This window comes from Pipra filicauda, unplaced genomic scaffold (assembly GCF_003945595.2).
Source record: "Pipra filicauda isolate LSUMZ 115617 unplaced genomic scaffold, ASM394559v2 scaffold17_size4572894_pilon, whole genome shotgun sequence".
NCBI classification, from domain to species: Eukaryota; Metazoa; Chordata; class Aves; order Passeriformes; family Pipridae; genus Pipra; species Pipra filicauda.
The window spans coordinates 3,483,531-3,729,812 of record NW_024104287.1 but is presented as its reverse complement, the minus strand read 5'-3'; the positions used below and the strand labels follow the sequence as shown (position 1 = coordinate 3,729,812).

Here is a 246,282-nt window from a genome sequence, read left to right as displayed (position 1 = left end):
TGCAGTGCTAGGAACAGCTTTTTTGGGTTTTTTGTTTAGGGTCAGTCACAGTTCTCCCTCTTTTCCCCTTCCTCTGTCTGGCTTGATCTGGGATCACTACTTTCTCTGTGTGCCAAGGTGTGCTGGATGCTGGGAGAGGTGTTGCAGACATGGGGTCAGCTCTTTTCTAATACCAGGACCAAATGAAAGTTAGACCCTTCTTCACCTCAAGCTAATTGTCCCTGTTGTCACTGCACTAGCAGGAAATATGCCCCTTTGCAGAAAGGGAATAACTGGTGTAAATGCCAGCCAGGGCTAGTTTCAGCACTTGACGTGACCTTGACCACAAAGATCAGGCCGTGGTAATGCCCTGGAGGTGATGTATTTCAAACAATCAATCTCTGAGTTGCCTGGGTTTTGCCACTTACAGATAAGATAAGAAGGAAAGCTGTGGGGGAAGGGGGAGGAAAGCAGTCTTGGTGTGTGCTGGTTTGAGGAGCTCTGTAGGTAGTGCTTCCAATCTTACTACAAAGCCTTGCAGAGAGTGAGCTTGGCCTTTGCTCTATACAGAGATAAAACTGAGCACCTTCTGACTGCAGGTATTTCCAAGTCTCCTGCTTTCATAAGATGAGCTCTTATTCCAGTGTTTTGCTTTCTGTAGCAGCTGGGTAAGGTAAAGCTTTTAGTTTCTTGGTGCCTCCCCTAATGTTTGCATCACAAAACCAAGCATGCTGACGCTGTGGGGTGAAGCTCTTCCACCACATTGCAAAGCTGCTCCCCTTGACAGAGAAATATGGGATATTCATGCACCTGGGAAAAGGGTACTGCATGGTGTTTCTTGCTGGTCTGTGATCATTTACTCCCCCGTGGTTCAGGGGAGCCTGCCTTGGCTGTCACCACCACTGTTTGTACTCACAGGCTCTACTGGTGTTATCTTGGTGGTGGAATTCTTCCAATGGTGGCAGATGTGTCCAAAGGCAGGTGAGAGCTGCTCTGCAGTGTTAGCATTTGGGTCCTGGGAAAGGGAACAGCACAGGCTGAGGGTGTGCTGAGCAGGGTGAAAGCTGTGTGTGCAATTTTTTGTATGCAGGTGAGTAAGAGAGAAACCCTGCCTGATGGCAGCATGAGGCAAAAGGCTTCACTTTCTTGATAACCATTTTCATTCCCTTTTCTCCACAAATTCTTTGCTACCTCCACATCTAAGTAACTACTGTTAAGCACCATTAAAAATGCTTTGGGTTTTTTTTTACCTCTGTTCTTTTAATCAAACATACAGTACTGATCTCTTTTAAAAGGGCATCTTATTGTTTTTCTCATCGCAGGGAAAAAATAAATATTTTTAAAAGCTGTTTGTGCTTCTGCCTCAGCACATCCAGGTGATTGGGGTGTCTTGGCCAGGACTGTTTTCACATCTGAATACTGGCCCAAGCTAATGAGCGAGACAACTGCAGTCAAGCATTTCCTGTAATGGTTTTGTGGCTGAAACCCCCATGTAGGACAGTTACTGTATGGGAGGTAAGAGAAGTCCAAGACACCTAGGGCAGCTGAGGAGATGGTGCAAGCGTTAGAAGTGCCAAGAGAGCTCAGCTCTGGGATTTCTCTTAATACTCAGGTGTTGTATGCTAAAGAATATAGACATTGCAATTACTGCATTTGTAAAGGCCTTGGTGGCAGGTGTGACCGTGCACTTGCTGGTTAATATACAAAGATCTCTTAGAATGCTCCTTGCATTCCACCCCTGTCCCCCACTTTTCTTTGAAGTTCCCAAGCCTCTGTACCCTGAGGGTTTTCAGTGCCACCTCTTGGCAGCTGTCACGTTAATCTTGGTTGTGCTTGGGGGTTCAAATTTCCTAATTCCGTATTCCAGAATGCATTCCATGGACAGTTTGTAAAGGGGAGGAGGGCAGATGTTCCCTTGCTCCACATCCAACTCCCTTTGGCAAGCACAATATCCCACTGGCCTGGGTATGCTGTCCTTCAGGGGAGCAGTTGTGCTGAACCACTGCCTTCACAGCAGCCTCCCCTAGAGCACACTGCATTGCAAGTCCTGGATACAGTGACAAAGACAGGATGTAGGCTCTCTGCACCTGCATCCTGGCAGAACAGGTCAAAACTGTTTAAGAAGTTTGTTAAAAGCAACAGGGAGACCACAGGCCAGAATTTGCTCCTCCCTTCCCTTTCTCAGGCTTGCTAAGGGGGTTCACTCTGAGGTTGCTCATGTAGTGAAGAAGGTCCTTGAGTTCCGGTTTCAACACATGCTTAGCTCGTGGCCCTGCTTAATCAGAAAGTGAGGCTCTGTTGCTATGTGAGCATCAGAGGACTGTGGGAGCCATAGCCTGAATGTGGGGAGGCGATGAGCAAAAATGTAGGAAATCCAAGAGAGGCTGACTGCTTTCAAACCCAACGAGGATGGTGCAGCCTGCCATCAGTCTGTGTCTCTGTACAGATGCTGTATGGACATCCCACATTCTTGCTTTTGATGTTTGCTGGGGGCAGATCCAGGGTGAGGGGGGGATGCTCTTGGGAAAAACTGCCCATAACGGGGTAATATGCAGAGGGTAAGAAACATGACTCTGCCAAAACATGGGAATGTAAATGCATTCAGATAAATTTGGTTCAGCAGCAAAGTACTTTCTTCAGTGTTAAATGTAGCTCTTACAGGCATTCGAAGTGGAGAGTGACCCATGGAAAATGTGTTTGCCTTGCTAGCAGAGGGCAGCATGAGCATTAAGAGGGCAGGAAAATAGAATGTGTCATTTCCCAACAGCAATCAGCAGTTCTTCTTCAGTTTCCTCTCCACAAACCATCAGCAAATGAGCCTCTCTAAGAAACTGGGTCTTTGGAGGGATGTCTCATGACCAAAAGGCAAGGGATAAATGGTGCTTCCTTTTCAATATGTACCACAGAGTTCCCTGCTGCTCTGTAGTGTCTCCCTCATACAGGGCACTGCCCTTTCTCTCTTACACACCATGATGCTGTTTCCAGCACTTCCAATGTAACCATCACCAAAATCAATCGTGAGCTTGATTTCACAATGTCTTTCACAAGCTCATGTGTGGTCTGGGGGGCAGGAAGGGCACTTGTGTGTAGTGGGAGGAGGCTGTTCTGAGGACACAGCTCTCAGCAGCACTGAGAGCACCCTGTACCCCTGGGAACAGCGCAGAGCTTTGCCATAAAGCCAAGCAGCATGGGGATGGGTTACAATACTCCCAAACTCCCCTGGAGTTTCCACAGAATTGCTCCTACTGGGCAGTTCAGCTGGCTCTAAACTATTGCAATAAACCATATTTATGTCAATGTGTTTTTTTTGATGGAACTAAACTGCTTTGGCCCAGCAAGGTTCTGCCACACTGCAGCCAGGGAAGCTGCCTAGCCTGTCTTTATCCTCCCCCTTGGAAGGGTACTGTGCCAAACAGTTAGCTGTCTTTAAACACTGGTTATTGACATTTACACAAGGCTTAAAGAAAGAAAAAGGGTGTCTTTGTTAAAAAATAATTGCAGCTGGCCTGTTCCTTTGGTACAGATAAGTCATAGCAGTCACCAAGTTAAGTACTTTGGCTCCTGGAAAAGGGATATGGGCAAGCCCTTCCAGCTGACACATTAGTCACAGATCTCCTCTCTGCTCTGATACTGCTATGCAGTCTTGGGGTGGAGGGAAGGCTCAAACTTTATAACCCAGGAGAAGTATGTTTAAAAGGCATAGGAAGAGGGTGAAACATTCATAAATCTTCCAGCTATTTCTGGTGTGGGAGTCTTGGTGATGTCTTGTATTTATTGAATTCTAGAGAGGTTCAAGTGGGAGGAGGTCTCTAAGATGTCTATTCCAAGCAGAACCACTCTCACAACTAACTGAGGTCACTCAAGGCCTCATCTGTGTGGATGATGATGAACTCAATGATGGAGATGGCACCACATCTCTGTGCCCTGTCCAAGGGCTGCACTGCTCTCCTGGGGGAAAAAGACATGATTCTCAGGAATGAAAGGAGCTCTGTGCAATGTTGTAGTCTTGCCAAAGCACCTGGTTTCTTCCAGCTCCTGACCAGATCCAGGATATGTGGATGTGAGGGGACAAGCTAAGCAGCCACAGGACAAAAATATTTTGAGCAGGCAAGTCCTGAAGTATGTGTAGTTTGGGGCAAGGGAGCAGCTGCTGTTTGCATACAGCAAGGTACTTGCCATCCCCAAAGGCATCCTGCAGTAAAGGGTAGAGCCATGTTCCCAATACAATAGCTGGAAAACTCTGCTGTCAAGAGCTGAAGGCCCTAATTTGCATACAGTTCTCCTTCCAATGATACCCATCAAGGTCAATCTGAGCAAAACAGACCTCAGCTTCCTTTCCAGCACTCAATATTCAGCAGTAGGAAATTCGTGATCTCTCTCACCTGCTTTCCATCATTATAGTCCCTGCCAGAACTAAACTGGAGCATTATCAGCAGGAGTGTAATTCCTCAGTGTGTGGTGACACTCCAGCACTATGGAGACGGACACTTTTATAGGAAGAAATATAATAGCCCTCTCCAGTCCACTGAGGGTTTTACAACCATTCCCTTTTCACACGGTGTTCCCCTGGACACCTGGCAGGTGTTGCTTCTCTTGCATTTCCCTACTTGCTGTGATTTATTGGCATCTGAGTGGCCCATCAGAAATGCAATGTTTCTTCATCCATAAGCTCAGCTGAATGTGTCCTTGATGGTGTTGCAAGCCAGGGTTCAGGGGAGCTACAGGTGATGAGGCACCTTCCACCCCTCACTCAACAGCACACTTGGTCACTGGGGTATGAGATGATGAAACAGATCTCCCTCTTGGGCTGAGGACTGTCACAATCCAGCTTTACTTTCTCCAAGAAGCTGTCTCTGAGAGATCAACTGACAATAGGAGGCAAACTAAACCCAAATAAATCTACCGAACCCTCCACTCCTCTGAGGCTTCTGCAGGAGAGGAACTTTGCTTCAGAGACGAGAACAATTACACTTGAATGCTTTATAGCCTTGCAAACAATCATAGCAGACACGCACTAACTTTTTAAGTTGGTGGTCAACAAGATTTCTTAGACAACCAGTGAATCTACGTACAAATCTTTCAGTGCTTCTAAATGCCCTGTAATAACAGCCCAGTGCTGGTAAACAGCGAGTCATAAAACCAGCAGGGATGCACTCACTGGGGGTTAATAGCAGGATGACTGAGCATTTTAGTAATTTTTCCTTTTTTAGTTTTGGTGTTACTGCAAGGGAACATGACATTTGTTCAGGCAAACTGTCCTGTGAGTGTTATTTTTGCTAATATATGTCCTGGTTTAGTCTGAAATTGAGTATTTATTAACAGTTTGGTACAAAAAACTTTTGTCATACTTATCTGCATCAATCTGGACTTAATGTTTAATCACTTCAACAAACACAGGCACTGCACACAGGGCTTGGTAGCTCACTCTGAGACCTGGGTGACTCACAACAGTCTCAGGCTGCTTGGGACCCTCAGTCGGAACCCAAGGCTTTCATAGGGGCTTGGCACCATGTGAGATGGCTCCAGCTGGCAGCCCAGGATCACTTTGGAGAAGCTGGTTATCTCTCTCTGAAATCAGAGCAATATGTGCTAGCAAGGAAAGATCTCTGAGGGCCTTGTCTTGGCCACATAATGCCGGTAGAATGTGTGAGGGGACCAGGAGCTTGCATTGCCCTGCTCCTCTGGCACACTGACAATATGGAACAGCTTGGCTGTGCTGGGACAAGTCCACCCTTTGCCCTAAGGTGACTGGTCGAGGAACCAGGACACAGGCTGTTTTGCCAGTTCTGGCTGCTGCTGGACCAGGGGAATCTGAGAATTACAGATTGTGCTGAAAGGACCCCACTCAATTCATTGTGCTTTCTGAGACACATACTACAAGACAGCAATGCAGCAGCAAGACAAATTGCAAAAAGCACTCAGAAATAATGCCTGGTCTAGTAGACATCTGCAGGTGAATGATCCAGGCTGCAGGTCTCTCCTGGAGTGGAGAATATGGTCTTACACTATAGAGCCTAGGACAAGCCCCTCATGCTGGGTTATACAAACAGGCACCAGAAACATCATTCCTCTTGCCTTCCGCACGCTGGAAGGGCTAAGTCCATCAAAGCTGCAGCTGGAGTATTTTAGCTTGGGAAAATGCTGCCTCACAGATGAATGTCTGGGATAAAGAGTGCCAGCATGTTTGCACACCATGCTGAGCTGAGATGGCACAGGCTCTCAAGTTTCCTTTGTGTTAATACAACTGCATTAAAGCATTGCTTTGATCCCCAGACTTTGCGGTTGCACAGCCACACCGCAGAAGGTGCAGCTCCTTTGGACACCTCTAAGCCACCTGTCAACTTCAGCCGTGCTTTTTCATGGGGCTGGGAATGGGCTGCAGGTCAGTCCTGACCAATCCTCTTGGGCTTCTGCGTCTCAGTGGTCCCTTTGCTGAGTAGAGATGCGACGGCCCTCTAGCCCATCACATTCAGTTATTAGTTTTGTTCTTGCCATCAGCCAGCTTCTTACAGCAAAGCCCCCCCCGCGATGACAAGCATCTTGCCCCATCATGGGTAAGAAGAGCAAGGGAGAGAAGGCCAAAGCTCAGCTGTCTAATTAACAAAATGAAAGATCTGACAGAGTCTGGAAAAAGCACCCATCTGGCAGGATCCTCCAGCTCCACCCTCAGGGAATCTGCATTTCTGACACTCAATTTGCCTCCTTGAGAGAATACCCTCCCAGGATCAGCTGCAAGCAGAGAGACTTGTGAGCCAGTTCTGTACAACTTAGCCTAAGTAAGGGTCTTTTCTTCTAAAATATACAGGAGGTCATGAGCTAACGTGGAGCTGTATTTTCAGCTCTGACATGGCTTTTCAGCTCTGCTGCTTGTGTTTGTGCTTGGCTGCTTCCTCCTTTCCAAATTCCAGGGGTGGATTGCCTTTGTTTCCTTAACAATGTGAATAAGGAAGATGTTTGGATATGGTCTTACAGGAAAAGCTAAGATGCAATTTATAGCATCTTGTGCCAAGGGGGCACTGAGAACAACTAGGATCCTCAAACCCATCTGAACTTGAATCAGAAGCCAGATTTTTCCGAAGTGCAGATAACCTAGGAAGAGGAATGTGTGGGCAGTGACCAAGAGGGATTTCCAGCTGCATTATAGACCCTGAGAAAAGACTGGCAAATTTGAATCCTGGAGACATCTCCAGAACTCAAAGTTTTCAATTGATTGGAGAGAATAATCCCTTCTTCCTTTGGTATAGAGCAGCTCTGCAGCCCAACAGACCAAGCTGTAAATACAGCCCCAGAGAACCAGACCACTCCAAACTAGTGCAGTTTTTGAATTGTGGGGATGAATCATCCAAATAGCTTTCTTCAGGGAATGCAGAGAAAAAGTGCCACCAACCATGTGAAAATTGAGACCATATGCTTTTAGGATGCTTTTTGAAACAACTATGCTTGACAAAGCTGGAGTGAGTTCAAGGCTGGTTCCCAGGTCAGACCCCAGCACAGAAGTCTCTTCTCATCTGGTCCCAGGGACTCTCTCAGTTCTGGTCACTATTTTCACTGTAGTCAGTGCCTACTTTTCTGCAGTACCTAGTGAAAGGCTGTAGGTCCTCCAAGGCCAAGACAGCTTGTGCTTTGTTTGTTTGAAAAAAAACACGAATGCCAATAAAAACCAACAACTTTTGCCAGAGAACTGTCTCTGGACTCTCCCATCTGTGCATGAAGGCAACTCCTCCATGATGGCAGCAGCCCCTCCTTCCACTTGGCAGGTGTTGTCTGGACCAGAGCCATAGGTGCAGAATGAATGTTCTGTTGAGCACACAAAGGAGAGGCAGTGCCTGGCATAGCTCATGGCAGAAAACACTTTACTGTGCACTTTAACAGCTGATCTCATAACACAGAGGTGTCGGCCTCTCTTCTCTGTGCTTCATTCCCTGAAGAAGCAGGGTGATCGTTGCTTTTTCGTTCCATGAGGAAGTTGTTGGACATAAGCTGGCACCTGAAAGGGGTTTTTCTACTACGCAATTAGTTTCAGGGATTCTCTCACATCCTGAAAGATGGCATTTTTCACCTCTTGGGAGGCCTGTCCCTCATCATCTGGCTCTCTGTGTGCCATTAATGGAGCCACATGTGCATGTGCCAGAGGCTCCCCAATGCTTTGACCTGGTTAACCCATTCTGAACAGCCTCAGCTACAGCCCCCACATCTCCAAAGGGCACGCACCAAAGGCTGGGAAACTGGAAGAAGTCGAAGTGACCCCTAATCAAGCAAGTCTGCTAGTTATTACTAAGCTGCTATTTCTACTGCAAGAAGCCCTGGAGCAGCAAAACTGCTCATTTCATGTATGTTCATTAGCAGCACAGATAAGAGCAGCATTGATTGCAGACTATAATTAGATCTCTGGGACCTTTCTGGACTGGCTTTCTCTAGCATTGTACTGCTTTGAAAGGACTTCCAGTTTCTTTTCTGAATGGTTGGGATGGCATTTCCCTATTCAGCAGATTTGGGAGTTTCTGTTTTCTCCATTATGGCTCACAGAGCTCTCCCAACTTGGTGCCACAAGCCCCACATCACGGAGTTAGCAAAAGCTCCTTTGTTTGACCACTCCTGGTCCCTTGAGCTGTAGAGTTAGCCAGACTGTAGCTCTCTTCTTAGCGCTACATGGCTAACCTGCCACACAGCCTTCCCTGCTTTGCTTAGCTTGCCAAAATGTAGTTTTGTATCTTTCCCTGATGATTACTCTGATTCTCCTGAAATCACTTTCTTAGCGTGCTTTGTGCAGCCAGCCTAGAGCACTCCCAGAAGAAATGGATGCAGTAAGCCAGCACTACTTGCAACATAGTAGCTTACATGGAAATTATTACTCCTCTCCTGGAGTGCTGGAAAACAGCCTCAACATCCACTCGATGAAAACAGGGGAGTCAAGGGAAAGATGCATAGCACAAAGGCCTGGAGTCGACATATCAACACTCCACATGGCAAATGGGACCCAAGGGTGTCCCTGCTTCTGGATTCCTCTCCAAAATGCTGATGTGCTGAAGACAACCACTAAGCACAGCCCTGCAGTGGGCATCTTTCTTTGCCTCATTCACAGACCATTCTTCTTTTGCACTGCCCACTCAGCAGCTGGGGGGCTAAGGGCAGAGGTGCTGGCAGCCCACCTGGGATTACAAAGCCAGAGGCAAACACGCACACCGAGCTTGGTTAACCTGTGTGCTGAAGGAGGGTATCTGAGGAAGTAGGTTTGTAAATCTGGTTTTGAACCCCGTGCTGAGGAATACATCTGGTCCAGGTAGCTAGGTTCGAAAGCTGCAGATTGAGATGCAGATTGAGCTCTGGGTGAGAACCCAAGACATGAGGAAGTGAACTGCCAACCAGGAAGATGGTGAGGCGAGCCGGGTGAATGGACAGTGAGAGACACAGCAGGAGATGGGAATTGCTGATCTTTTGGATAACAAAGGAGATAAAGAGGGGCAATGTCAGTGAGGTGGATGGACATGGAGAGGGGGGGCAGGAGCGGGGACTCAGGAGGAAGAGCAAGACTTGTGCCTGGGAGACTGTGAGGGTATAAAGCCCAGGGCTTCCTTGCTGGGGGTCCTCTTTTAAGGCTGAGACTTAACCAGCTGGGACTGTTGCTGTGTTACTGTGCAGTGAATAAATGGCTTTATGGAATGAGACATATGAGACTCTGCTATGGCAAACCTGGGGTCGGACTGGTAAGGAAACCTGGTCTGACTGTGAGTGATGGGGGTTGGGGAGCCAAGTGGGGCACCCATCGGCTCCCTGGATCTGCCTGCTGTGAAGGGCCTTCGGTCCCAGCAGTCTGGCCTTGGGAGTGTGACTGCCAGAGAGTCTCCTGAATGGTCAGATGGGATAGTTTCCCTAACACCCAGGGCCAAACCAACAGCGATTAAAGCATATTTTTTAGTGGCACTCTTTTTGAGGACAGAATTCACCCAGGACAAAACGTTTTGGAGATGAGCCGCTTTTAGTCTTCCTGCATTTTCATCGGAGACTTGCTGACCTTATGCTGATGTGTAACCTGAACCAGATATACTGAGTGCCTACCTCTTCCTCATACCTGCAGGCAGCAATATAAACTCTGACGCACCCAATGCAAGTTAACTGTGCTATTTTCTGCAATGTCAACATGAATTTTATCTACTGTTTATCCTTCAAAGCTATGCGAATCATTGGAAAAAAGTTTCTCTTTATTTCATAGCCTCCCCTTCCCTTCTCTTTCTGTTCTCTGATTTTAAATTTCTTTTCTACCAGTTTAAAGCTAAAGCAGTTTAAAGCTAAAGCTCTGCTCTAACAAATGACTTTGTGAAACTATTTGCTTACGTTTTAAATTTGTTCCCTGTGTGAGATCTAAGCCAGATCTGCTGAGGTTAGTGGCTCTCATAGGGGTTTATTGCTTGTTACTCCTCTGAGCCCAGGAAGAACCAGTCCAGCAAAGGTAGCAGGTGTTTTCTTCTGGGTGATTTTTTTAATTACCTGTATCAGCTCTGCACGTGCAAACCACAGTGTCTAGCCACAAGGCCATCATTGGTAGAACACGTTTTGCCTGGAGCTGAGAAACTTGATTACAAACAAGGGGTGAAAAAGAAATTACAAGCTCGAGTTTCAGAGCCCAGCACAGGTTCTGACCCAGCTCATGCTGATTAGCAGTGAAAAAATGTAACCAGGAGAGGCTAAGGACAGAGTCTGTCTCTGCCAAGACAACCATGGGTTTTTGTCAAATTGGTCTGGCAGGAAGAAGAGACGACCATAACTATTTCTGTTCCAAGGCATTTGACACAGCAATGCTTAGTTTGCACAGGAATCAAAGTCCATTAGTTTAGCAACAAAAAGCACACTACTTTCTAATGTAACCTGATACCACTATTTAATGTCTACAGAGTGAATTATTAACAGAGTTCCACCCAACGCCTTATCACTGGAAGGCTGGAAAAATCTACTTCCAAGGTCAGATTCAATATTCTTTGTGTGACCTAGATTTCATAATTCCCCCCATACCTTAGCCTTATTTATACTTTTAAATTGACATGTGTGATGTGGCTTACTGCCTTTCTCTGAAAAGATGAATGGGGGGAAGAAGGTCACTGCTACCTGTCTGCTGGGAGGGAACAAGCTGAAGGGAAGGCAGAAAGAGAGGGTGGTTCTGTTTTCTGTTGGTATAGTTTGCACTGAAAACCCACACAGTTAAAAAGAAATTGAATGTTTAAAGGACAGTGCGGTGGGGACAGGTTTGCGGGATAAAGACAAATCCTCTTCTGACCAGACAGTAACTCAGGTCATCTCTGCCTCTCCCAGGTCACTCTTTCATGCTACTATCCCCCTCTTTCCCTGTATTCCCCTGGCAATCTCCATGATAGAAATCCCCATTTCAACTGTCCTATTCCTTTTGTGGTCTCCTCTCCCTGCCTCAGTTTCTCTCTGAAACCCACTGCTGCTAAAGGAGCATATCATACCATCCTCACTTCTGTCAAGGGCAAGCCATGCCCTAGGTGTCTCCTGAGATGTCCACAGCTAAGTGGTACCAAGCATCTGGGTACTTCTTCTGCCATGCAGGCTGAGCAGCAAACCATGTTGTGACGTGAGAAACGTGACAGCCATGCTGTTCAAGGGCCTGGCTTCTCACCCAATAATTGGCTTGAAGAAGGAGAAAAAATTGTTTGCAAGAGTATCGTGGAGAGACATCAAGACGAGGTTATTAATAACAGGCAAGACCTAACCTGCAGGCCACATGTCACGGGACCGCGAGGTGAGGCCATCGTGTGGTATGTGCAACTCAAAGTGCCTTCATGGAGAGGCAAACGTAACCCTCACTCCGTGGACCTGCACCTACTCAACCTTTACACTGAATATCCTGCTCCTTTGTGATTGCTGTAGGGAAACATCTCAAGATCCACAGGAGTGTTTCTCCCTTCCATGAACGACCTTTGCTTGGTCCTGTGCCTACCACTGCAGAGGATGCCACAATGGGCAGGCATCATCCCTCCTAATCCTCACTTAGTTGAGCAGCCATACCTAGACACAGACTAAAAGAGCCCTTGGCTTACTGTGGACAATTGCTCCCCTCATCCCTCTGCTGGCAGCTTATCCTGTAAGGTCCTATGGGAGCACACAGAGGAAGCAAATCCAGCATACAGCAAGCCAAGTTTCTCTCTGTGGTGTGTGAATCTTGGCCCTGGTGGACATAATGTGCAGCCATCCTGCCTGCCTGTCCCCTGTTACTGCTAACTGTCGTGGAAGTCCCTCCAGAATATACTGCATTTATTTGGGGCTTTTTCTCCAGAATATACTGTATTTATTTGTGGCACCTCAAGATTTTTCCCTGCCCTGTTTTTTGACCACTTTCCTAATTTTTGCAGGGCAACTTGGGTTGTTATTTCATGCCACAAAATCCTAAAAAGTTATTCCAAGTGAGTGTGCTCATTTGCCATTGAGATGTGCCGTCTTGAACCCCCCTTTATCCAACCCTCACTTTAGCACACAGGCCACAGCCTTCTTTCCATGGAATCCAGTCTGCTATCCAACACCTCACAGATCTCTGGTGATATTATACCACTCCTTATAAACCATTCCTCCAAAGTGTTCGAGCATTTCTCTTTGCTGACAGCACATTGCTGGCTCCTGCCTCACAGCAGCAAAAGCAGATCTCTTAATTTCACTGTGTGACTAGAAACTAAAGTTATTTCACAGTATTTGCAAACTGTCCTTCTTCCCAGTTTTCAGCATGACCAGGAAAGGGAGGAAGATGCTGCTCTAGTTTTCATTTACTTGAAGAAGTGTTCAGCATACAGCTAAAGAGCAGAACACGGCACAGTTAAATAGGAATGGGGCATATCTGCCTGTGGCCAGATTGCCTTCACAACCAAACACATCTGCTTAGAGAGACAGCCTCTTACTTTCCACAGGGTAGCCCCCTGGGGAAAGCCCAACTGCCTGCATGGGAACCATCTTCCAGGCCAGCTTCCAGTGTTACCTGCTCCCCATGACTGTCAGGTCTCTCTGGCCGAGGGGCAGAGGTCAGCCAGGCCCCCAGCCTCATGTGTGAACCAAGCCCTGGTGTTTGAGCAAGAGAAGGGATGGCCTCAGGGGAGACTGTCCACATGTCCACCCTGCTGAGACAAGGTGCCCTGGGCAGAGCAGGCACCTTTGGGCACAGCTAAACACCTTTGTGGAGAGGAGATGGAAAGAGGCCAATGGTTTGGGAGGGACTGGCAGCCATGCTGAGGGACAGGAAGGGCAGCCTAGGAAAGGCTGATAGGGAAAGGTGGAGAAACTCCGCCTGGATTCTCCCCTGTGGCTTTGCTCTTTCCTCCTGCCACTTCCAGTACACAACCACCAGGAGTGCAGCAGCAGGTTGGTGAGAAGGTGTGCTATAGGCTGGTAGAGGAGGGAGGCACCTGGAGAAAGAGCCCCAAGGCCAGGAAGGCAGGCAGAGATGCCCAAGTACCACTGAATGGGAATAGGAGATCAAGACTGAAGGAAATGACAGTGAGGCCCTTTCTGTTACCACTATGTGCCCTCATAGGTCTGCAGAAGGACAGCAGAGTTCCCCAGGCTCACCAAGGCCATCCTACACCACCATAGTGCTCCACAGTAGAAGAGAGTGAGGAACTAGTGAGAGGTCACTCCTCTGCCCAAGATACAGCAGCAACCACAGACGAGGACACCTCAAGGTGAGGCAAGATGCACATTTCCCATCCAACCAGCAAGTAGCTCTTCCCATCAGATTCCCCTAGGGGGAGGAGGAGAAAAATATGTGTCACACCCTGACCAGAAGCCAGCCACATCTCGCAGTCACACCAGCTGTTATAGAACTGCAAAGTAACCCTGTGGCTTAGCTGAGCCAAACCCTCTTGATTTAGTAAAGCCAAAATTCATTTAGTAAAGCATATGCAACTGTATGTCAGAAGGCCCATGGGAAACATCCCTACTGAGAGACAAAGTTTTCCCAAAGTTGCTCGTAGGGTAGGTTAAGAAGCCCTTCCTTAGGTGGCTGTGCTAAGCATAGGGGAGCAGAAGCAGCTGTGGTTTTGCTGGAGTTAGTTTTTGCCTTTTTGGAGGCAAACAATTCTCCCCACGAGCTAGTGTGAAGTTGCTTAGGACCAAGGTTTTCATGAGAAAAGGCTGGGCCAAGGAATGGCTCAGTTAAGAGGAAAACTAAGATTTTTGAAGGGCCAAATAACCAGCGTTTTAAAACTGCACGATGAAATATATGGAGAAATCCAACCCAAAGTATCCCCTGAGCCTCAATTCACATTCTCTTTGACCCTCCATACTGGTTTGGGGTGAGGAAAGACTGAAAGCCCTGTAGTTTTTGTGGCACAGGCAAACCTCTCCCTACAAGGGTGTTTGAATTCACCATGAGAGAGGCCTGAAGGCTTGCATAGGCAGTGCCTGCCTATGGCACAGCTCTGGCTTTCTCCCTGCTGAAACAAACTCAGGCACTCAACTTATGCCTTGCATTCACTCTTCAGGGAGGTTTTTAACCAAACAGAAGAATTAGCATGGAAAAAATGTCTTTGTGGGTACTGCACTGGAGTCCAGGGCTTCCTTGACTCATAGCATTGGCAGAACAACCCAAGCTGGACTTCAAAGTTGGACCTATGCCTTGGAGATTTTAAAATCCCATTGGGACTCTAGCCCTGGTGTCTGGAAAGGCTCTAAGCCTGCTCCTCCTCACCCAGGGTGGGGTTATTACTGCCTGTTGGCTCCAAACCTTTCACCTTCTGAGAGCAGTCATATTTTCTCTGGTTGCTGCAAGTTTCCTTTCCTCAGCTGTTAACCCTCACACCAGAGACACCTGTGAACTCATAGGATACCTGTCCTCCCCCTCGATGTGAATCCTGAATTTCTTTGGTTTCTCCCAGAGGGAGATGGGGAGAAGACTTCCTTCTCACTGCCTCCATGGCATGGGCTAACAAGAACATATGTCAGCTATTCTCTGACTCGGACATAAAATGAACAGGGCCCTTTGCAGACACAGGGTGCATGAGGCAGCCATCCCACCATTTTCCTGCCTCCAGCAATGTCAGATAAGTGACACTGTTAAAGCACTGAAACCACTGTCTTGCATGGAGGTAATTTGAACAGATTCACAGACCTTCCACTATGAGGACTGATCCAAGTAAGTCAGGCAGCGATCAGTGCTGAGACCCAGAGATGGGAGAAGCCTGAAAAGACAAGGAAGGTGAGGTTTTCCAAGAGGCAAGGAAGAAGTGGCATCTCTCTTCAGTGAGTTCGTGAGGTTGAGATGGCAGCCTGTGAAGATGTGCAAGGACATGCAGTGCTGGGCCTTGGTACAGAGGAGCCAACTCTCCCACAAACAGCAAAAGCCTCACAAAAAGTGGTGTCCAGCTGGCTGCCCTTTGAGCCACCCAGTAGATCAGGTTGCTCAGAGACCCATTCAGCCTGGCCTTAAACGCTTCCAGGGATGGGGCATCCACAACTTCTCCGGGTAACCTGTTTCAGTGCCTTACCACCCTCACAGTAAAGAATTTATTCCTAATATCCCATCTAAACGTACTCTCTGTCAGTCTGAAGCCATTCCCCCTTGTCCTGTCACTACATGCCCTTGTAAATAGTTGTTATCTTTCTTGTAGGCTCCCTTCAGGTACTGGAAAGTCACAATTAGGTCACTGAAGCCTTCTCTTTTCCAGCCCAAATCTCTCAGCCTTTCCTCATATGAGGAGGTGCTCCATCTAATCATTGGTGGCCCTCCTCTGGAGTTGCTCCAACAGGTCAAAGTCCTTCCTGTGCTGGGGATACCAGAGCTGGATGCAGTACTCAGGTGAGATCTTATGAGAGCGCAGTAAAGGGGCAAAATGCCCTCCCTCGATCTCCTGGCCATGCTGCTTTTGATGCCAGCCCAGGATACAATTGGATTTCTGGGCCGTGAATGCACATTGCACATTCAACCTCTCATCCACCAGCATCCCAAGCCTTTCTCAGCAGGGCTGCTCTCAATCTGTTCATCCTCCAGCCTGTATTAATACTGGGGTTTGCCCTGACCCAGGTGCAGCACCTTGCACTTTGTCTTGTTAAAGCTCATGAGGTTCCCATGGGCCCACTTCTCAAGCTTGTCCAGGTCCCTCTGGACAGCATCCCGTCCAGGTGTGTCAGCTGCACCACTCAGCTTCGTGTCATCTGCAAACTTGCTGAGGGTGCACTCGATCCCTTCATCCATGTCATTAAAGAACATTGGTCCCAATTTGAAACACTGAGGGACACCACTTGTCACTGATGTCCATCCGGTCTCTGAGCCACTGACCACTACCCTCTGGATGTGACCATCCAACCAATCCTTTATCCACCAAACAGTCCACCCATTAAATCCATCTCTCTCCAATTTAGAGAGAAAAATGTTGTGGAGGACCATGTCAAAGGCTTTACAGAAGTGCAGATAAATGACATGTGTAACCTCTCCCTTGTCCATTGATGCAGTCACTCCATCATAGAATGCCAGTAGGTTGGTCAGGCAGGACTTGCCCTTGGTGAAGCCATGCTGGATGTCCCAGATCACCTCCCCATCCTCCATGTGCCTTAGCACAGCTTCTAGGAGGATCTGTTCCAGGATCTTTCCAGGCACAGAGGGGAGGCTGAGTAGATCCAGAGTTCTCCTTTCTACCCTTTTTAAAGATGGGTAGAATGCTTCCCTTTTTCCAGTCACCTTGGACTTCACTTGACTGCCATGACTTGTCAAATATAAGAAGTGGTAGGCAGATTGAAGGGTCAGGGAGAAAGCACCAGTAGGGCTCCAGGCAGCCTTTTGCACAAATGGTTGAATACAGACAGAACAAAAGTCAGACAGGAGACAGAGAAGAGGGAAGCCTGAACAACTGCCCAAGACCACTGAGGAGGAGTCTGAATGGGAAAGGTCAGTCCTGCAAGCTTTAAGGACCAGCACCACTTCTCTGGGTTTGCTCTTGCAGCAAGAGATGTGTGATGGGCTCCCAGCCCAGCCCCATGCTGATGGACCTGAATGTGACCGCAGAGGAATGCTGCGAAGCAAAGGCATGCACGAGATGAATGCCATGGTGGACATTTTGGTGATGATCCCCAGGTTTTAAGTCTGTTGGCAAGGTTACCAGATGTGGCATTTTCCCCATGAAGTCACCCGATGGCCCTATGCTGGAGTCAGAGTATCACCATCTTCCCACACCCTGCCTCTCCCCTACAGTTATGGCTCAGAAGAAAGGCATGTCTCTGTCCATCACACATACAATATTTATAACAGAAACCACCCTGTCCAAGAACTCTTCCTACCTTACCAGCACAGAGTCTGGTTTTCTGCCAACTTATTAATTTTTGGGCCTGTCTACATTATAATCGCTGCCTGACTCCCTCCAGTTTGTTGACTTCTTTCTTCTGGAGGTCCTCAAACATGGACACTGGGCTTCTGAAACAAAGCCACAAACACCAAACACATGGAAAACAACCATCTCCTTTACTTCTGTCATGTGGGTGTGAACTCGGCAGGAGAAATCACCCCTGAGAACAAAGAACATGTAGCTCCAGAACATCGAGGATACTCTGTCTCACTGAAAAACTGGAGTGAAGCTGGATGAGCACCACTGAGAATTGTCCTCAGAGGTGTGATTATTCTGAAAGAGAGACTGCTACATCTCAAAGCTGACAGCCTCTGCAGAAGACAGAGCAGAAGCAGGGAGAAAGGGTGTACTTGTGGACACCAAATCCATAGGAACATGGACTACAGAAAAGGCTTAGTCACTGGCAAAGATGCATCTGGGTTTTATGTTTATGCTAGAATAACATTTGAATACTATTTATTCAGAAGTCCTTTTCTTTTCTATCTTGTGCAATCTTGTTTTCTGAGTCCCTTAGCACTCACTGAAGACTTTTTGTATTGAGCCTGCCAGTATAGGGGTTAAGATGAACTGGAACAAAACCTACAGCTTTGTGTACAGAGGGTGTCCTGCAGTCATCAGAAAAGGCAAAGAGAGTGGAAATGCTACCTGCAGAAATCTTGAGATGATTCAGAGTCCAAGAAGTGGGTACCAACTGAGTTCTCAGTGGACCATGAACAAACACCCCTACCAATGGCAAGATGGCAATGGGGAAGAAAAAGTGCCACCAGGCTGAGCTCTGGGAAGGTGTTTTGGAGGCTGACCTGCAGCCAGCATCCCCCACCTCCAGCTCTGTTTTCAGTCTCCTCTAAAACAACATTGGCTGCTTTACAAGTTTGGTATTGCCAAACTGGCGAAAGAATTTGTGCCTGATTTTCCAGGTAAAAAGGGAACCAGTTTGTAGTGATGCTGTCACACAAGGTCCAAGTTACCTGTGAAATGGTGCAAGCCCCAGGCCAAACACAGATACAAATCCACAATAGCATTGTGCCAAACTTGGAAAGCCTTTGACTGCAGCACTATTATCTAAATTTAAGAGCAGCAGGACTAGTTGAATTATTCATTGCAAGAAAACTCTGGCAAACCTTAGCCATGCTACCTATTAACAGAGTGTGGGCAAACTGCCTTTCTGTTTACTGATGTCTGTTATGCAGAACAGTACGAACTGTTCATGCAAAACACATTTCAGCCTAGGAGCTGTCTGCCAGTCCTTTACTTTTGTAACTCCCTGCCCATGAGTTGTGCCAAGGGTGGTATCCCTGTTCCCTGCAGTACCTGTAAGTCCCACCCATAGGCTGAAGAGAGATATAGCCCATAGGGAGGAAGAGGATTCTGCCTGTGAAGCATGTGGGTAGGTTTCACCATTCCTTTTGCAGATGCTTACGCATGTATTTGGTTGTATCCATTTTGCATTTTTGTTTTCCTCTAGGAGATTATCATCTTTCTCCAGTGGGTTTTTTTTGCCTGTCAGAGAGACCAGACTGGAGACAGTGCTGAGAGTCCGTCGTTAGATGTGCTTCTCTTACTGCTGTCTCTCTGTTTCCAGCCAGTGTTCTATCCCTTTATGCCTTCCACAGTTTCACAGCCATTTCCAATTCTCCTGGCTAAATAACCAAATCAAAGCACTCCCATGCTTGTGGAAGAGGCTAATGCTGTGCTATCAGTGTTGCATGCACACCCCTTTGAAGCCTTGCACTACCTTGTCCAGAGGTAGAGCTCTGTGCTAGAGAGTGTTCCTGATCACAGAAAAACAACTTTTTGGGAAGAAGGAAGGATAGGGCCAAAGGCTGCCCAGAAAGACTGGCTGCTCCAAATTTACAATGGGAAAATAAAGCACAAGAATACTCCTTCTTTTCTCATATCTTTTTTTTTTTAAATTTTTTGCATTCTTTTTGCAGAGGAGGGCCAGTTCCCTTGACAACCCCTTTCACCTATACTCAGCTGTGCCTCAGTGTCTTGCAAGACTGGGTTCACTGCTTAGTGCTCCAGTTTGCTCCACTTGTTCTCATGCAGTTTCACAGAAATTAGCTCTGTCCTGCTCATGCAGGAAGTGTCTTTTCATGTTCCACCAGCAGAAAGGAGACAACAGTCTTTGTGGTTTGTGCAGACAACCACAGAGGTACTTTGGCAGGCAAAAGTTACCTTGAAAGGGAGTGACACCTGACCCCATATGTACTAAGACCAGGCATCCTGAGTGCACACTTTGCTCTAAGAATCTGAAAAGCTGAAATTCCTTCATCCCAGCTTAAATACATGTACCAACTCACTACCAAAAAATAAGCACCATGCTTTCCTCACTTCAGCAAGCGCTTCAGACTTCACAACTTTAAATCAGTCCAAGACTTTTTAAAGGCCAAAGGCTAAGCACCTTTATATGCAATTGAGGACTTTGGTAAGTAATTGACTTCCAGATCAGCTCGTCCACCACTCCTGTGCAAAGTGCAAAGTACAGCAGAAGATGATCCCAACCTTAGCAATCATACACCAGTTGTCACTATTCATTTTTACTGAAGTGCAGAAACAAAATAACTAAATGCAGATCTAGCTGTCTTCCTCCATGCTTTTTGGGAAGGCTAGTGAGTGAGCCAAGGGGAAATGCATCTCCATTTCCAAAGCCTTTGATGTTTGGGAAATGATATCTTGGCCTCGCAATTGCATTTCCTCTCCTGGCTGCCTGAAAACCCTGTCTCTCTAGCAAAGGGTCCATGGAGGCTCATATGCTGCACACTTTCCAGCTAACATATAAAGTGGCAGCAAAGACCAACAGGACAATTCATCCTCTGGTGGTACCTGTCTCTTCCTATCAAGCTTACAGTCACAGACTTGCTCCAGGAGCACCATTCCAGTGCCCACACACAGGGATGAGCAATAGAGCTACTGGAGATACCTCAGGTCTCCAGGCTGGCCTCGAGCTGCTGCTTCAGAAGACAGAAGGTCTTGCAGCTCTCACATGATCTCTGCAAGCTTTGTGCAGACAGCTAAGATACCAGAGGGCACTAGACACCTATGTTTAGGTAACTAAATCTTTCCCCCAGCAGGCCCTACAGGTCTAATTCTTAAAGAGCTTAAGACAGAGCGAACAAACACTTTGCATTCCAGCACTGCCTGTGTACTGATGGATTGCTCTTCTTGCAGCCACACTGCAGCAACAACTGTAGTAAAGCTCAAGACAAGACTACAGAAACAGAGTGACTTTATTTAAAAAAAACCCCAAACTGATCACACTTATACATACTCACATACATATAATCACATATGCTATAAGATGATTTCACGTGCTCAGTCCAGAACGCAAGGGTCTGGGCTGCTTCTAGGATCACTTGCAATGAGGTGAAAGAAAAACAGATGCCAGCTATCTTCTCCTACCCTCCTGAACGCTCAGGTTGGGGAGCATATGCATGTTTTCAATAGTCTCTCTGTACCTGTAGGAGTTTGAACTGCGATTAGGATTATTTTGGGTTTTATGCTCTGTGAATCAGGATATACTCGCTGTCTTTTGTCTCCTTATCTAAATGACTAATTGCTCCAATCCCATTCCTTTATTATCCAACCAGCACATTTTTATGCCTGGATATTTCAGATTTGTCTTGTCTTGCTTTAGGCTGTCCCTTGTTCATTCCATTTAGGTGTTCCTGGAACTGTTCAAGGCCAGGTCGGATGGGTCTAGTGTAAAGTGTCCTTGCCTATGGCAGGGGGGCTGAAACTAGATGACCTTTAAGGTCCCTTCCAACCCAAACCATTTGATGATTCTATGAACTGTAGGTGTGCTGTAACTTTGACAATCTGCTAAAACATGTGGCGATCAGCACCTGTCATTCTCATACACCTCTAATGCCTTCTTTCTGGTGCTTCTAGACATTCCCATTCCTCTTCCATTCATATCAGTGTGTTCATCACAAGTCTTGAGAACTCCTGGTAGCATAAAAGGGCTGGAGAGCAATTGCTGATGTTCCTTTGCAATCATCAAAACACAGTTTACAGGGTTTTATGCTGTCAGCCCAAGCGACTGCATGCACTCAGAGCTCTTGGAAGACTCAGTGGCTAGAGCCAGGGCAAGCAGATTGCAATGTCCCATTGCTCAGGAAAGCATTTGCAGAAGATATATCCTGCCTGTTCAGAGAGGAGATGGCAGAGGCAGCTTGAGAGCACGAGCTTGAGTAGAATTCCCTCAGGCAAGGGCCTGTCTTCAAGAGCAGCTCAGCCAAAGTCACAACAGCAGTGGCACAGCCTCTTCCTCTGCTGGCAACCTACATTAAGACATTGTCTACTGAAAAGAAATAGTGGAAGGTTTTGGGAAGACAGCAGCTGGGGAGACAAGGCAGCTAGTTTCCATTTCCAGCACTGTCCTTAGTCACTACATAAACTTGAATAGCAGTCTCATTCTATGTCCTAGATTTCATCCTCTTTAGAACAGGGCCAGTAATTTTGCTGTAAACCACAGTCAAAGTAAAAAAGTTACCACACTTGTCACTCTCTTGAAAGCAACGATAGGACTCAGCCCAACTGCATATACTCTGGGAGGTTATCTGCATGACATTGAGGAGCTGCTGAATATAATAAGATGCCATGGTCAGGACCATAGCACAGAGAAGAGGGAGAAAGAGGAAAAACAAAAGGCAAGCTGTAGTCCAGACATGCACAGCACAGCTGGTGCAGGATAGAGTGAAAAGCTGGAACAGGAAAGAAAAAGGGGGACAAAAAGCAGTCAGTCGTATTTCAAGGTATGTTATAGACGTTCATCCTGCCACAAAAACCACAAGTGAACAGAGCAGTGGTTGTCTGCCAGGTTGAAAGGTAGGTGGTGTGGATAGAGGAACAAAGGTCAGCTAGAGTACACAAAGACAATTCAGTCCATTCTACACATGCTCCAAAACACAAAGATTAGGGGTGGGGGGAGCCCTTTCAAGACATTTACATTCTAAAAGATATAGGGTTGTATGTACAAAGGGTTCTAGTGCATGAGGAACTGTCTGAGCTGTAGGATGTGCCCAATGAGATTTGATGCAATTTTAAAAATATTATGCAGAAGTCAGAAAAGGAGGAACAGATGGAAAGCTTCCCATAGCAATGGCCGGGTGGCTGCAGCCACCAGTTCAGTTGTTAAGCTGTGAAGCCATTTCATATAAGGTATGAACACAGTTGCACAAACTGGCCATATACCCAGCAGCACCCAGCCAAGCCCTGTGCTCTTCCCCTCTCAGACACAAAAGCTCATGTTTCCACTACAGAGTATTTTGCTCACTACCACAGCTACCAGGAGGGGCCTCAATTAGGTCTATGGTCTCTTGGCTCAGGAAAGAAGCTCTACAGTCTTGAGCATGGCTACCTCAGTTCAAAACAGAAGTTTCATCCAGTCTGACACATCTACTACAACATCTACGGCAATGTTTCACACACAGATAAAATCAGTTCATTCACTCCCTGCCAAATCATGTCACCAAACAACAAAAAGCTCCAGTGTCTATGTCACTTGGTATCCACCAAGGTGGGCAGGTCTCTTGGCTGGAGGCCACGATGGCAGCATTTCTTTCTTCTGCCTGAAGGGGATTAGTTACAGTGACACTGTTTTCAGTGATTCAGTGAAAGAGCATTGTCTGAAGATCATTCATTTTGGAAGCCTTGATTCAACACTTGCAGGGACATTGCCATCTCCCAGACTAAAGAGTGGAAGAAAACTTCCCACCACTATGTTGAGACCATATGTAGACCTCTTCATCTTCCCAATTCTTCAAATACAAACTTACTAAAGGATTTTTGTAAGTTTAAAACCATTATTTTCCTCTTTCGAGGCCAACACAAGTTTTCCACACTTGAAGGCTAATGACAGTCTATTAGAAAAATCAAAAGCATTTGAACAGGTTTACTTGCTCAATCTTTTCAAGTGTCACTCTACCTCCTTCACATGATGCTACACTTACCAATGCAGCTCTAGTGCAGAAACAAATATCAATCAGACAAACACCCATTACACATCTAACTTAATTGGCATTCAGTTGCAAAATAACCCTGTCCTTCCCATGATTTAGAATCTCTACCGGCAGCAGCACCTCCAGAGATGTGCATGTGATAGCATGCATGAATGAAAGCGCCATTAAACCATGAGAATTTGCCACAAGCTGTTTGCCATGACTTGTGAAGGAAGGCAAAAGATTCTCCATTTACTTATACTGTCCTTCCTACTGTTAGTGTCTGTTAAATGGCTACAGCATTCAGGAACCGCACCACCACACTATACAAGGCAGCAGTCCCTGATCTGATTAGGTTTCTGTAAAGACCTGCTCATAACAGTTAGGCCAGCAGTGCAGACAGGATTCTAGCACAGATTACAGCTGTGTCCAGACAAGGCTTGTTAGAAAATCAGTAATGGCAGGGTTAGGGAAGGACTATTTCATGTGAGCAAAACAAGCAAGAACATGGAGCGAGCCAGTAAATTTCAGAGAAGCGAGCCCCGAATACAGCAAATGTGAAGTCCTGAAGAAACAGCATGCCCATGTGACTCTGCAGATTAACAGGAGGAAAAACAAAACACCAGCATAGCTGAAGGAAACTGCTCCCAAAGATCTGCAGCACCAACAGACAGGCTTTGCAGGCACTGCCACAACTCCCTCCAGTGCTGGATTCCTGATTTCTTTTTCAGCCATGCCCCTCCCAGGCTTCTCAGCTCACATAAATGCCCCTTATCTTCAGGTCTGCCTGTTTACTGAAGACTGACAGGTGTGGTGACCTGCTTTATTACTTCTGCAGGACATAGCTTAACTTACCAAAGTAATACATTGCAGGAGACTGTGTGGTTACGAAAGAGCAGCTCTCTATCAGTAACAAAAAAGAGAGTCCTCTGAGGAGTAAAGTTGGCCTGAAGGCCCTGTCTGTGGCTAAAAACACATGGAAAATTCCTAGTTAACTAAGCGATCCCAGCAGCAGATCAAGACTACTGGATAATCTACAGCTTGTTTTTCTCCTTGACTGGTTTTCACAGAATCAGAGCTGTGTTGTTTGGAAAGGAAGTGGGGAGGTCCCCTGTCCAAACTCCCATTTGGAGCACAGCTATCACTAGCATGAGTAGCTGGCTCCAACTTCCCTCTCTTTGTGGACTACAGCAATATATGACCGTGCTCTCCCAGACTGTACTTAAATACAGCCAGAACATACAGGACAGAAGCAGTCAGTTACCCTCATTGTACACGGTGTTTGGTATCCCAAAGAGCCTGTTCTCAAAGTTCAGCTGTGTTAAACAGTCTGTATGGAAAAGTACAAGCACGTATGGGGCCTAACCTGCCTAGATCAGCTAATTACATGCCACTTCTCCCTTCTTTTTAGGTCTCTATCATCTTAGTTCATATATGGATGAATGGAAGTGTTTTCAAGTGAGAAAGGGAGGCACGTTGAGCCTCATACAGCCGCCTGCTACACCTATCTCTAAATTACATATAAAATACTTTCATGCGGCTCAGATCGTAAGTATTCAACTCCTTATCAATTCAACCTAGGAATTATGAAATAAAGAAAGGAACAGAGCAAGGAGACCTTCAAATCATACTGACTGCAGTCATAAAGCATTTTGCTGAGTATGTAGCTCTCTGGAAAGGTGTGTCACACTTCAAAGCTGGCCTGCAGCCGGGGACCTGCACACCACCCCAAACATAAACACAACCATAGTGAAGCAATTCCCACTTATTGGGACACCTGTGGCTCACAGGGTCCATTTGGCTACATGTGCTCTTTAAAAATCAACATAATTGAAACAGGGAACATAAACAGAGGAGGTCAGAATCACCTGCAAGTACTTTACACCAATGCAAGACCATTGCTACCATTCACTTCAAATAGCAAAAAAACACGATTAGCACGAATTCAGCCAGGAAAGTAGGCAGAACCTCCCCCATGATACATCTGGAAGCAGCATCACAAGATTTACAATTAAGGTGTGCAGTCATGACCACACCAAGTTAAGACTGCAGGAGCAGGGCATGGGGCTACCCACAGGCACCCATGAACTGAGTGGCCACAGAGGAGACAATTCCTGAGCCTTGCAATCACCTCCCTAATCAGAACACACCCAGAGGTCACCTCTGCCATAAAGAGGTGTCCAAGGCTCTTGTCATTCGTTTGAAGAAGACTTTTTTTCATGAGGCCACATCGTGCAAAGAAGTCACAATCCTTCTGTTTAAGGAGCACACTCCTTAAGCTACTTCAGGCTTTTGTCCCACAACACCAAGTCCTCCAATTTAAAGAGGGCAAAAGCCAGTCAAGTTTTGGAGGCTGTGAACGTGAAAGGATCGACCTAGAAGGAACCTAAGAGAGAAGAAACTTCTCAACCTGCAAAGCCTTAGCTTAGCAAGTATGGATGCAGCTAAGGCCACAGCTTAGTACAAGGCAGAGCAGAAGCGTGTACTGACGATCACCTGCCTACTTCATGTATCTCCATCTGGTGAATCCTCCTGCCAAGCTGCCACTGCTACCCATGGGGGTGCCAAACATGAAGTACTTGAGAGAGGGCTAGAATGGACTTGGTTGCAACAGAATTCTACACATTTAGCCAGTTTCAAAAGCCTGCAGTCAGCAACTGGGTCTCCTGACACCTATCCTCCACAGGTAAAACTTCCAATTTCTTTATAAAGGGCCTGTTGGTTGTAATTTTTTTTCCTAGATTAGACAGAGCTTACAAAGTTCTTACCTAGCACAAACTTCTTTCCAGAGGAGACAAAAGTTCATTAGTGGAAGAAAAAGGGAAAAGGAGGACTTAAAAACAGCCATGGGAAGATAGGGTGAGAGAAAGAGTGAAAACAACATTGTTTTTGCAAGGCCACCAAAGAGTGGTGAAGGCCTTCAGTGAAGTGCTGAGAGCCTTCCAAGAGCACGAGACCTCAGCTCAAGGTGAACCGAGGTTTTTATTTACTTTCACTGCTGACAACAGCCCCCCTCCTCACTGCAATGGTAATTTCCAACCAAATATGGAAACAGCCACCTTGTTAAACTAAATTATTAAGTTACCTTATCATAAGATAAACACAGGAGCAGTTTCTGTGGACAGCTGACCTGCTGTGAGTTGTCCCTGTAGCCGTATCTCACTAGGAGGTTGATAGGACAGTACAAACTGTTGTGACCTCTTCTTCCCATTTGCTCGGGTATTTGCTCATTGAGACAGTGAGGCTATTGCTCTTTAACCTGTCTGAGAAACCTTTTTGCCTAACATAACCCCAAGGTTCTGTGAAACCCTCTCACGTTCATATAAATACATATTAAGAAACCTACTTGAAAGCACTCATGTTGAAATTAGTCTGCAATTCCTTTGTTTAAAGTTTGCTACTGTTCTACAAAGGCTGTCTGCAGTAGCGGTAGAATTGCTCAAGTACAGCTCCTGAAATGTGAAATAAAAAACAACAACAAAACAAGGACTCTATCAACAGGGCAACGTCTGCATGCTTTTCTTCTGCATAAAAACGAGATTGTTTTGTACATAGTTGTCAATTAGTTTTTCCAGCATGGGATGACTCCTCTAATAAATTAAAATATTCATGAGAGCAGATGCACTCAGCAAGCTTTTCTGGAGGAACAAATGAGATCAACCTGAAAAAACATTGTTTGGCTGAACACAAGCATCAATAGCAAAATCACCATACTGCATTTTTTTTCTCTCAAATGCCTCCTTCCCCTGTGGTAGAAAGCATCCAGGAAAATTTATCCTGTTATCAAGTGTTGTGAACTAGTCACATGCAAGGGATTTAAGCCACCCAGCCATGGCAATGTTGCTAGTCCACCAGAGAGGACTAACCATGAGCTGTGCTGACACCAAGACCCCCAAGACTGCTGAAATCATCTCATGCTTTATAGACCAAATTCAGTACTGATAGGTTTCAAAATGCGAAATTATTTTAATAAGTTTGTTTACATTTCAAGCAAAACAGCAAACTTTGTTAAAATTCACTTTATCTCAAAATCACAGACTCAAATATTCTGCGAAAATAGTTACAACTAACATTAATCCAACTTGGACAAAATAGCATCTGGAATGATTTTACTGATTTCTGCAACTCATTGACAAAAAAACCCACCAACCTACCCAAGTAGTAAACAGAAAACAATTATTATTTAACCTTTATCTCAAAATATCTTTTTGAAGTTATTTAACAAAAATAAACAACTCTGTACTTAAAATAAACGATGTAAAATTACAAAGCTCTTACGCAACCCGTAGTATAATCTGTAACAAATAGAAGTTTTTCCTTCAACTGTGAGCCTGGTTACAGACCTGTAAATAAAAGACTAGTGATAAAGTCTCTGGCAGCCAGCATGCCAAGGGGAGATCTGCTGAGCTAGACTCAATTTCATCATAGAAACCTGCACACAGTAACTCAGAGTCAAAAAAAAAAGTAAATTACCATGGTTATTCAGAAAAGAGGATACTATGGCTGCTACAGTGAAAAGCACATATATAAGAATTTGTACAAAATATGGGCTGACAGATAAATGGTATTTTAGGAGTAAGATCATCAGAGATTTGGATTTTTCCCTTCTGAAAATCCATCAAGTGCGGCTACAGAAGGAAAAGGAACTGTTAAGTTCAACAAAACTCTACAAGTAGAACAAGTATTTGCTTTTGGAAAAAAAAAAAGAACATCATTCTAAGCAGTCAAAGCAGTTGTGACTATCCAAATCTGTGACTCTGGAAAGAAAACATATGAAGCAAATAAGAATTGGCCAATACCTCTCCTTCTTACACGAATTTAAAATAAAAGCTTTCACATTTCCATTGATGCGATTTAACAGTCAGAAGAGCAAAGAGGGGCTGGGACAAGTTTGATTAGTCAACAGTGAATGTTCTTAACAAAGCTTTATTAACTGGTTATTTTGCTTCCTGAATGTAAAGTGGTAGAAAGAATGAATTGTAATACAGGGATAGCAAACTAACTTTTTTTTTTTTGACTAAGAGCAACCAAAATGCATCATTCTGCTTTTTAGAGCAAGCCATTCTAATGCAAAGCTGATCACATTAATGTTGTAACTTTGTAACAGCCCATGGAGACAAAACAAATTAACACTTTGGCCTCTTTTGAATATCATCCTATCTGAGGCCTGGGAAGTAAGAAGAAGTTGTTAGTAATTAGCTGTGGCCTTTACTAATAAAATTATATTAATCTTCCAACATTAGATCTTGAGATAGAGGTGGCAGAAGCACAAGAAGATACCAAAAATAGCTGAGGATGTTTTTAGCTATGAACCAGAAGCTTCCTGTTTTATGTAATAATCACAGAGCATGAAATTTTGATGATCTGGCATGTTTTGAACTTACTTTTACTTCACTCATGTTTAAGCCCAAATGGCTGACAGTGTCTAAAAGTGACATTAAATGAAGGGCAGCTACGAGTATAGCAGGAACAGATGTGATCCTCAAAGTGAAAATCTGAAGAACCTTCTCTTTTGAAATACAGGTTAAAAAAAAGTACTATCATATTGCATTAACAAAATTTTTATTCAATACACAGCTCTTCTATTTGATGGGGAAGGAGACAAACTTAGAGAAAAGCCCTGAACACCAGAGTACTTCTCTACTGCTTTAGAGTTGATGAGCATGCTCCCATTTCTCCTAGACTTTGTAAAAAAAACAAAAAAAATTGGCAAGAACTCCTGGAAGAGTGCCTTATCAGGAAAGGCCAGCCCGACCACTTGCTATTTCAGTTCTTCCAGCAATGGCTTATTTGTGTGCAATGAATAAGCAGATGCTAGATATGATTAGAGTACAGCACGGTGAATAAATACGACCCACAGGCTGGGGTGGAACGGCAGCAATCCATCTTTGCAGGTGTTTAAATTACATGCTCTCAAAAGCTTAGGGATTCCGCATATCAACCTTGGTTCTAGCAAAGTTTGAAAAAACAAAAATCATCAGTATAAAAAAAATTGCTGTAACAGGCTTCAAAGAGCTCCACGGTCCTCTTTATTTCAACGGAGATGATTAGTTAAGGTGCTTTAGAATTCTGCATGGCAGACAAGCTGGCAAAGGTGGCTGTTTAATAAACTCTACGCAGTCTTTAGAGGGCATCTGAGGGCAGTTCCTGAGGCAGAACTGCTGAACTGCTAATTTCTGTAGCGGGGCATCTGTGGAGCAGGGGCTCCCTCTAAGGGGGCTGAGGAGGAGACTGTCATAAGCTGTCCACCATGAATTCTCTCATTCACCCGCAGGTCACAGCCATCCTGCAGCATCCTTATAGCTATCCTCGCAATGTTTTTAGAGTCATCAAGTCCACTGTGAGGTCTCCCATCGTAATTCATGCCCAGCTTTTCAAGCATGATTGTCAGCTTGGTCTGGTTCCTAGGAACCTGATGGAGAAAGTGAGTAACATTCAAGGATTAATTTCTGTACCAAGTCTTTTTAATCTAACACAGTGCAGTAGAAACACATGCAGATTTTAAGTCTACTTAAGTCACATATACTTTCATGTTGCCTTCTGTCAGATCACTAACCATTTAACTTCAAAGTACCTTGGTGAGACAGACACTCTCATTTTTACAGAGGAGACATAGTCAACAGGAGCTTGTCTAGACTCAGAATGATGTCAAGAGCCTCTCACCAGCACCAGCTCAAGATGCGCCTGCGCTGGCAAGGGCGGAAGCCAAGGCCTAGATAGGTTTAACAATCTTAATAAAAACAAATTACCACCCAATGTGGCATTGCAGAAGGAATCAGATTTCGGTTTTCCTTTTAAATGCTAAGTGATTAAGGAAGCACAGGCTCCTGGTTCTCACTGACATCAAGCTCCTGAATGTTTCCAACCACCACAGCAACGGATCAGCAACACCTATAGCAGCCCATGTTTACAGGGATGACTAACAGAACGAACATACAAGGAAACTTTACTGACTTACCCATACAAAGTGCAACACCAGTTAAAGCCCCAAGTCTTCTCTTGATTAACTACTAAATACACACTTGTTCTTTGGAAACATCAAAGAAAAACAGAAGGATAACTTTAAATGAAAACTTTAGCTGGTTCTTTTGGTGATGGTGGTGGTTGGGGTGGGGGAACATGGGCCATGACAAGTTCCAGGATATTGCACCATACTACTGGATTTAATAGGTAGGTAGAATGGCAACAGCACAGTCACCAAAACCTGACAATATGCAACTCCAATAATAACACAAAAAACTGGGCAGGGGATGCATATTGCAAGTTGTGGGATATTCCACAGAAAAGCTACAGTACATTCCTTGTCATCAATTTTATCTATTACTTAACAACAGATTCAACAGCAGCATGGAATAGCTAAACAGAAGCACTGAACAACTATAAATGCTACAACTGTTTACATATATTTAAAAAAAAAAAAAAAACACAAAAAAACCACAAAAAAGAAACCAATTCCTTCCAAGCTACAATCTTCATTGCCTCTGATGATGCCTTAATAGAACAGGAAAAAGAAGGTTTGTCTAGGTTAAAGCTGATAGGATTAACAAAACTGTTGTGTCCTAGCATGTTTCCAACAGAAACCATCATGTGGAGAAGGCACAATAATAGAGGGAGAAATGGAGTAACCCTGCAATATTTGCCCAACACAAAGTAAAGCTCTTTTCTTATTAAATGTCAATCTCTTTTTCATCTAGACGTTACATTTAGTATGAAAGAGCTCTTCAAAAGAAGATCAACAGCAAGGCTGAAATCACATTTAAAAAAGTGATTTAGTGTAGGCTGACCAGGAATTTGCTAGAATCTCAAGTAACTCATTTTATGGTAATCTGACAGAAAGCAGCAATAAGGTCCAGCACTGAACTCGGTATTACTTTTCTCCTGACAATTTGATTCCTCTGTAGATTTATCCTAATCTTTCTCTGTCCCTTTTACACTGTCAAAAGTCAAGATTATCTGAGGGTAGTGGTGCAAATTAGTTCTGTAGTGTATTACATGAAAACAGGAAAAAATAATTGAAAAATCAATATAGAGTCTTTTCAGCTGAACTACTTCAAGACACACTTTATCTAAGAGGGTCAGTACGATATTTTTATACAATCCTTCACGGAGCACATCCTGAATCTTAAAAATAAGATTAAAATCAAAATGCAGTAGATTATATGATCTTCAATTAGTGAAGTGAGATCTGGACATGAAACACATTTGAAAATGAGGCCCCAGGCAACTAGTTTAAGTACTATAATTTTATACTACACAAGCAGGGATGAGAAGCACAACAGGACATTCCAGACTTTTAAATAAAATTTTCCCATAAGAGAAACAACAATTTGTACAAACCTTATAGAAGTTCCCGTATGATTTGCGAATATTGATCCACTTTTTGGCAAAAGAAGGGTATTTGATACGGCTAACACGGCACTGGATGTTCAAAAATTTACTCATATCCCAAGATCTTAAAAAGTTAAAAAAGAAAAACATTAGTAATATACAATTCCATATTCTATATATTGCATAGCCATAGCACTAAAAGCTGTCTTGTCTCTGGTGATCAGTAGAAGGAAAACAGCTTAGGAAAAGCTCTTTTGCTATAGTCATGGTAAGGAATTTTTTAACATGAATTTGTTCGTAGGGGAAAAAAAAATGACATGAGCAAGACTTTCATTAGGATGTTAAAACAAAAAATAGCACGCCCACTACTCCACCTACCACATCTACTCCAAAAACTGCCTATAAATTAGATGCTTACACAGCCCTTGGGGAAGCAAGTGACACCTTAAATTTTCCTGATTACTTGGGTATGCACACATCTCTCTACTTCACATAGGTTAGTGAAACAAGACTGCACTTAGTTTTATGAGAAACCAGATCTTTATGAAAAGATGAAACTGTAATCCTACGCACTTGTAGCCTGCTTTCCTGAAGAGAACCACTCCAACAAGTTTGTAAGCTTCAAGCTAAAATAAAGCTTCTTTTCTTATCTCTTTTAGCTGTTTACACAATCTCACCTATATGACAGAGATTTCACTGCAGGTATTTTCCTTAAGGAATTTCACTGAGAGGATTCCTCTGGAGGGGATGTCCAAAGACATTTAGGCCCAGTAATATAACCAGTCTTGCACAAGTTTTGCTTTAGCATCTTCTTTTTTTTATTCAGTGTTGTTTCCAAAGATAGCAATGTAATTACAGGTTAAAAATTAGTCAAATAGAATTTACTACAGTTCCTTAAATTAATTAAAGTTGAAATGGCATTACGTTAACTTCTTATTTTTAAGGTGTACGTGGATCTATACTGTACACCTCAAGTCTTGTGTGACAGCTTTAAAAATGGCTGCACTGTTTACACTGGACACAACAACATTTCAGTGATACCGGTTCTTAGCCTGAAAAGGCCTGTGACTCACAGTAATTGCCTAAATCTTCAGGAATTTTGAGAAAAGGTCTCATGACCAAAAATAACTTCTCACTTGTTAATTTAGTTGGGTTAGTTATAAAACTTTAGTTAGGTACCCATTCATCTACTACGATACATTATTTTTTCAAACTACTCACACTATAGAATATTTATCTGTGTTTCACTTGATAGAAGTATTAGAAAGTTTTACTAAGATTTCCCAAGCTCTTTTTTCATAAACTCTGATTTTGAGTTTACGCACTCCTACTGCAGGCAAACATAAAAATGCATCATTCACCTTAACACAGCTCATGTTAAAAACTCCCTGTCCTACTTAAATCATTCCAAGAGAAGGATAAAAGCAGGTATGCTAACAGAATAGTAATGTTTCACAGCTAAAAGGCAAGCATCACCTGCAAAAAAAATCCCTGGCCAGTGCTATACAAGACAAGGCTCAAACACTGTATTTCACCATATAACAAAGCTAAGATCACAAGAACAATATTGCATCACAGTTGTGTCTAGATCTCATGATCTGTTCACTTTGCAGTCATTAGGGGACTTGATTTTCCACACAGACCTTGTGAGAGAGTAAGTTCAGGTGGCAGTTTCAGGGACTAGTCAATTCCTCACACACAAAGTTTGTCAGAGCTGGGACCCACCAGAGCCACAGCCCTCTAAGCCAAAGCAGAGAAGTTTCCATACTAGCCATTTCTCTTTGTTCCATAAACATCACAGTCCATTACTGTTTTCTGGCAAAATATGCAAGATGTATTAACATTAACACTAACACTCACAGAGGACACTACAGCATGACCACCACACATCTCTGAAGCCTCAGGGCATGGAAGTCACTTAGAACTGAAATTGCGCGGTGATACTTTCAGGTATTATGTGCTATGTGAAAGCTAGACATAAACGAAGAATTACAGCAACAGCAAAGCATAAGAAGCCTGTTCAATAGCACTGCGTTGTGTACAGACCGCTAGGAAAGAAACAGCGCCATCTGACGGATTTAAGCTTCATTTCAAATAGTTTAGTTGAGCTTTGCTCATTTTCCCAAAAGCTTCAATCGAAATAAAACAGCAAAATGGCAGTGTCCTGATCCACCTTTAACAATACTCGCACAAATATTAAACACGGTTTCACAGTTTTAGATTGTGCTGAAGGTTGCATAGGGACATACCCATCTGTCAACATGGAATAGCTATACTTTGTTCCCAGTTCTCGCTGTCTCATCCACTCCACGACATTCTGCAGAACTTGAGGAAAAGTATCAGCTTTATCAACAATGTCCTAGGAGAAACAAAGAACCCCAAAGTGAGAAACGTTTTTTCAGGAAAAAAAACCCAAACCAGCGTGAACTGTAAAAAGTATATTGGTATATGGGTACTTACAAAGTTGGCTTCACCAAAATCTTTAGAAAACCAGATTACACATTAACAGACAACTGTACAGATTTGTCTAAACTTGAAAAATAGCACTACAAAAGCATCATTAGAAGAACCAACCTCCTAACAGCTTCTGCAAAGGTAACAAGGTTAGTCAGCAGCTGAACTTTGATTAAAACCTTTTGAGCTTGTTTCCCAGGCTCCTGCTCAAGTTACCTTGATGGCAATTGCCATCCTAAGACTCTAAACTCTTTTGAATTAAAATCTTAGAAGAGGAATTGATGCAATTCAAAAGGTGCTTTGCTCTGCTAAAGATTAAGTTTCTACATAAGAATTACAAAGCGAGTGCTTTTCCCTACAAAATAACCAATGCAGCGAAATCAATTAGGTGATACTGGGAGAGGGAAAAAAACAAGGATTAAGAGAAGAGGCCTTACAGAAAAATAACCATGAACGATTACCATTTAAGATTACCAGTCTGAAAACATCAACACCACATCACACTTTTTTTCATATTTTATCCTGAAGAAATGAAAGTGCAAATTACCTGGGTTATTCCAGTCAGATTGATGCAGAAGTTTGAAAGCTTGGGATTGATCTCTGGCTTCACGTATTGCTGAAAGCTATCCTCCTGTAATGAGAGAATCAAATGCTCAGTTGTAGCACACTGTGTAGCCCGCAACGCAACTTTTCTTTGGCTTGCCTACAGCCCAAAGGCAATAACAGCTACTTGTCCTGCTGGATGCAAAAAGGAGTGTGTACCTCCTGAGCCAGTATGAGCCTCCTGACTGGCCATCATCAGATTCCTAATGGGATGGATGGCTTTCCAACCAAAACACGTCCTTCCTCTCAGCTAGTAGGCATCATAGAGCAGGAATGTGGATTTAAGAGGGGAGAAGGGCAGACTGCAAAAAAGGGGAGGATTTGGGAAAAGGAGAGTGTGAGTAAGGAAAAAAGAAAAGAGAGGCATGAGCAGAGCCTTATGTCTTTTAGGTGGTATCTAAAGGTTCACCTGCCATTCAAGGAAAGCAACTGGCCGCACATCTCAGAGGCTGCATGCAAGTCCTACACCCCTGGATGCCAGCCAGGCAAAGATAAACATGATCTCACTCTGGGAAACTGAGCAATACAGGAGTGAAGACTGTGGGCAAGTTTCATGGAAAAAAGCAAGTCCCACATCCCTGCTACTACAACAGCACAAAACTTTTTGGACAGAAGAAAAGACGCAGTGTTTCCTACCACTCTAAAGGTAATAAAAACAATCTTGGTAATCTGCATAATCCTCTTTCTGCAATTAGTCATACATGCAGCTACATTCTAATGTAGCATCACAGTGATTACTGGAAATCCTCTTCCTCTTAGTTCTTGATAAATGAACCATTAGTCAGAGGTGTGTGCACATCCTCTGTTTCACTGAGTCACTCAGTTTCAGTTAGACAGCAAGAAGTTTTTCCTAGAAGAAAGCTGTACCGGAACAGAGCACTTGAAGCTGCCAAATGCCTACAAAGTATGTTTAAAATCTGCCAGGTACGTTGTAGAAACAGTGTAGCCTGACATAAGCGGAGTTCACTCAACCTCACTTTCCAGACATCTGCATTAGCGTCTTCTAGACTGCCTCACACAGGACCACAGAATTTGCTAATTTCTGATTATGATGAATTCCTTGATTCCTAGAAATAGATTTGTGGATCTTAAAGCTGGTAAAGGCAGGCCAGGGGAGAACAGTCACGGATGACTGAGAATCTCATATCAACAGAGGGAGTCAACAACAGAATGACCCATTCCAGATGCTTTCAGAACAGACAGAAAGTTTTGTTTGTACTTAAGAGGCACAGAGAATAGGTCTTCATGGAAAAAAGTATGCTGTTTTTAATGAAGTTCAACATCTACCTAAAAACTAATCTAGACTTTCAGATGCAAAGAAGTTACACCAAAGAACAGCAAACCAACACAGCAATTAGATCACTTACTATTTCCAGGGTATGTGTGTTTACTAAGACAACAGGAAACTCAATTATTTCATGTACAAATTCAGGTGGGTTTCCTTCTTCACATGTTGCTTCAAAGTCAACGACACAGATGTAGTCATAACAGCTCTGTCCACTAATCTGTTCCTTCTGCATCAGCTTCTGTTTCTTATAATAGTTTTTCAGTCTCTTTTTCAGTACATCTTTCACTCCTCTGAAGAGATAAATGACAAAGATCGCACTCTCGTTTAATTAATAATTTCCCCACTGTAGAACAGAAGCTGTATTTAACATTTGAAAGTTCATGTATTAACCTCATTTTGAACACCAACACTTGTGAAGTCTGAATTCGACTTTATCATACAGTTAATGATCCATTATCTGGAATAACACAGAGGCTGTGACACCCCCCAACAACTAACACATCAAGATAATACCAGGGACAGACTGGGAAGCACAGCACAGAGACACTGCAGTCACCTCTAGTTCAGCAAGACTAAGTAGCCAAAGCCTTTGCAAAGCCCAAGTCTTTGTAGATTGCTGCCAGATGACCTCTGGCCCTGGAAGCAGTACTGTTTCACTTGTATTTCCCTACACACTCTGCCTGAAGTAACTCACGCCTGAGGTCTTTCTGCCTCAGTGGCACAGACAACGCAGAACCCAGCTAAAACCCCCACATTTTAAATTCCTCTCAATTTAAATTCAAAATAGAGTTTGAATAACCCAATTAAAATGAAGTGCTCAAGATTTCAGTTGTCAGAAAAACTTCCTGGTCAAGATCTTGCTTTTCAGGTTTGTGGCTATACATAAATTTGCAGCAGCAAGCAATTGAAGTTACTTACTTCATGTTTTTAATACAAACATAATACGCAAGTGCAGGTGCCAGAACTGCCACTGTACCAAACCAGAGCAGAATAAACAAGGATAATCTACTTTTTGAAGGAAGTTATTTTCAAAATTACGTGTTGCAAATGAAATCACCGAAGTTGTAAGAAATACTTGTAGCAAGTGGTATTATCAGAAAAGCAGCCCACTGATCCACAAGATAAAACTGGAGTCAGACTACTAAACCTGCATTTGAGAACATCAGCTGCTTCTGCAGAGAGAACTTCTTCGCTCTGGTTTATGAACCTAGTTTAATTCAACGAGTAGTTCATTCAAAGCTGAGACAGTATGGGGAGTTGATGGAGGGGAAAATTACCTTTTTCTTCATCAAACTTATAAAAAGAGTTGAAAAGAGGAGACAATCTCCTATCACAATGCCCTCAAGGGAAAGGATGGTGTGTGGTAATCTGCTCAACTCTCTAATTAGAGCTGATGTTTACAGGTAAGACATAGTCTGACTAACTTAATTGGATATATTGAAAAAAGAAACCACACTTAGGTAAAAGAGAAGTTTAAAGCTTTTTGCATTTACAGCTGAATAAAATAACCTAGGAGGAAACCACAAACACATCATTATTTGAGTTCTGCTTTTTACTTTTAGATCAGAGTAACTACCGAATAGCTGTACAAATCTAACCTGTTTTACTGAAAATTTTCTCAAGTAATGATAATTTTTTTTTCCTCCTGAGGTGCTAAATTAATTTAACCAAAGGAAGAATTGAAAAAACTATGCAGTCAGAACATTTGCAGACAGATATGATGGAGGTAGCAGGCTGCACTTCTCTCCTCCACACCACTTTTTTCTTTGATTCTGTTCAAATCAATCTCTGCTAAATCCTTTTTTTTCCCCTCTGAACAGCCTCTCCCCTACAGTCTCTGTCTTCTCTAGAAAGCTAGGCTTTTCCTTTCAGACTCCATCTCACCTTTTATATTCCCTCTTCCTGTAGAGCAGAAGCTTCTCGCTTTGCTAACTCCCCACCACTACTTCCTCATTACTGCTGTTCAGAAACAATACCCTTGGTTTTTCCCAGCTGACCTTCTACACAATATCTCAAATTTGTCTGGCCACAGCAGTATCAGAGTCTTGCAGGTCATTTCCAATACAGCAGAAAGTATGCTCTATCGCCTTTCCTCCTTCCCAGTGAGCAAAAATCCAGCTTATAATAAATTTATCTTTTCACATTATTCTAGCATATCTATTCACAGTAGCAAACTCTCCATCTAAAGGTACCTGTCCTCTGCATTTATTAAATCATGAGCCCCATCACCACACAGTTTCTAGCAAGTATCAGAACTATACTGGTACGGGAAATTAAAATATTTATGTTCTGAAGCAAGTTTCTATATGCTGAAGGTCTGAAACATCATCTGAGAATCACTGCAGTTCTTCTTTCCCCCTTGACAAAAAATATGACGAGTTACACATTCTTTCATTTCTTTGGGTTACCAGTTGAGACATCACACATTAGGCAGTATGCATTAATACTACAACAAAAGCTGCATCACAATTGCACATAAAACATTTGGTATTTGGTGCTGTGACTGCTTCTCACTCTGTGCTGAACTTTTAAACTTTAAAATAATCATCCTGTATGGCTCTACTGTTCTTAAAGATAAATCAAAATGTTTACAAATAAGCCTAACCTGGTTTCGAGCTTGAACTCGGCAAGCTTACTTCTGAGCTCTTCTCTGGTCATCCTGTTGATATAACCATTAGTTATAGCAATTTCTTTGTAAACAGGATCACTGAAGTCATTCGAACTGGCCGTTGATGTTTTGCCATTAGTTTCTTGATCATTGATCCTACAGTGCTGCCTACCCTAAAAAAAAGAGAAATCAGAAAGTCATTTAAGAAGGTCAAAACAAAAACTCAGAGCATTTTACAGATCGTTTTGGCACCAAAATGCAGTAAAGCATCACACTCTTACACTTGTGATCAAACTGAGCGAACTAGCTTATAGCTGGGTAAGAAAACCAACACTGAAGCCTGCTCTGAAACACGGTGTTCCTAAAAAGCAACAAGCAATAAAAGAATACTAATGCACGTGTCTTTTGCCATGCCAAACAGCAGCTCTCTGAGACAAAACTTGAATGAGCATCCCAATTTCAACAGAAAAAAAGCGAGTTCTTTGGTGCGAGCTGGCAAAGCCTTCACCAGCATCAAGAGGCCTCTCTCGACACCTTAACTAACCAGAATCCACGCTGACTCGGACACAATAAACCATGAAGAAAAACCCGGGGCACTTCGGCTCCCGACCACCACTCTCGGCCTTCGCGGGGCGCGCACACGGCGCGGGCGGCGCCCCTGGGAAGGGCGAGCGCCGGGAACCCCGGGCGGCGGGGCAGGGCCGGGCGGGCCGAGGCGCGGGCCGGGCGGGAGGCTGGGCCGCCATGGGCGGGCAGAGGTGCGCGGGCCGCCGGCGGACCGGGCCGGGCCGGGCCAGCACCGCCCCCGCCGCCCCACGCACTCACCGGCGAGCAGGCTGCGGGGGCGGGCGGCGCCGGCGCCTCGTCCGGGGCGGCCTCCGGGCGGTTCTCCTTCCGCTCTTCCATGGCGGCAGCGGCGGGAACCGCGGCGGGGACGGCGGCCCGGCGAGGGCGGTGCCCGCCCCTGGGCGGTGCTGTTACACCGCCGCGGCCGCCGCCACCGCCGCGAGACGCGCACAGCTGCGCCGACCCGCCTCCCAGCTCCCCCCGCCCCCGGCCGCCTCTTCCCGGCTGTCCTGTCAGCCCCCGGCCCTACTCCTCTGCAGCACCGCCTCCGCCTCATGCTCCTGCCTCTCTCCTCCTGAGCTTTTGCCCGGCAGTCCCGCCTGGGCTTGGGGTCACGGCAGCTCTCTGCAAGCTCTGCCCGTGTTACGGGAAACACGCTGGACAGACACCTCATCTGTGCGTCCGCGTTCCTTCTCGTGAGACTGACTTTGCGCAGAGCACCCTAAACACGGCTCTGGGATACCCGTGGAACGTGGGGCAGCCAGGTCACGGCCTCCAGGACGATTCAGCTGGCCCCCAGCCCCTTCCTGCCAGGGAAGTTGCCTTGCCTGCTCTTCCCGGCATCCCTTAATTCAGTCAGCAAGCAGGGTGGGGTGGGTGGCATAAGACATGTGTGAGCCCTCTGGGTCTTCTTGGCCAGGAGGTGAAAGCAAGCAGAGGCCTCTCTGTTCATCACGGGACAGTTAATTTTCTGCTGGTGCTTCCCACAACCCTGAAATGTAGTCCAGTGTCCCTCAGTGATGCAGGCTGACGCATATGTCACCCATCTGATGCAACCGTGCTGATACCTCCACATCTGCCAGCCACTAAGCATCTTAGAATCTTCTCATCTGCCCTGCTGTGGCTGGGACCCCACCACCCACCCGCAGCCATGCCTCCTGTCCCATTCTGGCATGACAGCATCTTGTTACAGATGCAGATATCGCGTGGAAGTGGGGTCACACACAGTTGCTCTGTAGGTTTCCTGGTTTCATCTAGGATAGTTAATTTTCTTCTTAGAGCTGGTGCAGTGCTGTGTTTTTTTGGATTTAGTACAAGAATGTGGATGACACACTGATGATTTAGTTGTTTCTCAGTAGTGCTTACTCTCTAAGTCAAGGACTTTTCAGTTTCCCATGAGAAGGGTGGACAAGCTGGGGAGGGAGCATGGCCAGGACCGCTGACTTGAACTGGCCAAAGGCATATTCCATACTACAGAGCATCATGCCAGTTTATAAACTGAGGGGGGTGGGAGTTGGCTGGGAGCTGCTGATTGCTGCTGGAGGACGGGCTGGGCATCAGTCAGTGGGTGGTGAGACACTTTACTGTGCATCACTTGTCTTTCTTGGGTTTTATTCCTCTCTCATTACAATTATTATCATTAGTATTATCATATTTTACTTTGTTTCCATTATTAAACTGCTCTTATCGCAATCCACGGCTTTTACTTTTTTCCCTATTCACTTCCCCACCGGGGGGTGGTGGTGAGCAAGCAGCTGTGTGGTGCTTAGTTGCCAGCGGGGGTTAAACCACGGCAGTGGGAGGGGACTCGCTCCCTCTTTTAATTCACCCTCCTAGTGCTGCCGCTAACGCCCCTGTTGCCAAGCAGAGGCCCACCTGCCTTATTGCTCTGCCTCCGAACCCTGCTATGAACTTGAGCAGGGTTTGCAGGGAACCAAGCTCTACAAGAATGCAAACATGGTACCAATGTGAGGCACTGAGCTGGCATCACAAACCCACAAAACACCCTAAATGCAGTGGGGGAAAAAGCTGTTTGCCAGAAATCACCTGCCTTGCTGGACTGGGCAATGGTTCATCAATACTAATCCAAACACGGGGCTCTCTGCTCAGATTCACTCGATGTGAAATCTCTTGATGATTCTGCTAACAGCACAGATCTACAAGGTCTAGGTGCAGACCACTCCAGAGGCAGAGCCCAAAGAGGCACTGTAAGAGGAAAAAGAAATCACACAGCAGGACTCTCCTGGAGATTGAGATCACTTTTATTTTCAGTCATTTTGGCGAGGATGTGTGGGCAAGTGTGGGTGTATTGCGTGTATGTCTGGGCATGCATGTGTGTGTGTGTGCGCAGAGTCCTGCCCAGTGATGTAGATTATATGAATACTTGCAATTACAGTCCATGAACTGAGCCATGAAGCGTGTGATGAGTGCTACACTGAGGCCCACTTACTTGCCTCTTCTTGTGCTTACTGCAGTGCAGCATCTCCACCTCCCCACACTGCTGTTCCAAGGATGCCGGCCCAAGATCCCATCCAAAAGGTGCAAGAAGAACCAAGCTCCGGGATCTGGCTCTACAGGAGTGAGCCAGTGGGTTTTCGCCTCACTTAGTGAGCTCCTAAATAACATTTGCAGTTCCCTTTGACAAAACCATATCTGTCTCCTCACAATGAGAAGCCTCTACTGCTTTGACAAATTTTAACTGCCTCAGAGGTACAAAGGGGAAGGGGACCCACGTAAGCTCCAGTGCTACAGCACAGCCAAGCACATCTTGAGTTCCTGGGAAAGCAGTACCCAAATACACTATTGAGTTTTCACAGCCACCATGAAACTGTGGCATGGGGGATGCTGCAAGGGATATGACCCATGCTTCTGCAGCCCCCAGTCTCTTCCATCTGATCTGAGAGACCATAAGGCATGTTAAACCCCAATCTAGTCTCTATTTCTGTTTAACTTTTTAAAGCTGAATCCCCCAAGCTCAGAGCAGAGACAGAATGCAGAAAAAACAGCACTGCTATGGAAGGAGACTAGTCAAAGGCATCCTGGCCTTGTGGCAGGCTGGAAACAACCTTGTTTCTCTGACCTTTTTGCCTTTAGCACAGTTAAGGCAGAAGTGTCCCACCACCCAGGACCCTCTACAGCTTCCAGAAGCCTCCAAGTACCCCTGCAAGCCCTAAGATGACCTAGATGGGCAGCATCATCCTTAGGGTTCCCTCTCACCCACCTCTACAGATCTGTATGCTGCTTAGGGACACGCAATTTTTCATGTGTTACAGACACAGTAGGCAAAGCTGTTATCCTGGGAATATCACTTGGACGGATGCAGATTTGAATCCCAGGTTTTGCCTCAGAGCATAACACAAGGTACTCCAGGACATCTTCAAGCTGCTGTAAGTCCTGCAGTGCAAAGCAGCTCATCACCTCTGCTTCCAAACCTGCCTGCACCAGTTTCAGTAGGAAAACAACTGGTCAACAAGCAAGGGGTCTGCAAACCAATAAGCAAAACCAGCACAGTCCTCTCAAGTGAAGTAGGCATCTAGTACCAGATGCTCCTTGTATTCCAAAGAGGTTAGATTCATTGTCAGCTCCACAGGGAGACAACTGAGTCCCCAGTCCTTTCTGACCTCTTTATAATACACTTTGAGTAAAGGCTGCAGGGTGCTTCACAGAGGCCTTAGTCATTTTTAACAGTTCGGTAACTCTCCGAGCAGGGTCAAGAGCAGGAACATAACATTCTTTGAACTCAGGTATCTGCTCTTGGGGCACTGCACTCAAGCCCTCTTTCCTTGTGGCTTAACTCATGAAAAATGACAGATCCTTCAAAAATACAGGGCTTGCATCCCTGGGGCTCAGGAATATTAAGTGGGATCTGAGGCAGGAGCTCAGCAAAGGGACACTATGATTCGAGGATGCATCCTTAAAAGACAGTGACAGCAAAATCAAAAGTACTATCAGCCACTTGGCTTGGTTCTCCTGCACTGATCTCCCACCTGGCAGTTGCAAAGGGGAGATGTTTTTGAACTGCATAGAAAATTAAATGGCTTTTGCATATTAAAAAAATTCAGATGAAAACACAGTTACACCAGCTACTAAACAGTGGGCGGATGAGCAATCACTGTTTCATATTAAATAGACCCAACTAGATCAACCTCTATACTGCCACACTCCCAGCATTACAGCTTCAGTGCACAGCAGCAGACTGAGTGCCTGCAAAGGCCAGCTAGTGCCGTGCTCCGGCGGAGGTGGCCCGGCCCGGCTGGAAGGCTGCAGTCCCAAGGAGCAGGCTGTAAGACGTCTGCTCTGTCCTCTCACTCCTTCAATGCTCACGCATCCCAGACCAGATGGGCACACTGGGAAACAGGCCTCCGGCTGGAAAAGGATTCCAGTTTGTGGTTTCTTTACAATGTGGTTTCCACGCAACGTCACAGCAACAAATCGCTAGTTTCTTCCTATGGAGAATGGAAAGAGAGGTGAGTAGCAGCAAAACAGGAGGAGAAGGCCACCCAGTATGGCAGGCGACACTAGGAATGCTCTAACACAAGTTCTGCCTATACCAGGGCCTTTCATGTCTCATGGGCAGCAAGACTTACGACAAGGGAGTTTCCCAGCATTATTCCGGACACCATTCCAAGATCTCACCTCCCTTCCACTTCCTCCAGCCACCATAGGCAATTCTGAGTCCCCAGTTTACCCACAGCAACACAGAAGCACAATCAAATTCTCACTGGCATAAGAAGGTTCAGTGCCAGAGGTGGCAGGTCAACATATGAAATCTGAGCCCAAGCTCCCTCCCAAGCTGGAATGATACCCTGAAGAGACATGAAGCTGACTGAGCTGCCAGCTTTCATTTGGCAGCCTTCCCCCCCTGAAGTGAGGTACATGGCTTGATTTCTTCTACCTGGCCTCTGCAATCTCCCGCTAGAGTGGATTCTGCCCTGCACTTCCCAGTGTTAAGTTCTTGCCAATGCGGGTATTTGCAGCCTTGCACACAAGGCTGGTATCTGAAGGATCAGAAGCCAGGGGAACATCATCTGTGCAACAGCAGCAGGTCCCAGCAGGATGCACGTCACTGTCTTGCCTTGACTGCAGGCCTGGCCAGCTCACATCCTGGTGGGCACTGCCTGCTGACTAATACCACCCATGCCGGGTCTGCCACCATACCCCAAATTGCTAGGAGTTGTAGGTTGACACAAGTATTTTAAGTCCCTCATCTCTCAGACCTCCATCCACATCTGAGGAAGGCATCCTGGTTCTGGAAATGCCTGCCTCCTGTTGATTTATACCAAATCAAATATTTGCATGGAGCAGGACACATACAGCACAGTTAGCAGGGCTCAGCTGTAGGGTACAAACTGACAACAACATCTTAGAAGTCCTCAAAACCACCTAGTCAGGGGAGACACCAGCACTGTGGTGTCAGTGCTCAGCCTGCCCTTTCCCACATCTGGAGAGGGAGAATGGCTGCTCATGAAGCACAGCTGCCCAGGGGGATCAGGGCCAGTTTGTACAACTCAGCCACACATTGCTTCACCAGATCTCTGCACAAAGACGCCTGGGTGGCTTTGCTAGGAGGAGGACCAAGATCTCGATTTTTACTGCTCTAGTGGACACAATGCATGGAGAGTACCACAATGGCAGTGCCAGAGCATCCAGACACAGCAGACCAGGAGCTGTTGGGGGCTAGAGAAAAGAACAAATGGCAGGTGCCAGAGGCACACTGACTGCCCTGCTTTCATCCCTGTGTGATTATAGCACATCCTTACCACCTTCATGGCGCAGCACGTGTGAATGCATAAGGCAGGAAACATTTCCCAGCCTGCTTCTCCTCCTGCTCTGCCAGCCACTGCCCAAGTCTGCTGCATGGGACACAGCCAACTGTTTTGTGGTGGAGCAATTGTAAAGGTTTCACAGCACCAACCCACTTCCCAACAAAGCCTTGGCCAACTGCCACAAAACTCACTTGTCCAGGAACAAATCCAGGGAATCCAGCTACAGCTCATTTCAAGATACTTTCCTCCAAGCAGGTCTGAATTAAATGGTACCAAGAACATTTTTACATTCATCATGAGATCCAAATGGTTTTTCAACACGCAATCAATGGGTCCACAGAAACCTATCCCCAGTGCTTTCCCTCTGGCCAGCAGCCCTGCCATCTGCAGCAATCACTTTGCTTCATGCCTCATTGTGATTCCCAGCCTCCAGATGACTGCATCCACTCCAACCACGAGGCCCCAACCTGGGAGCTGTCCCTGCCCCACAGCATTTCAGAGTCCAAAGTCCCATTGATCCCCGTCAGCATACAACTCCACAACTGGAGAGATGGGAGCACTGCAGAGCATCAGCCATGTTCTGCCCGGTGGAAAACCTTTGGCACCAGCACTGACGGTTTATCTGGAAAAGGAAAGGATAAAGAAAAAGTAATGTAGCAAAAGCAGCAGAGTCCATAATGCTTGTGGTGAATAATCTAAGACACACAATTTTCTCTAGACTTCTAAATAGGGAGGATGAGGTCTTTAAAAGTAACACAGGCCTTTTTGAGAACACAAGTTTCCTGCCAGCAAAGTGACTGTGAAACTGGGACATAGTTAACAGACGTTGTGGAAGGCAGGCTGGAGGACAGGAGGACAAGTGCACAGGCATAGCCTGCCAGCACAGTACAACAAAAACTGCAGCCTTAGGTTAGACACATGCTGTGCCAAGTACAGAAGGACCAAACCAACAGGCAGTAGTAACCTGTGGCTCACTATCAGAGCAGCAGCCGTGTTTCCTGCCCCAGGTGGGCACTTCAACATCACCTTCGCATACAGCCCAACACCCACCCATCACCAAAGCTATTCTCCATCAAGATAAGTGGTATTTTGGAATGGGATGGCACTGAACAGAGAGAAGAGCATCCAAAGGTGCTGTCAGACACTGAAGTGAAATAGGCATTCACATACAGTACAGCAGCAGCCACCAGCAAGACACAGCTTGCTCCTCTAAGCTCCCTACCAAATTCCCTTGCACCACTCCAATTAGAACAGACCACAGTTGAATTTCTGTTCTGAAAGCAAACCTATGTATCAAAAAGCCAAGGCACTGGCTGCTTTTGTGAGTGTTGTTCCACACGTTTGTTCCCACCACAGTACATCTCTGTTTTCCAAGCACATTCCCACTCTATGGAATGAAGGACACAGAGGCTATAGGTACACAAGAGGGCAGTGCTTCTGTCCAGGGGGACCTCACCAAGTTGGAGGACTGGGCCAACGACAGTGCTGTGAAATTCAACAAGGACAAGTGCATAGCTCTACACCTAGAACAGGACAACCCCATGCACCACCATAGCCTGGGATCCAGCTGGCCTGGGATCTGGGGGAGAACATTTTGAAGACAAGCCAGCAGTGCATCTTCGTTGCAATGAAAGCCAATCTGTAATAAGGGAGACTCAGATGGGACAGAAAGAAAAAAAGTTCTGCCCCAGGAGAATAGTGTAACTCTAGAGTCCAGAGAGGTGGTAGCACCTCCATCTTTGTCATCCAACCCTCACCTATACAGGTTCCGAGCAATACGACCTGCCTGTGAAGGTGGTCCTGCGTGGAGCAGTGGGTGGACAGAAATCTCCCAAGGTCCCATCCTACCAAAACCCATTCATGATTGCATTATCTCCTGATCTGTCCTGCCCACTATGTGTCTTACATCTGCCGCAACACAGCTCAGAGAACACCTCAGCCCATTTCACTGTACTTCTTATCCTTTGCATGGGCTGTCTATATCCATAAGTAATCAGAACAGTCCCCAGGCTGTGGGGCTGCTACCTTCCAGAAAAAATTGCTTAGCAAGGGCATGTTTTACATAGTCTTTCTGGAGTCTACTGACAGGGGAATAGGTCTGCTTTCTGGTCTCACTTGGAACAAGGGCTGATCACAGTAGGAGTGGGGGGGTAAACCAAGGCAACATTAACTCGCTCGCTGCCGTTCTTGGGACAGATGATCTCCGTCAGTCCCTCTGGTCTTGGCTGACTCAGCAGTTCTCCTGTGAATAAAGGAAAACAATAAAAATATTTAACCATCAGCAAGGCAGATTTTGCAATTTTTGCTTTTAGCATGCCCTTCCCCTCCCCTCACCAAGTAGGTATCCATGACTGATGCAAGTGAGCACAGTAAGAGGGCTTACTGGTCCTGCAACCCAAGCAATCCCATCCATGTAACCATGGTGAATGTCCTGGTGCTTACAGCTTGGAGACATGCTGGTCGCCACAAATGTAACATCTGCCATCTTTCCTATCTCTGTTTTGAATCACTGCACTCTGACTCGATAGCTCCTTAGGGATTCATAGCATCTAGATGGAAGATTCCCTAATGCCCCTCTCCCGGGGTACACTTGCCACAACTGCCATGGGACTGCTGCTGCATCCCGTCAGGGCCCTTTGCTACACTACAGTCTGCTGAGCATGTGGATCCAGCTCCCAGCTGTCAGCTCTTCCATAATGGAGGCGATACGAGCTCTGTATGGAGTCAGTAGCAGTGAGGAGGCTCTCACAACACATGGTATCCCTCTGTGAAATGAGCTGCGTCAGCTCTGCTGCCCAAGTGCCAAGTTGGCAGCTCCCCACTGCTGGCACCCTTGCAGCATGTAGTTCAGGGCACACACAGGTCAGCACAGTGAGAGGGGAAAGCCAGGTGCCGAGATATGCCCAGCTCTGAGGAACACTTCCCCAACAGCTCGCTCAGAGCAAATCAAGTTTCCTCCTGGCTCCACTCTACACATGACTGGCCTCAGGAGGGCAGATCCCCTGGCCATCAATATGCCACGTCCTCAGTATAGTCCAGCCACACCTTAGACTTCAATAGCAGCAGAAACACCTCTTGATACCTGTCTGGCAGGTAGGATCTGCTCTCAAAGGCAATTGGGATGACAGCATCCATGCCCAGCAAGGGCTCAATTCTTCTGAGTGTGCCTACATTGCTGCTAAACAGACCTACCCAAAGCAGAGTCACCAGGCCACAACTGGCTCAATTAGTGACTGTCTTTACAGAGGCAGGCCAGCTGTAAGCGGGCTGCTGCCACAGGTCCACACAAAACTCTCTGGACCCATCAATCAAGCAGCCACCATGAGCTGTCCCCACTTCCACCAAAACACTCAAGACAGATGGTCCTTGGACTCCTCTATTTTTGAACGCACTTGCAATAAATTCCTCTCCTGTTAAAGAACATCAGAAAATGTCTCCTTGTGTCTAAGCTGAGACTGTCAGGCACCCCAGGAAAAACTGTAAAGAAATCACACTTTGCAGAAGTACTGCCCAGCCTGTGCAGCAATGGCACAACAGTCAGCCCCAGCATACCCGAAGCCCTACAAATGCTCCTTCTGTCTCCTTGTCACACAGTTTCTCTTCTCACTTTCATGAAATAGTAGGTCTGAAATCCCTTGGTTTTTCCAAAGCACGTCATTTCATATAGTGAAAACAGAGGAGAGGGCTTGGCAAGGAACATACACAGTTCCCCTTGAGAGATACCCCACTTGTAGGGCCAGTAATTCCAGTTTGCCCCTATAGTCTGCAATCTGAATTCACATTTGGTTTGAGTATCTCCCTGTCTCACACCTACACTCAAACCTGAACTGGCACAGCAGCTTTTAAGGAAGGAAGACACTTCTCCCAAACAAAAAGAATCGTGATGGTGATTTGCAATTCAAAGTTAAGTCTGCAAGGCAGCGTCCTCAATTACATGAGCTGTCACCCTTTGAAAACAGCACTGCATTCCATCAAGCACGTACACCACAGGGCTCCATGTCCCAGCAGTTCCCAGTTTCCAACTCCAGGTTGACTTCCAAACTGCAGTATTGCTAACTGAAAACATCATCTCTGAAAGATGTGTCATAAAATCAGTGCACCATTATGCGCTTTAAAGACAGGGTAAATATCCATTAGATCTTAAACAAGAGGTGTGCAATAAGACTGGTCTGTCTGCTTGAGCCTTCATTCCCATTTCCATCTTCCCATTTCAGAAATACTTGGATGGTGATTTCTCAAGCATAGGAGATTGCTGTAGGGTAATACAGATGCCTGATTTGCAGGCAAACCCCTTCCCTTTGCTCTTTAGTCACCCTCCTCCTTTTCTTCATGGTTTTACCTTCCCCTCTAGGTTGCCTCTGGGATAAAGCTCACCTCACTCTGTTCCCAGTCCCATCCACATCTCCTCCAGCCCCACTCCCATTTCCTGCTGTCATACACACCGTTCCTCAGGAGAAAGGCTTTTCTCACAATTGCTCCATGAGATATATCGTGCACCAAGTGGACAGAAGGTTACCTGTGCCTCCTTCCTATTTCTCCCCCTCTCAGCTACAGGATGTCCCACTGCTTTTCCATCATAGTGTTCTCATCCCCTTCTCTTTGCAAACTGGTCATCTTTGCTGCACAAACTCATTGCAATACTAAACCAGATATAAGTGTCTAAATCACATTTCACATCACTGCTGAATAAAAGCCAGTGTAAATTCGATTGCAATATGCAATCTTAGAGCTGTAACAAGCATTGAGACACACTGCTTGGATACAACTCTCCAGGCCCAGAATCTTTTGGAGGTTTCAGAAACCTCACATTTCTATTCAGAAATTATTCAAACTGTAGGAATTAGAAATAGAAGTCTTCAGGGCTACAGTAGGGTAGGGAAGAGGAGATCTAATGAAGTATTGTACTGATTGATACAAAAGGAAAAGCTAAGTGCCTGGCATGTGGTGGTGTTTGCTTGGTTTAACTGCAAAGTTTAAATGCAGCTGGAGCAGCTCGTGTCTGCAGCACTTGTTCTGTCCCTGTGTACAGGCTACCCAGTCTGTATTTTGGTTGCACATTCCTCCATGAGCATGTCACAAATTTTACTGGAAACTTCAGTTCCGCCTGTCCTCTCTGAAAGGTTGCCTACAATGGCACACACAGAACCACAAAGCTTATCCTAGTCTCGACATGGACTTTGTTTTAATGTTAACTTCCACAGAAGCCACTAAGGTTTTAACCAAAACTCCAACTACTTCATCTTAAGGCTAAAGACTAAGATAGTTGAGTGTTTAAAGAACAACATCACTTTTCAGCAGACAAATCTGCATCACCTAAGATGATTCATCTGATTTGAGAGCATGAGCCCTATTTGCAAAGGCCCTTTAAAGCTGGGTATTTGCTGACCAAGGCCTGATGTTTAGATGCATCTAAGTCCCAGTTCAGTTGATAGCAGAGAGGCACCTGCCAAGCCTGGTTAAAAGCACCTGCAAACAGAAAGCACATGCTTTGGAAGATGCTCCTTTGCTGCCTCTCCATTTGCAACGGCACAAATAGTGCAGAAAAGTTGTATCTGTCCCATGGCCACCTTCCTGATGCTTTGGCACAGAAACTGGTCTCCACAACTGGGTAAAATGTGCTGTACAGCAGGCTAAGGTTGAGACACAAACCAAGACCCTGATATGAAACTACCATGGTCAGTTTGGCCACAGCATAAGCTGGCTTCTAAACTCCGCCCAGGCAGATGGGCTGAGTGAGTCACGCTGCCCACACCATTTAAAAGAAACCTGCTACATGTGGGCAGTCACAGGGAAAGGCAGGGAAAAACCTTCAGCCATGCTCAAAGCTCTACCAGAAAGGCCTGTTTCCTCACAGCATTAGCCAGCTCACCTGAAGCAGATATTTCTATGTCAGCAAGATGTTCTTCACTACCACTGTTTTATCACAGAACAGACACAGCCAACTTCGTGCCTCTTGTGCTGGGTTCCCAGGCCAGGCCAATGCCTGCAGCCAGCAAGGATAACTGCATGTGCCAGACGGAACTTAGCTGGGTATCACCACTCAGTGCACAAGGAAGACACTTCTACTGCCATATATGCCCAGAAACATGGAAAAGTATCAGACTACAATTTTTGGTGAAATAAACAGTCAGCCACATTATACCTTCTGTCCTTGATTTACTATGATTTGGGGAGGGATGCCTCCCTCAGAGCTCCTGCCAGCCATCAGACCCACACTTGCTGAAAAGTGCACTTCCCTGACCTTTAGGAAATACCCATGAAATGCCAGATACCCATGACAAATCAGGCAGTTAAGAGGGAGGCTGACAGCAAGAAAAGTGAGTACTTGCAGAAGTGTTTGGTTACTCCATGCTGGCAGCCAGACAAGGCCAGCTGTAAGCCTACTTGGCTGCTTAACAGAGAGTAAGGTTTTGAATACAAGGAAGAAAATCCCACCATTTGCCTTCACACAGCTCCCACTGCCATGGCTGTGCTAAGTGGCACAAGGTTCCCTGTTCACATATCAAGAATTTGCAGCAAGGGCCTAAGGATGAGACACTCTGTTCAGCCTGCCATGCCATCTCCTCTCTCTCAGAGCTCCCAGGAGAAGACATTTGCACAGTATCAGCCTGATGATATTTGTCATTTTCATGCTGTCATTCCTGCTGTCTGGGCCCCATCGGGACACACTGCAGCAAGAAGTGGATGAGCAGGACATGGCCCTGGCTCTGTGGTGCTGCTTCTCTCTCTTCAGTCTGCCAGAGATCTTGAAGAGACAGCACCCATGCTTCACGACAGGGGCATGAGACAGCCAAAACCAAGCTGCTCCTACAGCTGCCCTGCTTGAGCACTGACCTACTCACTCCACCACATGTCCCAGAGCTGCTCCAATCACGGTTTTTGCAACCCCAATGCTCATATGCTCTTCTACCCTAAATCCCTTCTCACTCTTCCTCCTTGCTGAAGGGCTTCAGACAGCAACTACTGCAAGTGGAGTTGACAGGAGATATCTCAGCCTCAACTGCTTCTCTGTCAAGCCTCCCTTGACTAATCTTTGCTTGTGACATCTCTCAGCATAGCACTCAGCAGTCATGCCTTCAGGAAAGTAGAGAAGAGAACACTTAAACACTGCCTGCATACCAAAAGTACACGTTCCATGCTTGGTTTCCAACAGCAGTCGAAAAACAGGGCTTACGTGACACCCCTTTGCTTTGCATGCAGTCCTACCCCCTTTCATCCAAACAACTGCAAAGAGACCGCAGTTGGAGAAGCTACAGCTCTGCCTGGCTGTTAGTTGTTTTGAGGTTCAATAGCCAGAGCACTTACACATTAGATCAAAGCTGTCACAGAGGCAGGATGAGTCGAATAGCCACGTGCACAGATTTCCCCCTTTGCTGTAAGCACAGGCAATGCCCTCATACACTGGGATCTTGCAGCCAGCTCTACAGTAGAGAAGAAATCTGCCAGGAGTCTTGGCAGAAGGAGGGGGAAGGAGATGGTGTCTCACAACCAGCCTGCTTCTATTCCATGCCCTTTAAATCTTGTCTTTGCTACTCTCTGCTTAGATGAAATTAATTACTTGCTTCATACAAATGTTGCTGTGCATGATGCACAAGCTTATTCTCAAGCACTGCGCACAGAAAATACTGCTCTGTACTGGTATGAATTTTTAATGTGCTCCTCACAGCACTGCCTGCATGTCACGCACAAAATATTCCCCAGAAAGATAGAACTCTGCGGCTGATTTATTTCTGGAGTCCTGAGCGACCTTATCTACTTGGCCTGCTTGAGGCAGAGGACTGGATAGAGACCTCCAAGTTAGGATTTAATTTTCTTCTCACTAGAGGCTGTTCTCCTGGCTACAAACATAGCAAAAATAAAGAAGCTGAAAGCAGAGAAATCACAAAAGGGAGCAGAGCATGGAGAAATGCACATTATGAACAAAAGTTTCATAAGCCTCACGTTGCAGTCCCAGTTAAAGGAGCTTAATACTAGCAAACAAAAACAACAACAAGAATTCCACCCTGTGAAAGTGCCCTAGTGGGAGAGACTGCTGTGAAAAAAAAGCAACAGAGAAGACAATTCTGTTGGTAACCACTGATCACAAGGGCACACCGTTGAGCAGAACCACCCATCGGGGCAGCACATGAGCACATACTCAGGAACAAATGAGCCTGGGATTTAATACAGTTTAAAAAGAGAAACAAAAAGAAAGCTTGCTCTGGAAATGTGGAGTGGGAAAGACAGCCAGTTGCAAGGCAAAGGGCTAGCCTGCAGAGGTAATTCCCCAAAAACAGAAGGCAATAGCACAGAGAAAAGGATATGGAGAGCAAGGGAGAGAGTTAGAGCTTTCCAAAATATGCAAAAGAAACCGATGGCAATTTGCCATTTCTCCTTTGAAGGGTTCAAGACCAAAAACGTCAACAATGACACCTTCCTTGAATACAGAGCAGTCTCCTGGGCGTGCTCAGCTCCATGCTAGAGCATCACAACTGCCAGAGGGGCAGGCTCAGCCATGGAGCTGCTGCTTGATCCAAGCACTGGAGAGCTTTCCAGCTCCTGCATTCACAGGACCAGGTGTCTGTCGAGCCATCACCTCATCTCCAGGCCTCACAGCTCTAGCTGTTGATATATATATGGCTCACCTTGAATATTCTCCCAGCTGGCTACACAGGAAATTGTTTTCTCAAGGCTCTTAATTCATGTGAGATGACAGAAACACAAAATAACCTCTGGAAACAGACAGAAGTGCTTTTCAGCTCGGAGCTGACAAGTCAAGCTTCAGGACCCAGAGCCGCAGTTTTCCAGGCCAGGAACCCCAGACCTGCAGCAGAAGCTGCACTCAGCTCAAGCCCAGGCAGCTCTTCCCCACAGCAGCTGAGATCACCCTGAGCTGTATCTCCTACCCATGGAGCTACCAGACTAATTACCCTGGCAGGAAGCCTGGGGCTGTGTCAAAGGCTAAGGTGCTCTGCAGGGCCTGTCCAGGAGACACACGGGAACAGATGCTCTACCTGGCAATCACTAACTCTAATTTTAGCCACTCAGGGAAGGGGAGAGTCACACAAACACCAGCTATGGTCTGAAAGGCTTAAGGGGGTTAAACACCCTCCTCCTTCCCCAAGTCATTATAAGGTCGGCTAGATCTTAACCCATCACTATCACAGGAGAGGAAGACATTGGCACACCTCAATGGTTGCAAAAGCTCTAGTGAAGCCTTTGGAACTGAACTGAGAATACCTCTGGGCGGAGGAGTTGTGAGGAAAGCATTCTGGATGCTTGACTCAGTAGCTACAGGAGGATAATTATTCAAAGTACCAATTTACAACTTATACACTAATATCCCCTCAGGAGTTATTTGAGATCATCCTTTCCCAGTGTGACAGTACAAGGTTTCCAAGTATAAAACTTGGAAAAATCTACGTTTGTCCCAAAACATTAGTTAATTATCTTCTTCTCAGGCACAGAGAAGTTAATTATAGTTAGAACTGGAATTCAGTTAAAAGTAAAACAAAAAAAACCCCATTCATTTCCCAAATCACACGATTTGGTACTTACTATCTGCACACTCACAAACGAGAATGTGGAGAGCAGTAGAATGATCAAAATAGCTCCTTCAAAATAACTCCAGGAGCAGTCATGAAAGTTTGAGCCCTTCTGTCACCTTCTGACAGTATCACATAAGCAGCTCAGAGAAAGGATGGTTGGCATCTAACCTACTCCTAAGCCAGTGCAGGTAACTGATCTACCAACCATGTGGCTACGCAATGAATGCAACTTCTCTCTCCTCTTTCAGCAACCATGAAATACTGAGCACAGACAGCATTTATGCAAGGTAACACTGACATCTCAGCAAATTGCCACGAGGAGAGAAGGCCGGGACTTTTGACACCACTGCCCCTTCCAAAAAGATAAGAGAGGAGGATGAACATGATGTCATTTCTCCACTCTGTTCCATCAAACTCAGTGTACTTCAAATAGTATTTCAGCATGAGTAGCTTCCCTTGTCCAGCTTCAACTCTACCTTTTCTGTTGGGCACTCCATCCTTCTCCCTGTGCAGTGGGGAAGGTGGGAGCAAGCCACGTCCTCCCATTACTGACCAGAGCAGACACTGGAGAAAGGATGTGACCAAAAGGGACAAGCAAATAGCACAGCATAAAGGCTTAGAAAAATGAGAGGAGGCACTGGGGAGAAACTGAGAAAACAAAGCATCCTCCAAATTGCTGAATATTTTGCTGTCTTTCTAATATCTAAAAAGCTTCTTGAATTAGCAGGCTGCAACACAGCACTTTCTGACAACTGCAATACAAAACCATGAAAAATTGATTTGCCTCATTAACATTTTAGGACCTTATTAGCTGGAACGAAATTGACTGTCAAGGCATTTTAAGGGAGAGTCATGGTGTAATGAGCTCAGTGCGAATTATCCTCATCCCAGAATAGAAATAGGCCTGTCACTGAGTAACCAAGCCCAGAATCTACCTTTTGGTTATTTTTAATTCCACCCCTTCAGCCGTATCTGCCATGAGCACTTTCTCAATCTGCCAAAGCAAGGCACCAGCTGGAGAGAAAGCTGCAGCCAGCCCCAACCTGTCTGTTCTCACCCAGTAACAGCAAGGCATGACTGCAAACAGAGCATCCACCTGAACTCCAGACAACACCGGCTGCAGACAGTTCAAACAGCAACAATTCCCACCAGCCTGAGCCCACCTTTCAGTACTTCCAAAGTACTTCCACCAAACAGTAATTCCAAAGCTATTACACCTCCATAACAGTGAAGGTGCTGAGCCTTCTTTCATCCAGATGATCAGCACAATGCAGGTTCCACTAAAGGAAAAAAAAAGAGCTCTCAATGACATTAATGTAATAAACAAAGTTAACAAGCAGGGTTCACTGAAATTTGGAGGGAGTTACCAGGACTGGTCAGCATGCTGCTACCTCTCTGGCTCTTATGTTTGGATCACAACACATTAATAGCTGGCCATGTGAAAAGCCAGTCCCTGGAGCAGGGCTTACAAGACTCAGTCCCGCTGACTTCCAGCCTTATGCAACTTATGAAGCAGGGCCAGACCTCTGCCTGCCCTTCTGCTAAATTTAGAGAATTAGGCAAGTCTGCAAGATCTTTTCCTCACAATAGTCTAGCTACAATACTGCACCCTGAACTGACTGATTATTTTCTGCCTGCTCCAACTCAAACACTAGAAAGCCTCGACACAGGTACAGTGTGGTGCACTTGAAGAAAAGCAATGGGAAGCACAAGCTGCAGAACTCCCTGCTGCAATACAAGGGTTCACAAAGAGACCAGGCCATTTACTGGTAAAGTGTCTTTAAGCATTACTGAAGACACAAATCTCTGTGCTGAAGACAGACAAAGGCTGGAAGAGCACTTGGGTCAAGTTTTTTTCCTTGTTGACTTGCTCCTTCCCCACAAGATGTCCATGCACGCCATGCCTGAAGGTAGGATCCTGGTCATGAAGCCCCTCTTCTAGAAATTCACCAAAGTCCAGCTGGGGAGTGAAAGACGTGAGGGTTTCCTTTGCAGTAACCTTTTTGCTTTTATATTTTTATTATTTACTTGCCTTTTGCCAGACAAGAAAAAGGAGAACAAACCAAAACACACATGCAAGACATGCATGTACAAGTCCTGCCCAACGGTTTTCCCTGAAATTAAATAAACTCCTTTCTAGGTGAAAGTAACTTGGCTCCATGAGTTGCTGTTGCCTTAGGGCCATTCCAAAGCTTCAGTGTGTTCTGCAAACTGAATTGGAAGGTGCTATATTTTCAAACCTGTTGTGGTAACTATTCTCTCCCAGATCATTTAAGGTGAGATGCCTGCGCAATACTCCTCTGGAAAGCTATTTTGGTCACTCTAAAACATTTGCTGTTCAGCAGGACAAACACAGAGCCCACTTAAGCACAGGAACATTTTTTTTTTTTTTACCCTTCATCATTGACTAGTCTAAGGAGCAAAGTCTAAACACCATAGGTCCCACTCATCCTCAAATTTTAAATCAATCGTTTTACCTGGTTATTGAACTGGCTTAAACTAATCTCTGTTTTAATCTATTAACATGACTTTGTATTGAAGTCACTTTACTGCAGAATTTGGTCTATGCATGTACGTCACAGAATTTATTCTAAGCTCATGCTTAATTGAAACAAAATGCCTCCTTGGCTTTTTTCCTACAAAGCTACCTACTTTATACTAGCTAATAACAATCCCCACACTACATGCTGACCACAGGTATGGTGTTAGCTGACTAGGAACCTAAAGTTTCCTTAATTACAAGGACATCAGATATAATTTGCTTCTCTGCATATATTTTTTCACTTTACACTGAAGTTTCATAAGTACATCCTTAGTCAAGTGTTTCTTCCTTGTCAGACATAGTGTGGTGTAGATTTGCATCAAGCTATATAGCTAAAATCAGAGGGAGCAGAGCACCGAGACCACTGGCCAACTTTCCTCTTGGTCTCATGCATAAGGCCACTAGAAAAGCATTGTTGGTGCACATGGCAGCGCCCAAGCAGCACTCCACAAAGCTCAGAGCCTGAGTTTCCCTGTGCCAACAGATGTAGAGAACTGATTTGTGTTTCATATCTTCTCTGTTTGGTTTTAAATATATTTGTTATTACCAAAATTGCTGTATTGGAAGCCTGAGCAAGCTGCTGGCTTTGTATTGCTCAATGATCAAGAACAAAGCTTTGTCTATCCTTTTACCATTAATAGCTTTTACTTGTTCCCTTTCCAGAGGGGATGAAAACTAATAATTTAATTTTTTTTTTTTTAATTTTTGTGGTGATTCTTTAGCACTTCCAATAATTTAACCATTCTTCTCTGAACCCTCTAGTTCCCTAATATCCAAACAAGTGACAAGTAATAACTGTAAATGAACAAAATAGCTAGCTTTTGCTTAAAAATACCTTTTGCCCAAGGAAAAGTGTTTACTTATAGATTTAATATTAGAGATTGTTTTACTATCTCTGCCAAAACCAATTCTTACTACTTTTTATTCTGCCACTGAAATGCCTTCCAATGGTAAGTCACACCAATTCAGAAACAATACCTTTGCTACTTAACTCCTGCAGAGCTCATTGCCTGCTAAGTGCCATCTGTTCTGGGTTCTCAGTGCCCAAAGGTAAATTGCAGCATCCATTTTTGCTGCTTAAAAATCACTTCTATGGTAGTCATGCTTACTACTGAAACAGGAAAGAGCCCCGGGGCCTGTAAAAAACTCATCAGCATCTCAGAGAGGCAGCAGTATTGATAGGAGAACACTTAATTCCTCCACTGTCTCCTCTACTCCCCAGCACCTTCCCAGGAGATCATGGGACTGTCTCAGAGCTGAGCTCCTTCCTGGTACCCTAACTATTTGTGCTGTAAACCTGTATTACTTCCAGGTTTTCTCCAGGCAGATTTCCACCAGGTGATAACTCTGATATACTTACCAGTGTCACGCAACACAGCCCTGGCCCCTCTCCTTCAGATGTTTCACCAACTTACCTGAACTGCAAGCTTGCTGCTCTCCTCTGAATATGCCTAGCACCAATCCCCTCAGAGGGGATCTGTCTTAGGAACAGCCAGCCTTAAAACTTCCTTAAAACTTCAAACTGATCAAAGAGGAGAGACTCAGGGACATCTTAAGCATATGGTTGAGATATCCCAAGAGCGAGGACTACTGGGACTGAAAAACACATGAAGCAGCAGGATGCTTGCTCTCAAATGTCGTTCAGCACTGGAGTTCAGGCCCCTAGCCAGGCTTGCTCTGAGGGGAGGTGAAGCAGGTGTGGCAGCTCAAAAGCTGGCTGCTGCCAGAAAAGTGGGCAAAATGCCAGCATACAGGAGGAGAGGAGGACATGTTTCTGGGCAACTCAGAGTTCACGTGTTATTTTCGACAGTTCACTTTACACAATACAATGGCAGAGCAACAACCAAAGAAACAAGATCAGTCACACACCAATGGCCATCAGAAGAGAAGCAAAGAGCACCCCTTCCCCTGCTGCACTTTGTCCAGGACCACAGTTTGTTTTGAGATGCAGGAGGCCCCAGAAGACTACCAGTGTTTTGGACGCAGAGGGTTGAAAGGGGAAACATAAGCCAGACTGGACTAGAGCGAGCCTTTCCTTCTGTCCCCCGCCACCACAAGTTTGCTCTGTGAGGGAAAAATTCAGAGAAAGCACACACCTACTAGATGCTTCTATGTGCACACATAAGGATTTTGCCTGCTTGGTGCTAGTGGAAACATGTCCCACAGCTCTGGACTTCACCACCAGCTGCCTCGGAGCCAGAGAGAAGCACCCGGCTCCCTTCTCCCTAATCTGGTTCCCTCCCACCTTCCTCAGCCTCCTGCATTCTTCTTAAACACACAAGCCAAGAGAACAGTCCTCCAAGCAAGGCAAAGTTTTATTAAAAATGACTTCTGATTAAAAAAGAGTTTTAAACCCTTTTGTAATGATGACTGGATTATCTGCATCATGCTGCATTATGCAATGAGGATAAAGCAGCATAAAGCAAGTGGCAAAAATGCCGTCTCCAGCAGAATCACAACTTTGTGGGCAGCTCCCAGTTCCAGCAATCACCTGCAAGATTCAGATGGGGCTGGATACACTTGGTATATGCCACAGAAGCAAAATCATGCACAAAACTTGTACAACGCAGCAGCTGCAGAGCAGAGGCTGTTTTGCAACATGGCTATCAACCAGAGGTGCTGTTTCAAGGAAATACTGACACTAAATACTTCAGAGAGCACAGGTAACAGTGATAAATCTCTGACCTGGAGCCTGGCCATAGGTCTGCCATAAAACATGACAACTTGTCATGCCATTCTGGCAATGAACTAGAGGCTGGGCAACTACCAGGGTCATGCTGCCAGCATTCACTCTGCTACCCAGAGTCAGGAGCAGCCATGCAGTAAGAGAACAGCCATGCTGCTCAGCTTCCCCTTGCCAGACACCCCGCCACACTTGCAGCTGCCAGCTTTTAATGGGAAGCACACTTTTAGCACCTGCAAAATGCTAGGCCAGAAATCCAAGTCACAGATTCAGAGTCAGCCTACTGCACTTCCCAAACCAGCTCATAAAGCATCTCCTCTCATCACACTCTCTCCAATCCAATGGTTTGTTGGGGGGACATTTGTTTATTTTCAACCTTTTTTTTTTATCAGATCCCCGTGTGAATAACTTTAGCATGGTTGTGCCTTGTTCAGCAACATTTTCTTAACACTGTGTTGAACTTCACTGCAGGCACTCAAAAATGTGCATGTGTGTATGTACGTAACATGGTAGGCACTCTTTTGTCAGAGAAGATGTGATTTCTTTCAATAAAGGACAAAGGACAAATTAAAAGTAACAGGCAGCTTCAAAAACTTTATGATAGCTTTCTGTTACAAAAGATGACAGAGAAAGACACTTTTTTTTTTGATCCCAGGGGAAGGTTCCCAAACTTTTCTTTCATCCAAAGAAGTCTTTACTTTGGCTGAGCCTTGGAGGCACAAATATGTTGTTTAGGAAAAGAGACACACAAGACTCAACTCTTGACCATTTATTTCAGCATCTCATCCTAGCGAGCTGACCACAGCAGCTACTTGCTGAGCTGAATTATTTGCCTATGCAAGCATCAGTTAAGATCTTGTCAAAATCCAGTAATGATCACCTCAGTGCCTGTAGGGCTCCCTCAGGGCACACGCATGCTCCTTTGAGAAACTACAAACTTCTCCCTTACTCAAGCTGTCATGAAAACATCATCAATGCTAGATCACAGCATGATCCTTCATGTGACAGCATGAGCAAGACTCCTTGCCCAAAACCCCTGACAGCACAGGTTCAGGTACAGAGATCTGACTGACCTTTTAGTGAGGACAAAGAACACTGCAGTTTCATTCCCTATGTATCCCTCTGGCGCCATCATGAACCTGAGCAAAAGTATCTGGAGATGACTAAAGTTTCAGAGTGAGGAACCTTTCTACACAACTGTCTGTCGGAAGCTTACAGTTATAAAAAAGTGAGACATAAATTCTTGCTTCACAGATTTCTGGGATATTGCAGCCAGCAAGCAATGGTGTCTCTTCCCAACACCCCAGTTGCTTGCCTTCAGTCCATCTCAATGAAAGCAGGTGTGGGATGTTTGGAAACAAGTCAGAAGGCTGCTGAAGCACAGCAGTCAGCTGTAATAAAACATGAGCTCAAAGCTCCACAGAGCCAATTTTAACAAAGGAGATGGCTTAAAAAACCAACCAACCAAAAAACCAACCAACTAAAATGAGTAAAAAAGTTTGAAAGTTTGAATTATATATTTCTGACAACAAGAGCTCAAGGTGCTCCAGCAGAGCACGATTACACCAGTGCATTTTCCAGATGGGGATGGCTCAGTCCTGGGCCTAACAGTGTACAGTGAAAGGAAGTCCATGTATTAAAGAGACCTGTGAAACCAGAGGCATGGCTAGTTCCTACAAATTCCCATTGTGCGTGAAGTTGTCTCCCCACTTTGGTGCCAGTAAAACAACATCTTTCTTATGTTGTCCTCCTAGAATCTGGAGGATGAGTAAGGTAGTGGGGTCTGCATGTGTGTGTTAAAATCCATCACCACTCCCGCTCATTATAAGATACTGAAAAAGTTAACTGCCATCAAAGCTCTGAGCCCCACAGACCCTCTCCGAGTGGGCAGGACTCAAGAGAGCTGAGTAGGACTGTCAGGGGGCCCCAACACAGTGCTGGCACATGCTCAGCCTGAGCAGGCTGCCCTCAGAGCCCTGAAGCTGCAGCACGGCTGCCTGACTTCACAGAAACAAATTTCTTCTTTCACGCTGTAGCCATCACTTAGTGCCCAACCAAAATAGATTTAAGCTGTTCCATAGTAAAAATAACAGTGACCAAGAAATGTTATGTCAGATCACAGGAAGGGGAAGCTCTTTTTTGTTAGATTTTCTAAGTTTAGCCACTTTGATATACCAGAGTCATATGGATATGGGAATTTTCCATATCTAGTGTGTGCATCCTTGTCTGAAATAAGAGCATGAAAATCTCTCTCGGGCAAAGAAAGAGGCTGTTCAAAAGGAAGATTTAGAGAAACGCACGGGGAGCTGAAAACTCATCTGATTACACAACGTGTAAGTAGGCCTGGTGCTTGCTGCTGACTCCCTGGTTTGGAAACCTGCCACCAAGCACCCTCTGCTGCAGCACATTCAACCCCATCCAGCAGTTCTGCCTATAAAATTGTGGTGGGTGGATGGATGCCAGACACCCACCAAAGCTGCTCTATCACCCCCTCCTCAATGGGACAGGGGAGAAAAAATACAGTGAAAGGCTCAAGAGCTGAGATAAGGGCAGGGAGAGATCACTCACCAATTGCCATCATGGGCAAAACAGACTTGACTTGGGAAAATTAGTTTAATTTTTTACCAATCAAATCAGAGAAGGGTAGTGAGAAATAAAGGCAAACCTTAAAATACCTCTGCCCTACCCAGCCTTTCTTCCTGGGCTCAACTTCACTCTTGACTTTTTCCTTCCTGACTTTATCTCATCCCTCTCCAGTGGCACAGGGGGTGGGGGGGAAGGGGTGTTGCAGTCAGTTCATCACAGATTGTCTTTGCTGCTCCTTCCTCCTCAGGGGAAGGACTCCTCACATTTTTCCCTGCTCCAGTGTGGGGTCCCTCCCACAGGCTGCAGTTCTTCATGAACTGCTCCAGCGTAGGACCCCACAGGGTCACAAGTCCTGCCAGCAAACCTGCCCCAGCATGGGCTCCCATGGGTCCACAGGTCCTGCCCAGAGTCTGCTCCAGCACAGGCTTCTCATGGGATCACAGCCTCCTTTGAGCACCCACCTACTCCAACTGCAATTGCTGCTGCACAGGGTTTTGATGGGCTCAGCCTTGGCCAGTGGTGGGTCCATCATGGAGCCATCTGGCATTGGCTCTATCAGACAGAGGGGAAGTTTCTAGCAGCATCTCAAGGGCAACCCCTGCAGGGCTCCCTGTCCCCCACTCCCGATATCAAAACCTTGCCATGCAAAACCAATGCAAAAATACAACCACACACAGCAAGGAGGTAAGACACCCTATGCAGACCAGGAGAGGAAACACACACAAAATCATCTATCTCTTCCTCTCATTGCAGTAGCACAGACATATTAAAAGGATAAGTTTGTCCATCTCTTTCCACCTGAATTGTTCTGGCAGCATGGACTTGTCCACCTGCTTACTCCTCTCTGGATACAGCACGCTGGCTTCCAGAAGATACAGTCCAGATGAGGCTTCCCCAAGAAAGCCAACTCATCCAAAGGACTACCTGGGGACTACTTTGAGCCAGAACTGATTATCCCAGCTCTCACTGCTTGTTCCTGGTCTGGCTGCTCAGCAATATGGTGGTGCAAGATGGAGTCACTCAAAAAGTTTAACAGTGGGACAGAGGCTGGCTGGTTCAGAGCACACAATAAGGCAGTGGAAGCCAAGCCAGCAGCTGTTCTCTCAACCTACAGTGCTCTTTAAAACCAACTTAGGCCCAGGAACAGCTCCCCATGACTGAGAGTTTGGGACCACACAGCTGCTGCTCAGTCAGAGACCAGTTTTTCTGGATTTATGATTTCCCATGCCCTTGGGCTACTCCTGGGCGAGTCTGCAATTTGCAAGACGCCTCCCACACTGCAGATCTCTCAACGGAGGTGTGCTGAGCAGCTCAGCTGCAACCCTACTATTTCTTCTGCTCCAGCTCCTATAGGTCCCATCATGACTAAATCCCCCTGCTAAGGAAGGTCATTGTTCCTGTGAGCCACTCCCCACTTCACAGATAAGGAAGATGAAGAATTACAAAAGCGATGGGACAACTAAGTTATGTACCTGCCTCAAATCCCTTTGCTCCCATATAGACAATGCCCTGGCTGCTCTGCTCTTTTTTGGAGAAGAACCAAATGAAAAAGACATAAATAACTTAAAACATTCCCTGTCACACACCACAGTAAGTACAGCTGCATATTATTATCTGTTGAGGAAGTAATCCTGAAAAGTGCAAAGATTAGCAATTTTACAGACAATTATGCTATTTTCCCTATAATGCGATACAGGGAGAACATGTGTACAGACTGGTGAGTTATCCACAATATAAATACAGACGGAGAGTGGAAAGATACAAATGCAAATGTCAGGAAGGTCAATACGAGATGACTGCTTATCAGAATGGATTGCTATCACAAGCCATTACCCCATTTTTTAGTACTTCATTCTTGATCATCTCAATTTATCTGAGAATTTTAATGAGATGAAAACGCAACTGTTCAGACACAGGCAATGGGAATACTCAGAGTAAAGGAATGACATCAGGCAGCCAGTCTCACATAGAGGTCCCTGCCTCTCCATCCTCCACACTGTACAGCCTGTGCATATTAGCTCTGCATATTGCTAAGGCCTTGCTTTCTAACACTATCTCTTCAGAGAAAAACTGCTTGCTGCCCATATCTGACCACTGCATTTGACATTTGAGAAAGAGGCCACAGGGAGTGGAGAAAGCTATTCAGTGGTCAGCATGAGAGCTCCACAACAACATCTAGAGATGCAGCAGAGTGCTGCTGCACCATGTAGACTCATGGTCTGTACTGCAGGACAACTCAGCTGTTCTGCTGTGTCCACCATAAAGTCTCAGAGACCACATGACAGACATGCCTGTTTCTTCTGCTGCAGGAAGCTCACCCTCTGCATGTTGCCCACGTAGCAAGGGGCCTTCCTAAATGTGAGGACACTTGTTTTTGGGTAGCTTTGGGACAAATCAGCCTCTCTAGCAGTCCTCTGCTGCCAGCCTTGCAGTGACAAAAAGGCACCAAAAGCACTGCATAGGTCTCTCAAAGTCAAGCAAGACCCAATAACTGTGTCCACCTTCAACATTTTCCCACTCTGTGGCTTCATAGGGCCGAAACAGCTAGACACATTGCAAGCAAATTAGGTCAAGCACCTCTGTCTCAAGCCAAACAGATTCTGATGCTGTGAAACTACCACCAGTTCATTTTTTAGGATGTTCACCAACAACCCTACCCTGCTGCAGGGCAGGATCTGTCCTTTATCAGATGGAGATATAGTGTATTATATATGTATAGCCATTGCTCAGTGTGTATTGCTGGAAAGGAAAACACCTGCCAGAAATGCAAAGAACATGCTCCAACAGAAATTCAGCACATACAAACTGGAGAGTTACTAGTACAGATCATTCAAGAGATGATGTCTTGAGTGAAGTGTGTAATAATCTTGTATTCTGTTAGGACAAAAGCCTGCAATATTAATTTTGTCACTAGTCATTTATGGGCATGAGGCCCACAAATCCCTGTCCTACCACTGTTTTACTTTTGTTTTATTCCTGTTACACCGTAACAGAAACAACCTGAAACCTCTACAGAAAGTGAAGGAGGAGGGAGCTTTCCCAGAATGGTCTGGGAGGTCTGGGTTCCTTCATGTAACACAAATAAAAATACTTATCTAAACTGGACTCTTGGCAAGCATCACCCTAAAAGTGGGTAAAGGGGAAGATATCTTGGTATTGCTTTCATACAGAGTCTTATAGAAATGCACTTAAACAAGCTTGTGAACCCCCCCTAATAAAAGCCCAGCAGAAGTCTCCCATCATCTCATTAGCACAATTCAATGTAACCTAGATCAACAACAATACTCCTCCTGGAGTATTCAAGCACCACATCTGAGTCAGCGTGTGGCAAAACAGGACAGGTCTGAACAGGATTTGAGATGCAGCTTTATTTGGTGCTGAAGGTTACTTGCCCTTATATCTCAGTTTAGTCTGATCCTCACTAAGTGCTCAGTTTAACGGACTACCCCACAGAAGCATCTTCCTCACCTCAATGCTGGTTTGCTCCATGCAGAGCTTGCCATGCTGAACTGTCAATTCAAAATTAATGTTACTTTGTAAAGTCTCTAGGTACTAGGCCACCTTCACACCCATCCCCTAGGAGTCCCACATAGCCACAGCTAAAACTAGTAAGTAGCTACTCTCTGTAAACCTTTGGGAGAAGCTCAGAGCTCTTGAAAATGACCACTGGGAATAAAAGATAAAACTGAAATTAAGGTTTCGCTTTAAACCACAACCACCTCCAGCAGGCAAGCACTCCAGCAGTCACAGCTCAGTCTGAACACAGCCTTCATCCACTGGCCACAGGCAACTCACCCCTGACCACGGAACCTGCAGCAGTCCGAAACCACACTACCACTGACCATGTTGGCAACCCAATCAGTGCATTCAGCACCACGTTTTGGCTAGGAAAATACCACAAGTACAAAATGACTTCAGCCTCCAGCAGCCTGCTGAGGCAGAACCATAAGCCCTCAAAGATGGTCCATCTGAACACCCCGAATTACACTGCTCCCAAAGCCAACCAGCCAGTTTTTTCACAGGTCTTGAACCCCTCCAGTCCCAGTTCTTACATCTGGTTCCCAAGAAAGAAGTTGCTAGAGGACAAAGCTCTCCCAGTTCCTCAGCTGGAACAAAGGCCACATTCAGGTGATCTTTCCACTGAAGACTGTTAACTGCATCTGCTCAACAGCTTCTAAAAACACCAAGGCCTCCTCACCCTCTGTATAGAACACAGTATCTTCACACTGTGGTCACCAGAATCCCATCAGCTCTCCTGATATAGGCAAGATCACTGTATAGCTTAAACCACAACAAGCAGACCAAGATTCCTACAATCTATCTGCATTGCTTTCTCAGACCCATGTGTTCATAGCTAGTCAAAAGCACTGACATATTTTGTTTGCAGCAGCAGGAGTTTGTTATAACTGACAAAGTACTTTAGGCACTCCCTTCCTGCTCCTTGTCCCTAAGAGGTGCTCCCTTAAAAAGCACATCCACAAGCTCACCTGAGAAGAGGTGGTCTTATTTGGCACCAGCCAGCCCTCTCACAGGGCTTACTCTCACAGTTGTCCACATCTGCATGACAAGTGCAACTACCACAAACAAGGACAGGGAGAGAAAAGGACATAACTGATCATCTTGTGTTCAACTCCCAGATCACAGTTTTCTTTACACATCTACAGAAGTTATTCTTCCTCTGCTCAGGACATGGTGGGGCAGAAGGGGGAAGATAGTAAAAAAATTTGTACATCAACAACTTCCAAGAATTCAAACCCCACACAAAACTTTTCGCTAAATACATTTTACCCTTTCTTCCCTGGCAAATTGCTTTCAAGAGCCAAACGAATAATCTGCACTATTACTAGCAAATTACTAACTGGAGAGCACGCTAGGCTACCACAGTTGCCTGCTTAATACTGCAAAAGCAAGAGGAAACTACAGCAAACAGAAGAATTACGTACCAGATGTACTCTTATTTTGTTTTTAAACTGACACTTGTTTTTTTCACAGCTCTATCCCGATGTCAAGTAACATGTTCACATCACCAAAAGGCCACAATGATTCAGCACCATTGGTGATTTTCCACCATCCTCTCCCGAGATGCAAAAGGACCCTGTAATACATCTGCATGTGGATCAAGCACATGCAAAATCTCAACCAAACTTACAAGGGAAAACTTGTCACACTGAAGCATTTCTAGAAGGAGGCACCACACCACCAGATATGCCTGCACACGAGATGATGCAAAGCACAGTTCATGGCACCTGTGTCCGCAGCATGATGAAGCAGCACACGAATCAGTCCTCACATAATCAACTGACTCTGAAGAGAGGAAAACCTACATCAACATTTCATCTCATCCCCAGAGTCAGTAGCCTTTAAACACATCTTACGCAATGAAACAAAGAATCATTTGGTACTGAGCATCTCTTTTTATAGGTCATTTCCTACAAAGACAAATTTCAGCGACTGTAATAAAAAATGCAAACTAAAAACACAAACAAAAAAAAAAAGTAATGCACTGAAGGCCGAGAACTCTGATTTGCTTCACTAATCAAACCAAAAAGATCCACTCAACCAAATCTAGTGTTTCCCTGGTTCAGTGATGGCAGCTCAAAGTCCAGAGGCTCAAAGCCCAGCAATGACTCCCATGGGGAACAGGTCAGGGCAAGACAAGTTGTTAAGGAACAAATCAGAAGAGCTTTCTTGTACCAGAGCTGACATACCAGGAAACCTTTCTTTTATCAGAAACGCGTAGGAACTTTTTGCATAAGGAAGAGGATTTCTTCAAGCAGTGTTAAATGTGCATGTTGCCATTCTAATTGCAAGTAATTTTAGCAAGTTCTATATTAAGAGTTTTAAAAAAAAAAAAAGCCCCCAAACACACACGAAGCAATGCACACAATACAAAGTAACCAGACACTGCAGGACAGCTTTAAGAAGGCAATTCAAAACCTCAGCCTCTCTTCTGGCATCCACATTCCCTCCCATTCCAAGCTAGATGGTCAAGCACAGCCCAGCTCTGCACTGGCTGTTTCAGTTCTCTCCAAAGACTGGCTCCCACATCTACGCCCCACCAGGCACAGTCCCATGGCAGCCATCCATGGTGCATACCACACTCTTCCTCTGGCAATTTCTCTGCCTCCAAGACCACAAAATATTTGTTGTCTCTTTCAATGTGTTTTGTAAATTAGAGGATGCCACAGCCAGGAAGCAAGGGGACTTCAAATGCTCACCTTGCAACACACAGCTCAATGTGAAGGAAATCTCTAAAAAACCCTAGTGGCAAAGAGGCTGCTACCGTGTTTCTACACTAGTACCTAGAGAAGTCACACCACTCTAGGTTGTCAGTTCAGCAGCACAGAAATCAGCTCTAGTTGGTAAACTAAATTATCCATGCTAATAGAGCTACAGAATCACACACTTCAAAATGTGAAAGCATTTTGCCCATCTTCTGCAAGGGACACAGATCCTAACTTTCTTATGTCTCCATTCATTCAGTCAATTATCCATGCTAATACAGCTACAATTATCCATGCTAATACAGAATCACACTAGCTTCCCCAAGCCCAACAATCAATTTATGCTGCTCTTCTCCTGAATCACAGGGCCCTGTTCAGCTTCATCCTGCCACCCAGATCTTCCGTGTCCAGAGCTCACATGGTGCTGAAGTCTTGCCACGCTGTCTCTGATTATGCCACAGTACTCTGTTGAAGACACAGCCTGCAGGATAGCGTGACAACAGCCTCAAAGAAGCCATGGCATCTACTCTGAAAGTCAAGCAAAAAGACTCCACCCTCAAATGGGGAAAATAGAAGGCTGCCAAATGCTAGCATCAGGCTCTATAACAAGCAGGTGTTACTCTACTGCAATTGCCTGTGAAAAGAACCCCAGCTGCTTAAAATGTAACTACAAAGCACAATTAGATACCTGACATCAGCCTTTCATTGAGCAGCAGCTCAGATTTTGGAGCAACTTCTGAGCTCTTCTGACAAAACCAGTCTCACCTGCTCTTGCCTCACCTTGCATGGGTAACTTGACAGCGTGACACATCATGGGATCTTCCACCTCTCCATGTCCTGAGTCCATCTCAGCCACCAAGGGAGTTCTTGATTGCTTTTGACTCCAATGTGGGGATGGTGAGCATGGTTCACTTTGAATCACATGCATAAGGTGGCCTAGTTAACCCTGCTCTAGCCATGACAGAGAGACTCATGGGGGGAACTACACTGTATCTCCATCTGAACCCCTGAAGGTGACTGGCATATAATCCCTGCTTCTGTTCACCTTTGATGTGGGAGACAGGCAGAGTAGAGGCTTGTGATCTCCCTGCTCTGATACCTCAAGAAGAGGAAAGCAAGACAGGTGGGGAGATGTGCACTTCTTCTTCACAGGAGACCTCTTGCTAGTCCTCCAGCATCTCTCAAAGCTCCCCAATTGCTCTGGCACATCCTTTGGGAGAGGGACTGCTAGGCTCTCACGGTGTCTTTGTCCGTGGCTTTCCATCTTTATCGTATTTTTATTCTGTGAAAACCCAGATCACCTTGTCTTGTGAAAGCATTTTGCCCATCTTCTGCAATGGACACAAGCCCTGGCTTTCTTATGTCTATATTCATTCAGCCAACTTTACAGGCAGGAATAAAAGAAAACCACCAGTCAAAGACAATCCCCCTCCCCCCCCCCCCAAACACCAAAAGAATCACACACAGGACATCAGGACACCTTGTACAAACCACAGTCTGGAAGAGCCTGGGGTGGCCCAGACCCAGCCTGGCACAGGGCAAGAGGAGACAGTAGCAGGGCAGTTAGCAGGTGCACATGAATGCAGGCTTGGAAAATCCAGTCACATTTGTCCAAACAAAGCACACGTGTCTACTATCAGACAGATGGCAAATCACCTCCACCCCCCAATCCCAAGTCACTTAATAGCTTATGGGACATGAATAACCTAAAAGCCCTTCAGTCCAGGGGCTAAAAGAACATCACATACAAATCTGAGCATTTCACAATGCCTGTGACAACCTAACTGAGTTCTCATCGTCTTGGGACTGGTGAATCATTCTTGTTGGTCACTTCAAGCAGGGATATGCCTTTCTTAGCCTGGCAGGAAAACTTTTATTTATATGTAGTGCAAATGTAAAGCACAAAAAAATTCAACACACCAAGTTGTTTTCAGCCGAGTGGATGACTGCAGCCTCAAAGCACACTAAGATTCCAGCTCAGATGCCAATTCCGTTACTATTTCACCCAGCTAAAAAATTGTTTCAAATGCAAAAACTTCCTTAAAAGGACCCTAACAAGGCATTTTTATATCACTTTCATTCACTGTTTGTTTGCAATAAACCCTCAGAAGACTGAATCCAAAATCTCAATTCTTATTAACCATTTCTATACACAGTAGCTTGTTCCTAGGGTATTTCTTTATTATCCATGGAAGTCACAGCGTGCCTGCGTGGGACAGGGCGGAAAGGGAAGAAGAGGAAAAGCAATGATTAATCCTCAACACATGAACAACCAAGACCCCTCTTTGAAGGGGATTCCAATAAAAATTTTGGATGACCAAAGAATGCACCATCCGCTTCATGAATGACGACACAGATTGCACAACCACACACACAGCCAGACTGCACTTCCATTTTTGAGCACAAATTTGGCAGTGTCTCCACAGAAATATTTCCCTTATTAAGGTCAACAGGCTGCAAAGCAGTTCTTCGGTGCAGTCCTAAAAAGCCCACAGACCTATTTAAGAATTGCCAGGGATTTTCACTGAAAGAGCTTGGAAAGAAAATGACATCTCCCTCACTACATATTTTTGTAACATTAGACCCATCTCTTTCCTACACCTTGTCAAAAATGACACCAACCATGATTCACTTGCATGACAGCAAGCTTGACAGCATGACTTTAAACATGTACACCTCCTGATCAACAAAATCAGGAGAAGAAAAAAAAATCTTGAGCTTCACCATTGCCATTCAGGGGCTCTTAAACAGTCCTTTATTCATAGAGCAGATACACAGCAAAGAATATTTTAGATTAAATGCAGACATACAGGCCTCTCCAAGCCAAATCACAGTTCACATTTTTCCTATTTTCTAGATCACAGCTGGGCTAGATTTAATCATCATCCAAGACGACAAGCAGGTTTCTCAATAAACTGCAGCCTTTATTCACTCTTCAGCACTTCCACAGATCAGCTTTGCCTTTGAAACATGCGTGTCTGCTGTTCTCCCAGCTAGACTCGTGTAGCATCCATGTTAAGACAGTCATCCCCTGCCCCAAGGTAGGATCGCTTGGGATGCTGTCCCGTGCCCCTGGCAGCAAGGCCTGACTTCCCCCCTTGGAGTGCTTCAGAAATTCTGCAACCCCCTTTCCACAGGCAGCATCACCCAGGTGGCATTCGGAGACCTGGCACATGAGCCCCAGCTCCTCTCACGGTCAACACACTTGTGCATTCCCTTCCCAGCACACCTGACCTGGTTCCCAGGTGAGAACAACCCTTTCCTACCTCTAAGGAAACATATATGGCACAGCTAAACCCATTAAAGAAAAGGCCCTTTAACTTCAATGCCCCTCTCATGCTTCTGGACCTGCTCTGACTGTCACAGGTCAGCAATGACACCAATTGCCTGCAGACAGTCTGGCTCTTCTTCAAATTTCACTTTTAATGCATCATCTACTCACAGGCAAAAAAGAAACAGCCAAAAAACATTCACCAAATAAAAAAAAAAACAAACCAGATACATGACTGCAGACTCAAATTCACAAACCAAGCCTTCAATAGCTTCCTGTTACACCAGCACATTGCACATATAGTTGGCTATCTTGACTAATTTTGGTGGGGTTTTTTGAGGGGTTGTTGTTTGTTTTGGGGAGTTTTTTCAGTTTTTTTTTTTTTTGGAAAGCAGATCACATTTCCTCAAGCACCACGTCAGCAGCAAGATACCACTCAGTGTCTCACAGCATGGGTTCAACCCCCAGCCCAATGGCTCTTACATAAGTGAGCACCGTTAGAGGGAGATACAATCAAAGCAACTAGGATGCAGGCCGAGGAGCAAACACCATCTCCTTATTCTCAAGGTCCAGAGAAAAAAAAAAAAAAAGAAAAAAGAAACCAAACCCCCAAAAAACATGCCTTATTAGTCACATTTGCTTACGAACCAATTCAGCACCATTGGTTGCTTTAACTCAAATCATACTGCAGTTCCCCCCACAATTTCAGGCTACCTGTAAATAATGTCCAACACACCTCCAACATGGATGTATATGTGTGTAAAAATACGCATTTCTGGGGTGCTGTTTACAGTGCAGAGTGTGTTTTGATCTCGTGCAGATTTACACATCAAAGAACCTTTCCCATGGCCCCCACAAGCCGCAGAGCAAACCCAAGCGGAGCAAGGAGGACGCTGGTTAGGAGGCAGTACCTGCACACCTACAAAGTAAAACAGATGCTGTTGGAAAACAGCACCAATAAAAATCACAAGTTTAGAAGTGAGAGCTTTAAAAAGCACCACGATTAGTCACATTCCAGAGGAAGGAGATTATGCTTTTTTTGTTAGATTAAGGGGGAGAGTGAAAGAAAAATAATTGCTCTCAATAATAGCTCCAAAAGGCGCAGTCTGGGAATCATTTCTAGGTGAGACACTTAAACAAAGAAGATGGAGCATCCCTCTCTCTTCGGGGAGGAATGCTTCCTGCTGGAGACAGGGTTCAGATACCAGAAAGCGCTTTTTACACGGGGCTATGGAGACCAACACACCCATTGTCTACTAGGAGGGGCTTTCCTGCATTCAGAGATGCTGCAGCACAGGCCAGGTTTTGGGGGTGGAGGGTTGAAGGAGGGCGTAAGGGACACCTGCAATCTTTTAGGCATCTCCATCCATGTTTACAAATTGTCCCAAGTGGAAGCTGCGGGGTAAAAGGAATTAGGAAAAAAAACCCCAAAACACAAAACCCACCACAGTTCCATTCAAAGGAATCAAAACAAGGAGAAGGACAGATCAGTGCCTTTTCAACAATGGCACCACCAACTCCCAGGGCCAAAACCCAAAAAAGCAGAGAGAAAAGGCACAGACAAAAGGGGTTGTAACACTCGCCTCATCTCAGAATAGGGTTATTTTAAGCCTGTCTCCCTGGAGCTACCCTAATATTTTCTCTCATGACTCAAATCACAGAGGAAAGGAGTTAGAGCAGAGGAGAAAAGAAAAAAGAAACCAAAAAAGAAGAAATTGAGCTAAGGCTGACACGGTAACACACCCTTCTAGAAGGGGTAAAGCCCCAGAAGAGATGAAAGGCAAGCTGAGCTGTGCCTTACCTGGAAAAGTGTGTGGGTTGGGTGACCCTCTTTTAAGGCACTTTGAACAGAGGACGTGCACAGTGTAGTACAGGCCCGGCCATTCCTGGAGCAGGACATTCAGTTCTTCCACTAAAGGCGTAATAGCTTGCCAAGCTGTCCAGATATTTGGTAAGGACGCATGACTAGCGATAGACAGAGTGTCTGGCTGCAGAGCTCCCCTGGCCGGCCGGTAACTCACCACCACAGGCACCTTTCCCCGGTAGGCATAAATCTGGTATTTGCCATCTGACCGCTGAACCACGTGGCTGTTGATCTGGACACTGTAGCGTGCAAACAAGCCGGGTGGGAAAATGAATGGAAAGCTATATTCAATCTGCAGCTGCTCGACCAAGAAGGACTGTCCGCTCAGATTGGTGCCGTTGATCCACGCCTCTGCATGGGGCACCTCGTTTTTCACGTAGCAGGGAAACTTGTACCAAGCAGCTGCCCCATTTAAGGGCTTGCATTTGGGTTTGTTGACACAGTAGCATAGCCCCATCTTCTCCAGCAGCTCCAGGATGAGCTGCAGATCCTCCCGGCTCTGGACGTGGGGCTTAAGGAGGAGACGGATAACATGGGCAGGGAGGAGGCCATGCAGCAAGAAGCCCTCCACGTAATGATGGAGCTGAGTGGTCCTCAGTTCGTCAATCTGAGTGTCACTGAGCAGTTTCTGGAGCAGCACAGTGGCATCCCGCTGGCAGAAGACATTGAGGATGTCAATGAGCCGTGGCAGGTTGTGGAACACGTACTCCCGCAAGGTGAGGTGCTCCTCAAAGTAGAGCAGCTTCCCACTCTCGTGCAGGTAGGACAGGGCACTCTGGAGCCGATCCTCTGTCAGACCCGCCTGCAAGCCCAACCGGGCCGAGTCCCACCAGCTAAGCCACAGCTGCTGAGCTTGTGGCTGGAAGTGCAGCTCCTCCAGCACTTGCCAGGATTTGGGCAACACCCGGTGCAGGTTTGGGAAGATATCCCGGTGCTCAGCAACGGAGAGGAGCTTGTCCCGCAGACGACGCACCTGGCAACGGTCCTGGCAGCTGAAAGGCAGCACTGGAGAGAGGATCTGTGGGCGGTGGTTGAGAAGGTACTGAAACTGGGCCTTCTTTCGCCGTAAGTTCTTGTCTGAGACCCCGTAAAAGGCAGCATGCGGGCTGGAGCAGCGCAGGTCAAAGTCCTGCCCCAGAGCCTCATCCACCTGCTGGACTAAGCTCTGGAGTCCCTCAGCATCCCTCTTTTCTTGCTGAGCAATCTGGTGATGGATGTCCAGGCACTTCTCTTCCAACTCCCGCTCCGCACAGAGGTCAGCATGGGTTCCCACCATGCACACCACAGCATGGGGCACCTTGGAACTGAGCCAGTGCAAGAAATAGCCCACAGAGGGGTAGAAGTGCTGAGGGACGTAGGCACTCAAATTCACCACCAGCACATACAAAGCTCCAGGAGAGAGGAAGAAAGACTGGATCACATCATAACTTGGGTCCCCCGCCAGCTCATACACAATGAATGTCAAGCCCCTCTCTGCATCCGCTGTCCAGTCCATCACCTCGATGCCCTTGCTGCCTCCTGACAGTCCTAGTCCTGAGGGTATTTCGGGGGCATTTGGTGGCAGTGATGGTGCAGGGCATGGTGTCTGCCCTTTCACTCGCTGAGAGGGGACGTGAGAAGGGATGTCCTGCTGCTCAGCGGGGAGACGTTCCTGCTGCTCAGCGGGGAGACGTTCCAGCTGCTGCATGACAGGTACCCGTGCTGAGGAAGTGTCCTGAAGCTCAGGGAAGGGGCAACACCCAACTGGCACTTTCCCAACGTCCTGATGCTTGCCAGGAAACCCTCTAGGCTGGGTGTTCCCTGCCTCCAGGCTTCCCATATCCCCTCTCTGCCTATCTTCCTCCATGAGGCATCGTCTCAGCAGGGTCTTTCCTGCATCCTTTAGGCCCATGAGGACCAGCTTGAGGCGGGGTTTGAGGGCAGGCTGGGAATGGGCCAGCTCTTGTTGGTAGGCTGCGATGTAGGGGATGCCTTTCATGCACACCTCATAGGGGGGCTGGATGAGGGGGTTGTCTTTGATCTTCCACAAGGTGACACGGGAAAGCTGCCCGAAGCCCTCAGGCAGGATGGCAATCTGGTTGCCTTGCAGGACCAGCTCCTCCAGGCTGTGGAGGTGCACAATGGAGTCAGGCAGGTAGCGGATGCGGTTGTTGTCCAGCCAGAGGGTGCGGAGCTGGTGGAGCTGACAAAGGCGAGGGGGCAGCAAGGTTAGCTGGTTGCGGCTCAGGTAGAGCTCCTCCAGACTGTGCAGCGCCAAGATGGCAGAAGGGAACTCCCCCAGCAGATTGGAGGACAGGTTCAGCATCTTGAGCCGCTGCAGCCTGCCGAAGCCAGCAGGCAGGGCCTGCAGCCGGTTGCCGTCCAGCATGAGGCTCTCGAGGGCGCTCAGCTGGCAGAGGCCCTCGGGCAGGGCCACCAGCCCGGTGCCGCTCAGCCAGAGGATCTTGAGGCGGCGGAGGGCAGCGATGCCCTCGGGCAGGGCCCCGAGGTGGCGGTTGCCAGAACAGTCGAGCTCCTCCAGGGCGGCCAGCTCCAGCAGCGGGGCAGGGAAGGAGGGCAGCAGGTTGTGGTCGACGTCGAGGGTGCGGAGGTGCCGCAGGCGGCCCAGGCCCTCGGGCAGGCGGCGTAGGCGGTTGAAGCTGAGGTCGAGCTCCTCGAGGCAGCCGAGCTCGGCGAGTCGCGGGGGCAGCCCCGGGCCCTCAGCGCCCAGCTCGTTGTGGCTGAGGCTGAGCTTGCGCAGGCCCCGCAGCCCCGCCAGCGCCCCGCCGTCCCCCAGGCCCCGCAGCCGGTTGTGGCTGAGGTCGAGCTCGGCCAGGCGGCCCAGGTGGCGCAGGGCGGCGGCGGGCAGGCGGCTCAGCCGGTTGCGCCGTAGGCTGAGCACCCGCAGCCCGCTCAGGGCGGCGCCCACCTCCTCGGGCAGCTCCTCCAGCCCCCGCCCGCTCAGGTTCAGCGCCTCCAGCTCCCCCAGCGCCGCCGCCGGCGGGGGTGTGCGGCGAGTCGCGGCGACGGCGAGGGGGGGCGGCGGCGGCGGCCCCCCCGGCGGCCCCGCGTCCGGCTCGGGCTCAGGCTCGGGCTCGCCGGGGCCGCCCCGCAGCTTCCGTGCGCGCAGGGCGGCGTCGCGCCACAGCCGCACCGCCTTCGGGGGCTCCGTCTGAGCCATGGCCGGGGGAGCGGGCCCCCGCCCCGCCCGACCCTACCTGCCGCCGCTGCTGCTCGCCATGGGCGCGGCCGCGCTGCGCGCCGCTGCCGCCGCGGCGGGCTCGGGGCTCCCTGCGGCTCCGCGCCGGCACTGCCGCCGCGCCGCTCCGCGCACGCACCGCCGCCGCCGCTGCCACCGCCCCGCCAGGGGCGGGACGCGGTCACGGCCCGGCCCCGGCGGCGCCGCACCGCCCCCGCGCCGGGGACACCCCGCCCCTGCCCGCCGGGCACCGGCTGCTCCTCCCGGCAGAAAGGGTCCCCACCGCTGGCCTGAGCCTCTCAGCCCGCGGCTCCTGCCCCCGGCACTGCCCGAGAAGGAAGCGGCCCCTCGGGAGCCCCGGTAGGGTGGGTGAGCCCGCCTGGCGCTGAAGGCGGTGGGGCAGCAGAGGCGGCGGTGCCGGCGCTTCTCCGGGACCCCGGTGTGTGACAGCAGCCGCCGCCCCGGAGTCTAGCCCTACCCCTGGGCTTGCTGAGAGGTTTGCGAGCCGCCCGGCTCGGCACAGCTCACCACCTAGTGAGCTGTTGTGTTGCTCTGCGTCATTTTTGCACCAGGCGAAAGGGATTTTATCATGCAGCCCAGCAGGAAAACGAGACTAACCTTCCTTCCCATTCAATAACTGTTTCCGTGTTGGGAGAGTGTGAAAGCCTATAAGTCCTCTGTTTAATCGGAGCAACTCTGCCACCTTCCTGCCGTGCTTTGTTTCCTGTGCTGCATACATCTGGCCAGACGCTAAACACTGCCTTCTTCAGGTTCCTCAGCGAAGCTTTGCTCCAGGGGGTCGGAGAAATAGACCTGGAAATTTCCACTGCTGCTACAGGGGGGAAGCAGAGTCCCTTCACAGCGAGACAGGCTGACGGAGGCTGTGGACACTCAGCTTTCCTGAGTTGTGTGACTTTACCTTTACGATTGCCAGCGATGCACCGTGGCCAAAGGTCCAGAGATTTTAAAGCATCACTGTCTTTGTACAGCACTGAATACTCCAGCTTGCTTTGGGAGCTTGAGAACATTTCCCCTGACCTTGTCACCTTATAACATTAAAGCGTGCTATAAGCTATTACTTCAGACCCACAAAGAGAAAAAAAAAAGCATTTTAAATGAAAAGTAGTCCACAGGGCAAACAGCTTCACAGCCTTTATTCTCTTCCTTATTGTGGAGAGCTCTCACAAGAATGATACCTTCCCTTTTGGATGGCCCTGTGCATCTAACTGTATTCCCACCTGGGATGAAGGAGAAAGCTGAACTGACCTGGTGCTGAGCCATAGTCACTGCATTAAATTATTAAATTTACAAATTACTAAGACTACAAGATTGCAAAGGCACAAATTCAGTTCCTGTCTTTCCCATCAGTAACAGACAAGCAGGGATAAAATAACCTTTTCAGGCCCTCTGAGTCCTAACAAACATTCACCAGGTTTCTGTTAAATGCCTTCCTGAGCACAACATCACCTGTGCAGTGAAAAACTTGCAGTGCTGACTGGTAAAGCCGGACAAAGGATACAAATGACAGGGAGGAAAGCCCACAGGCCTGAGAGAAAATCTGGCTGCATGAAGGTAAAACTCATCTCCGAGCAGGAATCGGGAGCTGCCCAAATTCAAAGGCAGCGGAGGCAGTCCCGGGATCTTGGCTCATTCTTTGGCTCCAGGGCCACTTGGGCTCAAGGGGAACAGGTATGCAGGGATATTCATGATCCGTGAGGCTCTGCTGAGAGGGCCTAAACCTGGGGATAAAATTCTTCCCATCCTTCCTTTGTGATTGGTGTCAGATCCTGGCCCTGGGAAACAGAGATACTTCATGGCCTCTTGCTAAACTGTGCCCATCTAGAACTAGTTTCCAGGGTTGCACTCAGTTATTTTCAGAGCATCCCTGCAGTGGGTCAGTACATCTTTTATTTGGGCTAACCCAGTTTTTGTGTCTTTGCTTTTCTGAAGATCACATGGAAAGTAACCCTTCTCTGTGTGCCAAAAGGAGCACGCTCCTTCCCTGTTTCAAAAGTAGCACATTCATTCCTCACTGAGAAAAAGTCATTCTCTTCTCCCACCCTCTTGCCCAATTGCTCTTGTGATACCAGGTTGATGGTTTCATTTCCACCTCTCTACATGCAAACCCACCCAACCTGCTGCTATCAAAATCACATTTTTAAATCAAGATGGTGTTTCTAGAAATAAGAGGTCTCTGCAGGGAAAATTGGCCCTGGCTTCAAATTTGCAGCCAATTTCCTTCTTTCTGGTGCCTTGTGCAGGTAAAGACAGAGAAAGCAGCATCATTACTGGGGGCCACCCACCCGCTGGTGCCCAGGGGCACTGCAGATCCTCTCTAAGGCCAAGGCCGTCTCCCAGTTGCTCTGTGATCTGCAGCAAGTGTGACCCAAAAGGCATTATCCTCTTGTTTCCCGTGGGAAAACCGGCCAAGCCCCTCCACCAGGGATGCTTCAAGCAGCTGTTTGGCTCAGCCAGCTCAAAAACACTAGGGAGAGAAGCACTTATCTCCATTTGCCCGCTATTAGAGGTCATGGCCTGTACTAGACATGTCTTTCTGGCAGCACGCAAGGACAGACAGGGAAAATTTTTTCCCTAAGCAGGGGAAGTTTTGACTGTCAACCCTCCTATCACAAAATATGCAAAGCAGCAGGAACTGAATGCCTCCCCAGCATAATGAAGAGGAGGAAAAAAGTCATGCGGCACTAATCAAATTTTGATAAGCTCTTCTAGGTGGTGAATGAAGCTACGCCAGAAAACTATGATGAACAGCATGCTGGCACACAGATGTCCCCAGTGCTGCTTGAAGGTTGTCCAAAGAGGAAAGCTCTGGTACTTTCCTATGAACCTTACATTTTATCCCACTGTACCCACTCGGGTGTGCAAGTCTGTGATGGTGTCAGCTAGAGACGGTGTCCCTTGGCTTCTTCAACACATTCATCACAGTTAGAGCTGCCAGCTGTGAGTGACATAGTTTCTGGGGAAAAGAAAGATTTTATTTCTCAGAAAAGAGAACTGGCTTTTGGTATAGACTTAGATGACCCCTTGTCTTTCCATCTTCTTAGGCAAAGGAGACATATTTTTCCGAACAAGACTTCCTCGTTTTCTCTCAGCTTATTAGACTTCCATTAAACATGAGGACCAGCATGCTGGATGCTGGGTTTGGAGCCATTTCATGTTTTTTGGAGGTTAAAAATATTCAGAAACCACCCCAAGCCCCTGTTCTAGCTGTCATCAGCTAGGGCTGAGAGGCAGGTGGCTGTAAAATTGCCAGGAAAGCTATAAAGCATTTTGTATTTAAAAAAAAAAAAGAAAAAAGAAACAAATCCCATTTCAGTGGATTCCATTAGACACCAGAATTGCATTTGAAGTTATTAATTTTAAATAGTGGTCCTGGAAAGTCCTATTGATGGGATTTAATTATTCAGATGAAATCTGAAGTGCCTCCACTTTACTGAGCCCTGCAGCTGCATCATTAATAAGACTTCTATCTAAAGCAACTTCCTCCTGGGTCAGGTAAAAGACACTGAGTTATCTACAGTATTTTAGAACCTGACCCTGGGCTTTGCATGACAAGAGGTGCAAATGTAATCAGCTGCATGTGACAGGACATGAACCTAAATCAGCTCAACAGAAACATCAAGCTACTGTGGCAGGTGCATGCAGAGAGCATGGGCTCTGGCACCAGTGCTGAGTGAGGCTGGCATCTCCTTGGGAAAATGCTTGCCCTCTATACCACCAGACACACAGGCCAGATGATAAAAACCTCTGGTTCCTGCTTCAGTAGCAGTTGAAGAAGTCATGTTTCCAAGGGCTCGGTGGCTGGCCAGGGAACAAGCAATGGGCTCATGGAATGCTTTTGAAGATCCTCTTCATGTTCCTCTGAACTCTAAGTAGAAACCCGGAGCAAATTTTGCCCAGAACTGCATTCTCTGCACTGTTTTGCCCACCATTTCTTCAGGAATGCTATGAATATACCCCAAAGCATACCAAGCCAATACAAATGGTGATGGCAGCACTTGAAGAGATCCTGTACATGCTTTGGGCAGGAGAAAGAGAAGGGCTGGGGTGAACAGCACTGCTGCTTGCCTCATCTCTCTGGAAGGGGAGCAGCATTGCTGTACATGTGAGGCAGGAAGATGGAGGCTTGAGGAAATTTGGGATTGCAAAGGTGGGAGTCTGAAGAGGAGCCACTTGGCATCACACCCTATAAAATCCAGAGCCAGGCCCCACTTTCTCATAGATAGGTCTCATACTGTGAGTCCTAAATGCTTTGCTTGTACCTTCCTAGGCACGGCTTTCATAGACTCACAGGAAGGTTTGGGTTGGAAGGGGCCTTTAAAGATCATCCAGTCCAACCCGCCTGCCATGGGTAAGGACATCTTCAACTAGATCAGGTTGCTCAGAGACTCTATGGCTTTCTGCTCACAGCTTTCAGGAAAGGCTGACCCAGAGCATAGCATTTCCTAATCAATCCTATAACCAGCAATGAATTTTTAAGGGCAACATGAATCCCAAATCTTAAAAAATATTACTTGTATATATTAAAATTATTATGTACCAATACATTTCATAAAAGTGTTGCTACCTGTAGCCTTGGTTTATGGGAAATACAGAGGGGGTAAAGGAATTTGTTTGCCACTGATGCCACAAAAGCAACTGGATGGTGAAATGTAACTTGTGGAAAGCCAGCGGTGAGCTGAACAAGTGCATACTTATGCTCTGGCTGTTTAAGTATCTTGCAAAGCTTGGTTCTGACAAAAAGGATGTTGCAATTAACTTGCAAAGTCCGCTTGGAGTTTTGAAGTGAAAGGTGACTGTGAAGCAGCAGCTGTCCAGATTCAGGTGTCAGGGAAATCTTGCTGAGCTATCTCAGTGCTTGGTCAAGGCCCGTGCCTTCAAAGTCATGGCACAAACAAGAACTGAGCTGGGCACATTTAAGTGGATCTTCATTTACTGCTCCACGAGTCATGGGGATTGATTTCATGCCTACCTTCTCATCACCAGCAGAAAGGTACTTAGTAGCCCTAGCCCAGATCCTAATTTCTTCTGAATTCCTGTTTTCTGATTTTCTGTGCTCCCAGTGTTAGACTTGGACAGTGCTTCTTCAGCATGTCACTTCCTAAAGCCTTTTTGCTACCAAACAACTAAAGCAGATCTGCTTGCTAGGATGAGGCTGTCTGGCCTGAGCCATATTCAATCCCATTCACAGGAATTCCTCATCACTCTTCCCATTCTCTGACCTGTGGCTGCTGCCCCACTAGGTGCACAGAGAATTTTCCAGAAATTGTTGCTGTTGATATTATTCTTGTCAATGGAATCTCCCTTTTGCTCACAGATTAAAGTTGAGGTAAGCAAACTGGAGATATCTAGGAGACAGTTATTGGGGCTTTCTGACTTAAACCATAACTGATGTTTATATCCTCCCTAGATACCAGTAAGCCAGGAGAACTTTGGTCTCAGCTTCCTGCTGCTTTCCAAATCCAAAACAAAATCCTTATTTAAATGCTGCTGGTTATGCCCATACAGTTCAGATCTGTTCATTCCATGGAGGGCCTTAAGGGGCTGTTTCAGTCTCCAACACCTCTGGATTTCTCTTTCTTACTGTCAGCACTGACAGTCACCTTCTGCCTGGATACCCTTGGCTTCCTGTTCCACCACTCTGCACTTTGTTTTTTCTGAGCAGATGGAGCATTCCCCACTTGGCTCTCTCTACCATTTGCTCTAGGTGGTTTTTCAGTGACTGCCTTGCTTTCCTCCCTGAAATGAGTGAAGAAGTGGCCTTTCAGCTTAGCTAATAAACTTTTAAAGAACTGCCAAACTGCATTTAGGTTTCTCCATCAGCTTGCTCTCCCGTTGGTTTAATTCCATCACTTCCTGGCTTTGGGAAAGGAGCTGTACCGGAACGAAGCAGCATTCAAGGCCAGGTTGGATAAAGCCTTGAGCGACCTGGTCTAATGGGACATGTCCCTGCCCATGGCAGGGGGGGTTGGGACTGGATGATCTTTAAGGTTTATCCCAACCCCTTAACATTCTATGATTCTATGAAGCTGCCGACTGGATCGCCTGCCGGGGGGTGCAGGTGGTGAGCGCTGGGACAAGCGCCGGCTCCCCATGGGAGCGGGGTAGCCCACCCACCTCCGGCACGACCCGTAAAGGAACGTGTTTTGTTTGTCACTGATGCCACAAAAGCAACTGGATGGTGAAACACAAACTGTGGAAAGCCAGCGGTGAGCTGAACGGGTTCGTACCGGTGCCTCTTAAATATCTCGCAAAGCTTGGATCTGACACAAGGGGGCGTTGCTATCAGCTTGCAAAGTCCTTTCGGAGCTGTGAAATTAAAGATAAGGCGGCTGTGAAGCAGCAGCTGCCCACACGCAGGTGTCGCAGCCGGAGGAGAGCTGCCTCACGTCCACAGGGTGTTCTCCGCAGGGACCGCCGACACTCTCCCTGCCCACCCGGGCCGCCCCTGAGGCGCCCCCGCCCCGCCCCGCCCCGCCCCGCCCCGCCCGGCCCGGAGCGCCGCGGCCAGCCGGGACTGCACGGCCGGCAGGGTACGGCAGTGCCCGGCAGGGACCAGCAGTGCTCATCAGGGTACAGCAGTGGCCGGCAGGGGCAGCACGGCCGGCAGGGGCAGCAGTGGCCGTCAGGGTACAGCAGTGGCCGGCAGGGGCCAGCAGTGCCTGGCAGGACCGGCAGCGCCCGGCAGAGCCAGGCGCGGCCCGCGCGGGGCGGTGCCGCCGCCGCCGCGCCCCCGCCCCGCGGGCCCCGCGCAGGCGTCACGTCCGCGCGCAGCGCTCGCGGTTGGCGGCAGGGCGGAAGCGCGGGCGGGGCGGCGCCGTTGCCGCAGTGACGGGGCGGGAGGGGCGGAGCGGCGCGAAGATGGCGGCGGTGCCGCCGCGTCGCTCCCAGCACCACCATCACCACCACCACCCGCCGCCGCCGCCCGGGCCAGCCTCGCCGCCGCCCGCCGCCGCCTCGCCGCCGCGCAGCCCCAGCCTGGCGCCGGCCGCGCAGCGCCACAGCCTGGCCGGCCCCGAGGGCGAGGCGCCCCCCGACGCGGACCGGCCTCCGGCCGCGGAGTGCTCGGAGGGCGCGGGCGCCGCCGTGCCGGGCCCGCCGCCGGGCTCGGGCAGTAGTTCCAGCGGCTCCTCCTCGTCCTCCTCCTCCTCGTCCGCGTCGTCGTCGTCGGCGTCGAGCCCGGCGGCGGAGAGCCCCGAGGCGGCGGGCCCGGGCGCGGCGAGCGGCGCGTTCCGCGAGCTGCTGGAGGCCTGCAGGAATGGGGACGTGACGCGCGTGAAGCGCCTGGTGGACACGGGCAACGTGAACGCCAAGGACATGGCCGGGCGCAAGTCCACGCCGCTCCACTTCGCCGCCGGTGGGTACCGGGGCCTCCCGCGCCCGGCCGGGGCCGTGACAGCGGGCGGGACGGGGAGGGTCAGGCGCGACCTGGTTCCCCAGGACTGTCGGGAGAGCGCAAGCCTGAGCTGGGAGAAGAGTGTGAGCATACACACTCACTCCCCCGGCGGTGTTTCGCTACAGGCTGCGGGGGGATGGCTGTTAAATCCCCTTCCTTTGGGTGCGACTAGTGGGAGAGGAGATCCTGGAGGCGTAAAGAGACCGTATGCTTTAAAAGTGTGGACGATGTTCTCTGTGCTTGACACATGGGCTGCTGCAAACTTGTGCTCGTGGGCTTAGGAAGTGAGAAACAAATCCAGGACAGAGTTGGTTCGAAGTAAGGGTTTCATGTATGTTGTAGCAGCTCAGGGACCCCTGCGATGCACATGGATTTGGTAGGAAGTTTTGATGCCTTGTCCTTTGTAATTTGTTTTCCTTTCATTTGGGCATAGCTGCTGATTGATCTCTGCATCTCTAGTGGCCTGAGTGGGCTGGGGAAAGAGGTGAAGTGGAACAACTGAACTTGATAAAAGTTACAGATGTGTCCAGAAAAGAATATGCCTCTTTGTGCAGAAAAGTCATTGTGATCAGAACTAATGTCATAAAAGCAGTTTAACACTGATGTCCAACAATGTAGGTTACCTGGAAGTAAATATTACCGTTTGTCAAGTAAAGCTGTTACAGGTTAGTGTAGTTCATAAAAAGAACATTTTTTACAAGGTGTGTGATCTTCATTGAAGGGACAAGGCATACAAAGTTCATGATAAAAGTAAACTAAGGGAGGTGTTTTAAATCATCAGCCTGAAGTCAGGACTTGTACAACTGCTAGGTCTGTGGTCGGGCTGAGGGCTTTCTGATGTATGCCACAGGACTGGACCCTATATACTGGAGCACACAGATATTGTTTGAGCTTGAAGTGGTGCACTAGTACACATAAATTAGTGTAATAAGACTGTATTGAGTGGTCAGTACTTAAATGCTGGCATAGGGGTCTAAAACACTGTGTTAAAATCAATAACAAAATGGAACATTTTATGTCATGGTGTTGCCTGGAATCTAAATAGTGCTGTACAATTTATCAGTCAGATAATATTCTCTGCAATTGTATGGGTTTGTTTTTGTTTGTTTTCAAAGTACAAGTGGCATTTGACAATGCCCCTAAGGGAACTTTTGGTCCTGAGCTGTTTCCTTTTCTTTCTTCTCTGGTCCCTGAGCTCTACCAGTGAAGCATGGCCTCATGCAAGTGGAGTTTAAAATATAGTGAACTTCTGGGGCACAGAGATGGACGTAATTTGAGTGAACCCTGGAGCAATAATGCTGGTACCAACTGCATGTGTGCACCTGAAGTTCTTAATGTTTTGGAAGGCTTGACTCTGTTCTGCTTGTTTTGGATTTAGACTTCAAGTTAGACCTTGCTGCTTCCCTTAAGACTCCGAGATCTCAGGTTGTAACTTCAGCGCTAGCACAGACTGTAGTGCTGAAGCTGCACTAGTAACTTCTGCTTTGATTAGGGAAGAAATGGACAAAACTTAAGGGGGTAAGGCCTTGAAAGTTGATAGTCTCAATAAGATGTTACTGTAATAGCAGTGGAAGGTGATTCCTTGTAGCATAAGGAAAACAGCAGGTGAAGTTCCTGTACCTAACAAATTCCTGTATCTGTTTTTCTGGATTTAGAAACTTAGATACCTATTTTATCTCAAATCACAGTATGTCTGGTCCAAGTGGATTTGGCATGTAATAGTATTAGGTAGATTTCTTATTACAGAGATCTTGAGGTCCTGTATTTTGGAAAGGCCTATAAGGAAGCATGTTATTTGAATGCAACTGATTTTAGGCACTGTGTATCTACCAAAAATGCTGTGTGTTTATTTCATCTCCTTTGTGGGCAAAAGGAGAAATAAAACTTGTTTGCTTTTGAGCATAGGAGACTGCTGTGTATGAAGCTGTGTTTTGGCTAATAGCTCATGTTTATGAGCCATACCTAACTGTGAATTGTATGGCCTTCACTAGGGGAATGGGAGGTTGAGAGTGCAATATGTCGTATTTTAAACTGCTTTTTTCAAACCTCTTAAAGGTAAACTCTTAATAGAGTTTTACTTCTGATTTTGAGATTTGTGAAAGAGGAATTCTTCTAATTTCTTCTTCATTTTCCAATTTTAGGGAGAGATGGATTTTATTTTTTTCTTCCCCCCAGGTACTTCTCTCCACCCAGCTCAGTCTGTTTTTTTCAGATGTTGTTTTTGGCAGCAGTGCCAGGCAGTTAAGTTACTTTTGCTATAATAGGGAAGGACAACTTCCCCAGTTCTAGTTTCTTGTAAAAAGTACTAAGTTCAGGCTTCCATTGACCTTTATGAGGTTTCTAATTTCAAAATCACTTTTATGTCCTTTCTCATGGCAGAAGGACTGTAAAAGGGGTGACTTTTGAGAGCGTTCGGAATCCTTGGCATGTACATAAACTGGGTTAAGGTGAGAATTGAAATATCTGTAATCAATTATTTTAAAAGCTGGACTTAAACCTAAAGCTGTTCCTAGAAGCTGGAGTCATCTGTGCATTATTCACTTCCAGATAAAATGTGCGTGGCCACATGATGTTGAAGCAACAGCATTAACCACATTTTCTTTATCTGGGATATCTGAATTGTCAATTGATCTGAGTAAAGGGGAATCAACTTTTCAACTCTATTTTGAAATGTCAGGTAGTGTGCTGACTAAAGCTGACCTGCTTTGCTTAGCTATTAGTAAGGCAGAAATTATTATTGAGGCCATATCAGGGTGTTATAGACTTCTCTTGCAAGCAGAAAGAGGTTGAACAAAGGATTGTTTTCCTTTCATCCTCCAACTGGACTGTTATTCTAGCAGAGCATCTCTTAAAGTTCTGGTTGACTTTCAGGATGTGTGGTGTTCAGCTTTTCCTTTGCAAGTGATTTGAGGGTTTCTTTTATAGAAGTATGTGTGCTTGGAAAGTGGAAAACTAAGTACTGTGTCAACTGCTGTGTGGATTGCAGGATATTTGAGTCTCTGGTACCAGTGCAAGCTTTGACTATTGTCCAGCAGCACCCACGAAGCAGATTCTACAGACTTGAAAGTGATTGAGTGAATTAAAACACACACCAAAAAAGAAAGAAATTAAGTGGAGGTATGAGTGTATGTATATCTTTTGTATGCAGTTTATTTCAATGAAAACTAGCTTGCTTATAACTAAAAAAAATTAAAAAGCAACTGTGCTAGGCATGAACAAAGGTATGTTTGTCTCAGTGTTTTGTCCATGCTGGTGGCCAAAAGCAGATGTCTGGGGAAGAGTTATACACTTGCCCTCTTCATATGATACTTCTCTGAGTACTCTTCCTGCAGTTCGTAGCTCAGTGACCATTTGAGCAAAACCCAGTTTTGACGTTATTAGAAGCTCATCCTGTGGTAAGGAGTTAATTAAATAATTGGAGTTGTATTAAAAGTAGCTTGCTTCCTCTTGTACTTTCCACCCTCTTCACTGGAATATCCTATGTTCTGCTTGACAATTCTCTTCTTCAAACTGGATTGAATGAGGCAAACTATTTCACTCCCTTGCTTTTCCACTGCACTCTCGATCTAAAGATGTTACCTATTTTCCTTGAGAAAGATCTTAACTGTCATTGTTTATTTTACCAGATTATGAAGATGTTTACTCTATTATATACCCCTCACTAGTTGAAAAAAATTTGTCATGGCAATCCTGCATCAGACAATGTTGTTGCCACATAGTTGACAAAATACCTCCTTTGTGTGGATAATCAAATGATTTGGTTGCTCTGTGTGTATGTGAGAGGTAGCTTTTTTTCCCCTCTGAGGAATGCTATTGACTTTCTTTGAATGGTGGGATGATTTCAGTCTATGCGATAATGTGTCACATCTTAGGTGTACTTTGTGTGGGATACTTTGCTCTCAGCCTAGATCCCGATTCTGTGGATCATTATATGGTCTGTGAGTTGGGGTGCCTGTATTGCTCCACTGTGTTTGAAGCAGGTTGGCAGTGATGCTTTCATGGCTCTGTGTGTCATCTCCATGCATAGCACTCTCATACAAAGGCTGACTTTCTGTGACTTTTCTACCTTTAATATGCCTGGATGGGAGTGTTTGTCTGAAATCCCAGCTTTTTCCTGGAGCCAGCTTGGTAACAGACTTGCTTCTTCCCTTCTGAAAATGGGTTTAGCCCTACAAAAGGATATATATGTATTTACTGCTGACACCTTGATTCATATGGTTTTAGGCCTAGTCCTTGCTGGTAAGTCATTAGTAATAGCGCCTCTTTCAGAAATGACTAGGTGGATGGACGTGGTAGAAGTGAGCTGACTCCAAGCCAATTTCTTCATATAGCCACAGTTATAAGCTTGTCCAGTTCCACACTCATTTAATGAGAAGCTTGACTTCTTTTTGATTGTGAAGTTAGCCCCCTCGAGTTCTTGTGCAACACATTATTTTAGCTTTACAGTTACTCTTGTTCTAGTGTTTGACCCAAGGATATAGAGAGTACTAATATAGAGAGTAATTGCCGGACTGTGGCTTAATACCCACTTCTGTACTAAGGAGGAGGCGAAGGTTTCCAGGAGTGGCTTTTGGAAGATACGGAGCTGGGATCACAGACTGGAGTGCTCTTGGTAGTATCAGGCTCAAGCTTGGAGAAACTTGATTTAAGGTGACTTGTTAGAACATCAGTGATGTACAGAAAACCTTGTTTTCTTTTTGCTTGTATCTGTAGTAATGGTAAAAAGCTGTTTGGGGAAAGCAGTCTTCTGTAAGCATGCTTTTGATGTCACTAGTAATAACTGTTGGAAGTAAAAACTTTTTGTGAAGGCTAGCTTATATAATCATTCTTTTGAAAATTTCTAGAGTATACAGCTTTAATCCTGAAGGCATCACTTGGGTTGGGAAACAGTCAGTGGTCAGAGTTTAAGAGAACTGATCAAGTTGATTTGTCAACTAGCAAGCTGTTAATCATAAAAATGCAAGGTGCTTCCACATATGTGAGTGAGATAAGCAACTGAGGAGGCAGAACTGATATAACAAGCTACAGAGTGTTCCTTGAGGGAGAGCCAGGAAATGGCAAGAAGTACTTGTTAACTTATTACACAGTTTCAATCTGTGCAGAGACACCTGAATCGACCACTCCACCTGTGGTGCAATGTACAACAAATTAGCTAAAACTGCTCTGGGAAGCCTTGCTCGAGATATCATTCTTAAACTACTCTGACTCAACTTGTCGCGGTTATCTGATACATCCTCGTCACAGGAGAGCTCTGACCTTACTCACATGGTTAATTGTAAAACTGTCACTGGTTAATTCTGCCTTAAAATTATGCAACTTAGGACAGGATTAATATTTTTCATCTGGATTCATATGGACCGAATGAGGAATGCAAATTGTGTAGTCAATTAGGCAACCTTACAGGCTCAGAGCCTGCAAAATGTACAGTTTTCATGTGAAAAAAGATGAAGTGATGGTCTTGACTTTGGAATTCTTTCTTTTATGTTTTTTGTAGCACTTGTAATTCTTGAACTCTGTTAGTGTCACAAGTGTATTATTTTGTAGGAAGTTCAGCTTGCTTTATCTGTGACTAATAACTTGTTCTCTTCAATTGTCTTCCAATACTTTGTGCAATGCGTCTCCTTCCTATTTAAATATCCTTTGAAGGAATTTACAAGAGGATATAAATGAAAATCTCAGACCTTCAGTAATACTGAACCAGCTGTCCCTTTTCCCCATCTTGAAGGCTTTTTAGTTTACCTAATTAAATCACTCAGTTTAATTATGTTCTGTCTCAAAAGTTTGTATGTCTCTAAGACACTCTCTTCCACTTCAAGGGCTTGTATTCTCATATAAGCTCTGTTTAGTGCTCTAACAAGGGGGGGCACATTTCATAAGAGCATCTTTCCTGCTTTGTTTAGGGTCACATTAATACCTACAAGTGTACACAAGTGTGTTACACTTTTATGAAACTTAACTCCTTTTGGAGTAGTTGTGTTCTTAAGACTAAGCAGGTGAAAGGAAGAAAAATATCTGATGAGAGTTAGAAATCTTCCATGTCATAAGTCAAACTCTGCATATAACAGCAGCTTTGCAGAGGTTGAAATTGGCATTTGGACGAATTCATGCTGTGTGGGGATCAAGTGACATTAGTTGGGCAGCAGATGAAGCAGTACAGCTGTACTTAAACTGATCAAACTGACTACTCATGCTCACTGGGCAAAGCATTATTCCAAGTCTAGAGGGGAGTCCATCTATTTATTTGTTTGGGTTTTTTTACCAAACTTTCTGAAAATGAGTCTTGGAATTGGGAAAGGAATTGTGTCTTTTGAGGCTATTAGAAACTGATTGTAAGGTGTTACCATGTGAAAGCTTGTGACTAACTGAAGGGAGGTTTAAGGTGGAAGCCCTAATAGGAGTGTGTAACAGAGGGTGTCAACTGGTGCTCCGGTTACTTTCCTTGTGTTGCCTCTCCCATCAGTCATTCTGCCTGCTCAGCCTGTTGCCTCTTGTTCCTTTGATTCAATGCCACAAAAAGAGATGGGACGTGACAAGCTTGTGGCCTCAAAGCAGGTTGTGACAGAAGAGCAGGATGTGTTGTCATGGCAGTAGTAGTAAGTAGTGTTCATCTTGTCTGATGGCATTTTATGAGTTTTATTTAGCTTAATTTTCAAGCTGCCGGTTTGCTAACTAAAGCCTTTTTCCAATTTGTACCTGTCGCTTTAGGCTGAAAGCGAGAAAAAAAGAGAAGAATATAGCATTGGCAGAGAACTAGTTAAGTGGTGTTTTCTGTGAATATTTGTGCCCATCTCTTAATTTATATAAAACTATCATAGCTATGTCCAGCTCTTGGCTTTCACTAAGCGTTAGTCATCAGTTGTTTCTGTGAGATGACTGGAGAAATGAAGAGCCTGTCAGTCACTCTGAATTTTTGCCTTTTTCTTTGATTTGGCTGGCAACTGTTTCACACTTAAATTTCAGATGTTCTCTTGTTGCTCCTTTTTTATATCGGGATTACTGGTTCCTTTCTCTCCTGGACAATGTTTTTTGAGGTACTACAACTTGCCTGAAAATTCTGAATTGTGTAAAGAAGCTAAAATGAGGGCAAAGCTTGTGCATTTTACTTGTGTGAAATAGCCAAGCTGATAAGGAACCCTGTCCATGTTGAAGCTGACAGGTGAATCTCATCAAAACAAGCTTGCATGCTGGCCCTTTAAATGGGATTCTTCTCTGTGGTTTCTCTGGTTTTGGATGTTTTCTGTAGGAACCTTCTATCGGGTTGTCTTTTGAGGTCTTTGATTGCACATCCTTTCTTAGGAACTCTTCCTTAGACTTTAGTTTACGAAGTTGCAATGGAAAAATGCAAGAATAGTGTTTTGAAAGTCATCCTAAGTGTCATCACATAAGTTGCTTCAGTTTTAACTGAATCATATGTGCTTCATCTGTCACAAATGGCTTTGCATGTGTTTTGTTTTATTTTTTTAATGAAAGATGAACCTGACACTGCAGGAGTTTTGGTAACTACAACTGCTTTATCAGGTTGGGTAATGTGATAATTTTAAAGACTTTCTGGCACTTTGTCAATTCAACATCTTAGGTTTGCAGATGGTGGTGCAGAAGCTGTTCCTATAATTGTTTCTCTGAAAGGTGAGTGGTATGGTGGGATGAAATCACAGTAGCCTTTACAGCCTCACAGTGCTTTTTGAGGACTGAACAGAAGAGGTAGTTCCCCAAAACTGTAAAGTATTTATTTCTGGCATTTTCAGAGATACCCTTATCAATGACCCCATGTTCAGCAATACCTTGAAGAAGTATGTGTATAGTCCTGAAAATTACAACACTGAACAATTTGAAAAGGGGTCGTGGTTTTCAGGTATACTCAGGTGGTTTTTCCTTGAGAGACAAGAGGCACGTGTAAGCCAAATGCTTATGCGGTTTCAGCAGTGTTTTTAATAGTTCAGTATATAAAAACTAAAGGCTAATAAAATGTGTTGATTCACTGTTTAATTGAAAGCACCCTTTCCTAATTCTTGTCTTGCTCAGTTTTCCTTTGCCAGTCAAACAAACAGTATAACTGTGGGAGCTTCAAGGGCTTAAGTTCTTGTTCTTTATGTCCCAGGCTTGCTAGCTTTACTCTGGGACCAGATATGCTTTGTTTGCTGTTGCACCTATTTAAGCTGTCAGTTGCCATTTAGAAACTTGCAGGTGATGTTCCTTGACTGCTTTATAACAGAAACAAACAAACGGAAGAGTTTTCATGCTGGAAGCTGCAGTGATTTACAGTAGCAGTGGCCTTGCTGGCGGTTCAGTTAAGAAAAACATGTCTTCTGGTAGCAGTTTTGTCATGATAAATAAATATCACTTTTAATAATACTAGTTTTGATTCACATGCTTCCATTTCTGTAGTGTAATTTCTAATGCGCAGTGATCTCTATATAATGTACCAGAAAGCTTTGAATCATCTGCAATGGTGGACTAAAATTCTATTGCTGAGTGGGGTGTCACTCTGATTGTGGGCCCCTCCGTGCAGCTTTTGGGACTCAGCAGCTTGTGGAGCAGCTGCTGAACTGCTGTTTAGCCCCATGTATTAAAGAAAACCCACTTTGGTCCCTGCCCAGTGTGCTAACTTGTAATGGTCCAGCATCACTGCTGAAGCAGCTGAGGGCTCTGTACGGTGGGAATGGGAGAGTGTTTACAGAGATAGAAAAGTAACCAGGCTGGATTTATAGCTGGAGCCCCTGAGCTATGTTACCACACAGGATTAACCGAGGAGTGGACTGCTACAGTCTCTACTAGATGTGTGTGTCTGTGTTTGTATCCATGGTGTCTTCCCCAGCTGCTTCTTCCATCTGCTCGTTTGTGTTTTATAGAAGAAAACTTCTTTAGGCGGAAATAAAGATTTTGTTAAACTGTCATCAGAATTCTCAAGCCGCGGTAAGCCTTAGCAAAAGGGTATTTTTTTTTGTTTTGGCTCTGCATTAGTCAGCTTGTAGAAAACTTCTGTCCTTCAAAGCGTGTTGAAGGACTCTGTGCCTCACTGAAGAGACAGTGTAAATTCCTGCAGAAAGGCTAGCCTGCAGCTTGACTGAATGCTGGATGTCAAGTTGTAACATTAGCCTTAACTGGATAAGCTGATGTGGGTGCAAAGCTGCTAGATCTGGCTTTGAGATCTTACCGTATGGACTGTGGGGGAAAAGCATGTTAATTCCAAGTTACACATCTGCATAGCTGTAACCAGTACACTGCTCTGGCAAAAAGGGGCCTTAATTCGTTGAAATGGAGGTCCTGTTCAGGGACTGCAACTCTGGGGTAAAACATTGCAATTTGAGAGGTCTTTGTGCATAAGTTGTTGCCTGCGATGGAGGGTGCTGACTTTTGAGAACCATTTCTGTCCCTGTTTCAGCAGCATTTTGCTGTGCTGTGTTACAGGGTCATCTGGAGGAGAGCTGACAGCTTCTTTTTTGCACCCCTTGAACTTTGTGTATGTCTTCCGGAAGTGACATAATGCCTTTAGTTATGTTTTTGATAGTGTTTTGTGGACTAATACAATCTATAAGCTGCGGCATTTAATTCAGCTGTTTCATAAACAGAATTCATAGGTGTGGGATTCTTCATCCCTAAGCTGGTTGGTATACATGATTACCAGAAGACACAATAACTCTTAAAGTGACAGTCTTTTAAAATCAACAGTGATACTGCTTTTAGCCCTGAGGTTTACAGGAAATACAGCCCAGCCTTTGAGATACAACCTAGTATGAAAATGAACACTTGTGTTTTAGTTTAAAGTGTTCCTCTTGAGCTTGATTTCCTCCCCCCCACCCTGTCCTCTAAGGCAGTGGTCTCCAAAGTAGAGTGTGCAAAATATTTCATTGGGGTGAAGAAAATATATCTTGTACTGTTAATAAATAGAATGGAAATTTAAAAACAGCTATTATTTCATCTTTATCTCAGCCTTTTAAAGTTTCTATTTTTGTGCATGTTTATAATCTATGCAATAGTGCAGCAGTGCATGTAGGTGACTTATAAATTTTTTTGCTGATAGCATGTGTAATCAGAAATTTAGAGACTGCTGTACTAAGGCATTTGGGGCAATAGGAAGCAGATTTGGGCAGTGGAACCTTTCCAGGTTCATTGTAGACAACAAGCTAAAGGTGTTGGGGCCTGGCATAGTGATGCCAAGTTTTGAAGTGTATTAGTTTGATAATGCTGGCTTTGTGGTGTTGCCTTCCCTGGTCATAACAGAGGCTGCGTTCCTAGGCCGAGACCTTCCTGAGGCATTGTGTCCCAGCTGAGGCCTCAAGTCAACTTATCCATCAGCTGGAAGTTGTCAGACTCTGTAAAAGAGCAAGAACATATTTTGGGTTGAGATAAGGTTGTTCTGCTTGAGCACTGGAACTGTCCTTCGGGGTTTATTAATATGAGAAGTTCTCCTAGATGAACAGCTATATCAAGACATAGTATGTAAGATGGTTGCTTTAGTTACATACAGATCATATATTTTTTAAAAATTCACAATAAGCTTTTCTTGAAAAAAAATGGCAAGCCTATTGTAGAACTTCTTAATGAGATAGAGTGGCAGCTAGGCAGGTAATTATAATACAACACAGTTCAGCTCTGTCATGAGTGTAAGTGAATTGTCCAGCTGTTGTTGGAGCAGGTGAGTATAGTTTCACTTCATGGTGAATGAACTTAGAAATGTAAGAAGGACATGAATAATGTAGTTTGGTATCTGTGCACTGGAACAGTGAACAGGTTTAAATATTAAATCATGTTGTTTTGCCAGACAAATGAACAGAAATATGTTCTCTTACAGGTTTTGGAAGGAAGGATGTTGTAGAGCACTTGCTACAGACAGGAGCCAATGTTCATGCTCGTGACGACGGAGGGCTGATCCCCCTTCACAACGCCTGCTCCTTTGGTCACGCGGAAGTGGTCAGTCTGTTACTGTGCCAAGGGGCCGACCCAAATGCCAGAGACAATTGGAACTACACTCCTTTGCATGAAGCTGCTATCAAGGGGAAGATAGATGTGTGCATTGGTAAGTATCTGCCACTGGTTATGTTGCAGTTTTACCAGGTATGTTTTGTGCAGTTGTAATTGTTTATGTGCTGAACTTGAGATGAAAAATATTGCTTGTTCTTAAAAGCTAGCTTCTTTTAAAGTATAGTGGTATAGTGGGTATAGCGGTAAAGTGGGTATAGTGGTAGTAATTTAAGACTTACTTTTTTGTGGTATATAATACAAGTTTTGCAGAACTTGCATCTGAAAAACAATCCTAGAGAGGTTGGGTGAAGTCTCCTTGCCTGTTAAAGTACAATATTTAAAATCTGAATATATAAGTTTGTCTTTCTTGGTTGCTTTCAAGAAAACTAGTTTTACTAGATAAAGTCTTTACTTTTTGAGCTGTTCTATATGTTGTATTAGTGGTTAGGAAGATGGTTAACCTTTCATTATGTACAGTATGGAAAAACAACCCAGTCCTTTGGACCTTTCCAACACAAGTTACAGGACACCGCTATTCACTGTGGTGATCTATCTTCAGTATGTGTTTTGTAGCCTGGAGCAGGAGCAATTTCAAATAAAATTGAACACTTCAATCATTTTAAATGTGTTGAGAACATATAAAGAGCTTTTCAGTCAGGTTGTCTATAACTTTTGTGGGGTTTTGCAGTGTAATTAGTATTACTCAGTTTTTAAATGGGAACTTCTATTTTTATTTTTATTTTTTTATACTCAGATCAGTTTCTTGAAATTCTGGCTCTTCTCACATCTTCTGACTCGAGTAAAATGATCTGCTTGGCATTGTGTTTTTTATCAAACGTGTAAAGGAAAGCCTGACTTTTAGGAACTTCAGTTAGGATTAAGAACTATATGTTCTAAATGTTATCCAGATAATAAGTCACAGCTCTCAGAATTTCAGAGGTTTTTTTGCTGAAAGTTTTATTACATTCCTGCAGAGAAACCTGCAAAACTTATAGAAAAAAATCTGGCATTAGCTTTGTTGCAATACTTAAGTCATTACTTAAAAATAAACATCAAAAATTGAGGGAAAGAAAATTGGAGGAACCACAAATATAATTTTTCAGTCTGTTTCTTCTTTTTTACAAGGGATATGATGGACCCCATTTTATCTCTGTGTGCAAAGTAAAACATATGACGTTGAGTATAGTTGATTCTTTAGAAGTTGAGTATAGTTGATTATTTAGCAGTACTGTGGAAGGAGATCCATTGATATAGTAGATTCCAGTAACAGTCTACTATGCTAATGTTGAATGGAAAAGTAAGCTTAATTCCAGTCAGTAACTGGAGTTTTGTATGGAACTTAAAGGAAGTAATTACTTTGGTCTGTTCAGTGCTGGAATCTGCCTAGTTTTGGGAAGTGCTGTCTGAAAATACAAATTAAATGGGAGAAAGGTTGACAGTAAGAGGCTGATTAGAAAAGTGACCTTAAAGGAGTACCAGGTTTGTTTGCTTTGGAAAAGATTTGTCTTTTTCAATTTTTAAAACCTTATATTAAAGTAGGAGAGGGTGCAGCAGCACACATATGCGTTTATAGGTGATAGGATGAAAGATGGTTGCAACAGAAGATTTTAGGATTTGGCGGTGGGGGGCGTCATGGATAACTGTTGCTTTGGGTGGTTTGTCTAAAGACTCATACTCTCTGGAGGAGTTTGGGCAGGTCAGATCAAGGGACAGATTATGTGGTCCATCAACTTTGATGTACAATGCTGGCAGTAATTTGAGATTATTTAGATCTAATTTCTATAATCAAAGAACGGATGGTACCTTTAAAGTTCAGTGTGATTCAGTTGTGGGTTTGGTGAAAGGAAGTGCAGGATTAAAGTTATGGCTTGTATTGCACAGAACTTCATTTGGTATTCCGTGCAAGTATTAGATCTGTGACTCTAAATGTCGATGCTAGACTTAGGGGATGATCCATGTATATGTAAAAGTTCAGCATGTGGTACTTGCTGATCAAATCCCAAAGCTCTTCAGCTGTCTGCTGCAGTTATAGAGTTCCTTGGAAGCACTGAGCAGGGCTGCTGTGCTAGATGCTGTTCTCCAATCTGCCTGCAAGTAGCTTTGTAAGGATTTTTGGGCATTTTAAAAAATTTTATTTTAAACAAGCAAGCATGATGCTGTTGTGCTCAGTTTAGTTACAGTTATCCATGTATGTTATATTTCAGTCAGATATTTTATTTGTCAAGGTGAGAATTATTACTGAAGGCAGTGTCACCATGACCAGATTTAATATGTACCGTAGTGTGATGCTACTTTGGGATTTAGTTGATTCCATAAAACTAATAGGATATGAGTATAGACAAAGAAGTCTGTACTTTCATGTTTGCAGTGAGTTTGTTTCCAGTTTATATCTAGTGGGCAAGCATGTTTTGCTGGCTTTGGCAAAGTTCCTTTTTCTTTCTAACAGTTATATATAAAACTTTTATATTAAAGTCTTCAGCTTTAATCTCAAAATCTTTTGAAGGAATACATTATACACAGGGATAATGGAATAATGACTGTCTAGGGCATGAATTCTGACTAGGAATACTTGAATAGCTTTTGGAATACATTGTACAGTAGTGCTATTTACACCTTAAGTGTAGACTGCTGCAGCAGATAGGATAGAAAAAAAATAAAATTAAAAAAAATCAAAGAACATGTCCTTAGAGTGTTCCTTTTTAAACAAGCAAAGCATGCTTTTTAAAAAGCATTGATTGAAGAACAGTGTCTGGAAATCCTGGCACAAGCTAGAATTTATTGCTGAACTTGGATGTCTGTCTGAAAAGTGATAGACTGTGTAGAAATCAGTCATCTAGCCTCATTTTTGGGTACCTATTCTTGGTATCTTCTTCCAAATGATATAATGGGTGAGAATTTTCCACTTAATCTTCTCTCCTTTCCTTCTTTGGTGTCACCCCAGGCTGCACATTTTCTTTATCGTTTCTAGCATAGAACACTTTTTTGGCCACTTTACAGGCTAAAAAGGGAAAAAGTGATAACTGAACAGAGATGGAGCACATTCATGATTAATGATTTCTAAGAGGAAAACTCAAGGCATTGAAGCAGGTTGGGAAGACCAGCAAAATATAGGTAGTGATTATGCTACACGATAGAACACTTGTGTCTAACATTAGCCTTGGAATGGAGAGCGTATATTTGTGCTAAAGGTACTGTGAGTGCTCAGCCGTATAACCGAGGTTAGAGTAGGGGGCACAAACCCTGCCACTGGGAAGCTTATGTAGAAATAAGGACTATACATAAACTGGTGAAAACTCATCAGACAGTGCACAAACTTCCACCCAGGAAACTCTAAGACAGCAAATGGCTGATACGAGTTCTTTCCTCCTGTTTTACTGGTTGCATATCACAGTCATAGGAGAGTGTAGGGAGAGAATGTGAGTGTGCTTAGTTTGGGAGTAACACGGGCTGTGGCTCTTTTGGGTGGCAGTTGCTGTTGTGTTCTGTGTCTGGAAGTGTAGATCTTGATAAGCAACTGGTTTGCTGGCCATCTCTTACAATATATTCAGTCAGTGCAGATTTGTTTAGTTGCTAAGTAATTAAATCCATTTGAAATCATTGTCTGCTTTATATAATCAGTTTTTGGACTAAATTTATTGAAGCATTGAAACCAGTTGTTAGTGTCCTCCAGTATTTATGACTTCTAGGATTGCTTTATCTGTCAGGAAGATGCATTTTCAGTGCCTGTGAACTGCTTCTAGAGCTAATGAAAAGTGGTTTTGTTTCTCAGTGTTGTATTTGCTCCTGGAATAATGAACGAGTAGTGAACTCTGCAAAATGTGTTTGGAGGAATGCTTTGATGTCGGGGTAGTGACTGTTCTGCATGTTGGGCTGGGGAGAAAGAATTACCTATTTCTTTAGTCTGATTGTAGTACAGACTTTCAGATGAAGATCAAGGTAGCTTACTTTTTTCCAAAAATAACATGTAGCCCATGAAGCTCAGATACTATAAATGCCTTGAATGTATCCTTCTTTTCTCATAGCAATCAGCAATTTAGGAACTTGGTAGAGACTGTATCTGGACTGTATTGCATAGCAGTTTGTATACAAAGTTGTTGAAAGCTCCAATTCACTTAAATTGTGCTATACTTTTGGCTTTGAAGGTGCTCCGTGACAAGAGAATTTTACAGTTTAATAGTCTTGCTGAAAGAAAACAACCCTCTTTTTGAAAACATTATTCTTGATTTCTTGATGACTTTTATTGTAAGTGATTCAGGACTTAGGTGAGAATTAGTGAATGGTCATTTCTGTTCAATCTGTACATCTTTCGTGATTTTATGGACCTCTATCTTTTTTTTCCCCTCAAATGTCTCTTTTCCAAGCTGGAAAACATAGTCTTCTGTTATGTAATCCTGTTGAATATTCTGGTGTTTCTGCCCCCTGCCTCCCCTTCCCCTTCATTTTTTTACAGGTGAGTGGTTGGTATGATGGGTACAGACACCAAGACTGGGTGAAGTAGATTTATAGGGTAGCTTAATGTTCTTTCTGGTTTGGTTTTCTGGTCGCTGAGCAGTGCACAGGAGTAGCTTCAAGCTATTTCCTGAGTACTAACAGCTCCTTTAAAACTGTTTGTGCAGCACAGTTTTGGTTTGGTTGTGTGTTTTTTTTTTTTTTTTTTTTTTTTTTTAAGAAAACTAGGCTAAAAATAACCTTACAGAAGCTGTACTTATGTAGTTTGTCTGGGTTTGCTTTGCCCTTCAGTGTGTTTGTTTCTGCAGAGGCTGTAGTTGTTCTTGCAGAGATTTATTCCTTTTCCAGGTGGATCTCCAGTTAAGTGTTGTGATATGTAAAGGACTGCTAGGCTAAATATTATCTCAGGTGTCATACACCTGCTTACTTTCTAAGGGCATCCTTCAAGATATGCAAACCATGAACATCTTCTGTGATGATGCCGTGGTTTATGGATCTGGACATACAGGATTCTGTACTAATTTTAGGGAAATAAAAAGTTCTATCTGCTGAAAATCTCCATCACTGTATGAAAGTGTAAAAGTTTTTTAAAAACCACTTTTAGTTCATGCAGTGCTAAGGATTCATCAGGAATTACTTAATATGACTTTAGACCAGTGTTTTTACTGACTTCCTCTGGGCTACTTCTAAAATCTACTGCAAAGATCCTGTGGCATGATGAATTTATTGTCCCAGTGCTATGAAGGGACCTAATGGTATTGTCAAGGTGCAGTTTGTCTCTTTTTGACCAGAGGAATTCTGTGTAATTTCTTTTTTATCTTTACCCTTTTTGCACTTGAAAGATACAGCAAGCAAGCAAGCCAAAACATTTTTAAGGTAACAGGTTTTCTAGTGTACAGGTCCTGTCCTTAATATAGGGATCACTAGTATTTAAATGCCTCTTTGTAGACATGTCAAGACATTCCCCACTCTGCTGTGCTTCCTCACAACTGGGGAACGAGAAGAATCCAGTAGTTATTACCTTCTGCTATTATGCATCTTTAGGTTGAAAGATATGGAGGGAATATCATGTGACCCCTCCTGCAGGGCAGATAAACCTTCTGTTAGGATTAAAAAAAACCAAACTATAGAAGGTACTTTATGAGTAGAACTAGTGCACAGCAAATCTTAAAACAACTGTAGAAATAGTAATGTGCCCAATCACTGAACTACTTGTCTGTTTGGTCCTCTTGCAGAGAAGGCATGTACAGCAAATAGTGAAATTATTGCAGTTTATGATATTTTTGTTCTTCGCTCACAGTGTTTTGCCTTCTAAGCAGAGGAACTTTATTGCTCTAAAAGTTAAAGCAATGTCTGATTTTACTACCTGGAAAATAATAATAGTAAAAAAAAAATCATAGGAAGTGCTATCAAAGAGCAGAATTGTGTTCTGTTCTTTGAAAGCCTGTTCTTTTTGGATGTGAGAGTGGGGTGATGGGGAGAAGCTTTAGTACCTTAACTGAAAAATAATTACACTGACTATAGATTTAGCTGCTGGATTGACAGAAGCCTGTAAGAAGACTAGTAGCCTCTTAATAAGAATTAGAGGGGATATTGGTAATTGAGGTCCTTTGGGATCTGGTTATACGTGTTTGTTGGAGAGATGTACTGAATTCCTAAAGACTCTCTTGGAGAACTGGTGTTCCAGAAGGAAGCTTAGATTCAAAGAGACATCCCAGGTATCTGATATTCAGAGGCTTGTAAAATCATTGGAAAATACTCTTAAGTAAGTACTTTCGAATACTTTGTGTAAAATGTTTTAACTATTGCTGCTGTTTATATCAGAAGATTTTTAATATTGTTAATATTCCTGCTTTGACTTTTGAACTACAGAGTTGGAGCACTACTGTTCCTGACAGCTCATAATGTGTAATGGGAAGACAGTGACTTGTATTTGAACTTTTTTAAGCTGTAGGACAATCTAAAGAACTTTAGACTGTTTTTGTCTACCAGAAATGTTAGTTTTGCTCCATTAAGAGGACATGAAATAATCCCTGCAGTGTGGAGCTTTTCTGTTGGTTGCAGTTAATATTGACATAAGAGAAAAGGTACCTTGTGATTTGATATGCTTAAGGCCAAGCAGTCCTTGTTAATAGCATCTATTGTCTGTCCAGATATGCAAAATAAAAATCCTGGCTGTATTTATTTTATTACTCAGCTACTCTTTGTTCAAAGCCAAATCTGTTGTTGTGGAAGCAGGCTCATCAGACTGTTCAGATTATGAATTCTTTTGCTCTGTTTCTGCTCTGTGAGTGATGTCATTTGTGTGGAACCCTGCTTTAAGTAGCAAATGGTTTTAAATCCTGTACATGCAGTGGCTCAAACACCTAATATGCTTCTCTTCTCATACTGTTTCTTCATGGGGTCTTTCTCAAAGGAACCTTGCATGATAGGAAATACAGGATGAAAATGTGATGGTTTAGGTTGAGTGAAAGAATACTTTTCCTTTCTAAATTAAGTTCTTGTTTATGGTTTTAAATAGTTTCATGTCCTCTAATCACTTGTTTAAGCTATGTTAGCTTCTAAATGTTAATATTCATCATAGAAGTGAGAGCTTCTAGGGCTGAATCTTACATTTCTTGCTCTGTAGTTTGGACTTCCCCTTTTGAAAAAGACCTGAGAATAAGGCTGCCTTCTCTATGAGCTAGTGGGGGTGGAGGAATCCACGACTGAAATCATACGTTGGTAATTGGAAGGCATTGTAATACTGTTGTCATAGTAACAATGGACTGGAGTGTGAGACAACAGGGCTTTTGTCAAAAGTGACTACAGAAAATGGTTTGGGACGCACTACCATAGCATATACAACTGCAGTGCTCCCTGGTGGACTTTGGCAGAAGGACACGAGGAAAATGGATAAATTTCCATATGGGAAGGATACCTCTTCAGTATGTGACATCTGTGTGCAGACAGGTCTTTTGGTATAGTGCAGTCTACAGGAGTTACTGTGGGCTGATGTTTTGTGTCTGTGCACATGTAGCTATGAGAGATGCCTTTTGAAGAAATCTGTCTGAGCAGTGTCAGTCACCCATGTGTACCCAACAAAGAAAGGTCTTGGAGTGCAAGGAACCTTGAAATGAGTGATCACTGAAGTAAGGTGGAAGTACCCGACCACAATTTTTTTTTTCTAAGAAAACCAATCACTGAGCTGGATTAATCCTCAGGTTAAATCCTGTTCAGAAATAAAATCAATAGTAAACTTTTTAGAACAGCATGATGCTTTGTACAAATGGGGTGAAAAGAAGCCTTATTTCAGCTGAGGAAGTCTTGTTTGCAGGGTTATGCCAATAAAATGTCTTATCTTTGTATCTGGAGCTAATGGTGCTGAAGGCTTGTAAAGCTTGTCGTGTTACTGTATTGCTTATGGTCCTTAAGGCTATGGTTTGTATTATGGTATTTGTATTGCTAAATTTAACTGAAATTCAACCTCATGAAAACATTATATGATTTGAAAGCTGTCTGTCTTTCTGTTAGGTTTGAATTGTATTGCCAGTTAATATGTTACAGCATATCTGTAGGTTTTAGACTTTTTCCCAGTCCTATTTCTTTTTCAAAATTCAAGGTATCAAGAAAACTACTTTTTCCTTGTTTGCTTGCTTCGCACAGGAGAATCTGTGGAGGACAAGAAAAGAGTAATTTATTTTACAATGTTCCTTTACAAGTGTTTGTTAAATCTGATGAGGTACTGTACTGAACTGTACTGTACTGAAAGCTGTACTGATGTTAACTATTAAATTGAGAGGGAGGGGAAGAGGAAGTTGCATATTATTCAGAACAGAGGAACAGAACAGATAGTCCTCTTGCAGACATAGAAACTACTTTCAGATGTCCAATACTAGTTTAGAGCAGCTTTCTAAATATCTTGCAGAAATACTTAATCTTATGGGACTGTACTTCTGATTACTGTAGCAATATCTGCTTTTAGCTTCTCAGCAGAACCATGTGGTCTTAATGCAGTTCATATGTGGTTTATAAACAATCTCTAGATATTTGTGTAGATGTTAAAGCAAAAATGAGTGGGACAAATTCCAGCAGAATTCTTGGATGTGTTCTTAGACTAATGGAAAATATTGATGAAAGTATTACTACAGGATATAAAGGTCTTGTTTGTAAAAATGTGTAGGCAATTAAATCTTTCTCATATAGTGAACAAAGGAAGCTGTCTTCTTTTTAATGATGTGGTCTTTCTGCGATGTAAAGCAAGAGTGCAAAATGAACTATGAGTGCTTGAAGCCTACTGAAAATACTGAGCACTCACCTCTTGTTCCAGGTGGTCTTCACTTCAGCCTCTACAAATGCACCATGTTGCTTTGATGAAGGTATTTCTTTCTAGGAGGGGCTTAAGTGTCTGATGTGAATTGTGCTATTTGTGCTGCTGTGTGTAGTCTTCATGTTTTGCTGATGTCTTGTCCAAGCAAGCAGTACTGAGCAGTTCCTTGGTTAAGCACAATGCTCTTGACCTAGCTACGGTATTGGATACAGAACTTACTTGATGAGGGAACTGGCTGCAACAATTTGTTTTTATTTTCTTGTTTGGGAGGTTAATACAAGAATGGCCCAGAACACAGGTGACCCAGGGAAAGAACCCACTCAGACTGATGTAACATGCACCATTCCCTAGCGTGAGACCTTCAACACTAACGATATCTCACCTGACAGATTGACATTTTTGCAGTGTAGAATATTTGCTTGTCAACGACCTAGTGCTAAATATGTGAAGGCTTGCACTGCTCTGTGTCAGTAGGGCATGGTGGTGAGCAGTTCTAGGACTGGAGAAAAAAAATGGATATAGCTCTGGGCTTTAAAAATCTACAGCCATGTTACTTTTACATAATAATGTGATCTAAGGTAGTTGCTGGGGAAGCTTACAAGAGTGATATATATGGTACTGCTAGCTAGTCAGTTGTTACTAGACTTCTATGTGTGCTTGAACTTAGTGTATTCTTAGCTTCCTCATTTTATATCATAAACAGAGTTTTTGAGAATACTTCTGTCTTCTGGCTAACTCAGCTTTAGCCACAATTTTTTTAACTGATCAGCTTGGTATTCCTAAGATTTCAGGTGTTACTTGTGTTTCTTAAATATTTGGTAGCTATGTTGTGGACTAATAATGAGCTTACAAAATTAGTGCAAGGTTAAAATTTTATGCAAAATATACAAAAGTTATTTGTCATGTTGGGATTTCTTTAATCTAAAGAGTTTGAGCTCTTAATCACGTCAAAATGTCACTCTGTGTGTTCCATACGGTGTGTGACTAAGACACGATATGTGAGTTGTGTGCTGTTGAAAGCTGGTAGGCACTGAAATTCACCTCTGGAAAAGGCTGTACTTGTGGAATGTGATAGTTGTTTTGGGCTTTGGTGGTTGGGTTTTTTCCCTGTCTTGTGCTCACCTCACTGAATGGTGGGTTGAGAGCTGCTGCTAGGGCTTGAATCTCTTCAATCCATATTTCTTAAGATACTAAAAAGAAGAAACAGTTTTTGATTATGCACATACCTTTTGTGTTTTGGAAAAATGGTAGATCCAGGACAGATTCTAAGAAACTTTTAAGATTCCTCTGTTGATGTTGCTTCACAAGGGTTAGATTTTGGTGCACTGGCAAATAATACCTTCTGATAGCCACATAGCTAATTCCACATGCAGTCTATAACTTGACTTCCACTAGGACTTTTTTCCCCCCGAACTTCACCTGGAAGAAATGGTTAGCATATGCCAGAGATGGGAATTCATCTTTGGTTTCTCTTAACTCTCCTCAATTCCTTTTCCTCTTAGGATGCTATATGTTGACCTGATTTGCCTCACAGACTGCTTGTGCTTTTCAAGGACTCTGAAAGTGGGGCTCCTAATCTGTCACATGGGATGTCAGGATTATAGCTGACATTTATTTGAATAAAACTTGAAGTAGAAAGGTGAATTTGTTCAGAGAAAAGTGAAATTGGGACCAAGCAATGAAGACTTGTCCTTAAAGCAGCTTTCATCTTGGCATACAGATGAAAACATAAATTGCTCAGACAGTAGGGCAGCAATAAAGATTTCTAGCTGTTCAATAAATAGTATATTAAACCAAATGCTTAGAAACTTAAGTAGTTGCAGAATTGTTGCTTGCAAGGAAAAGGATTGTGATTTAGTTTTCGCATAGTGAGTCCTCAACCCATTCCATCTACAAATAGGCTAAATGTTTTTTGTTAGGTTTTTTTTGAAGCTTCTTTGATTAAAGGGTCTTCTGTTCGATTTTGCATGCTAACAACAAGTGAGTTCCAGTTGACTTCTTGAACACACTTAGGTGTGATTCTTAAGACCCTATGTGAAAATACCACAAAATGAAACTTGGGAGGGTCCTTCCGAACACCAGGAAACACTTTACCATCACAGCAACTAATCACAGGTTGCACAGAGAGGTTGTAGAGTTTCCTGCCTTGGAGATATTGAAAAGCCATCTGGACAGAGTCCTGGACAACTGGCTATAGGTGGCCCAGCTGCAGCAGAGAAGTTGTTCCAGATGATCTACAGAGGTCGCTTTGACCTTAACCATTCCATGATTCAGTGTGATTCCATGAAAAAGGAGTACATGTTCATGGTTCATGACTGCAAATAAATGGGATTAAATAAATGCTTAGTGTACTGTCTTTCATTTCCTCAAAGAAAGTTTTCTGTTTGGTTGTTGGTTTTTTTGGTGACTGAAGCTTCTAGAGTTCTTACATTTTGCAGATTCATTGTGGAACTCCTGAAGTTTCCTTTATATTACACAGCTTTTTGTGCAGATAGTGTTCTTGGGGAAAGTGTTCTGGAATGAACACTTGCTGTCTCTGGCATGATGCAAAAAAAGCCCAACAAACAAAACAACTGCAGTTACACTTCTAGAAGCTCCCCAGAAGACTTCATTCTGCATAACCTGCATATACTTTTGTCCTCATTGTTAGCTGAAATGAAAAATTTTAACTTGAAAAGTATTACATCCAAAAAAGGAAACGGGAATATTTACTTCATTAAGTTCAGGCAAGATCAAGGCTTTGAATTGCTGTTCATGTAGGCTGAGCAATCTACCAACTCTGGCTCTTTCTCTGAGGGCAGAAGGATATTATCAGCCTGCTGTGCTGCCTACAGGCTCTGGAACTTTCTTCATGTTCTTTCTTTCTATGCATATTTAATTAGAGGGAGGCAGAACTGGTGTACCAGGGAGCAATTCTGTAGTGCTTCCTACGCATAGAAAACTAGTCGTAGTTAAAATCACAGAATGGGTAAGGTTGGAAGGGACCGCTGGAGGTGATCCAGTCTGACCTCCCTGCTCAAACAGGGTTTCCTAGAGCATGTTGCTCAGGATTGTGTAACTCAGGATGCACCTACTTATGGGGACACAGTTGAAGGCAATCACTGGGGAGGAAGGAGCCTTTTAAAAGGTATCTTCTTCCGCTGCTGAAAGAGCTCTTACCGTTGCAATCATACTTGTGGTTTTGGTTGTTTGGTTCAGATGCTTTCCCTCTACTTTACTTCAATTAGATAAATCTGATCTCTGGAACATCTACTGCCAATTGAATTCTAGAATGCATTGAAGTCTTTTGTAGTATGTTGAGAGGTAAGGTTGCAGTATGTGTATTTAGACCGGGAGTCAGGCTGTCTTGCTAAGAGGTTGAAAATTCATTCAGCAAAGTCTGAAAGTAAACAATGAAAAGACTGAGACAAAAGAGTCTTTTTGAAAAATCAGAGTTTGCATGAAAATAGAATCAAGTCCTTTTAAAGTGATGCTTTGTAATATTCTTTTTGTCTAGATCCTTCTCCCTTCAAAACAAACAAGTAAAAAGTTGGTACTGGGAGACCTTGTTCGTGATGCTTCTTTGCTTTCCTATTGCTGCCTTGAAGCCTGTTTCTGTGAATTGCTCACTTCAGCTGAAGGAACCTGACCTCTAAGCATTGTCTCCATTTCATCTTTTACTGGGCCTCTGCTCAATTTGGTATTGCATCCTATTACTGTAGGAACTGGTGCCATTTCTGCAGCACATGGATGCATGAGAACCTGCCTTTCAGAGATCAGATCTGTGTCTGTAAAGGGAGATGTTTGATATGGCTATCCTTGACCCTGATGGACCAAATGGTCATTTCAGGTACAAAGCAAGAAATGCCTCTGCTAGGAGAACCATATTCCAAGCTGTCTGTGTGTATATTGATGCCCCCAGCAGCTGCTGTTATTGTTTATCTAACGACAAGGTAACGGAAGCGTGCAAGCAGTTCCTATGTTTTTATCTAGATTATGCCACATTTGACCAAAGTACCCCTTTTTTACTAGAGGTAGCTTTCTTCTACTTGGAAATAACCATTTAAACCATGTATTTGTATAAATTTTAAAACTCTGTATCTCCAAGAACTGGCCTGCAGGATTACAATCGTAGCACGGTTTGAGTTGGAAGGGACCTTTAAAGATCATGTAGTTCACCTCCCCTGCCACAGGTAGGGATAATGTTACCTAGATCAGGTTGCTCAAAGCCCTGGGTAACCTGACCTTGAACACTTCTAGTGATGGATATCTACAACTTCTCTGGACAACCTGTTCCAGCCTATCAGAAGTTCAGGCAGATGCTGATGAAAGCTCTTTTGTAGCTTTTTCTTTGTCAACTGATGCAGTCACTCCATCAAAGAAGGCTACCAAATTAGTCAGGCATGATTTGCTCTTTCTTTCTCTAAGCAACTCCCTATAATTCCATGTGTCTTCTGGGAGGATCTGTTCCATGATTTAACTGGGCGTGGAGGTGAGGCTGCTTGGTTGGTAGTTCCCAAGGTCCTCCTTTTTACCTTTTTTAAAAATGGATGTGACATTTTCCTTTTTCCAGTCACTGGGGTTTTGCCTGACTGCCATGACTTATCAGTTTTATTGAGCATGGCTCAACATCAGCCAATTCCCTCAGGACCCTGGGATACATCTCACTGGGTCCCATGGACTGATTCATGTTCAGGTATCTCAGAAGGTTTAATGGTCTTGAACCTTCAACCTTTAGTTTCCCTTATAATGGACATAATTTCATTCTACAGTCCCTGCCTTGAGGTTCAGGGAATTGAGAGATGTGGGAAGAGGGATTACTGTTGAAAACCGAGGTAAAAAAACTGTTGAGTACCTACCAGCCTTTCCATATCGGTTGTTACTAGTTCTCATGTCTTACTTATCAAGGGAGGTATGTTTACTTTAATCTTCCTTTTTCTAGCCAGTGTTCCTGTAGAAGCCCTTATTATTTTCATCCTGTGCCAAATTCAGCTCTAACTGTGCCTTAGTTTTCCTGATCCCATTTGTACACACCTGGGCAGCATCCCTCTAATCTCAGCCTATATGTCCCTGGTTCCTGTGCCTATGCATTTCCTTCTCATACTGTAGTTTGACCAGGAGGTCCTTAGCATCTCCTGCTTTTCTTACTTGAGTTCTTACCTGTGGAATTGAGACCTCCTGATCTCTAAGAAAAATGTCCTTAAATGTCCTACCAGCTTTGTTCAGCTCCTTTGTCTCTCAGGGCACTTCCCCAGGGGGTCCCATCCATCAGTTCATTAAACAACTGAGAGTGCCCTCTTGAAATTCTGAGTCCTTACTCTATTCTTCACCTGGTCCATACCCCTCATGCCACCAGGGCCTGACCACTGCAGCTCAGTCCACCACCAATCTTGACATCCCTAAATAGTTCATCTGTATTGGTAGGCAACAGGTCTAATAATGCCTCCCCTCTAATTGCACTGTCTGTCACCTGGATTAAGAAATTATCCTGAGCACACTACAAGAGTCTCCTAGACTGCTTATAGCTTACTGTGCCACTTTTCCAGCAGATGTCAGGGTGATTGAAGTCCCCCAGCAGGATCAGAACCTGCAAGCATGACACCTCCTGTAGCTGAAGTAAGAACTTTTATCAATAAGCTCCCCTTGATCAGGTAGCCGGTAGTACATACCAGCCATGAGGTTTCCTTTGTTGGCTTGGCCCCTAATTTTTGCCCATAAGCTCTCAACTTGTTCATTCCTGTTTTTCCAAGGCGGCTCTCTAGAGCCAATCTACTTTTTTATATTTTATTTTATTTTTACATGGAGAGTAACCACTTGCTTTTCCTTCCTTGCCTGTGCCTCCTGAACAGTTTTTAGCTGTTGATTGCAGTGCTCCAGTTGTGTCATCCTTCCCACGATATATCAGTGATAGCAATTAGATCATAGCTTTTTCCAGGTGCAAAGTGGCTTCCAGCTCCTCACGTTTGATACCCGTGCTGTGTTCATTGGTAGAGACACTTCAGCTGTGTCAGTGACCTTGTCACCTTCTTGGAGGACCATGCACTAATTCCTTTGAGGCATTTCACAGGTGTTTCCCCCTTGGTTCCTAATATATCAGCAGTCCCTGACTTTTTACTGTTGCTCAAAACTCTGTCAGTTTTTCCCCTCTACTTGTCTGCTGCTTTCTCCTGCTGTCAGAACTCTTATTTCTGTCTAGGCTATTGGACAACACCATTCTAATTCTCTTAAAAATGTTTTGTTTCAGCATAGTGGAGCCTAGCCTTGCTTTTGTAAGCTTTTGCTTCGTACTACTACAGTCGACGTATTTGTCTCTTGCTTTGTCTGGCCCCAACAAAGAACAAAATCAACATGCTGGTCCATTGGGAACAAACCCTTGTCTGGGAAACTGGGATGCCCTGAACAAGGGAAGTAGAGAAGGCAAAATGATGGGAAGTGCTTGCAGCTGACACTAACCCACCAGGGCTTTGGCTGGTAATGCTAGATATACTCTTAATTAGAAACACAAAATGATCTTTTTCAACTCCTGTCACCAGCACGTGTCCCTGTACCATAGTTTCTTGTGCCACCCAGAGTATGCCATGTCATTGCATGAGGAAGTGGATTGGGCGAGTGATCACTTTTCTTATTTACCTTGTTGCCTGGCCAAACATTTGCAGCTGCCCAAAGCACAGGGGTGGGCATGGTGATTCTGCCGGTGTGGTCTGAGTAAAACAGATTGCCCAGAGAGGTTGTGGAGTCTCCTTCTCTGAAGATGCTCAAAGCCATCTGGACACAATCCTAAGTAAAGTGCTCTAGGGGACCCTGCTGGAGTAGGGAGATTGGACCTGATGACCCACTGTGGTCCCCTTGAACCTGACCCATTCTGTGATTCTGTGAAACTATAGCCTGTGAAAGTGCTGTTTTGCGGGGGAGCAGCTTTACAGTTCTTTGCAGTCCTTTTTTTTTTTTTCCTTTGCTATTGTAAAGGTGGGATAAAGGCTGCATGTTCTGCTTTTTGCTTGAAGAGTTGTCTGTTCTCATCGTACTAGAGATGCTCCTTATTCCCCTGAAGCTAGGTGGTTGGAGTCTCCTTACTTCCCTTCTAGCTAAGCACTGTTTTGCATGTCCCCTTTGTCCCAGCGGCATTCTCTGCTTAGTGAGGTCCTTAGCCTTTGCCTCAGAAAAAGCAGCTCTCAACCTGGAAAAGTCCACTCCAGTTTGTCACCTGAGCAATAAAACCCTATACAGCAACTCAGTAATGCAGGTCTTTGAAGTCTTCATCAGTTAACTGTCTGCAGACACTTTTGTGTCTGGAGATTCAGTTTTCTGCAACTTTTCCTTACCTGATCAGCCTGCACCCATGAGCATTTCTACTGTATTTCTCCCCAAACTCCCTTTGGGATTTAATTGCACCCTGCCCTTATTTTTCATTTTTGCTTCATGTTTGTCATTCTCCTAGCCAATGCATTCCTATCCTGTCCCTGATCTGCCACGTGGCTGTCATGTCTTCTTACCAATGAACTATCTGCAGTGCTCCTGGATAAGTCTGGTTATTGGCTCTACCCTATTCTGATTCTGAAACTACATCCTTAGGTGTGCTTAGCCTCTCTTCTCCACAATCCTCTCTTCATTCAGCTTTGAAGGCTTTCACTATAGAGGGACAGTCAAGAGCATAGGACCTGCTTCTCTCTTTTTTTTTTTCCCAACTCCTCTTGACTGAGCTGGCAGTGGTGTTTGAGGCCATGCATGTCATCAGGTCTAGTAGTGATACTTAAACCTTTAGAGCTCTTTGCAGCCTCTGTAGTGATACTGCCTCTCATATTTTCACCTTGTAATTCCGATGGCTGATGAATATAGCCTTTTTCTTAATCACAAGGCCAAGTCTGGGTTTGCTAACAGAGGCAGAAGTTAGTCAGTGATACAGTTGTGGTTAATGTTATTAACTGTATCTCATCTATTCAATTTTATAAAGCTAAGAGTTGGGTGCTACAACTTTTGTTATATAGGGCCATTTAGCAAAAAGGCTTATGTATCTGGTTAACTTGCCAAAATGGAATTATGGACTCTCAATTAAGGAAGTATAGTATCTAGGCAGAAAACTTGCTCTTGTAACAGGAGAAAAGCTTCAAAGCCTCAGGGTTTGATTTACATTTACAGGTAGCTAGGGGAGAAGATGAATTTAGCATTGGCTGAAAAAAATTAATGCTTTGGATTCCAGTGTGGTTTGTCTAGATGTTTTTGGAATGTGGAGGTGAATGAGCACATCATATTTCTCGTCAAGTATAAGCTGGAAACATGTCCTACAAGGGACTTGTGCTGAGAGGTGCGTGTGTTCCTGGGACCTAAGGTTAGTGAGAGACTGACCTGCCCCAAAGGTGTCCTTTAGGGAGATGGAAGATAGTGCCTATGTTGTAGGTCAAAAGCAGGCCTTATTCTTAGGCTGCTTTCTCTGTACCTTGATTCTTTGGGAGTAAGTAGATAAAGCTACAGTAAAATGGTTTGAAAAGGATCTTTGAAGCTCTTCTCCAGAAGTTGGAGTTTAAAAGGAGGAAGAAAGAATATATACTAAAGCTGGGATAGCTAGAAGGGACCACAAGCACAAGGCAATGGGACACAGTGATAAAAGAACAAGGGAGAGAAGAGGCAGTGGTAGAGCTGTGAGGAACACTGGAAATGTAATTAAAAGCAGTAGGCAGCTTTAAGTACAGATGCTTCTGGAAGGTTTGCCTGTTGTTCCTGCATTTTTCACTCAGCAGTCAAAAGTTTGGATGTGCCCTTTTTTTCGTATTTGCATGCTTCTGATTCAAAACCAAATGTGAACTTTTCCATCAGCATTCCTGTAAGGATAGTCAGGAAACTGTGGATGTTGGGTCTAGAGAAGTCATAACCGAACTATTCTGATCTTTGTGCCTAATATTGAAACAAATTTATTTTTTTCCCATTCTATTTATGTTTTTCAATCAAAAGTGTTTTCCTCTGGTGCACTTTTAACTGAGGCAGTACGAAGGAGGAGGGACTAAGTACTTCAGTGATGTTTTCTGTGTACAAAAACTTTTTTCTGTTGTTTTAGATTTTAAAAACTTACTTGTCACTTGTTGATGTATAACTGCCAGAGAAGTCTTTGCTATACCTTGCTGCTGAAAATGTGAAGGTTGAAACTGCTAAAAGTAGAAATGTTTGTTCTTGGTGGGTTTATAATTTGACAGCCAAGTGAGGTTGTGTTGGTTAACTTCACAGTTCAAAATGCCTATGCCAGGAGGCTGTGAGCCAATTTTAGTTTTCATCCTGCTGTAGTGAGTTGGCAGTAATCTGAAATGATTAGTGGTTGCATTATATACTCTGTGCAATACAGTAACTTTTTCTTTTTGTTAATGTGGGAAGAATATGACCTTTCTTGTCTCTAGCACTGATCTGGTATAATAGCAGTGTAATTAAATAAGGCATTTCAGATGGTATGTGAAGATCAGAAACTGAAGTATTTTAGCAGTTGCAGTGAGGATAAAACTACAGCTCTGAACCAGTCCATGTTTGTACTATAGTTAAACTTACAGGACTTTGATGTCCATATGCAGTATGAAGATACAGTAAAAAGAAGAGCTTCTTTATACTCTTTGTACAAAGTGGTCTGTAGAATAGGCAGGAATAGCCAGGTAATGGTATTGCTAGATCATTAAGGATGCTGCCTGCAGTACAGAAAAATACACCCCAATGTCCCCATTGTCAGGAGGAAATAAAACAGCATATCCAAATATGGTAATTAACAAAGTTCCAGGAGTTAATTTTTGTGCACAGCATCCTTACACTTGCCTGTTAACAGCAGTTTCTTAACATAAGCTATTTGCACATTCCCTTTTCAGGCCACTCAGAAACCGTCCTCTAAAACCAGTGTGCAGTGTTTGAAATCCAAAATAGCTACAATTAGTTAGAATGGCTTGTTCTGCTGTGTTTCTTTATAGAAGGAATGTTTTTTTCCACACAGGAGATCTATCTTGACATTTTTACACGTCCCTAGTGTACTGAAAAGGAAATTTAGAGAGACACACTGTGTCTAGATCTCAAATACCCTGTGGTTAGAGGAGACTTTGTGTTGGGCTAAAGTGTTAAAGGTTTTGAACATGCAGGAGAACATTCAATTAGAAGCTACCTGTGGTTTGCCAGGTATAGAAGTACAGCTGTGTTACACCGATAGGTTAAACATCAAATGCCGGATTTCTCTCATTAATTCTTGTTGATGACAACATTGCTCACTGGGATACTCTTGTGTGAGATTATGTACTTAAAAAGTATGGAAAGGTTAGAATCAAAGTCAGTAGAGGAAATGCAAGAGTAAGATTGCTTTTGTGACCCGAGTTTTCTTCCTTTATTCATATGCATTCTAATACGGTCTTTATTTATATGATTGGTTTCTTCTCTCAAGACGCCATTGCCTTCATTTCACAGGGTTTCTAGGGCTGAATCTGTAGGACCATACCCTTGGCTGTTGGAGAGGCTGGAAGCTTTATGTCAAGTGGGATGAGTGATTGCAGAGACAAGAAGGATAAGTCTCATAGTTACAGCAATTGACTTCTGATAGGTTCTTTTCCTGAACTTAGTTTGACCACTTTAAGTGTATGTTCCACAGGCTGTCAGTAATTCAAGGTGTTTGCAGGCAACCAGCTTAAGTCTTTTTAGTAAATTTTTAATGTATTCGTCTAGGGTTTTAAAAGCTAAAAACTGGACACAGAAATTGTATGTTGTAAGCCATGCCCAAACCCTTCATGGTTCATTAGCATGTATGAGCAGGTTACATAGACTGCATAATCCTTTGTCATTTTAGCCAGGAGAGGAGCTGAAAGCAGTACTGTGGTGTTGTAGCAGGGAAGTGCTCTTGGTTTGTTTGCTCAGGACTGAAGAATGAAGAGACTTGAAAACATGTACTTCAGTTTTAACACTGGGCTCAGGCAATTGCAGATCCCTTTGAGATTTATACGCCTGTTACCTCTTGTTTTTCAAAGTCACCTTTCTTGCCCTAACCTACCTCAACTTGGCTTCACATGCTAGCCCAAACCTCCAAACCGTGGTCAGATCCCAGTCATTCCTCTCTTCTGGTCTTTCTTCATGGACTCTTTATCTGAGCTATTATCTTTTCCTCTGCCACATCTTCCTTTTCAGTTTTCTCCCCCAGCTCTTTGTCTCAGGCCTTTTGGCGTGTGAATCCTTCTTTGCTTTCTCATCCAGCGCTGTGCTATTTCATCATTTTGTACTAGCTGCTTTCTCTTGATAGACACTTAGTTGCTGGTACCCTCTTTTAGGGTCCTACTCTTACCCTGATGCCTCTTGGGACAAATGGCTTCCCTCTCCCCAGGTATATAAATTCACTAGTAGGGTCCAAGAGAATAGAGACAGAATATACTGAGTCTGTCTCTCCATACTTAGTTCCTGTACTTTCTACTGTCCTGTTTGCCTCTTCCTGCTGGAGTGTGCCTGACTGGCTTGAGAGGCTGGCTCAGTCTCAAACCTGTCTGTGAGTAAGATCTCGAAGGGGGTGGTAGCATGTATGGCACAGATGGTATCTTCAGAAACGTAGGTGCCAGAGCCTAACAAGATTCTGTAAGCACGTGCTAGCTGTTTTTTTCCCCATTTTGATGTTTTTGTCTTGACGTGGGGGGAAAAAACCCACCACCAAACAAAAAACCAGCAAAGCCCAATCTTCCTACTTGAGTCTTCTTTCAAAAACATCAGACAAAGCATAAAATAAGTCAATTTACTTCACTGAAACACCAAACTTCTCCAAAAATTCAACTTAGGAGCAAGCATGTAGCATTGCATCCTGTAAGCTAAAATATATGAAATTTGGCAATCTTAAAAGAATTTACAGTCAGAAATGTATAAGAAAAGAGGTTTGAATAAAAACAATACTACCAGTTAAATTTTTAATTTAGAAAAAAGTATATTTCTGACAAGCGTTTTGCTGATTAAAGTGAAATACATATACATATATATATAATATAATATCAGTAATTACTTTATTCTGAATTGGTTATGTTTTTTTCCTGCAGAATCCTGTCTATGAAGTGTTTTTGCACCCTTAGTTACAAAAAGTGTTTGCAAGTATTTCTTTGTCTTGACTTCTTCAGTCCCTCTATATCTCAACAGATGTATTTATAAGAGTAACCATAAATATCTGCTGGTTTTTATTACTTGTCTCCTTCACCTTGAGTCTCTGTGTATTGTCCTGTTTTTCACACTGGTGCAAAATTAGTGCGTAGCTGTTGCTCTGAATTTGTAATATGTTGTGCTTATTTTGCATGACATTCGCGCCCTTTTTGTCAGCCCTCTAATGTTGCCATGGGCTTTGTTTTCCAGTTCTGTAGGAAATGCATTGATATTGAGATGGTGATCTGAATTTCTTTATATTGTTTCTGATCAAAAGAGTTTACAGGTGAAATACTGTTTTTTTTAAATGAGATTTTCTAGTTGATGATAATTTACTGTATCAGTGCCTTCCTATCCATATGACTGCATATTGCATTCTAAGTATTTTTATGTACTTGAACTTTTATGTGTTTGTAGGCTTAGTAGGGACAAGAAACACCAGTGAGAATAATAGCCCCTGAACATCCAGTCTGCAGGGTACCAGGTTACACATCTTACCTTATTTATTACAGTTTTTGAAGGTGAGCCAGTGTGCCATGGTTAAGATTTTCTGCGCAAGTGATGAGCCACTGGAAGACTGGGGTATTACCGATTTACAGAGGCGGGGTGACTTGAGTTATTCAGCAGGAAAAGGAGCAGGAGTGGTAACAAGCAGCAGTAGTGGTAGTAAAGGCAGAAGCAGGTTCCTCAGCAGACTTCCCAGTGTGAGTCAGTGACTGCACAGCATACCAGCTATAGCTGTCAGGAGGAACCCAAACCCGAGTATTGCAAGAGATTCAGGGTTTATGTTTACCATGCGAAGTCATATGGTCTTACTATATCTTAACTTGCCAACTTAGCCTTAGTCCAGAGAAGATCCTTTGCTGCAGTGCTTAAAAAAAAAAAAAAAAAAAAGAGGAAAAAAAAAGAGAAAAAAAAAAAACAAACAGAAGGAAAAATAAAGAAAACTGTGCAATGTGTGTTTATGCCTACATCATGCCGAGGAGACACTTAACAGTAAATAACCTGTGTATACCTGAGGTAAGATACTGTTTCTGCTTTCCCTGCACAGTGCTGCTGAAGCACGGAGCTGATCCAAACATTCGGAACACCGATGGGAAATCTGCGCTGGATCTGGCAGACCCTTCAGCAAAAGCTGTACTCACGGGTAAGATGCATACATCTCTCAGCAGCGTTACCTGTAGTTCATTTTGTGTGTATAAGTTCAGCTTCCTAAGAGCCTTCTGCCTTTTCAGGTTTTCTGTTGTGTAAGAGCATTTTAAAACTGTCTTTTACCAGGTTTCGTGTTGATGTAACTGTCATTAATCTGCTGTGCTGCTATAGGTTTGCTTATTCTACTTATGCTAATGCTGTAATTTTCTATTATAACAGCATTCATTATTTACTGTGTTTCTCTGTTTTTTTTTTTTCTTTTTAATTGATACCCAATAAACAGATTGAATAGGAGCCCTAACCCTTTAAAAAACCCCAAAATCAGGTCAATTGTTTTAAGACCTTCACTGTTGAACAAGCAAGGACGTTTGTGTAACTATAAAAGTACCTGTGATCTGAAAGACAACCTGCTACTGATTGCAGAGATCAATAGTTACATTATATTTTGCTGCAGATTCACATGCTACCCTTTCCTTCCTCTTCTTCATTAGTCATTTTGGGTAGAACCCTTTCTCATCCATCAATTTTTTTCCTTTTTAAAGACTATTAGCTGCAAAACAATGTTTCATGAAAATATCCTAGAGATATAACTGTTTTTACAGAGCTTTGATTTTTTTATAAATTAACTGTTGTAGCATACCAGTAAGCATGAAAAGTATAATATAGTAGCCTGTCAGATTTATTTCAAGAAATACATGGTCCTCTGTGCTGATTTTGACATCTAGGAAATAATGTTTAGAACAAAGTGATATTGGATTTTAAAATATATACAATTAGATTTATAGAGAGGGATTCAGCAACTGAGGTTCATTTGAAGAAATAGTTGTTTTTCTTTTGCCTTTATTTTCCCTAGTCTCTCTCTCTCTTTTTATTGACAGCTTAATTTATAGGTTATATGCTATGCAACACCCATATTCTTTCTTCAGATTGTGTTCAGAGCACACCAGCTCCCTTCACTTTGTCAGGAACATTTCCTCATCTTCTTTTTTCAGTGCGCTGACTGCTATACATAATTATCTACAGCGCTGCAGTGATTTGAGTGCCTTTGGAACAGTGTACTTTAAATACATGTGATTTACTTTAATTACTCAGTGTCAAGTTTAAACACGTTCCTACAGTGTTAACACTAGTATTAGCTGTGCTAAGCAGGTTAATCTGACTTTTGGCTGTTAATGGGTACAGTGGTACAGATGCTGAAGATAGAGAGGGCACCAGGGAGTCAAGGTACCTCAAAGGTATCAATGGATATATGACATTTAGTTGTGGGCAACTTGACATACCTACAGTTTGGGGGTTCCAGGCTTCAAGCTGCTCTTCAGGCTATGCAACTTCAGAGAGTAGTAGAAGACTAGGAAGGTCTGTGGTGGTGATTTCGTGTCTGCTCCACTGAGTTCTCTGGGCACTAGACCAGCTTGTGCTTTAGGCAGTGGAGGGAGCAATGTGTCATAGCAAACAAGTGGAGGTAGATTAGAAGCAGCCTCTGAGAACATCCTGCCAAGTGCAGCAAGAGCCCTGTGTCCCTGTCCCCGCCCCTAATGCCTCGCACAAGAGTATCCAGGGACCGCAGGCTTCTGCAACCAGTGTGTATTACCAGGTTGTGCATGTAGACACACATGCACAGAGCCACTTCTGTTGCTATATAAGTGTTTAGTTGTTCATAAAAAGATGTCATTTTTGTACATGTTTGTTCTTCCCAGCAAGAAAATCAGCATTTGGTTTTATCAGCTTTGTCCTCAAGGTGGCTCTTGGCTACACTGGGCTCTCTGTGCTGTGCACCTGAATTCCAAGCTGTGCAAACAGGGTTTGGCTCCGGCTGTAGCTGCTGTATGATGCATGGTAACTGAAAGCTGACACTGGATGCCATTTAAATAGAAACTAGCCATTAAGAGCTGTATTTTTCTGGGTGCTGCCCTCCTTTCTAGTATCTCTGTTAGGCTGCGATTTCTCATGCATTTTCCATATGTTATAACCTTCCGATCTTGCTTCATCCCTCTGGAAAAAAGAGGTTTTAAGGGATTTCTTAGGATCTATTTGGCTGGGGATAATCTTTAGCTACAGCAGTACTTTGCAATTAGGTGCATCAGAACTTAAAGGTATTACTGGATTAAGGATGAGTAGGATATATTAACTTAATTTTCAGTATTTAATATTGAATAGTGGGATTTTAGAAATGCTCATATTTAGAGCTTTTAGAAGTGGAGTGATCCTGAAAGCAGTCTGTAATTTGTTACTGTATTTGCATCTTTAAGCAGCATAAGTGTCAAGGTTGTTTTCATTATGTTATTTTTGGGTTCCTTTTTCTATCTGTGTCTATCGCAGAATGTCCTGGGTTGGAAGGGATGTTAAAGATCATCTAGTTCTAACCCCCCTGCTATGGACAGGGACACCTCTCACTAAACCAGGTTGCTCAGAGCTCCATCCAGCCTGACCTCGAACACTTCCAGGAACAGGGCATCCACAACCTCTCTGAGCAACCTATTCCAATGCCTCACCATCCTCACAGTAAAGAATTTCTTCCTAATGTCTAATCTAAACCTACTCTAAGTTTGAATCCATTCTCCCTTGTCCTATCACTACATGCTCTTGTAAAAAGTCTCTCTCCGTCTTTCTTGTAGGCTCCCTTCAGATACAGGAAGGCCACAATTAGGTCACTCCAAAGCCACTTCTTCTCCAGACTAAACAGTTCCAATTCTCTTAGCCTTTCCTCTTAGGAAGTATAATAGACCATATAACCATAATAGACTTTTCCACATTGCTGCTGTATTGATTGTTGAAGAACAAGGTTTTGACCAAATATTTGCATAAGTTCATGCATCTGTGTTAATTGCTTTGCGAATAAACTGTGATTATAGTCTCCCTTTGACCTTTAACACAGCAAAAGTGAACAGAAAACTTGTAGGTAATTGATTAAATCTTTTAAATTTTACGAAGAATTGTGTATATGTTTTAAAAGGGACATTCTTGCTGCATAAAAATAATTTCTGCTGTTCCGGCAGCAGATGCTGAATCCACAATGACTTGTTCTTTTCTGTCTTCCAGTCTAGAATAATGTATACTATCCTTTTCACCTGAATTACAGAAAGGATATATAATGCAGTAGTTTCTGGGATGACTTCCAACCATTTTCCTGCAACATCCTCTTAAAAATATGTAGTTTGTAAAGAATACATAATGCAAAGGAAGGGCTAATATTTTGATGGAAATGGACTTTGAAAATTTCTTTGTAGATTAAAGTGCATTTTATAGAAATTAAATACCCAGTACCAGCTTCTTAAAGAACAAAAGTTACATAATTGAGGAATCTGCTTCTTAGAAAGCAGTCTGTTTTTCCCCTTCTGCAGGATAAGCAGCATTTGTGTGAGCTAACCACTTCATGATTGAGAGGGTGAATATTTTGTTTCTTTTTCCTTAGCATCCCTTACTGTTCCTGAATCAGGTTGCCAGAAAAAGGATTGTAATCCTCTTTTCCTCTAGGCTGAAGTGGTGGTACAGAGTCCAAAAACATATAAGAACAGATAAGAACCAGAGCTGTTAAACACATCAGATGAATATCCTAGTTAATTTTATTTTAGCTTAATTGCCTTTGGAGTGTGTGGTTTCTGAGGTGGGGACTCGTCTGTGTTGCTGTACATAGCACTGTGGGACTCCCATCCAGAACAGGGCCTTTGGGAGCTTTTACAAGTCATATTAGTCTTCATTATTCTCTCACACTGATTGTTGCCTCTTTAAACATTAACATCCTTTTATATCTTTCTTGTATAGTGCATGAAGAGCCAACAATATTGTGAATGATTTATGTGAATTATTTTTTCTGTTTTTTTTTTTTTTTTCCACACAGTGATGCTTTTTTGCTATGTCTTCCCCATATTATCTGCTATTCAGAAATGCTTTCTCTATGTGAATGGCCAGTCTTTGTACTTGAGCAGTTTCCAAAGCTGTTAGCAGGACCTGAAGGCATTTTTGTCGGATAATATGTTTTTGACTGCTCCATGCCACTGTTTTGTGAGATTGGTTTTTGTTGGTCTCAAGGATTACTCCCTTGAAACAGATCAAAATCAAAGAAGTCTGGAAACTGCTGCATCTCCAGATAAAAGGAAGATTTCTTGTGTAAGAAATAATGTCTTATTTGTTAATAGAATCAATTTTCAAAGTTAAATAAGACTCCGATCTTCCTACTTACTATGGAAATGATATCTTTTACAAACAAAGTGTGTCAGGTCCTATTGAGCATTTCTCTATTGTGTTTTTAGGATGTGAAGGACAGCTTGATGAGTGGAAGTACAGCTGGGCTAAGGTTACCAGAGATGTTACTGAGGATTCATGTTTTCATCTATTTGTCATGTCAACTTTTTAATTTAAGTAGGGTGCATAGTTCATTTATTGACATATATTTGCACAATTTTTTTTAAGTGAACTGCCATTTATGGATAATTTGCCTGCAAGGAAGGGGAAAATCTGATATTTCACCACAACAAGTTTACTGAACTTTAAAGGACGGAAAATGGATTCTAGGTACAACTCATGCGTTTTAAAATTAGGACTAAGAGAAGAAATTATTTTAGTTTGAGTTTATTTTGACTTTTTTTGGCACTTCTGCAGCTTGACTGTCTCAAATCCTGAACTGTTTCCTTCTGGGTTGTGGTTATTTCCTTTCAGGTTCTCGTAGGATATTGAAGGCCTTCTCGATAGACAATAGCACTTCATTTCGGGAGGTGCCAACCTCTTCCTCCTTTCTTTTAATTGATCTAATTCTTACATAGTGTATGCTGAAATCAGATAATTTGCACAGGGTTTAGCTTCCACCTTTAAGAAACAGTGTAATGAACACCTGTGAAAAAGGAGAAGTGTTTTCATGGTAAAGGAGGGCAGGTGCTGCTAGAATGGTTTGGGCTACCCATATGTGTGGGTCATTGTTCTTTCTGACAGCGGCACTGGGGTCTGCTGCCTTAGAGAAAAGAGCAAGAAATCCAGAGCAGTTGGGGTATCCGTGCCCTGCAGAAAACTTTTGCCTTATTTTGTATAAGCTCTTGACATACATCCTGAAGCAAGAGGTCTGAAGGGCCTCTTCCAGCACTTGCTTGAGCTTTGAATGTATGTTTTTGTGATTGTTACTTGTTTAGCATTCAGGTAGGTTTACTCTTCCTTTTTACCAAGACCTAACAGAAGGAAACAAACAGTGAACTCTAATTCACTGGTATGAGTGTCACACTGTGCTTTTACATTTGGAGTCCATCGTGGTGCTTTGCATCTACCTTCTGGAGAATTATGAGGAGTATCAGCTTTCTTTTAGGAATGCTCTTCCAGTCTTTGGAAAGATGTGGGCAAAAGGTAGCTGTGGCACAGACCTAGAACAAAGTCTACCACTTCAGTGGCCCTCATCTAGAAGCTCTAACTCTATGGATTTATAAATCTTGTCTTCTGTTTTTAGAGAATATTATAATGATTACTATCTTGGTATATTTATAAATATATATTTTCAAAAAATCTTATTTCTTGTTTGGCCTAGTTCCCACTTGCTTCTTTGAAAGAAGTGCACAGGTTGCTTAGTAAGCCAGGAGTGAAATGCCTTCCTTTTCCAGTTCTGAAATAGTCATGTTTCAGTTCTTCACATTTCCTTTTTTTCAGTTTGAGAGGAAAGAGGAAGAAACAGTCCTGTCTTTGTTCTAGATGCTGTGCCATACTTAGTGTGCACTTCTGCTATGTTTCCCTTCAAGAAGAGCAGTCCTTTTCCGTTAAACTGTCGACATACAAAGTTTCACCTTGCTGAAAATGAAGCTGCACTTTGGTGGTGCTGCTGGAATTGCTGATTCTCTTTCTACTTTCCAGCACTGCATTACTATTTCAAGATAACATGTCTTGATTTGAGCACTGTGTTCTGGTATAACATCCAATTGACTTCTGTAGTGATGATTTAATAGCTTTCATGGTGTTTTGTTACTCCAGGTTTTATTTGGGCTAAGTTTGTTTTTTATGACCTCTCTGATTGCTGAAGAGCTAAATGTTTTATGGGAGCCTCTTAAGCAATTCTGAATTCTTTAGTTTGTTGCTTATATTCCAGTATGATTCCAGATGATTTGTATTATCCATGCAGTGTTTGTTGTTTTGATTTGTCACTACTCCTTTAGTCTACCCATTTTATTGCCCATTCCATCAGTTTCCTTTAGGTCCTTCTAGCTTCTTCTGTTTTCTCTGGTAATTAAATAATATAAATATTTCCTTCAATGTGGTAGGTTGTTTAACACAAGTTGCAGTGTATTTTATCATAAAGGAAACAAGTTACTCCTACTTTTAAGTGGCTGAAGTATTTTGGTTCTGATTCCATGACTGCACAATTTCTTTAATCTCTTACTGAGGGACTTGTGCAAGGATTTATGTGAGCTGGTGTGTATATTGTGCTGCCTCAAGTGCATTTCTGTATCTTTATGTGCTTGGATTTCTTCCTAATGTAACTTTAGCTCTGGATACTCATTTCATAGGGCTTAGTGTTAGGATAATGAGAGCTTCTCTCATTTCTCCTGTTCCATATTTTAGAGTTCAGTGCTATCATCCTTTTCTTTTGTCTATACTTAGTTGTGTGTCTTGAAGTAGCTTCTTTGGAATGTGGCTTTCAGCCTGGATCAGGCAACATTTCATTCCTCTTTGTAACCTTGATTTAGGCAAGGAGTTAAAAGTTTCTAGTCTGTTATGTAGCTAGTCAAGTAAGGATTGTGGGATTTAGGATTGGTGCTTTTATGAAAAGTATGGTTTTGATTTATACCATCCCCTTTGCCAGGTTTTTCACTATTTCACCTTTTTTTTTTAATGCTATAACCGTTTACTAATATTAAGACCTCTTCAAATGGAATCAAACTCTTAAGTTGTCAAAGAAACAAATTAACTTTTTCAAAGTTTTCACAAAACGCCTTAATGAAGTCTTTTGTTTTCTGATTTTCAGCTCTGCCGTTATACAGAGTTGTGGGTGCTTTGAAAGTTTTTGTACCTGATGCACACAAATTTATTTAGCCTGTACTACACATTGAAATTTAACAACATCAAACTGAAAAGAAGCTTTTCTTCCTAAGGTTTGTTGTTATTCAAATGGACAGAATAACAAATAAGATCTCCATAGCTTGTAAGTAAAGAATCCAAAATATATTTTTCACGCTACCCTAGGAAAAATAGTTGCGGAAACATGTAAGAAGCGCTTCTGTTTCCATAGTGCATCAAATCACTCATCTTCTTTCTGTTCCTTTGCCTTGAGCACTGACCAGTCTTATACTTTACTGAATATTTTTCTTCTCTAAATGTTGATTAGGTAATTAAGTTTGTTTTTAAGTTTAGGATTTGTTTGTTGGATTTATTTTTCTTTTTTTGCATATTCTATGCTGTACATTTCTGGTTATTAATGGCAATTTCTACCAGTCCTGAGACCAAATACTATTTTGATCTCTACTACATTCTTCCATTGTCCATGGATAACTTCTCGGATTGTTGTACCAAAATGGTCTTTTCACACTGTATACTCTGTGTGACAATAAGCCAGGTGTAGTGGTCAGAGGTGAGTGGTTGGAGAATATTATATTCTGTAACTTCTCATGTATTTGGTTCTGTTTGTAAGTAGGATAGCCAAGCTGCAGTTTTAACTATTTTAATGTAGTTTTTGTCTATTATCTTTGATTCTAATATGTAATTTAGTCTGTAAGCAAGCATGCAACTGTTACAAAAAAATTTTAGGTAGCTGGGTAATTCCCACATACAAAAGTTCCCATTGCTTTTATCTCTTGTACTGTAGCTTCTAGAGCAGTCTTTCATACTTGTTTTCTTCTAAAAATGAAGCCATATTTAAATATTGAAAGCGATGAGCCAGTCACAGCTGAAATCTGTGCAGTCTGTGAGTACATGGACAAAACATTTAGGAAGATTTTTGTCAAGCTGAGCAGATGAATCGGAAAGAATGTTAATGTTCCGTAAGCAAAATATACTGACTAGAAAGTGAGAGAGGCAGACAAGCTTAATTTTACATTTTTATGCAGGTGTTAGGACACAAACTCTGCTTATGAGACTGCTTACTGTTTCCCACTGCCTCATTGGACAGGATGGATGACTATGCTCTGGGGAGGAATCAAGACTGCACAGTGTGGCTGTGCTGGACACTCTTTCTGTACAGAACTGCTGTACCAGTTTTGCTGTGGTGAGAGGGGGCTTGTTCTTGCCACCGGAGAAGTGCTCCTGCCTTGATGAGTAATGGGAACAGGATGCAATTCAAGTTCTCTGTGCCATAGGGCACCTGATTGGGTCAGAAACCTTGTTTCCCCTTGAATTGTACTACACATGTGCTTGATGTCATTTAAGTTCAATGGTAAGACTTTGCCAAGGAGTTAATACTCTTGAAATTTAAAGGAACTTGGGTACCTGAGTTAAATTTTGTTAGCATCAGTGATCAGGTGTTTTTATGGCAATGTTTAGAAAGGAGAAATAAAATTGCTTTTTGCTTCTTTGTTTCCTTATGAGATGTTAAAAGTCTAAAAGAATTTTTGCACAAATTTTATTTAGAAATGTCTTCACGTACTGTTGTGATAGTTCTCAAGTCCCTGTGCCTTCATTAACCTAAGATTTAAGGTTGTGATTTCTCTTGTGTAGTAGGAAATCGATTTTTAACAATATGTTTAAAAATCCTCTCTTGGATCAGACAGTTTACACTCCAGGTTGTGACAGTCCTCTGTGGGTTTATTTGCAGCTCTTTGCAACTTCCATGCCCCAGATTTTGTCTTGCTCTTTTGCTGGGCTCGAAGCACAGCATGTGTGTTTGTCTCAGATATCCCATTTCACCCTAAGAGGCTCCATCATAAACTGCTTGGTGATGTGCACTGGACTCCACTGCTGCCTTTACTCCTTCCAGTAGTTTCCATATGCTTTCCCATTTTTAAATAAAGCAGGTGTCCTGCAGATAAGATTTAGTTTGTTGTGCTGTCCTTATTCATATACTGAATGCAGAGAGGGAGTCAGAGTTCCTCTGAAAGCAGTGTGGTCATAGCAAATGAACATACATGCAAGTTGAGTTTAGTGTGCATGGGAAGTCAACCAGATAGTGGAGAGGAATGTGTTTTAATATAAATAGACCCCTGTAGCATCATCTTTTTTAGACTTTCCCCAGAATTCTCCTTTACTCCTGTCCCTTATTTGCTTAGGTGTCTACTCACTTTTCCCTGAATCTGTCTAATCCAAGTTGCAGTCCTCAACAACCTACAGTTTAGACAGATGGATTTGGATTTATCAGATTGGCCATACTACGCATTTCTTCTAGGTTTGAAATGTGACAGAACTCTCGGGTCATTCAAGTCTCTCCTCTGAAATGCCTGGGTATTAATGTTTCTTCTCAAAGAGAGTGGAGGAGTCCTATATTTTGTTCAAATACATACCACACAAACACTCATTGTCTTACAGATGTGGTGCAGTTCTTTTAGTATAATTTCAAAAAACTAGACTGAGATAAGCAAGAAGAATTTCAGCCTGAAGGATTCGAAGTTGGCAGAATTACAATTGGAAACTGGTGTTTAAGTCATAGTTGTTAAGTAACCTTTAGTTTCCTAGCAGCTATCAGAATTGCTACCAGCTCTGTCTACAACTGGTGTATTGGAAAGGGTGCAGTATTTCTTGAGTGCAGCTTGTTTTGCTTTCATGTGGTGCTGAGCTTAGACCACCTACCTTGAGGTCTTTCAAGATTAATTTCATGGCATAGGGAACTTTTATAACTGTAGAAATAGGTAATGGAAATGCAATTGACCTGACTTATGTGGTGAGATGATCTGATTCAGCAGATCAGATGCAGTTTACATTTCATGTGGCCATGGGTTGGTTCTTTGTTGTGCTGTACAAAATTTTTCAGAGATGAATAAGGAGATAAAAGAAACTTATGTTTAGTATCATGTAACCTACTCCATCACACAGGCCAAGCACCGCAGATCTGATGTGCATCTTTTGTGCCATGACATGAGCCCAGTGTCCAGACACTTGAGGCTATCCACCCAACTTGTTCTGTTGAAGGGGCAAATCAATTGAAGAGAGAAAGGAAGGGGGAGGGAGGTAACATAAGGCAAATACCTGTAACCTCTTCTTTGTTGGACACATTGCAAAGTATAGTTTGAGCCTGTCAGAGACTCCATTTTCTTTCTAGAAATGTTCCAGATGCCCCTCTACAGTTGACTATGGCACTGTATGGAGTCTGAACATGGTGCCTTGGTGCATATATCTCTATTTAGAGTATACTGCACATAAAATTGAAATAGAGTTGCATTGCTTTTGTGGTATTTTACATATACTTTTTAACTCTGGAAAAAGTTTATGCTGTTTTGTACTGGGACTGTTGTGTGTGGGAGTGTTGTAATTCTCGTGTGTACGCACATATGCACATGTATGTTTATATTAGCAACAAAAATGAGGCAGTTCTCAGGGTAGGTAATGGCAGTATTGTTTTTATGTAGTTAAAGCCAAAGTGGTGTTTTTTATTGGTGCATGAAGAGACTTCGAGAATGGACACTTCTCTCTGGGTATTTTAGTGTTACAAGTTTATGAATAAACTAGTAGGTTTCTGCTAAACAAAGTAGGCATTTCAGTGGTCACTAATTCATTGAAGCTATTACGAATAATCAAAGTATTGACTACTAAGTTTCAAAAGTCGCAGGCTTTAGTCTCCTGAGGTTCTGTTTTGCAGGGGAGAAAGAAAAAGCAGTCTCATAGACTATTATTAAAAAAATATTAAATTGTTTAATTAATGGTTAAAATTATTTAATTATCAAACGAAAATCATCCTGGGCTTGTCTTTACTTAAAACAGAATGTAGCTTTAAAACCAAACCAACCAAACTGTATTTATATCCTCCTAGGAGGCTGGAGTAAGAAAGGAAAAAACCTACTTCCATAGTGTTTGTCTTATTCCTTAATTTATCCCTGAAGGGCAGACAGATGCTGCGGTGAATAGTGCTGATGAACAAACTTGAATTTTGTAGAATATAATGTATTTTATACTGTATAGGTAGCACTAAAAAGAATTATTAAAAATAATTATTTAAGTAGCCGGGTGTTTCAGTTTGTGTGGTGCCAGTATGTGGATCTGTGACTGAAGAACATGGAAAGTTTAGTTTAAGATGAAAAAAATCAGACAGAACTGTTTTTCAAAACTTCGAGTACTTTTGCTTGTTGAAAGTGTCAGGCTCAACAGAAGATTTATTAGCTTCATTTCATGCTTTCTAACTATTCGCTGTGATCATTAAATAACAATCAAGGCTCTTTCGGTGTGATGAGGGATCGCTTGTTATACTTCAATTTTCACTGGGAAGAATAAGTATTAGCATTTAAATGGAAATTGCTAATTTCTTCTTGCATGTGTCCTTAGGGCTCAATCCTACCAGATGCTGAGTCACCCTAGTTATGATCCAAGAAAGATCTGTGGTTAAGCTGGGTTTTATTCAGGTATTTGACTGTTGCATGCTGAAGCGGGGCCATAATGCTGACCATGTCTGGAGGGAAGATGGAGACTATTCCAGCAAAGGTCTCAGTGAGTGCTGTTCTGCTCTGGAGTGTATGATGGGTGACATGAGGGCAGTGGTTGTAGTCTGCATCTTGTGAGTAGAGAAAACCTTGTTCCAGATTTTATAAAATGAAGCAAGTTACTTGTTTAAAGTCCTTTTTTCTGTAAGCAGTTTTTTTAGGAGAAATACAATTTGTGGTTGTAAAAGAATAAGTCAGGTCCAAGCAGCATTTCCCATCCCAGTAACGAGCAGGCAGATCCATTGTTTTTCTATTTTTATTGTCTTTATGTACAAAGAAACACAGGTGGCTTTTTTCTCTTTAAAAATTAAAGTTAAATTTCTGAGCTGCAGAGAGAGGTGTCTTTAACGTGGTGTTTGAGCTTTCATAACTTTGAGCATTATCCTTGATGGCTATTCATGAATGTGTTGTGCTCAGGTATGAAAAGGCAGGACTTGCCCTTCAAACCGCATGTGTTGATGTGAGTCAGCTTCTTTTCTGTGTCTGTCCAAACATACTTCTTGGCTGCAAGATGTTTGTCTTGGTGCTCTGTAGGAAAGGGGCCTGACATGTGAAATGCTTTTAGTCCTGGGATTAACATGGGATCTCTTTCCTCTTTAGCTTTCTCCCACAGCCTCCTGCAGTCGTTGCAATGCAGTCTTCTACTTTGGGCATGTGGTTCTTCACAGTGGCATTGGCAGGAACATCTGATAATTCAGGTGCACACCACAAGCCTTGGAAGTCTGCCTATGCTGATTTCTCCTTACTGCAAGCAACACAGTGTGGACACAGAACAGTAGCCTTTTTACTAACTGTATCTTTGGTCCCCTTTTGTACCTTTTGTAGAAATGAACATTGTTGCTTTTTCTTCTTAAAGTTCAATTGTTCTTTTTGTTTGTTTGTTTTTGGTTGTTTTTTTTTTTTTGGTCTTCTGATTTTATGACTAGAATTGTTTTTTCTAGGTGGTGGACTCTTTCTTCTCATACTTACCTTCTCATCCAAAGCCTACCTGATGAGGCTAATTGCTGCTTTTTTGTTTGTCTTTTTTTTAATTTTGTACTGTTTTTCCAAGGGTAGGGAAGGAATAAGATTTTTACTGCGTATGAGGGCTATTGTAAGTCTCTTGTGGATATACAATGAAGATTCTTTCTGGGCTATAGGAAAATAGAAATGTCTGAAATTAGATTGAATTTGTCATTTGTACATAGCTGTTTATCTGACTGTCATGAAGGTTCAAAGTTTAATTTATAATACAGCAAAAATTAACTTTGTGTCAAGCTTTATACTAAACTACGTAATAATTTTGGAGGCGATTTTAAAGAGCATGACCTCATTGGGAGGTAAGAAGTCATCTCTGAAAATGCATCAGCTCTGGTCTTCCTTTATCTTTACGTCTTTCATACATGAAATGCAAACTTAGGCAGAAAAGACTCAGGTTTCCATGTCTCACAAGCCTGTTTATTTCTGGTATGCTTTAGAGATTTTTCAAAATTATGGAGTTGTTTTTGTGATTTTTACCTAATTTAGTTACATTTAATCATATGTTTTATAACTTTCCCCTGTAGTGCAATGCAACTGTTCTTATGCTTAAAAGAACTGTATGATTAAGTGCTTTACTTGATTGGTAGCATTAGTTTCTAAAATTAGTTTCTAATTTTAACATAATAGTTAAGCTATTGTCAGTCTTGCACAAAGGCACAAAATTTTGAATTGGTACCATATTTTCAATGGAAAATTTTCACGCATCTGGCAAGCTGTAATGTAAGTTAAGCAAAACTCTTTTGTTTTGGAAATACATTGAAAAATTATACTCTGTTATGTTGCAACTCTTACTAGAATTAAAACAGTAGACCATAAAATATGAATGTCTATGTGCTATGCTACTGTCTCTCATAGTTATTATGTATCAGAAATCTTTGTTTTCCACAATACTTTTTCTATTCCTGTCCCACAAAGACAGCTACACTTTTGTTCAGTGTAGAATAATAGTTTTTAATGCTAATTTAGAGACAGAGTAGCTGAGACTTGTTACAGGTATGTTATAGATACAATAGATAGACATTGGTGGCATTTTACTTTTCCTTGCAATAACTTACAGGCCCAAAACTTGGACAAAGGAGTTTTTATCCTGTGTTGCAATTCTTGTAGTCTAATAATTTCCTTTTTACAACCAAAGCAGGCTTTGTCCTGATACTTTATTAGTCTGAAATGTTTTAAAATTAGGCTTCCATCCTTATGGATAATAAGCTTATTTCTCTGTTGCTTTGTTCCTGACTCCACAGATCCTGCTGCTTTGGATGATAAGTGTTTCCATAATTTTAAGCACTTATTAGACCATACGTGACTCATGTATTAGTCCTCCTAAGCAACTTGGGAAATGAATTGTGGTAGCAGAAATTCTGTCATTAGGTCAGCTAAGTTTGATCTTTTGAGGGCTGATCACATGAAGCAAGTTACAGAGTTACAGCCTAGGTTAGAAGTGAGAAACACAAGCTAATTCAGTGAACAAGAACTGCTTTATAAAATAAACGCAAATCTGCCCCCTCGCATTTATCCAGTAAATAAAAGAAGCACTTTTCCATTCTTTTTGAGGACATGGAAGAGAACCTGTGAGTTAATTCTTTCGTCTTCAGTTTTCCCATACTTCTATGCATGTATATCGCTGACTGAAGAGGAGTGTGTCAGTGAGGAAGCTGTTTTTAACTGTCTCCTCTTAGTACTTCATGAGGAAATTATTTTCGTATCCCCAAGCTTATTTCTTTGGAAATAGCAATTTATGTAGCTGTGTCTGTGAGAGTTAGGACACCTTGGGTCCTGGGAGGGGTACTCTAGGCTCTACAGAACAGAGGACAGTGATGCCTGTGTTAAATCTGGATGAAGTCTTTAGAAGTAGAAATAAAGTAGCATTGGTATTTAATTGACCCACAAATGTAATGGTCCGTCTCTGCAAACCAACTTACTTCCTTTATTAAAACCTCAGGTCAATTATCGTTTATACATGTATTTGAAGCAAGTTTCTACAAAGCTTTGCTTGTCAGTAGTTACTAAAAAGTTACACCCTTAGTAATTAAACTTGCAAGCATTGATCATCATAGCAAAGTCCAGACACTGGAAGACATGGGTGGTTGGCTCTGTGCAAGGAGCAAACTGACAGCAAAGTTCATGTCACCGGGTTTCTCCCCCTGCACCTTCCTTAGTTCCCTGCAGTATCTTTATTGTGGCTATTCCCTGTATCCCTTCTCCTTATTCTCTTTTCACATTTCTATTTGTACACCTTGTTTCTGGCTGATGTGCCTCCTCTAAAAATTCTTGCCTTCCACAGACCATTTTACTTGCTGACACATGGAAAAGGCAGGCAGACCTGACAAGCTGGAAGACAACAATACAGGGCTTGTCTAAGATTTATAAAGTACATGTTGTGATGAGCATATTATTTACAGCAAAGTAGCAGTGGGCTAAATTAGAATAATTAGACAGTGCTGTTATCTTGAAATGTCATAAAAATACCATTTTAAACAAAGCCAATAACTTTCTTCTTTGTTTCTGTTAGAAAGAAGCTCTGTTCTCTATGCTCCTGAAAACAGAGAAAAGGAGGCAGTGAGCATAGGAAGCTGGTGATCTTCTGACCAATGCAAAAAAATCTGTATTGCCTTGGATAGTGATATTCATCAGTACAGGATTAATATTTTCTGTGATGTTTGTCAGGATGGTGAACCAAGAGTCTTTTTGGGAATAAACAGATGCAAATACAGGCACCTGAGGAAAACCTACACAGTGCTAACAGATGTGTAGATTTTTTTTTTTTTTGGTAGTGCCAGTTGTTTGTAGAACAAGTCTCATATTTCTTTAGTCATGTAGTTGTAGTAGATAATGAATTCTGGAGATGTTTATTAATCCTAAAGTTAAAAGGAGGCTAAAAGAACTGGACATTCTCCATTAGGAAAAAGTTCTTCACCCGGAGGGTAGTGGAGCACCAGAACAGGCTCCCAAGGGAAGTGTTCACAGCACCAAGCCTGACAGAGTTCAGGAAGCAATTGGACAATGCTCTTGGACACATGGTGTGATTCTTGGGGTGTCCTATGCAGGGCCAGAAGTTGGACTTTGATGATCCTTGTGGATCCCTTTCGATTTAGGATATTCTGTAATATAGATTCTGTAATTACCTTCTTTGATGTGGAGCCTTCCAATGGCCTGCAGTTCTTCAAGAACTGATCCAGCATGGTTCCCCCCGAGGCACAGTGCCAGAAGACCTCCTTTTGTGGAGTTCTCCACAGCTTCCTTCAGGGCACATCCACGTGCTGCAGTGTGGGGTTCTCCATGGACTGCAGTGTGGATATCTACTCTGGGGCTGCAGGGGGCACCTCACCACTGGCACCTGGAGCACCTTCTCCCCCTCTTCCTTCTCTGACCTGGGTGTGTTCAAGGGTAGTTTCACACTCACTCCCCTCTCACAGCTGCTATGAAGTGTTTTTTACCCTTTCTTAAATATATCACTGCAGAGGCACCACCAACACAATGCTGACAGGTTCAGCTTTGGTCAGCACTGGGTCTGTCAGAGCCAGCTCTAAGTGGCTGTGTCCAGCACAGGACAAGCCCTGGTCCTTTCTCAGAGAGGCTACCTCAGCACCACCTCCTGCTGCCCAAACCTTGACTCCTGCACACAGTCCAGCTTGAAAACTGGACTGTGAAGTCTCCTATTGGTCACATTGAGACTCAAGTTTGTGAAAGGCAGGGTTAACTTCAGCTCCCAAAATGAGCCTCTGCTGTAGTGATTGACATCTGCTGTACTATATATACAGTGCTGTCAGACTAATTTGAAATACGGCCATCTGGATCTTAGCCTCACTTACTTAACAGTGCCCATTCCAGAAAGCCCCTTGGGTTCATGGTGTGAATATATCAGTCATTCTGCTTCTATCCAGCATTTAATTGTTCTGCAATATATTTGTAATTTTTTTCCAAAATCATATTTATGTAAAGAGAAATACTCATCTCTTCTTTCTCGCTGTAGAACAGCCTAAATTTGCAAATGGCTATCTTCATGTTAAAACTTATCAGAATTGGGGATAGTGTAAAAGTAGATGTACCTCCTCTGGCTCAAAATTGTGCAACTTACCTTTTCACATTTTACATGTAGTTTTTTGGAAATATTTTTAAAACATGAATTTTGGATTTTCCATTTTACATTATCTGTCCTGGAAAAACCTCTGCCGAAGTTAGACATGAAATATCATCTGAATTTCTGTGATTTGAGCTCTCAAAAGAATGACTCCTCAGTGTGAATAATGATACTGTTTACTCAAGCCATATGTTTCCTTGGAAGAAACATATTACTCTAAAAAATTTGAATAGTTCAGTTCTGCAATAATTCATGAGTTTTTCTTGAGAGTTTTAGCTGTAATTAAAGACATAGTGTATGCCATTATGAAGTAGTCAGCTCCTCAAAGATGACATAAGTGTAGAATGCAATAATAATTTGTCAGTGTGCATGAAGAGCAGCTATCGTTTTTGGTATACACATTTAGCATTTAGCACTTACACATTTTGTCTACTGTGAACTTCAGTCATTTTTATTGCATTATGCTTTACAGTCTGGTGATAACTTTTAAAATGTACCTAGATTTTATTTGGCATTGCAGCGGTGATGGTTGTTAATACTTGACTAAGCAAAAAACCTCTATAATGTTAAAAGCAAAATTTTATGCTAAGTGGGGTAACACTGTCTACTCTAAAGAAAGCATTTAGTCCTCTGTATAGAGAGAATGTAAATAAAGCTGAGGATATCAAGTATTGCATTTAATGGGTAAGGAAAATGTCATGCTGTGTGACTGCTTACCAGAAATTTTATTTCCTGGCATTCTTCTTACCCCAATAAGTCTCTAACATTTTCCAGAGGCTTCAAAGCTAGTACTTTAGCTAATAATATTTTGATTTTTGTATCACAGCCAGAATAGTAATTTAAAAGTTCACCAGTATGCTTCTAAAGTGTCCTTCCACTCCCTTTCTGTAAGGGATATTGCTAGGAAGCACATAGTTTCCTGTCTATTATTGTGACATTTCCACGTCTGTTCTGTTTTTTAGGATTAGTTGGCTCTATAGAGCCATTCATGATGGGTATATACTGTGATGCAGAAAGCACAGAGGAATCCCAGGAAGAGAACAGAGACCAGTCTATTTGCAGAGGAGGTGGGATCTATTAATACAGTTACCAGTGTGCCAAAATCAGTCCTAATCTGAGAAGAAAATTGTTCTCTGAATACCTCAGGTACCATCAAGAGTACTGAAAGTGAGGGGTTTTTTTCAGGTCCAGCAAATTTGCTGATGACACCAAATTGGGAGGGAGTGTCAGCCTGCTGGAAGGCAGGAGGGCTCTGCAGAGGGATCTGGATAGACTTGAGAGATGGGCTGATTCCAATGGGATGAAGTTCAATAAAGCCAAGTGCCGGGTCCTGCACTTTGGCCACAACAACCCCCTGCAGCGCTACAGGCTGGGCACAGAGTGGCTGGAAAGCAGCCAGGCAGAAAGGGACCTGGGGGTACTAATTGACAGGAAGCTCAACATGAGCCAACAGTGTGCCCAGGTGGCCAAGAAGGCCAATGGGATCTTGTCCTGTATCAAAAATAGCGTGGCCAGCAGGAGCAGGGAAGTGATCCTTCCCCTGTACTCTGCGTTGGTGAGGCCACACCTTGAGTATTGTGTTCAGTTCTGGGCCCCTCAGTTCAGGAAGGATATTGAGGTGCTGGAGCGGGTCCAGAGAAGAGCAACAAGGCTGGTGAAGGGACTGGAGCATAAGTCCTATGGGGAGAGGCTGAGGGAGCTGGGGTTGTTTAGCCTGGAGAAGAGGAGGCTCAGAGGTGACCTCATCACCGTCTATAACTACCTGAAGGGAAGTTCTAGCCAGGTGGGGGTTGGTCTCTTCTCTCAGGCACTCAGCAATAGGACAAGGGGGCACGGGCTTAAGCTCCGCCAGGGGAAATTTAAGTTGGATATCAGGAGAAAATTCTTTACAGAGAGAGTAATCAGGCATTGGAATGGGCTGCCCAGAGAGGTGGTGGATTCACCATCCCTGGAGATTTTTAAACGCAGATTGGACGTGGCACTGAGTGCCATGATCTAGTAAATGGACTGGATTTGGACCAAGGGTTGGACTCGATGATCTCGGAGGTCTTTTCCAACCCAATCGATTCTATGATTCTATGATTCTAGGTCCATTTCAGGGCTCAAGGTCGTGCTACCACTTATGTTTTTCCTTTGTGCCACTGTATCTTGTGCTTCTTTCTGTGGAGTGGCATACTTAGCCAGGAGGTCACTCCTTTTCCCTGTGTTAATAGCGTTCTATATACCATGTGTTAAGTCTGTGAAACTTGCTTCAAAGATACTAAAAAGTGTTAAGTCTGTGAAGATTTGTACGGGATAGGCTTTTTGTTTCCCTTTTGTGTAGATATTTTAGTCTTGCTGCAGGCCAAGTGCACAAAACAGTAAATTCGAATGCTTACTACAAGACAATTGTAGTCATTTTTTAATCAGACTTAGGTGACCTAACTCTTGTCCAGCATGGTCCTTCTGAGAACGTCATGGGCATGTCAAAGACATTATTTGGCATGAGGTTGCTGCATCATATTCATATCAGCATGCTGTGTGATCTACAGAGATATATTTTTTTTTAAAGGCTTCTGAAAAATGTCTTCTCGTTTTGAGTCTCTGTCTTGTTGCTGTAATGTTCTTGTTGTGTTTTCTGATTGTTGACCCCATAAATGCTTATCCTGATTTCCCATACTTGGTAGCTAAAGCAAGGAAGTGTTGTCAGCTTGTGCTGTTTAAATCAAAATTTACTATGGGTCTATTCACAAAAATTTACTTAAATAGAAGCACTGAAATGATTTAGTTCAACAATTCTGCTCGATTTTATTTCTTCCTTCTTAGTTGTCACTTGCCCTTGGGTTTAACAGTGAAACGAAACTGCCTGAGAGCCAGAAATGTCTGAGATTTATTTATTGCTATTTCATTTAAGCCTACCATCAAAGTTAATGGATTTGTCTTTTTCATACTTCATAGTTTGAAGACCTGAAATCTAAAATCTGGTTTGGTGTCACAGAGTTGCAGAAACTTTCAGATTGGAAGGGACCTCTGGAGACAGTCTACTCCAACCCACCTGCTCCAAGCAGGGTTGACTAGCGCAGATTGCCCAGGGTCATGTCCAGTCAGGTTTTGAAAAGCTCCAAGGATGGAGAATCCACAACCTCTCTTGGCAGCCTGATGTAGCGTTTGATTATTCTTGCAGTTAAAAAAAAAGTAGGAAAGATTTAGTAGCAACAAAGTCAGAAGAATTAGCTTTCTTAATGTCTGAAACCAAGTATTTCTGTTGAATTGTTTCAATATATTTATGGTTGGTGCAGGAACTTCAAATTTGGCAGATGTTTGCACTGGATTCAGTGATTTGCCTTTAGCTCCCCCTATGGAAGTCCACCTCATTTTCGATGAGCTGTAAGTTTCTGAAAATTTTCATTTCCAAAACTTCCAAAGACCTTACTATCAGGTTACAACTGAAAGTTGGACACTTCTTTGCTGCAGGAAGTATTTTTTTCATTTGACTTCCTGAGGGTACCAATTATGCATCAGAATATGCTACCATATATTAAAATGGTGGAAATTGAGAAAGTTATGCAAATGCACACCAACAAGTTTTCAGTCTAAGTAGTATTTACAAAAGTTTGGAAAGCAAATGATACTGGAATGTTTCAGCTTGGTCATGAGTTATTAAAGACCTATTCTAAATCCACAGTCATTCAATGTAAATAGGGTGTATAGAGTTAAGTTGTTGTTAGTGAAATGCTTTGAACAATAAAGCAGTTAGCAAGGGTGATTTTTAAAAAAATTCCTCTTGTCAGAGGCATATTCATTTGAAAATAAGGAAGCACTTAACATGAAATTACTGTTTCACACTCTGTGTAGACTCAGGCATTTCATTGCTAAATGCAGATTTCAGCATTTAGTAGAAGCATCACATTCTTCTCAATCCTTGCTCCATGAAGCTTGTTGAACTATATGAGGATAGGCAGGGGAAGGCAGCTAAATACTGTCAGACTTCTCACCCTGATGTGCTGAGTGGAACTATGCAGTGGGACAGCTTGTGATAAAGGTTATGTTTATTAGTACTAGGAGATAGCTTTGAAACAGTCTCTTGGCATACTTTGCTGTTGGCCTCCTTGGGCATGTCAGAAGAGCTGGCTTTGAATAGGCAATAGCATCCCTCTCCTCTCTATACTGGTGAAATTTAGTTTCAGCCTCCTCTCTTAGTAAAGTGCTTATTTCTGTATTTTCATTCTCTATTACAGGGTGAGATTATATAAATACTGAAAAGTTCTGTGTTTGTTCCTGCTTTGCTTGAAAATTTAAAATGACAGCTCTTTAATTGTGTAGAGATGTCAATTTTTCTCACATTAATGCATCTGGAATCAGTTTTTCTGTACTTTTCCCCTAATTCATGTTTCTTTACCCTTTATCTTCTTTCCATTTCTTCCTCTGCCATATTTGCTTTTTCTTCAAGTTAGGGTTTTAGTTTAATGAATTTGGATGTTGTCAGACTTATCAACAGTCAGGTTCAGTTCCCTACTTTGGAAGTGCAAAATCTTAGAAGTCTTCGCTGACTCTCCTGTCAACAACTCTAAATATAAACTTGTTTTGTTTTTTGTTTGTTTGGGTTTTCTTTTAATGCAGGGTCCTGTGGACTCAGCACACACACACAGTTACTAAGTAAGGGTCTGGAGTGCATAGTTTTGAAAATTTCCTGAAAGACATCTGTATGATGCACCTCAGGACTGCTACAGCAGTATATGCACAAAAGTACACTAAATCAGGATTATGATTACTTTGAAAACCCTCTCCAGATCTAGAATAGTAGTAGTAGTAGTAGTAGTATGGCCAGTCTTCACGAACGAAGATTTGGGAAAGGTCATTACCCTTCGAGCCTGCGCAGTGGATTTTTTAGGTGAGACACAGTGTGTGCTGAACTGAGCCCACCCTTTAATCCTGAGGTTCATCTGCCGGGGCCGAGCGAAGCTTGGACGGTGGCAGCGAGGTCCTCAGGACGTAGGTTTGTTTAGAGTGACCTTCTCTTAGATGGATGGCCTTACAGGGCTGACGAGCTCCATCTGCCTGGAGGGGTTCCCTGACCGGGAATCGAACCCAGGCCGCGGCGGCGGTCTAGAATAAACGCTTATGTAAATACACTAGAGTTCAGAAGTATCAGAGGCACCTTTGTCAACCCCTCTTGTTACAGCCCTCTGGCTAAACTCTTCTAGGTCACTGAGCTAACCAAGACTTTTACAGTAGTTTTATGGATTAGCATTGCCTGTGGCAGAAATAAGGGGAGGTGTTTCAATGTGTGACCAAAGATACATTCTTCTTAGAGGATTAGGTTTTTTCAGTCACTTTGCTTTTCATTCTGTTAATGCCTGATTTATTGTTCCTAATTCATTTGATCCTGCCACGCTATGTTTAATGCTATTCTATGTTACTGAAGCAGCCAAATCTTTTTTAATAAGTTGAGGAATGACATCAGTATGAATTTGCTGGTATTTGTATATTGCTTAAGCATAGCTCTATGCTGCAGGTTGCAATACTGCTCTTGCTCTTATTCCTTCAGTCTTTGCAGGTGTTTGCTAAGCACATATGGAGGTTCAATGAGTCTTCCTATTGTTTAGAGGGGTGAAGACTTTGAGGAATGTCACCAGGTTCTGAATATATTTGCCTTGTTATTGCCATATGAATATATGCTTGTGTGTATCATAGCTGTTAGATGAATAGGGTTTACAAGCCCTGTTTCTCAGGTACAGTCTTGTGAGGGAAAGACTGCCTTGAGCATGGCCTTACTAGTGGTGAAGGTAGTTTGAAGAACTTTATCTGTAGCAATGCAGTATATCAGTGGCCAGTGTTTTATGACTGCAGTCCAGGGTGTCTTAAGTGTTTGGAATGGATTTGGATGCAAAGTCCCTATTTTTAATGTTTTATTCTGTTTGTGTATATGCTGATGGTATTCAGTGAGGTTTGCTACACACCAAACTTAAACACTTTAATTCCCCTGAAGGATTCTTGATGTTTTTCTTCATATTAGAATAATCCCCATCTGTAACTCTTCTGTCTCTTGTCCTGTACCAGCTCTGCCTCTGTCCTATTTTGTTTCTTTTCTCTGCCTGTCATATTCTCTAGAACAGCTTCCTTCCATGTTTCTAAGTACCTATATACTTTGAGAAAGTCATGTCTGAAACAAATCCTTATTTTTTCCCCCTATTTTCCTCCACCTCTGGTCGTCTCCAAAGGGTTGAAGTGTACCTCTGCTTGGCAAACAAGGAGAGGTTATAAAGATTTGAAGTGAAATTGCCTGAAAGAATCAAGTCTGTATCAGGTGGAAGTTGAAAGAAGTGCTTGTCCTAGCTGGTCTGAAGTGAAGAGGATTTTGTACTCAATGCAAGTGCACAAAGAGTCCAGATTTTCACAATTCTGTACTCACAATTGCTTATTATTCCTACAGAATGCCGAGTGCTTTAGATAGACTGATAACTCTATTATTGTTATTACTGTGGTCCCTCACTATTATACAGTGCATGTGTAAACCATTTGAGGAAGGAAGGTTGACTGTGATAATGGTACCAAGTAGAGCAATTGATTATGTGGCTGCAGAGGTGTCCCTTACTTGGGAATTGTGCTACCCAGTCTACCTTGCTGAAAAGGCAAAATGACAGGAGTTGAAGAACAGATTAATGAAGTAGAGTTGATTCTCGCATTCTGAAAAAGGCTAATGAGTAATGCAAGAAAGGGTCTAGAGATATTATAGGCAGGTAGTATTGTCTTCCTTGAGAGCAATGATGATATGACATTTATTGAAATAAGTATGTGTTTGCAGTGGAGCATGGCAGCACAGTGCAGGATTGAGCTGAAGAACAAGGCACTTTTTTTGTGGTTAAGAAATGTGATAGCCCTTCTTTGTAGCCGCAGTTCAACAAAATGCATTAGACATGAGAATATCAAGGTCAGTGGGGCTGCTCACATGCATGCTTAAAGTTAAGCATACTTTAGAGTGATCTAACCATACTATTTTTGGGACTTGGAATAGGCATTTTATCACCTAAGCTTCTCAGGAGTGAAAAAATATAAGTAAAATTTGAAAAGTTCAGATGAAAAGGAAAAGAGCTAAATTAAGCTTGAAAGACTGAAATTAAGGGGTGTAAGTAAATGCAGAGGGAATTGATTTTTCATCCATTTAAAATCATTTTGTTACTACTTTGGTGGCCTAAGGGATCATCAAATGTGACCTTGAGGATTCTTTTACACTGCCAGACGAGAGTAAAAAATCTTTTTTTCCAGAAAGGAAAAAGGAGATGGCTCTTCAGTATAAATATGCAAAAGATGTGGGGTCTGGTAAAGAATTATGATACATGAAAGGCTTCCTGGCCTGCTGCACATTTGAAGAAAAATTAACATTATACTTATATATCCCTGAAGCAGAATTCCATAACCTTGTCTGCCCTGGTTCAGTTCTTCCTATGGGGGCAGACGATGTGGATGTTAGTGGTTCTGGATTACTTGTCTCTCCTTTGTCACATCACAACTTTATGGATTTGATTGGATTCATGATTTTTTTTTTTTTACCTTGCTGTTGTAATTCAGTCTAATGGCAGCCTTGACATTGCTGTGGCTAATGTCGTGGTCAACCCTGCCAGACAAGTGCATGAATGAAGGTATTTGCACTAAATTGAAGTTACTAGGAATAAATAATTCAAACCACAGAGTAGTCTGCCCCCATACTCTGAGCTCAGTGGTTTGCTTTTCAAGGATAATGTGATTTGTCTTCCATTCAGGTTCTTTATTGTTCCTACAATACCTGTACTAATCCTTATCTGAACTAATAATTCTCCATGTATCTGCATGGATAAGGTAGTCTGTGTTTTCCTTTTAGCCATCAGTAATTGCATTGAAGATTTGTTTGGGGTAATTTACCTTTCTGCAGCTGTCACATATTGTATCTGTCATCTTTCCTTGAGAATTGTTTTTGACCTGTACTTGCTGTTGAGGTCAAGGAAGTGGATCTGAAGTTGCTTGAATCGATCTCCCCTTAAAAGGAGGCACTGAACTAGCAATGTCACCCGTCGTGGTAAATTTATGGCGATTTCCTACCATGTCTTCAATAAAAATGATGTACTGTTTACTTCAGTGCTCTTGGATGGTGCACAGTTCAGCTCTGTTTTCCTTTTGCGATGTTGTACAGTTTCCATTTCTACATACTACTATTTTTCTTTTATCTCCACATTTCTGTATTGCCATCCTGATTAAAAACTGAGCAAGGCTGGTGTGAAGAAAACTGGTGCTGCCAAGTGGAGAAGAATGTTCCGTCTTCAGCTAGCGTTCAAGGCAAGAATGAGTAAAACATTAAAAACACATTATTTCTTCACAAAGGAGTACGTCTTTTCTATCCATAAATTGCAGCTAGTTGACTGCAGCAGTGAAATGTGTGTAGAGCTTCTCAGATTAAGCATCTCTGAAGAGCAAACTTAAGATGGCGAGGTACCAGTCTAGAGTCAGTGAATGAGCCGAGGGAAGCTGAAAAACTGACTGGTGGTTGATGGCTTCCATGTTGGCAGAAGAGCAAAGTGTTATATTCCAGGGAGAGCAGCATAATTTTTCAGGTATAGAGGAAAGACAAGCCTGGAATTTTACTCTGCAATGAGTACAAGCAGTGATTTGAGGTTTTTTGGAGGACGCAGGGAAGAGGACTGGCTTATATAAATGTCTCAATACGTAAGAACCATTTCAAATAATTTACAAACCAAAAAAAGTTCTCAAAGATATCTCCAGGAGACTGTTATTCATTGATACTGTTCTTTTTTGTTAGGTATCTATTCTTTGAATAGAGGCTTTATACAGTGCAGTAATGCACTGCACACTGCATTGAGATAAGAGGACTGACACTATAGTATTTTCAAGCATATATTTTGAAATGTTGTCATCAGAACATATTTTTAAATAGTTGCCTGTTCTGTAAGATACAGATTTTGAATGGCATGTTTCCCTTCTATAGTCCTTTATTTTCCTTTGGTCACCCAAAAAGTAAGCACTTTACTCTTTTGAAAGCATTCCTTTGTGTTTTGAAATGAAACCTTCTGTATTTTCTGCTGTTTCAGTAGCGTTTTCAGCTCATAACTTAATTTGATTATTTATTGACCATAGAACATCGTGATCCATCTCCGGTGCTCTGCAAATTTGGTTCTCCTTGCCTTTTAAGAATACAGTATTGTTCTTGTCTGTTTGATCTTTATTATGTAAAATGGCAAGAACATTTTGGCATAAATTCAGAATTCAGTTTATTTGTTCAATTTGGGCAGCTCTGTCCTTACACAAGTAGTGGACTCATGGCAACTTTCAGCTGATTGCCATCTTCAACAAAATCATTACCTCTTGCTATGCTTATGTGTCTGACATAAACCAAGCCAGATGACAGAAGTGACTGGCAAGGCCTCCACCTGTTCTGGGGAATAAACCTTTCATGGGACATGTCTTCTTGTTGTGAATACAGCATTAAAAATCCTGTGATACATATCAGTACCTTTGAATACCTTTCGGATCCCCACTGTCAGCCCTAAAGTGGCTGCTTCTCATGACAAATGACTGATTCTGTGCAGAATCCCCCAATTTTCTAGACACAGTCTACTTTTACTTTCAGGAAGGTAACATGGGAGAGGGCATAAGGGCCAAAACCCAAGCATGGAATGTCACCAAATCCAGGGGAAATTGGGCTATTCATTTCTGAAACGCTTTTGAATAGATCTGTGCAGGGAGCTGGACTCAATAAAATAGCACCTTGCTTTAGGAGCTCTGTTCCTGATAGCAGTGGAAAAGGAAGGCAGAGCCTTGAGACCCTTCCCAGCTGAGAACTGACTATATTTGAATCTTATTTTTTTAATTAATGAATTCCAGCCTTTACTAATATTTTTACTAGTAATTTTTGATGATCATATTACTCTTGCTACTTCATTATAGTAATAATTATTACTCTAGTAGACTCTGCTTAGGGGATTAAGCACCAGGACTTCTGTAGCTAAATATTTGCTTTTGCAGTCACTGACTTTCCCAAAGTCATAAGCAAGTAGGTGTGTGTTCTGTTCCTGCCTGAACTCCTGCTGTCAGCTCCACTGGAATGGTAGGCTCTCTAGTCATCTGCCTAGGAGTGAGGCAGGGTTTAGGCTGCACTGGCATCTTGGCTTACATCCGCTGTTAAACAGCACAGTCAAGAGCTCGTTTCAGTGTGTAGTCAGTCTGAATTAACCTCCTTCGGGGAAGACTTCCTTCTGTGGCCCGGCTATTGCAGGAATGAGTGCAGGGAGTTTACGTTTCAGCAATCCTTTGCCTGCAGAGTAAATCTCACATGTTTAAGGCAATTTTGTGCTGAAATTGAACAGATAATCTGATGCTGAGAGACTGCTGCCAGTTAGCTGAACCATCCAAAAATCTGGGTGTTCATTTTGTAGTTGTAGAGTTGTTCTTGTTAAGCAAGTTTCTTGTTAAAAATGTAGGCAAAGCAGACCTGTGTAAAGAGACATTATTTTCTCAGGAATATATTATTTCGTGTATGACTCTGTTGGTTAGTTTCTTGTCATCCATTGCCCTGGAAGTGAAGGATTTATTTTACCTGAAAGAACACAGAAAAATAACTTTTCCTTTGAAAGGAGGGATGCAGATTCTATTTGCTTTTTAGCAGTCATAGCCAAAAAAATCTTTTGTGAGCAACTTTTCCAGTAGAAAAAGACAATTTTTTTTTATATGGACAAAAAAAAAAAGAATACTTGATTATAAAATCAGAGGGATTGAAAGACCGAAATAAGATATTAAACCCAAACCAGCAACATATTTATATACTGTTTGATACTTTTCTAAAAATGGAGAATTGCTGATCTTCCCCACAAATCTAAAAGGTAAGTGTTTTAAGTGATGTCTTTTCAAATGATGCAGTATCCTCAGGGAGCTAGATGAGAACTCTCATCAGTGTTCTAGAAATTGTTGGTCTAATTACCCAGTAAATCTTCCTTTCATGGATCTCTTTCTCTTTTGAAATCGTGTTGAGCTATGCAAGAAAATCTCTTCCTGCTCACTGGCAGGGAAAATGTAGCTCCATCTCAAGAATCCTCCTCCTTTTGTCTGCCTGCCCTACTGCAAGATGGTAGATGAGTGTTTTTCTCCTGGAGAGCAAGCAGATCAGAGGGAAAATAATTTATGACTTGTGTGCATTGTGGCTTCTTACCATATGTGGCTGTATTTTCCCATATAGGATTTTCTGTCTTTGCTAAGGCTAAGAGCACCTTGGAAAAGGTGAGAAAAAGGGGAGGGAAAAGAGGAGTGTGACTGTTTGCTGAGACCCTTCTTAGCTGCTGACCAGGAATCCCTCCCTAAAAACTGAAAGTACCGAACTTCCACATAAGATTCAAGTTGTCGGAGGACACCACTGAGGGAAGTTTTCTTGAGAAACACCATCTGTATGCTCAAGAAGAGGGTGGACTTCCATATCTAAGCATAACATTCCATTTGGACCAAAATGATAAATATAAAAACTGTCCTGACAAAAACCAGAGGCAGACTGACATCTTGCCCTGTTCGATGACTCTTATAAGAGCCCACTGCCAAGGGTCAGGACTGCTGGTGTGACTGTTGAACGGAAAAAGGGAAGCCAGAAACTTTTAATACTCCCTCCCTTTAAATATTTCCTTGCCTGTTCCTTTTCAGTCTTGTGTCCTTCATCTAAATCCAAACCCATTTTGATTGCAGTAAAGGTCGTTACCGCTATAACTGTTTTAATGGCACAGTGTGATCCAGTGAGAGCTGTCCTTTCTCTGGGCGTTTGTTCTTCCTCCCTGCAGTTTTCATTGTACTGCTCTCTGAAGACAGACCCAATTCTCTTATAGCCTGTCTTTGCTCTGCTCTGCTGAGGTATGCTTGAAGGATGGCAAAAGGAGAGTCAGCATCAGGGAGCAAGCTCTTTCAGTAATAATCTCAGCATTTCCTGCATTAATAAGTGAACTTTTATAGAAACAGATAAGTGGGAATCCTAAACTGGTAGAGGGGAAGGTACAGTATGATTTCTCCTTGATGGTATGTGCTCTCTGGAAGGAGTGGTAATACTGGGTTAACTCATGCCAAACTAACACTCCTAGGGCACAGTAGAGAGAGCCTGCATTAACTATTGCATGGTCTTCTTTCATTTTAGGTCAAATGGAGATTAAAAATATCACTTTTTTGAAAGTTAACAATGAACGTTATCTTAGAATAACTTTGAAATAAAAGCATTAGAAAAATAGTCTGGATTAGGAACTGCTGCTAGTTCCATTACCTAAATAGAACATCACCTAAACACATTTTCTTGAGTATATTTAAGGTCATTAATTGTTGTGATGCATGAGGAATGCAGGAATACTTTCTGTCCAATTATATTTTGAATTATTTGAGGTAAGCAGAGTCTTTAAATCCAGTGAGATTTCTGGAAGTAGGTGAAAATGGAAAAAAGTATTTTTTCCTACTTCATGCAGAACAAAAACTAGCTTTTATTGCAGGTTTACGCAGAAACCTGCAGAGGTGTTGTGCTGAGGGTACATGCAGTTTATGTATTTCCTTTCTGACCTGCAACAGAGGGAGCATCTGTTTTGGAAAGTGCTTTATTTTTGGATATACCTGTGACAGCAAGTCCTTGTACTTAGTTTTCCAGTGCAATACCAATAACGTGTGTGTGGTGTATCAACAGTGTCCAGCTGGATGTAAGTGGTAACTGCTTTCCATACAGTCACCTTTCATAAGTTAGCTCTTGAACAGGCAGCCCTGTGTTGCATGTCATGAAACTTGCTGTGCATAAATGAAAAATTGAAGAAGGAATGCTCTTCTTATAATGACAGCAGTCTGGTGAACCAAAGCTCTTTAATTGACAACTTAGTATCTCTTTCCTTCAGTAAACTTCTTTTTTCCCTTGGTGCTATTCTGTTTCCAGTCTTTGTAGTGAACCATATTGGCATTTAGGCCAACAAGTTATTTTTTTTAAGAAATCATATGTGTAAACCTGTTACCTCTGAGAAGCAGCTAAGGAATTTGGGTTAAAGGAGGCTGATGGGTGACTTTATTGCTCTCTGCAGCTTCATGAGGAGGGGAAATGGAGAGGGAGGTGCTGAGCTCTTCTCCCTAGGATTCTACGACAGGACGTATAGGAATGGTTCAAAGCTGTGCCAGGGATGGTTCAGACTGGATGTTAGGAAGCATTTCTTCACTCAGAGGAGGGTCAAACATGGGAACAGGCTTCCTTGAGAGATGGTTAATGCCCCAAGCCTATCAGTGGTTAAGAGGCATTTGGACAATGCCCTTAACACCATGCTTTAGCTTTCAGTCAACCCTGAAGTGGTCATACAGTTGGGCTGGATGATCCTTGTAGGTCCCTTCCAACTGAAATAGTCTGTTCTATCAGGAATTTAACTAATAAAGCATTTAAAACAATGAGGTTGACGCAAAAAACTGTAAGTATTTACAAAACTTGAGTTATATGTAGTATTTAATTATTCTTTTATTGTTGGTAAATAATTTAACACTTCTCAGATAGACCTCCTTCATAATGACAGTAGATACTGTTATTGCTGTATTTCTATCTTGTGGTATGTTATTCCAACAGGAGTACCAAAAAATACTTAAATGTAAATAACAAATTAATTCCCTCCCCAGCTAGTGTTTTAGTAGATAGTTTTTAGTGAGGACAACAGTTTGCAGATTTAGTTTCCTAACATTTTCTATAAATTCCAGCTTTCTTCCCTCTTATAACACACTCCTAGTCACATTAGGGCGCAGAGTGGCTCTTTGCCTGAGTGAATATGGAGAGCCCACACCATGGCTCAGATCAGGTGAAGCTTGAGTTACTGTGACTGATCACTGCTCATGCAGATGTGTTCAGAGAAGGTGTTAAAAGATAACTTGTAAAAATGAGACAAAACAAATGGAACCATTGCTTCTAAGTATATATTCTCTATATCATATGATCTGATGAGAAGGATAAGGGAGGGGAAGGATGTTCAAAGTCAAACAGCTGCTCTTCTGGAGTACTAGAATGAGTTTTTCATATCAATCCACATATCCCATTTCCAGTCATGCTGCTGTTTTCTCTCTCCCCCAGATTTGTACCGGACTTTCCCGTATTTTCCAAATGTCTTTGACCCTCAACTGGCAAATAAAAACCCATAAGGATAGAAAATTTGCCTGTAGCATCAAGACAGAATTATTTGAGTTACATGGCCTTAATATAAGTGGAAAAGCAGTTGGGTTATTTGCTACCTTCTTTTTGTTCTGGGGAAATGCATATTTTTCAAACTGTTTAAACTGAACTGTTGACAGATTAGTTTCCTGTTTGGCATGACAAATTTGTTCATTATAACAAAATCTATTACCTCTGTTTTGTTATTCTTTTAGTAAGGATTTACTTGCTGTGCTTTGCTTAAGTGTTGTATAAATGCATGTTGACTCTTTTTGATGTTGTTTGTTTGTTTGTTTGTTTTTCCCCTTTAATGATATCTCTGCTCTTAGTAATAAGATAATGTTGTGATAATTGTTTTTGCTAACTTCCAAAATACAGCTAGATAGTTTCACTGCTGTGTGTTGGACAGGTTTGCTCTGTTTCCTCCAGTTACAAAGGAGTTCTCCCTTCTGCTCACTACTCCAGGACTCAGCAGGCAAGGGAAGCGTTTTGTGCTTTTTGTCTAGGAGGCAGTGAAGTGATTTAACTGGAATTGAGTTCCTTCCAGGGTATGTGCTGCAGGGCAAGCATGGCAACACACGTGCATTTTTTATGAGGTGGCAGCCTGTGTTTTCTCATGCTTGCAGAGTAAGTTTAGATACATGGGGCAGCTTCAGATGTACAGAGGAAGGATTGTACTGTTCAGTAAAAAAATATTTTGGCACATATATATATTTTATGTCTCATATTCATTGTCTAGCAAACATTCAAAAAACCCACTTCCTTAAATCTGTGCAGTTTGTTAGTACAAAATCTGTCGTGTTTGCTGTAGCTAAGAGAATATAGATTTTTTGGTTAAAATAAATGCTTTGGTTTTAAATCCAGCTATAGATTTTCAGACACGGTGTCCCCAGCTTGCTAGTATGTTTTATCTGCAGTGAGAAAACTGGAGAAATTGCAAAATTTAGTCTGCCCATATTCACTCTGGAGTTCTTTTTAGAGAAAGATTAGATGATGAAGCATAACTTCGAAGCTTGCCTTTATACAATATAGATTTCCTGAGGTTATATTTTAATTTTTTCTTTCCAGTTTTCTTCCATGCTTTTTGTCAGTTATAAACAGGTATTTCTGTGGTTTCTCTCTAGAGAGTATTCTGGGGGATCAGATAATTTACTCGTTTGTGAATATTATTGGGAAAGAAAGAGGAGGAAGCTGGTTTTTGAAAAGGATGCACTAATATGAAAGCAGCTTGGCTGTCTGTCCACCTCTAGTCAAATCTTGGACAAAGAGAGTTTCTTAGTCCTTTGTCTTTCTCTGTAAAGTTTTCCTAGAAATCCTGGAGAGAAAATGCATATGCAGATGTATTACAGAATTGAGAAAAAAGTAGCAGCTGAAAAATGGAACAGTTATTAATATTGAGTATGGCTGAAGTAAAGGGAATTACAGTGGATGGTAGCTGGAATTAATACAAGGGATGAAGTGGAGAGGCATGGGAATGTTGCCTTTGCAGTAGGCATGAAAGGTAATGGGGAAGGCTCTGGGAAAAAAAACAATCAGGTTTCTTTTTCCATATGTGATTTCGCAAGAGATCTCATGAATATTGAACTTTAATGAAAAGATGAGCCTCAACCTCATCAATTTTTCCCTCACACAAGTTTGTTTGGAATTGCTGAAGGTTTGGATTTTCTTCACAGTTCCTTGATATTCTGCAGTCTTTTTAACTTTTCCAGTTTCAGTCTGAAGACATTACAGATGAGAGTTCTGGTGTGTCTTCAAGGTAACTACAGCATTCTGAAATAGTACAGTTGTGTTGAAAATAAGTAGTTTTTCACACTGTGAATAAAAAATGGATGTGTGCGTGGTGTTTACATGAGCAGCATGCACTAATATGAAAAAGAAAACTACTTGTGCACGTACATTAAAGAGAATGAATTCTAACAGTTTTGTCAGATTTATTATTTCAGAAGAAATTATATTGTAGGGTATGGTAGCATTATTGAGAATAAAATGATTTATATGGATTAGCACATGATGGGTGGTTGTAGGGTTTTTTAGTTGCTTTGTTGGGTTGTTATTGGTTTGGGGTTTGTTCCTATTATTATTATCATCACTGTTGTGATTGTCTTGAAGTGCATGTGTTGTGTCCTTTCCCTGTCCATTTAGGAAAATTCCTCCGGCTGTTGTGATTAACGTAACTTCATCTTTGTATCTTATGATTTAAGAGTTAAGAAACTTGAAATAGTGTAACAAAGGGACTTTTTCATCTTTCTGCTACAATATGCTGAAGGAAATCTGGTAGCATCATTTTAATAAACAGGTCAGCATCACTGAAAAGAACCCTTCTGAGAAACAGAATTATGTTATGTGCCAAATGTAAAATTAATGGTGCTATAACTGCATGAACACTGAAGGCCCATTTTGATACTCTACCTAATCCTTCTTAGTGACCAAACCCCATAATGTGCAATGTGTGTAATTTATACTTAGATATGAAGACAGTGTTTAAATGCTATATCTTGTATATGCTTATGTAGTAGATGTGCTTTGAATTGATCACTTAATAGACAAAAATCTCTTCCATCACTTAAGACCCTAGCAGAGGTTTTGCCAATCTGCACTATACAAAGCTGCAGATTTTCTCATATGCTGCTTTCTGACAGGCCTTAGAAGAGATCCAGCTTTTTTCTCTCAAATAGATCAGGAATGGTCTGCATTCAAGCTCTGTCCACTTAACTGAAAGTTGTTCCAGGCAGGATGCTGCTAGCTCAGTGGTCTGGTAGAGTTGCAGTCAAAACCAAATGATGTTTGCTTATTTCTTTAATTTCCACCCCCCTTTTAAAACATATCCCTAAATGTACTTCACCATTAGCTGAGTCATTTGTCGTTTTTAAATTTCAGTTACAAATGGCTAATGTGAATCCACAGTGCCTGACTCATCTTACAGAAGTGGCAAAGACAAAGCACCAAAACTTCCTGAGTAACATTCCTCTTTTTCTCAAACTTGTTCTTGAACGCATTATCTCCTGAGTTGCTTTTCTGTCACTTGCATATACTAGAGTTGCTTTGGTCTTTCTCATCTGTGACAAGAGCTTAAAATTAGGGTCTTGCTGTGTTCCTGGTTTAACCTATTAGACAGCTTATAAAATTAGCCCATTTACTTGTGAGAGACAGCTGAGTGCAGAACTGTAAGAGGCATAAAGAAATTAACCCTAAACAAGTGGGAAGTAAGGAAATATAATTACTAATAAACCCTGAATTTACTGGGGTTTTCTCTTTCTTCTCATGTGCTTCTTGTGGTACTTATAAATGACTTCCCAAATTTTTTTTGTTAGGCAGTTATTCCCACAACCTTGTGCTATTCAGATGGTAAAAATAAAAATACTTTCTTGCTTTGATTTAACTCCATATTTTAGTCCCAGCCGCTGCTTTATGTATAATAAAAAGTTATATGGGGAAGAAGGAATTGATTAGTATTTTAATGGTATGATTGGACTCTTCCAAAAGCAGCCATATTGAAAATAAAATTTGAGTTTGTTAAAAAAGAACAACAACAGGAAAAAAACCAAACCAAAACCTTACCCGCCCCCCCCAATAACCCTAGTAGTCTGTCATAAGCACTGAAAGCCTCATGCTCTGAGTATAACTTGAATATTTGTTTAAATATTTCAATATTACTCCAAAGATCTGAGTGGATTAAAAAGGATGGCATATGTGGAAGTGTGCTCATTGCTCACTCATAAGTCTGTGAAGTCCTAGAGTATCAGGGAAAAGGTATATTTTAATTTATTTCTACGGAGTTTCTTTCTTTGCTAAACTCTGTTTGGATTCTGGTCCATAGATTCTTTCTTTGTAGCAATGGCAGCTCAAATGCAGAGTTTCCATTTCCCTGTCACAGCACCATCTTGTTCAGGCTCTTCATTCTGAGGGCCCCATTTGGGTGGCCACAGGCTGAGCTGGATTAAGTAACAAATCTGATGGAGAAACATGTTCTCAACCCCTGCAGCTGCATCAGGACTCTGTTGCTGTTTTCCCAGCAGCCCCATGCATTCCTGTGCTAGCAGAGTACATTGTTGTAAAGGTACCAGAAACACTTTTCAATGAGGAAAAGGGAGAGATTGTGATACCTGCTGTCTCTACTGCTCTGATGGAGAGTGCATGTCCTCTGTGTTGCTGGATAATTATGAATATTTATTTGGGGAAAAAAAGAATCCGCTGGACTGTTCACAAAGATCTTGTCAGTCTTCATGTGGGATGTATATTTTCAAAAGTGGTAATTCAGGTTTTCAGGGGAGGCAGCCAATAACAAGCTGTGGTCTGCACACAGTTGAGGTCAAATGTAGAGCTGCCATGTTTTCTAATGGAGCAAGATTTCACCCCTGACTTCCAATGCTGCTAGACCTCAGGACCTGCAGCTGCCAAGAAAGAACAAGAGTTCCTCAAACATTCTGTGATTCTGTGATATTCATTAATTTTCCCTCCTCAGCCTCTGGCCATGATTGCACATTCATCAGGCTCATGTCCTTTTGGCACATAGCTCAGAAGCAGGGTACCATCGGCTAGTGTAAAAATTTACAATGTTTATCGGTAGTCTGGGGATTTAAATTTATAATTGTGATTTCATATGATGTGCAACTTCATATGGAAAAGCCTCTTTAGTTTTTCAGTTTGATTGAGAATATGTTAATCCTTTTGGTTTCCATTATTTTCTGCCATTATGTTGGATAATAATGGCTTTGTTTAATTTGTGTGACATTAATTTTTGGGGAAAACTGACATGCGATAGTATGGTAAAGCAAAACCTGCTTTGTCCAGGTTGACATTTTGGCTCTGGCTGATTTCTGTATTAGCTGATGTTTACAGAGAGACAGGAGAGGAATTCATCTTGGTTTTGAGTGTAGATGCATGGAAAAAGCACTGTCCATTTATGCCATGCATTCAGATATGTTTTTCAGTTTGCAGTATTCAAAAGAAATTTCAGGATTTTGGGAGAGAGTGAAACAGGGTTATTTGTCTGTACAGATTGATTCATTATGTTATCTTTTTCCCAGAATTTGGGATTTCTTTTTCTGTCTTTAACACATCTGTATATGATGATAATATTTCACAGACTCATTGAATAAGCTTAGAATTAAAGTTTGCTAGTGAATTAAAGCTAGAAGTGGGTTGACTGATTATTCCTTGTAACTCTCAAATAATGGAATTGATTGATGCTGCCCTTTAGTGTGACCCAGTGTAACACCACATAATTATGTGGCATCAATACTTACAAAAATAAGAAGATGGCATCCTGAAGATGGGAATGAGGAAAAACAGGATAATGGTAGAGGAGGGCTCATGGAGACTGTCTGCAACAGGCTGGTGGTGCTTTTCTGGCTTTTATCATTAAGCTGGAAAGCACAAATTAAAGGATTACATTAGGAGCCTGTAAAGATTTCAGCCTGTCACTGTTAGTGCACGCCTGTCTCTCATTCTCCCAAATACAGTGTTCCTGCACGTCTGCGTTTGCCTCCAGCTCAGCACTCCGCTCTTTTTCGGTGCCTTTCATCTGCTGCAAATGGCTTCAAAGTGGCTGCTGACCAGCAGGTTGTCTCGGTGCAAGGCAAGGTCTCCTGTCTTCCACTGAGATCTCAATTGAGCTTCCAGCTACTGATCTGCTCAACCACCAGGTGCAAGCAGCCACTGATGTCTGATAGTTAATAAGCATTTGCTGCTAATCAGCTACTGCAAAATGCATCTAGGGCCAGGTACAGCAGTGGCTCAGTAGCAGCAGCTGATCAGAGGTCTTGGAAATAACTGGTTTTCTCCTGGGAGGGAACAGAGATAGGGCTAGTTAATTGCCTGGTGGCAGCTGTGATTTGAAACACTGATTATCTGTGGTTACCAGTGGTGATCTTCTAATTCCAGCGTAAATGGAGCAGCACTGGTGATCTGGAGCTGGGACCAAGTAGAGAACTTCATGGTTTAAAGGATACTGAGCAAGCTGTAAGCAATGAACTTGACTGCACGCCATGAACACCAGACACTGAGCAGGTTCTGCTTTGTCTGACGAGATAGGAACAGGGACACTGCTTTGGTATAGTGTTCTCTGCTCTCCATTTTACACCCTGTCTTTTCCTTCAAAAATTCCCAGGCCAACTGTCTCTGGGCTACCCAGCATGCAAAGGTGAGCTAGTCCAGTGCTGTCCTTGTGGGCTGCTAGGCCAATAAGAGGCAACCTTTCTGGGCTGTCACTCTGGTCTCTCTTGTACAGAGAAGGGAGACAAATTCTCACCTACCTAATGTAGCAGGATGCATCTGGTGGTGTGGCTGTGTGTTGACTGGGCTTGCCATAAAATACAGAAAGGACAGGTTGAGCAAGGACAGATTGAGCTAATATATGGTACAGGGGCAGGATAGCAATTAGATGAAAACTGTTTGCAGCCTTGTGTTTCAGTTTTGGTCTTCTGTGGCAAGGTCTAACATTAACTTTCACACCTCTGGCAGACGAGCTTTGTGCTATCTAAAATATTACTGTCAAAAATCCTCTGTGTTGACACTCTAATTGGAAGGATGTTTTTCTCTAAAAACTAGCAACTGCTAAGAGGCTCAGAAGAGTAATTCAGGCTGTTACCTGCACTTTATTCTGCAGATGCCCTTTTACGTACTATAAATCCTAACCTGCCCAAAGGAGCTCTTTAAATTGTGTTATGAGCTTAGTTTAAGTCAGTTTGACATTCTTTAAACAGAAGTATGTGAGGTTGATGGTCTGTATTCCTGTACTTCAGCTCAGAACTTGAAATTCATCTCTGCCCAAGCACACATGGTTTAAAATGCTTTGCAAATGAATATTTTATTAGGTAGCTGTGGCCAATTGCTGCAGGATGGCCTTTGATAAGCTTCGTAGCCAAGCAGCGTTGACTGTGTTGGCAGAGCCCTCTGGTGGGAGCTCAGCCTGTGCCAGCAGCAATTGGACCTGCGGGCAGTGCCACCCGCTTCTCCCAAACACCATCAGCCAGACCTCTCTGGGCTTTGTGGTATCCTACCAGCTGACAGCTCAAGTGGTCAAGGGGCTCCTCTTTATCTCACAGAGCCCGTGGAGTGCACTTGGCTGATGGTGTGCTATAAGTGCTTGTATAATTTTAGGTGTTGATTTGCAAAAAAAAAAAGTACTGCTTAGTAAAAGTAACTGACTTAATTAGACACACAGTGGGACGTTTCTAAGTCAAGAGCCACAGTCTTCCATTTCTGTTGGTCAGTAATGCTTCTGCTAATCAAGGTAGTTGAAGAAAGGGCTTTTGTGTTTTAAAATTCCAACTTACTGAGCGTGAAGGAAAAATGTTATTACACTTGTCTAACCTAATAGTATTCAAACCAGAATGTGCAAACAGGTCTTGTAATCTGGTTAGATCCCTAAAGTGTTGATATAATGCAGGCCAATAACTCCACTGCAGGAAATCCAGATGTTTGAGATTGTTGCACAAGTAATGCAGTAGTAATAAAGGGTCTTTTTTTCCTCCTCACGTGCTAGCCAGAGTTTTTCCATTGATTTGAAACACTCACAACTGTGCACAGTATTTTATCTTCATTAAAATAAAAAAAGAGGAATATGTATCATAGCTTAGAAAAGGCTTTTGCCTGTGGTGGTCAGAACCCCTTTCTGATGAAGTTGGAGAGTGGTGGCAAGTCAAAGGCAGTCATATTTCTGTCATTTTACTTGTTTTTTGATGAAATTTTTTCTTACGACAGACATACGAATTCTTTCAAAAGCTAAATTAACCTTCATGGCCTGTATTTGAAATGCCATTTCACCTTTGCTTTGAACTTACCTACTCCATCACTGGGGTACAGCAACATAGAACTGCTCTGTTAAGAGACCCATCATGTGAGAGGCAGTTGCACGGTGGAACTCCTTGCTTCAGGTTGTTGTGAAGTCCCAAAGTTGAACATGTTTCAGAAAGCAGTTAAACACACTTGTTAAAGGAGGAATCGCCAGTATGATGAGATGCAGATACTACCTTTGAAAATTGCCTAGCTACATCCAAGGGAATGGGGCGGAAGTGCATGGCTATGTGTACTCACTCTCTTCCTCCTTACCCTTGGGTGAAGGCAGGATGCTGAAATAAACGGGGCTGCTTAAGCAGAGGGCTGGTTTTGTGGTTCATGTCACCCTCTGCTGTTAACTGGAGGAGCTGTGATGAGGGGAGTACCAAGCTCTTTTCGATGGATGAGGACTCACCCTCCTTCTGCAGCCTAGAGGTGTTCTTTGTTGAGGGATGTTGTTTTCAGACGAACCTTCCAGCTTACCTGCAGTCTTATCTGGCATTTTCCATGGTCGAGTAGCTTTCCTCACCTGTAATGAGTTTCACTGGAGACTTATTACAATTACACATAGGAGGCAGCAAAAAGGTTTTTATTTCTTGCATGATAGCTTCTTCTTCCTGTTTTTTTAATAGCGTTGTGGTTAGAGGCTTTAATTCTCTGGCAGATGGTAATGCAGTATGTTTTTCAAGCCCTGTACCTTTTGACTCTAGGATATACCCTTTGCTCTGTGACTTTATAAAGCTTCTACAAAGCTAGTTTCAGCATTGAAATTCCCTTCCATTTTTATTGCACAATATCCTCATGATTCAGCTTTGTAGAATACTGTTTTACTTCCATAGGTTTTTTTGTCCCATGCTGTTTTTAATATATTAACATGCAGTTTTAAGCCTGTGATGCAACAACCCCTGTGAGTTGTCTATTTTTACTCAGAATTTCAAATGTAAATGTTGCTTTAACATTACTATTGGTTATCTCTAATCTCGGTCTCAAAACAAAATCTGTTGGAGAGTTCATCCTCTTTTGTCTGTGCTTTTATTTCAAATGTAATTTTTGTATTTTCAAATGTGGAAAGTGGCTGATGATATAATATCTGTGCTGGGTTGTTTTTTTCTTTTAGTAATCCTTGCTCTTCCAAAGAACTTGGTAAAGTCTAATATTACCATTCAAATAGGCAGGTGAGAGCTTTTGGTGATCAGTAATTTGTACCTTTTCAAAAGCCGCACTGCCTTGCTTTGTCTTGGAATTTATTATGCTTCCCAAGTATAATGTGACATACTGAATAGGGCAGGGGGTGGGGACATTGTCTTCAGCTGACATGCTGTTATCAGCGGGACTGTGTTTCTGGACACAAGATTTCGCAGTCATTGGTTGTCCAAAGAAAGCCTTTCCATCTGAGGATTGGACAAGAAGATGCGTCAATTTGCTGCCCGTCTCCAAGGTACTGGTGATGCTGCCTCCACAAGCTGGCTAACGTCACAGCTCCATCACCCAGCGGGGTGTGGGCTTTTTTCTCCTCTTCTCTGTTTTAATTCTGTATTTGCTTCCTACTGCATTTCTTAATCTGTCTTCTGCCAAATGCTAACAGCATGATATTTTGCAATCATTTAGGTGAATACAAGAAGGACGAACTCCTGGAAGCTGCTAGGTGAGTGCTGCTTAGAATATAAAGCATATTTTGGGGGTGGAAACAGGCGAGGAAAAGGGATTTTTAAAATAGTAATGTTTTGTCATTGCCTTTCCATGAAATGATGCAAGCAAGCCACTTCATTAGCATAAATCTCTTCAGACTTTACAGTCTGGTACAAATATAAAAGCCTGTTTATGTAATTGAAATCCCCCACTATGGTGGTTAGAAGGTTAATATTGAGTTTTTGCTTTAAGCTGCTTAAATCCTCTTTATCGTTTTGCGACTGTTCTTTTTAGGGGCAATTTAAATATTGGAATATTTCTTTTCTTTTGGTTTTTACTGCTGCCATAGGATGTATTTTGAAAATAAGCTTTATCAGAACAGAGCATATGGAAGCCTATACAAAAGGTGTAAAGTTCAGTCATATATTACAAACGTGCTTTTCATCTTTCCTTCTGACTGCACAAGACCATTTTATATAGACTGTTAACCCTTCTGAAAAATTTCTGGGTATTGGTATGTAGTTGTTTCAAATGTTATGGGCCATATGCTATGAAAATATGTTAAATCCAGAACATTTATTTCAGCAAATGGCTTTCAGAGGATCTGTAAAATTAGATAAAGGAAATATAAAATGAGGCTAAGGAGAGAAATCGAGGTGTTTGTGCATGATCTTTTGTAATACATTTAATTGCAAATTTAGCATTCTTTTCAGTATTTACCCTTGGTTTTGAAATGTTCGGAAGATTCTTTAGCCATCTGACATTCTCCCTGGCAGAGTACAAATTTCAATATATTATACTTTGCAAAATACCTACTAAAGGATCAGGATATCAAAGAGCTCTGTCCTTTTTTCCCCCCTTTTCCACAATCTTCTCTTCTCCATTTACAGGAGTGGTAATGAAGAAAAACTGATGGCTTTACTGACTCCTTTAAATGTGAACTGCCATGCAAGTGATGGGCGTAAGGTAAGTTAATGCCTGCTTCGTGTTTCAGTTGTTCAGGAAAGACCAGTTTAAGCATATTGGTAAGCATAGGTGTATAAACCAAGAGAGTGTATGAGGGAAAAACCTGCGATGCCTTTTCACCATAAAATTAAATGCTGTTATACTTGACACTGGCAGTTGTGACAGTCAGCAGACATGGATTCTGTGTGTGTCTTTTAAATGTCAAACCCTGGTGTACATGTAAAATGAAACTTTAAGACCTTTTCTAAGAAAATGAAAATATACTGTTTCAGATGAATAAAATAACTAAGGAAGGAAAGTTATTGCTTGTATTTGAACATTGGGTGAGGTGGTTGATATTCGGCTTTGCTCCTAATGCCCTGCCATATAGACTAGCACTGTATTGCTATGCTTAACACCTTCTGCATTTTCTTAAATTTGACGGTATTGTTTTGACTTTCTCTGGCAGGGATGTTTGAATGAGTTAAATTAAGGATTAGGCTGAAACTGGAGGAGGGAAGAACATACGGAGTGAGAAGCAGATCCTATGATTTTTGATGTTTTAGACATCAAGATGATAGTCTGTCTAGACTGTTGGATTTACAAATGTTGGTTATTTTTATTTTTTTTTTTTACTGTGTACCAGAATATTCTTAATAGTCATCTGTTAAACAAGTCTCTCACATGTAACAGTACCTCTCACTTTTGGAGAGAAAAGCATAGGAGTGTTTTCTTTTATAGTTTTCTTTATTTTGGTGAAGCATGTTCAAGCATAGTATAAACCTCTGCCCATTCTGGAGTTGTTGTGGAACAGCTAAGTTCCACTGAAATCAATGAAGATAGGCCAGTTTATGCTTCCTTTTGATTAAAAAGTACATTGTTGCTGAATATAAAAAATACAGCTCCATTGTACAGAAATTCCTGTGTTTTTTCACATATTAAAATGTTTTCTCAGTCGTAATGCCTATGATACATACTACGTGACAGAAAACCCAGCCAGTTTTTTGCTTGTTTACACTTATCACTCATTGAAAGTTTATACATCTTTCAGGTTTTGAAAATAATTAATTTTATGATTTGAGGACGGGCAAATGAACAAGGGCTTTATTTAGTTTAGCAGTATTGGAACTGATAAAACACTTCCTATGTTATAAGATTAAACATATTGCCCATATTTGTTCAATTTCTTTTTTTAAAGACTTTGACATTTAAATAAGTGTATTTAGGTGTTAATAGCGCACTGTGTTGTAATTAAATGTGGTGGAATACAGCAGTGTGTTACTGAGTAATTGAGTCCCTATCACTATTGATCTAAGGCCAAATGCAGAGTTATGACTTCTGTCAATAGTGTGAGGGATAAGCCCTTGCAGATGTTTTCTTGAATATTTCTCATTTTAAATTAAAAATTATAAAAAAATGAACCTTTTAAAATTCATATTAAGCTAGCAGAAAATATTTATTTATTATTGCAGCCTCTGAATTAGTTTAAAAATTTATGCCCAAAGCTTAGAAAGCATACTGCAGTTAAAGCTCGTGAGTATGGACACTCTGAAAATATGGTTTTGTGTTTGGTTGTTGCTAAAAGCACTGGTTATTGAAACTCCTTTTAAGATGGTTTGCCATTGATATTAATTAGCTTTTTAAAAATTATGTCCACCAGATGTATTTTTTCCCCCACCATATGCGTACAAGCTGTGGAAGGTGAAGTAACGCTCTGTAGCAAGTGTGGTATATAACTGTTAAGTATTTAATTTCTAAACCAAAGCTTTCAGGTCCTGTGCTAGTGCAAGATCACTTAGTGTTTAATCATTTTAAGCTGTGCTGCAAATTAAGGGAACCTTTCAGCCTACAGCATAGCATTCTTGTAAATGAAAGTCTCTGCTGGTGTAGCTGCCTCTAGTTGACCTATAGTGATTCACGCTAGCTGAGGATTTTCTGTTTTGGAAGTAGCTTTTTGCATTCCTTGATGCTTTTCGTAATTAGTTTTTGAAGATCCTCTGAGTATTCAAGCCTCAAACTTAGGACACTGTAGGGCCGCAGAATTAATGCAGCTGTCAGGGCCAGGAAGTGCAGACGCTGCGGATTGGCCTGAGATTCTCAGCATCATGCTTACTCTGCAGCACAGCTATACCCACAAACTCCTTCTCCAGTTTGTGCATTCCTTGGTTTTCTGAGATGTCCAGCACTGTTGTGAAACATTTAGCTTTGTAGGTGAAGAAATTAAGTTGAGTTCCAGTACAGTTTTTCTGTATTAGCGGGTGGTGGTAGGGGTTTTTTTTGTACTTTAGGTGCAATTGTATGTAGTTTACCTTTTTCCCCCTCCCTCACCCACCCCCTGGGGATTTTTTCTGTGTCCCATGTATACTAACATCTGGAGCTCTGGATTTATCAAATATCACATGTGCTGTGAGGTTTTGCTTCATAGAACAGGTAAGAGAGGTGGAAAATTCTGACAGTGTCTTGCTGGTTTGAAATCAGCTCAGGATGGAAATAAAAAAGACTTACTGCATTCTAGGTGCTGCTTGTAGCCTTTTTCAAAAGTCTTGACAGCCAGAGTCTGATTCCTATTGGACAGGGTTCCTTGCTGCTAAAAGAGTTACAGCTGGTGCTCATAACCATTGCTCCATGTGTTTATTTAGCATAGAGGTCAAAGATGAATAGGAATGAAAACTGAACTTCCTTCTTCCCCTCCAAGTCACTGTTCAGATAGATTATGGGCACTGTAGAAATGCTCACGTTACTGAACCTCCTGAGCTGTTGTCTGAAGAGGGGATTTATTCTCTGTGTCTACTCTTGCAATTATTTTCTGGAGTGAGAAATGAAGGAGTGTGTGCAAAACAAAGAGCAATTTTATTTGTCAGCTAAAGCATTCCTGCGTACCAAGGATCTAGGTAATTTGTGGCGGTTTGTTTTGAAGACCAAGGAAAATCAACAGTAGTATCTCATGAACAGTGATTTCATTGAGCTGGGTAATGATTGAGTTTTTGAGTAAGAACTGGCTTATATGCCTGTTGAATATATATGAGGCTACAAATAATAGTGCACAAGTGCTGAGCTATATAGTACAGTGTGTGTAAATGAGTATTATACAAAGCTAAAATTTCATGAAAACTATTCTTTTGAAATTGTCCTATTTGCTTTTTAAAAAGCAAGGCTTGAGCTGAAATATTATTATATTTTTTCATGACAGTCTTGCTTTGATTTTCTTTTTTTAAACAAGAGACTGAAAACTCACAGAATTGTTAGGATGTGGTGGTGTATTGCAAAATTGGTGTGTTACATCACTTCTGTTCACGTTGCTTCGCAAAGTATTTGCTCTGTCAAAGCAGAACTTACACAAAATGCGTGGCACCTGTGTATTCCTGATGGGTTGGAAATTTCACTGTGTCCTGCCTGTGAGCTCTGCTAGACTTTTTGGTCTTTACATAGTCTATAGAAGTAGTGACTTTTCAAAGACAGGCTATAGTGTTAAAGTTAGATGATGGTACTGAATTTCATAGTGTTAAAAAGCCAAGGCACCTATTTATGTGTCTATCTATGTAAAGGTATAAGGCTTTACAGCCCCTGTTATTTTCCCTCAAATATTTTTGTCTGGGGATGTCTTTTTCAAGACTCAATTGTGAGTGAATTTTCAAAACCTGTTTTTTGACTATTTTAAATCACCAGGTTTGTTTCTACTGCTGGAAACTAAAGCTGTATTATTTTGTCATAGGAGCTGCATTTCTGACTTTTTATAACAGTCACTGCTTACCTAATTCAGTAGGCAAGAGACAGGTTTAAAATCGAATATGTCATGGTTGCAGGTTGAGTAGAAGCTCTTAGCTCTCTCATTTCCTTTGGAAAGCTGTTGTGAACACTTGAAAGGTGTTTCAGGAAGAAATTGATGTTGCCTCCATTTTAAAAATGCAGAAGCATCTGAGCTAATAAGGAAGCATTGGGTTTAGCAATTCAGATGAGAACCCTTTTCTACAAGACAAGTCTTCCCACATTACTCTTGATAGCTTTCCAAAGTGAACTACCAGCTGACATGGTAGCTATTAGCAATAGGAGGTTGGGTTTTTGTTTTGAAGTTGGATTTTTGCTGGTATATAATATGCTGCGCCTGTACTGCATTACACATGCTCAGATCATGCTGGCACTGAAGTACTCAGGTGTCAGTTGAATAAAATCTTTTCTTCTTGCAAGAGAACCCAACTGCTCCAGTTGTTACTCAAAAAACCAGTTTGTTTGGTCCTCTTCTCAAGGTTCATCTCGTGAAGCAGTGCAAATATCTGATATTTTGAGCTCTTTGGAGCATGAAAAAATTATTATTCTGAAAAATGAAATACACGCTTCATACTTTACTTTGAAGTTTCCACTGATTTGTTGCAGCTGCATTTTGTTGTTTACATTTTGGATCAACCATATGAAAAACAGAAAATACAATAGCATTACCTGTGATAGCTTGGTCTTAGGTATTAGTTCATCTTGAGGCAGGAATTACTACCAGAAGGCAGCACAGAATGCAATTCCTCCACAGCTGCATCATCTTTTTTCTTGCACTTTCCCTCACTACCTCGCTCCTCAGAAACTAGGAATGTAGAAATTTCTGCAACAAGTGAATCAGGGATCCTGCAAACAATGCACCTCAAGCACAGGACCATCCAACACTGTGGATAAGGTAGTGATCCCATGAAAGAAAACTAATAACTTATTAATTAAAAGACCATTTCTAGCATGCATGTGGTCCTGCTTCACTTAATTTCACTGTGGTCTTCTGACTTGTAGTGCCCCTTTCTTTGTTTATTAGCAGTTTTCAGTCATTAACACCTCCCAGTACCAGTCCTTACTTACTTGGTATTATGCCTCTGCAATGCCTTTGTTGTCATGCCTTTCCAAACCAGCTGTAGACAACCCTGGATCCGGAATATCAGGATCAGTCCTTTTCATTAAACTTTGTAAGTCATAGGAGACATACTTGCCTCTTGGGTTTGGGTGAGGCTGTTTCTTCAGACCATTCCTGCTTGCCATAGAGATGTTTATTTTTCTCATGCATGACATGATTCGGGTTCATTGACGCAGGGCACAGAAGTCCAACTGTAAGAAGTCCAACTCTGAGAAGGTCTGCAATGCAGTGCTGAGTACCAGCATCCTTGACCTGAAGTAACCAGTGCAAAAAGTCTTGCATGTGTGTGTTTTGTGAAGAGGACAAAGTGCCCCTCAGCTTTTGCTATGGCACATCTCTGATACCAAGTAACATTTTGTTGAATGGAATTGCACATTCCTTCTCGTACTTCCTCTCCTTCTTTCTCTCTATTGAGAGATCAGCCTGTAAACAAAGGGCTGATAAACAGAAATTGAATTCTAACAAGATCGGGTGAGTTATGTCTCCTCTTACTAGGGAGTCTCCAATTTGCTGCTGCTAAGTGAATTTGCCAGCCCCTGTTCCAGAATTCTGGTTGTTCTCAACCATTTTCATGAAAAATCCTGCAGGTTGAAAGAAAATTGGTATGCCTTCCACTTTCTGAGTCTTTATGGAACAATTGATCCACATTTTTGCAAGCTTTTCCTTTGCAGTTGTTAAACTTACAGACCTGGGCAGAGGTTTAGATTCTCTTGTAATCATCTTGGCTTTAGGAGCTGAGGACTGAAGACAAATGCTATGTACTGCAAGATGTGAACACATTGTGTGCTAGTGAAACTGTAAACCTTTACAGTTGTGTGCATTCTTCTTGTGCTACAGGTAGAAATGAAAACTAATACTACATAAACATATAGGTCTGTTTGTTCTGTAGATCTATGTCATAGAGATTATATTCAGATGAGTATGGAAGAAATATATTTTGGAAGAAATTATTTCACGTACAATAAAAGGTGTTGTTTGAATGTTGTGAAAATATACGTTTCTACAGACGAAAGCTGCATATTTGAGCAAAAGACTTGTGAGCAGATACCTAATGCCTTTTTTGTCATGCCTAAGGGTATGTCTGAATCTCAGTATGGACTCTACATGTGTGTTTGGGTTTTTTTGTCGCATGTAATATTTATTGTCACAATCTACGTTTCATCTTCCTCAGAATTTTGTGAACTTTTTCTGCTGGTATACATTGTTTGTGTGGTGTGTTAATATAGTCTACTCTCAAGGTATATCCACAACAAAAAAATAACTAGTGCAAAGGAGAGGAGCAATGGAATCATACATCATACAGAATAACAGTTGACTGTGGATTCTTGGTTCAGAATGAGTACTTTCTCCTTGATTAATCTAATAAAATAAAAGTATAAAAAATCATTTAACTAAAAAATGTCATTTTATTTCAGAAAAAAGACAGCTCCACAAATCCAAAACAGTTTATTCCATAATAACTTGATGGGCAAGCCCTTGCTAAATCTGCTCACTTGCTGCTTACTAGCATAAATGTCAGCTCGGTTTTGATGAAGTGGTATAAAACTGTTTTTGTGGGTGGGAAATGTGCAGATTTTGGGTTCTTTATTTGTGATCCTGCAAATATTAGCCAGAAGATTCATGATGCGTGATTACAGTGCTGTGGAACTGCAGTTATTGAAATAAGCAATAACCACATACTCTGTTAGCTAATGTTTGCTAGCGTAAAGCTGGCCCTGGCTGATGGCTTATACACACTGTGGTCTTTGCTGGCACTGATCTTGTACGTGTTTCATGAGTGTGTAGATTGATAAATAGAATCATAGAATATCCTGAGTTGGAAGCAACCTTAAAGATCATCTAGTTCCAACACCCCTGCCATGGGCAGACAACATGTTTCACTAGGCCGGGTTAAATATTTTAAATCAAATTCTGCATGCAAAATTAAAGGTATTTTCTGGATTTAGTTAATAGTGCACTATAAAAAAAAAAAGACATTTCTAACATTACAAAGAGATTACAAAACAAGTGCTATAATGTTTGAGTTGTGCCTGGTGCAAAAGTGCCCAATGCAGTACACATATAAAAGAACATTCAAAAATGGCCACAACTGTATTTTGCATTTAAAACATCATTTTGTTTATTAAAAAAAAAAGATAGTTCCCAGGTTTCATGCATCTTAGAAATAGTGACAACTTATGCACTTTCTTATGCTGTGATCCCATCTTATTTCATCAGCCAAGTGTGGTCAGAGTGGGTAACACAATAATCCCTCTGCAGACTTTGTAAAGTATAGATAACTTGGCTGAATTTCTATCCCTGGTGTCACTTAAAACCCTCTGTAGCCAAAGATGATACCTTTTGAATAAAATGTAAAACTGACCCATCTGCTCTGAGTTTCTCTTATGAGATCTTAAAAGTTTTCCCCCAGACATTTCAGTGAGTATCCTTTCACCTGTTATTTGAAGTATAGTCTATCGTGTCCACAAACAGAAATTGTGCGCTGAAGGACTGCAAACAAATTGTTTTCTCTGTAGTCATTCTCTTTGTATTGTTCTGTAAAATTCAGGAAATCTTATGCTTTAGATCTTAATCAATGTGCTCCTCAGGCAGCCTTCAAATGTTTTAAAGGTATGGGGTTTTTTTATTCATGAACTGTTTTCCCCTTGATGATTAGCTTCACACAGGAGATGACTTCTTGCATTATGCTATTATCCATCTACTGTCAAGAGAAAACAAGTCAAACTGCCACACTTGGGCAGAGCTGCCATGTAATATTTTATGTACATTAACTCAAAGCTGTGCTCTAGATTTGGCTCTGACACAGAGCACCCAGAATTTGAGTACTGATGATGTTTCTTCTACTGCAATCTCGAGAGTGGAGCCCTTCCCTTCACAGAGCTTGCTGAGATTGTTTTGAGTTGAAATGTCCATGGACTGTATGCATTTGGCTTCTGTATATGGTTGACTATAGTGAATACTGTAGGTGCTATTTCTATGCTTGGTGTCACTTCTCTCTCAAAATCCCTCTATGTGAACATGAGAAGTACTGAGAAGTAAACTGTTCTACTTTTATGTTGCTTTTCACTTTTGAATGTGATATTAAAGTACTTTGTGACCTTCCTCTGTTGTGGCATCTATCATTTAGTTGTACACTGTTTCCCATCTCTGGAAGATGACCTAATATCATCTTTCATATAAACCATTGGCAAGGATTTCATAGAATCAGTCAAGTTGGAAAGGACCTCTGAGATCTTCAAGTCCATCCCTTGATCCACTACTGCTGTGGTTACTAGACCATGGCACTAGTTTCAGACAAATCCTTTGCCAAGCTTCCCCATGCTCCCCAATATGCACATGCTCGCTCACCAGGATCCTGGTATGAGTTATTGTTTCTTCTAAGATGTATATCATGTAAAGAGTTCCTTTAGTTCTTCACAATGTCTTCTCACCTGTAAGAACTCCATTTCTTGACCTAGCATCACCTTGCCACACTGGACTGGCTTGTGCACTTTGTGCTCCTAGTGGGTTGCAAGAAGTATGGCTGGTCTGAATTCCTTTCACCAGTTACAACTTAAACTGTTTTTGCCTGTCTACTTGTATTTCTACCTCTAAACTGCTGGAATTTGTGATCCTTGTTATTTTCTTCAGCTTGTAAATTCAGCTTTTTGATTAATGTCTTCTTAATTCTAGTAAACTCTTTCAGCTTGCTGTTGGTCATGCTGGCTTCCTTCACTATATCAAGCCCTTCCCAACAGAAGGTATGCATTAGCATGGCATTTCCAGTGTTGCTTTTGTTAGTAGTTTTTATGCTGTTTGCAAGGACATAATTCTCTTACCTACCACGCTTAGCTTATTGTTAAAAAAACTTGCCATTTTTTCACAGCATCACTTTCTGAAGGTTAGTGCATCATGCTGGATTATTTTAGCAGGCATTTCCCCTGTAGATGAGTCTGAGTGTGTTATAGCTACTATTAAAGACAACTCCAACTGCAAGGTTTTGCATCAGGTGTCACTTGGTACCAGCAATGTAGTTGCATTTACCCTTGTGGCCTCCCTAGGCACCTTCTCTGTAGAACAGGCACTGATAGCATCCAAACATTTTTCACCTCCTAAGTCACCCAAAGCCCTTGTGTTTTTTACCCTTGCTGACTCTGATTTCTCTCAGCACATCAGTTATCACTTGCTCGTACAAACCCATCATTGACTTTAGAGGTTGTATGGATAATTTAGAGTCATCAGTTTAGTTCTGAATGAAAAGAACTGCAAATACTTACGTGCAAGAAGAGGTGTATTTATATAACCATTTCTAAAAGTATTGTTTAAGTTGACTGAGAAGGCAGCAGATGAATGATAAAAGGGGAGGAAAATGCCAAAATAGGGCATTGTAATTGATGATGGATGTGTCATTGATGAACAAGAAAATTGAAGTGATTTGATTAGTCTTTTCCAAGTAATATAATATGTCTACTTATAAAAGAAACTTATTTCTTACAGATTAAATTCTTTAGAATATTCATGTTCTAATAACCGTAACTTTTCAATTGGAAGTACAAGATAAATTCTCTGCCTTTTTTCCTGTATTTGCAAGGCTTCTCTTCAAAGGAACAGTGAAGTCTGTTTGACTGGATTATAAAGGCATTAAATTCTAAAATTTGTAAATTATCACTGTAATGCAATAGGAACGTTTTGTGTATTTAATTTTATGAATTATTTTATATTTAATGTTTTAATTTGATTCCAAATTACGAGGTATAAATACTTATTTTATACAGAGCACTGGAGCTGAAATGCAATCAATTTGCAAGTGTTGTTCTTAACAGAGTTCATTCTGACCCCTGTTTCAATAAAATGAGTGAAATGCTGATTTGAATTCATGTTAGTAAAGAGAACGGTCAAATTATTGTATTCTAAGAAGCTTTTCTTTCATAATTATGTGAAAATCTTACAAACTAAAGCCCGTAACGTTTCTAGTTGGAAGGGGAAGGAGGCAAAGCAAAGTAAATATAAAAAGATGGAATGGGAGAAGTGGTAAAAATAATAAAATATGTAAAAAGAAAAGGGAAATAAAAGATTGTTAGTCAACTGTAGTCGGAAAAAGATTGATGTACATACCCACTGAGGAATGAGATGCTGGAAAGCAGTGCCATGGAAAGGGACCTGCAGTCCTGGTCGATGGCAAGTGGAATATGAGCCAGCAGTGCCCTGGCAGCCAGGAGGGCGAACTATGTCCTGGGGGCATCAGGAAAAGTATCGCCAGCCGGTCAAGGGAAGTGATTGTCCTGCTCTGCTCTGCACTGGGGTGACCTCACCTTGAATATTGTGGCAGTTCTGGGCACCACAATATAAGAAAGATATTAAGTTATCAATATCCAAAGGAGGACAGTGAGGATGGTGAAGACCCTTGAGGGGAAGCCTTACAAGGAGCGACTGAGGTCACTTGGTCTGTTCAGCCTGGAGAAGAGGAGACTGAGGGGATAGTTCATTGCAGTCTACAATTTCCTCATGAGGGGAAGAGAAAGGGCAGACACTGATCTCTTCTCTGTGGTGACCCAAGGGAATGGCCTGAAGTTGTGTCAGGGGAGGTTTAGGTTGGATATTAGGAAAAGGTTCTTCACCCAGAGAGTGATTGGGCACTGGAACAGGCTCCCCAGGGAAGTGGTCACAGCACCAAGCCTGACAGAGTTCAGGAAGTGTTTGGATAATGCTCTCAGGCACGTGGTTGTGACTCTTGAGGCTGTCCTGTGCAGGGCTAAGAATTGGACTTGATCATCCTTATGGGTACCTTCCAACTCAGGATATTCTATGACTCTATGAAGATTATGATAGCAAGTAGAAAGAGACTGCAACAGCAAAAAACCCAGCAGTTTTGGTTCCCTGGTGTTCCAGTGTGCATCTTCTTCAGATCGTTTTAACGTTGGTATGCAGGCCTTCCCCAGTTATCTGGCATGACTGTTTGGACAGGAACCTCTTGTTAACACTTGTTTTGTGCTGCCAGAATGAACCAAAAATATTTCCTTAAAAAGCGGGAACAGCAGCCTGAACAAATAATTAAAGCACAGGATTCTAAGACTTCTGACCCTGGCTGACAGCACGGCTAAAAATATATGTATTGGTGCGGGAAGAGGAGAGAAAGTTGTCTCATCTTGCTCTCCTGGACTGATAAGCATTTGCAGCTTGCAGTTTGACAAGATTGATGGGCTGAGACTTGGGCTGCAGACTGTGCTGGCTGGCACTAAGGTGCTTTCAAAAACTGCAGAAACTTCACTCTCTGGACCCCATTGCTCAGACCAGCAGGAGTAGCATCTGTTCATCCCTGTGCACTAAAATTGAATCACAGCTTCCAGTGTGCAATTTAACAAATAAGAAGTTCCAGCTGTTGCCATGAGAAGATCCTGTGTGCCTGTGTTCTCAGTCCACCAGCTCAGATGAGTTTTTTTCCTCTGGCTGGCGGATGTTACTAGCTGCTCTTTGGACTAGTAGAGGTTTGAATACCCTCTGATGACTTAAGTTAACCTTGCTGGGCCAGTTTCTTCTTCTCACCTTGGCCTCAGCAAGAGCCAGTCGTGCTCAGTGCCTCACCTCAGACTTGAATTTCTGACAGATTCTAGGTGATGAAAAGAAGCAACAAAAATGGCCATGCTGGACACAATGATACTCTAAGTAGTTTCGGTGGAGTGTTCTACTATGTCTTTCAAGGCAGTATACATCTCCTTTCAGTGTTAAATAACATCAGCAACATTCCTTTAGGAGAAGAGAGTAGATATTTACTGTAACAACTTCTCTCTGTAGCTCAGTAAGCCACTATTCCCTCAGCTGTCAGCATCTATCACCAAAGAAACAGTGTATACTCCTCTGCTTCTCTGATAATCCATCTCAAAGTTCGTCCCCTTGTGTCATTGAGTGCTGCCAGAGATATATTCTGTGCTTCTGAATCTGGGAAAACTACAAATGCTACTTCATGTTGGAAGCTCCAGAATTTTTTGTATTGCAGTTCCATCCCCAGCTAAACGTTCATCATTTGCATGTAGAAATGGAAGAGATTCTTGTAAGGGTCAGTTTTCTGAGTATACTGTGGTTTTGTGAGGGAAGTTGCTCAGCTTTTTTGACGCATCCTCTGTGGAACTATTTTGCCAAATGGGTGGTAGGTCAAGATACGTGCAAGTACAGAAGAGTTTCAGGAGAGGGAGGAGGTGTTGCATTTTAATTCTTGTTTAGGAAGATGTCAAGGATCACTAGTGCCCCATTTACGGGACCTACTGTTAGTAAAATCCTTCAGAGATCAACAGTGTTCTCTCGTTTAAAGATTTAAGTGTCTCTCCTAGCCCTTTACAATTTCCCTCTTAGTCTGTCCTTCTGGATGCACCTGAAAGTAATGGCAGCACCTTGGTATGGAGCTGTTAGGGAACTAAGCTTCCTCATTAATATTTGGGAAGTTATGATGCTCTTTCGGGTTTGATTTTGCTTCCTTTTCTCTGAAATAATGAATTTGAGTTATTGTCTTTTTTTTTATATAGCTACTGTTAAGAGAATAACTTCCAGAGCTATCTACATGGATTAAGGATCTGCCATCCTGGTGTAAATATAATAATCTCTATAATTTTGCAAGTCAAGTGTCATCGTCTGAAGAAACCTGCTGGTTGAGGGAGACAGGGTTTTTCTTCTGGAATTTAGTAAGGTTTTTTTCGTGGTCGTCTTCAAACATGCACCTTAAGCTTGCCTCTGCAGATGAAACTTTCTTTTGTTGTGTGGTCCTGCAATGCTTGCATGTTTTCTCTCCTGTTAGGAAAGACATCTTTGCCCTTTACCCTCTTTTGCTCGGTGGCACTATATGCTACCAGAAGGAATTCCTGAGTAGAAAAGTAAAACCACTTATTTACTCTTCTGCCTTCTTTTAGCCTTGAGACAGAGACACTCCAGTTATTTCTTTGTCTATCCTTCTGCAAAATTATGCTTGTCATCCTGTTTGTCCTTCCCTACCCCAGGTATGTAGGTGATTAAAAAAGCTCTTCTGTGATGAATCTCCTGCCCCCTTATTTGTCAACACTTAGTCCAACTTGCAGTACAACAGGGTCACTATGTTAATGTGTAGAACTGATGCCAACTCTTGTCACACAGTCTTAGAGATTCAGACGTGGAGTCAGAAAATTGTGTTGTCTCTCAAAGGTCAGATCTACTAAAGAAACATTTAGTAGTCAATAGTGTGGACAGTACAGCCCCCTGTGAAGCAATAGAGTCGAATACTCACTGGATATGAGGAGTAGAAGAGTCTTGGTCTTCACCCAAGTAAACCTTTTCCAAATGAGGGCTTATTCTGTCAGTGTGTTTGCAGTATTTTTAGTCTTCTCTTTCTGTGTTTTTTAACTCTTATAATTTCCTGTGGTTTATGAACATTTTTGCCCAATGATGCTCTGCCCTAGCACTACTGTATCTGTGAAATCAAGCTGGTTTTGTCTTTGCTGGTTTACAGCTCAAAACAGTTGGTTCCTTACCCCCACTACCCCTACACCTGCTAAAGGATCATCTGATATACCAGAGCACTAAATAAAGATACCGTGTGACTTGCAGATTCTGAATTGGTGAGCTGTTCAGTTCATTTTCCCTGGCATTAGCTGTTAGGAAGCACTGTCTGTTAAATTTGTGACATGATGTTTTCCTGAATTTTACTGTACTAAGCCTGTCCTGTTTGTCTGTCTAATTAAGTACTACTGGCTGTGTTCTTAAGATGAAGCAGTGGAGTTATCACTGAAAACTGCGGAGTGAGAAATGTCTTCCTTAAGCATTTAATAATCCTTATCTTTAGGAGTTTTGTTTGTTTGTAGGGGTTTTTGTTTTGTTTACTTGTTTGTTTTAGGATTTTTTAGATAAGTAGTTTAAGCTCTTCATCCCTGTGCTTATTTATCTCTGGAGTTGCAGCTAGCTCATCTACAGTCAGCAGTCCAACATTACTAGTTTTCCTGGAGTAGCATCTATTAAGTTTGTCCCTAAAGCGTAATTGTCAGCCATGAATTTAAATAACTTAGTACTGCTATAAAATGACCAAGGAAGCTGCATGATCTGGCTGGCTGAAGTTGACAAGCTTTGTGGGTGGTGAACAGCACAGGCCCTTTCTTGCTTATTAAGAGCATGAATCTTCAGTCAAGGTTAGGGACCTTTGTTTTGTAGTACTTGGTGTGTAAGAAAGAGCATTGTAGCATGAATATAAAATAATTATTTTGAGTTATTTGAAATATGTGTTTCCAGAAGGAAATATTTTGTATATAAACCCAGGCTTGGCACCATACAAACAAATGTCAATGAGGTATTTCCCAAGAAAACTTAGAACTGCATTTAAAAACAAAGGGGTAAGATGGGTACACTGTTTAAAATTAGAATGCAAGTTGGTATCTGAGAAGCCTGATCACTTCCACAGTGGAAAAGTTCAGGAATGTGTCTGCACGATTGTGATGTTGTTGCAACTTGTTTTCTTACCCCATTAATCAGAATGATAAAGCGGTGACAAGAGGTACTCTGCTTGCATCCGGAATGTCTTCCTGGTGTACCCTCATGATTGATGCAGTTCATTTTAGAGATGTCTGTAAGAGAGCAGCATCAAGCACAGACTATTGTGATTAAAAAGAAAGATTCTGTCATAAATTCTAATGTAGTGAAGAGAGAGTTGTTTGCCTTACGAGGAGTCAGGACATCTTTCAAAACACTTTTGTATAAAACTGAAATGAAGGTCCCTTCTACAATTAGAAACCTCTCTGCTCTTCCCTTCATTCAAAGAAGGTGAAACACTCCTCTGAAGGGAGTTTGTAAGACAAACTAGAAATGCTTTAGGATACTTTTATTGCTACTGTTCTCTACGGGCAGTATGATCTGATTAGAATAAAAGTTTTGTTTGACCTATGTTAAATAGGAGTTTGCCGCATACCTGCAATTTCCAAATCTACCAAACCTGAAGATAATTATAAACATGGTAAAAAAAGTCACATATATTAAAGGCTACATGAAACATTTTAAAATTCCTCCTTCTCCCTCCTTTTTTTTTCTTTTTTAAATGTCCTTTGTCATTTGTGTGTTGTAGAAGAGTTAACAATAAGCATACAAATGTCCTTAGATATTTTTTCCAAGTGTTACTTGTTTGCCTATTTGTGTAAGAGCCATACTTACTGGTGCATATCCCTGTGGGGTCCATCTGAGCGTGAGAGTAGTCATAATATGTCAAGGCCTGAACTTGCTCTCAAAATCAGGGCATTGCCTCTTTATTATGAGAATGTCCTTCTTGTAGAAGGTTAAATTAATTTATTTAATTTTAAATGACTATGTAGTGTTGTAAATAAGATGTATGATGAGACATCATATATGTAATAAGATTGTTGTTTGATGATTTTAATAGCCTTCTGGATGGCAACTTGAGAATGAGAGAAATGCATTGATTTAAGATCATTATCAGATAGCATTATATAAAGATTCGGTAGTTGGAAGCAAGGACAGGGAATATTAGTTCTTACAACAGTTCCTGCAGCTGTTATTAATCATGCAGATAATGCATAATGTAAGATCGTTACATAAGATCCCTTGGTTTAAAGTTGCCCTTAAAATGTGCAATTTGAATCTGAAAATGAAGCATTCAGAGGCAGTGGCAGCGTTACCATCTAAGAGCTGCTGAAGAGTCTTTAGCAAGATAAGGGAGGGAAGTGGATTGTGCTTGGAGGCAGCACTCCCACATTGCCTGTGGGCAATTTGTTGAAACCAATTTCCAGATTTCAGTAGAAGCTGCTCAGCAGCCTACAGTGTTGGAGATTCCTCAGGGCCCTTGCTGTTTGAGGCCCGTGAGCAGGGGACAGCAAGTCCAAGGTGGCTGACCTTAAACAGGGGTTGACAAATCAGCTGTTGGTAATGAAGCTGTGTGAAAATACCTAAGTCTCACTGAAAATACTATCAAACTGCTGTATATTCATTTTTTTAAATCTAAAAAGTGCATATCTTGTATTCCCAGGCAACACATTATCAAAAAGACTGCAAGCAAAAATACCTGCTTTAGTATAAATCGTAGGTATACGGGTTGACAGTGATTGCCATCCTGTGTACAGTGATGTTCCTTGAAATGCACAGTACCTGCTTTGACTCAATTACAGCTGCCATAAAACTTTCAAGTAATGTGAGCATCTTGCATGAGGGTCTACTTTACTTAATAAAAATGGAGTTATGCTCTTTTTAATTAAACTAGCAAGCAAGACAGCGTGATTGGCTTGGTAACTGTGACTGTGAGTCTTGGAAGGTAAGTGCCCTCTAGGGATTTTTGTTAGTAAGTCATGCCAAGTATTGCAAGATATGGAAGGAAGGGTTAATTGATAGCTTAAATAAAACTCTTTTCTTAATACAAAGTAATTTGTTTGATATACCTTGCAGGTGCAGTATATAATACTGCTTTTTGTGATAGATAGTTTCTACTTCTTTGGTGCTATTTAAATAGCATGTTAATTTTAAAAGTCAGTCTTTGCTGCCATCATTCACTTGTTGTTGTTGTTTTTGTTTTGTGTTGTTGGTGGTTTTTTTAGGGCTCATAATCGCATGTAATGAGTAGTTCATGTTGCACAACATTATCTTTTAGGTACCAAGGTTCTGTAATTAGCATACAAGCTTGTAACTCCAGATTAGTATTTTTAACTGTTAACTATAATATTAATGAATTCACTTTCTTATGAGAAAGGAAAAGCAGTTCTTAAAAAAATCATGAAGGCAGGACCTTCCTGCTTTCTCCTTCCTGAAGCACATGTAAGGACAGCATTTATAGGAGCCTTTTAGCCAAACCAATGAGCAACTGGCAATGTTGGCTTGTGGATACAGGAGGAGCAGTCCTCCAGGATCACTGCTTCTGCACACCTACGTGGGTGTGTTCACTTGTCCTTGCCCATCAGTCAAGTGGTTTCTGTGGCCCTCTAACTCCCTTCCTCTCCAGCACTGAGTGTTCCTCTGGGATACATGGTTTGCAGTTGCAGAGTCAAGCATGCAGAGCAGTGGAGATCTCAGCCCCATCTCCAGGGATGGTTACAGGGAGCATCAGTTGACTCTTCTTTAGAGAGGCAGCCCCAGCATGGGATGCAGCTTCACTGAAGTTGCTGTGGATCAGAAGGCCAGATGTCAGGTGCTTGGCTGCAGCTAAATACTGGTGGTGTGTTGGGGAAGACATGGTATGCTGTGTTCATTCGTGGGACTGGGCTGTCTGTGTGACCTTGCCCAAGGAGAAGAAAGTAGCTCACCTTTCTGAAAGGTGGCGATATAAGCTGTCTGAAGATTTGGTATGACACTGTTTTGCTTCACTTATGTTGTCTTGCAACTATAAACTTGAAATGTTTTGAGTTCCTTCTCTTATGAAGTTATTTGGCAAGTGCAGGTCTACTAACCCTAGAAATACAAAGTGCCCAGTCCCAACTTGGGTCATAATAGTTTTTCTTTTAATTTTAAGGAATGAACAAGACTCTGGGGTTGATGTATCTTTATTGAGAATATCTCTGTTAATAATGTTTAATATGAGTAAAACATCATTTTGGAAGTCTGCCATCATTGTTTTAGAAGTGGCATACAGACAAGAATGGATGTAGTTTAATCATAGTGAGGTTAAAGGATCCTGAAGTGGTCCAAATCTTTGGTGCTTGCTCCAGTTCCTTCTGGCGTTTAGACCTTTCAATAGACTTACTTTTCTACAGCCCATTTCAAATTCCTTTCAGGTTTTCTGAGTTACTAATTCAGTTGATAAAGCTTGATTTAGTAACCAAACCAAGGCAACTGTCAGAATAAACAGTACTGAAGTATTCTGCTAATATCAATAGTGTCATCATCTTTATCCACATTTTCATTAGTGTTTATGATATGCATAAGCCAGCTATTTTATAATCGGGGCAGATGTAAAAAGAATGTAATGCCTTCTGGATCAATGTAAGTTGTTAATTCAGTAGTAGAAGCTTCTTAGAGTGATAGATCCTAACAGTTTGAATGGGCAAATACTTAAAAGGTGGGACATGTTTTGTTGCTGTTGGTATTCTGTACTTTGGAAATGCTTTGGGGATCTTTGGGTTAGGGATGTTAGAGATCCTTATTTTGAGTATAGCTAATTCTGAAGATGGGTCTTATGGAAACTTGCATAACTGCTTCCCTTAATTAACTGAGTTATCCAGATGTTTTTCTCAGAGATGCCCTGTGCTGTCATTTCTGATAGTACAAGCTGTGTCCTCACTGTGATACACAGGACACATGGTAGGTGCCAAAGTAGTTACTCTTTCTGGAGCAAAGTAGCAATGTGTTGAGACTTTAATGAAATATAATATATACTACTACAAGTTATGGACATACTAAATGTGTATTCCTGGAAATAATAGTGAAATGTGATGTCTCACTTGTAATACTGTATAACACTGTTTTAATGCTGACAGTAAATCTGTACTTGGCATAATACTGTGAGATATGTAAATTTTCCCATGTTTCAAGCTGGTTTATGTATGGGGTATTACTGTAATAAAATTGTATTGTTTGGTTGCATGCCACAAATTGCAACAAAGATTGCTTTCAAATCGTTTGCTGCTCAGCCTTGGGAAGAAGGAAACAGTGTTACCCATTTGTGTAATAAACCAGTCCTTTCAGACTGAGACAGCACACAAAATTTGTTTTGTAATAAAAATCTTTTTCAAAGAAACTTCAAGGGGAATTACTGTTGTCAACTCAAAAGCTTTCAGTTAAAATTCATACAAGTTATCTATGGAAAAAGGTGTTATTGCTCTGTTATGCAGCAAGGTGCATTACTGCTGCAGATCTGTATTTTGCAAGAAACTGCAAACTGCATGCACTTTGCTCTGTGTCTTAGCACAGTACAATACAGAACACATATAGCTACTTTTTGGTGAGGAGCTGAAGACAAACATTCCTGCTTTGGAATAAATGCATTATTTCTTGTTCTGCAGTCTGCTTCTTGTGCGCTTGTTGCAACAAGTGTACATACAAGCAGTCTTGTAACCAGTGAGTATGCAGCCTAAACTGTATAAATTTACTTGTGAGTTAAAAAAACCCCCAAACTGTAGCATTTTAAAACTAAAATTATGGCACCAAAAGAAAAAAAAAGAACCAAAAGAAACAAACAAAAAATCCCCAACCAAACCAAACGTGGGCCATAATTTAAATTAAGTTTTAACTAGGAGGTTCTTATTCCCTTAAAGAATACCTGTATTCTTCCCCACCTTAAGGAACATTTTTTTGGATTGACAAGAGGAGGGGCCTGCACGTGCTTTGTATTTGTTAATTTGGCTAATCACAGAAGGGAACTGTAACTTATCTTGATGCAATGTGTAAGAGAAACTAACAGTACTTCAATGGCAGAAAGTGCAGGAGTTAAAATTTATGTGGCTCCCATTCTTCATCTTTTCTTTTACAGTCCACTCCTTTACACCTCGCAGCAGGCTACAACAGGGTTCGGATAGTCCAGCTTCTGCTTCAACATGGTGCTGATGTGCATGCAAAGGACAAAGGGTATGTAAAATTAACTGATTTATTATCTGTTTGCAGCAGAGGTTTTGTATTAATCAAGATGAAGATTTATTTCTCTGGTTCATGTTGTAGCATAATCTCAAATAGTTGGCTGAGAATGTGATACTTGCTTCCAAAATCTGAGTGTGGTTCATCGTAAATGAACCTTTGTTAGAGCCCTGATAACAGACAGTTATGATTGCACTTGTTTTAGGTCTTTTTTCACAACTTGAAATTTTTTTCCAATCTTTGTTCTTTACTTCCGTGCACAGACTACCCTATGAAATCATGGACTAACAGTATTATTTTACAAAAGACAGTGGGGGGAAGATACAGGGGCTTAGTGAAAAATGTGCATTGAAAAACCTATCTGTAGTTTCATTATGCTGTTGCGTATGTATGGATGTAATTCCAAGTAACATCAGTAACGCTCATGTGCTCACAACTTGTGGTCCTTGGAGATGTATCTTGATTGATGCTGCCAGCAAAAATCAAGACGTAGTAGAAGCTAAACTATTCTATTTTTGCAGTAAGGATGGTAGTTAGGCAAGATATCACAAAAAGTACACAGCAGTCAGAAATCTGGAATTATACATATTGTGCATTGTTCTCAGCCACACGTTTCTGATCTGTAAGGTGATGATTTTCATGATGATCTGTTAGGAGGGCTTATTCCTCACTTTGTAGAAATTGAGCCCCCAGTTAAAGGCATACATTTTGTATTCAGAAGTAAGATATTCATGTGTGTGTGTTCTGTCTCCATGAGCAAACTTGAGGCACTTCCTATATTTTCATTTTCTGCTGAGTCCAGCCTAGTGTTAAAAGATTTCTAATCAACTTCTTAGCTTTTTTCCTTTCTTTCCAAACCAGTCCTCAGTGTACTTAAACTCTTGAAGTTTGGCTAGTTGTAGCGCTTCAGTCCGTCCGTTCACCCCAATGGCTTTTTAAAATCAGAATTATTGTGAAATTCATAATGACATGTTATGCAAGTAAAAAAAAACAAAACCAAAAACCACAAGAAGAAAATAAGACACAAAAATCCCAGAATAAAGCTCTATTTAGTACCTGTTCAGGTAGATCCAGCACTATTAGGCAAGTTTGAGGTATTTTACACCTTTCAAAAATTTCAGCATCAGTTGGTAGAAAATTCCAGTGTGGATACTGTAATGAGGTTTGAATGATTTGCTTAGAAAGTGTAAAAAGTAACTAAGTTGAACTTGAACTGGGTACTGGAGCAGGAGGGGAAAGAAAGGGAACAAAGAAAGGAAAACCAATATGCTTACTCTGTATTAAACTTTAAATTAACCCAAAGGTATTTAGAAATATCTAACATCCTAGTAAGCTCCCACTTTTTTTCAGTGGCATCACACATTTACAATCAGTGTGTTGTTTTGTTTTACCTTACTGTTTCTTATTTATACATAATTTATAGGTAAGTAATGCTATAAATAAATGTCACTTTTCATTTAAGGAGCTAAATTAGGTTACATTGATTTTATAGACCTCTTAGGTTCTCTTCAATGGGGTCAATTTAAAGAGAGCCCTTAGGAACTGGGCTGCATTTTCAAAATGGTCACCACTTCTGGTTACTCCCAAAGAGAAGCCTTGCCAGGGAGGCAGCTCTTTTTCCACTGGTCCTTTCTTTCCCTTACAGTTGTTATGCACAAAGTTGCAATGTGCTGGAAGAGGAAAGGGGAGGGGATGCTGCAGAAGTGGCCAGGTGCATTGCTGTAGCGATTGTCTTTGCTGACTGGCCTAGAGATGACCATCATTTTGGAAGAGGGCAGGTTTTTTGAGTGCTCGGTGGACTGACTAGTCTCTCTCTGTCCCACACATGCACCCATAAGTTGTAATTAAGAAAAGCGATGATAGAAAAATAACAGTTTGGAAAATTTCCCCAAACAAATTTCCCTCTCCTGTGACAAATGCAGTGCTGCTTCTCAGAGCAACTACTTTAAAATTAAGTTCACTTAATTGCTGTCCTAATGCTCTTTGAGTTGATTTTGCAATTCTGGGAATCACTCCCTGTATTTTCCATAAATGGCGAAGGGTTAATTGTTGTTTTCAGTGTATTGTGCATAGTTGATCCGTAAGTAGCCTGTCTTGCTTGACTTGAATTAAACTCATTTTGTCCTCAGCAATAATTGCCCTTTTTGCATCTCCTTTTCAATGCATGACTTTTTTATTAAGTCTTGTGCTTATGACCAAATCCCTGTTATTTACTTTGCTAGTGTCAGTTTTAACTATGGCCTGCAGTAACATAGCTGTACAAAAAATTACAGGGACTCTCTTAGAAGTATCGTGAACAGTTAAATAGGTTGTACTATAAAAAATGGAGTAAAATCAGGTCATTCCACAGTCTGGAACAGCAATTTGAGTCTGCTTTCTATGGATATTTCTACATCTTCATAATATACCCAGGAGTTATGTTAGTGTTATCTGGGGAATTTTGCTTTTCACATATCATTTTAAACAGGAGTTCATATTTAGGCAAAAGCAGAACACTAGTGAGCAAATGGAATGCAGAATGGGACTTCTCCCCCTCCTTAATAGCTTCAAGAAAGATCATGTCAAAGCCACTTAATGCAAATCTTAATGCTACTTAAATAAATGTCATTTGCCTTCTTCCATACAGTGGTCTTGTGCCTCTTCATAATGCATGTTCATATGGACACTATGAGGTTACAGAGCTGCTGCTTAAGGTAAGCAGAAGGATGGAAAGTAATTACTGTAGATTTAGGTATTCATGAGATATGAACTATTTATACTAGAGTTGAAAAACAAGACCTTTGTTTTTGTAGTAACAGGTTTCAAACATCCTATTGTCGTTTCAGAAGCCTGCAGCTTTAGGTCTTTGTGTGGAACAGTGTACGTGTTTTTTCCCCACCTAATTTCTTTGGACTGATAGTAGAGTTTAATTTATTTGAATTTTTCTGTGCAAAGATTAGCTTACATAGAAATTCCAAATTTTTTTTGAGGATTCAACAGTATTTTTGTGTATACTGATATCTTAATTATTTTTTTTGCGTATGTGTTCATATATGAAAGAGTGGAACCAACTTTATTTAATAAAATGAAAATTTGTAAGCATTTTAGTTGTAGAAGATGATTTCTTACTAATCCGAGGCTTTATTTGCTGTGCTAGCATGGTGCCTGTGTGAATGCTATGGACCTCTGGCAGTTCACCCCCTTGCACGAGGCTGCTTCCAAGAACCGCGTGGAGGTCTGCTCCCTCCTGCTGAGCCACGGCGCAGATCCCACGCTGGTCAACTGCCACGGCAAGAGCGCGGTCGATATGGCTCCGACGCCTGAGCTCAGGGAGAGGCTGACCTGTAAGTGTTCTCAGACTGCAAACAGTTGGTGGTGGGTGTAAAGGGATGCTTTCCTTTCAGGACAGCTTCCTTGGGTGTCACAAGTGGATGCAAAGCAGCAGAGGAGCTGCAGCTGTGCTGCTTACTTTGAAGTATGCAGGTACCTCTAATATACTGTTTGTGATATTGCCCAGTTTTCTTAAGTGTAAAATTATTAAGGCACTGCTGAATCAGTGACTGTGGTTTTTTTAATGCTTGAAGTCCAGCTGAGTCACATAAGAGCCTCTATATTGAGGCTCTTTATTGCACTTAAATGGAAACTTCCAAAACGTAGGTACCTTCGGTGTGCAAACTTGGAGATTGAAATTCCATCACCTTCTTTTGCAGTCTGCAATCCTTATGCTGCTTACAAAACAGTCTTTCAGCTCTAATTTGAATTCCTATGTCTTTGCTAGCTCTCTTTGAGGGATTTGTTTTCTCAATGTAATAAACTGTAAAAGATAATTAATTGAGACAAGTATGGAAACAGAGTATTATGAAGTTACAGAAAACTTCTTGAGAACTAGATTCTCAATTATAAAGTTTTTGGTTTTGTCTGTCACCTTTCCAGTAGAGCAGAAGCCTCCTGATGCTAATCATGTGATCCTGCACTACTCACAATCACAGATAGTCAGTTTTAATCTGTCACTGTTCTTTGCATGTGAAGGTGGTGAGATCATGTACAGCAGAAAACTTTAATCTAGGAGAAAAGCAGAGGACATTAGTACCTTTTACCTACTTCTCTAGTTTGTATTCTGGGCTAAAGTGGAAGATGCTTCTGGCTCTGAGGAAGGTTAATTAACCATGTACTTAAGTTAACAAGCAAAAAAAAAATCTATTTAAACTTCATTTTATTTCTATATGTATAGTTCCTCAAGAGTAATGGGGAAGGATTCATGTCCATTAATATCCACTGAAATTTGTATACGAATGTGGCCGCTATGTCAAATTTGACAGTATCTTGATGGGACATCTTGTATTTTCATATGCCAAGTATCATGTTTATTATCTTCTTGAGTTGTTTGATTTTTGTTACTTTGGGAATAAAATTACATTATATTTGTTATTTCAGGATTTATTTGTACTTGTGCTTTGAGTAGTGCTCTGTTTACAAAGAAATTTGAATTATATTTGAAATTAAAATTTAGAAGTTATTAATATTTATTTCTATGTATAAATCCACAAATACACAAGATGTTAAAAGAAAGCTGGGAGAAGAAAACCCCTCTTTAACAAGTTTAGTATTTCAAGCTTGCTTATGAAAGAAAAATTTTTACTGAAATCAAGGTGTTTTTTTTTCCTAGTTCCAGGGTCAGACATCATTTTTGCTAACCTACCTTTCATATGTATATTTTAAGAGAAACACTCTCATTCCTTTTCACATTCAAAGTTATTTAAAACTAAAATGAACTAGTTGCTGACCTAAACAAGATGTGAACATAACAAAATTACTTCTCTGTACTTGCAAAGACATATCTGCTGTCAAAACCTGTCTCTCATCCTTATAGCAGACTGGCTTCAAATGCTTAGCCAGTTAGCTTTCTTTAAGACCAATAGTTTAATATTTTATGTATGCATTGTTGTTATTGTTATTATTTATAATTTTATCCAAATTATGTCTATTTAGGCTTTACAGTAAATTTTTTGTCATTGTAAATACAATAGGATTTTTGAAAAGTACTGTAATGCATTTTTTCTGAAGAATATGTCATAGCACTGTGCTTACTTGAACTCATACATATGTAATTTAGAGGTCACATATGCATTTAATGTCAAGTGGGTGGAGGATAAGAGGGGGAAAAGCTATAAGGATTTTACTCAAGGAATCACTTCCCCTCTCCTTTAGAATGTCCCCTCTCCTTTAGAATGTCCCTTTCGTTTCAGCAAAACATGTTTTGTGTTCTGTGTCCAGGTCAGCTACTACCTGAAGACATGCAGAAGAAACACTCCTATTTCCTCCTAATTGAGTATAGCTACCTGTCTCCTATAACATTTATAAATGTGACATGTTGCTGAATATTAAATGCATGTTTTTCCTCTAACAGATGAATTCAAAGGACACTCTTTACTGCAAGCAGCCAGAGAGGCAGACCTAGCCAAAGTGAAAAAGACACTTGCTTTGGAGATCATTAATTTTAAGCAGCCACAGTCTCATGAGACTGCACTGGTAAGATTATACAGTCAATTCATTTATTTTATGATAAATGTGGTGGTAGTTTGGCAGTCAAGGAGTTTTATTTCTACACTATGAAAATACATTCATCATCTGAGATTGAGGATTTGCGATCAAACACTTTATATATTAAAATAAAATCACTGTTACAGAAAAACACCATATGAATTATTTTATCACTTTTTTCTTCCTTGTAGTAGATTACAGAAACCCTCCAGCCACTCCCCACCTTTTCTTTTTCCACTTCTCTTTCTTTTTTCCCATCACCCTCTTTTTTTGTTGGTCAGTTGCTGTGTTTTTTCTGGGGTTAAATTCTGTCCTGCGGTCCAGTGTTTCCTTCATGTTTTATATGGACAAGCTTGGATTACAATTTTTCTTCATAGGATATGTAAACTTGTTGTGAAAGGGTCTTACAGGATTGGAATAATACTGACAATGCCACATTAGCTATGGAAACAGGAGTCTTTGAGACTTTCCTGGCAGTATCCTGCTCGTTTCATTGTTTGAAGAAGCAGTGGAGGCAAAGAACACAGCCAGTATCCCAGATGCAATGAAGATATTGAAGCTGAGTGGGACTGATGGTATTATTAAAACCACTATAGCTATGATACTTTATTCCAGTGGAACATTTTCTTCACAGTGGTAGATCTCAGCCGTAGGCTGATACAACTGCATATTTAGTGTTACAAACATTGTGATTGTGATCGGAACACTGTGTGTTGAGTACCAAGCATCCATATGTTTTGTTTCCTCTGTGGAGGACTCAGCATCCTAGCCTGAACTTAGAAGCAAGATAGAGAAGAGAGATTTATAGACTGAATGTGAAAGCAGTATGAAATTTGCAATGACGTTATCCTTTTCTTCCTGAGTATATCAGCTGCTGCTGTGTGACATCTCTTTAGCTGTGTAATGATCACTTCATAGTCCTATGATGTTCTTTGCTCTTTTCCACCTGCTCATTCTGCAGAGACAGCTGGGCCAAACAGGATATTTTAGCTCTACTGATGTATTTGTTTCAGTATTCAGTAAGTGTTTGACTGTGATTTTTCAGTTTTTGCTTCCTGTACTTGAGATTTCCAAGTGGTCTCCAGTCCAAATGGAAGGCCTTATTTTCCAGGATTGGGTGATATTATGTACAATCTAACTGAGCTATTCCTACCCTAAGCATAATATTGTTTACCATGGGCCACTGGGGTCTGTACCCTATTACCCCACAAAGGCCAAAACAAGTACTTGGGTTTTTTTCAGTATTGCTCTGAAGTTTGGCAGTATTTCACATTTTTGTGTGTTTTAGGGCTTGTTCATCATATTAGCAGGAAATATAGATAGGATATTATCTGCAAAGCCTTAAAAATACTGCTACTCTTCAAAGCAAATGTTGATCTTTGTGTTTATTTACAAAGCTTGCCTTTGCAAAACTTGGATGTGCCCTGCTGACCAACAGAAATGTGAAAGCTTGAGTGGAAGTTACTTCCTAATGAAGGCTGAAACTGGGCAAAAGATGGTTATTGGTACTATTGCTGCTTATTAGCATTGGGTTTGGGGTTCTATCTCATTGTAAAGGCTGTTGTTTTGCTATTAGAAATTTAGAGAACTCTGTTCCAGGAGACTCTCTGGTTTTTATGGGTTTTTATGGGTTACTGGTTTAAAACATAGGTAAATATGTTAACCTCAACATCCAAAAGTTTCTCCTTTTTCTTATAGTCTGCTTTCTTGAGACATCCAAACTTGAAACAGGCATTTCTGGACTGATTTTAAAGCCTGCTGTTCAATCTTATCTGGAACCATGCTGGTAATTTCTGGCTTCAGGAATGCATTGATAGAGCCACTGTTGAGAAACAGTGGCAGATGCCAGCTGCATTTAGGAGAACAGTTACACCTAGCAGGGCGCTGTGTGGGCTGTGTCCCACAAGGGCAGGTGTGAGCATTGAAAAGCCCTATGTGAAAGGTCTGTCTTTCTCACAGCATGTTAAAAAAGAGACTGTAAGAGAAATTTATTGCCTGTTTGCTTTTTACATAATCTGTAGCCAAAAACAAGTTCAGGACACTTTGAAGTAGAAGAAGGAACAAAGCAACATACAAGTCATGTCAATTTGACAAGAGCAGCAGAATCTTAAGGACTCTTTTGGAAGACCTTTGTAGAAAGTTAGGCTATTTCAAACCGTTTGTCTTTACCTCCTTTGTGCATTATGTGTCAGTTTTGTCCTGATAGCTGGTTAATGTATTTGGAACCATACCGCTTTTTTTGTAAGTGACAAATAGCTTTAAAATGAAAACTTTTTCTGAGTAGAATAATTTAGCATTGATCACTAGCTTGTATTTGTTCAGTATGTTAGGTTTCAGCAGAAATATGATGGATTCTGTTTGTAAATTTTGTCATCTGATTTTAGCAGTGTAATTAAGAGATGAAGTAATGTATCTTTAAGTTCTTTGTCATCGATGTAGTTGAAATATAATTTATATTTACTTTTTTTTGCAGCACTGTGCTGTGGCTGCTGTGCATCCCAAGCGGAAGCAAGTTACAGAACTATTGCTCAGGAAAGGAGCAAATGTTAATGAGAAAAACAAAGAGTACGTTTCTGAAATTTCTGAATTTTCCAAAAGACTCTGTCATACTAGGAGTGTAAAACTAATATCTTTCTTTTTTTTTAATTTCTCTAGCTTCATGACACCTTTACATGTTGCAGCTGAAAAAGCTCATAATGATGTCATGGAAGTTCTGCATAAACATGGAGCAAAGGTAAATATACTTACATGTATTTTATTTAAGGCAAAAGGCAAGAAGAAGGGTTATGTTGGTTAAATACCGTGTTAGTTTTTATGATAGTTATTGCTTTTTATTCTGTATGCCTTGTGCTTCTTGTGTTAACCTTGAAGAATGTTTATCTTAATTCAGTACAGGATCTTCAGGAAGTGCATTTGAAACTAGGTCTTCTCTCCAGATATCTGAATACAGGTTTTAGGAGTCTAGCTTACTAATTTTTAATGAATCTTGCTACTAATTTCTAATAAATGTGGTCATCTAGGTGCCTCTTGTTGCTTTATCTTGTTGACTTTATCTTATTGAAAATATTCAATGTCTGAGGTTGCTGACACCGAGTGTAGTAGTCTAATGCTGAGTATGCCTTAGTCCTTGCTTGCTTCTTATTCTCTCAGTGAGATCCTTTTGCTGTGCCCTTTAACTGTTGATAAGTGCTGACCGAAGTAATTTGTGAACTTACAGTGAAGCTTGTTTAGAAACACATGGTTCAGCAAATTATTAGTTAAAGGCACAGAAAAGTATAACTTTATTTAGAATGTGGTTTAAGCATCTTTCAGAAGTATTTCAGAATGATATTCTTCCGAATTTCAGCAGCAAACTTGACGTTTATGGTAATGATATACTTAGCTACTTAATTTTCTCAGAAATTCTTCTTGGTGGATAATTTCTTTGCATGGGTTAAAATATAAATAATCTCCTTATTTTTGCTTTTAATAGGGCTCAGATTACTCTTTTTGAGCCTTCATTGTCATTCAGGAAGCTAGAAATAAAGAAATATACCTGTAATAACAAGCTAATGTCACTTTTGCTGTGATAGGAAGTAAGAGCAATGTAGTAGTATACATAGTTAATACTAAGTCTTTTTATTTTGAATCAGTGGGTTTTAATTTATAAGCCTGTATGAGATCTCACTGTCAGAGTTCAGTATCTGATTCACTTCCACAGTACTTTAATGGCATCGTAAAATAGCTTGACAACAATACTATGGCATCACATTTGAGAATCCTGATGCAGTGGTAACTTCCCAAGAAAGCAGGGCCAGAGATGTCACTTATAGTCATTAAAACCATTCATTATTATTTTCCCAGATTCACCCTTAGTAGCATACCTATGCACTGCAAGTGAAAAAAAATTAATTTTGCCATATTTTGAATAGATGCCTCATGACTTTATGGATCTGATTTTGCACAGGAGTTGAGTACTGATAGTATTTGGTCAGGCACTGAACTGGACATGCCAGAGTTTCAAATGTACTGATACCAACATACTATCTGCTTTGAAATACAAGTAGTTGGTGTGTGCTGAGGCTTTCTGGAAAGCCTGCTACTATACTTTAGGTATTTAAATTAGTGCTCCACTGAAAATCTAGCTCAGTGTAGTCAGGTTAGGAGTAAGCTCAAAGATCCTTACTGGAAGGCCAAATTTTATTGGTTTTGTTAGTACTGTGTTCTTTTGATAGCTTTTATATCCTGAAGCAGGATTTTCTAAATCATGATCTGTGAGTCACTTGTGGACTGAATGATGGTGGTGAGTGGCCCACAGTTATCTACAGAATAATGCCACGCTGTGTTCTGTTTATTCCATCGACAGTATGCAAATAGAGGTGGTCATTAAACCTCATTCTTCATTCGTATCCTGTATCCTGTGTTATTCTGAGGATAGCCGCTCACATTTATGATCTAGCAAAGCACTTAAGTGCATGGCAGGAGACCAATTGAAGTTAATATTAAGTATATATTTCCATACTGCAATGGATCAGGTCCCTCTTTATCAGTGTCCAAAGTTTCTTAGCTGTAAAACAGTACATAATGCAACCATAATTTTTAATGAGAGATAGATCGTTAAGGTTTTATGAGGCACTTTGAAGTTCTCAGATGGGATATGCTCAAGAGTATTTATTAGTTAACTAGGCATATTTAATTACTCTAAAATGTTTGTCTTGCTTGGATATATCATTTGACCTCTTGCTTTCAAGATTGTGGACATGCAGTTCATCAGATACTTTTAACATTGATATTTCTTTGTTTCTAATTGTTGGGACATGGTAACTTTAATCCCTGAAGCGTGACACAGGTTTTTGATTTTTTTTTTTTTTTTTAATTTATTGTGTTTCTGAAATTTTTTATTAATGTTTACTCTTTTCATGCCTTGAATTTTAGTTGCTTCATAAGATGTAACCAGATGTACTAAGCTGTTTGATCATGTTTAGCTGGTATTTTTTACAAGAGAGGGTTCTCACAGGCTGGTGGATCTAGTCCTACTGCAGTAGCAGCTTCAAACAGCACTCTCCTGCATTTTAAATACATCTTTTCCATTTTGATGCTTCCTTTGGTGAGGTATATTTGCAGTGAACAAACTGATTCTTCTAAGCCTTTGTTTTTGTAGGCTAAAAGCCTCAAACACTTAGTCATCCTTCATAAGGGAACATTGCCATTTCCTCTTTATGCTTATAACCCATTCTCTTTACTAGCACCAGAAGAAATTTCGGAGCTCAGGCAACAAGAATGGAATTCATTCCCCCACTGCCTTCCATGGTGGCACTTCCATGTCTCTGATGTAAATGCTGGACTGATGCATATTGGGATCATGTTTGCCTTTTTAATAGACATGAGACAGTAATACTCAGATCTTTCCTATAATCTGGTAGTGCACAGAGAATCTTGATTTTTTTTTTTGCTAATTTTGTGTATTTGTACCCCTCAGCACAATTCTCCTGTGCCAAGATCATTAATGCAAATAGTAGAATAAAATTGTCCCACAACCAACCACTGAGCAGCCTTCCCACTTTCAATACATTCAGTTCTTCAACCAGTCCCTATTTTTTCCATATAAAATATTTCACATGTGATCCCATATCAGATGCTTTCTGAAGTGTGTATGGATGGCAGCCACCATGTCTTTTTTTTTACTTTACAGTAATTTCTTCTCTCAGAGGAGAGGTACTATACAAGTCAGCTTTAATCTACCTTCTGGAAGTAACTACTTATTATAGAGAGAGTAACAATTTGAAAAAGATGTGTAATTGGGGCTTCAAAGAACATGGAACTTTCTTCTTCTGAAATTCCATGCCAAAAGGCAGACAGCTGATCCACAAAATAACCAGTAATAGATTTAGGAGACAAAGTCATATCAAGTTCTGAAGATTGAAAATAATTTGCAATATTAGCAATAGAGAGGAAATTCTACTGTTTCCTTGAGGAGCAGCTGAGTCAGACAGCAAAAGTGGGCTAAAGTGAAGTATGCATGTTTGCTTAGTCTTTTCTTGTTCTGCAAAAGGGGCTGTAGCATGGCAAAGACTGCTTTAGAGAATTTTTTGGGGATGAACAAGAGATGGTTCCTGGTCTTGGAGCTGGATTTAATTTTGTCATTGTGTACATTTGCTGTTTGAAGTATGTTAAATGATAATAAACAGTGAAAGACTGCTTGAAAAACATGTGCTTGTTCTAAGAACGTTAGCATTGACAAGAATTAACCTAAAGTCACAACTTGCTTATTTTGGTGTGTGATGCTGGCCCTTACTGACAGCATAAACTAGGTTCGTAATTTGAACTGTGAAGAAGTCCTTGGTGCATCTCCCTTGCACATCAGCATGTTATTGCTAAGCAATACACGTGCCCTGGAAGATATTTTCATTAACTTGTTACTTGAGTTTGCAGAAGTTGACTGTCAATTGTACATCTAAAGCACAAGTAAGAAACCTTGGTATTTCTTAGAATTTTCTTCAAGAATGTTGATCATAAATATCTGTGGTTTTAACTGTCATATCCAGTTTTTACTTGCTTGCCTGAACTGCAATGTCAGACAGCATTTCACATCACAGCTTATTTGATGTTGAATATCCTCAAACTACCATATGAAAAATAAAAGCAGAGCATATTTAAAGAATCCTCAAACATAAACAATTTTTATTAGAACGATGAGCGAATCTTCAAATGCCACAATTTTATCTTTGAAGATGATCAAAATCCTTTGTTTAAAAAGAAAATAATTTGAAGGTGGTGAGCTGATGAAAAAGTGAGTGTTATCCTGTTTTGTTGTATTGCTAGATAGTTGAATATTTTTTACAACTAACTCCTTGTCCGAATTTACAGATCCATGGGAAATTTAATATGTTTGGAAAGACATTCAGCTTTGTAGTAGTGCAGAAGAACGGAATTAGAGTATTTGCTGAATCGGAATGACTGTTGGAAAGAAAAACCTTTACGCATGCAAGTTCACTGCTATCTTGGGCAAGTGTGGAGATGTCATGAATGCTCTTTAACTGTCATACACCTCTAAAAGATACTGTTGAAACCATTCTTCTGCAAGAGAAAATGAACCTTTCTAAGATCATATCAGAGAGATAGTGTCCCTATTCATGATGGTAGCAGAAATGACTTCATTCTGCTCTGCTGGGAGGATCTTGCTTTATGGATCTTTGCATAATACAGATGTTTCTGAGCATTGGAGTAGCATGTTGTCAACCTTTCTTGATCATGGATTTGAAAATGCTCACCATCTGTCTAGACCAACACAACAAACTGAAATGGTTTTGAATAACCTTGTTGTATAATACATTTGCATCCAGCATTTCAGGTAGAGATACAATTTTCTCCGTAAACAGTAAGCACTGAAAAATTAAATTTCCTTTCATAAGGTAGGTTCTGGACTATGACAGTTAACATTATGTGAAGAACTGTGTGATCTGTTGTGATTGAGTGGTTCAGCTTTTCTCACTGCTGAGACACGCAAACATCCTGACATTAATCTTAAGCTTTTATGCAGAAGAGGCAGTTGTGGAACATCTGACTGGATCATGTAAGAGCTTTCAGAGTGAAACTGACCCTTTTTTTACTGCTTTTTTTCCTGCTGACAGAGCTAAAATTGTCACCAGTGCCTCTTCACTCCTGTCATGTTTATTGTTAGCAATGCACAAAGACACAAGACATACTGCAACTTGTCTTCAGAATTAATGCACCAGGAGAGCAGTTGGAAGACTTGCACTGCAGGGAAGGATACTCTGATACTGGAACTGTTGTCTGAGTGCAGGTTTCACATGTGATTTTTAGAGTGTACATCTTCTAGAAAGATCTCACAGAGAAACTTGCAGTGCTTGGAAGCTGTTGCTTTTTGTGCTGCTGTAGTATCAAGGAGTAGGAGGATATTTAGGGCATTTGATATTGACAGAAAGCTGATATGATTATGAAGTCTTGCAAAAAATGTTTCCTGAACAGGTCCCAGCTGTTGAGCTGCCACAAGTGTCTGGCAGCCAAGGGAATATTGCTATAACTGTGTATATTGCTCCAAGAGAGCAGCAGTGGGGGAAGGGGAAATCTCTGCAGTGTCTGATGGTACATGACCATTTCCATTTCTCTACTGTGTCTATTCAGGATGGGGAAAAGGAAATGAAGGGGATGAAAGGAAAGAACAGAAGGAAATCTACATTGGGAAATACTGTATAGGACAGTATCCTTCTGTGAAAAGCCTTACTTAAAAACTCTTAATTTGATAACTGCATTCTGTGTTTGTGTTTTGAGCAGTGGAATGACTCCTTTCATGCTAAAAGGTGAAGAAATCAGATTGAAAGGCAGTGAGTGTCCTGTGGAATAAAAGCTGTCAAACCTGTCATTTTTAACTCCTTGCAGAAAACTTCTCTGTAAAATAGTTCAGAACTGCAAGCCTTCTAATTTCAGACTGCCTATAAAGGGGACCAAATGAATATCATTTTTTGATAAGTGCAGCTGGAACAATCTGCCTTCCCAGTGCACAAATAAGGCAGTACACCTTGGATATTTTATGTTTTGTCAAATAGGGCTTAAACTTTAGCTCTGAATTTGAAAAGGCATATGTTTTTAGACCTGGTATCAAACACTGGTTAACCCAAGCATATGCTCTACCAGGTTTTTATAAGACTTTAATCTCAGTTTTGTATTTCAATTTGTAGTGCTCAAGATGATTTTCATTTGGAAATAAATCCCGTTGCTTCCAGCCTTATTGGAGTACATTCTTTGGTTGGTTTTAGACAAGTGTTGTATTATTGGTGAGAGAAGACCTGCCCCAAAGTGAACACATTCCCAGTGAAATTGCCCTGCAAAGCATTATTCTGCTTCTGAGGGTAGAGAGCAGCTGCATTTGGTGCATGCATCCCTTTGTCAGCTGCAACCCTTTTTGTCTCAGAAGCAAACAGGTATTTCTTCAAATGGCTGACATTCTTCTGCCACTAGAATTGATTGTTTGCAAAGATAATGATTTGGAAGTGAAAGGAGACCTGGATAAGACATGTGAGATGATGGCTCTGATGACTGTGACAGTGTTCTTTTCAAATGAATATTAACATTTTTTCCAGGGACTTAGTCAGTATCAAGTTCTGCAGTGTGAATGCCTTGCTACTGTTGCTCCTACAGTTTGTTCAGTACAGGCATGTTTAACACAGGAATTCAGTGTTAAAGAAGACATTACTTATGATTTTCTTTCTTGGATGAACAGTCTTATCAGCTACTTCCAGAATTCACAAATCTCATTTCATTCTGCCTCTACCATCACTAGACGTGTGTAGCCCCAGACCTCTGCTTTTCTCTGGGCCCTTCTCATTGCTGAAAGGTATCCAGTGTCCTGAAGTAGATGAGTATCCTCATCTAAACAAAATGATGGATTTGGGACATTCAGCATCTATTTAATATTCATGATAGCAGTAAGTTTTTTACTTGAAACAAAACTTTTAGGGCAATCCCATTAGAGTGGCATGAGCTGAGCATAGTTAGAAGAAAGCAGAACTGTTCTCCTGTCCATCTTCCTGTAAGAGAGGTTTGTGGTCTGAGAAATTTTTGCTTCATCAATCTGTAAAATAGTTTCAGACTATATTGAATCGTGCTTCTCTTTATTCAGTTGGTTGTTCTTTGTTCTTTCCTGTGGCTTGATATTGTAGTATTGCAGGTATTTTACTTATTTTTTTACCCTATTTGGTAGTAGAGCTTTACATAGTTACTCCTCTAATTGAATTTAATTTAGTTATAGAACATGTGTCTTACCCAAGACGTTTTTTCATTTGTTTTTGTGGAAATGTAGTAGGGTTTACATGCTGCATTTTAGGTGATAAATAGCAAGCAAAACCTTTGTTTGCTGCCACCACAAAGATTTTGAGAAGGTAGAAGGGTGGGGTTTTTACAGGACAAAGTCTATTATGCATGCAGTTCACAGCCTGCAATCTGTAGGCTTGGAAACAGATAACAGGTTCTGAGTTGCTTGCAGAGAATATAGAGTAGTTCTGTATTTCATATAGTGGTAAAAAAGCTGTTGGGCATTAGCATTTAAATTTGTAATGAATTGCTACTAGGTACAGAGTATCTTCTCAAAAGGTTATTTTTATGGGGGTGTTTTTCCGCTTTTTAAAGCTCTTTATTATTCTTTACCTTTTTTTGATAGTGTACCAGTGGAGATGCTTCTAGTTATTTAGGTACTCTTTTAGGTCTTGACAGATAGATATGTTTCCATTATCTCATACTCTTTGACAGCAATACTCCATTTTGCCTGTTTATGCAATCCTGTATTGAGTAGAATTATATCCAGTTATACTTAACATTTCTGTAAAGGCACAAAAAACGAGGAGGAAATGGACTGTTGTATCCAAGTTTTTCTCCCCACCCTTCATAGAATTCCTAGTTTGACATCTTTGTTTGGCATTAATTCTTGGTAGTGTGTAATGTTGAGTTAATTCTCCTTCTGAGAATGAGAGATGGTAATTTCCTTAAAGCTGGAAGATCTTCGAATTGTTTGGTAAACTATTTGCATCCTTCTCCTCTTTTGTGATAGTTTTGCTTTTCTTACAAAAGGTCGGCTTCACTGAATTTTTCAAAAGCTTGATCGCTATTTTAAGTATGGTTTTGGGGATCCTATGTTGTCTGCTAGCTCTGCAAACAAATGACCTCTGTTGTTAAAAGACACGAAAATATCTGTGGTAAATTATTTTTCTTTAGGAGTGTTTTCCTGTTTTGTCATTTGGTTTTTTTTAATTTCAGTGCAGAGGAATTGAAAGATAAATTTGTCTGCCAGAAAATTCTTCTTATTAAGGACAGGGACAGGTGCAGGCTTTTAATTATAGCAGTGTTTTATTTTATATTGCTGCTGATTTTTCAGATGAATGCACTGGACACACTTGGTCAAACAGCATTGCACAGGGCTGCATTAGCAGGTCACTTGCAAACCTGCCGGCTGTTGCTGAGTTACGGCTCTGATCCTTCCATCATCTCTTTACAAGGCTTCACAGCAGCACAGATGGGAAATGAAGCAGTGCAACAGATTCTAAGTGGTGGGTAAAAATAAAGGATTGTGTATTTGAACTTCGGTTTCTCCCTTTACAGCTTTGGATCTTATTTCTTTTTCAATGTAAGAGACTTGCAGTAGTTTTCTCATCTATCCCTGTGTGATACTTGTCAGAAAATATAAATACGTAAATAAAGAGCACTGATCAGTTCAATGATTTTGTGCAAATTGGGAAGAAAATAAACCTCTTGTAGATTTAGAGCATGCTGCTATACAGGGAGCTTGTAGGAAGGCACATGTAAGGAGTTTTGGGGCTTTTTTGGTAGCAAGTTCCAGGGCAACTGGAATATCGCTGAGCATGTGGGAAACCTTCTTCCCTTCACCGGCCTCCCTGTTAGGTACTCTATACTTTAGCAGTCACAAGTAGAGTGTTACAGGCAGAAAAATTCTGATATTTGCTAAGCTGTTTGGACTTTTGCTTCAAATCCCTCTCTTGTCCAGCAGAGAAAGATTTTGTTGTTAAAGTGCTTAGATAACAAACTGCATAGATAACAATTTGTTTGTATCTTGCATTGAAGAAGTGAATGAATGTTTAAAGAGGGTGCCACTGTTTTTCCTGTAAGTGCTTAAGGGTTTGCATCCTCTTACGCATGTTACATTTGAATTTTCGCAAGTACAGAGAAGAATAATTGCATCAGTAGGAACTACAGAGGAAGTAACTCACTCACCTTACAGTGAGATGTTCAGGTAGTCAAGGAAAGGCACATATCTAGATAGATGAGAAGATCTGTGGTAGCTAGAAACTCCATTTCCTCCAAGGTTTTCAACGTTATTGCTTTAAAACAGGACAAAAAAAAAAAAGGCATTTTACAGCAGTACAAGGAAGGACTGTTTTGAAGTGTACCCACTCCTGAGATGTAGCTGGTTACACAGATAGCATTACCAGTTTAAAATGTGCTCATGAATGTATGTATGTGGACTGAGAGAGAAGAATGTCAGTTCTAGAGTCGAAAACTTACTGGTTTACACTGAAACTAAGACTCCTTATTCAGCTTTTTTGTTGAACATCACAACCCCAATTGCATTTTTACAAATTACAACAAACCGACTCCACCCCCCAATTTTGGAAAATATGTTGAGCACAAGTTAATATAACTTAATTATTCTAAGTAATCCTAAACATCTTTTTCCCTGTGTAGAAAGTACACCTGTGCGCACATCAGATGTGGATTATCGGTTGTTAGAAGCATCTAAAGCTGGAGACTTGGAAACTGTGAAGGTAGGTTTGAGCAATTCATGGTAATTTTCCACTTTGCATCACTGTGCAAGGCTTGTGGAAGCCTGTGTTATGAGAGTTGTGGAAGTAATGTCCAGTGAAAGGTACATCATAAAAAATGCTGAGGTGTGTTTCTCTTGAGTTTTTGGTTGCTCATTTTACCAGTCCTTCACACAACCTTTCATGGACTCAGATGTAGCCATAATTCTTTGAAGTGAACCCTGTGATCTGCAGAATCAGTTTAGAAGAAACAAGCCTCAAGTGCATGATTCAATCAGAAGGCAAGCAAACACTATTAACAGGTAGCAGACTTCTTATTTTAAGCCATCCTTCATCTGAAGGTGAAGGATCGGGCCATGGACTCCCAATATCATAGGCAGGTTTGATCTTGTCTTTCATACTTGGTGTGTGGGCAAAACGGCCTGCATATAGACTGTTCTGCATACATTCCCGCCTTGAGCTTCAACATGATATATAGTAATATTCAAACACCAGCAGTTTTGTGCACCAGCAGCTCCTCTGACTGCTAAGCTCAATATTTCTAGATTTCTGAAGGCAGCATGGGCTGAAAATGGTAACATATCTGGAAAAAATTACATGGCCTTGAAACTGGTACTTGATGATGTAGAGGTTCATCCTTTCTAATACCTTAGGAACTTCTTCATACTGCTTCCATCATTTAAGTCTTGTTTGTTATAGAGGTACTTTCAGCCATAAATTTAGAGCAGTTATTTTTTTAACTTTATCTAAGTGCAAACAAATTTCCTGATACTTAACTTCTTAAAATTTGTATATAATAATATATGGTTTGGGGTCTTTGGAGGTGGTAGTTTAGGCTTTTTCTTTTGGGTTTGTTTGTTTGGTGTTTTGTTGGTTTTGGTTGGTTTTGTGGAGTTTTTCTATTTGTTTGGTTTAGTTCTGTACTAGATTTTGGCTATTTTTGTCTTTGCAGCAACTTTGCAGCCCTCAGAATGTGAATTGTAGAGATCTGGAAGGCCGTCATTCAACGCCACTGCATTTTGCTGCAGGATATAACCGCGTATCAGTGGTGGAATATCTGTTGCACCATGGAGCAGATGTGCATGCCAAAGATAAAGGGTACATTGAATTCCATGAGATGCTGTTTTCTATTAGTGGGAGACTTATATCCTGCATGTTCATTTGGCTCAGGTCTCAGTAACCATCATGTTTTTCTCTTGAAAATTTTTCTCTTTCCTTTCTTCATGTTCTGCTTTGTTCCTATGCTGTAGGGAGATTTATAGACCATTAAGGCATACTTTGCTTTTTGGCAAAGCCGTCATCAAGTACACTGTTGTACATGTTACTTCTCCCTTTTGCCCATTTTGGAGACTTTGTTGTGCTTAAAAGCAGCCTTTAACTTGTTTTAGGTGATCTAAAATTAGTTTTGAGTAGAATGAGGTAAAATACTAGGGTTATCTCTGGTCATTTTCCTAATTCTGTTAGTTAGCTTTTATTATTAAGTTATTTATTGAGTTAATATTCAGTTAAATTATATGAACCATTTACAGGTTTTTGCATTAATTGCAAAGCAGTCATGTAGAATAGCATGATTATGTTTGATCTTTCACTCCAATATATTAGTTCAGGGTGGGGGATAACTAATTTCCCATACTGAATTTTCAGACTCTTCCTGAAAGAAATGTTTGAGCATCTTCCTGTATCTGTCAGGTGTGCAGTGCTTACCTAATAACTGTACTTCAAACACTTTATATGGTGTTATATCTTTTCTGGAATTTACACTCAGTATCCAACTGAGAACAACAGTGAGTCTTGCAGTTTAGATTTTGGCTGTTGTTAACAGCATTGAAGTTACGTGCTTGTGGAAGCAGTAACAGCTGGGCTTGCTAAGTATTTAAGAGTCTCGTGGATGAGAACTGAAGGAGGATAATTAAGTTTTAATTGATATTTTAATAGCAGAGAAATAAAACCATGAAAACTGGAAAGACTGAAAGTTACCAATAATGTCTGGTGAAGTGGGAGTTTTATCTACTGGAACTTTATAGGATTGCATATTGGATTTTATTCTCTTTAGCTATTAATACTTTCTCTTTGATTAGTGGCTTAGTACCCCTGCACAACGCCTGTTCTTATGGACACTATGAGGTGGCTGAACTCTTAGTGAGGCACGGTGCTTCTGTCAACGTGGCCGACCTGTGGAAATTCACTCCTCTACATGAAGCAGCAGCAAAAGGAAAATATGAAATCTGCAAACTGCTTTTAAAAGTATGTGCTGGACTTCTCAGATGTGTATTTGTCTTGGTTTTAGCTAGGGTAGAGTTAATTTCTTCTCAGCAGCTGTTACAGTGCTGTTCTGGAGTGGGGGGAAGACAAGGAGGGGTTGAGAGAGTGACTGCATGGTGCTTAATTTCCTTCTGAGCTTAAACTACAACAGTCCTTAAATTTATGTATGTTTATTTTTCTGAAGATTAATTAATGCAAAGTTAATAGCACTCAGTGAGTTCTTGTGGTATCTTTGAATCAGTTTTCATCTGACAATTGTCAGATAATTTCTTGTGTAATGTCATTCACTTACAAAGAATCATCAGTACAGGTACTCTTTGCAGCACATGTATTAATGCTATTAGCCAAGTAGGACAAGACTCTCAAACTGGAAAAACCAGCTGAATTTGTGTAGAAATACAAACCCCCCACCTTGTCCTATCCATCCTTTTCTGGAACAGTTACTGCATTTAAGTAAATTTTGTTAATACTTATGCAAGAGTGTGTTACGGAGCAATAACTGAAGGTGGGTCCTAAATGATGTTTGGTATGAGAGAAATTTAAAACTGTTATGTTAATGTATAATTTATCAAGCTTCTGGAGGAAATGCATATTAATATACTGTGGCATAAATATTCATTATACTTACTGGAAGAACCTGTAAAAAGCATGAGGTAATGCAAAGATGTTTCCAGTGAGAAACATGAGTCTGAGAAACTTCTTAACATAAGGTCATATCCTGCCGTGGGAGGGTGAGAGAGGGTGCTAGAGTAGAATTTCTTGTCAATCCTATTTTCTGGTTTCAGCCTTGCCTACTTATGTTCCTCTGAAGCACAACATTTAAAATGGGAGTAAATCAGAATATGGATAGTCTTAAAATAATGAGGATCTTCCCCAGCAGCCTTTCATTTGCTACTGCAAAGCCCTGCTATTTCCCTCTTATCTCATTCATTATTTCACTTAATTGCCAAAAAAGCAGTTAGAGAGAGTAACACATTAGTTTGAAACACATCTACAGCAGGAACCAGAAGATATTCAAATATGTCTATGGAGTAGGCATGATGATGGCCATGGAAGTAACAGCTGAATACAGAGATTAGCTCAAGCTATAGGAGTACTCATAATCTCTGAAGCACAGTGTTGGTTTATAGACACTGGAGTTCTCTGGCCTTTTCTGATCATTCCACTGGGAATTTAGCCATATTTTGTGTTCAAAGGATCCTGAATGGATGTGCAATGGGAAATAGAAAAGTGCTGAAATTTATTTTTTTTTAAATCACTCTTGCACAAGAGCTAAAATATGCCCCTAAGGTGACAGATTTGTAAAGGCTCTGGGTGTCCGTGGAGATGTGCTCACGCTGCAGCTTGCACCGGGTTTCTCCTCTGTGTCTCTTATGCCAGCTGGCAGTGTTGTCAGTTCCACTGAGTTGTGGATGTTGAGCTTGAATCCTCCTGACTTGTGCTCCTTCTCTCCTGGTCTACTTGAAGAAGGAAACAAAAATATACTGGCATTTTGGAGACACTGTCTTTTTTCATCACCTTTCTTTAAAATTACCACCGTCATTTGTTTCTATGCCTTGGAAGGGGTCTCAGAAGACACTACTTCTTCATTCAGATACTTATTCTGGAGCATATTTGAATAGTTCCAATTTTGATGGGTTTTAAATTAAGAGATTTAAGGTCATATATTGGAGAAATCATTGCAGTTTAAAGGACTTTGTGCAAAGAGTACTCTCTTCCTAAAAGAACCACAGATGTGGAACTGGTTCTGTGTAATCAATACTCTGTCCCTTTCTGTCCCTTGCTGTTTATCCTTTACACCCTGAGCATAGTTGTACTGCTTCCAAATACAAGGCAGTTAATTCCTTCTGTTCTCCACATTCCCAGCTCATTCCCTGTGGCTCACACTAACACAGATTTGCCAGCATGTCCAGTGGGAAATGGTAGGGCAGACTTGCTGGCAGGGGTTGGACCACTTGTTTGATTATTCTAAAGAGGCCAGTCAGAGAATACAATGCCAGCAGCTGCTTCTGCCTTATCTATCTTTGTTTTTTTCCACTGCTGCTGAGAGTGAACAGGGAAGGAGCTGTCCTCCCACAAAACTGAATGTGGACATGACTCACACCATATGCTCTATATAGCTGTATGTTCCCCTTCTCATCTACTGGTGCTCCAGTTCTGTGTTCTTATCACTGCCTGATCTGCTTGTTTTACCAGCAGAGATATACTCCAGCAGTCATCCACCTCCACTTGTCCACCAGAATTTTTTCTTCACTGCTTTCGAGGACCTATAAACTGCTTAAGATGCTTCTGTTATCTTTTGGAATGTGTAGAGAAGAGTATTTTTCTAATTCCCTTCTGAAACAAGTGCCTTTTAATAGCAGAGTGGCATTTAGTAAAACTTAGAGCCTGGCTATGCTAGCTCAGAAAGTTGTGCTAAGGAAAAACCTCTGCCAGCCATTTGATTCCTGCCAGTTTTCAGGAGAAGGGGAGGACTGGCAGCAAAGTGCTTGCAGTTGGCTTTTCTTTAGCACCTGCGGTGACAGTAGGAAATAGCTATGCAGGACATGATTCTGAACGTACTTCAGTTGCAAGCAGAGCAGTGGCAGCTCTTGCAGAGGGTTGCCATTCTTGCCTATGGAGTTGAGATTCATACAGCTGTGTTTCAGACTAGTGCTGTTAGGCTTCAACTTCCTGAATTTAGTCTCATGTGCAGTTACTTCATGATGGTAGGTCAGCAAAATCTCCTGCCTTCTATCTTGTTCCATGAAATAGCTGCACACTTATGTTCACTGCTCTGCTCATGGTTGTGACAGTAGCATTTGGCTTTGCAGCATGGAGCTGATCCAACAAAAAAGAATCGAGATGGGAACACTCCTCTAGATTTGGTGAAAGAAGGGGACACAGATATCCAGGACTTACTGCGAGGAGACGCTGCCTTGCTAGATGCTGCCAAGAAGGGGTGCCTGGCACGAGTGCAGAAGTTATGTACTCAAGAAAATATCAATTGCAGAGACACCCAGGGAAGAAATTCAACACCACTACACCTTGCAGGTGGGCGACTCACCAGGTTTTGTGGTATGTTTGTGGCTTGTATATTTGCGGTAGGCTAAGGGTATATTTCACCCAGGAGTGGTATAAGAAGAGTTCCGCAGAGAACTGTCCTTACAAAGAGTTAACCGTGGCACCTGTATTTCAGGAGGTAATACAGTTACTAGGGAAAAGGAACTTCTGTAGCTGAAAAATTGCCTTAGCTTTTCTGTCTAATATTTTTCTTTAGTTTAGCTCTCCTAATTTCTTTTCCTGTGCTTTTCTACAGCTGGTTACAACAATTTGGAAGTAGCTGAATACCTTCTTGAGCATGGTGCTGATGTTAATGCCCAGGACAAAGGAGGATTAATCCCCCTACACAACGCAGCATCCTATGGGGTAGGTGCAGGCATTCTTGCCATAAGTAGACCAGCAAGGAACTCCTTGAAGTCATATCCAAAGCCAGATATTTTGCAGCTGTCTTTCTGTGAAAATAGTTCAGGTTTTGATGGCGTGAAATATTTGTTGGGCTAAGTTGCTGTTGTGAGTGCTGTTTGCAGTCCTACAGATCTAAATAAGACACAGATTCAGGTGTGCTATAGCAGTTAAAGGCTGCAGTTTGAAAAGATCACTACAACATAGCTTTTATGCAGGCAAGCAGATGCATAGGATTGAACACTGTTAAGTTTGGGGTGACATTTGAAACAGAAAAGAGCTCAAGTTATCTCTAAAGGATGTAGATGGAAGGAAGAGAAAAATACCCGGGGATCATGTGCAGGTGATGATAGGGAAGTGGAAATCTGTTGCAGCTGGTGTCTGGTGGGAAGCTATTGCTACAGCATTGAAGGGCTACTGTCTTCGTAATATGGTTGTCCTTCAGGGCAAGCCATCTGCTGCAGTGGGGGTCCAGTGGTAGATTGAAGCCATTTTGGATGAGGCAGGCCCTTCTTCCTCCATATAGAAGGGAGCATCTCTGTACCAGTTGCACAGATGCCTGATAGGTTGCTTATAAGCAGTTGTTAGTTGTGGATGAGGTTAGAAAGAAATCTTGTGCAAGTAATTGTACAGAGACAGTGCTTGAGAAGCTCCTAGCAGTGTGCTTGCAGTCAAACAGAAGACATGAAGCTCAAGAAGTTGTAGTGGTTTTGATGGTCTCGTGATGTGCTTTGTCTGTTACTACCTGGCCTGGCACAAGACCATCAAAATCTGGGAGAGATGACCCTAATAGAGCCACGAGTTGAAATAAAAAGTACAGTGTTCACCTTGTTTTTAAGAAGAGCATGAATGAAACTCATTCTACATCATTTGCGTTGGTTATTTAGGTCAATCTGGGTTCCTACTGTCTTAAAGAGCAAAAAGCTCCAAATCCTGATGAAATACGAGAAATGCAACACAGAATTCTTTTATGTTACTGGGTCCTAATACCAAGCAATATTGTTTATCATATACTTACTGCTATAAATATTAATTCCGAGGATGTAGCTTAGATCTAGAGATAAATTCTGTTGCAAAGATTGTGTTCTGGCATGGGAAACTATTATATGTGAAGCCAAAGCATCCCTTACTGGCTCAGATAAATGTTAGAAATTCTTTTGAGCTGATTATCACTTCTAAAATTCATAATGCCAATCTAATTACTTTCTCTTGGAAGAGTTAACTAGGCAGTGTTTAATGCTTTTCCATCAGCTTATTTAGTTAAGAGTTGCTGTATATCTTTACTGTGGCATCCCACACTTCTCTCTGAGCTGTCATCAGCCTGTTTAGATCTCTGTAATGGGAGGTAGAGAGATGACTACTGGTTTCACAAGTTCATAGCTGGCAGGTTTCACAGGCTCTGCCTTTTCCTCACAAAGAATCTTCAGTTCTCCCATCCAGTACTTCATGCTGTGTGACCCTCAATAGGTCTTCCTGCAGCAGAAAAATCACAGTAACAACAATTGCTTTAAAAGTTTAAAAGTTGCAGAGAGGAAAAATAAAGTCTCCAGTATTTTCAAATCACACTTGTTCAGAGAGCAAGCTGTTTGTGAGAGCTACAAAGAGTCATTTAATTGCCAGTGAGGGGAAAAATGAAATCCATTGGCAAGTGTTTGTGCTTCTGCTTACAAGTTCAGTGTTTCATCCTCCTACCCACTCATTTTGACTACGTGCTTTTTTATTTCTTAGCTGTAATGAAAAAAAAATCTACTGGTCAGAGGCAGGCAAAAATTTTATTTGCCAGTTTTCCATTCTCTTATATTTCTGGGGAGACTCTGAGGATGGGATATTGATGGAAGTGTGGGGTTATAAGTTCATTACTTTTATAGCCCGTGTAAAACAGTTGTCCCTTATCACACTCATAATGCATTTTATCAATTACAGCTCTCATAAAATATGATTGAAGAAAGAACTAATCTGTGCTGGCACAGATAGGTTCAAAGTCTTGCAAGAAATTGCAAGAAAGAAAGTACAACAAGAGAGACTTCTGTGTACAGACAGTACATATTCTTCCGTGTACAGACAGTAGCACAACACATTGATCTTCAGAGCTTCTAGTGTTGTATCACAAATGTAGCAGCCATGTAAATTTGCCGGTTCAAATTTGTCCATGAATATTTTTTAAATGCAGGATCAAGTATCACGTCTGCTTCTGCAGCTGACACAAACTCCATGCCATGTACTAGGGTGATTTGACAGAAATATAATGTTGTGCCTGATCCCAGTTGTTAATGTACTGGTGAATGATCTGGTAGTGCATAGATCCAGATGACTATGGAGCTGCAATATAAACTGGTACCTGAAGAAGTGTGCTGCTACATAGACACAGAAGGCAGAATGAGTTAAAGGAAAGAGAAACTACGGGAGTCTCTAGGCACCATTACCTCCAGCATGAAAAAGGAAATATATGTTTTACCAGTGTCATGTTGATTAAGATGTTCTTGTGTTTTCCAGCATGTGGATATAGCAGCACTGTTGATCAAATACAATACATGTGTAAATGCAACAGATAAATGGGCATTCACACCATTGCATGAAGCTGCACAAAAAGGAAGGACACAGCTCTGTGCTCTGCTGTTAGCTCATGGAGCAGATCCAACCATGAAGAATCAAGAGGGTCAGACACCACTAGACCTGGCAACAGTAAGTTCATGTTAGCATGCCAGCCACAGTCTGCTCTGGAGGATTTGTTCTGCATGTTAAATTCCTTTCTCTGGTTCCATGACATCAGGGGTCCTCAGCTTTCATTGTGCTGAGGTGGAGAGAGAAGAGCATCTCCAGAATGCCTATTTGTGACTTTTTACCCATCAGTCCAGGCATTTTCCTTTGGCTGAGATCTTAACATGGCTTGTGATTTAAGGTTTGCTTCTGCTTAAGGATTTAATCCTGGGATCAATCTCCTCATTTCCAGAAATAAAACTTTATGAAATGTCCCTCATGATGGTCAATCTGTATACTGTTGATGATCATTTCTTTGAACCTAGGAGGAACACCAGATGGGCCTTTAGAGAAATGGGATCATTTAGAGGATGAGTATGCTCAGTGCCTCCACATTACCTCAGTTCTTTTTTTATTTTTTTGTAATTCCAAAACAACATTCTGAAATTTGTAGGTGGCTATCAAACGTTTTCTGAAACTGGCATCTGTAAACTTTCTTGTTAGTGGTGGCTGCTTGAAAAGCCTAATAAAGTTACATGAACATGTATGTCCCAGGTTAACCAGTCTTGGTAGAATAGATCATGTATACAAATTGGATGCTCTGTCTAGTTACACTGTGAGTATCTTTTAAGGTCATTGATTTATTTATGGAGAGTTCAAGAAATATCCCCCAGAGTAAACTGAGCTTTAGAAAACTTGCTTTGTGATGAAGGATATGAAAATTACTTGATTTCTCTGAGGGTAAATAAGGATGTCTTATTTTGTTCTGTTCTACAAGAACTTGCAAGGGGGAAATTCTAGAAGATGAGGGTCTGTCTTAATTTAGTCAATAAAGGCTAAATCCAATTGTTAGCTAAGTTCATACTTCTCCTGAGCTCATGTCTTTTTTTTTTTCCTATTCTAACACTACGAGATATGATTATAGCAAAGGCAGTGGTAGTCTTTCCATTGAAACCTTGTTCCAGTGCAAAGTGCTTCAGCTGAAGTTGAACCTGACAGAGAAATTATGAGGTGGCATTTCCTGGCCTAGGTTCTGAAGGATTTCAGATAAAGTTGCTATATTGTTCTTCCTGGCTTTAACACCTATAAAGTCACTTGCCAGAAAGGAAATTAGGTATACCTTCTTATATACCTTTAGAAATGGGGAGAACCCAATTCACTTGTGTCTGAACAGTGAATCAAAATGTTCTTGCAACCATGAATTCCCCTGTAACAAAAGTTGGAGGTTTTCTTTCTAACGGGGAAGAGACCAATCAATTAAAACAAATGAAAATAAAAATTATATATATTTCCAGAAATTGGTGACTTGTGATAGTAGGACCTTATGTTGGATGTTCTTTCTGTTTTTCAGGCTGACGATATCCGAGCTTTGCTGATAGATGCGATGCCTCCAGAAGCTTTGCCTACATGCTTCAAGCCTCAAGCTACTGTTGTTAGTGCCTCTGTGATCTCGCCAGCATCCACACCGTCCTGCCTCTCTGCTGCCAGCAGTATAGATAATCTCACTGGGCCACTGGCAGAACTAGCTGTAGGAGGGGCATCAAATGCTGGTGATGGAGCAGCAGGAACTGACAGGAAGGAAGGAGAAGGTGCATTTGCTGCTGGACAAGTTTACATTGCTAGAAGTACAGTAGTTTAGTATCACAACAGGCCTTGCTTTATCTGGAAAGCATTTCCAACTAGCTAGAAAATACTGTGCAGCTTGAACTGTTACCTACATTTTAAAGTGCCTGATGCTCGCTCTGTTTTCACATGCTCTGCTAGGAGCACTGTTGACTGTTCATCTGTGTTTGCTGTCAGTGATTAAGTCTGACTACAAAGGCAGATCTGATTAGGTACCCAGATGTTCGTTGTTGATTTTATAAAGAAAATCCAATAAGAATTATTTTGATGAAGGAATTATGATTGTGATGGCTGGGGGACTTTGCTAAGGCCTTTTAAACCCTTTAATTAGTATCTGGAATCCATGTTTTAGGTCAGCATCTAGGTGATTGCATAGCAAAAATACACCCACTCTTCCTTTCCTTCTCTTTACAATACAAGCCTGCATTTGTCACAGATGGCTCGTGCTTTTAATAGTTCATACTGAAGAGGGAATAGTGATGAGCTTTGCACAGAGCTTTGACACAATGGAAGTGGATTGTTTATTACAGGCATGGACAAATTGCAGAAAAAATCAGAGTGTGGAATTTTGAGAGAATCAGTGCTACTGATTATTTTTTTAAAGTTGGTTGGTTTGGTTTGGCTGTTGTTAATTCAGATGCATAGGATATAAATACTCATTTCTTCTCTTGTAGTTTCTGGTCTTGACATGAACATTACCCAGTTCCTAAAAAGCCTCGGTCTTGAACACCTTCGGGATATCTTTGAGACAGAACAGGTAAGTGGCCAGCCTCATCTCTCTTTGTATGTTTAAGAGGTAAACTAACCTAATAAATTTGAGCAACATTTTTGTTTTGTAATTGAAAAAGGGAAAGAAAAAACTCCAATGTCACACTACAGAAAAATAAGTACGCCCAAGTTTTCTTTCAGTTTTCCGCAAATGAGTTGTCAGATACATTACGGTAAAGTTGAGAAACCTCTGAAAATATCTTCTGTTGTTTGATTCAGGTGTCCAGTAGCTTTCACTTTCTTATACATATGCTATGACTGCCAAATTTGGCTTGTATTCTGAAAGTTATATTGGACCTTGTGAACTTTGAACATGATGGATATAACAAAGTTAGGTTGAAATGTAACCTGCACTTGTCCTTCAGCAGTCTCAATAGCCAGAAAAGCCTTTCACCACCTGTAGTGCTGCATGTGGTATTTTGGTTAGATCTAGGAAACACTCCAGTTTGACTATAAGCTGAAATAAAAATCTAGTTTGCAAGGGCATAGTCACACTAGAGAATCAGAAGCTACATTTCTATTAGGTTTGGACCATAGCATTAATTGGGTTTTGCAGGGCTAACAGGTTTCAAATGGCATTGAGAGACAGGGAAAAAACCCTGCGGATTTATCAGTATTTCACAATATGAGAAAGGAGTACAACTAATGTAAATTTCTCAACCTTACATAATGTTTTAGAGCAGAAGTCTCTGTAATGTATTTGTAGACCTTTTTTATGTACCATTTCTTAAGATGTTACAGTTGAATAAATTTGTTTGTTTGCATGGATTCATGGTGGAAGTGAAAGGTACAAGTGCAGGAGACTGGATAGGATGATTATTTTTTCTTCCGGCCTCTGCTGCTAATCCTTTATTGAGGGATCAGGAAAAAAAGGGTTGAAATGTAATGTATTGCTTACAGAAAAAGTTCCAACTCTTTCTGTGATATATTCTAGGAGATATTTCTCCAAAGTTAAAATACCACATAATTTTTTCCCCTTCTTGTATATGAAGCATAAGCTTTTTTCTTTAATTTGGTACTGTTTCTATTAAGAAGGAAACCAACCTCAAACCAACCTATACTCATCTCACATTTCTCTTTTCTTACTATTTTTCACACCTTCCTATTGCCTTGCTGGTTTTGTTGTACTTTTGCTTCCTTAACTCCTAACCTGTTTTAAGATTTTCCCTGGCTAATAAGATTTAATAATGCAAATCGGATTCACTATATTCATCGTTTTGAAACCATTTAGGTCCTCTTGTAAGTTTCTTTGCAGTAAAAACAAGCTCATCTTCTTTAAGCTTATTGTTTTAAGCTGGTTTTTGCAAGCACTGCAGTAACTTTGCATGCACTTTTTCGCCTTGGCTCTACCCTGCTCCTGATGCTTTCTAGGATTTGGGTTCTTCTGTATTTTTTAATGTTCTGCTGCACATGATGAATGTCTGCAGTGGCTTTTCCACAATGATCCCAGTGGGGTTGTTTTCTGCTCAGTTGGACAGATGTTCAGTGTATCTATTAATTCCTTGCTTGAGATGCTTTCTTTTGAATTAATGATATTCACTTTGTAGTGGACAGAGTTTATACCTGCAATTCAAATTGTGCTAGTAATACAACTTCTTTTTAATCAAGTTCTATGGTTTTCTATTATTTTCTGAACTCCCCATTCTAGTTTAATGAGTAAATTCACAAGTAGATTTTATGCAGTTATCTCCTCCAGTTGAGATAGTTCTGGTTTTCATAGAATCACCACAGTGCACAATTGATTTATAGTGCACAGTACTTTATTTAGCCTTTATCTCCTGTTCTTGACAAAAACGTTTATTTGGCATCATGTTTTATTACCTTTTTGCTTCCACCATTAATCTCCACGACCTTGAAATTTAAAACCTTGTCAGGTGATTGTAGATGTATTCATGTGTTGCAACCAAATGAGTAGTTGTACATGTCCTCACAATGTTAATTATTTCCAAATATAGTGGAACAGTTGAGCATGCCTTAGCATAGCTGACACACTGGTTTGATACACATGCAAGTGCACATGTGTATATAGATATATAGTAATAGCACACCATAACAATGTTGATCTGAAAAAGACAACGTTTATCAGTAAGCTTATAGATTATTAATTTCTGCTTGTGTAGTGAAAATAATGAATTGCACAACACTGTGAAACTTTGAACGCTTCAGAAATACTCCCGTATTTGTCCCATCATTTCCTTGCATCCTCCTTCTACCTAAGTAAAAATGCTTGTGAGAACCTTTTATGAGAACAGGCTCATGCTAATTGGTTTAAGAGAAGTAAAAGTTTTGCACAGCTTCACACTGTAGCAGCTGGGTATGGTCCTGCAATAGGGAGAGGTTTGCCAGAAGGTGGCAGCAATTAGAAGTGAAAAAACCATTAAACATATATAAGGTCTTGGTTGCACCATGAATACAGTCCATTTTCAGAGGTGATAGGTCTTCAGCCTTGGAAGTTGGGCTAGGTTTGGTAAGTGATTTTTGTGGTCTTTCATCTTTCCAGATAACCCTGGATGTGTTGGCAGACATGGGGCATGAGGAGCTTAAAGAAATTGGGATCAATGCATATGGACACCGCCACAAATTAATAAAAGGTGTGGAGAGACTTCTAGGAGGGCAGCAAGGTAAATATGAGACTTTTACTGGTTAGTCTAACTGTTGCATATAACAGGCTCCCAGATGTAGATCTCTCTCTAAATGTAGGCATTGTCACCAGGACTTGAAAGAATCCAGATGTCAGGAAAGTATATTTGCTGGCAGACATGGTGGCTGAGTGGGATGTGACAGGTAAAGGATATATTCAGCAGATACAGGACCAAGTGATCACTTGCCTTTCCAGGGAATGGACACCCCTGAGGCAGCCTTGGAAGCTGTGCCTGTTTCTCGGCACCCTGTTTCACCCCGGCAGGAGCTATTGGATTGGTTTGCCCTATGTACCTACCACAGGCCAGTTGTATCCTGAAGGGTGGACCTGATGGAGTTTTAGCTGCCCCACACTTCTGAGATGCTTCTGTTGAAGCAGAAGCAATAAAGTGCAACTATGTCCCACATGCATTTTTCTTCTCTCTTTTAAAGCCTCTGCTGCTAACGAAAGGCTTTTTATCTTTTTGAGGTTATGCTTCTGCCTTGTGTTTATTTTTCATTTCCTGCTGTGCTGGGGTCGTTTAAGAAGAATAATGATGATGATGGATACAAATAGAGCTGGTATTGGTTTTTCCTGTTGATTTGTGCTCCTTTTCATTCCTTCTCTTTGCAGGCACTAATCCTTATTTGACTTTCCACTGTGTGAGTCAGGGGACCATTCTCCTTGACCTTGCTCCTGACGATAAGGAGTATCAGTCCGTAGAAGAGGAGGTAATCCAAGTCCCTTTCTTAATGCTTCAGTGGCTGTATATTTCTCTTTTCATTTATAACCTGTCAGAACTAAAGTGTAATACATTTTGAAAGTGATGAAATAGGCTTTGGTGTGTGAATTGCGTAGATCTGACATGAAGTTTAGGCCTCTTCATTTGTCTTTTCACATAGAGCAATGATAGGAATTATTTTGCTGTGTCCTGCTAATTTTTTTAACGAGTGGTCTGTTCACTCACTTAGTGTTATTCCAGTTTGTTGTTGTTGTGTTTTGAATGTTGTCTCATAGGAAGGGTTTCCACAGCTTTCCATAGATAGGTGGACCTGCAAAAATCAAAAGCTGTGCATAAAGACCGAGAGACCAAGACCTTGCAATTCTCTAGGCATTTTCTGTGCTCAAGCTATTTCTGCAAGTGAACCAGCTTGTTTTCTCTTGTCTCAGTGGCTTGGTTAATCAGTAACCCAGATAAACAGCTCTTGGATAATTGAGCATTGACTGCAATTTTGCCTCCCACACACACATGCTCTTTTATTTAAGTAAACTACAAGCAGATACGATTTTGAAAGCAAAAATGACAACAGAAAAGAGACTTCCTGAAGAGTTGTATTTGGAAGAAACTCCATTTTACTGTGCATTTGCTATTTGTGTCATGTTCCTACACTATAGCACAGAAATCTTGTAGTCTTTTTTAAAGTCTAGATATTCAGTATCGGTGCCAGTTAAGGCAGGAATATTTTTTATGAGTAACTTCATAAACTGGAATTTGTGCAGATTGTTTTTATAAACTTTTTCCAACAGAAAGGGTCACTTGTCTGCCATAGTAAATTGGGATGTTTATTTGAACTGTTACTAAATATTGTTGCTGTAGCTATAAATACTTCTGGAAAAGACACAATGAAACCATTAAAATTCTCAGGATCTGCTAACGACATAGGAAAATTTACAGTACAACCATTTTCCTATCACTAAGAAATGCAACCTAAGCTCATTAAAATCACATTTGTTATTACTTCAAAGTGATATTTTTGTATATTCATTTTCAAGGATTGTTTTTTTCTAATCTAAAGCAGATTTTCCAGTCGTATATAATTTGGAAAGCAAGTGCCATTATTCTCCTTTTTCCTATGTAGATTTTTATTACAAGATTGGATAATTGCATCATCCAGCTTCTCTACTGTGGAACAGTATAGGATGTGGGGTGCTTGAGAAATTAAGGTGTACCTCAGTTTAAAATTGATGTGTTTTTTTACACCTTTTAATTAATTTTCAGTCAAGATTGCCCGTTGTTGTCAGCGATATTCTGAGACAGTGCATGGATACTTTGCCTTGCTAGCGAGCTTTTGTGCTGAACATTCAGTTGTGTTCTTTTATGTAGATGCAAAGTACAATCCGGGAGCATCGAGATGGTGGAAATGCTGGTGGTATCTTCAACAGATACAATGTCATCAGGGTAAGTTTCAGAACCTCTTACTTTTATGGGGCAAATTATGTTAGTATCTGTGCCAGCAGGCAGAATTGGTTTAATGGATCACCCTTTTATATTTAAAGTTCTTTGTTGAAATAATATTCAGGAACAGAGTTAAAGCAAGTGCTAGATGCTAAAAATAGACTAAATGTGTGCTCTGCACGTGAAATGAGGGAGAAGTCCACGTGGGCTCTTAAAGGAATCTGAAGAACTGTTGTTGAAGACAGAGGTGGTGAAGAATCTGACTTTTTCACAACCTGATTAAATTTCAGAAGTCTATTTGACTTTGCAACCCAGATCTGTTTTTTTCTCAGTGTAGTCTTTTTTTATCTCTTTAAAGAAGATTTGGGGGAGGGGTGTATGAAAGGATGATCATGACTTTTAATAAATGTTTCTCCCTATGCAATCTTAGATCTTGACACCTCCTTCTTTGCTTTTGCTAACTACAAAAATATGTTTTACAAGCCCTGTTATTTCAGAAATCAGTGTGTTGTCTTTCTGAGGGAAAGTACACTTTCTGGTTGCTTTTTGGGGGGAGAAAGAAATAGAAGAAATCAGAACAGAACTTGATTTCTGAGCTCCAGAAAACCCATGGTGCCTATCTGTTTGAAAAGTAAACCTGTGCAGAGCCTTTGCAACTTGATCCAGCAGATCATACATCCCAAAGTAAACTTTGCTTTCCATCCCACTCCCAGCCAAAGGTAAAGTCCTTTAGAGAAACCACAGTAGTATGAGCGTGTGGCTGAAACAATATCTCAGGACAGATTAAACAGCACATCTCCTTATTTTTTTCCTCAAAAGTTGTTTCTTTTCATAAAAAATAAACCTCGACTAGACAGCTAGTTTCAAAAAGCTAGACTAGATTGTTCAACAGAGCTCAAAGCAGAGAGGGAAGGCGTTTCAGACAGTTTCTAGTTCTTTGTGGTATTGCAGGCCTCAAGAGAAGAAGCCTGAAAGTTGTCCTTAAACCTGACAACTTAGGCTGCAATTTCACACTAGTTTTAACCGTTTGTAATTGTGTGCTACAGAGTTGTTTGAAAGACTTCAGCCTTGTGTGCAGAACAGGCTGGGGGTTTCTTTGTACCCTTCTCATGTCTTGCTCTCAGTTTCCCTGTTGAATTTATGTGAACTCTGTGAAACTATATTCCATTTCAATTCCAATTCAAGTATGGTTGGACTTATTGTACCACTGCAGATTCAAAAGGTAGTGAACAAGAAGTTGCGGGAGAGATTCTGCCACAGACAGAAAGAGGTCTCAGAGGAGAATCATAATCATCACAACGAACGCATGTTGTTTCACGGTAAGGAAGTAGTGTCTCTTTGTATGTATTGGAATTTAACAAAAAAACCTAAACCCTACAAGGACCCACAGGCAATATTAATGTTGCTATGTCACCATCCTGTACAAATAATTGTATATCTACACTTGAAATGCAGAGGGTGCACTGGGGATGGGGGAGTGGTGGAGTTAGTCTGTATGGTTACTGCAATTCAAAAAGCTACACTAGGTAAAAAAATACTTTTTGTTGTTGTTGTTATTTTAAGAAAAAGGAAGGTTTTTTTGCTAAGCCATATCTTAGTCATTTCCAGTAAAGCTGCTGGGCGGATGTTACATTGCTGTGAGAAAAACATGGTATCTTCTGAATGAGGAGAGCAGCACACAGTAAAAGCGTTTTACCTTGGTGCTGATTCAGGCAAGCCATCAGGGAAAGGAATCAAAACCAGCTATGAGTTTCAGCAAGAATTCTTTAGAAGTGCCTACAAATGACAGTTGCCTGAAGGTCCTTCTGCCCTAGATTCTTCTATGATTCTGTATAGGAAATTGGTTTTGGGTATGGTTGTCTTGACATCTTGCCCCACCTTAACCAGTACTGACTGCTGGAGAAGGTGTGCATTGACAAGATAAATTGCACTGAAATGTGAGTAGGGGGAAAGCCTTTTAATGAGATCCGTGAAATGAGTAAGAAATGAGTCACACGTGGGATTTTGGTATATAATGATAAATCCCACACATCACTGCATCCTGCTGGGTATCGCCCCCTTCCAGCTGACTGAGCACGCTTTCTGGTATTTAATGGTCTATTTGAGGCAGATAAACTCCTCTTGACATGGAGTCCTGTATTACTATAAAACTTAACAAGTATGTATCTTTTTGTGTCATTCTCTTCTAGGGTCTCCTTTTATTAATGCTATCATTCACAAAGGATTTGATGAAAGGCATGCATACATTGGAGGAATGTTTGGAGCTGGAATTTACTTTGCTGAGAACTCCTCAAAAAGCAACCAATATGTGTATGGAATAGGGGGAGGAACAGGCTGTCCCACACACAAAGACAGGTCCTGTTATATCTGTCACAGGTATGAGTCCAGCAGAGTTCCCCATACGTAATTTTGGCTGTCCTGGTTTTTACAATCCTGGCCCGGGATGACTTGTAGGGAAAGAATGGCCACTTGAGCTTGGTCATGGCAGGAAAAACGCAGTTTTCCATTTGTCAAAGCTGAACAAAAAAGGATATAAATTCAGCGAGTCCCACAGGAAGGTCAAAAATTACATCTAAGCATGCAGTGAGTATAAATCAAAGTGAGCTGTGGTCAGGAAAGAGGCTTGAAACAGCAAGTTTGAAAATGAAGAGTCAGGGGAAAATAGCAATTAAACTCCAGGCACTCTCAGAACAAAACTGCAGTGCAAAGTGGTGGTCAGCAGTACAGTGTTGTACTGTGAATCAGATAATTCTGGAGGTAGCGAGCAGGACTTAATCACAGCTTTGTTTTGTACTGGAGTAGATCAATGTGTTTCTCGCCCTTTGACACCTGTCCATACCCTGCTGATAGGAACACAGAGAGTTTCAGCTTCTTTCAACAGCTTTATATAAGGTGAACTAGAACAGGCCTACATGTGAGGGCTAAATGAAGTGTGTGTTTTCCCTTCTGTGTGTCGTGAAAGATTTTTTGTGACAGGTTTCATACAGTCTTAGAACTGGTTTCTAGAAGTGTTTCTCTAAAAAGCCTTGAAAAATTAATTGTAACAAAGTAAACTCAAAAGACTGAAATTGTTCTGGAAGCATACAACTCCTAGTAAGATATTTGAAAAATTATATTTTCTTTTTTCCTTTTAGACAAATGCTGTTCTGTAGAGTGACCCTTGGAAAATCCTTTCTTCAGTTCAGCACAATGAAAATGGCTCATGCCCCTCCAGGGCACCATTCTGTTATCGGCAGACCAAGTGTGAATGGACTTGCGTATGCTGAATACGTTATCTATAGAGGAGAACAGGTATGTAAGTTAGCAAGGACTGGGCTTATGGAAGGACAGAGCTTGGAGCTGGAGAGGGGATGTGACTGACTTCCAGACCAAGTGTGCTGTGATAAGGTGGTTGATTAGATTTTTAATATTTTTTTTCATTTAAATGTGGAAATAAACTGTATCTAGCCAGCAAATGCTACTCCCGTCCACTGAACTGCTCTGATTTATATCATGCAGAATTTCCTGATTTCCCCTGTGCTGCACTGCTAGAGCCTATTAAGAATTGTGGTTTCTCTCAGTAGGCTCTCCTTCTCCCATTCCATTTCACTGCATTACTGCAGTATCATGATCACATGCATTTTTGGGGCTCTTGTACATCTTGAGGATTCTGGGCTTTTTACGTCTATATTCCCAGCAGTGACAGAGACTGCCCTTAAATGGCAGCTGGAGTAGCACAGCAATCTTCAGAAGCTGATATTTGATCTAAATAACTCAGCTAGACCCTGGCTCTAGAAAAGTGGTTTGCTTACTGTATTGGGTGGCTCTAAGACCACTGAATGACATTGAATAGCCACAAGTCTGTGGGGCCTGATGACATGCATCCCAGGGTCCTGAGGGAGTTGGCTGATGTTGCAAACCATTCTCCATCATATTTGAAAAGTCATGGCCACCAGGCGAGGAACCCAGCAACTGGAAAAAGGGAAACATCACTCCTATTTTTAAAAAGGGGAGAAAAGTAGACCTGGGGAACTACAGACAAGTGAGCCTCACTCCTGTGCCTGGGAAGATCATGGAACAGATCCTCATGGAAGCAGTGCTAAGGCACATACAAGACAAGGAGCTGATCCAATACAGCCAGCAGAGCTTCAGTGAGTGCAGATCGTGTCTGATCAATCTGGTGACCATTCTATGATGGAGTGACTGCAATGGTTGACAAGGGAAGATGGACCGATGTCATCTACTTGTCATGTCCCACATGACATCCTTATCTCCAAGTTTGAAGGGCGGACTATTCTGTGGATAAGGATTCGGGAAGATGGTGCAGCCAGAGGGTTGTAATCAGTGGCTCTCTGTCCAGGTGGAGGCTGGTGATGAGAGGTGTCCCTCAGGGCTCTGTCTTGGGCCCTAGAACAGGATGCCCAGAGAAGCTGTGGATGCTCCACTCCTGGAAGTATACAAGGCTAGGCTGGATGGGGCTTTGAACAACCTAGTCTAGTGGAAGGTGTCTCTGCCCATGGCAGGGGTCTTGGAACTAGATGATCTTTTAAGATCCCTTCCACCCAAACCATTCTGTGATTCTGTGCTAAGGTATTATATAATCTTGAGTTCAGGTTCAAAGGAAGCTTGGGGAGGTCTCCCTGGCCAGCCTCTTGTTCACACTGAATCCAGGCCAGATTGTTGAGAGTTTGCTTTGACCAGGCACGTCTTGGAGGCCTCAGTGAGTAGTGTTTCACAGCCTCTTACAGCAGGTTGTTCCTTTGATTACTTATTTTCGCAGTAAAATAATGTGTTCTTTGTATGAAATAGAAATCTTCCCTGTCTTAATTAATCACATTCTCGGGCTGTGCATCTCAGAAAATCTGTGTTCTCCATTTCATACATTATGAAAGACTGCTATGAGGTCCCACAAAGCCTTCTCTTTTCTGGACTGAACAAGCCCATCTCCCTTAGCCTCTTTTTGTTTATCCTGTGCTCTCTCCCCCTGATTGTTTTATTGGTCCTTTGCTGAACTTGTCTCCAGCTTGTTGGCATCCTTCTAGTATTGGAGGGCCCAAAAGTTGTATGCAGTTTTCTAGATGTGGTCAAGTGAATACTGAATAAACAGCAGTCTGAATAAACATTGCTGCTGATGTACCACAGGATGATGGTAGCCTTTATTGCTGCCAGGACATGCTATTGATTCTGCTTTAGCTTGCTGTCTTTTTCAGCAGAGTGGCTTCCCATCCTGCAGTGTTACAAGGACTTCGTCCCAGGTGCATTTGCCTTTGCTGGATTTCATGAGGCTTCTGTAGGCCCAGTCTCCTCTCATCTGTCTAGGTTCCTCTGAATGGGGCTCTGCCCTCCAGCAACTTTAGCCTTGTTCTGGGACTGAACCGACTACCAGCTGTCTTCAGAAAACACTGGACAGATGACTGCCTGGGTTATGTGCTTTGGGTGGGCCAGCTGTCTTACTGCCTGTAAAGGAATTTGCAGGTCACATGGCAAGTTAGTGAGCCTTTTGGGGTCAGACTGTTTGAGATTTTTGAGTAACTTATAGGCCCTGACTGATCTGTAGGATTAGCTAACAAGAAGAGTAACTCTGAATTTCTGTTACACACAGAATTTCTGGCAGTGCCTGCATGGAAGAAGCATCTTTCTTTCTACTAGTATATTATCCGAAGTATTAACTACATTGAGCAGTTCCCACTTATTGCTGGCTAGGTTTGAAATCCGCTTTTTCTTCTGCATGCTGTGAACACAGAGCCGATTCTTGCACTGTCCTTTCTGGGCACTGTTTAGTGAAATGCAAAAAAATGGGAATTTGCTGAGTGTACCCTTGCATAAAGCACTGGTTTTTTTCTTGTTTTACTTTCAGGCATATCCAGAATATCTCATTACATACCAGATTGTGAAACCAGAAGCTCCCTCACAGACAGCAACAGCAGCAGAGCAAAAGACCTAGTAGCTTCAGAGCAGTGAAGAAGGATGTGGCTTCAATCTTGGACTGGATGGATACATGTTTCAGAAAATCAGTATCATAAAATTCTTAACAACCTGGAAATAAGCTGTATGTTTTTTATAAAGCATTGCTGTCTTGATGAATATGATATGAGTAACTCTTGCATACTCAATTGCTACTGTTCCTCTTGAGGAAAGTTTACAAGGGACTGCCTTTTAATAACATATCTCAGGCTCCTAGTCTCTGCAGTTACCGTGTATAAAATAATATTGTTTTGATCTAGACCTTGGGAACATTATTGTGCAAATGGAAATCTTTACTGGTGCCATCTCACATGTTAAAATTTCAGACACTACTATTCTAGTTATTTTATTTGCAGATAAATTGCATTAAGCCCGTCATTTTCTTTTCAACATACATCATTCATTTTCTGTTGTCAAGAGATCCTATTTATTCTTCTTTTGTATTCTGAAGTTGAGCCGGAACCTTCTTGAAGATATTTTGCACAAAAGTCGAGTTGACTAAAATCATTAACAATGCAATATAAATTTCATCTGAGGAGGGGCTAGGTCAAGTTCTTCAATATAGGGGTTTTTTGCACACCTCTGAGCAAACAATAATATGAGTGAGTGTAACTTTAGAGTGGAGACAAATCATGATAGTTCTCTGCTTTGTCTGTGTGAGTTTTCTGGGGGAAGCCAGAAAGTGTTTGCAAGGGTAAAACCAGCTCTTGTGTGTGGAAGAACATCATAAAACAGGTCCATGTCCTCTGCTGGCATCCCTAAAAGAACATTTTATAAGGCTCCTATTAAGTACATGCAGCTTGTGAAATGTTCTCCAGTTACAGTGGCGTATGGGTTTCTGGGAGATAGCAGGTGAAAAGTCAGATTTCATACACAAGGGCATATCTAGTTCATGTTCCTCTATAATATGAGACCCAGTAAATGGGTTTTAGGCTGGTAAGGGAGAGTGTGTTATAGCAGTTTCGTGTCACATCTTTGCGTGTGACATCAGAGTTGAAGAACTTAAGGTATTTACAAAAGTAATAATTATTTTAGATATCCATTTTACATTTTGATGAGAACGAAATTTTAAAATATCAGTTGGCAAGTGGATTTGTTTGCAGGTATACCAGAGAACAAAGCTAGGATTTATTCACTTAATTCCCTTCTTCCCAAGTTCCCAGGTTTACTTTACAGGGTAGGAGAAAATTATTTTTAAGCATTGCGTAGCACAGAATCAAACAGTTTCAAAAGTCCCCTTCGTGATGGACGTGCACTTAACAAAAGTAGCAAGCAATTTCTTTTTTGTGGTGTTTTACAGTTTCAGAGAAGGTTGAAAATCGAGACCTGTTAATTTTTTTCCTAACAGCCAATACCAGGACCTGTGCTTCAGTGTTGACCATGTAACAACTGGAGGAAAAAATGTTCCTTTGAACACAACACGCTGTATATTTCCCTATCAACCAGCACTATTTAGTATCTGATGATCCAGTTCACGCACTCAGGTTTTATCCCCCTTAAAGCAAGAAAACGACAGAATAGTATGCTTTTAATTTATAAAAATATATGTGCTAATCACAAGTGGGATTTTGCTGACATGTTTGGATAAAATAAAGCTGAAGAGCTTTTCACTTTCAGCATTAGGACACAACATTTTTATTTTTAACATTAAGGCATTAATGCTGAAGCAAGTTATCTTCATAAGGAATTTCACCCACTGTAAAATCAGTCACTTGATGCAATATGTCTACCTGAACATCATCCGCTTGTAGTATCTCTAAAGAAAACCTTAGAAATAGCAATACTCCAACAGATCTTGAACTTTGAGTTTTATTTTTCTTGAGCTGGCAGTGGATATATGGTTCTCACTTCATTTTGTGACCTGATTAAATATGTAGCTTTAAAGTCCCAGCCAGGCTCTAGCCTAGTTGTCCTTTTAAACAAATTTCAGTGATAAAATCGGGTGCTTGTATTTTGGCTACTTGTTTCATAGTGTTAGGATTGCAGAGATCACCACTAGGCTTTGAAGCTTTGTAATCACCATTAAAGTTTGGGGTTTGTTTCTAATTTAGTTAATAATGGAATGAGGGAATGTGCCTATCTACACTAGGATTTCAGATAGTGGCCAGAGCGAGTATTGCTCACTGTCCCCAGTTAGACATAGTTTTAAATGGTGAAACAGCTGTGCTGCTTAGGTGAGCAAAATGGAAGCTAGAAGCTTTACATCTTTCAAAAACAAGAACAAATCTAAAAACGAAAAACCCCATCAAGCCCGCACTGGATGCTGTTCTTGCTTGTTGTTTCCTGTGTGCTGATTGAACTAATGGCTAGTCTGGATTTCTTCTGCAGCCTTGAACTTCTAGAGGATAAAAATAGCCTAGAGAAGAGAAGACTAAGGGAGACCTCATTGGTGTCTTCAACATCCTCATGAGGGGAAGCAGAGGGGCAGGTACCTATCGCTTCACTCTTGTGACCAGTGACAGAACTCAAGGAAAAGGCATGAAGCTGAACTGGGGGAGGTTTAGGTTGGATATTAGGAAATGGTTCTTCACCCAGAGGGTGGTTGGGCACTGAACAGGCTCCCCAGGGAAGTGGTCACAGCACCAAGCCTGACAGAGTTCAAGAAGCATTTGGGCAATGCTCTCAGGCATTGTGGTGTGACTCTTGGAGTGTCCAGGAGTTGGACTCGATGATCCTGATGGGTCCCTTCCAACTCAGCATGTTCTGTGATTCTCTGATTCTACTTTCCAGTATCTTTGAACTGCCAGTGTTAACGTATCTGATGTTCTGTGCAGAGTAAAGGTGCTGTGCGAGGAAATAATTTTGCAGTGGTTTTTGTCTTGTAATGACGTGATCTCATACCTGTTTGTGGCCAGACATAGAGGAATACCCAGGCCTGATGATGCGTCTGTGTGTCGTAGAAACCTGTGCAGGAGTAGCGTATGTTGTTGTAGCTCCTCTTACAGTTTCAAACAAAGTGAGGATCTGCCCATCAATATCAAAGTTACCCATGAAAAACCTGGTTGTGGTTTTGGTGGTAGAGCTGTATTTGGCAGATTGTTAATGGTACAGATGCTGCTGCTTTAGCTGGGGGAGTTAACTTCAATGGGACCTTAAAAATGCCATGCCCCCATAACCTCCTGAGAAGTGCAGTTCCCTGATAATGGGATGCTTAATTGCAGCATTGAGTCACAAGTGGAGGCACAGTAGGAGCTAAGGCTGTATGAACACTCTGGGCTAAGCCATCTCATAGGCTGGGGAGCCTGGGCACCCCTCACAGGCTCTAGAAAGAGCTATTCCCATTGGGACAGAACACAGTGTGTGCTGGGGAAAGGGGCAATTTGTCTCTCAGGCCTGTTGATTTTTGTCAGTGTCCCTTTGAGGCAGCATTTTGAAACTTCTGTGCAGTTTCTGACAGGACTTTAATAGGCAAAAGTGAAAGAAACTTCACCACATAACAAACAAGGGAGGATTCTGCCCTCCATTGCTGAAACTGTTTCTATGAGACTGATGAATTATATATCTGGTGCAGAGCGACATTGTAATCTGAATGCTGTCAGCAAAACTTCTGTTAGGTTTAAAAGCAGAGTACAGTACCTTAATAAGGTATATTTTATTTTCCAATCCTTATTTTTACCAACCAATCATGTTTGATCCCAGCTCCACAGAGACTGTTACAAACCCCTTGTACTAGTTCCACCATGTTGCAGTCACTATTGGTCTGTAGTCCAAGAAATAAGCAATGGTTTTCTAACTTCTGTTTTGAGTGTTTGCACGTGATGCAATTGAATCCCACTGCATTATATAGCAGGAATTTATTTTGCCTGCAAACTTACACTTTGCTTGTTGGTAACCAGAGTACCCCAAAATTCTACACTGAAGCAAAAAGAAAGCCCCACAAAATGTTGTGCACTGCTGGCCTTGGTGGGCAGCAGGCACAGAAAAGGAGTGTGGTATATGGGACAGAGCAGCTTCTGGAGAAGGACACTTCCTTGGCTCTGGAAAGCAGCTGCTCCTAGTGTTTGTTGTAGGTTACAGGAGGCGTCTGCTCTCTGTGAATGCCTGAAGTGCTGAGGGATGCTAACATGTGCCACTGCATGGCCTCTGGGAACTACTTAACAGTGGCAAATCTCAAAAAAGACTCCTGCATCCCTGCAGTGACATCAGAGTTCCTGCACAGTTCAGGCACTGCCTAGAATTTCCATATGGGACTGTTAACAGAAATTGCCCAGAAGAGGTTTTTACAAGACGACTAAAAGGAAGGGTTCAGCCACAAAACAGATTAGTTTGAGCATTGCTAATCATTCTCAGAAGCTGAATGTCAGGAAATGTGTGAATTTATTTTCAGTGGGATTTCTCCGTTTCCATGCTGCTTTGCTACAGAAAATCTAGCTCAGAAATCCAAAAGGAGATGCATCTAAGGCATGCTTCAGTCATGTTAAGGTATTTTTGCAGCATTTTAAGCTATGCTGCAGCCCCGATAGGGAAGACATGGGAAAGCACAGATTCAGTTCTTGCCTCAGGTAGGAATTGGCTTGTGAACCTCCACAGACTTGAATCCATTGTTCAGAGGTGGTGGCTTGGCACAGTCCCAAAGCATGTTCTCCTGGTCTTTCAGAGTGCATCAGGACACGTGCACAGAGGTGCAGTGGTGGCGTTCCCACCTGTCTTGAACGTGTAGGAGATGTGAAACCCAGAGGATCAGGGAACAGTGTACGTGTGTTAAAATCTCTGTAGCAAGGTGAATGAGCCCATGAATCAGTAGGGGATGTGAGAAGCAGATGCCTTTCCTGTTGCGCTAACATATATGCCTGTCAGGTTGTATTATCTGACTGGTTTTGATGTACTGGTCTTGCTGGACCTGTTGGTGGTGAGTTTTAGTGTTGGTCCCATTAATTACTAATGTAGAGTATTAGAGTCTCTGTATTACAAGATAATTTTGACACTTTCTTAACATCTGCAGATGTTTCAGCTTTGGAAATTGAAATGGGGATTTTCTGTGCTGCAGTCCCATGAGCTTGTGCATCGTCATTCCTAATTGCTTTCTCTGGCAACCCAAATGGCAGTGTACCTGGGGGACTGAATTTCTAGACCTTGTTTTGTAAAACTTGTTTTCATAACTAGCCCTGTATGTGTCCTCTCTTGGTTGCCAATTATCTGAAGCTGGGATATCATTTATTTATTTCCTCCTTTACCTTCTCTCTCAAAGTTGAAGACGATGGGCAGGTTCTCAGCCTACCTACATGGTGGACTTTAGGTAACATCTCTGTAACAACTGAGTTTGATCTATAAATGTGCTTGGCTAAATGTCTGATCTGCAATACTTGTAATAGTTTAAAATTCAATAAATACATTTTTAACAGTTGCTCTGTGAAAGTGAAGTGTGTACAAAACCAGCTATTCTGTTTTGGTCTTAGGACAAACCTGCTCCAGCCACAACTGTTGAAAACAGTTTTATTTTTATTTTCTCCAAACAGTGTTTCCTCCCTCCCTCAGGCAATAAATAAAAAGTTAATTTCTAGAAAAAAAAAAAAAAAAACAAAACCATACATATGTACATCAGCCACACAGGCATCTTGTGTGTTGAACTGGACTGCAGGGAAGGACAGAGGTAGGGTGGGAAATAAGGCTCCAGGTGGGTTGAAGATGAGGCATTTTCTAGGCTTGGACCAAAAGCTGCAGAAATGTTGCACAGGTGAGCGAGACACTGGTCATGAGGTGGAGGAAAGCTTGAAAATGCTGGATGGATGACATCTCTGGGCCAGCCTGTCCTCCACCCAGCAGCTACTCTCTTCCATCACAGCCCACCCATGTTCCATCCTGCTTCTTTTGGAAGAAGAGCAGCAGTGGGATGGGTGGAGAGGAAACTCAACAAAGTAATGAAAAGCAGCCCAGACTGCTGCCCCACCCCTTTTTTCTCATCTTAAAGCCACAGGAGATTGGACCTAGGTTTTGCAGAAACCAGTGATCCACAGAGGCAAGAAAAGGCATTTCAGACTGTATCTCCCCCTCCAAACCACTTTCCAACCACAGACTGCTCTCCCCCACTGGAATGGAATGGGCTCAGCTGGTGATTTGGCAGGTGCCTGCCAGCTACTGCCTGATCTCCCCAGCCACTGGCATGGCTGAGGTTGAGTGCAGGCAGCCCCTGCCACCACTCCTGCCTGCCCCATGGCCCTGCCTGCAGCTCTGCTTGTCACCCAGTCTACCTGCTGCTCAAGTGAGCAGCACCCACCACACACACCCCCAGGTCTCCTTGTGCAAGGGGGAAGACTGCTGCACAATAAAAAGAGGGTACGCTCCCTTTTCACCCTGGGTGAGCTAGGGGCAGAAACATGGGGAGAAGGGGAGGTGTATCTTTTTTTAAAACACAAGACAGTAAAATATGGATGGAAACAGATGAAGACCAGGCACTTGAGGAAACCCAGTATATCATTTTTCTTCCTCCCCCAAAGAGCCTGGACAATGTCAGGGTTTGTGGCTTTTGCAACTTTCGTGCTTTCAAAACATGACAATAAAAAGCAAACAAACCAAGATGAGGTAAGAAATTTCCCTACGAAAAAGACGTTGAGTCCAGGATGAATGGCAGTGTCCGGCACTATTGCTTAACATCACAGGGCTCTGTGCCTGTGTGCCCCCTCCACGCCTGGCACTGTCTGCCTGGCTGGCCTCAGCCCCTGAGCTAACAGCTGGGCGACGTGGTGATGGGGCTGTGCAGGTATGGGAGGCTGCTGGGGGTGGCATGGACACCAACAGACACTGGGAAGCTGAAGACAAACTGAGAGGTGGGGGTGGAGGTGGCCTTGCCCCGCTCCCGCAGTGTCCCCGAGGGGCTGACAGCTTCCACTGCGTATGAGGTGGCCAACACCTGTGACTCAAACTGCAGCAGCTGCCCCATGAAGCTGAAGTTAGGGGAGATGATGCTCCGGCGCTGCTTGACAAACTCAAAGGCCTCCTCTAGCTTGACTCGCTTCTTCATCATCAGGTAAGCCAAGCAGATGGTGGCAGAGCGGGAGATACCAGCCTGGCAGTGGACCAGGACCCGGCCACAACACTCCTTCACTGAGTCTGGAGGGCAACAGGGAAGAGACATGAGACTGACACCCAGCAAAGCCCAACTCCTCACCCAACCTGCAGGTGGGTGGCTGACCTCCCTCCCACCAGTGCGAACAATGGCCTGGACCCTGCCAGACACCAGCCCCCTCTGAGGCAAAGGTTCCAGGTCTTTGAGGCAGGAACCTCCCCATGATAAAACACACATGGACACAACTGCTCTGCACATGCACTCACCAATGTACTCAATTGCCTCCATGAACCAGGAGCTGATGTCAGCTTTGTGGTTATCCTCCACAGGGATACACTTGTACTGGTAGTGCCCCTCAAAGTGGTTGGGGCAGTCTGAGGAGACGTTCAGCAGGGCTGTGATGCCCAGGGCATCAAGCATGTCCCGCCGGGCGGCATGGTAGGCGCTGCCAAGGTAGAGGAAGGGAAGGATTTCCACAGGCCCACCCTGTTACAGAGAAAAACAACAGATATGGGGGTGACCAGAGGACAGCTGTGGGCAGGACAAACATCCAGAAGGCTTGGAGACCCTGAACTGTGCAGGAACCTGGCACCTGATCCAGGGCCCTCAAAAGAGGGAGCAGAGGCTGCCTTCCCGAGCTGTTAAACCTATTTCAGCCCTCCCCTTCTTCATCCCGTTCAGAAACAGGCAGGTGTGGGTTAACAGGATTTGGGTTTGTCCACTCCCCAGGGCTTGCAAACACCCTGGGATCAGGAGGACCATCATGCTCTCCCAGGAGAGGAAAGGAAGCAGGGCTCTGGCTCTGTAGGCCCCAGCTGAGAGAGAACAGAGAGACTCCAGCAGGACCAGGTGGCAATGCTGGAAGGAGCAGTCAAAATAGCCAAGCACTGGGCTTCTACACATACCTGGTCATGAAAGGGGGTCCCGCAGGAACTGCAGCCCAAATCCAAGGGCTCAGCACTGGTGGGGGGTGACACATTGCTCAGGGACTTGGTTTTTGCACAGAACTCAGGGTACTCCGAGGAGAAGCGCTCGTAGCCCCCTGTAAGAAGAGAGGAGCAAAGTATTATCCCAGGCTACATTCACTGTACTCCAAAACAGCACAGCTGGAACTGACGTGTCTCACCATGCCCTTGGCCACTAGATGATGCTACAGTAATAGAGAGTGGTCTCCTGCCCCAGGATGAGCAACCAGGCTTCTGGCAGCAAGGGGGGAATCCTTGAGGCCCCCACTACTCCCTTGGAGCAAGAGCACCAAGAGCTCTGCAATGATCTTGGCTACCCAAAGTCTCTGGTCCAAGTTGTCCCCTACACACCGCTGGCCAAAACCTCAGACTGAGGCCAACGTTGCTCTCTAAGATGATGAGCAGAGGGTTTGTTACCAGCATCCTCAGACTTAAATGGGAAAACTGCTTCAAGGCCAAAGACTGTTTTCAGTTCCCAGCTTCCCTGGACACATCATTCTGTCACAAAGCACAGGCAGATCTGCTACTTTCCCAGCTTGACCCTTCAGCCCAGAGCTCCCAAAACAAGAGACCACGGAAGCCTTGGCACTGGCCAGGTACAGTGAAGCTAAGCCCACAGCAAAGCTGCCCTCCAGAGGTGTCTGCTGCCTCTCAAGGACATGGGAGCAAGCTGAACATAGAGCACCTTGTTCCTTTGACCCGCTGCCAGAGGCATAAGCAAAGGTGACCTCAGATCTTCCTAATGGCACGCAAAACAAAAGCAAATCCCACTGAGTTCCCAGGACAGGGAAACTGCAGTGTTGGCTGCAAATAAATGCTTCTGGTGAGATCTGCTTCTCTCATTCAAATCAAATAACAAGCCTGACATCCGTGTAAAGTCTAACCTTGAGCCTTAAAATGAACAAAAATCAGGTATTTTACTATCGCCACAGGACACTAGCTAGTCCAAGCCGTGACTCCCAGGATGGTTCCTGAAGACTCAACCCAACTGCAGGACCTATGACTGCAGATTTCAGCTTACTAGAGCACATACAGCAGGACACATATTTCTTATCCAGCCTTAACTCTGAGACTGCCCCGAACAAGGCATTCAAAAGATTAATGGATGCAAGCATCTCAAGCAAAGTAGCCCAGGAATCCCCAGGCAGCTAGAGACCAATACTACCAGCATCCCAGTGTCCTTTGTGGTTTCCTCCCCCCACTCAAGGAAGGGCTCTAGTACCTTAAAGCAGAGCCAGCCGTGAATATGCATCACTGCACTGTACTGTCCCTCCCACGCAGGCAGGACAGTTTGCAGAGCCTGCATTTCCATGGCCTGACATCCCTTTACAGTCCACTGCTTCGATTTGACAGAGCATCCAAAACCAAGAGACCCTGTTAGACAACTTCAAGGGATCCGGTCCTAAAATCCCTGTATCTCCCACATCCCAGCATCCTGAGAGGGAAAAGCTGCCCAGGGTGATGGGCGAAAACGGGCTCCCTCCTTGGAAAGAAAAAGAGGCCCTTTCCAATAGTCAAAGATGTTTCTCTTCAGTGTATCTCATCAGACCTAATGCCTGTTCAGCCAAGCACCACATCCAGCAGTTCCAGGCAGGAGTGTGCAGCTCCAGGCTGCCCGGAACAGGAGCTGTGCTGCACAGGTGCCCACTGCCAAGCAACACGCAGCCAGGCCGCTCCACAGGGAACCTGGAGCATCCTGATGTGCACAAAACACATCTGGGTCTTCATCATGACCCACACCCAACAAAGTTGCATTTGGGCATGCACAGCTCTGGGTTAGTGTGGCTCCTGTGAAATCAGAGCAAGACTGATGTTTTTAGTAGCTCTGTGGTAAGCAAGGAAGAAGCCTATAGTGCCGAGACTGAGTCTCTAGGAGCCCACTCCTTAAAAGTAAAGGACTGGAAACCTCAGACAACCTCCCATGAAAACCACAGAGGCACCAGAGGCTCTCAGCTGACACAGGCAACCCTTGAAGCAGAGCAGCGTTTCCTGCCACATGCATGGCTCCCAGCACCACAGTGGCTCATGGTGAAGGACCCAAAAGCCTGCTCCCAAGTGAGCCCTTGCTGTGCAGGCACTCCCACAGCAGCACATCGTATCACATCCTCGGAACAGCTCCTGCTGTTTTTACTGTACCTAGTACAACAGAAGTGCTAGCTCCTCCATCTATCAAGCCTCTTAATGGATTTGCTACTCTGCATACACATCCTCACCCCTGCTGTAAGTAAACCAAGGAATAAATTGACTCTCAGGCTGTAAACAAAAAAGAAAAAACCCCACAGAGCTCATCCAGGAACCCCGGCTGAGCATCCCTCTCCTCTAAATCACCTCACGGCAATTCTCAGGACCAGCAGCTCCAAATGCGCACAGCTTCTCATTTAATACACAGCAGAGAGGGGAAGCCTTGATCCTTGCTGTAGTGGCAAAAGGCATCCCCGGGGTTTCTGCCCACTGCAAGGGGACATCGGCGTGACAGCAGCTATTTGGTCTCGCATAAACGCCTTCTCTGCACCGCGGGGCTGGGGATGAACTCAAACAAAGAGTGGGGGGATTCCCTCTCCCCACTTCCACCTGGGTTTGTACCTTGCCTCCCGGAGCCCCCGTGCCAGCCCTGCCCAGGGCCGGTCCCAGGCAGAGACACGGGACCTGTCCCACCCCTCGCTCCCCCCAGTCCGGCTCGGACTGCGTTCCGCTCGGGCACCCACGCGCCGGTGGAACGTCGGCGCTGCCGATCGCCCTGGGATCCCACCTGGGGGGGCACCGCCTCGGGGGGCGCGACCCCCCCAACCTTCCCGCCGCCTCCCAACTTCTGGCAGGACCGCCGTGAGGAGGAAGAGCGGGAGCGCCCTGCCCGGGGCTCAGCGAGGCCGGACCCCCATTCCCGGGCGGGGGCGGCGGTGGCTGCTGCCCGCGGCCTCGTCCCATCGGACATTCCCGGTTCCCCCCCCCCCCCCCCCCCGCCCCGTTCCTCCCCGGCGGTACCTGCCAGGAGGCGGATGTCGGCGCGCGCCGTGTCGCGACGGAGCGCGCGCACCACGAGCGCCACGGTGCTGTCCTCGCGCAGGGCCTCCGCGCGCGGGCTGCGCTCGTCGTACACGACCACGGCGGCGTAGAGCCCGGCGCGGAGCCGCGCCCGCACCTCGCCCTCGGCCGGCAGGATCTGCTCCAGGCTCACGGCGCCCTTCGCCCGCCGCCGCACGATCGTGTTGCAGCGCACGTTGAGCGCCCCGCGGATGTGGCCGGCGCTGTGCGCCAGGAAGGGGCGGCAGTCCAGCACCAGGCACCGCCCGGCGCCGCCGGCCCCGGCCTCGTCGCGGCACACGAGCCGGCGCAGCGCGCTGCCCTCCATCTCCCGCAGCCCCTCGGTGGCGACCATGGCGGGGGGAGCGGCTACCGCGCCCCGCGCCCGCCGCCCGCGCCGCTCGCGCACCCCCGCGCGCGCCGCGCGCAGCCTTTACTACCCGGCGGCGGCCGGCGCGCGCCCCCGCCCCGCCCCGCCCCGCCCATTCACCCGCGCCGGGGCCGCATGAATGGAGGGGGGGCGGCGCGCGGGAGCGGCGACGTCACCGCCTCCATTCACAAAAAAATCCTCCCGCCCCGCCATGTTCGCCCCGCGTTGTGAATGGGCGCGAGCGGCGGGCGGCGCCGCGCCTTTGTCACCGCGGGGCAGCGGGGTGTCACCCCCGCCGGGACCCCTCCGGGTCGCACACGCTGCAGGGCACACGCACCGCTGGGCACACGAGCACACGCACACGCTGCAAGGCGCGCACTCGTGTGCACACGCGTGTACGGGCACACACAGTGGAGCACACGCACACACACAGAGACACACGCATGGCCGGGCACACGCTGTGCACGCTTCTGTGTCTCCCTTTGTCCCACTGCTTCTGTTTTGTTTGGACTGCTTGCTGCGAGGGGCGGGGGGCAGGCACTAAGCAGGCCCCGTTGTCAGCTCTGCAGGGTCCCTTTGAGTCCCTCTGACTCTGCTACGGCCACGTTTTCCCTGTCAGAAAATTGGATCTCATTAGCTGCAGAGCCTTAAAAACACTACAGCACCCCGCCTGGGTAGTGGCCCTGTGGAGGGCTCTTCCACGTGATTCCTCACGCGGAGGAACTCTGTTTTCAGCTAAAAGCCAAAGGAGCAAATTCACAGCCCTGAAGTGTCCCAACGGGGTTTCACCTTCACCATCACCCGAACACCAAGCAGTCATTTTACCCAGAGGTCCCCTTTTGGACTGCGTTCAAATGAAAGCAGTGCTGAAAACCCCAATGATAGTGACTGCACTCGGGGTGTTCCCTGCAGACGCTGGCCAGTCCCAGGTGAATCTGCTTTAGAGACCTGCAGGTGCTCAGATATCCCAGTGTGGACCTGGACATGGTGGGGGTAAGGTTAAGGGCCCAATGGATATTCAAGCCCACCTTCCCCATCACTACTTTTCACAGAGGGCAGCATTTGAACAGGCAGCTTGACTTCCCCTGCACTGCGTGCCTGGTAGGTGTTTACTTGGGCAAGGCAGGGTAATACCTTGCTGTGTTGTGCCTGCCTGGGAGCAATCCAACCTACCGTGCACGTTCAAGACCTACAGCTGGTGACATTCCTGTGTCCCGCTGCTGCCTCTCCCTTAGACTCTGCTCTCCAACTGCTGTCAGATTCTCCCCTCCGAGTCAGCCTGATCTTTGCACCTCTGGATTTTGTGTGCTGTGCCAAAGCTTTGCCAGCCAAGTCGAATCAGACGAGCTATGGGGAAAACATATCTGCCATTTGTGTAATACATCCCACTCCAGGAATGTATTTGAGCCTGTTGCCTAATACAACAGGGGTGGAAGGCTAATTGTCTTCCATTCCAACCTGCATCAAAGAGAAGGATAGCAAAAAACCTGTTTCTACTGAACAAAGCAGAATTTGGCTGGCCAGCGACGTGCCGGGGACATTCTTTCTTCCTTTAGAGAAGGTTGTCAGAGACAAAAAACTCAAACTGAGAATCTCATTACAAACTAATTGAAAATTTTGCTCTCAAAGCAACATGACTTGAACTCAAGTTGGAGTATCAAAAATGTCTTAGAAAGTTTTATTCAAGAGCTGATGCCAAAATATGTTGTTTTCACTATCATGTGACGAGCTATCCTCCTGTCTGCAATGTCTTCTGCACTATTCAGTCCAGCTTTTACACTAAAATTGGATAACCAAGGACACAAAGCGTATGTCCTTGGGAGCAGGGCCTGACATCCTAATTTTTCCCTCTCTGATCCAGTGTGTGACTGGGCCAAACTGATCTGAGGTAGGAGAGGAAGGCAATATTGGCATGGGTGCAGGAAGGGCCATTTGGGCTGCTGTCTCTGGATGTTTGCATGAGCATTGATGGAGGACATTAGGTCAGGATGGAGTGTGGAAGGATGTGTGTGCATGTGCAGCTGGTGGAGATTTCCAAGTGTTTCCATGTGCCTGAACCCTTTCCTTATTGTTCATCCCTTCCTGCTGGCTGTCTGGAGGTGGCAGGTTCTTGGCTCTTTCTTCCTGGAAAATAAACTGCACCCAGCCAGGCTGCTGGAAATACCACTGTGCACCCATGCCAGGCATTCCCACAGCTGTGCTCCTGGCTGGTCGTGTCTGGAGCTGATGCTGTGCTGGGGATGGTGGCTCACAGGTAAAAATTGAAGGAATTGAACCCAAAGTTGAGAGTGCCCAAAATTAACCAGGCCAATGCCACTCAGCCAGGATAAAGAGTGAACTCCCTCACTGCAGTTAGCTCAAAAGGAAATCTAGTTAACTTTGCTTATAGAGGTGTTAAGATGAGAGCCACTAAAAATGCTTGCAAGGCAGAAGCCGCAAGGCAAAAGAAGCAACACAATTACAATAACATGGGGTGGAGGAGCAGGGGCAGTGGAAAGGACTGGGGATAGGGGGTGGTGATGTGAGAAGGCCATACAGCTTTATGTCTTGACTTTGCAAACCTGGAGAAGCGTGAAAGCTAATATTGCTGTCAAACAGCATCTGCATGGTGCAAACTGAAATATATCGTGCTGGAAAACAAACAACCGAAAGAAAAGAGAGAGGCAGAGCAAGAGACCATTCATTTCCTTTTCAGCAGAGTCAAGGAATCATCTTTTATAGGGCCCTGGCCAAAAGAGGCAATTGCTGAAGGAGGCTGAAGGGAAACGAATTGTCAGAGGAGGTGCATATTTGGATGATTAAATGTCAATATGTACCCTGAATTAAGAAAAAGGAATTTACACCTCATCTCACTGTGGCACTGAAAACCAAATTAGAGCCAGGCTGTAAATTTGCCAGCCAATAGATACCAATTTGTTTGGCTACCTAAAGGCTTTTGCTGCCCAGAGAAATGCTGAAGCACGAGTCCCCCTGGGTGGGCAATAGCTGCTATGGGCATCTCTAAGCTGCTGAGCCCAGTGAGCCCTCTGGGCTTCTCCAGGCTTTCCTAGCTCTGCTCCCCTGGCTCCTGGCCCCAGCGTGCACGTATGGGGTCCTGGCACGCTGTGTCACGTTGCAAGCCTCAGCTACCTGACAGATGTGCCTGCTTCTGTGCCACTGGCCAGGACTTTGTTGTGCTGGGGTTTTCCCAAGGCCTTGATTCCCTCTATCCTCCTGGTCAGCCAGTCTGTACGGCTGTGGATGGACAAAGCACAGAGGGATATCCCCACTGCTCTTGGCACATGGCAGAGGTTCCAGCATAAGGATGCTGCCACCTTTCTCCGACAGCTCCCAGCGGTTTGCCAAAGGGTTGAGTGATTTGCCCTGGCATGTGCAGTAAGCCTTTGGCAGAAATGAAAGGCAGAATCAAGATCTTAGCAACTTGCATTTACCGACAAAACCCATCCCACACGGAGTGCCGCAGGGTCATTGCTCCCTTCTGTCCTCATACAGCACCTCACAGTTCTCCTTTCATGGCACCTCTATTTCTCTCAGCTTTCCAGGCTGGGGAATGCATCCTCCTGTCTGCAAAAGGAAGTGCAGCAGTGACAGAGTTAAAAGATTCATGTTAATACATTCAGACTCTCTTTTCCTCTAGGGCATATTTGCATATTAATGGAGGGGGATTGTAATGAACCTGTCTAGGGAGGCTAAAGGGGAAATTATACAAGGTTGGCTGACAGGGTGGAGGAGGGGAAAATGTTCATTTCCAGTGCTTTCCAACCCCTCAGCTGCAAAAGCATGTGAGCAACCTGAGCTACAGGGCAGCACCTTGCCTGCCATGGGACATCCTGGGAGCACCCGAGGGCATGTAGCTATTTAGACCCACCTGCATCCCTCCTGCACTGGCTTCTCATGGCTAAGTTTCACATTGTCCCAGACATTGTTTTAAACCCAGGACCACAACAGCATATTTCAGCAAGCATGTCCCATATCATCACCGTGTCCTCCAAGGCATCAAGAAAAAATTCAGCTCTTGGTGGGCAATCAGAAGAGCAGCTCATCCACAACTGGTTTTCAACAAACAATCCCTCAGGGCTTTTCAACAACACTGTATGTGCTTGGTGCAAGAGGCAATGGAGACAGGAAAGATTTGTCCCAGACTGGGTTGAAGTGCTTCCCCTTCCCATTCCTGCTCCTTCATACCAGGCTGCTTGAACCCTGCCACAATCTTTGTTGCTTCAAGCCCCAAAGACCTGCATGCCAACCCAAAAGCCTTTAACAGCACATGAAAAATGCCAGGAGCTTTGCCAGGTCTGCTTTCTCTGCTCTCTGCTGAGGCCTCAGTGTGTAATCCCCACTCCAGTGAACTGCCCTACAGATTTTATCTCAAGAAGAACAAATAATCTGTTGCTTTTGCCCTGCAGTATCAGAGCTATAAAATACTAGGTAGGAGAGTAATTAGTGGGCCCCTGATCTGATTTAGATTGGGAGATGGAAAAAGCAGCCTTTATTCCTGAAAGCAAAGGAGCTCTTCTTCAGAACAGCAATGGAGTGCTCCATGTACCTCAATGGCTAGAGATGGTTTATGCCCATGCAAATGTGATTAGGGAAGGATCCAGTCAAATTAGAAGCATACAAAGTGGCCCAAGCCCTTTTCTGCTGCAGGTTTGGTTTCCCCTCTCTCTGTCACCTCCCTGCCTTTTGCCACTTCCTCATCTCTGGTTGTAAAAGTCAGGGCAGCTCCAGCCCTCTGGATGAGAAATGTGAAGTCTGATCCAGGATGGTCAGTGAATGGCTGAAGGATTTTAAGAAGATTGAGAGTTTCTGCTAAATGGTTAGATCATGCAGTTAATTAGGGCTGGTGGTGTGGGGAGAGGTGTTCCACAACAGGCCTAAATGCTACTTGCAGAAACAGGGAGGCTCCCTCCCCAAAATCCCCATATTGTTTCTTTTTGACCTGTCTGGCTGTGGTGGGAAGTGTGAGGTGACTGCAGGGTTTGGAGGTTAGCTGCTGGTGGGATTCCTGAGGACTGGATGGTGGATAAGAGCACACAGATCTGATGCATCGCTCCCGCTCTGAAGGACTTAAGAGACCAATGATCCCACAGATGTGGCAGACTTGCCCTTGATATCACCCCTTGACAGCACCAGGACCCAAAGACCAGCCCTGATATGGGTCCCAGCAGGTGCAGAGCCAGTCTGGCCATCCCCTGGGCACAGCATCTTCCAACATGTGGTTCAAATCAGGTGGTGGTTTGTTGGGTGCAGGGTCATTGATGAATGTTTCTGCAGCCTTGGCAGACCATGGTAACCCACGCCTGTAAGCTGCTTCCTGACATAAGAATCTGCAGGAGCTGTCCTTGACATTTTGTCATTTTTTATCAACTGTGGTGCTGTGCCAGCTGTCAGACCCCATCAGCAACCTGTGCCCATCCCCATTGGTCTCCTGCCTTCCACAAAAGCCCTGAAGCTTTCCCCAGGTGTCAGGACACACATGGTCTGTGGTCATGTTATTACAACCACGGATTATAAAGCAGATGTATATGAGGTGGATAAAAGAGGTACATGGGTCGCTTAATCCCAGAATTTTAAGTGCCATGGGGATTAGTCACATCTTTGGCTGCAGGATTTGAGGATGCATCAGAGCTAGAGAAGTGAATCTATGAAAGCAAGTTGATCCCCTCCTCTCAGTTTGCTGTAACACAGGCTCAGTGTAAGGGATCTGCTTTGAAAATTAGATTGAAGCCAGTAAAGGATGTGGCATTTTAACCCTTAACATAGCCTGTGACATTTTGTCTTTAACATATATTATATCCCACATGCTTGTGAAGACAGGGATCACTCCTGAAAGCTTTCCAGCCCTGGTGCAGTATTTAATGACAGGCATGCAGGTCCTAGCAGCTGCCTTCTTTGGGGACATCATTGTTTGCAAGTCGAAAGAGAAATGCCTCTCTTGAATTTCCCAGTGTTTGGTTAAGCATCCGGCCTCAGTGATAGGATTGAAGCTGAGCTTTGAATGACGTTTTTTGCTAGGAAGAAAGGACGGTGGATGAGACATTTCTCCCTTGGGCTTAAGATCATAAATAAGGCAGCGTTATGTAAGTGTGACTATAACCTATTTATACATAGTGTCAGACTCATACACTCAGGCTATGAATGAAAAATGTCCCACTAATTTTTATGAATGTAACAGTGGTAACTGTATGAGTTTTGAAACAGCAGTGGAAATGCAGGTTGTTCTGTGCCAGCAGTAACTGGGACACCCCTCCAAGTTATACTGAGGAAGGGGTGACTTGTGTCTGGCACTTCTTCTTGTATTGCCTTCTACAGCAGGTGCAGTTGGCTTCAGGTAGCTCCCTTGTAGCATTCTTGATCCCAAGGCCCAAATGGCAGGCACCAGGGGAACAGGGGAACCAGGGATTAAGCTGGGCTCTTGTCCCTCAAGCAGTGGGCCAGGCAGGAGCTGGGCTCCTGGGCGGCTCTTTCAACACGACAGTGCCCTGTTGTGAGGGGTGGAGATGCTGAGCAATCACCCAGGTGGCAGGACATGGGAACTGAAATTGTCACAGCTGGCAAGGTCAAACCCACATAAGGAGCATCAGTTCACATGAAGTGTTAACCAGGGGAACACCTTGCTGAAGGACCCTGTGTGTGCTGAGTATATAGGGTTTCAAAAGTAAAAGGATACATTCCTGGAAGTAAAGCATATCGGTGGTTACTAAATACAGGGAGATTGCTGAGCCAGAAATGTTCAGAGGCTAGAAATGTAGCTGAAAGTCCTATTTCTGTGTTTCTGTCCCTAATATTGGTGTCACTCAGCGAAAAGTTTCTGAGCAGAGCGGTTAGAGCCAAACTGGCCACACTTAGGCTGATGCATCTGTGTGCCTGCCTGGGACCAAGATAATGGCAACTGTATATGAAAAATCAAAGGAAGATTTAAACCCAGAAATTACTCCTGAGGCACAGAGAAGCAGTCATCATAATTGTGACAAGACAAAACCCCAAATCAGCTTCAAGTTTAAAGGCAGGCTTTTTCCTTCTCCATCACCTCCCAGTCTAGGCTCTGCCTTGAGCGCTGTGCCTGCGCAGCAAACAGTCGCACATCCCTCTCATGGCCTCTGTGCCAGCAGCCAGGGACTCCAGAGACCCGAGCAGCACAGCCATCCATGGGAAGCTATGGCAAGAAGAGAAAGTCTGAAATCCCCATGGGGCTTCTTTGTGCCTCCAGTTAATCTCCCTTCCCTGCTTCACAGATGATCTCAGCTCCCGCTGCAGCCTGATCACACAAATCCGGCGGGGACGCGTGGCTCTGGCTTGTCATGCCCTGCTGTCCCCCGCCGGAGATGAGGCAGCCACAGGGTCAAGTGTGGATGGCCCAGGGGGTCAGAAGTGACCGCAGCTGCCATGATTTTTTCTTAGACACCCCCAGCAGAGCCCTGTGACTGATTCACCTCCTGTCTTGGTGCATCAGGCATTGACTCACACCCAAAAGTGCGTCAGATGATTGTGTCCGTGAAGGGTTTCATGGACTTTGCCCCAAGTGTCCCCACTGAACTTTAAAGCTAGACCTTCTTTCAGCAGGGGAGGCAGATAGGAGACCTTTACTGGTGATGATCTGTGCCTCTGGAGGAATGTGAAATGGAGCTGGACAACTCTCCAACCTCCTTCAATTTGCTTGTCAGTGGTTTCCTGTGTCAATGTGAGGTGTCTCTTGTAAAAGTAAAGACCTTATGTAGAAAGGCCTGATCCTGTTGCCTTTGCTTTGATAGCTCCATCAGGGACAGAGGAAGCAGCAGAGACCTCAGGCTTTCAGGCTGCTGCCAAACATACGCTCTCATGGCTGAAGTCAACTTCTGCAGCAGTTGGCATGCACACAAATAGGCACATGTCACAGCCTTGCTGGCAAGAGTTTATGCCCTTGAAAATCTCTCCCAGGAGCTCCCTTTTTCTTTCTTTCACTCTGCTTTGCCCAATGGATTAAATAAAGGGAAAAGAAAATCCCAACAGATTAGGACACACTCCAACAGACTACTTGCCAGCCAGAGCCCATCACTGACCTGGTGACTCTCTGAGCAGCCAGAGGATTTAAGCCACCCCAGGAGTGTTGTCAAGCACCAGCAGCACTGACTCGGCATAAATGAGGCAAAAAAGCAGTAAAGATAGTAAGAGTAGAACAGCAGGAACATCAGAAACAGTAAAACTATGTGCTAAATAGGTGCATTTACTAGATGTCCCAGCCAGTCCCATAACATGGGGAACACTCAAAGGATGTTTGTACTCCAGTCATAATAAAAAAGATATAAAAAGTCCAGCTGGATGAATGACCTGGCTGCAAGGGCAGCTATCCTGCTTCGGGCAACTTGGAAACAGCATGAACCTGAGCAAGTGAGCCAGTACTTCCCAGGCAACTCTTCCCATCTTGTGCAATGTGCCTGGGGGACTTCCTGAGCCAGCACAGGGATCTGTGCCCCTAATAACCCCTAATAGGTATTTCCTCCATGAATAGGCCTGGGTGCTTTTTGAACTCATGCAAATGTTCAGCATCCACAGCATCCTGCAGGGAGGAGTTCCACTGCTTCATTATGCCAGAGCCACTTCCTTGGGCTTGCTTTGAACCTGCCACCTCCTTGTTTCACTGCTCTTCTCCATTTCTGTCCTGGAAGAGTCAGTCATTTCAAACCCATCCCCCTCCAGCTATTGGAGCAGAAGAAATGGCATCTTACTTGCTGCACTGTTTGGGGGCCTAAGAGTATTACACTGAATTACCTAATAAGACTAAAATGTAATTCTGCCTAAGAGATTCAGGGAAATATTTCTCTTTTTGCGGGGCAATTTTTCTTTGTCACATGAAGGATGCATTGACATGTTTCAACTCAGCATTTGTAGACTGCTCTTCTCCATCAAGACTTGCTAAATAATTCTATCAGGAGATCATCTTCTGAGGATGACACCATATAGTACCATGCTCTTCTCAGGAGATGGAAATGATTTATGGAAGTGAGGACTCCCCAATTTGCTGGTCATTCAAGCTCTGTCATTCTGGGGTCTTAGCTCCAGCTCAGTGAGCTCATGGCATGTAACATGATTAGCAGAGAGAAAGTTTTGTTTTTGTAGAGTTTGGCTTGACATGGAAGCCCATACACATTTGTGATGGTCTGTGCTGCCAGCACACCTCACCAGGGCTGATAGTAAAGGGAATAGTGCTCAAGCAATCCCCTCTGAAGGCAAAGATGAATGAAAAGATAGCCTATAGGAAACTTTGCATAGGAGGCAAAATATATGGGTGTGACAAGTCATGTACACACACAAATAGGTTTGTCAGGTCCGAGGGTTGTTCTCGCCTGTTTTCAGCATCAGTGTTGTAAGTCTTCAATATACAGCTCCAGTGACAAGGCCATCTGTTTTGCCATGACAGCTGGCAGCTAGCAGAGGCCAGTATGAATAGTCTGCCTCCTTTGGAGCCAAACTTGCTAAGAAAAACAATTTCAGCCATGCCAGATGAAAGCCACCTGCTGCCCTGGCCAAAGGCACAGCACATGTGGGCACCACGGCACCAGGTTCTCCCAGCTTCACACCACATCCCCCTCATGCTGCAAGGCAGCAAAGCCCAGTGGCATTTCTTTTCACCCTTGCATTTTAGCAGGGAGAAGCTACAGTAGAGATGTTTGCCCTGGGTGAACTTTCCCTGTTTGTTTGTATTTTTTGTAATTTTCTTTTGAAAAATTAAGAGTTTTCCTCTCTCTCTCTTTCAGTATCCCTGGTGTGACCATAACTCAGTGGCTGAGAGTGAGTATGGTGAGTAATGGTGCTGGGTGTGAGGAAAGACTGACGTAGGAAATGAAGTGAGGAGAAGGAAGGGGTGCAGACAGTGTGGCCCCACAGGCTCTCCAAAGGGCAGAGCAATGGTGACAAAGTGCACAGAAGAGGAAGCAAAAAAAAAGGGAACTGCCAGCCCTTCATTTGACATCCTTTGGGGAAGGTATGCAAGACCAAATCCCCAGAGTGAGTTATGCAGCAATGTGTGGCCAGCTGGTGACTAGAGGCCTCACAGCTGTCTGCTCCAGTCCTGTGCCACTTCTGGAAGCCTTTTTGGGAGACACTGCCCTTGCTATACCACAAACATGAACCCTCTTTGCTTGATGTTGATCCCACATGCCTTGTTACAAGGGTAGAAGGATGGTCTGTAATCACAGGATCCCCTGGAGATGGCCACCTCCTTCCCAATATTTGCTAGGCTTCCTCATGCAGAGAAAGGACCTGGCACACCTTCTGGGAGAGACAGCCCCAGCCACTGCCTTTAGAGCATTCTACAACTTATCATCATCCTTGGGGCTCTCCTGAATAGAGGAACACCCAGCTGGTGGAACTGACCTAGGTCTGAATGCACTGCTTGTAGGAGTTAATCTGAACTATAATTTCAAATGTTGCCTTAAAAAGATGGCCAGATGCTTTTTAAGAGAAGTAGCCTTGAGACTATCCCAATAAAATAGGGGCTCACAGGAATTTTTGTGAGGGAGGAATGGGCCCATCTGCCAGCACCAGTGATGCCACCAGGAGGCTTTGTTTGAAGATGGGAAACTGAGACAATTTGCCCAGAATCAAGGACCTCAATAGGGTTATCACCACATTAAGGGAACCTCATTGATCAGGGTTAGTGCCTGGGGTCTCCTGCTGAGGTAAAAGTCAGAGGTGCAATTGCAACCCATGACCGTCCTTGCAGCCCCCTTGCACCATGTGCTGGTTTCAGTTCCACACAAACTCCTCCTGGACTCATGTGTGTGGTATAAGACAGAAGAGAAAAGGAAAATTTCCAACTGAAGGGTTTTTCAGAGTTGCCTTTGTGTTTGTTTGGCCTTGTAAAAACTCATTTTCATCTGCAAGTAAAATTTCTGTAAATGTGGCCACACAACAATTTTGCAGGAAAATTTTGAGGGCCACAGTGGTATCTCTCCTGCAGATGTCCTAGGCTAAGGGAAAACCTGCCTGACTTTCCCTCCCTGTATTTGGAGAGCAAATTGGAAGGGATATGCTTTTGCTTCCTTACGTGAGGACTGGCCTCTCTCTTTCTGTGTGCTTGGGAAAAACTGCAGAGGTCTCAGGGCAAAGCTGAGCTTTCTAATTCTCATCAAATCTGTTGTGGTCGTTTTCACCCTTTCCTCTCTGTGTTACACATGTCCCTGTCAACTTTGCTGCTGGAGAGTTGAGAAAGCCTACCCTGCATCACTGAGATGTCCCATCTCATACTACCCTGTTCTGTCCATCAGGGCATTTCTTATACCACCCATTCATTTTTGCTGAATTTCCTTGACTGAGACTGTTGGAAGAAAAATGCCAAAGCACTAGGGACTGTAAAGAACTTTGAAACACCAAAACCATGAGCACAAAACATCCTTCCTCCCCAGCAAAGTGCAACCAGGGCATACAGCAAGCACTGATGTGTACGTGCCCATTGTGTAAGGATCTCATGGGGAAAGGGACTGGGATAAACCAGTGGTTTTAATTGTACACACGACTTTTTGCCCCAGTCTTACCAAATTCAGTGCTATTTCGGGGCACATACGTGCCTGTTGCATGGGGAGCAAAGGCACGCTTAGACAGCAGGGGTAGGTTTTGTATTAGCCCATTTCCTTTTCCCTGACAAGGAGAAACTTGTCTTGCATTAGTGTTGTTTCCTACCCACTTGGAAAGGAAGAAGTGGGTGGTGGCCACATCCCCTTCTCTGAAGGCTGTGCCCAGTGAAGGGGGCTCTGGGGCCAGAGGGGAGGGAGCAGAGGGGCTCCACTTCATCACAGCATCCGCTCAAGGCATGTCAGACTCAGCTTTTAACCTGCCACCACACAGCCAAGGGTCAGCCCTGTCTGCAATACACACTCTTCATCCTCATCTAACAGTCACAGCAGCACAGATGGCTCCTCTCTGCCCAGCAACACTGGCTACAGATCTGCCTTCTCACAGCATCCCTTCCTTCATCTGAAATCCCTGGCAGGCAAAATGTCCTCTTTGTCCCTTTTTCCCCCAGAAGCTATGCCATCCTGCATTGTTCATGGCTCAGCAGGAGGTTTTCTGGCGTGACTGCAGGTGCTGGCAGGGAGGTTGCATAGCTGCTGTGGTCACTGGCCATGAGACACAAAGTCCCAGCAGGGAAGGCTGGCCAGGCTCATGAATGACCGCTGCTTGCTTGATGTAATGAGCAAATATCGTTACAGGCAGCTGTAATCTCCTGGCTTTGCATGCGCCCTCCTCTCCCCTCACTCCCTTTCCACCCACAGAGGTAATGACAGGGAAGATGTGTCCCTCCTTGACACCCTCTCTGCTTGCTACCCAGGACCGGCAGAAATGTTCTCTGGAGTTGCACCAGCCAGCGTGGCCCCTTCCCCCTTCCCCCTTCCCTTGGCCCTGCAAACTCCAAGCCAGCATTGGATCATGTAGGGATGCATCTGCTTAAGCCCAGACACCCACCCACCCACACCAATTTAATGCCCATCTCAAGTGTAGGGCAAGGAGGAAGATATTCAGATACTCAAACAGATATTCAGCCTTGCTGGCATATTTGGGCCATAGATGCTCCCTCTGAGGGACAATGCTCTTTGGCATTAAGGGCTGACTCTAACATTATCATTTTGTTGCTGGAAGAGATGTTAGGATTAGGTGCAGAGGAAAGAAAGGGTTGGAAACGTGCTCCATTTCCTAGGGATGGCGGCTTTTTTCTCCTCCCAGATTGCCCAGTCAACCACAAGATGAGTCACTGGTCTCCCGCATTTCCACCTGACCCACTTTTGGCTTGTCGGGGCTGACTGCAGAGCTTTTGTTTCTGGGATGCACATATGCACAGCCATGGAGCTGTGATGCTTTGAGCTTCTCTTGTGTGAAAAAACCTGGAAGAAGGGAAGCTTTTCAGCCCAGGGCTTCCCTTGAAGGCACAAAATTATGACCGTCCCAGGCACTATCATCCAGGCTCCACTGGGAAGGTCCTGGATGCCTTACCTGACCTCTGCAGGGAGGTTTGACCCCCCAGCAGCTCCAAGCTGAGCCTGGGGATCTGGGGTTGTGAAGCCGTTATCCCATAGTTAGGTTTCCCTCTGGGGAAGCTGAAAGGAAAAACAGCAGATGGGACAGCTTGTTCCGCTCGCCTGCTGATGGGTTTCAGCAGGCTGTTACTGATTTTCATTGCTTCTGTCTATGGAAAGGTACTATCCTGACTCAGGACACTCGTGCAGCCCAAAATAAAAGCACCTCAGAAATTCTCAAATGACTGTGCCCACCAGGTCACTGTTTGCCTCAGTGCTGTGCCTGGCATGAACCTCTCCTCTTCCAAAACCAGGACCAGCAGTGTGTTGACCCACAGTTGAAAAGGAGAGATGAGAAACACAGATTAGTGGCTGAAAGCAGAAATGGTATCCCAAGCACAGGAACAGCCCTGGGTGGCAGTATAAATAGTCACATGCTTGCTCCGTTTTATGCATGGTGATGTCGTTTTTTTCCACCACCCAAGGGAAATTCCCAGGGGTAAAATGTCCATGCCAATTGTATTTTCCATGTCCAACTTGCTGTACTTCCTCAGCCATCACATCTTGAAGGATGTAGCAGGGGACTTGCCTTACAACCAAATCAAGCCTTGCTTTCACCTCCCTTTGCTGGCCAAAGGCACAACTTGTTCCTCTGTCCCCAGCTACACTTGCGTGCCTGTCTTTCTGGCTCCTGGTGCAGTATCTCTGTGGCTTCCTGAAAGGCCTGGCCTCTGGCCCCTGGCTGGCCTTTGGCACCTGCAGCCAGTCCCAGCATGCCTCTCACCATGCTTTGTTGGGGTCTCTTGGGATCCCAAATTCAGCTAAGTGTCTCAACACCTCTAGCCAATGGCTACAGCAGTCATGGCTCAGGTGCATGGCAGCAAAAAAAGTCCAAGCCTACCCACAGGGCATGGTGGGACTCTCAGAAAAAATCCACTGAGAGGGGCAGTGAAGGGGAGGATTGCACTTATTTGGCTGCTAAAGGTACAAGGAATAGTCCTTCTACTTTAGGGCTGCAAAAGCCCAATTTGACCCAGTACTGACACACGGCAACATCCAGGTTATCCCAGACCCATCTCTAGCTCCACTTTTGCCGAATGGAGGACATTTAGCTTTAGACTTAAAAACCTCCCCTAGCCAGCTGCCGACAGCTGTACAAGGTCCATGCCCATGCACTGTCTGTTGTGTACCCCAAAGATGCTTACAGCCCCCTAGAGCAGGGCAGCTGTAAAGGGGCACCTTCTTTCAGCTGTTCCCAGCCCCTGGAAAACCCTGTGAGCAATGGAGCCAGCAAACAAAGAGTGCGGTTCCTGCCCACAGGCTGTAAAACGTGGGAGAAGGAGGCCGCGCATCTCCACAGGCGGCTTGCCAGGCATCTGACCACAGCGAGGGCTGAGGGCTGGGTGCTGATGAAATGGCCTGTTTATGTTTTCAGTGCACATGGCCCTAATTACTGGTGTCTGTGCACTAATCCATGCTCTGCGGGCAAACCAGAAGGTGAGGTTGGGCACACCTGCCCAGCATGCAGGACCCAGCCCAGAGTGCTGGCAGGGTCTGGCAGGATAGTGAGGTGCCTGTGCAAAGCACGTGTGCAAAGCAGCAGTCCTCTGCCTATGCCCTGGTTGTGTGCACCGCCCCACACAGCAGAGCTGTGCTGCCCAGCATGAAACCATCTACAGCCACCCTGAAGGTCATGTCAGGCCCTGTCTCACAGATTTTGAAGGGATTTGGGGTACGAGGGTTTGCCTGGACTGGAAACGTGATGATCAAGGCAGGGCTGTGGCTAAACCCCTGCTGGAGTTGAATGCACCCTGGCTTCCATCCGAAGAGGTGGCTCCCTTGGCCAAGGTACACTCCTCCACAAATGCTTACAATATTTGGCACCAGCTAAGGCCCTAACACTCTGCGCCAAGATTTTGAGTGGTGTGACAGCTATTTGTTACACCCTGGAAAACTGGGAGACTGCATTTGTTTGGAAATTGGCTGTTGTTTATTTGACTCTTCCCATGATCATCTCTGACAAAGGAGAATTTATTTCACCATGGTTTCCTCTTTTTTTTGGTGGGAGCTACAACTTCTGACATGACATTTCTCATATGGGCCTATAACACTAGTACCTATGATGAACTGCAGATACTTGTACCCTCATAAAGCAAGAAGAGCCAGGTCCTTTTCACGCCCTTCCCTCTGTCCCTAAGATCAGCCTGTGTTAAAGTCTGGTCACATCCATTCTATTAAGTTTCTTTTCACTCCAGAGCAGGGCAACCCAAACTGCTGACTGAGTTTCTTTCCCAGCTCCAGCCTAACATGTACCCCACTGCTGATGTCCACATCTGGAAAACTCTTTCCCAGGTGACTCGCAAAGATAAAACCCACTCCTCGTTTCAGGCTCTGAAAGTACATAGCAAAGTGTTTGCAGGAGGGTGCAGATGTGCCTCAGGTCACTGACATACAAGCCACTGCACTCAGCCACATCTGGGAGCAGTAATGAAGCTGGCCGGGATTTACACTGGCACAGCAGAACAAAATTTGGGCTTTGATTAAAAAAGAAAGAAATCAAGGAAATCCCACATAAATGTAATAGGTTTCAAAGGAAGATGATGGCTTTTCACTGGTGAGAAATAAAAAATTGTACTGAAAGTCAATTAAGTGAGCAAGTCATATGCTTTTCCCCAGTCTTCAATTTGGGAATCATATCAATACCCTAACTCTCCCTTTAGAAATTACTTTTAGCTCCACTGTTAAATAACATTGCTGGAATTGCAATGAAAGGAAATCAGTGGAATTCACTGATATATGGACCTGCCAGGAGAGAATCGGGTTCATCTGAAAATGTGGTCATAATTCTTCTCTTTGCATTGTATCCCTGCTTCCTGCACTTTTCTGCCTCTCCCTTTGTACACTAGTAGTCCAGACTGAAACCTTCAGCTCAGCTCAACTCCCTTCACTGCAGCAGAAGTAGGGTGCCTCCACAGAGGCAGGTCAAAGGGACACCTAAGAGGGACTGAGCAAAATTTGAGCTGAAGTCATCAGCTCCCGGGGCCCTCCCCAATACGTAGGGCATAGCTGTTAAATACCCAGCCACCACTTCCTTGGCACAGCCTCTAGACCCCAGCCCCTGGAGTCCACCCTGCCTGCTGGTGTCTCAGCTCACTCCACTTATCCCATCTTTGGGATGATGCCTGCAACACCCAGAAATTACTCATTTTTGGCAAGTAATTTAGCAGCCCCTTGTTGCTCGTAGTGCAGCGAACATCCTGTGAGTGCGAGAGGAGAGGGGGAGACCACAGGATGTGAAGTGCAAAGCTTATCAGAAATGCCCCCACAGGAAACTCAGTGATGAATATAGAAACCTGATCAAACCACAGCCGGAAATGGGCTGCTGAAGGCTCGGGGAGATGCTGAGCTCTCTTGTGACCTGCCAAATAGCTATCTACTTCCTTCCAGCAAAATTAAAGGAGGGGTAACATTATCTGAGGAAGAAAGTCGAAGGCACATGGGGAGAAGGTGTCCGGCCCAGCAGAGATGTGTGCACGTGTACCTGCTTTTGCAGGAACCTGCTAAATTTTAACCCTCCCTCATATACATGCCAGCTTCAGCCTGTGCTTCTTCATTAGTTCTGAGTCAGATCCTCAAAGTCGGAGGCTATCACTACCCCTCCATGGTGCACTGGCCCCAGCCCCAAGGTGCTGCACCCCACTCCCATCCATCTCCCACAGTCTGTGCAGCCGCCTGGGCTCCTCCACGTGCCTGAGGCAGGACCTGCTCGTGTTTGGCAAGGATGTTTGCAGCCAGTTCTGCCCCATGGTGGGTGTCAGCTGGTGATACCAGGAGACCTGCTGAGGCCAGTGGCTCGACAGATTCCAACAGGTGAATCTTTAATGGGTGAAACACAGAGAGTGGGACTACCTGCAGGAATAACAGCTTTGGCTGGCAAGTCAGAGGGCCCCACTGCAATGCCCATGGTCGCTGGGTCTCTGCCCTAATGCCCAATTGGGATGTCCATCACAGCAGCTTCAGTCCCAGAATGAGTCCACCTCATTCACCCTGGGAACCCAGGACTAGAAAGCAAATGGGAAAGAGACGTCTTGTCAGTCTAAGCTCACGAGAGTCCATAATATGTCGTTTAAAATGTTCCCCCTCCCTGGGGATAGTCTGTTGGTGTTGAAATTCATTTGCATTAGCTATTTTAAGTGCTGGCCTCTTACTCCAAAAAGCCCTGGAGCTGGAAAGCTTCTTGGGTTACCTCATGCACTGCTCCTCTCTGGCTTATGCCGGTTCCTAATTCTTTCTGCCTCTCCAGTAAAACAAACAGGTTTTGCCTGCAGATCCCAACTTATCCACTTCATGCCACACAAACAGGTTGGCATTCAGCTTGAACACAGTATTGTCTCTGCTTCAGCCATGGAGAGCCTTGTAGTGAGCTCCCACATTTATTCACTTGGGCCTAGTAATTAATCAGATAGTAAGGGCAATGGTTAAATGGCACTCAGTACCATACATAGGCACATAATGGCACAATTAAATCTTCTGACTAGTTGTCAAATTACTTCCTTAAGCTAGCTGCTAAGCTCAGGCAGTTCAGAGAGTTTTTAACACCAGATGCTAATGGGCAGTGCTCAAATATAAGCCTGGGTTAATTAAATCGTGCCACATCAATCAAGAATGAACACAGCCTCGTTGGCATTTCCAGTTTATTGTTAATATGTGACCCCCACTAGGCTCAGAATTAATCAGTACAACCAATTATTCTGCCTCTATCAGCAACACTGGTGCTCACCAGGCCCCCTCATGACAGACACAGACCAAACACAGGCTGCCTGTATGGTGGGTGCTGCTCCTCTGCCCAAGAAAAGCAGACTGTATGGGAGTGACTGAGACCTCATGGGGCTCACCCTCAGCTCAGCCACCTACACATGAAGAGGACCTAGAGCACACTCTGGAGACAGGCACTTCTGCAGTGGGAAGGTGCAGCTGGAGGGAGCCCATCTCAC

The 246,282-nt window shown here is 42.8% G+C and overlaps 4 protein-coding genes across 10 annotated transcripts; 1 reads left to right on the top strand and 3 right to left on the bottom strand.

Moving 5' to 3' along the window:
* Nucleotides 1-20,542: 20,542 nt before the first annotated feature.
* On the bottom strand, nucleotides 20,543-41,229 carry ERI1 (exoribonuclease 1). Of its 5 annotated transcripts, none has more exons than XM_039379905.1 (7): nucleotides 39,361-39,487; nucleotides 38,533-38,708; nucleotides 36,007-36,217; nucleotides 34,584-34,667; nucleotides 33,832-33,941; nucleotides 31,592-31,706; nucleotides 20,543-21,595 (listed from the first exon to the last, which is right to left on the bottom strand). In XM_039379905.1, exons 1-7 carry the CDS (start codon nucleotides 39,439-39,441, stop codon nucleotides 21,383-21,385), a joined length of 990 nt encoding a protein of 329 aa, XP_039235839.1. In that variant the 5' UTR covers nucleotides 39,442-39,487; the 3' UTR covers nucleotides 20,543-21,382. The 5 variants fall into 5 exon arrangements, with proteins under 5 accessions (XP_039235839.1, XP_027577419.1, XP_039235841.1 ...); XM_027721618.2 differs by lacking the exon at nucleotides 20,543-21,595 and adding an exon at nucleotides 27,197-29,666 and having other exon boundaries at nucleotides 39,361-39,481; XM_039379907.1 differs by lacking the exons at nucleotides 20,543-21,595; nucleotides 39,361-39,487 and adding exons at nucleotides 29,251-29,666; nucleotides 41,149-41,229.
* A 116-nt stretch (nucleotides 41,230-41,345) lies between these two features.
* Nucleotides 41,346-76,810, bottom strand: MFHAS1 (malignant fibrous histiocytoma amplified sequence 1). Of its 3 annotated transcripts, none has more exons than XR_005563026.1 (4): nucleotides 73,502-76,810; nucleotides 46,954-47,109; nucleotides 45,059-45,489; nucleotides 41,346-43,547 (listed from the first exon to the last, which is right to left on the bottom strand). XR_005563026.1 is itself a non-coding variant. In XM_039379904.1 (3 exons), the coding sequence occupies exons 1-3, from the start codon at nucleotides 76,722-76,724 to the stop codon at nucleotides 45,486-45,488; spliced, it is 3,354 nt and encodes a 1,117-aa protein (XP_039235838.1). In that variant the 5' UTR covers nucleotides 76,725-76,810; the 3' UTR covers nucleotides 41,346-45,485. The 3 variants fall into 3 exon arrangements, 1 of the variants encoding a protein (XP_039235838.1); XR_005563025.1 differs by having other exon boundaries at nucleotides 46,983-47,109; XM_039379904.1 differs by having other exon boundaries at nucleotides 41,346-45,489; nucleotides 46,983-47,109.
* Nucleotides 76,811-83,610: 6,800 nt separating this feature from the next.
* TNKS (tankyrase) lies at nucleotides 83,611-217,060 on the top strand. Its single transcript, XM_027721622.2, has 27 exons — nucleotides 83,611-84,117; nucleotides 94,949-95,173; nucleotides 117,021-117,116; nucleotides 157,278-157,314; nucleotides 158,189-158,264; nucleotides 177,518-177,612; nucleotides 180,245-180,311; nucleotides 180,755-180,941; nucleotides 183,005-183,126; nucleotides 185,612-185,703; nucleotides 185,794-185,872; nucleotides 194,006-194,177; nucleotides 195,331-195,410; nucleotides 196,360-196,505; nucleotides 197,486-197,651; nucleotides 200,483-200,702; nucleotides 200,968-201,077; nucleotides 203,607-203,795; nucleotides 205,162-205,399; nucleotides 206,108-206,190; nucleotides 208,702-208,822; nucleotides 209,455-209,552; nucleotides 210,926-211,000; nucleotides 212,211-212,316; nucleotides 213,187-213,373; nucleotides 214,132-214,288; nucleotides 216,834-217,060. Exons 1-27 carry the CDS (start codon nucleotides 83,622-83,624, stop codon nucleotides 216,918-216,920), a joined length of 3,807 nt encoding a protein of 1,268 aa, XP_027577423.2. The 5' UTR covers nucleotides 83,611-83,621; the 3' UTR covers nucleotides 216,921-217,060.
* Nucleotides 217,061-222,359: 5,299 nt separating this feature from the next.
* DUSP4 (dual specificity phosphatase 4) lies at nucleotides 222,360-228,345 on the bottom strand. Its single transcript, XM_027721623.2, has 4 exons — nucleotides 227,891-228,345; nucleotides 224,849-224,985; nucleotides 224,210-224,429; nucleotides 222,360-223,987 (listed from the first exon to the last, which is right to left on the bottom strand). The coding sequence occupies exons 1-4, from the start codon at nucleotides 228,282-228,284 to the stop codon at nucleotides 223,602-223,604; spliced, it is 1,137 nt and encodes a 378-aa protein (XP_027577424.1). The 5' UTR covers nucleotides 228,285-228,345; the 3' UTR covers nucleotides 222,360-223,601.
* Between the last annotated feature and the right edge of the window lie 17,937 nt (nucleotides 228,346-246,282).

Excerpts from the sequence above, each read along its gene's own strand:
- ERI1 (XM_027721618.2), bottom strand. The coding sequence starts at position 39,441 with ATGGAAGAGCGGAAGGAGAACCGCCCGGAGGCCGCCCCGGACGAGGCG. Across the intron at positions 31,707-33,831 it reads TATTCCATGTTGACAGATGG|ATCTTGGGATATGAGTAAAT; the intron begins GTATGTCCCTAT and ends TAACTTTTTAAG. Across the intron at positions 29,667-31,591 it reads CATACGGGAACTTCTATAAG|GTTCCTAGGAACCAGACCAA; the intron begins GTTTGTACAAAT and ends TTTCTCCATCAG.
- MFHAS1 (XM_039379904.1), bottom strand. The coding sequence starts at position 76,724 with ATGGCTCAGACGGAGCCCCCGAAGGCGGTGCGGCTGTGGCGCGACGCC. Across the intron at positions 47,110-73,501 it reads CAACCCACACACTTTTCCAG|GAGAACTGCTGAGTCAGCCA; the intron begins GTAAGGCACAGC and ends CTTTATTCACAG.
- TNKS (XM_027721622.2), top strand. The coding sequence starts at position 83,622 with ATGGCGGCGGTGCCGCCGCGTCGCTCCCAGCACCACCATCACCACCAC. Across the intron at positions 177,613-180,244 it reads GTGCATGCAAAGGACAAAGG|TGGTCTTGTGCCTCTTCATA; the intron begins GTATGTAAAATT and ends TCTTCCATACAG. Across the intron at positions 200,703-200,967 it reads AACACCACTACACCTTGCAG|CTGGTTACAACAATTTGGAA; the intron begins GTGGGCGACTCA and ends GCTTTTCTACAG.
- DUSP4 (XM_027721623.2), bottom strand. The coding sequence starts at position 228,284 with ATGGTCGCCACCGAGGGGCTGCGGGAGATGGAGGGCAGCGCGCTGCGC. Across the intron at positions 224,986-227,890 it reads CGACATCCGCCTCCTGGCAG|GGGGCTACGAGCGCTTCTCC; the intron begins GTACCGCCGGGG and ends CTCTTCTTACAG. Across the intron at positions 223,988-224,209 it reads GGAGGCAATTGAGTACATTG|ACTCAGTGAAGGAGTGTTGT; the intron begins GTGAGTGCATGT and ends GTTGCCCTCCAG.